We start from the raw sequence: 212,920 nt of genomic DNA on the forward strand, positions 1-212,920 counted from the left end.
AAGGTGTTACTTTGATCTTTTGCGTGGAAACCTAGACACAAACTGTTGTGATACACTCTGCTGTCTCCTCCACGTGCTGCTGTCACATCACAGTCTTGCACTTAAACCTTGTTGTTGGAGAGCTGCGTGGATGAGCATGTATTCTCAGAGCCACTGAAACATGTTATTCTTTCTGAGGGTGGTACTGTATGATAGCGTCCCACTTTTACTGCCATACCTTTAATGTGCAGCAGTATAGCTCTTTCTATCAGTGTGACTGCTATATGACTCCTCAAAGACGCAGAAATCTTAGATCACTGTCTGCGGTTGACAGGACGAGTCGACATTTGCATAGCTCATTGATGGCAGCTTCCTTTGATCCTACTTGCTGCGCCTAATTATCACAATTTCTTCATGCAGCCCGGCTCCGAGGATTCAGTCTCTTTACAAGGTATCTCTCCTTCATCCTCGTTCTCCTACGCCTTCTAACATCCTGCTTAAATGGATGACAAACATATGGGGTACAGAAATCTCAACAGACTCGAGAAACAACAATTGTTCATAATTTCTGACAGGACAGTCTTGACTGGGAACAGATACAGAGAGAGAGAGACAGAAAGAGCGCGCTGTGGTTTTCTTCTGAGGGAAATGTTCATTTGGATAAAAGCACTAGTTTATGATCAAAGGCTGCCATGTAGAAGAATTGAAAAGCCAACACTGCTTCGGCTTTATGGGCTCTCAGTATGCATTTGTGCAATGGATGTGGATTACCACGCTGGCAAAGGCAAAAAGTATTTCTAAACTAACAACTGAGTATCACACTTTTAGACCAGCAATGTAAATCATAACCTCTTAAAAACTCAGAGGAGATGAGTGATAATTTCCATAGTTCGTGTGCAGCTTGGCTCACTTTCCTCTTACCGCGCATATAAGTAAGAGTGTAAGTTAACCCCCACCCCTCTATTTGAATCACCATTGGCACATAAAGGTATATTCCATTGCTTTCAGCAATGTACCTGAACAACGGTTGAGAGGATAAACAGACTGTTTGTTTTGTTTGGAGTTTTCTGACATTTTAAGTCTGCTTGAAACAGTGATAAAATCCCCATAACAATAAGGCTTTTGACTTTTCTTCCTTCTCCGGCTTGATTGCCTTTTAACAGCTGCCTGCTTTTGGAGAGACTACAGTGAAAAGAAAAAGGCCTGCAGACAGAGCAATTATGGTTTTATTTACCATGCCCGTTCTTACAGCTCTCCCTTTCTCTACTACCCCCTTTTTCTCTCACCTTTGTAATCACTGATCAGATTAGAGACAAGTTGAGCTCCCTCATGTGATTCATCTTACTCAAAAATTCACTGACAAATAGATATAATGGGAGCCAAACAATTAAGTATAAAAGATAACATGGCACTAAAGGGGCAATTCACACAAATGCAGTCTTTATGCATGAGGGGAAATCCATTCTGGGTTGGTCTTAATTATAGCATAAATCTTCGTTTTTTTCCATCTTAATTATAGACCTTTGACAGCATAATCAAATCCACCAATAAAATACTTACAAGCTTAATAAAACACGCAGTAAAGGTCACTGTAAAGGTGACAGTGTTATGATTGAGCAGGTCTGGAGCGTGCAAATGAAGACAAATCCAACATTTGCTTTCCTTTTACATTCAGGAACAGCCTACAGGATTCACCTTTGAAGTGGAATGAAAAAGCTGTTGCCAGCAACAAACAAAGGGCACATTGTTTGAAGCCGGCAGCTGACATGCAAAGCAGCAGAGCATTCACAGAATGCAAAACATGTTCATACGAACAACGAAACCACCGATCTGTTCGTATAAACTGTGTACAGGAGTGACGCATTTCAAACTCAGTCATCTTTCAACCTTTTGGTTTTTAGTCCACAGTGGAAGACCGCAACATGTAAGAGCTCACAGTCCCAAATCATAACCATGAATCACTTTAAATTCCCGTGCATGGGCCTGTATCATAAAGGAGGAATATTAGGTAGAACTGCTCTTTTGTTGCTTTGTTGTAAGGTAACATTTGATATTTGCAGGACTTTGTTGGTAACCCTCCCAAAAAAAACCCATTGTTCATCTAGTTGATACAAGCTTACCACAAGATTATATGCAATTAGCTTTTATTGCCACCTTATCGTGATCCATCTTGTCTTATTGCCCTTTCTGAGACAACCATGCAAATCAGAATCTGTAATAAACTGAATTCTGTTTATGTCTAGAACTGCATTACAGCCTCATTGCGCCCCCAAGTGGTGGACGTAGTGTATTAAAATCTCCAAAATGCATCAGACACTGCAATCAGGAAACAATGCTGTTTATTACAAGGTTATATACAAAATTAAACCAATAAACAACAAACCCAGATAGTTTAAATTGGATTTATCACATTCATTTATAAAAAAAAACAAACAAACAAACATGCGAACAGAGCACAAAGCAGATTGTATGTGAAGGGTAAAGTCCACTCACGTTTTTGTTTTGTTTTTTTGCATCAAGTGATTCATGCACAGGCATAAACCCCCTCTGTAGGGGACGCAGCCAGCTGAGCTTACAAACTTGTCAGGTGAAATAAGCGACCTTGAATGGGACCAATTAACAAGAACACATAATAACACACACAGGTTAACCGTTCATAACAAACAGCAACATGTTTACTATATTTTGGATTTGTTGTCCGGTGAGTCTGTTGGCCCATTGTGGGACTCACAAGCTGTCATGTCAGCATAGCTACACACTGACTGATCTAATGTCTGTGCACAAATAGTATAGGTTTAAAAAAAAGAAAAACAAAAAGAAACAGTTATGGTTAAAGCAACAAATATTAAATACTTTGGAAGTGAGAAAAGAGTAAACATATTTGTTAATAGCATATAAAACAAAGAAAAATTCAAGCATTGGGGGCTACAACTTAAAATTACAATTCCTCTGTCGACATAGATATGGTCTTGGTAATTTAAGAGAGTAGCACCAGAAAAATTACCTGAATAAACACTTTTGTGTTACAGCACTTGTTAAAATAGCATTTGTGTGTATGTATATTGAATGTAGTGCTGACAAATGAACTGATTAAGCTCTATAAAAAAGATGTTTTATAGATTTTAAACCACAAACAAGGCACAATCAGTCAGCCTGTGGGAATTTCAGCAGGTTCAGATACCATTGACCAAGTTAGCTTTTTCCTCCTTCTGTTTTTCCACAGCTTGGCCCATAGCCTCCAGAAACCTCTCAAGCGTTACTGTTGGTGTCTGCAAGACAACAAACCATTTTAAAAAGCCCATGTGAATCGTATGTTTGTCAGGAGAAAACAATCAAATACCTACCTTTACAAAGAGTGCATGGGCTATAAATGGTAACTTCCTGAGTGCTCTTCCGCTCAAACCTTTGCTTTTTCTGAAAAGAAAAAGAAAAAACTGAGCATTGGCCTCCATCTCTTTTCGCTTCCCACACTCTGATTTAGATGCTGCTTATTGGAGTGCGCACTTACATAGCAATGTTCCTCAGGTTTAGACTGTGTTCGGACACCTCACTCTTTGCAAAGCCCATCGTCTCGAGCTCAAACATGGTAAACAGTTGCTGCCGGGGGTAGATGATCTGGCACTGTGTACATCCGAGATCACAACTCAGAGACGTGTCGGAAAACAAAATTGCATTTTATTTACATAAGCTGAATTTTAAAAGTGCCTCTTGTGATTTTTCTGTCAAGAAATTTCTGCAAAAAACCTAAATACAGGAAGAATGTCCTGTGTGAGAAAACTGAGAATTAATGTTAATTTAACAGCTAGTCACTGGCCCGTACAGACCTTTGCACATCTGTAGTCCTTTGCCGCACTGCGATTACAAAGCATACGTGACTTTGGGATGTTTTTAGCTCAAATTTTTAATTTACACTTGGTGGTCTGTTCAGATTGGATCACGTTCACAAAATAAACAAACCGCTCTGGAGTTCCTTTGGAGACCACCTCCTCCAAAGGTTCTCGTGGGGTTGTTTTGTTTTGCACCTGGATGCACTTATTTGCATCCAAATATGTCACATTTGACCTCTGACCTTACTTTTACATTTCACATCTTTCAAGTTGACCCCATTTCAAGAGAATGAGCTGCCTAGTTAGATGTGTACTGTAGTAAAATATCATATTATACAACATCATAACAAGCCCAAGTTACAAATCAGTACCGCTTCGCTTTCCTTAAATATGCTTAAATTGTATTTTGCACCGTGACTTTTTTTTTTTAATTGTTCTATCAATATTTTGTTGGAATAAACTGCTATATGTACATTATGTAGCCCTTTTATCAAGAGCAGTTTACAGTGTCTTCATTCAGTTACACAAACACTCATACAGAGATTGCAAGGTACAATGCCTGGCACTGGACAGCATGGTGTGCACTGCACCAGATGGCTGCCATACGTATGTAACATTTCAGGAAACTGACATTCGTTTCCTACTGGCAAAGTGCTCTTTTTGGTCAGGTGGTTACTACACAATATGGTGACATCAAAATATCTATTATAGACCTGTATGCCAAGTTTGGTTGCCCACCTCGTGACCGTGTAGTTGCAATTTTAGATGGAAAAACATTTAAGTCAGATGTGTTTCACTTTAGAAGTGGAAATAAACTGCTGCCAGATTACTGGATTACCTTCATCAGCTCCTCCAGGCAGGAGAGGTAGATGTTGTAAATGCCTTTTTCAGATGGCGGTCCGATGTACTGCTTGATATCAGCTCTGTCTACAAAGGCCAAGTCGATTTTTTCTGTCACATTGGAGGTCGTCAAGATCACTACATTGGAATGTCTGAAATATCAGCCCAATAGCCAACACAGAACAACTTGTTTAAAGTAGGACATAATAAGTAAATAATCCATCCATCTACTTTCTGTCACTCCAAGTTTGGGTCAGTAGCAGTTTTAGCAGAGAAACTCAGACTTCAGTCTCCACAGCCACCCTAAAAGGTTACGTCTCATGGAAATGTTATGTTCCAAGTCAGCCAAGAGACATATTGTCTTCAAGTATGCCCCGGTTCTGCCTCAGAGCCTCCTGTTTAGATGCCCAAACCATATCAGCTGCTCTTTTCAATGTAGAGGTGTAGCAGCTCAGCTCTGGGCTCCTCCTCTGTCTTAAAGGGAGAACCAAGATACCCTACAGAGGAGGCTCATTTCCACCACTTATCTCTGCAATTCCAATCTTTTGGTCTCTACTGAAAGCTTTTAACCATGTGTTAAACAACAGCTTCATTTTCACACTGCTCTCTCTCCACTACAACAGACTAGTACAGAGTCGATCTCTAATTTAAAACAAATAAAATCACTAAGAAAGGTTTGCATTCTGACCGTTTGATCTGGTCCAGCTGCGTGAGGACCGAGTTGACCACACGAATGGCATCAGAAGGCTCTGTTCCTGCCTGGCAGGCATTTCTTGCTGCTGTCAAACTCTCCACCTGTTCACAAAAGAGAAACCGTTTCAATCACACTTCAACATAACAAAGTACAACCAGTTGGCAAGAAGTTCTCCTGTCTTAGAGAAACGTAAAAGACACAGAAGCAAATCAAAATGAAATAAATACACTTCATTTTACCTCATCAATCAGAACAAACACAAGAGCGTCTTTGTCATCAATCAGCTGTTGGATCTTTTGAAACATCTTTGTGACCAGCTTGCCACTCTGTGAAAAATAGGCATAATTAGCTACAGGAGACAATACAAGTAACAAAAACATTAAAAGAAAAAGAAAAAAAGACCCAGGTGTACCTCTGAGAACCACTTTGAGAACAAACTGTGGCTGTTTATCTCAACAAATTGGCCATATAAATACCTGCAGAGGAGAAAAAAAAAGGTGTATTTGGAAATGAAAAGTGCTGGTGTAGTCATAGCTGGAGCGGTTTCACTAGAATGAGGACGATCTTACCGACTTGACAGTCTGATTGACAGTTTCTGGGCGAGAGCTTTGCACAGTGATGTTTTCCCTGTGCCTGGAGGTCCTGAATGTGGGCAAACAAAGAGAGACAGTCATTACTCTTTGTTCCAATGTAATAACAATCACTGTAGCAATTCCCTTCTTAAATATTTACCATGAAGCAGAACAACACGATTCCATGAAATCAGGTTGCTGTCAACATTTTTGTCTGAGAAATAAATTGTTGTTGTGACATAATCCAGGAGCTAGAGAAAAGGGGAAATAAGGTAAAGTTAAGAAGCATTAGGTTACACATCAGGCTATTTGATCATTTTTCCTAATTCCTAAACAGCTGTAATTTATTTTACCTGAGTTTTGACTCCAGTTTCATAAACCAGACTTTCCCAAATCCCATGAAATTCAGCTGTTAAAAAGAAAAAAGCAACTTAACATATATAATAGAACAGAAAATGCTTATGAGCTGCAAGAAAAAAAATATCATCCTCAGTAGCACAACATGCTCACCAAGCTTTACACCCACAGATCTCGAATGCTAAACCAAGATTATTTTATTTTTATCCCATAAAAAGAAGAAATAAAAAGCAGATGCTCCACCAGCAACATGGCAGCAGGATCTTGAGGCCTGTTTGACAGAAACATGTAGCCTGTACATTTGTAACAAGAACATCATAATGTAAAATACTGATACATTTGCAAAGTAGGTTTTGGTCATGCTGGATTCAAACACACAAATGAAATCCCAATTTTGATACTAGCAAAAAGTAAAGAAACGTTTAAATAAGCGCTAGATTTTCACAATTCTTTCTGCTGTATAATACTCATTCCTACTCTTAATATGATCCATAAACATTTCAGCACAGACCTTGTACCATGAAGATACAAAAATGTCATTTAAAAAGATTTTGGTTAAAATATGTCAGTTTGTAACTCAATGCAGGAAGATTGCAGGGTCACATGGATCCAATATCTTCTCCCCCTCCTTTTTTAAAGCTGCGTTGGAGACGTATCGTGACCATCAATCATTGCTCTCCAGTCCTTTACTGCCTGTTAAATGAGATGTTTTTTCTGAGAACCTCCTGATGATAGATGTTGCTGGAACATACCCAAACGACCATTTCCATCCTACATACATCCTATATTATACTATTATCCTCCACTATACGCAGATGGCGTCACATTGACTGTCCAAATATCTAATAAAAAAAACAAGATGGTCCACAGAACAATGAAAAGAAGATCCAGCATCTGGTGATACAGTCCTCTAAAAACAACCTTGACCTTAATGTTAAAGAGACCAAAGAAATGATGTCTATATTGCTGAGGACTTGATTTGGTCTCTTTATCTCCCGTCTGATAAAGAAGGCCTAGTGTCGCCACCACTTCATGAGGCGGCTGAAAAGGGCCCATTTGTCACAAAACAAGTTTCTCCACTTCTCCAGCTTCACCACTGTACAAATATTATAGCATTATTTTCCATGTTCCCATCTTACAGTTTGGTACAGCAACTCTGCCTTGGCTGACGAAAGGGCACTGCAGAGGAAAGTCACAGCAGCTGAGCGTACTGTTAGCAATCAGCTACCTGTTATTAGAGATATCTACCAAAAAACACTGACACCAAATGTTTTTGAAATGCCACCAAGGCTCATTTTTTCCTTTCTCCACCCCAGGACAGTAAATTTCTCATGTCTCTATAACAATATGTTGCAAAGTCCTTTATGAATGACTTATTAAATGCATAGTCATACACTGTTTTGCACACAATCACTAGACCAGAAACTGTCACACACTGCCAACAACAACAACAACAACTGCAACCTACCTATAAGAGACAATTTATTGCACTGGTTTTGCTTTAATGACAGTAAAGCGAATTAAACTGAACGCAGTGTTACCTGCAGGCAGCAACCAGTGGTTTGCTGCTGAAAGCTCCTCATCCTCCTCCAAAGTGAGCATGCTAGGTCCATCTTCGCTCAGTGTGAAGATGTGAAAAGAGACACAGCAGTTCTTCAAATCAAGGGGCTGAAAGGGAGAATAAAAATTAATAAGTATAAAGCTTTACTAATACAATGATACTGCAGAGCTTTCATCCCCAAAACAAACTGAAATAACAGACCTGTGTAACTATTTCTTCTAGATCAGCTATAACCACAGATGCCACATGCTTCTGAAGGAAGTCATCGTCAAACTCTGTCCATGCGTAGTTTCCAAACACCATGCTGTGACAGTTCAGTAAACTCTGAACATGCATTTTCACCTCAGACCGTTTAGCTGTGCTGAAATATGAAACACAAATCACAAATCACAAGAAGGCATGCGTGTATATATCTAGCTTCTGGCTGGTACTATGACAATACCATTGCTGATTTGTTTTAAACAAACGTTATCATCAGACATGACTTGAAACATATTTAAATCTTTGGTGGAAAAAAATGAGTCATTTGAGTTCAAAGGGTCAAAGTAAACTAAAGGAGGCATTTTAGTTTTTCATGTCCTTTATCACCTGTGTATGGGTTTGACCTAATAATAACTTCACTGTTTACACTAGGATTAAACTACCCACCTGTCAGATTTAACGTGAACTTCCACATGGATTTTTGGTGTGAGGTTTCCCGTCTCCATCCTGTCATCCTCCATTGCCGAAGAACTGTGAACACCAGAGCAATAACTGCGGCTTTAACAACAGCAAGTCTCAGAGAGCTTCTGTATTTTATTAAGTACTGAACCAAAACCCATCACTACATCGCGTTAGCAAGCTAGCTAACCCGGGTAAGGCTGTAAACGTGAGCTAGCTAACCCAGCTGCCTCATTTGAACAAAATAACCTGCTGAGGTGACAAAACAAAACCCAAACCTTAAAACATTAGCGTCGTCAAACTGTTTAGTCGTATCAATCAAACATCTGGTGTATTTTTACTATCAACCGTGTGCTGCCGATATTTATGAGTCGAATTCCGCGCGTTTTGTTTAAACCGGAAATACGACAGTAGTTTTTGTAGCGTCACATCTGCCCACCGTCTCTCTTGGTTTTTTTTGTTTTTTTGATACAGCTTGTAAACTCACTGTCTGACCCATACTCCGGAACAGTAGGAGGCGGTAATGCTGCTTTACGTTGGTTGCCAACCGCCGTTAAACACAAAGAAGAAGAAGAAGAAGACCGTCTCTCTCACAGCTAGGCTAACGCTAGCGACCAGTGTTAATTGGAATAAATTTACGACTTTGAGAATTTGAACAGAAACATGGGGAAAAAACATAAGAAGCATAAACCGGAATGGAGAACAGTTGACGGTACATTAGAGCACATTTTATTTGCACACCGAGCGCTCACTGCAGCGTCGCTTTTGTTCTAGCTAGCATTATGTTAGCTAGCATTAAAACTGACAGAGTTTAGTTTATGTATAGTAGCTCCATTCATTCATTCATTCATCTACTGGTGGAATTATGTATAGCTAAAATCTCGCATTAATCACTTTGCTGCATTACGTTGTATACTATGTTCTTATTGTTGTTTGTTTTACGTTATAAATTATTATAAAACACTTCTAAAAATTACAAACTGTATTTGGGTTGTAAGTAGGAAAAAAATACATACATACATAAAAAATAAACAAAGAGATTATTATGCCTTATATTTTATATAAACCAGAGAGCTTATTATGCCTTTTTTTTATATAATAACCAGTTTGGCGTGTAAAGTCCTTCGTTTTTTTAAAAGAAAATCTGCATGTTAATGTCAACTTCTTTCATACTGCCCTTCTACTTTGTCACTGCTATTGCCTGACACAATACCTTTACCAATTCTTCGTTTTGGTTGTAGACTATGAGGACAAAGCTCTTGAGAAGCCTCTGAAGCTTGTGCTCAAAGTTGGAGGAAGCGAAGTGACTGAACTCTCTGGGTCCGGCCATGACTCCAGCTACTACGATGACAGATCAGACCACGAGCGAGAACGTCACAAAGAAAAGAAGAAAAAGAAGAAGAAAAAATCTGAAAAGGATAAAGACAAATATGTAGATGATGAGGAGAGAAGGCGAAGAAAGGTTAGGTAGCTGAATTTCGTTCTTCTGCGTGACTAATGCACCATTTACTACTTTTAAGTTGTTTGTTTTTTAATTGGCTTTCATTTCATTGGGGTGGCTGTAGCTCAGGAGGTAGAGCAGGTCATCTACTGATCGGAAGGTTGGTGGTTTGATCTCTGGCTGCTCCAGTCTGCATGCCATATATCTTTGGGCAAGATAATGATACTGATGCTCTCTGATGCATCCATTGACGTATGAATGTTTTTGATCGGTAGATTGCACTTAAGTGTCAAAGACAGTGCTTGTGTGAATGAGGCTTCTTGTATAAAGCGTTTTGGGTGCTCTGGGAGAGTAGAAAAGTGCTATATAACAATCAGTCCATTTACTATTTACCATTTCACAGGAGGAGAAAAGGAAGAAGAGGGAGCGGGAGCAGAGTGAATCAGAGGCGGCAGCAGTGACTGTTGCTAGTAGTAGTAGTGGTGGTGGTGGTGCTGGACCTGTTGAACCATTCACACTGTCAAAAAGTATTGGATTGGAGGTGATAAAACTTAAATCTTAAGATTGTGACCAATAAATTATTATGGTTATTTTTGACAAGTTGTTTACATTCTGTGTGTCTCTACAGCCAGAAGAGAAAAAGAAGAAGAAAGAACGGTTTGAAATAGAGCCCGAAGGGGAGGAGTTTCACCCCACTGTGAAGGTGGACGTAGAACAACCAGGAGACAGGCCAGTCAGAGCGTGCCGGACACAGCAAGGCAAGACTACCTGTCTATAAGCGCATACAGTTTTTACAAGCATTTTATATTTGGGCAAAAATTTACTTGTAAGTTTATGTTTGCCCGATTTAGAGAATGAGTCCACACCACGGCAACAGCTGCTAGAACACTTTCTGAGGCAGCTGCAGAGGTAAGAACAGTGTTGTCTGTTTACAGCAAAATCTTCCAAATGCAGGCACCGCAGATACCTTCATTGCATTTGATCCCCTCAAATGAAAGCTGAGTCTACACATTATGTCCATGTCCATTATGTAACTATAACTAGAAAATGTTTCGGTAAACAGGTTAAAAAAAACAGAACTTGTGTCAGTGTCCAAATATATGTGGCCCTAACTGTACATATTACGATGAGCGCAGTCCACAGTAGTTCTGTTTCCTTTTTTATACCAGTAGGTTAAAAATGTCAGTTTTGCATGTGTCTTTTCCCACAGTCCACTTGGCAGATTAGCATGAGCTTAGATAAACACATATATTCTCTTAGAGAGGGAGGTTTGCATTACTTTCCTGCTAATAATGTTCTAAAAATAGAGCATTTTGCATTTGCTGTTCTGTCGTGGAACACCAGCATGCTACATTTTGAACATGGCCAATAAATATCGCTCCTTTGACATGCTTTCAAACATTAACCTAGCAGATAATGAATTATTATTCTTTTGAAGAACTGAGGGGAAGCCCTGTTTGTTTATCACAGATTACAAAATGTGGCATGTGAATAAGGCTACATTATGAAATTCTTTGTTTGATAAAAGCACAGCAAGATCCATTAATAATGACCATTTTGACCTGAAAGATAACATTCTTGATCAGATCAGAACACTGGACACGTCTAAACAAGTCTAAAAGCTGGTTCTTTCAATAACATTGATGGTGTGTCTCTCATCTTTCCAGGAAAGATCCCCATGGGTTCTTTGCATCTCCAGTAACAGATGCAATCGCTCCTGGTTACTCAATGATCATCAAACATCCTATGGACTTCAGCACCATGAAAGACAAGAATAGAAACAATGACTATAAAACAGTAACAGAATTTAAGGTGAGGGTGCCTTTAACATCTAATTGTGAATTAGATTTTCTTCCCAGCTTAAAGATGTTGGGCATTAAACCTGCAGCCTTCATAGTTGACTGAACACTTTTTGTTCCTCAGGCTGATTTTAAACTGATGTGTGATAATGCCATGGTATACAACCGACCAGAGACTGTCTACTACAAGGCTGCAAAGAAATTGCTTCACACAGGATTCAAGATGATGAGCAAGGTAACACGGTCAAGCAAACCAAAGGCAAAAACACTTTATTCATTTGTTATAACAACAGTGTATGATTGTTGTTGATGTGTACATTATATTGTTGTTTTATAAAGATAAAACAGCACAGCAACAGAGATCACAAAGGAAGTTATTAGCAGTCAAATCATGTTCCATACACAGTTATGGAATATATTCAAAGTGCTGATATTTTTAGTAGCAGAGTTGTACGACTCTCACATACAAATAAAACTGATTTGGGTGTTGCAATCCAACGAATCACTCCGAAGATATACAGTGGGGCAAAAAAGTATTTAGTCAGCCACCGATTGTGCAAGTTCCCCCACTTAAAATGATGACAGAGGTCAGTAATTTGCACCAGAGGTACACTTCAACTGTGAGAGACAGAATGTGAAGAAAAAAAATCCATGAATCCACATGGTAGGATTTGTAAAGAATTTATTCGTAAATCAGGGTGGAAAATAAGTATTTGGTCAATAACAAAAATACAACTCAATACTTTGTAACATAACCTTTGTTGGCAATAACAGAGGTCAAACGTTTACTATAGGTCTTTACCAGGTTTGCACACACAGTAGCTGGTATTTTGGCCCATTCCTCCATGCAGATCTTCTCGAGAGCAGTGATGTTTTGGGGCTGTCGCCGAGCAACACGGACTTTCAACTCCCGCCACAGATTTTCTATGGGGTTGAGGTCTGGAGACTGGCTAGGCCACTCCAGGACTTTCAAATGCTTCTTACGGAGCCACTCCTTTGTTGCCCGGGCGGTGTGTTTTGGATCATTGTCATGTTGGAAGACCCAGCCTCGTTTCATCTTCAAAGTTCTCACTGATGGAAGGAGGTTTTGGCTCAAAATCTCACGATACATGGCCCCATTCATTCTGTCCTTAACACGGATCAGTCGTCCTGTCCCCTTGGCAGAAAAACAGCCCCATAGCATGATGTTTCCACCCCCATGCTTCACAGTAGGTATGGTGTTCTTGGGATGCAACTCAGTATTCTTCTTCCTCCAAACACGACGAGTTGAGTTTATACCAAAAAGTTCTACTTTGGTTTCATCTGACCACATGACATTCTCCCAATCCTCTGCTGTATCATCCATGTGCTCTCTGGCAAACTTCAGACGGGCCTGGACATGCACTGGCTTCAGCAGCGGGACACGTCTGGCACTGCGGGATTTGATTCCCTGCCGTTGTAGTGTGTTACTGATGGTGACCTTTGTTACTTTGGTCCCAGCTCTCTGCAGGTCATTCACCAGGTCCCCCCGTGTGGTTCTGGGATCTTTGCTCACCGTTCTCATGATCATTTTGACCCCACGGGATGAGATCTTGCGTGGAGCCCCAGCTCGAGGGAGATTATCAGTGGTCTTGTATGTCTTCCATTTTCTGATGATTGCTCCCACAGTTGATTTTTTCACACCAAGCTGCTTGCCTATTGTAGATTCACTCTTCCCAGTCTGGTGCAGCTCTACAATACTTTTCCTGGTGTCCTTCGAAAGCTCTTTGGTCTTGGCCATGGCGGAGTTTGGAGTCTGACTGTTTGAGGCTGTGGACAGGTGTCTTTTATACAGATGATGAGTTCAAACAGGTGCCATTCATACAGGTAACGAGTGGGGGACAGAAAAGCTTCTTACAGACGACATTACAGGTCTGTGAGAGCCAGAGATTTTCCTTGTTTGAGGTGACCAAATACTTATTTTCCACCCTAATTTACGAATAAATTCTTTAAAAATCCTACCATGTGAATTCATGGATTTTTTTTTCACATTCTGTCTCTCACAGTTGAAGTGTACCTCTGGTGCAAATTACTGACCTCTGTCATCATTTTAAGTGGGGGAACTTGCACAATCGGTGGCTGACTAAATACTTTTTTGCCCCACTGTACCATTAATTTAAACAATATTCAATCGACTGCAAATGTTGTTAACTAATGCTACTAGTAATGCAAACCTTGATGTTCTAAACCCAAAACTTGAGGATATACGTTTTTGCTTTGGTTAAAATATACAGTCACATGTTTATGGAATCGGTACAAATGCTTTACTACCAATATCATTGTTTATTATTGCTTTTCCATAAAAGTGGAATTTAAATATTGTGTCTTTTTTTTTTTTTTTCTTTCTACTCGTTGTCCAGGAACGGCTTTTGGCTCTGAAACGCAGCATGTCATTCATGCAGGACATGGATTTTACCCAGCAAGCAGCCATTTTGGGGGATGAAGACCTGACAGCTGACATTCCTCCTCCAGAGACAATCCACATTCCAATGGAATCTCCAAGGAAGCCCAGGAAGCAGCCAGCCAAGGACATGAAGGAAGTCATCAGGTATTCCCTGAACAGTGTCTACATTTCATGTCACCTTTACTTTTTTTGCGAACGTGTTCAGACTAACATATTCAGAGAAGACAGTGGGGAAGTGCTTGACACCGGATGCATTGTGAATCTTGTCACACAACACCTCGTCTGTATACTGATACTGTGTAACATTTCTGCCGTCTCAGTTACCTGTATGAACCAGAGGGAAACGCATGCAGCTTGACTGACAGCACAGCAGAGGAGCATGTTCTGGCACTGGTTGAACATTCTGCAGATGAAGCTCACGACCGCATCAACAGATACATGCCAAACTCCAAGGTTTTACACTTTGAACACTTTTTATACAATCCAGTTGTATCCAATGTTTACACAAGTTATAGCTCTTTTTTATTATTAGAGCTGACAGCTTTTAAAGCGTTTAATTTACCCAGTGTTTTGCTTTTTCAGATGGGGTATTTGCGTAAGGAGTCTGACAGTTCTCTTTTGTATACTGTTGTAAATCAACTCGATCCTGATGCAGAAGGTTTGCTACCACTACACGGCCTTTTATATATCTACTAAAACCTTTTTATTTCTGCTATATCATTATAATATGTGATATCTCTGTAAGAACCCAGTTTGATTTATTGTTTTGCAGAGGAAGAGACCCATAAAGTGGATCTAAGTTCTCTGTCAAATAAGCTTCTGCCTGGGTTAACAACCCTGGGCTTCAAAGATGACAGGAGACACAAAGGTATGTGATAATATATATTTTCGTTGATTTACTTAATCTTAATTATTTTAAGTAGTTCGTGCTTTTTAACAAGTTTCTTTCTCTTTGTATAGTGACCTTTCTTAGCAGTGCCTACAACGTCCAGAGCCTCCAGAAGAACTCTGTTTTTGCAGACTTGTTACCTGATGAGATGGACATGCTCTATTCAGCCTATGGAGATGACACAGGGGTTCAGTGCGCTTTAAGGTAGGCGGTCATTTTTTTGATCGCACTGATAAATTATCCAGTTGTGGTAAGTTTTTCATTTTTGATCACCTGTTTTCACTACTTAAGTATACAGGAGTTTGTCAAGGGCTGCAGCGGTATCACCAAGCATTGGGTTGACGGGCTCCTGGACAAGATGACCGCAGGCGATCACACAAAATCTGTCAATCAGATACGACAGGTATAGTCTCTTTTTTTTTTTTCTTCTTCTTCTTTTTCTTTTTTTGCTTGCTTAAAGAAAAGTTTAGTTCCTCTGCTGTGTTTACGAAGCTTCTTTATTTGTAACATTTCAGAAGAGAAATATAATGCTGAAACCTGACGAAACCAAGTCGAACATCTGTGACATGCAGGTACGCTGTGGCTCATGAAAGGAGATACTATAATATGTTTTGATTATTGTTTTTCTTGTTTCAACTGAAATGATTGACTAATTCAAGCTGGATATTTTCTGTTCAGATGGCAGATGGAGCTGGCCTGGGAGAGGGGAGTTCGGTGCTGGATTTCATGTCAATGAAGACTTATCCAGATATGTCTCTGGATATCACCATGCTTAACTCATTAGGTGATTGTTCTCTATCAACATGCTGTATATACATTCATATTTCTATATCAGTAATTCAGATACAATGACATTTAGATAAGAGAAGCCAGGTAAATGTGATGTTACCATAGGGGTAGGTAAATATTTGGAGTTGCTGGAATAAAGGGCATTATTTTCATGTAAACATGTTTACTATTTTTCAGCACATGCGGCAGCCACGTCTCCTTCATTGGCATAGAACAGAAATGCTGAATTTGCTGTTTCACTTTCTTTTCCACTGAATCTGTACTCAAAGTTTAGAGGAGCTTTCTGTGGGAAAAATGTATAATGTTCTGCTTAACAAAATTCAGCTGAATTGTGCAAGTTTTAGTTTAGTTTTTTATGGATATGCGCCCTTATTAAGGTCGCATGAAGTGCCCTTTAATTCCCGATAATGAAGCCATATTTTTTTTGTATATCAGGCAAAACGGTGAAAAAAGAGCCAGGTAATGAGGAGGGCCAGCAGCCTTTTGATGATGCTGATAAACTCCTGCAGGAGTTCCAAGAAGCGCAGGTGGATAGAGTTGGTTCCAGACCCTCATCCAACCTGTCCTCACTCTCTAATGCCTCCGAGAGGGACCAGCACCACTTAGGTATCTCCAGCAAATGCCTTCTTTTCCCTTTATTTTAATGATTATATGAAATGAGCTACTAGTGCCAGCAATACAACATAAGAACCATTTTTTCGTGCATCCATAGGGAGCCCATCTCATCTGGGTGTTGGGGACCAGTCTGAAATGGTTCATGATCCCTATGAGTTCCTGCAGTCTCCAGAGCCAGAGAACACGGCCAACGGCTGACCACACACTGCCGCACTGTTATCCTGTTGCTAACCACTCTGGCTACTCTGTTATGGACTGTTGAATTGCCGTGAAGAAAGCAGGAGCCTCAGACCTTTGTTAAAGACTGAACATAAGTGTATAGACTAGTGTGATTGTGTGTTTTTGTATGAGTTGCAGCACTTGAAAAATAAATGTTTGTGCCTGTGTTTGTGAATGTGTGCACTCAGTTATTAGACACAAATCTTTTACTTATTCTGATTATACACAGCGTTGTTAAAAAGCATTTGCCCTCTTTTTTTTGCATGTAAATGCAAAATGCAGTTTTTAAATGCTGTTTTCATTTATTAGGGTAAAGAGCAGAATTCATGGTTCCAGCAATTAATCGTCCAGCCCCAGACGATAATACTATCACCACTATGGACTGCTGGTGTGATGTATTTTTGTGAAATTAGATGTTTTACTGCAGATGTAACAGGAATCAAACCTTCCATAAAGTTCTGCTTTTATCTGTGGGTTTTAAGTGGTGGAAATGAAGTTTCTCTAAAGGGTGGCTGGCCTCTCCCTTAGAGATAGGGTGAGGATTTCGGCCATCCGGACGTCAGAGTAGAACCTCTACTCCTGCACATTGAAAGAAGCCAGTACAGGTGGTTCAGGCATCTGACAAGGATGCCTCCTGGGTGAGGTGTCCTGAGCATGTTCCACCAGGAGGAGGCCTGGTGCAGACCCAGGACACGCTGGTGAAATCATATTTCCTGGCTGGCCTGGAGAAGGTGGCTGGGGGGGAGGGAGGTTTGAGCTTCTTTGCTTAGGCCGCTGGCCCTGTGACTCAAATTCAAATTTTATTTGTCACACACACACAACCATACACAGTATGACATGGGGGTGAAATGCTTGTAGCTGTACAATGCCCAACCATTAAATGACAGAAGAAAAGTTTTACAATATTTACAGTTTACTACAAAAATTTACAAATTAACTTAGGAATTTACAGTAAAGAATGTGCAGATAGCAGAAGAGATTATAAAGATAAGGATTATAAATGATAGGAATTATAGGATTATAGGAAATGTGTGGTGGTGACGTGTGTGAGAGTTCAGTCTTATAGTGACGTGTTTGGGAGAGTCCAGTCCTACACCTGGTTCAGGCCCCGAATAGCCTGGGGGAAAAAGCTCCTCCTCATTCTCTCTGTTTTGGCCTTAAGGGAGCGGAAGCGCTTCCCAGACCTCAACAGTGAGAAGAGTCCATTGTTGGGATGGGAGAGGTCCATCATAATCTTCCTAGCTTGGGACTTGCACTGCTTGGTGTAGATAGACAGCAGGTCAGGGAGCTCTGATTGAATGATGCGTTCTGCCGAGCGCACCACCCTTTGCAGATCTCGTCTGTCCTGCTTGGTGCTGTTCCCAAACCAGGTGCAGATGTTTGCCGTCAGGACGCTCTCAATGGTGCAGGAGTAGAAGTTCTTGAGCACCTTCAGTGGCAGATGGAAGTCTCTAAGTCTTCTGAGGAAGAAGAGACGCTGACAGGCTTTCTTAACCAGGGTGTTGATGTGACAGGACCATGACAGGTCCTGAGTGATGTGGACACCCAGGTATCGGAAACTGTCCACTCTCTCCACTGGCGTGCCACTGATGATGAGGGGTTTGTAATTCCTCGCCTGCTTTGTAGTGAAGTCCACGATCAGCTCCTTAGTCTTGCTGATGTTTAGGAGGAGGTTATTCTCCTGGCACCAGGTCTCCAGGTTCCTAATCTCCTCCAGGTAGGCCGTCTCGATGTTGTCGGAGATCAGGCCCACAACAGCAGTGTCGTCAGCAAACTTGACAATGGAGGTGGTGTCGGATGTGGCTACACAGTCATAAGTGTACAGTGAGTACAGCAGGGGGCTTAAAACACAGCCCTGAGGCACTCCAGTGCTGAGTGAGATGGAGGGGGAGACTTGTTTTCCCACCCTCACTGATTGGGGTCTGTCTGTGAGGAAGTTGAGGATCCACTGACACAGTGATGAGCTGAGTCCTAGAGCCGTCAACTTGGTGAAAAGCTTAGAGGGAATTATTGTGTTGAATGCTGAACTGTAGTCCACGAACAGCATCCTAACATAATTCCCTCTGCCAGTGTCCAGGTGACTCAGGGATGTGTGGAGCAGGTGAGATATGGCATCATCTGTGGAACGATTAGTCCGGTAAGCAAACTGAAGTGAGTCGATGGTGGCAGGAAGTGAAGAAGTGATGTGATCTCTCATCAGTCTTTCAAAACACTCGGCCCAGATAAGTCACAGGGGCCGAGTTCTGTCACGGCATCCGATGCCATTTTTATTCAGTATTTTTCTTATTGTTGAATCATTAACTGAGACTAGTGAGGCCTGCAATTCTTTAGATGCTGTTCTTTTGTGATCTCCTGGAGGAGTCACTGATGTGCAATGGCTCTCACTGTGGTTGACTAGAAATGTTTAGTCTTTTTCGGAGATAGATGTCAATTACTTTCTCATCTGTTCTTCCGTTTCTGTAGATAGTGGTATGATGTCGTATGTGTTGCTTTTTGGACTTGTTTAGCTTGCTTTACCTTGTCAGATCGGTTCTATTTAAGTGATTTATTGATTCAATCACAATTATTTTAAAGGAGTGTGTGCGTGTGTGTGCGTGCGTGCGTGTGTTTGGGGGGGGGGGGGGGGGGGGGTGCTAACTTTTTCATACAGGACCAGGAAGGCTTGAATAAATACAAATAAATAAATGTATAAATACAACTTTGTCTAATATTACAATTTGATTTATGATGTGAAGCATGTAAGTCTGACATCGCTGCAAAAAATAAGAAAACAGGAAGGGTACAAGTACTTTCTCACAGCACTGTATATACACTATGGGAGCACAAAAATAGGAAATGTCCGTGTTATCCAAATATCGTGCATTTGCAGCGAAAACGCAGTTTCAGAGTAACTGAACTGCTGAGGCCTCGGGTTTTCAGCATGGGTAAGCTTCCACCTGTAAGTTCTAACTGAGCAATGTACGCTGTTTGTCTCGGTGTGTTGGGGAAGTGAAACTGAAGCACTATGGGTGCTGCGACATATGCATTTAGCACGGTCTAATATGAGTTGAAAATAAAGCACGGGCTTTATTTTTGAAAGCAGAAGTACCCTGTGAGCACATGTGTCTGTCTGCAGTTCCTTCTTGTTCTGTGGAAGCATTGGTTTCAAATTCCCTGACACCTGTAAGTATTTAATAGCGCGTTTAATAGGCGAGTTGCATGCACATCATCTGGCGAGTCAAGGTTGACAAAGAAGAAAATACACACAAACACATGCACACAAAAAAGGGGAAAAGGGCAGGTATCGCGAAGAGAGCCATTGCGCATGCGCTGTCGCACAGTTTCCATAGCGCTGCACCGTCCTGCTGAGTGAGTTGATTCTTCTACTTCACGTCCTTCGGCTTTCACAAATCCAAGGACACCGGAGGACCGGTGTGCCCGTTTTACCCAACATACGGGAGCTTTAAAGTTATTTGTCGATGTTGTCGTGTTTTTATTTTCATGTGACTTTTACTCATAAGAAACACCTGCTTGGCTGACAAAGTTATGATGGGACATTAGGCGGTGAAAATCGAATGAACTGAAGAAAATGTAATGTTATGGTCGCTGTCGCAAGTAGAAAGGTAAGTAATTATGGGTTAAGACTAGTGTCGTCGTTATTATTATTAGTAGTAGTAGTATTAGTATTGTTATTTTAACGGGTACAAATGGAGTCAGCTAGATTGATTGCAAATTAAACAGCCGGGTTGATCCACTAAAGCAACCATAAACTGATTGCCAGCTACTCGCTTTAGTTGTTAAGCAAAGCAGAGGCAACAAAACTAGCTGCCAGGAATACAGCTGGATGGCTCTGTTGCTTCTTTTTCAGATTTCTAATGCATAGATGAACAAGAACATAATTAACTGCCTTTTTTGCAGAAAGTCCAGAAACAATTGACCTTTTATGCTTTTTAAGTTAAACGGATTGCACAATTCATATGCTGTGCTAAGGGTAAGGCTAAAAGCAAAACATGTGATTGCAAGGCCTGTGAAAAAGAAGGGGATGTAAAAGTTTGTGGAAGTCACTTTAATCAGCTGTTTCCTGCAGGCTTTGCGACTGAGTCTCTGTTCTTGTTTATTTGCCTTTTTAATTTAGTGGCTGAGAAATTAATGCTGCTTTTATGAAGTTTAAAATGTAAGAAATGTAGTTCGTACTGCTCCTCAGTTACACTTCACTTTACTATCACACTGCAGTGCTTATATGTTTCTTTTTAATAAATATAAACCCTTGAAAGTAAACCAGAGTGGCTGGATCACTGTAGAACATCTAGCTGCACCTAATACAGTCTCGGTATAGCACCATCTGTGGATGAACAGTCACTGCCATTATGCTCAACTCATTTTCCTAGCTCATTTCCCCAGCAAATGTGGCCACACTCTGCCGGTACTCTACTTTTATGTGTACTCCAACCTGTCCTTATTCTTCTCTCGCACCATAGATGAACTGCTTCAGTCAGAGGTTCAGACAGACAGCTCCCATGCTTGGCAGCAGCAAAAATGAGCTTGTCCCCTCCAAGCCTCCCAGAAGGAACGGATGGTCGTGGCCCCCTCAAGCCTTCCAGGTGGTTGGGTGGTTGGTGTACAGCTATCTCACCATAGTCAGCTTTGGTATCTATATCCCGCTTCTGCCTCTGCCGTGGAAACATGTGGCCTATACTGTATCCTTAACACACAGCGGGTCTTTCTTATTTGAATATGGAGCAAACATTAGCCTGTGCTGGGGTTTTTTTTGTCTTTTTTTGTCTGTGCTGCTGAACAGGACAAGGATTTTGTTGTGTGGCATGTCTGTATGGGCTTCAGTCACACCCAGTGTGACAGACTTTCTTTTTCTGGCCCAAAAGACATAATCAGTGGCCTTTTTGTAAGCTGTTGAATGCCGCATGATGTCAACCACAAGAACAGTCAATGTCTTCAGTCTTTATTTCTCATGCACAAGACTTGTACAGCAGTTGTTCTCTCATACTAGTCCCACTTAATATTTTTTCACATTACTGCACATTTATCACACGCTGCAATATTCTTTAAGGGCGTTTAAAAAAAAAAAAAAAAACTTCCTTGACTGTTGTTTTGTGCAGCTGATGGGCGTAGCGTTTATTGTGCACTTATTCGCACACATCGCAGTTCTCACTGTAGATCCAGCAGATGACAGCGTGAGGGCCAAGCAGAGCTATTCCACGCCGATGCCTCTCTTTGACCGAACAAAGCAACCGCATGTTATCCACGACCTGCACTGTTATCTTTGTGATGTGAATGTGTATGTATCCTGAGCAGCAGTCTCTAATGTTCATTTGCATTTTCAAATTGGCAGGTACCCTATCACAAATGAGGAAAAACGTTTTTTTTAATAAAGTGTAATGATGTAAAACATTAAATCTTCTTGCAGTGGCCCCAAAGTAAAACACTGTGGTGTTTGCAACAAGTGTGTGGAAGACTTTGATCACCATTGCAAATGGCTGAACACCTGTGTGGGTGGAAGGAACTACCGGTAAGTTGAAGTTTTTGGATTTATGAGCCTTATCGTTGCTGTCCACATGAAGTAAGACTTGCTCTATAAATTCATCGGTTTTCATGCATTACTTTCAGGTACTTCTTCTTGGCACTGTGCTCAGCTACAATAGGCGTCTTTCTGCTTATTGTGGTTGTGTTGTTCGTATTTATTCAGCATTATCTCAATCCGTACAGCTTACGGACTGCACCGCAGTTTGCCGGTGAGTGACCTGCAGTATAATCTTACCAAGTCGGTGGAAATTGCAGCACTGAAAGCTGTCCTTTGTTCCTTCTTTTCAAAGATGTGTCGGGGAATAGTACCTGGCTGATGTTTTTGCCGTTAGCTCCCATAAAGACGAGTTCAGCTGGTCTCCTAATACTATCCTTCGTAACAGTCATGCTGAGCACCACCTGCTTACTGCTGCTAAGCCATCTGCTGGGCTTTCACCTTTACCTCTGTAAGTGAATTTTGGAGACATACATGTCATAAGGTTATTTTCCCCTCTTCCAGTGATTAAGCCTCACTATATCCTGTGGTGTTTGCTCCTCACTCTGGTTTATAGATCATAAAGGCATAAGCACGTATGATTATGTTAAGCTGCAGCGGCAAAAAGAAGCAAAGAAACGAGACGTCGAAGCAGGAAATGGTACTCGTAATGCAAAAACTCATAAGGCTCCACAGGTCAGGCTTCTTTTCTGCCTCTGTTATTCACCTGTTTAGTCTATTGTATTCAGTAGCTTTGTTTTTTTTCTTTTAATAGAACCAAGAGGCCTCAGTTGACTGTGAGCCATCATTGTCACAACGTTCAAGGTAAAATATTTCCTTTCTGTTTTGTAACGCTTCTTTTAAAGCTGTTTGTTTTAAAAAATAGTAATACCTCTCTGGCTTTCTTGAAGTTCTTGCAAATTTCATGATAAAAATCCGTTCACCAGCCGGCTTTCGGAGTCCATATGCACAGAGGTAAGCATGTCTGCTTATATCTTCTTTGATTGATTTATGATGGATCTAATTTGTGACACATTAAAGTGTTCGAGGGTTTGTTTATGTTTTGTTTTTTTATAGCTGGAAAACTTTAAGAAATCAGAGAACAAATTCCGTTATGGTACAGAAAATCCCAGTGAAAATATAGCAAGTAAGTATTCATCTGTACTCTTTACCAATGAGCTCTTTTATACTTTACAGTTACTTTATACTTTACACTTTTTGTAGGTAGGCGTTTTCAATAACTCTTACACAAATAATAGCGCAAATATTTAATCAGCCAATCACATGGCAGCATCTCAGTGCATGTAGACATGGTCAAGACAACCTGCTGAAACATCAGAATTAGGAAGAAAAGTGATCGAAGTGACTACACGTGTAGCATGGTTGTTGAGGAACTGCTGATCTGCTAGGATTTTCGCGCATGACCATTTCTATGTTTTATAAAGGATGGTAAGAAAAAGAAAATATCTATTGAGCACAAGTTTTCTGGTTGAAAATACCTTGTTGATGCCAGAGGTCAGAGGAGAATGGCCAGACTGCTTCAAGCTGATAGGGAGGCATCACTATCTGAAATAATCGCTTGTTACAACCAAAGTCTGCAGAAGAGCATCTCTGAATGCATCAAACCTTGAAGCAAATGGGCTCAGGAGAAGACCACACCGGGTGCCTCTCCTGTCAGCTAGAAATAGGAAACTGAGACTATAATTCACATGGGTTCACCAAAATTAGACAATAGAAAGCTGTGAAAACTTTGCTTGGTCTGATGAGTCTCAATTCTGTTGCAACATTCAAATGGTAATGAGTTTTGCACAGACACCATCAAAATAACCATGAGAGCATGGATCCAACCTACTTGTATCGACAGTTTAGGTTGGTGGTGTAATTGTGTAGGGCAGTGATTTCCAAAGTGTGGGCTGGGGCCACCTAGTGTGCTCCAAAGGAACTTGTAGGTTGGCCGCAGTAATAACAGAAATTCTGAAACTATGGACAGTTTCATATTTATATACATATATTGAAACTGGTAATAGAATGTGGTTAGTTTGTATTATTATTCATTACTCTGACCTACATTTACTCCTCTGGTATTGAGGTTTGTCCCAGTGACACATGGGTCACATATTGGCGGTAACACTTTGCATACGGGTTTGCATATGACTGAGTAACATTAGCAGTTTATAGCCAACAGCCTATGTTGTTGTTTTGTTTTTGTGTTGTTGTTTTTCAAATTAAAATTTCCATGAAAAGCATCACTTTCTCTTGTATTTTTATTAGAGTGAAGATTTAAGATTTTCTTGCTTTTAAGTTGGCCACAGTATTCTTGACTTTGTGAATGGCTGGTGTAAGGGATGTTTCCCTGGCACACTTTGGGCATTTCATCTTTTGATCGCTGCTTACAACAGAAAAATTATTCATGTTACAAAGCTCAATTCATCATCTTAAACCATGTACTCAAATCCAATAGAGCACCTTTGGGATGGGGTGGGACAGGAAGTTCACAATGCAACTGTGTGAAGCATTCATATGATAAGTATTTCCAGGATTTGTTGAATCTGTGCCACAAACAACTATGGCAGCTCTGAAGGCAAAAGTGGTTCAATCTGGTACTAGCAAGGTGTACCTAATGAAGTGTCCTATTGAGTGTATGTCAACTTCATTTACAAATATGAAACCCCCGCAAAGTATTAGAAATCTGCAGTATATGCATACTACTTCAGAACTGCAAACAATTATTGGAATTATTGCAGTAAAGTGTACAAGTGTTTATGCTGAGCGTAAATGAAGTGTGTTCTTCTACATTATCAGGTAAGTTTATTAGTATGTATTAGGAAAGACTGTCGGCACATGAAGTTTGTAAGTAATGCTTATCTCCTCTGTTTGACAGGGGGAATAGCTTTGAGGGACATCAAAAACTGGAAGCCTGACAATGATGAAGAGTCTCAGAGTGCCACTGTGAAGTCTGTTTGCAGTGTTCCTGGAGTGCAGGACCCTCTAGGCAGCTCAATCATGACTCCCGATGATATTTAAACAAACAGATGTCTGCGTGGTGGTGGATCAGAAGATGCTGCTCTCAGAAAATATTTATTTTGACATTATCAAAACAGAACAGAAAGGTTGGCTATTTACAAGAACAGAGTACTGTGTGGACCTTTGCACTTTTATATGACTGTTTTTTGTTTTTTTGTATACCAACTGCATAACCTGACCTGTCATTGGGTTTCATTCATTTTTTTTAATAATTTTGTTTGTTTGTTTTTTTAATGACAACAGTTGAATTATTTAAAGCAATGTTTTATCTCACTGACTTAGTTAGCGAGGCAGGTCAGTCTCTGTTCCATTTCAGTTAGACAGATGTATTTTTGCATCTTTTTGAAAACTAAATATATCACGGTGTAGTTTCCTGTTCATTTCACTGATGGTAACATTTGAGAATCTTTCCGTTTTCATCTGATCACCAAAGAGAGAACCTTATATGGGAAAAATGTTTTGTCTAACTGTGAAGAGTGGAGCAGATAGTGGCCTGAAATAACACTTCAGCTCTCTGTTCCCTTTCTATGAACAACCGATTTTAAAGTTGACGATGTTAAGCACACCCTTTTTTGCTAAATATGACAGTAAAGAATATAAAAACCATGTTTGCTCTGTTATTTTATTTCTTAACTTCCAGTGTCTACATCATTTTACAAAATACAAATATGTATCTGACTATTTGCTTTGTTGACAATATACAGCATGAAAAATAGTCATACAGCTTTGACACACACCTAAAGTTGGAGCATTAAGGTAGGACTTTTTGGAATGGGTTACAGTTGAAGTCATACATTTTAATGAATGACAAAGGATGTTGCAGTTGCAAATCCCTTCAGTTTGCCAGCAGGAGGCTCCAGAAATGGAATTAGCAGTTTGTTTGTTTGTTTTTTAAACAATATGACTGTGTGGGTGTGTGAGCTTTCCTTTGTTTATTAGGAAATGTGCCATGTACACAGCCAACAGTTTACAGATTTAGTGGAGATGGTGCAAGAAACTGGCTCACTTTGCAACAATTGTCAAACATGTGAATGTCATTCTTACAACCACAGCCTTTAGCATCAAATTTCTCATTCTTCATGTATATATGGGTCAAACCACAGCTGTACCAGGCCTGCAGCTTGTGTATGCTGCTTTTGAAATCAATCAAAAGTAAGTTTTGGGGCACATTTTCACATACCCCGCACATGACTGCTGCTTGAAGCATTTGTCTGATTTAGTCTGCCTTTTTCTCTAAAAAACAAAAAAGCCACTAATCATTATGTTTCTTTTGAGACTTGTTGTTATTGCATTTTTTTTTTCAATTACACGTTTTATTTAAGAATATATAATAAATGGATTGTTGCAGGGAGTTTTAAGTGTACATTACTTGGATTGTACATATTTTCACCACTAGAGGGCTGTAGACACCAGTGTCACCTGGATGGGTGAGCCGGGAATTTGTATCGGTGTTTGCATACCAACGTATAGTGTGTCCTTTTTATTGTCTCTCAGAGAGGACTGTGTGATGTGTCAGCTTTGTTGTTCCTGCCAAGTCTGATCCTCCACTTTCTGTTGATGAGGTCACTGAACTTGTTCACCTGGTACAAAAAGTTGTCATGCTTAGAGATATCAAGTTAGTTTTTAAGTTTTGTACAATGCAAGATGGATGGGTGTAGGAGTAGTTTACATCAAATATTATGATGTGGCATAGAAGGGGGGGGGGGGGGGGGGGGGAGAGCACACACCTCACATCTGTATAATTTAAGTCTAATTTAAGTGTATAATTAAAATCCTGCACCACTCAGTAACAGTGGTGAGTAAATATAGGTATTTATGATGGTATTAATATGCAATACAACAGCCTTAAACTGAAAATGATGATCAATACTTGCATGTTGCTATATGCCAGAAGTGGTGAGGGTCTGTCAAAGTGAAAATAGACGGCCCAAAACCTTTGAATCCACCCACGCTACGTGCCTGATCTAACGAGACCGCAAAAAAAAACCACACTTCCCCTTTTTGTTTATTTTTATTTTACATGAAAAGAGAAATATCATATTAACAAAAGTGTAAGCATATCTGTGAAATCTGTTTCATGAACCTGACACCTGCAGTATATTTCCTGTATGTGGACTGAAGCTGGCATTTTCTAGTCAACCCAGATTAGGTGGTATTTTTTATGGGTAATACTAGTGTATTGCAAGTGTGGCAGGGCAACTCTTATTGCTAAGTCTGATCATAAAGCACTTTCAGTGTGTACTTGTTTTCGCTGTAGCCTACTACTAACCACACACTGGTGCAACTGAAGTAGCTTGAGTTAGACTATTATGTCATCAAGTGATTGCACTCTGTCCAGGCTGCTTTCATCGTGATCAGCTATCACTATTCTCTCTTCGTTTGCTTGTAGGCTTGCATGCTTTCTGCTTATATCCTTGTGTTTGAGTTGCATACATCAGACCTTTGTGCCACAGTTGAACCAACCAAGACTAAAGGTTACATAATGTCCATCCACGTCCAGCCGTTATGGGCTACTGGTTGTGTAACACATTACAGCCCTGGACATAAGAAGAGTCATATTCATGAGTATTTGTAGACATGCATCCATTCTGAAAAGATTGCTTATTAAAGTCTGACGGGTTTCCCCTTGAGATAATTCCCTCTGGCCATCCTGTGTTTGGACAAAAGCCAAAGATTGTTATTGCTTGTTATTGCTACTGTGTGTGACCACTGGCCTCTCTCATGCATGTCCTTCCAAGGTTCATGGCTACAGACAGCTGCTATTATTAATAAAGCTATCATTTCGTACGATCCTCCATCCCTTGTTTACATCTACTATCTCCTCCCCTCAAAGCACGAAAAGATGCTGCTGGTTGTTTATCACAGCTCCAGTGTGGTATCGTCGTGCCTAAAACGAGGAGGCGAGGAGGAGGGGGCGGTAAAAAAAAAAAAGAAAAAAAAGAAAAGAAAGAAAGAAAAAGAAAAGAGAAAACAGCTCGGCGCACTCGACAGCAGCCAATCAGCAGTCTGGTTTCTCTTCAGCATCTCAGAGGGACTGAACCATCGGGTAGTCTTGATCCCAGGCAACAGGGAGGAAAGATAGTTGAAGGCTCCTCGCTGCTTAATTATGATTTTGTGAAATTCGCGAGGAGCTGGAGGATTACGTCACCAGGTAATTAAAACGATTTGTCGTATTTACTTCATAAACAATAAAAGATACAAAAAACGTAGTTTGTTTTGACTACAAGGTAGACCTGCATGTTTTCACAACCTGGAAAAAATGATTGCCAGCCTACACTGATTCATGTGATTCATTTGCGGGTCTTTTTTTTTTGCAAGTTTCTGCATGTATTTCCTTTTTATTTAGAATTTCCTGTAAAAGGATTTATTTTGACACTGCTCGATTCGCGCATACCTGGGCTGTACCTAATGTTCCGGACAGGCAGACTCGCAAGGGCTGACAATAACAAACGGATCACGTGGACGTGTGAATCTGGCGTTTGCAAGTTTATGTAACACGTTTCGCTCAATAAACGCACTCGGACTCTGTGGTTTAAGCAGCAGCTGCAGCCATGTCCACTGATATAAACAAGAGCTTTCTCCCCTCATCCGTTTATCCTTTGAACGCAATGAGAGCGAGAGTGGAAGCTCCTTTAATAAGCACCATTAATGGTTAGAAAAAAAAAAAGGGGGGGGGGGGGGGGAGCTGCTGGGCTACGAGTAGGTAGTTACATAATTAGGCACGGGAAGAAAAAAAAGATCTGTGTCATAATCCGATGCTCAGCTCTGCTTAATTTCAAATTAATACAAGATAATCACATTAATATGTCCAATTGCGACTGTCTGTGGTGGTATTAGGTTGTGGTTTTGAAGGAGCCATTAGTGCATTATTTTGGAAGCAGTGTCACTAAAGCACTGCGCGAACACAATATGTTTAATTCCTCTCATCTAATGGCGCTGCTGCCATTGGTTGAATTAGGTATGGCTGAGAGGAAGACAGTCACTGAGTTTGTCCTAGATTTCACTGTGTAGGTTTTTTATTGCACTCGACCAGGAGCCTTTGGGTTCTGTCGCAAACAATTAATCTCACGGTGTAAATCATCTTATTTTGTTTGTGATGACTCAAATTTAGGTCAGATATGCAAAGTCAGTGGGGTTTTTTAGACAGTGAATACAAATCAAACGGGAGGATAGCTGGCATTGGTGTGCTCTGCTATATTTTTATGTTTCAGCTGAGACATTTGGTTGCATTTCCACGAAATTAAAAGACTCTAAAATGAAAAGTTATACAACACAGTCTACCCTCCCAAAAATCTTTAACCGTACTCCCTTCAGAATGCATTTTGTTGCTGGCTCAACAGGCCTTTCTCCCCATGAGCCATGTCAGGGACGCTTCTGCTGTCTCTGGCATCATGTATCCTGCTCCAATGTGCAGCTGCATAAGGATCCCTGGGCTTTGTTATTACCTCCATTTGCTGCTGGCAACAATAACCACTGCGTCGTGTTTTAAACATCTTATTTTTCTACAGTGTAATGCTTGCCAAGATCTCTGGCTCACAGAGCTGTTCAAGTGTTTGGGGAGGCGAGGAATGACAGAGACAGCGTGGTGGTGACCTCAGACCTGGGCTGCGGCATGCTAATGTCGTGTCCTCTCTCCTTGTGTGGAGAGTGAGGACTGGGGACTGAACAGACCGGGATATATTTAAGGGGCTGTATTGAACTTTTTTGAAGAAACATGGGGTTCTTAGAACTAAACAAGCGACTTGAGCGCAGGGTGAAGCCCTGAGCAGACACCGGGGTGGTAACAGTTGACTGACATGGTCACATTCCAGAGCAGCTGCCTGGAAAGGATAGGTGATCTAGATAGAAAGCAGATGGGATCCCTCCATCCCCACTCACCATGATGGCATGATGAAGCAGTAGGTTACAGACACTGTCTTTTCTCTCTCTCTCTCTCTCACTCTGACAACAGTGTCATCATTTTGTGACTTAAACACCATCTGCCAAACTAACAGATTAACACCAAATTTTTCTCCCTCTTTTTTTTTCTTTTTTATCGCCTGCATGTTGTCTGCTGTCTGATCTGCTCCCCTAAGAATGAATAGAATGTTCCACTCGTGGCAATGTATTGTTGCTATGAATAGACGCAGTTCAAAATGGGTCAATTTATAGTTAAAGCACTCATCTGTGCAGCGTATTGCCAGAAGGAGAGTGTATGTAAGCATGCTGTCATCCAGTAACAGATTTGTCTCTGGAGATCTGCCCTTAACCAAACGGCTTCTCATTTGTATGTGGCAAAGTGGGACAAAAAAAAAGTGGCACAAGGCAAATTTGATCTGTAATGGTAATGTTTGTCTATTTTTTCTGTATCGGGCCAAATCCAAGAAAAGGCAATGAAACAAAGACTTTCAGAGGGCCACATTTCAGTTCATCTCAGTGTGTGTTGTGCCTTATCCCAATGAACTCTGTGCAGTGTTAATTTTATGTATCATTTGAGGAGGCTTGTTGTACTGAGTACTTGGGCACTTAACACTGCTGACAATAAATTCAAGGAGGACGGTGAAAGGATTCCTTTGTTTCTGTTAGATTTAGTTGCTCTCATTAAAGCACAAAGGAAAACACAGTGAGCAGCTAGTGTACTGAAAGGATGTGGATCTCCACAGAGAGTGAGGTATATAATCACAGTACCTCAGTGTCGCTGCTACAGGAAGCAATTGCAGAATTGCTTAGAGTATTATGAATTTTATGTAGATTATGTTATGTCAGTTATTAATTGTATATGGCATTGCAATATAGATAGTAAAAATCTTGTTTCAAAAAGAAATTTTGATAATCAGCAATTCCTTTAAGGACTTTTTCAAGCTTTTATTTGTTTATTTATTTAATTTTGGAGCGAACATCTTTTATAAAGTCAATATTTTTAGGCTCTAGGAAACAGTGGTGGATATTTATAGACTATCGCCCCTAACCGGTCACGGCAGGTGGCTGCCCCTCCCTGAGCCTGGTTCTGCTGGAGGTTTCGTCCTGTTAAAAGGGAGCTTTTCCTTCCCACTGTTGCCAACTACTTGCTCATAGACAGTTGTTTGATGTTGAGGTTTTCTGTGTATTATTGAGTCTTTACTTTACAATCTAACAACAAAGATAAATTCAAATTAAATGTTGAAGAGATTATATAGCTATTATAATCAGTATTTATACTACTATTTAGTTGCATGCCTACATGAAGTTATATTAGTTCCATGAAGAGGAACATCATTGATTTGTTACTGTGATGGGCTGCCCAATCTTGAAGAATCCATCTCAACTCATTGAATTAGCTATTATTCAAATAGTTAAATTCAGATTTTAGGTTATCTGAGTCACAGATATGCTGAAAAATGTTTTCAGCTCCAGCATGTTTTCAGTTTTAATGCTACCTTCATAAACACATACCTGGTTTGTGAGCTTTGATATGTTCTTTTTCTAAAACTTTGTTGCCTATTTTCTGTTTGATATAATCAAAGAACCCGTTGTCTAGGTGATTGTGGGCAGCGTTGTCCTGTTTTCATGTTTCATTCTAAAAAACAGTTTTAACCTGATTTCAGCATGGTTTAAAAGGTTCTTACTTCCCCTTCTAGACATTTTAATGCCTAAAAACTTCAAAGCTGGTATGTCCTGACAGCTCTTGATCTGACTCTCCTTCTGCAATTTTAAGTAAAATCCCATTCCACCTCACCCTGGCCTCTCCTTCCTGAAGTATGGACACAGGTTGAAAATGTGAGGTAGTAAGTCTTAAGTCTTAAGGAGTAAAATTACAATCCATTTCTGAGATTCAATTAAATCAAAGTTAAGACTCTTAAATTGAAGATACAATTTGATTATGAGCAGTAAAATCATGATAACTTAAAAAAAAATAATAATAAAATAAAATAGCACTCAGCATTTCCACCACATCCCAACAGTGCTCTGTTGGAGTGTGGAGGTCATTTGAGTACAGCAAACTCATTGTCACGTTCAAGAAACCAAGTTGAACTTTCTGATATGTCACAAAGTTCAAATCTGTGGTCTCTAAATGATACTCACTTGATACTAAGAATCCCAAAGTGTGCCAAGGAAATATCACTTTCCACTAAAACTACCACCAGCTTCATTTGTTAATAAAAGGCAGGATGGATCCATGTTTTCATGGTGTTTATTCAAAATTCTGACCCAACCGTCTAAATGGTGTAACAAAATCTGAGGCTCATCAGACCAGGAAACATTTTGCAATCTCATATTATTACATTTTCATGAGCTCATGAGAACTGTACCTCAGTTTCCTGTTCCTAGCTGACAGGTGTTGCACCTGGTGTGGTGTTCTGCTGCTATAGTTCCTCTGCTTCAAGTTTCAGCTTGTTGTGTGTTTAGATGATGACACTATTCTGAATGCCTGGGTTGTAACCAAGGAATTATTGAACTATTTCTGTCAGCTCACACTAGTCTGGCCATTCTCCTCTCAATATAACCTGACTGATGTCAGGCAATTTCAGCCGATGCTTACTGGATATTTCCTCTTTTTCAGACCTTTCTCTGTAAACCTCAGAGATGGCTGTGTGGGAAATCCCAGCAGATCAGCAGTTTCTGAAATACAGAGATCACCTGATCTGGAACCAACAACCATGCCATGTTCAAAGTGACTTAAATCCCTCCTTTTCCCCATTCTGATGCTGGTATTGATATTCAGCACATCTTCTTGATCATGTCTAAAAATGCACAAATATTTATATAGGTGATATAGGTGGTAAATACATTACTTCAGTAAAAATGGTAATGATTTTCTGTTCTCCTTAATGGTGACGAACTTTATTGGTAATCCATTGAGACTTCAGCAACCTCAATAACTCAGTCTCAATTGTCTTGGCTGGAGATCTCGATGACATATGACTACAGAAGCCCCTGCCATCAATAGTGGTACTCTGCGATGTCACCGTGTGCATGCGTGAAGAAATGGCATGGGTCAGACAGAGAAGCCACTTGCCTTGGACAATGGGTTCCCAGTGTCTATAGCTGTGAATGCTATTATTCAGACACATTAATAATCTCTTTTTCCTCACAAAGATTCAACATTCTGAATATAATGGCTTTATGCAGTGTCAATCTTTTAACTTTGGTACGTATTCAAGCATCGACCGTCCTTAGCTAGGCCCTGTTTGTGATTGTTAGCTACAGGATTGTGGAAACAAAGCCCTTCATATTGCCACTGCTACTGGGGGAGCGTAAAAGCACTTCATTGGTGACTCAAGGGAGCTGCTTAAACTTTGTTAGCCAGAGCAGACGGTTCGAACCGCAGGACGCAGCATCCCGCTCTGGTTTGGTTCTCGTTTGTATCTTTTTAAAACCGACGTGAGTACAACTTCTGGCAAATTGTTGTAGAGAGTTTGTTTGGGTGTACTTTGCAGTGGCAGCACTGTTTCTTTAAGGATGCTGAGCTGAGTATGGGAACAGCTGAAAGGTGAGCAGAAATGCATCATCCAAACATAATGCAGGGTTTTGTTATATTTATAGAATGAAAAAAAAAAGCTTTTACTGGCTTTTTTCTTTTTGTCACTCCTTTGTATGTTTATGTAAAGCTGACTTGAGAAGAAGAATTTGCTTCTGTGGCTGCAAATCTGACCGATGTGTTAGGAGAGACTGAATGAAGTGACAGTGGAAAGATGTGTGTCCTCACAGACTGTAGAAAGCAGAAATAAATTTGTTTTTACTGATTATAAGAAGGATTTTGACCTTGTATTAGTAGTATGAGCACCACTTTCAGTTTTTATGCTGCTGGGTTAATTGGTTTAATTAAATTTCTCTCCCTCTTACCCCTCCCTGACACTCACATCTGTACACACCCATAACATTAACCACTTTCATTCTGATCTCTCCCACAGCACAAAGAGAAAAGAAAAGTTGGCTAATCAAGACACTGCACAGAGGGAACCAAATTCCTGCACAAACATGGCAGACCAGAAGTAAGTCGTTTTAGCTGTAGTATATGACACTACAAGTGCTTCCAGTCCACAGTTTTGTGTGGGGGGTGTGTGTGCGTGTTTTATACACTCCTGTTTCTTGATTTGTGTGACACTGAATTCCAGAGATCTATTTATAACTCTCACTTCTCTACCAGAACCGTGATGTCTGCCCATTCACAGGCAGTGTGAGCACTTTTTTTAAACTGCACTTTATCTTAGAACAGATTTATTTTTCCAGAAAATCCTCCTCTTCCTTTCTGGTATCCATGTTTAGGCTGTACGTTTCTTTCCTCTCTTATCCGATGATTGTGATCAAATCCATGAGCTTTTCTTGTAAATGGAAAATATTACAGGGAATTATTTATGTTTCTTGATGCACAGCCAAAACCTCACATGCTGCAGGGGCTGCTTTTCCCAACTCACTTAATTTCTTATTCTTTTACAGACCTCCTCTGTTGTGACTATTCACAAGTCTGCTTAGAAAAGAATAACTTCAGTGCATGTACACTTGATCTCAGTAGCAGTAAACTTCCTTTTATACTTCTGACATCACATGGATAACCCGATTATTTGCTATTTTACCTTCCAGAGACAACATAGACGATTTTAAAGTCCAGACAGCTAAGCACCCTAATATGACTTCGGCCCCATTACGGCCGCATAGTGAACACTCTAAAGACCGGGCATCCAAGAGGCTTTCGACCGAGTCCAATGGGACTAGCGACGGTGGTGTCGGGTCATCTACACCGGTGGAGATTACTGCTTTGGAAGAATCATTTCGACGCTTCGCCATCCACGGCGACACTCGTGCAACCGGCAAGGAGATGCACGGCAAGAACTGGTCCAAGCTCTGCAAGGACTGCGGCGTGATCGACGGCAAGAACATCACCCTCACTGACGTGGACATCGTCTTCAGCAAAGTCAAGTAAGAAAGACACCGACATTATTGCACACTAAGGATACAATTTCAGTTTGGATTAGTAGAAAGTCTTTTCCATCATATTTGGGTTTTACCTTCCAATTTGCAATTGATTGTTTAAATCACTTAGCTGTTGTGTCGCGACAGAAGCGCATATTTTATTTATTGCATTTGTCATTTTGTAGATGATTGTTGGTAGAGAATTGCAAACATTTAGAATTGTGGTTCAAAGAACATAAAACTGAAAACTATTTCGTTTCTGTTTCAGAACATTTCAAAGAACTAAATTAATGTTTTTAGCAGGTATCAACCTTATTGTACAGTAACTATGAACACATGAAGGGCATCTAGCTATTATTAAACTAAACTTTAGTCATTAATAAGTAAGTCAGTCACGATCATCAGTTTATAAAGCCATCAAAATATCATAAACAAATCCAAGGCTCGGTTTAGCAGTTTCTGAATTTCATGTTCTGTTTCAGAACATGCTGTTCTTTCTTTTATTAAGGAGACTTGTAGTATTCGGTTGGTCAAAAACAGCAGCTAGAACAAAATGCCAGGATGGCTCATCTTATATTTCCTCAGGCTGGGCTGATTCACCCTTTACTGTGACCTCAATATTATTTCGCCATGGGAGTGAAAAAAAAAAAAAGTCTTCTGCACAGCTGTGCCCATGTTTACCAAATGCACCGAAAATCCGGATGCTGTCTAGGCTGGTAACACTTTTAAGGTGAGCGTACATGTGATCCACGCCACATTAAAAATGAATATTGTTCCAGTGTTGTTCACACACAATACGGGACTTGTGTGCAGTAGCACAGAGTAAAGCTGATGTAAGGAGCGGGGTTTTTACAGCATTGGTTTGTGCGACCGTGCGCATGGTTATTTTGGAGTTTTCATTCATATACAGAGAGGCTTTGAACTTGTTTCATCCTGGTTGAATGATCTGAATAAGGATTATTACGCAAGACGGCACCAGAATTGCGGAGTACGGCTGGGAGCCACACTTCATTGTGTCTACAAGAATGGAGAGAAAAAAGATCTACTCGGGAATCTCACGTTGATTTAGCAGATTTTCCATCTTCTACCTGCATATAGTCCAATCTAAGTCATTTTTCATATACATTTACTGGAAGAGATTCCAAGATTATACAGAAATAGATTGTTAAACACATGGATGGATATTGAAATGCACCTATCGCTCTCTTAGTCTGTCCACTTCACAAAGTTGTCTAAAGATGGAAATGGGAGGGTGGAAAAAATGGGTAATCCTGTCCGATTTCAGGTAGACTTAGTCCAAAACAATATTTTCTTTGAGCACGAGCACAGCAGCGAGAATAATGGCGAATCAGTCATAATACATTCAATGCATTTAAGAGTTTTAAGAGCATTAATAAAATATTCCTTCCTATTTCAGCTGTCTGTTTATACAACAAACAGAAGAATCATTTTTCTGAGCCAACCACATCGACACCTTTGCTGCTGGCATGGCAATTTGTGTTTACATTTACAAATATTTTTCTGGACAGAATGAACTTAGACTGTGAGTCTTGTTTACATCCAGCTCTACTTGTGAGCAGTATTTTGAAGTGTGCAAATAATATGATGGCCCAAATTTTAAGGAACAAAGTATGCCCAATGGCTTTTTGCACATTTTTCTTACCAGTAATTCTGTGTAGTCTCATTAGGTCTCTGGATATGTGTGTGTTTGGTGTGTGAATTTACAGGTGCCGTCATCTGATTCCCTCGGGTTCTAATCCCAGGTGGTGCAGCAGGCAATTCTTTCAAGACTCACAGCTCTGGAGTGTGATCCAGAAAATATTACTGTAAAATGTGAAAAAAAAACCCCACACATGTGGTGTTTGTATACCTAGCCGTCACCGACAGTATAAACAGAGATACAGTTCTGGGGGAAGGGCCCTTTTTCATGTAGTTTCTGACTCCAGGCACAGCTGAGTGGGGGAGGGCTGGCATTGCAAGAGATGCAGATCATCACTTTCCTTTTAATCAGTGTTGGAGAATGCATGCAAAAAAATTAAAGATCTTAATGAGGACTGGCAAATTACAGCATGGCCCAGTGACTCATTATTTATTCTGGATATGGAGGTCTGCTGCACCACATTAGGTCTCTGCTATGCTATGTGCCTGCTTGGAACCAGAATGCTACAACATAATCTGAGATAGATTCATTAATTTGTAACGACATCTTATTTCCAGGGCTTTGGTTGTATTTCCCATAGCCTGTATATAAAAGATGGGTATAGCCACCAAGTCAGAGAGTAGTTTCTAAATGTTTTGAGGCCTCGATCATTCTTGCACCATGTTTTTTGTTTTTTTAAAGCGAGGGATGGGACTATATTGGGATAAAGTTTGTAGTATTTTTATGTTTGTGTAGATACTAAACTAAGAGTGAAGAATTTTGCGGATGCAACTCACGCAGATGTGTGTAGTCCTTAAAAAACCCCACCGGCACATAGCTTGATGTGCTATGTGTAGATCAAATACTGATTGACTGAAAAGTAGGTCTGAACATGAAAGATAGTGAAAGCAGCTTTTTGTTTTTAGGCCTTTTTGTCTTTATTAGATGAAGAGATGAGATGAAGTGGGGAGAGAGAAGCAAGCGCTTCGTGTTGGAGTCGAACCTGGGCTACTGCATTTAGCCCTGCAGCATATGGTTGCTTGTACCTAAAAAGGGGTTCATCTCAAAGAGGTAGAAGCATTAAAAAAGTCTTTGTTTCCAAAGACTCTATTCAAAAGGCTAACATAGCTACCGTGACATCATCCATAGGCATCTGATAAGCCTTGAGATAAGTGGTTCTCATTTTCATAAAAGAGGATGTGAGGTGCAGTTCTGACTGTGAAACTGCTCATGCATTTCCTAACAACTTGTCAGTCGCAATTCATTAGCCAATGTACATGCCACCGATAACCCTCCCTTTTGGTACATAGTATAACCAAGAATTACAAAACAGACTTAATTTTTATCAAGTGGCTCAGACCATAAACCCAGCAGGGAAGTATTTATAGAGATCAAGTCAGAGAGCCATTTTTCGCATAGGACTGGAAGTCTTTTTGCAACCACAGCTATCGCCATGTGGTGTCCTTCAGATAAGAATGCAGGTTTAAAGCAACTTACATTGGTTGCATTGTGCAAGCATTGGTTTATAACAAACAGACAGTTGTTATAAAGGGAGACTTGGCTATAGAGTTAAAAACTGCGTTTTCACAAGTCTGTAACCACAGTTAGCCAGTTTGGCATTTTCACACTGAAGCCTGAGGGGTTTGACTTACTGTTGGAGCCAGCCTCAAGTGGCCTTTACAAAAAAATTGGCGCAGATGTTGAATTCATGTTTCATCCCTGGAAGTCACTGCTTGGTTTCCTTATTAGTGAATGTGATCATGGGTAATACATTCAGTCCATATGCATCATATATTCCAAATGGCTGATATATGTCAACAGACAGCAGGTCAACTATCAGTGTCCCTGCCAAAAATAAGTTATAATGACCCTCTGACTTCTGTCCTTTTCAACCTCATGACAGCCTCGTTAGTTTCTCATCTTCTGTTTATTTGCACAGATTAGCCTTTTGTATTCTGTGAGGAACTGAACCGGTCAGTGTGGGGAGGTCTGCAGAGAGGAAACACAGCTATGTTCCTTGCACAGGAATGGCAGTTTAAAAGTCCAGTTTCCCCTCTGACAATAGACAGCATGGAACATACTCGGGGGGGAATGAAGCTCCCAAATGTTCAACACTGATGGATTGCCCAAACAAAACCAGTCACTGAACAAGTGAAATTAATAATAAACCAAAACATCTCTGTTTACTGTAGCTTGTTTCTATGGCAGCAGGTTGCCAGGGGAGACTGTGTGCTTTATAGGCTGTTGTTTAGGTGTTTAAGTTTATCACCACAGTGATAGCAGTTTGTGTTTGTGTTGCTATGAACTTTTCACATGGAAGTTAAAAATGGCAAATGGCCATTTAAACAAGTGGAGCAATTTGAGATGGAGAAAAATTGACGTGATGCAGGATTTTCAGTTCATACAAGCGGTTTGATCCTCAGATAAACGAGAAGTCAACACCCTTCCAGATACATGGCTGAACTTAGCAGACAGCTACAGTCAAACACATTTGGGTCTAAGTGCGTGAGCCGAACACATTATGATGGATGATTTTAAGAGACGGCCTCAAATGCGAGCTACACTCTGTGGAGTTGCTAAGGCGACACATAAGTACTGAGACACACTGGGAGACGTGAAAGTTTTCCCATTGTTTATCTCAATAGGATACCATCTCCATGCTGTCTTACATCTGCCACATTAAAGTGATCACACATGGCTGAGTGTAGACTGTGGACTGTCATCTTAACCTCAAACTGCTCTGAAACACATTAGTACTTGGTACTATGGAGGACCTAAATTCTCAAAAAAGTCAATAAGAAAATGACCATGCACCAGGAAAAATAAGTCAATGTAAGTATTTGTTTAAAAAAATTCATTTAAAAGTTTTATTTTTTCATTCATCTGCTTTTATATTAATTTCCCAATTAGCTTACTTTCTTGTTTAACACTACAGGCTATTTTCAGCTAGACTGGCTCATTTCACCTGACTTGTAACCATTTCTGTTGCAAGTCTTTGAATGACCAACCAAAAGGACCAAAGGTGAATCAACAACACTGTGACTGATAGCTCCTTTATTACCATACTGAAGCAAAATATGCCAAGGGGAATAGCAAAATAAAATAATGAATAAATGGGAAAATGCAAAACTAAAATACTACAGGTATTTTAGCCCTAGCAGGTCCTAACTGAGGTAAAAAAATACAGCCTCAAATGAACTATAAAACATGACATATCTCATCGTGTCATTATTTATTTAAGAAAGGGCCAGGATGGATGCAAGTGTTTGAAACTACACCCTCCCTGCTTTCATAAGAATTAAAAGAGTAAGGTGCTGGTAATCAAATGCACTTGATAACAGATCATGAGCAAGTATGACCACCTCCATAAAAGCAGAAGTTTGTTGTTCTGGTGCATTCAAATGTGTTACCACAATGCCAAGGAATGCACAGCTTAGGTTTGTAAAAATGGATCTGGACAAACTGTCTGGACCTTTGGATAGATGAAACCAAGGTGGAAATCTTTGGCCGTAATTCACAGCGCCAAACTAAACACAGCACATCAGCACAAATACCTCATACCACTTGCTACCATACTTTTAGATGGGTTTGACTTTGGGCTTAATTTTTCAGTTGTCGGCTCTGTGGCACTGTGCAGTCAGTGAGTGGACCATGAAATCATCTGTAAAATAAACTAATCTAGAGGTAAATGTGCAGCCATCTGTCTGACAGCTAAAGTTTAGCAGAAACTAGGTCATGCAAAGGGACAATGTTCCTAACCACACTAGCAAATCTACAAGAGACTGGCTGAAAAAGTCAAATGCCAGACTTTCAACCCAATTGAAATGTTGTGGTGGGACCTTGAGAGAGCTGTACATAAACAAATGCCCGCAAACCTCAATGAACTGAAGCAACATTGTCAAGATAAGTTCCTTCACAACGATTTGAGAGACTGATAAGGTCACACAGAAAAACGATTACTTCAAATTGCTTTTCCTAAAGGTGGTTTTACAAGATATTGAAGCCTGGGGTGTGTACTTGCTTGCTTTGATGTTTTGGCTTAGGTTTTGTTAATTCAATAATGATTTGGTGTAATACATCATGTATTGCTGTAAATCTTCAGTGTATTTAGGGTATTTACCTAATTTTAAGGCCTGGTAAGGACTAGATCATCTTTTTCCTATGACTATACTTTTCGGGGTTAGGTAATATACTATAAAGGTGTTGAAACTCCTACTTAAATGTCCATTCTTTCCTCCTATATTACAGGAAGAAATCCAGTCGCACCATCATATTCGATGAGTTCAAGGTTGCGCTTGGAGAGCTGGCCAGGAAGAAGTATAAAGACAAGACTGGAGAGGAGGCTGAGGCAGAGGTGTTCCAGCTGATCGAGGGGAAGTCACCGGTCATTTCAGGAGTCACAGTAAGATTCGATCGGAAAGTTTCACAAGTTTCACAACACGTCTCCTTTTTCAGCAGTAAAAACTCAAACTTTCTTTGTGAACTTCTTCACAGAGAGCCGTCGCTTCCCCAACAGTCAGTCGTCTTACGGACACCACCAAGTTTACAGGGTCGCACAAGGAGCGTTTTGACGAAACCGGCCGCGGGAAGGGTAAGGCGGGACGAGTAGACATAGTTGACACTTCTGGATACGTTTCGGGATACAAGCATCAAGGGTCGTATGAAAAGAAGGTGACCAAACCCACTGCGGGCAGACCCGTGTGAGGGCGAAGACAAGGAAATAAACATTTGATCAACTACTAGGATGATTTTCTATTAAATGATTACTCATAGAAAGCACAAAAGCATAGGATTTCATATTTTTTCCCCATCCATCTATTTTATGTGTGAGTGTGTGTGTGTGAGAGCGAGCAAGCGAGAGAGGTGTTTTTGAGTTCCTCTCTTCGTGAAGTGTGAGAACTGGAAAACTGTTTACATCTATTTTTACAAATTCATCACCAGCTGGTACATTCCTGTCTGATAGCAAGTTACTGCCAAACACTGAAGAGAACAAATGAGAGAAACTGCTTTGCTATGACTATTTAGGCTTTGTTGTTATGATAGGGCCTTGTATTTATTGAGCACAATGAGCAACATGCCAAGAAAAACAAAAGTGGGACAACAGTTTGGTGAATATACATTTGCACTTTTTAATAGAAACATTTGTTCCCATGTTTAGCTGATTACACGGTTTAGCTTGTTTTGCCATTTCAAAGATAATTGGCACAGGTTTTTGACAGAGATCATTGATTTTTCTCTTTCGAAACCTTAAATTCATTCAGATTTCAGCGTTGTCTGTTCGCCATCTGCACTTAGTAACTGTTTCGTCTTCATGAAATCTGCTGTTTGTTATTTTATGAGCTCACACTTGTCTTTTCAGTAATCTGCCTTTAGTTCGAACCAAGAAAATCGTTTTTTGGGGAGATTTTTTTGTGAAAGTTAGTCACCCCTCTCAGACTAAATATTTGTGACCTTTATCATACCTTCTTGCTTTTGTAAATACATATAAAAACAAAAGCTCTCCCATGCAGAATTTAACGAGCTTACTTAAAGCTCTTACACAAAACCTAAAAGGACTTCCCTGTTTTTTCCCTCTTAGTCTTTATCTAGCTTTATCATACCATATTTTATTTAATTATACACAAACTGTTTTGCTAACATGCATTTTAAGTAATAAATTGGTAAAGAGAAAGCTCTAACCACAGATGAGATGAGCCTAACTGTACAAGATTGTATTTTTAACATTTTACTTCCTGATCAGATTTCTATACAGTAGTTCTAATATATTTGTGGTAAGATTGTGTATATTCTAAAAAGGTTAAAGCCACATTAATTTAAGACACTGGCTTCAAGTTTTATTTTCTATTTGTATTATGTATTGCTGTACTTTGTGCATGTTATGTATATTGCATTTGATTCAGCAGCATATAGATGACGGTAGGAGTCTGTCATATTATATTGGAACTGCTGTGCCTGGTGTAAGAAGAGACTACTGGGTGGACAACATTGTGTTGTTAAAAAAAAACATTAAGTAATGAAATTGTGAGACGACAAAATCTTGTATTGTTTGAAATCAATATGTATGAACCTGTACGTGTACAAAGTCAGCTAATGCTCTAATATTTGTTGATAAAAATCTCCTAATGCGCACAGTCATCCAAGGCACAGATTTAACTGAAGAAAAAACAAACAAACGCAGGGATTTTAATGTTTCCTTACACACTGTATCAGAAAAAGGGAAAATTGCAAACGAGTATTATACTTTTGTAGAATATTTTTCCAGCAGAATGACAGATTCATGTCACACACTACTTGTAGCCTCAGCTGATGAAGACTCGTGCATCAAGTGCAAAACTAGCAGCTATCAGTGTGTTTTTGTAGCTTGAGTATGATCCGTTTTCTGTGCTTAATGCCAAATACTGTGCACCTTTTAATGTGGAGACACAATATTGTCCTTTTTTCCTTCAAATAACTTGTAATGTACTATTATGCCCCAGTGCATGCAGTGTGTTTTCTGTTTGTTTTTTTGTTCTTGTTCTTTAGATCTCTTAAAGTGTGTTCATGATTTGTAGTGCATTATTGAAAATTAAAAAAAAAAAAAAGAAACCATGCACGCACACCCTGGAACCTCTGCTGAGTAGGTTTTGGAGTGTCTGTTGAAACAGTAGTTATGTTCTTGCTTTCTTTTCTTTCTTTTTTTGTGGAGTTTACTCCCTACAAGTAGTACCAACCAACGATCTGTAACATTCATATAAAAAGAAAAAGAAGACATTCAGCTTGTGTAGCATCCAAACCTCTAACCTGGTTTGCCAGGGCTTGATTTAGTGTTAGCAAGAGGAAAGTGCATGTCTGCCTGCGCATCTCTCCAGCCCGAAGGCAGAGGTATAAATAAAGTCACAGTGCAGCTGGAATCTAGATGCATTCATTCCACTGCGGCGTGCAAAGCAGATGGAGACTGACCTACAAACAGAAAAAAAACTAAAAAAGGAGCCAAAAGAGAGACGATCCCGCCACAGATCCAGGAAATGCATTATGACCTTTTCACTAACACCCCCCCAGAAAATCATTTGTTAATACAACAGCCCTGTCACACACTCATACACAAAGCTTCCTGAATGAATTGCCTTTCCCCGTTACTGTTTACATCGAGTAAATGCAGCTTATGCACATTTTTTTAAATAATAGAAACATTTATAAAAAAGAATAAAATAAAAAAAGGTATAGCACTTACTACAATTTTGCAGTAATCTGCAGTAATTTTAAAAATAAAATAATTTAAGCAGTTTATATTTGCTGGCACATGCTAATATGACGGTCGGCATAGTCCTGCTTTGATATTTTTATCCTGGCATGCATCTCTTTGTTCAAATTCTGCATTAATGTTCCCCACTTCCCTTCAGCTCTGCTAACAAGCATTCATTTGTAGCCACCAGAGACCTGCAGAACACAAACACAGACACATTTAAATCACAAAACCAGCCAACAAGGGGGTGAGTTGAGATTGAGATTACATCAGTTTACTCACACTGAGCATGTAGGTACAACAAAATCAACTGTCAGCACTAATACAGCATTATCTTCTTACCTGTGGCTTTCTTGCAGCATATCTGAAAGTTCTTTGACTTTCTCAGCTTCCTGCACTTTCTTCCTCAGCCCCTCGATCTCTTTCTTCAGTTCCTCTACTTCGGCCTGAGCTTCTAAACACAAACTGGGACACTTAGTAGGGAAAGCAGCATGTTCGCTTATGTCACAGTGGCAAGTACACCCACCTCTGATCTGAGACACATGTGAGCTTTTCATCATAGATTTCAGATAATGGCGTTCTAACTTGATGAGCTGCTTCTGCAGAGCAACGTTTTCCTCTAAAACGACCCTCAGCTGCTCGTTCAGTTTGCCCTGTGTTAGAGTGAACACTGTGAATAAAGTTTACTCTTATGGTTCTCTAAAGCTTGGTGTTGTGTTTGAGTGGTGGATCAACTCACCACCGCTCTCCGTGCTTCCTCCAGCTGAGCGGAGAGGTTGTGCACTTCAGTTTTGTGCTCTTCCTCTCGTGCTGCCGCTTGAAAGCGAAGTGCATCAGCTTCCCGCCGTAAGGTCCTGACCTCAGTTTCCCGACTGGAAATATCGCTTTCCATCATGGAGAGGATCTGGACTGCCTGAGCTGAGGCCAAAAATAGAGATGATAGGAAGACATTCGTTATCTCAGGCTTCTGTAATCAGATAGCGCATTCCTCAAAACCAAAAGTCCAAACTTACACAGGAAGTTGTTGTTTTGATGCAGTGACCTCTCCCCTGTCCAGTGTTTGTCCACGAGGTTGAGGAGCATCTCCAGGGGTTTCCTATAACTACCCTGGGAAGAGAGTTCAGAGATTCCATGAATAGATGTGCAAAGGAAAACCCTGCAGATGAATGAGGAATGATTCACGATGTCATTTGCAAATCAGTAAGAGGACCGAAATAGCTGCCAACCTTTTTTTTCTTCTCAGCTTGCCCAGGCTGGCTGGAGCTCCCGTCTGTTTTGTTGAAGCTGGAGTAGGTTAGTCGTGGAGGATGCAAGATGGGGTTAAAAGGGTCAGACAGATTCAAACCAGGGCGTCGTGGACTGGGAGGCCGGATATTAATAAATGAGGAACTGTGACGGAGGCTTTCATCTGGTAAAAATTACAAAATGTGGAATGAATAAAGAAATCATAGCTCAGGGATTTTGTTAAACACAAATTTATTTCCTACCTGGATTTGGGGTAAAATGCCCTTTAGCTGGATGTCTGGTTTGTTTGGGAGAGTCCTTTTGCTTTGGGTTTCCATGAGCAGGTCTACGTTGCTCTATGTAGGGGCCAAAGGACACTTTTGGTCTTTCAGGCACTTTTATTGAGGTGCAGCTTTTTTGATGAGACAGATCTTTCATCTGTGACCCTTTGGACTCACTGTTATCTGACGAGTTACATGTGGCACACACACATAAAAAAAAATCCCAGTGATATTAATCGACCTTTGACAAGCACGTTGTGTTAAAAAAAACCCACAGGAAAAGAGTTATGTCGCCACCTAGTGGTGATTATACACACTGTCACACGTTGTTTTCATAATTGCTTACTGATAAGGATTTCTTACCTTCAAAGAAAGCTTTATTCTCATAATAATTCTTCTGCGATCTCAATTCTAATAAGATACTGACATAGAAAAAAACTGCACTCTCCTAAACTAGAAAAATAGGCTTACCAGTTTTAGTGAGTGGATACCTGAGGATGGATTTAGCAGTTTCCTAAAAATAAGAACAGAGCTACTTCATAATGAACTTTTATACTGTTAATGTTATTTAATCTGTAGTAACAATAAAAGCACCTGTTTGGGAGTTGAGCTCATCTGTTTTCTAAAATCTTCAGAAACTTTCTCTTTGAAACCTGAAACAGTGGATGGTTTGGATTTATCAGAAGTTAAAACAAAGAAACATGAATTAGTCAGGTTTGATTTTGATTTTTGGAGTTGGACATCTTACCATCGGCCTCCTTGTGAAATGACACAGAGACAGCTTCACTTTGCTCTCCATCATTTGTGGCAACAAAGTTCAGCTCAATATCACGAGTGTCGGTCAGGACAGAAAGGCTCTTGGTTAAGCGGTCAGTTAAAGCTGGTCTGCGATCACTGCTTCTGAAAAACCACAAATGAAACAGCAAATGGTGCCGCTCGAGCAACCGAGGTTGAGAAGACTCGTCTCGCTGCATTTTCATGTGCTCCACCAGCCCGAAGATGCATAAAACTGCAACAAATCTATTTATGATTCTGATTCATAAAACTGTCAATGTGGGCACACATTTCTGTTTCTTTTTTTCTGCCAATTCAACATATGTACCCACGAAACCTCATCATTAAAAATGAAAAGGATCACTTTATAGCAATGTTTTGTCAAGCCTTACTTAATCTCCTTACTATCATTTCTCGGTAGCTGCCTGTGCTGCTGGTCTGAAGAAATTCTTGTTTTATGAACAACAGCATACACTCAATGGACACTGTATTAGGTACACCTTTTCAACTGCTTGTTAATGTAAATATCGAATCAGCTGTTAACATGGCCACAACTCACTGGATTTATGGCTCGTGCTCAAATAAAGCTCAAATAATCTCAATCTGGTCGTGACAGTGACTTCAGTGTATTGAAATGGCCTCCACAACCACCAGATCTCAATCCAATAGAACATTTGTCAGATGCGGTGGAAATGAAGAGTCACATCATGGATGTGGAGCTGACAAATCTGCAGCAGCTGTGTGATGTTATCGTGTAATATGTCCCAAAATCTCTGAAGAATGTTTCCAGCACCTCGATTAATCTGTGCCATGAAGAATTAAGGCAGTTTTGAAGGCAAAAGGGGTCCAAATCAATACTGGTAAGGTGTAACTAATAAAGTGTCCATGAGTGTATAAGAGAAAAACAGTATTTTCAAAAATATATTACTTATAAATCTGGTATCAGATCTTTATTTGACTCTTTCATCAAACAGAATGAGCTGAAGCTCATTTACATTAAGGATTTTGTGTTCAGCATACCTTCGATCATCAATCAGATTCAAAGAGAAGCTCATCTGCTGAGGAAGAAGTTCAGAAGAGAACTGCATCAAGGCAGATTTACGCTCAGCATCTCTGACTGAACAGCTATCTGTAAATCAACGAGGAGAACTTATTATTTTAAAACCTGACATGAGATGAGCAAATTCTGGGCAACAAAACAACATCTTACCTAGCTTGCGCAGGGTGGGCATGGCATGCACCAAGTAAAGGCGGTACTGTGGATTATTTTTGGCCAGAGGGTTGAGCCTGAGGTCCAACTCTTTTAACGATGGCAGCTCAAACAGTACTTTCACTTCTTCAAGAGAAGGTATGCAGTTATAGTAGAGGATCAGCCTCTGTAGCATTTTTAAATGTTGCACACCCTGAGAACAAACCAATGGAACGGTTAAGATACAGACTCTGCAAATATTATTAGTCATGCAATATATTATATTACTTGATGTACAAAATATACAGTATTGGCCGATATCAGCATAAGAACATGCAGTTTTAGTGTTCAGGGTAATCTTAGGTGTGCTGCAATAGGCTTACATGGGATTTATACTTCAGTGGGTAATTTAAACACTAGCCACCATAACCCCCCCCCCCCACGAAACCCTGCAGCTTCCCTAGAAATGTAACTACATGTTAGGCCAACACAGACTGCATCTAGTGTGATTAGCATGTTCAACGAGGACTCACAAATGTCTTCAAATTCCTAGAGGGAGATTGCTCAAACTATCAAATAGTTTATACACCACTACTGCACTTAATCATTTATAATTATTAAACTCTGACTCTTTCTTCAGTAGTAGTATAAATTGTGAATTCCATTTTTTTTATTTAAAAAACAATCTAAAACTAACCTCAACTGAAACGAGTGCATTACAGGAGAGATCCAGAGATTTCAGACGGATAAAGTTACTCAGACCATTTCCCAGGTGTCTGATCTTCTCCTCATATGTCCCCGGAAGGCTCAATGTCCGCACGTCGCCTATTTAAACAAAATTAAAAAAGTAATAACTTTAAGATGTTATGGTGATGTGGTCTGGAGCAGGAAGCATTTATTGCTACGCTAGCTCTCGTTAGCTTATCTACTGATGCTCTGGCCTGGCAGAGTATCTAGCTACAGTACTTTCCAACAGCAAATGTCTGATGTCCCTGTCTCACCCTTAAAGTTAGCTGCTGATTACTCCTACATAGTGTATATATTAGCTTGGATGTAAAGTTACCGAGACACGGGTGTTTTAGCCTTAATCTTTCACGTATCCACTGCTCTGTTAGTGTTGTCAAACACTTCGCCGCCATACTTTTCGAAGTTCTGCTGCCTTCATGGCCTGAAAAATAAATACCGTCTTTCCTGTTTCACTTTTGTTACTGGAGGTTTTATACAAACCGTAAGTAAGTAAGTAAGTAAGTAAGTAAGTAAGTAAGTAAGTAAGTAAAATTTTATTTATATAGCACATTTGTAGATAAAAGATCACGAACATACATCACAAAGTGATGTATGTTCATTAACTACTACTTCTTGTTATTTGCTAAAGTTGTTAGACGTCAGTTTATTGAGAGTTTGAGTGTACATATTAAAATATAACTTTGAAAATGCAGGTTAATATTTTTTAGTTCGACCAAACATATTCAGCTAATTAATGAGAGCTTTCAGATTTTTTGAAAACAAAATTGCATTGTTTCAGATATCTGTATAAAACACGGGCTCAAAAAAAGATGAGAAATAATCAAGTAATCCGTAAAGCATTTCAAACCTGGTGGTCATTTTGGTTAGAATAGTTGCAGGGTTTACGAATGGCCTTGAATGCACCATTTTGCGCCTGCGCATTGCCAAATCCTTGTTTGTCACGTGTCAAAACAAACGGCCGCTGTTCCTGCTACAATTGTGGTTCCTATCTAAAGTTTGGTGCTGATTGTTTTCTCTGTTTGTCAGTGAAATTTTTTAAATTTTGACACCGTCTCCAGTTTTAATAGCTAACTAAAAACACGCTGATTAAGACTGTAATTTTCCTGGTGTTCTCTAGCCGTGTCTCCCAGGATCAATGGCGTCCTATCTAACAGAGTGGGTCACGTCATGTTTCAACATAATTTTGACAGCCACTGCACTCCACTCCTCTTACAAACTATTTAAGGTGGGTATCACTCAATGTAGTATCTGTGTGTGGACATTTATTTGTAGTAAATGAGTCGTTTCTGCTTTTAATAAATGATAGTAAACTTAATATCCTTGGGTTTGGCCTTCTTTCCTCAGCTATTTCCCTTTATTTTAGTTTTCTTTTTCTTTTGCATCTAACTTTTAGCAGTAAACCGTAAATCTTTCACTTGACATTTGTGAATCTATCTATCCAGCCAGTATCAAACTTGGTCATTCTCTCTCTGCAGGTCCACAGAGCACCTTCAGTAGGCTTCTTTCTGCTTGGGATCTCTGCAGCAATTTCCCTCTTGCATCCCTCCAGCCCGTACCTAACCTCCCTGCAGAGAGAAGCAGAATGGGCTGCTGAGGTGCTGGCTCCAGTGTTGGTCTCCTTTGATTTCCTTTGGCTCAGTCAGGACCATAACACAGCACAGATTCTCCTCTGTGGTTCTTGCCTGCTGCTCGGACTCTCTGACTGGCTCTCAGCAGATACTCTCACAATTATGACTCGCTGTCTGGGCCTATCATCCCTCTCCTGCTGCCTGATGGTGTGTTTGTTTGCTGGTAATGCTTCAGGGGCCTTTGGGAGCATGGCCCTCAGCCTCCCCTTACTGCTGACTCAGAGGTTTGGAACAAAAACTTTTGCTCCTCTGCTTTTTCCAGCTGCTACAGAAGGACTGATGAAGTGGCTTTTAAAGGGGTCACTGTTTATAGGCTGTTGGGTATCAACTCTTGCTCTTGGCAAGTTTCTGTTTGATGTGACTGACCAAGCTGTCTATTTAAGTTCATAGAAATCTCTGGTATCTAGGACTGTGACAGATGTGACTGACAAACTAGAAAAATGCAGAAATCTAATATGCCTATTAATGTGTCAATATAATAAATAATAGCTCCAGTAATAGCTGGTTCAGCCTTCTCAAGGATTTGACATTTATCTTTTTCCTGCATCATCATGCAGCATTTTTATGGCTCATAATGAGCTTTTGGGGAGTAAATGAAACATGGCAGTAAGCATGTATGTAGTAAAGACAGTGAGTCTGTGTTACTTTATTTAAGTGAAATCTATGCACACTGCCTTTTGATAAAAACAAACATTATACTTGTGTAAATTAATCCCAAGTTAAAAGAACTGGTTAAAAAATCCTGTGTTGAAGGTAAGGGGGTTTGTTGTGGGCTTGTCTCATATCTCTACCTTTTGCCTCCTTGTCTCCTCTGACCTTTGTCTATCTGCTCTGTAAGACCCATACTGTTTCTATGTGTGTGATGATGTCTTATCCTCACCTCACTAGGAGAGGAATCAAGGATGTAAGAAATAAGTTTGCGGGTGGGGGGTTGTTGAGGGCGGTACCAAAAAGTTAAACATGATTTATGAATTTGAAACGTATCTATTAAAAAACCCAAGAAACTGAAGGTGCCAGCTGAGGGTGTGGGAAGCTGAAACTTTTAATAGGATTTAAAAATTGGATTTTAGGGTGACTGGGATTTCCTATTCCTATTTCCTATAAAAATAAATAAGCGATATAGGGAGATTCAGGGAAAAGCATCAGGATTTGTGGTTCATCGTCTCAGAGAGCACATGTACTAAAGGAAAGCATAGTTTTAAACAGGGAAGAATATAAACAGTAATTTAGAAGAATTTCCAAACATTAAAGAAATAATTCTGGATGAAATTAAAGATGGGAAAATTTTCCAGCATGATAGTACCACAGCATGAATATTACAATAGTCCTTTTTGTAATGCTTGTTTTTGCTTGCCTCTGCATTTTCTGGAACATACAGCCAAACCAAGAGACCATGACTGAAGATACCCTTTTTGTAGAAGTCTACTTAACATATGTTGTGTTTGACTATTCTAAAGATGTCATTTGTATATTTGAACTTCCTGTATGAATTTCCTTTTTAGCAGTGTTCTTCCATCTTCCGGCTCTTCTAACAGTTTTAATGTTGTGGTTTCCAGCTGCCTCAGAGTCTGGGTGATATTTGTTCTGCAAACTCAGCACGATGTCTGTTTAAGAAAAAAAAATCTGCAGTGGCTGAAGGTTTTGGCCCAGCCCTTATCTCATCACAACTGTTTGATTCTTATCAGTTAATTTAAAGAAGGAAAAAAAAACTTTCTTGGTTTGTATCAACTGTCTTGGTACTTGAAACAACCTGGCCTGTTTAAACCACCCTCGTTTCACTGTGTCCCATGTCATTTACATTGACCTTGTGAGATATTGATATTCCTTACAGTCATTTGTAGTGGACGCTGCAGAGGCTCCCTAAAGATTTCAGGGGTGTGAGCAGCTTCCTCAGCAGTTTTTCCTTTTTGCAGTATATGTGCAAGCATCTGTGCCTTTCTCTGGGACTGCCTATGTCAGTCTTCAGGGAAAAGATGAACACTGATGCTTTTTAGCATTTTTGTGGGAAATCCAAAATGTTATGGTAATTGTTGCCTTTTAAAGTGTTAGTTTTCTATTTTTTGACCATTTAGAAGTTTGACATTTTGTATTTAACTTCTTAAATAAACAAACATGTAAAACCTGACAGCCATCTCACTGTTGTGCTATCTATCATTGTTAAACCACTTTTTTACTCCTTGAAACCATTCCGATGTTTTCAGATGCATGAAGCTGCAGCTTCTGATTTTTCCGAGCACCTTTTATGGTCACTGTCACCCCTGACTGCGACCGCTGGCATCAAACCTACAACCTCAATCTGTCTCCATGACTGCCTGTATCTGTCACTTCACCACTGCAGCGCATCGGGAAACTGCACTGAGCATGCTCGCTGCAGATGCAGCCTGTAGATGGAGCAAAGGGGAGGAGAGAGGAGAGGACGGTTGGGAAGGAGGCACAGAGGAGCTGCACACAGCTGTGAGATGCTGTTGCAGCTCTGAGAACAAGAGCTGCATGGGAAGAGTCATCACTGGGAATACAGATGGAAGCTGAAAGTGGAACACGAACGATTGGAATGTCGGAGAGTCGACACCAAAGAGGAGAATTCATTTGATAAGGTAAAGAAGTCGAAGCGTTTTATTGTGATGGAACAGAGCGATTGTTACAATAGAAACAATGTTTCACCTCTGTAGAAGTCATTGTGTATTTGCACTAGATTTTGTTATTATGTAACCTTTAAAAATCATTGATATTAAATGTTTCGTTAGTATAAGAGTACAAAAATAAAATTCTGCTTTTCTCCACCTTTGTAAAGATGCGTGCTATTAATGACCTCATTTGTCATCTATAGAGACTCTTGGGCAGCGTGGAGATGTATGCCTTTTACTCCCTTTTGGTCTACATCTTCTACACTGTCTTTAAGAAGGAGGAGGAGGAGGAAGCCTTGGAAGGGGCGTGTGGAGATTCCCCAGATGTACGTCTAGCCATATCATGTCCAGCCTCGGGGGTTCTCGATTGAAATAAATAAATGGGGGGGGAACATGCAGGCCATAAGCTCACTAACAAAGGATGTATACAATGCTGCTGTATGCATGTCTATTTTACTGTGTTACTGACTCTTATATATGATGCTGTGCTCAGGAGCCAGGACCTGTTTCCATGGAAACAAGGAGCAGGAGGAGAGATGGCCACACCCCCAAAGTGGGAAAAAAAGCTTGTGCTCGCTTTAGTGAATCAAGTGGGTGCTCAAATAGTCTTTCAGGGCATTTTTAACCATAAAATGAAAGTATTTAGGAATAACACTTTTGTTTTTGTCTACAAGAGATCAATAAGTACATACATTCCTTGACTCTATTGCTTGTGTGATGCGATGTCATCCAGGCAGCAGCAGTGACACAGATGAAATGAGCGATGAAGATGTGGAAGACACCCCTGACATCCCAGCTTGCACTCCTCTGGCCGCTTTTCTATCTTTCAAGCAGGATGCTGAGAAGAGAAGAGCTTCCCAGGTTCAGCTCGAAACAACAGGAAAGGTAACAAGTGTCCAACTGATGTAGGACAGAATAACACGAGCTCGATTTCCCCAAACCGGGGCATTCTGCACATTACTAAGGTTTATGTGCGTGTGTTTGTGTGCGCTCTTCGCTGCATAGTTGGCAGAGTCTCCCCTGGTGGCAGTGATGTCCCACTTGCTGAGTTTTCTGGAGCAGTACTCCCATTTCCAGCAACTGCAGCAGCAGGCTGACCAGTACCGGGTCCAGCTGAAGAGGCACCGAGTCCAGCACCGCCGCCAGATGAAGGCTCTCCGAGCCTCCTACCGCCAGCGTCTCCGGGACAAGAACAGCATCATCAGCAGTCTGGAAGAGGCCATCAGCCAGCAACAGTGCCCCAGTCCACTGAGCGAGGGTGAGAGAGCTGGGATGAGGTTGGAGAAAAGGAGGAGATATGATAGAGGGGGGAGGGAAGGAGCGATGGGGGAAGGGAAAATAAGGGGAACGTGAGATTGCGGTGTATTGTCATGGAGTGTGTGAGACAAAAATGAGGAAAAGGTCAAGGGGCTGTTTCAATAAACCCATCCACTCAGCTGGTGGGAAAAGAGGTGGTGAAAATTACACATGTCTGAAGGTAGATTTATGAGCTTCCAGAGTGGGTAGTTGGAGGAAGATGAATTAGCAGGACAATGAATGAAAACGAATGGACTAGGTTCTGTATTTTAAATGAGACAGGGCTCATGTTCTCTCTGTTACAGTGGAGAAAATTCTACAATATTCCATTACTGCTTAAAAAATGTGAAGAGCATTGAGAACGAGAGATTTAAAGCATGATGACTAAGTGTTTTGGTTCATTGTCATGGGGTATTATGTAGTTCAACTACATTTAATGTGGGTGTGTGCCTTTTAAGTTGTCCACCTACCCAGCTTTAGAAAAGAGTTTGATTTTATCTAACTGGGAACACAAAGTACATGCGAGGCAGCACTTTTGTAGAAAAACAGGTTAATCCGATTTATTAGGATGCAAGACGTTTGGCAGTAATGATGTCACAGAAGCCAGACAGACACTGTACAGCTGCAACTGACCGCAGAGCTTTAGATGTTTGTATCTGATGTGCTTCAGATTTGACCAAATGGCTCTTTGACATCGCAGCAGTGTATTCTCTCCCTTGGTGTTGTGCATATGGTCAGGTTGTTAACAGCTCTGTAGATCTCAAGCTCACTTATATAGCCTCAGAGGAATACCTCAATATGCATGATAACCCAAACCAGATTATAAGCATCTCTATAAGTAGGCGTGTTTAAGGCCTTGAGTGCTGGCTCTGTAGTTTCTGCATAAAGATATGTGAGTATGCGGTGAGACTTTGTGGTACTTGTGTAGCGACTCAGTGACTCTTTGTCATGAATAAAACAGGGCTGTTAGTGCTGTTTTATTTCCTGCAAATGCACTTACAAGGTCGGGCACATGCTAGGCAGCACGTGTAAACGTGCTGGACTAAAAATAGCCCAAGGCCTACGTCCCAGGGTTACAAGTCTGTCTGGTTTGTTTGTTTAGTGTCATGCAGGACTGGTTCTGTGCCTCTTGGGTGTGCAGCAGGTAAACCAGTTTGTATCTTTGTCTGTGATCTTTCATTCAGTATTTAAACCGAATGGTTTGCCCTGCATGCAGATGACATTTATCAGAGTTTAACATACATTTTCATGCACCATTTCAAGCTGCTGTCTTAAAATTCACATCGTTACATTAGTACCTCTGCAGCTTCAAGTGCTTGCCAACACATTTACGCCTGCACCACTAATTCACAGCTGTGGCCTCGTCTCCTTTTTGTTTTTCAATATCTTGCACCACCACCTCTTTTTGATACAGCAATGAAATCTGACATAACGCGTTGATAAAATTAGCAAAGAGCCCAGCAAGGAAAATTAGACGTGACAGAACCCGATGAATCATTGAGGAGGAGGAAAGCGATTAAAAGCTGTCGGGCATGCAGCTCAGGTTCTTGTTGGACAATAGGCTCTTTTTTTAATAGGTTGTTGCATTTTTCACATGGTGGGTGAGGGAGCTTTCAGCACACTTTTCATTTTCATTAATATTACAGTCACTTGGAAGCTTTTAGGTGCACTGTAGAAGTGGTATTAAATTAAAATTACTGCATTTAAAAAAGAAAACGAGTGAGTGGAAGTTCAGATGTTATTGATTCTGACTATTTGTGACTGGCATAATATTAATATGTTTACAAAGACCTTGTTTGCGCTTAGGCTGATGATTATAATGGATGTTATTTGGTCCACCAGGTGAGTCTAGTAGTGATGAAGGGGCACAAGCTGGGGTTCACAGGCTGGTGCAGTCCCTGCACGGCCTGCAGGGTGAGAGGAGTAGGCTGAGAGGAGAACTCCGTCTGCTGCACTCCCAGCTGGAGCAGAAGGAAAGGGACAGACACTCTCGAATACAAACCTTTCAACAGCAGGTAGACCACTCCTTACTAGTTAGCTCCTAGGCTAGACCAATTTAAGCAAGAAAAAATGCCACCTGAAATCCAAAGTTGCTCTTTAACTTTCAGTGAGTTTTTAGATTTTGTTTTATTATGAATGCATGTATATACTGAAAAAGGCTAATCCAGTTAAAGCACAAACATATCCTCTTGGGTGTTACGCTGTCGTTCTGTTATCTATTCTATGCTGCCTTTCTGGAAGGGTCTCTCAAAATATATCACAAAATATAAAAAGTAAAAAATATGTGCACATAAATCATCAGCTTGACATTATGTTACATGTAATAAAAGTAAATTTTAGTTTTAAATGTCTGTAAAAAAAACATGGTTTTGTAATTTTGCACAGATTGATGAGCTGAAGAGCTGCATCGAGGAGCGTGAGGAGGAGCTGTCAAGACTGAGAACAGCCACTGTAAGAGCTGCACGGTCAAACTATTGACTTAATCGTTTCTCAAGTCTTTGTGAGTGTCCACTTCATCAGCTGAGCTGCCACACGACCAAGTTAAAAATAGCCAAGCAGTGGTCTGCTTGCCTTGTACAAAACCTTAACTAGAAATGACTTTTAAAAAAAACATTGACCTAAATGTATACATATACTAAATAGACATTTTTCTGATAAATGATGGGATTTTTTCTGTTAATATGTTGGTCCTCAGCCTTATGTTTCATGTCCTCAGGGGGCCACAGACTCGGAGAAGCGGGTCCTGTGTCTGTCAGCAGAGAATGAGAGTCTGAAACAGAGCCTGAGCGTAACTCAAGGCCTCCTGCAGCAGCTCTCAACCATCCCCTCCCAGTCGAGCACCATGCTCATCAAGGTGAGAGGGACCAGCACAGCTGAGTGCTCACAGACATTCAGTTTAGGCCTTCTTACACTTGTAATCTACTTTGCTTTAGGAAAATGAGAACCTCCGTGGCAGAGTGCAGCAGCTGGAGCTCTCCCTACAGCAGCGTGCTGAGCAGCTGTCGCAAATGGAGCGACGGAGTGAACAAAGCGAGTGGAGAAGAGGCGAGGAGCTGAGGAAGAGAGAGGACAGAGTGAGAGACCTACAGCTGGAGTTGGATAGAGAGCGAGGCAAGGAGCCCATTATTAAGGTAAATCTTATTTTGGAGAATTTTTTAAATGGATTTGAACAATGGCCATAAACTTTTCAAGATGATGAAGAAAATGACAGAAATGCTTTGTGACTGATTTCGTAACTTATATTGTTGAGTAGAAACACACATATAAAGAATTAATAATGTAGATAATTTGATTTGGGTATACTGACAATATCTTTTCATATTATTTTAGAGAAAATGCCCCTAACTAGATGTATCTTCTCTGCCAGTATGTCACGCAGACCGTGGAGGTGGAATCTCCAGCCACAGTAAAGCAGCTAACCAAAGCCAGACAGAGGAATGAGTTGTTGTCCGAAAGGCTGTCCGGTCAGAATGAGCGGTGCAAACAGCTGGAGGAACAGATCAGGAAGTCAGACGAATACAGCTGTAATCTGCAACACAAGGTGACGAACATTGGCAGTACCATTTGCACAAGTAGGGACAATGTGCTCCACCAATGTTTGAGCTTTTGTCACAGGCAGCAGCAAATAAAGAAATGAATTACCTTTGTTAGCTGTTGGGTGGAAGAAGTTCCAAAAAAAGAGGTATAAATCAAAAAACACCCCGTTTAGTTAACACATCATCACAGGATGGATAATCAAAGTCAGAAGGAGGATGTTTCTGTGTTGCTGCTGGAAATTCACAGTTTCATTGACAGAAGAAGTGATTGCAGAGCAGAATCTGCACATACTGCAGCAGTCGAGCTCACAGACTGACAAGCTGCTCTGCTGAACCTCTTACAGATTGCGGCGTATGAACAAGAAATCAGTAAACTGAAAGAGGAGCTGCTGAAAGAGATCGGCCACTTGGAGGAGAGGAAGGAGGAGGCTGTGAAGGCTGCTGCAAACTGCTCAGCAGAACACTTTCAGAACCTGCAGGACCAATTCTTCAGTGAGTAACTGAACCTCCAGGAAAAGAACTCTTGGTTTCTCCAAGAGGAATTGAAATAAAAAAGCAACTGGATTTGAAAAAACTGGATTTTTTTTTTGCCTTTTGTCAGGCTTGCAGAAGCGTCTGACATCACTTCCTCCAACTTTACGCTCTATGAAGACAGACTACGCCAGCCTGAGGAGCCAGGTTCGAAATTTCTCAGAGTTTTATGGAGCAGCTATCAGCGAAGCAAAAAAACAGGTATGTGGTGCCTTGAGAACTATGTTTAATAAATTTGCCTATCTGACCAAATCAAAAGGTTTCATGATGGAGGGTTTTTGGGTTTTGTTTTTTTTTTTGTCTTTTGATGTTGCAGATTTCAGCTGCTATTAGTGAGATGTCTGAAGCCAACAAAGATCTCCTGGAGAAATACAGGAAAGAAGTCGCACTGCGCAGGAAGTATCACGAGCAGCTGGTGGAGCTTAAAGGTATAACACTGAAAGGTTCAAACTGGCCGCACCAAGTAAAATCAGCATCACTGAGCGAGCTCCCTGTTTGCAGGCAACATTCGCGTGCTGTGTCGCGTGAAGCCAGTGCTAAAGGAGGACCAGCACGGAGAGGACCACTCGGTGGTCGTGACGACGGACCCCAACAACGAGTCCTCGCTCTCGGTGCTGAGCAAAGGAAAGGCTCGCATCTTTGAAATGGACAAAATCTTCCACCCACAGTCCACACAGGAAGAGGTAATAAAGATGACACGTGTAAAGGAAGTATTATTGTACAGCAGGAAGACCGCTAACCTTTATTTTGGTTTCCTCAGGTCTTCCAGGAGATTGAACCTCTTGTGACGTCCTGCATCGATGGATACCACGTCTGCATATTTGCTTACGGACAGACGGGCTCTGGAAAAACCTACACTATGGAGGTAAAACACTGATTACTGTACGTGCTACTCATAATAGACATTTAAAGGTTTAATATACAAGCTAAGTACCCTTTTTATTTCCAGGGTACTGTGGAAAACCCAGGTATCAACCAGCGAGCACTGAAACATCTCTTCAGTGAGATTGAGGAGAGGAAGGACATGTGGTCTTACAGTGTCACAGTCAGCTCTGTGGAGATCTACAATGAGGTGCTAAGGTACAGCTTTCCTCTTTTTTTTCTTTCGATAGAGCCTTACCTAAATAATAACTACCACTTGTAGATGTGGCTACTTGTATTTTGTATTTTAGAGACCTGCTGAGTAAAGATGGAGAGAAACTGGACATAAAGATCAACCCGGATGGAACAGGACAGCTGCACGTGCCGGGTCTCAGGGTCATCGAAGTAAAGAGCTTTCAGCACATCAAAAAGGTAAAAAAAGGTTTGCTTCTCTTCTTTTTATTTGTTTTCAAACACCCACACAGATGCAATTTTTTGAATTATGATTCAGCATTAGAAAAATGATTACACTTATGCTAATTGATTGATTGCTAATCCAGATTCTAGCAACAGCCCGAAGGAACAGGATTACCTTTGGCACTCAGATGAACCAGCACAGCTCCCGCTCCCATGCCCTGCTTTGTATCACTGTTCAGGGCACTGACCTCGCCACTGGTTCCAAAACCACAGGTCAGCTATTAATGCATTTCTCGTTCAAGATGGAACGTTTACACAAGGGTGTCAAACATAAGGTGCGGGGGTCAGAATCAGCACATCAAAAACGCCAATCCAGCCCGCTGGACGGCTTTGGAAAATATAAAGGAGGGAATACATTTTTGGACTTTTGCCTGTATTGTTTTTCAAGTTTGTTCAAGTCCACCCCCACAGCCATTTATGCTATTTTATGTTTTATGATTGAGGGACAGTTGCGGCAGTGAGCTACTAGAAGTCTTTCTGTAATTTTACACATTTGTCATGTAGAAAAATCTTTATCTTGTAGATGTGTTAGTGAAATTTCACTTCCTTTATCTTACATTTAGATATCTCAGGAATTAAATGTGTAATTAAACATCTTTACTCTGACAGAAAATGCAGTTTTGACTCGTCCAAGCCACTTAATATCACTTATTATCATGGTTTACAGTCTAATACCTACTTTAAATTTAGGTGAGGGCAGGCTGTGAATTTACCCTTTAAAACTGTCTCTTCACACGGGTATCAGTGTGTAAAGGTTGGGATGAGAAGCAGGGGTTAAGTGTATAAGACAAACATCTGGTATGAGTCTTTGTTGGAATGACTGACTTTATTGCTGACATTACTTTTTCGCTCCCCAGGCAAGTTGAACCTGGTGGACCTGGCTGGCTCGGAGAGGGTGTGGAAGTCCGGTGCAGAGGGAGAGAGGCTGAAAGAGGCCCAGAATATTAACCGCTCTTTGCTGGCACTGGGAGACGTAATTCAGGCACTTAGGGCTCGGCAGACACACATCCCCTTCAGGAACTCCCGTCTTACTTATTTATTGCAAGACTCCCTGGGAAAGGGCAGCAAGACTGTCATGGTTGTGCAGGTAAGATTACTGCTCCAGTCCTACTTAATACCTGATTTATAAGCCTGTGATCATTTACAGTAAATATAAATTCTTATAAGGAGCATCATTTTTGTTCAAATTGTTTTACTAAAGGTTTCTGCTCTGGAGAGTAATGTGGGAGAGACCTTGTGCTCGCTGAAGTTTGCTCAGAGGGTGTGCAAGGTGGAACTGGGTCCTGCTGCCAGGAAGATTGAATCGGGTGGAGGACAGTGTGACTGACAGCCTTGAACCACTAGCAATGAATGAATCAGTCAGTACCAGCAAATGAAAACTCCACACTATCAACAAGATTACGAGCAATCGTGCTCAAGGGCTAAATCTGCAGGCGTCTACTTGGCACCAAATGCCAGCCTGCAATCAAGGTTAAGTATTGAGGATTTTATTCTCCGCTTTGCCATTTTCTGCTTCTGTTCCCTTTATTATTGTTAAAATCTGCATGCAGGCGTATTTATTCTTCCACTCCGAGTGCCAAAACATCATCTAACTCGTCCCACTGTCAGAACTTTGATGCTTCCTCTGATCACTCTAGCTCAGTTTCTTAAATGCAAAAATCCAGGATCTGTCGTTTCCTGTGATCATCAGTGTTTAGAGCTACAAACCTGCTCATACAGGTTTGATAAGCTTCCAGAGCCACGATATCAGCACTTCACTTTTTGCAGTATTAGTCATTCTGCTATAAATGTCTGTAGTTTGTAGGCTTCGTCGCCAGTGTGGTATATTTTTGAAGGTTGTAGTGTGTAGGAGAGTCTATTATGGGCTATTATTCATATCAATGACATTTATGTCACATGTTTGTGTAGTTTTTTTGTGTGAGTTTCAGATGAGCAGTGACTGAATTTCTTTTTAGATCTTTGATAAGAGTTTTGTGTAAAGAGGGAAGCTGTTGGAGGGAGCAGGTGGCCTTGTATTAGACTGGTAAAATAATCAGCTGTGCAATATCCTCCTTCTCGAGGACAGTTTGGGCCTATTGAAATCAAAGATGCACTTTATTGTGAAAGGATAGGAGCATTTCAGTTCAGGTCCGTGCAGTAGTGAATGTCATACCAAAAATACAGCTTATTGTTCATAACTGTTTGTCATGTTATCACCCACTGATTCAAAACTAACTTTTGAGTCAAATGTAGCAAGACATTAGTGTTGCAGTAACTACCATGAGTGCTTAGGTGTCACTAAATGATGCTTTTCAGAACATTTTCTGAATAAATGTGTGTTTAAGTGTTCTTTCTCTTATTTGATGCTCAGTAGCATTTGACATGCCATCTCCATTTGGATTTTCTGTTGTAGCTCTTACATCTCTGGTCAAATGTTGATGGAACACCATTTACGGAGGACCGAGCAATAGGTGCAATGTGAGGCACAGAGCCTCTGTAGTGTAGTTTCTTTTTGCCCATCAATCCATTTCCTTACACTTATCCGATTCAGGCTCACCAGGGGTGGAGAAAAAAAAAAGTAAAAATATCAAATACAATTGAAATGAACTGATATAAATAAGATGCAAGAGACATATCAATGTCATTTAGATGCTATTATCCAGTTTAAACTTTTATGTTCTATGGAAACATCAGTTTACGAGATTATGATTTGCAAATCACTGCATTTTGTTTTTGTTTATATTTACATTTGTCTGTTTTCCTCAGTTTTTTTAAGGCAGCAAAAATTACAAATGAAATGGACAGCAATTTAAAAAACAATATTTTAATTTTACAAAATATTGGCCGTTACATTAATAATGCATCTCCAAAAAAAACCCCACATATACAGAATGTACTACAAGGACAGAAGCTATGACTCGCCTGAAGACCTGACAGGAAACACTGCTTTACTCCCTGCACAATTAAATCATCCACCTCTGTATGCACAACCCAGATGTGACTGCTGCAGTAAATCTTGGGCATCTCTGTTTAGTCTCCTTGTTTTCTGTCACATCTTGGATTCAGTCTGAATCTCCCGCCTCTGCTCCGATGGCTCCAACGGCTCCGGCCAACTCCTCTTCATGGCCTCGCAGACGATCACCTGGAAAGACATACACACAAACACTCAATCTGACTCATTCATTGACCGCATCCTCTGATCATAAGCTTAAGACAATGTTTTCCATCTTCCAAGTAAGATCTTATTCAGCCTTGTAGATCACAGGAGGATAATGATTTTTTTAAAACTAACTTTTAAAGATGTATCTGATATTTTTGATGAAATAACATACAATACAAACCTGTCCCTAATACACATTAAAACAAAACCAGGCTTCCTGTACTTTAAATGCTTTTAAATAAAGGTCTTCAGTAATCAGTTACGCACAATAAAAATATGGGAAATCTCCTACTCGACTTAAACCTGTGATGTATCTCTCATTTTGCCTATTTTTAGAATCACTCATCAGTTATGATCACCTCTGATGTTATCAGACAGCTTCAAGCCTCCAGAGTCTGTCAACCACAGAGCAATTAGCCTAATAAATTATGCCCAGCTCAGGCACCGTCATCTCTGTGGCCTCACGAAAATGTAGTGATAAAAGGCAGAAACATAACAGGAAATACTGACGGATGAGCTCAGCGATGGCTCTCTGTGTTCTCCTCTCCAACTTCTCCAGCTTCTTTGCCACATCGCGCTTTAGATCCCTAAATCCAGAATTACAATTTTTAAAAAAATCATTAACGAAATATCTTAAAATACACCAAGAGTTCATCATGCACCATACAGCTTGGAAAGCTATTTTGAAAACAGGTCTTACCAGTCTGGTTTTCTTGGGGCAAGGTTGGCTAAATCCTGAAGAAAGAAAAAGAAAAAACTCAACATGGCAGATAAAAATGCTTCAGTGAAGAAAACTCACGTTTACACAGGGGTACCCACCACTTCCTCAATGATGGGCTCTGGATTAGCTGCCTCTAACTGATCTTTGACTTTATCTTCCACTGCAAACAATAAATACTTATCATTATATAGCCAACAGGAGTCAAAACTACAATCAGTAAGGCAGCATTGACACCAAAAAGGGTTTTTTAAATGTTTTTTAAAGGTCGCCTTTGATTGAAGATTTCTTACCTGATGCTGGTTTGGCTTTAGGCACCTGTCTTTCCTTTAGCTCTTCATCCTCTGGAGCGTAATTCCTCAATTTCAGTTCTCTGTGGAAAAAAAATACCACTTAATGTGATACTACTATTAGAAGTCTGAATGCTCTTAAAATGCTTTTTTCATACCATTAACCCACACTCTAGACCTCCAGGAGGTGGCAGTGTAGGCAAATATACTCCACCGGAGACTAAAGAGCATAAAAGACCACCTGCAATCCCTACACAGCTGCACATCTAATGTCTAAAGAAGGTTGGGTATAATGTCCCTCTTTATTCCCGTGAACACTTCTGATTAACATGTTCCACCTGCCGCCGGGCAGGAGAGCAGCAAACAGCTGAGGAATTCTTCCCTTGATGTTGAATTATACCGTCTTTCATCACAACTCCACATGGAGGAATTGTTGGCAAGCTTAGCTGACATCTCTGCAGATTAAACCGAGGGTCCAGAGGCAGAGGTAAACTACCGTCTGCCCAAGCACCAACCAAGAGTTATCAGCTGCTCTGAGCTTAACGTGGATTTGTGATGAAGCTTGAGAGCGTATACTCTTGATGCATTCATCAGACTCCTGGTGCTGCCAAAAGACAGACCAATGCCTTGTATGGGTGTGGGCAAAAATGCTAGTCATGTTCTGTGGTTGGACGCCTGAGGTCCACTTTTAATTCACACATCTCTCTTTCTCTACCTCCAGCATATCAGACCTTGAAGGGGCTGTTTTAAGGAGGCACTGTGCTGGTTTGTCCAGCTGATTATTAAAAGGGACTTTTTTTTTTAGCATTAAAACTGCAAACACAACAAATAGAAATAAGACATTCTGTTGCACTTATCTGAAAGGAGCACAGCCTGCTGTTTAAATCGTTGCATCTTTGCAAAAGGCACCCAATGAGAAGAAAGTCAGCTCAAAGAGTGCACAAAAGTCTAGTATATGGTAAAAAAACGACTATTTGAAATAGTTAATCATGCAAAGCTATTGTAGGAGCATCTACAATGAAAAATATGGACCTGGTAATGAGCTTAACATGTCATCTTTATTTAAAACATCGTTACTGCAGTAAAATTTATGTGATATGCAGAGGTATACTGATAAACTGCTTTAAAAGCAAGCAGAGCAGGTTTTCCTAGCAGCCACAATACACTTCAAAGGTTAGTAGAAGCAGTCATTTATCAGCCTTCATCACGTAAAACTGAAATAAATAGAAATGCTTTCAAAATGATAGCACAACATGTCTTCCTCAGGCATCCTGAAGCTTGGGTTGGAGCTCTTCTGTTACCCCTTATCTTCTGACAGCTTTCTACAATTAACAAGCTATTAAACAGGCACAAACGTAGCCCAAAACATGTTGCTACATGTAAGAAACATGAACACATTTAGCACAATCCTCAACTAAATTATGCATTATACTGTGTTTAAATAATTAACGTATATACGGGGCCAGAGGAAAGGGTGGATAAGTGTCACAACGTCAAGCACAAAGTCATTCTAATCTCTACTGTCTAAGAATGGAGCTAAAGTGGCACGCAAAGTTCCAAAAATACAAAAAATAATTCCTGTAGGGAGCAACATCAAGGTAAGTGGGAAGAAAGGAAACATCAGCGTCATCATCTGAGGACCACGTCGTGGAGGTGCTGGAGCCTATCCTAGCCATCACTGGGTGAGAGGTGGGATACACCTCGACAGGTCACCTGTCTATCACAGGGATTTTGTGCTATTTTTTTAAGAGGGTTTGTCACAGACAAACTGTGCTACGACTCGAGGGAATTATAACCCACTAATCTATCAGGAATCCTCCCCCCGCCTCCAACCCCACACCCCCTTTAGCAGAACAAAAAAAACAGGACAAAGAGTTCATGTAAATTTTCGCCCTTCAAAAGCTTTTTGTTCCTGACTGTCTCTTAGTTTTACACTTCCAAACCTTTTGACGGTGTTTACACATTTCCACTTCAAGCACACCGTAGCATCAAAGAGAACCTGTGATAAATTCAGAGCTCTGGTCGAAGTCTGGCTTTCTCAAAATGTTTAGAGTGAACCGTTTTTAAGGAGGAGGTGCAGCAGTGTGTTCAAATGTTTGCACTGATAAAGCTATCTGCTTCATCAAACCCCAGTAAAAATAATTCCAGGCTACCAGAAATCCTTTAATTTAAACGTGAAATTAAAACAAAAAACTAACATGTAACAACAATATTTCCAAGTTCAGATTTCTTAAAACATGTTTGCCATTTCCAAGAACTCTAAATCTACTTACCTATCTTTAAAAAAAGAAAAGACAGGGAAACACCCTGACACCTAACAAGATCTAACAGGAAAAGCTGCCTGGTTTGGTTGGTGCCTTTTGTGGAACAGGCTTGGAGGAATGCATGATATCACACAGGAAGCTAAAAGGTTCTTTGCAATCTTAATGAATTCATTTTGACATTTGAAACTGGTGAAGCTCTCACAAATTAAAATTGGAATAACCTTGGGACAAACATTTTGATTGTTCTGTTCCCTCATACATTCGTTTAGTCATTTGATGCCCCATGAAATTTTAATACCAATCCCAAGATACATTACACTGGCACCCTGCTAAAGATGAGTCTCAAATTAAAACATAAAAAAAAGAAAAAGAGAAAAAGCCTATAGACTGCATTGAGCAATAATTAGCCTTCGTTGCAGACAAATGTCTAAGTTAGGCTCTTAACCCTACAGCGAGTTTCTCATTCGCATGAAAGAGATCTGCCCTGTTGGACTGGAGGAAAAACAGAGGCACTCCCTTGGTGCCGTCAGTGCAGTCATTAAATATAAACAATGGAAAAAAGGTCCTGTAGGACAGGAAAGATGGCTGCTCCTTCCTACAAATGAACGCACATAAGTTGAGTAAGCTGAAGGTTATTTGAGCAGCTACTAGCACAAGGCTGGGATCCAGCCAAGTGTAAATACTGCATTTCACAACTTACACCGAGACATGCATTGGTGTCTAGATAAAGGGCAGATAAATGCTCTGATGATGTACTTGTGAGTCAGTTTCAGTTCCGTTTGCACAGCTTAAAAAGCCTCAGCTAAAGGGGCGAGTAACAGCAATGAGTGGAGACGCAGTAACAAGCTTTTATGACGAATATTTAAAAGATAACAGGCGTTTGTTTTCTGTGGGAGGTGCAGCAAACCAACCTGTGTTTCTCTTGAGTGGCCTCTTCTAATGTGGCTTTTTTGCTCTCTGGCTCCCCATCGTCCTGCTCTCGCCCCTGTAAGGACATCAAAGTTATTAACATTACCGGCATTAATTGTTCATTATTCTTAGAGTACAAACTAGAAAAAAAAAACACTAAAAAATTATTGTAATCTGCCCTGAAGAATCATTTTGTAACATATGATAAGAAAATGAAAATCATTTTTTCTTTTATATTATTTACATAAACGAAATGTGTTGGCAGTGGCTGGTGAAAGTGAAGGTATGTATGTGGTCATTTTAGCTCCAGCACCATAGAAAAACATGGTGCTGTTTGCATAGAAAAACAAACTAATATCTGCTTGTTGTCACTCGTCATTTGAGAGTCAAATAATGAATTTACATTTTAAGCTGCATTATTTCTTGACACTGAGCTATTCAGGAGAAGTAGTTCATAAACCCTGAGAACTCCATCCATTCTCTTATGCTTATCCTTATCAGGGTTGCGTGGGAGGGGGGTTGGTTGCTGGAGCCTATCCCAACTACAATATGGCAAGAGGCAGGGTGCACCCTGGACAGGTCGCCAGTCTGTCGCAGGGCTAACACAGAGAGAAAGACAAAAATTCGCACTTACATTTACACCTATGTGTAATTTAAAATCAGCCCCACTAATCCAACTCTGATTACTCATCCTGATCATTTAAAGCTTTGTTTCTAGTCATGATGCATCTGAGATGGTGTCACACACTAAACCTTTCATTTGTAAACAACAGTGTAAGTGAAGAATGAAAAAGGCTTGCAGAAATTCCAAAAGCACAATATTGAGCCCATGTCACATCTTGTAACAAAGGATATCAAACCACTCCCAGCTTACATTTTCCTGAAGAGACTTCCTGACCACCTGCTAGAACAATTCAGGGTACTGGCTCATTCTTGAAGCGCAGCACAAACGGAAAACAACGACACACTGCAGGAATGTCAATGATCATTTATCGGCTGTTGCTAGCAAAACTAGATAACGTTTGCTTAGTGAAAGTTGTGATCCAGCTTCCAAAACAGTAGCTTTCGCATTGAATGGGCCTTCCTGTTGCTAAATGAATTGATAACTAGAATTGAAACTCTGCCATAGTGGCGGACAATGATTGTGTAACCTTTAAATTGTTCAACACAGACTGCAGCCCTGTGGAGGAGTGACAGAAAATCTGGTGCAACATCCCCGTCTGAGTCCTGTAGTCCAAGAGCCGAGGTGTGCTGAAGCAAATGCAGCATCAGTTCTGATTGTACATGATGAAGAACTCATTCTCAAACACATCTAACACACTGCTTAAATTTACTACACAACTGACTGCTTTGATTTATTCTCGGCATATTTAATAAAACTGAGGTACCTGCATACTTTACTCAAAATCCTCCAAATAACAGGGAGTCCGAATTTACCCTACCGTATTTTTTTTTTACCAAGGTTTCTCCAACTTTCACCATAAATGATGCATTTTTTAACTAGCAAGTTTATTTTTGTTCCATTTACACTGCATCAGTATTAGTAAATGAGAAACAAACAATATCTGAAAACTATTTATTTATACATCTACAGTATAGTGACTTGATAAATGTAGACTATAGTGGCAATCATCACTGTTTTCTTCTTCCTCAGGGTGCTCAACACAAACATACACTAACACTCACCTGATTCACTGATACACTCTACATGTATATACCATTAATTCTGCACTAAAGCTGCTACAGTATTTTTAGTAAATATATTTTCTTTATTTTATTTTTACCCAAATGCTACTTATCTGCAACTTTACATTTCTATGCACCATTCTGAGGGAGCTCTGAGCCTAAGAATTTCATTGCCTTTATATGACAAATAAAACCTGAACTTTGGCTCGATACTGTGGTATCTGACCTCCCAGCCCATTGTTCCTTCAGTGGTGCTAGTTTCAGTCATTATGCAAATGTACTGTTTATAAGATTGGGAAAACCTGCAGTCAGCTGAGGCTGAAGAAGTCACTTGGATGAGTGATGAAACGTTTCTCCCACTGAAAACGCTACGCCCAGATGAACAGAATTAACTTTTGGTGATACTGTGATATTCATTTCAATTTCTTTATTTACATGAGTGTTTGAGGTTGAAGTTTGTGATGAAGAATATTTATCCATTTGTGCTTAATTTCTTTTATTTTATGTATTGTTAAGAAAGATTAGAATGAACGAGCTGTGTGGGCAACGTTTTTCAGAAGTGAATACCCACCCACCCAAGTTTTGAGCCACCCTCATTTCTTGATATGTTAATAGGAAAATAAGAAAGCACAGTTTGCACAATTCTAACAGTCTTGAAAGTCAATATTTGGTATGACCCCTTTTATTCAACACAGCCTGAGCTCTCTTCGGAAAGCATTCTTGTCATTTCTTTAAGTAGTCTTCAGAAATAGTTCTCCAGGCTTTTTGAAGGACATTTAAAGCTCTGTCTTCTTTTCTGGTTTCTGTCGAGACGATCCCACACTCCTCATGTTGAGATCTGGTCTGACTGACAGTGCTTCATTGTGTGTTTTTCCATCCAGTGATATTTTTAATGCACTGGCAGCTTTTTGAGATCTCTGTCGTGCTGAAAAGCAAACCTGTTCCCAATGAGACACTTTCCATATGATTTTGCATTGGGGAACAAAATGCTACTTTTCCTTTTTCATAACTCCATCAACTTTGACAAGATCCCTAACACCACTGGCTGACCTGCAGCGCCAAACCATAACACAGCTTCTACCGTGGAAGCAAAAAGGAGAAATGATGGCCCAAGACTCTTGCACAGTATTGTAAACTGGGTCGTAAATGATCTATAGTCTAACTGACTGTAGTTAATGTACAGCATCTGATGTAGTATCACTGTAACTGACTTTGAGAAGCGGTTTTAATTCAACTGTCGACGCTAGCAGCGACCTAACATGAAACCGAACTAAAACACAACGAGAATGTCACGGTGCAAGAACAATCACATGAGATTAGAATAAATGCAAAACATACCAGTAAAATAACAATTAATTACTAAAACTGTTTATATTTAAACGAATTTATCGAAACTTTGACAGCTCACTAACAAAGCTACGGGCTAAAAATAAGGCTGATTTTACACACGAGTATGCTAATATTAGCTAAAAGCTAAGTCTGCTAACGGTACCTCAGTGTCAAAATGACGGGGTTTCTGTGGCCTGTGCTACACTTTGCAACATACCGCCAACGCCATAAAAGAAACTTACATGAAGCTGTTTCTCTCTTAGAGCCTTTAGCCTCTCCTTCCTCTTTAGAGCCTGCTCCTGAAGCGACCCAACACTTTGCTCCATGTTTTTAGCCACACGCCGCTCGATTCTCTCTGAAATCTACTCATTGTCCTGATCGGACAAAAGAAGTCCATAGAGCACATCGATTGCGATGCCTTTTGCCTCATCATGTGATTTTGTTATTTGTTGTGTTCATATTTTTAAAATCACAATCATCCGTAAGTTTCACTTGAAATCTGAACGAGAATTATTTAAAAACCAAACTCTTGCTTACAATAATGCGATCCCCAAATAAATAATTAAAACATACTTTATAAATAAGATGTATGTGGTCTATGTTAGTTGTATTATCAAGTACCTTAACTAATGTAACTTTCAGCAGCTTACAAGCTATCTTTGAATGGCTTATTTCAGTCTATTTTAACGATATTGACAAACCTATATTTATATACTAAACGTAAAACACGGACTTGTACACAGACCTGCCTGCTGATGGTCCCAGTGACAGGTCCTGGTTAGGAATGTAGGCCATTGCCATGGTAATACAGCTGCCTCGAGCTTCACCCTGTCTATCCTCCTAATCGAGAGTGTGTATGACAATACAAACCTGCTGCTGATATTACTAAGGTGGTGATCATAAAACTAGGAGGGATACGATTTATATATCAATAAAATGACCATGTGCAATAAACCATGTTATTGCTCAGTCAGGGGACAAACATACTTCTGACATGCATTCAGCACAGAGCGGAGAGGAAACATTGTCATTTACAGTAATTCCGTAAGGTAATATTTTACAAAATAAAACATTCCAGTGTGTATTTATTTTTTGTTCAAGATAAAGCCGTGTTTTTTTCAGTATACCCCTCATACTTGCAGGAGTAAATGTTTTGAATCTTTCACCTACGTATTATTTCAGTTTTTAAGGACTAACGCAGCCACAGTGTCGCTTTATCTGATCACAATAAGGAATATAGTAAGGACCCACTGTGAGCAGCTGTCATCAGAACTGAAAGTTGCTCGCTTTAAAAGCTGACAGTTACACCCCTACACCCGTAACTACACAACGCAGGCTTTTATTCAATAATCAAGTGAGAGTTTGAGCACTCAGTCTTCTTTGCACAATTTTTTAATGGTTATTTGTTTTATTTGTACGGAAACGTTTATATGATAAAAACTTTGGGGGCAGCTGCATTCATTGCTCCCGGGTGGCAGTCAGTTAGTGAGATCAGCCCTCGAGCAGGCAGTGTTTATATGTGTGTGTGCCTTTAAGAATATCAGCCTACCTGTGAGCATGATCTAGAGAACTCTTCACCACATTTCTTGTCTTTTTTTTTTTTTACAGGGTTACACACTAGTTGGTGATAATTTTCTCCTGATTGTCACACAGCGTTTAGGATCGCGCACCGCTCCAGACCGAGACCGCAGGGGCAGCGCATTAATTTGTTGGTCTTGAGCGGATGGCATCTGTCGCTTCCGTGGGAACTCTCTCCAACAGGAATCATACGGCAGCGAGCTCGCTCTAAATGCGGACATGGGTGTTTCTCCAGACATGCATTTCCACGCATTTGTGTTCCTGGTTGCACAGTTTGGGCAGTGACCGCACCGCGGCCACATCCACACCGTCATGTTTTGCTTTTTCACGTCACCCTGACAACTTTGTGTGTCGAGACTGAAGAGCACTTTTTTTTTATTTGGGATTACTGTGCCCGAATTTGCAGGAATGGTTCACCCAGGAGCGTGCTGCGTCCTCCTGCCTGTAGGAAGCAACTTCAGACAGCCGTGGCTTTGACCATCTTTGCCAGTTTCATGATCTTTTAAAAGAAAATAAAGGAAATAATGAGCAACCACAAGGGCGGCGGAATGGCATCGAAAGAAAAGCTGTATGAGCTGTGGATGTTATATTACACTAAGGTGAGTGCAAGTGCGGAAGAGCTGACGGTGACACCTGTTGTTGCCACAGGTTCCTTGCCTGAACTTTATTGTGACCCCTAAATACTCTGCGTGATTCACGGTGTGTGTACAGGGTCGCTCTTTGAAAAATCGAGGTTTTATTGAGGAACTCGCGTATTTTTTTTCTCCTGCATTTACAGTGACGCTCTCTTAATAGCCGAAGCTGCCTTGTGCACACTATAAAATAATATCATGTCACATTGATGCGCCTCTAAGCTGTCCCCAATTCGAAAGCAACGCGTAAAAAAATGGCATTTGAAGCTGATTAACCACTTGTTCGAATATCCGTTGTTATACCTGTGATGCAGGTGTTACTCAGACTACTTCCTGTTTCTGCTGCTTGCCTGTCTCCCCTACTGAAAGCATGCGCCTTTTAAACTGTTGGAAGATCCTACTGTCATATATTACTTGAAGCATATGCTTAGGCTTTGCACGCAGCAGCACTGTTACGCAGTAGCCAATTGCTTTCCTCTCTCCGATGTTGAATTGACTGTCAAATTTGTTTGTGTGGGAGTTTGGTCTCAGATGTTGTCCCCTGTGGGCGTGAGTGCAGCTCAGGTTTCTGGATGTTTATTAAGGTGTAATATATTGCTAATATGGATGAAAACAAATTAACTGGAGTAAAATATTGCAAATGCTTTCATATCATGTTCCTACTTGAAGAAGGAAGACAGTTTGGTTGGGTATTATTATTATTTAATGAGTTTGCAATCTGCTTCCATGCCTGAGGACACAAAAAAGAAAAAGAAAAAAGAAGAAGAGGAGCGTTTTTTTTTTCCAAGTTTGTACGCGCTGTATCTCATCATCACAGCAGATCTAAAGGGCTAGTCTCTTGACAGTGATAAAACCTTCTCAAAGAGTGGCTCATGTTTCATTATGTATCTCACTGAATGTTGTTTTAATGAAGGGCTTAATCCCAATCTTGGAAAGCAGCCAACGACTTTCTAGAAGAGTGAAGTCAAAGGTGGACAAACTGCAAACAAACCCTAATAAATGCATCACCGATGAAGGTCAACAGTGTATCACCTTTTGCAGCATTTACTGTCAAAGTGGTGATTGTGGTCGCTCTGGGCAGATCCCAGAGGAAGTGTGTTTAATCCACTCCTCTGTGCTCCTCCTGCTGCTGCATGTAACTGCAAAGTTACTGAACTTTTCTGGTTATGCAACAAATAAAACAAGTAGTAGGTGCTGTCACAATCCATTGCTAGAACAAATCATTGGGGGGGGGGTGTCTGTGAGGTAGGGAGGGGTTGCCCTGAATCTGGCTCCGTCAGCTGTCTCACATCTCTATGTGCAAGATCACTTCCTTATTAAGCTGCCTCTTGGCTCCGTGTCACTTTCCTTCAGTTGCCCTGAAGCCTAAAAGGACCAGAAGTTTCCTCCTTTGACTTTAAGAGTGGCACATGTTTTCGCAGCATTCTTGAAAGTGTATTTTTCACATGTGTAAACGACATACCCCGTTGCTTGAGCGGGATTTGATTTGAGCTTAAATGTCACCGCCTTATGTGACTCAGAGGAGCACAGCAGGCCGTGGAAAGGCAGGAGAACCACTACAGAGAACAATCACTGGCCTCTCCTACAAACACCACCATGTAATTGTATTCAGTGTTTTTGTTACCCGCCTGTTAGTCAGGTAGACACAGACAATATCATCTTTTAGTACACAGCCCATCTCTGACTCACAGACCTTGTTTGTAATTTGTCACACTAAAGAACGTATTGACTGCTGTAAATCAGTCAGATGGACAAGAAACCTGAGCTTTATTCAACAGGGGGTTTTGTCAAAGCTGTAAATAAGCCCTCGGCTGCTTTACGCCCTGTAACACGTCTCATTTTAAGTCCGAAAGCGCCTTACGTGTCCCTGTTTGTGACACTGACAGATTTGTTATATCGGTTTAGAAATGTTGTGCATTTATCACCTCCTTTGTGCACCCTGACAAAACCAAAACCGGTGTACTCAAATTTTCAGTGACCTTATATTGTCCCGTGGAAGTTGTTAAGTATGTCACAACAACTTCATACATCATAACAATCGATTTCAGCATGTTTGAGTAAATGTGGTATCTCCAGCCTTTAATCTGTTTTAGAAAGCACAGCTTGTCATTGATAAAGGAGGTCCGCCTCCTTTGACTGTGCAAAAAAATCACATTTCTTGCCAGACCTTTAGATCAGGAGCTAATGTAAATGTTTAATAGACATTGTGATTGAGTAGCGTATTGCGCTAAAGCCGGTGAAAAATGGTAAAAGTTCTGTGCAAGTGACTTCAAAAATCACAGGCAGACGATGATTTATAGGCTGATTATTTTCTCGATGCCAGCTTCCTATTATTTTGCCACATACTGTAGCTCAGTAAATACCTGAGCACAGGCAATTTACATCTAGACTATTTACTCACAGACAAGTTCTTGGTTTTCAGGGCTTGCTGATGTAATTTTGTCAGGAAATGTGCTAAACAAAGTTGTAGTTAGGGCACTTTAAGATTTTGTGCAAGAGACAGGACGTGTTTGTGTCTCCAGTTTTGTAAGGTGTTATGGTTGGATTAGGGTGATTTATTTTAGGATGTATGGCTAACATTAAATGTTAGCCATACTATTTCATTGCTTCATATCTCACATCTAAGAATATTTGAAGGCCATTATAAAATCCTCATGACTTGCGGTATGGAGGTACGCAGAAGAGTCTGATCTAATCGCTCTGGTGCATAACTTGTTAGATCTTGTCTGGAAAAAATGCAAAAAGGTATTGTTCTTGGGCATGTTTGAGCTTTTCACCAAGTCAGGATGTAGTAATAACCAGTACTTGATCAGTTTTGTTGGTTTGATATTTTATATCTGTATCAATGTAATTGATTGATTGATCAATCAACTGGTGATTATAGTAAAAAGTTACATTTGTATCTTCTTGTTTTCTATTTTGTCCAATTAAAACCAAGGACTATTACATAAGAATAAATAGGCAGCGAGTAGTTTTACTAGAGTTAATAACATTGTTGTACTTACTCTTATTGTTTGAGTTCTTCTTAAATATTGAATCTTTAATTGACCTGTTGACTTGGTAAAAGTCAGGATAGCTCAATGAGTCATATTGTCTTAAATATCTGGTAAATATGCTTTCATGTTGTTACAAATGCATCAACACGCACCACTAGGTACAAATGAAGTGATCAGTTGATGAGATGGCTGACATAAAAAAAAATTAATCAACAACTGCTTTAATTAGTGTTCAAATTAATATACTGGTAAAAAAAAATCCAGCTTTCACGTGTGAGAATTCTTTGTTTCCCCGTCATATTTGAAAGTACTACATAAAACAAATCTGAGGATAGTAAACAATAAAAAGGTGGATTTTCAGTCTGTTTAGATAAGATGATCAATAAATCTTCAAAAATAAAGAAATAAAAAAGACTGATAGTTCCAACCTTTCAGGCTGCTCTAAGTCAGGAGTAAGCCTCCAATCACAGATGCCATTTTTCTGCCAAAAAAGAGAAGCATCATTTTCAGCCAGTAAAGATGTAAGAGTAAGATATTAGTCTGGAAGAGAAATGGTGTGTTATTATTCTGCGGTCCATAGCTTGAGGACCTAATTAAAGCCTTGAGACGCAGTGCTGGGCCACAGCGTTAACCCAGCTGCCACCCATCAACAGCTGTGAAACCACCTCCTCAGATTTCTATGAAAAGAACAAATCACACATCCTTGCTTTTGTCCCTACACAGTCAGTCGTGCTACTGTGTGTTTGTCCCAGTTACTAGTGCTTTGATGCATGTCAGCAAACTGTTCTCAGAGATACATCCATCCCTGCAGCTGACGATATATAGCCCTGTTAGCCCTCTGATTGAATCCCCTTGTGTGCCTGGGCTCCCCTGTTTACCGACCGAACGGCTAACCAGGAAAATCAAAGTTCTCTTTGCTTTCCCTTGTGCAGGAAGCTGGAGCGAAGCTGAATGCCAAGCAGCACTGAGCGGCACAGCTGCTTGGCCATGTGCAGAGAAAACAGAGATAAATGACATGCTTTATAGAGGCCGATAGCTCATGGTTGGTTTGTGACATTTGTTCTAATTGTGGTTTTAATTAGCTTTTCTAATTGTAAATCTGTCTTTGAACTAGCTTGTTGAATTAGCTGCGAGCAAATGATTCGGATTTGTTTAGAGGGGCTGATCAATAGTAAGTCGATATGGGAAGATTTTAGGAGTCGTTAAAGGTGGAGACATAAAGCAGCGCTGTACCAGAAGTCTAAGCCAGTTCTGTTTTATTAAAAAAACACACATTTTTTGGCGGGTTTTTATAAACAAGAACTGATTCAAACACCTGGTGTATCTGTGATCTCTGTCTCTCCCTGTTTTTTAATCATACACTAAAATCTACCTGTTGCACAGCCAACCAATGTACCTGAACTGAATGCCACAGCCTCTTTAGTCAACCTACACTTTATGAAGCATATTAGTGTGCATACTTGTGGATTCTATTCAATAATGAAAAATAAAAACCAGCTTTAAGATTCTTATCTTCGCCCCTCAAGTTTAAAATACCTAATTGTTCAGATGACAGAGCCACACAACAATAGGTTGTTTGTCATTTCCTGTTTTCGTTGAGCACACGCAGAGATTTTAAAATGCAGTTTGTGTATCAACTTTAAAATCAGATGGGGGTTTTTCTGCATGTAAAGTTTAACCGTTTGAAGGCATCTAAAGTCAATTTCTCCAATTTCAAATGCAGTTTTTGTGATTTTATAGCATCCACCTACTGTTTCAGCTGAATCTGCTCACAGTCTTCTGGTCCCTGTGCATAAGCACAGCCAGACACACTTTACAAAAACAAACGCTAAATTTCAAAGTTTCTCCTGCAACATCTTTTTTTTTTTTTTGGCTAAATATAGGAATCATAAATGTAGTCCCGGTGCTTTATTGTTACTGTGGGATGTTTTTATAGAGGCCTCTCATCAATCTACACACAAGTTGCACTACAACCAAAAGAGGAAGGGGTTTGACGAGGAGGCGAGGATGAAGGAAATAAGCTTCAGTTAAAGTGACAAGTAATTTCCTGGTTGCTCGCTTTACGCTTGAAGACAAAAAACGAGCGAGTCAGACGCTGCTGGTGGTCAGGAGTGATGTGCAGCTGAGCCGCTGACTTTTGTCTACGCCGACGGTTCATCTGAGACTGGGTTCGCAAGAACCTGGCACCCTGCTCAGCCGCATACAATGAGAGATGGACAGGCACATAAGTCAATGCCAGTTGGTAATGTACATTTCACATTAATGCAGGAAAGGCATAGTTGCACAAAGGGTTCAGGTTATTAGATTGCTGCTACTCTTACTCAGGCAACTTAAAAATGCAGATCTAACAGAACATGAAAGCATACATGTTGGAGAACTGTGCTGAACTGTAAGATTTTAATCGCCGTGCTGCTTTCCCACACGAGCTGCAGCAAACGCTGCTCACTCGAGCCATTTCCCTGCTGGTTCAGGGGGAAGTACCTGATGAATTGTTATACCATGTGCTGTTTTTTATGTTATTTGTGTACAGTGAGTCAGGCGGTCTGAGACAGCTCATGTCTTCCTTCTAAATCGGAGAAGATTCACGCTACGCTTACTTGCTTGCTCAGTTATCAGAACGCACAGGTTGTTTTGGCACATGAACATCAGAGAACATTTCTGCACATTTCTCAGTTTTTTGAGTTTTTTCAGATTGAGTTTTGAAACTTTACATTCTCAAAAGTAGGGCTACTTGTCTATCGATAATAATGAGCCAGCTTTATATCGAAATCAAAGCATTGCTCATAAAAGAAAAACAGTTTAAAGTTGACCTGTTTCGCCTGTGACCTGTGTCATTTGTTTGTAACGAGATCAAGAGACTGTTGTGTGGAGGGAAGACTGACAGGATATGTTGCAGTGCAGAGACTGATGGTAGCTGTGATAGCAACTGTTGTATATAAACATCCTTGTACAAATGAAGTTGTCTTACATGACATTATAGAGGGGCAGTAATAAGAACATCTTGTCCGAGACGAGGATGTGCTCATGGTGAACACAGGGCCACTGTTGACGTTATGGGTGGAATTATGATTTGAATGAAAGGAACATGTTGTTTTTGTTTCTTTCAACCTCCCCCGTGATGAAAAAGGAAAGAAATAGCTCATGTGTTCCTCTCTGTGAGAATTGCATCTCTTTGCAACATCCTGTTACAAAAACAGGTCATAGCATTTTCTGTAGCCACCGTGTGTCAGAGTTTAGCGCTAAACCTTTCTGTTTGATACTACTTGGTCCAACTGACCACAAAGAGCTTGCTTTTATAGGTGGGCATTTTTCATGCCCTTCATTGTTTACTAACACTGTACGCCTAGAGGCGTGAAGGCCGATTTGTTATAGCCTCACCTGTTTCTTCTTCCCTTCCACAGAAGGATGTGGGCTATCTGCAGCAGTGGCTGGAGGCATTTGTGGCATCCTTTGAGAGGCTCATTGATGTGCAGTCGCTGGAGCCTCGGAGGTGAGCGGCTATTTATTTTACACAAACTACAAAGCCACAAATTTCCACCGGTTTATATTCCGCACTGTGGACATTGGATGTGACATGTTTATGCTTCACGGCCTCTGCTGCAATCCCTCTTTGCTCTTACTTCCCTTCTCTTCTCTCATGTCCTCCTCTCTCATCTCCCAGGCTGGAGGAGTGCAGCTCAGAGGTGCCCCTGCTCCCCCGGGAGGTCCTGGTGTTCCTTAGCACGCAGCTATGGCACAGTGCGCTACACCTCACCGGCGCTGCAGAGCAAAACAGCAGCACTCCACACCCACTGCTCCTCATCAAGTTCTTCATCATTGTTTGCAGGTGAGGGCACAGCCTGCTGTGCAAATGTGTTGTAATGAGAACTGTAAACATGTTGCGCAGTTAATAGGTTGTGCTAATCGTAGCGTTCTGTAAAACAACTTGCAGACGTTCTCACGACGATAGGCAGGAGATGACTAATTAGGACAGGCTACATCTCGGGTTCCAAATCATACGCCCGAATTTGCGTCGCATGTCTCATGATGTCACCTTAGTTCACGCAGTGGGTGGAATTAAATCTTAACCACTATCAGTTCTCTTTATTCAACAGTCTGTACCAAAAAAAACAGGGTGTGAGGGGAACTGGGTAATTTCTATTTTTCACAGATATAGTAACGTTTGAAGGTGTTTTTTTTTAATTAAATCAGATTTGACTGGTGATTCTACTGTAGATTTTTTTATTATGCTCCACAGTGACTAACCGAAAAAAGTGCCCTCACCCCTTTCAATCTGTGAGACCTTTCCTAGCACCTTTCCTAACCTAATTCTATGATTTCTCTTTACTTCTAGGAATATGGAGAACATTGATCCAGAGAAGACCCCTAGTTTTGTTTTCGAGACTATCAAACTTTTGAATTTCTGTTTAAACCAGGTAAGGCCCTCATAAGCAAGATTTCAGCGACACAGTTTGGCTCCCCATACATGGACAAATTTGCTGAAATAGGATATGGAAGTAGAGATCCAGTAGGCTTACACAGAACTGGGTAGTAAAATATATATGCTTACCCTAAGGAAAGAGAACTAGGCTATGGTTAAAAGAGAAGTGGGTGGGTGTGCAGTTGACCTTGTTTTCATTGTTAAGGAATTTGAAATATGTTCAAACAGGGGTTTCTACTCTGATTATGAACTACAGATGATGCAGATGTGAATAAATGTGTACCAACTTTCATTCGATCAGTTAAAGAAGGGACAAGGGGAGAAATCTTCTCTGGAGTCGGTCGTGCAGTACGGACTTGTGCTGTGCGAGAGCCTGTTTGACCCTTATCAGACGTGGAGGAGACGCCTAGCAGGGTGAGTGTGTGTTACTTCAACACTGGACATTGCCTGCGTGAATGTGTGGGAGGTGGAATTTGGGCGCACAAAGACTAGAAGAATACTCTTATTTGCATTCAACGTCTTGCACAATCTTTTGTCACAGTAACACCTCATCTTGTTGCATCTAAGCCTTCAAGTCAAACAAACCTCATTAGTACCAGCGGTTTGAGTGGCAGCCGCACACTAACTAGGCGTGATGTGAATGGGAGCGTGGTGACTCGAGTCTTTGTGTGTTACAGGGAGGAGGTGAGCTTGCTGGAGAGGAACAAGTATAAGTTCTCCCCGCTGGCCTTGCCAGAAGAGCTGCCTGCCCTCTTCCATGGTGAGACACTCCCTTTCAGCTGTTCTGCAACTCTGATCTTTGTCAGGCTTCACATACCACAAGAATCAAACAGTTCCAAGTGAATCACTGTCTGGGAATAAAAAAGAAAAAATATATGTGTATGTAGAAATGGTTCAGTTCTCAGCATGTTTACTTTGGGTAAAAAGAACTCAGTTATTCTGCGTCTAATTATCAGGTCTCAATCAGCTGTCCAAGCGTTAGTAATTATAGAGTCACGTTTGCTCTAATCTGTTAGCCATGTGGGAAATCTCAGGCTGGACAAGTTTCAGTATGTCCACATTTTAGGAGGATTATCATAATACCAAGCTGTAATTGGCAATGTTAAGGGGCTACTTGTGTAATACCGAGCCTATAAGAAAGGCTTAGGCTTTTCTCTTTTGCATAACTGTAAAACAAAGAAGGCACTCCAAGGGACGTTTTCTGAGGCGTTGTGGTATGAAGTTTTCCCTTTCATTTATTTATTTTTTGCTGTTGGTCATTTACTATAGCCCCGTGTGCTATTTATAGTGACTGGAGCCTGGAATCGGTCCCAGTATGCATTAGGGAAAGAAACAAACTAGAGAGGCTGAAAAGAAAATGTTTTTGCTTTAATTTAATTATATTTTGAGAGCACTGCGTTTGTTTTCTGTCTTGTGGTTCCAGTATTAGCTTGTCTTACATAATATTGTTTTGGCTTCCTGACACAGAAAGTCTGCAGGAGAGCGAGAAGATCCCAGAGTTCCTCACGCTCAGATTGGCTCATCTCCAAGGCGCTGTCATCAGTGGAGGAAAGGTCTGCTACTCTGTCCTGTCTATCAATAATCACTCAGCAGTCTGAGGAAAAACAGTAGACAGTCAAACTAAAATACAAGTGAGTCAGAGTCACGCTCCGCCTTGTTTTTTGCAGAAGAATGGTCTTCTTTCCATCACTCCTTACTCTGTGGATGACCTCTTCTCGGTCCTGCGAGCATGGTGCTGCCGGACCTCCCCTGAACCCAAGGACACCAGACTCCCGCGGCTGAGCTTGCAGTGCCTGACAGCGATGATCCATCTCCTGCACACCAGCAGCCCTGTGGAGCGGCAGGTGGAGATCAGGACCATCCTGGAGAACTACTTCCAGCTCCTCAACTGGAACCGTCCACTTAGCAGCGATCAGGAAGACAGGCAGTCCTGGGAAGACAGCCTGATCTCGCTCCAGAGCCAAATGCTAAGTAAGAGCACATTCACTAAGTCTCAACTCTGCCTGGGTGCAGATTGTTCCCTTTTTGTTGATCTCTCTCAGTCGGTATGAAGGGCAAGAATCAATTGTCCCAGTGTGTGATAAATAAGATGAGTCAACCCTATTGTTGTCACTTTTAGCTGCTATTCCTGAGATCCTGCAGTGCTCTGACAGACCAGTCCTTCAAGCTATCTTCCTGAACAACAACTGCTTTGAACACATCCTCAGACTCATTCAGAACAGCAAGGTCAGAGCAAGTCCTTTAAAAACATTTTGTGTCTGCTCTTTCATCTCTGTGCTCTTCTGAACCAGCCTCCCTACCAGTCTGTCACCTTTTTATTTGTCTCACGTCTATTTCCTCTGTTGTTCTCATAAATGTCACATCTGCCGCCTAATCTCTTTCTTCTTTGGTTACCTTGAAAAAAAAAAATCACAAATGTTCATGCTTCCATGTTACTTGTCCGTCACTTGGCTTTGATAAAGAAGTACCCCTGCATCTGTTGAGAGAGACCAGGATCACACCTGTCTCTTCTGCCTCTCTCGGATGAGTTTTTTTTTTTTCTTTTTTGGTCTAATTGTCTGTCTTTTTGTGCTCTCTGTGTGTGCGTGTCTGCCTGCGTGTGTTTGTATGTCCTGTAGCTCTTTCAGAGCAACAGGCGTAGGCCGGAGCGTGAGGTTGTGTGTGACCTCACCACGCGTTTACTCACTGAGGTCGAAGTGGACCAGGTACTTTCCCCCACTCTGTGTTGCTATTGGACTGTCAGCAGGAAACTCAGTGCTCTCTCCACTCGTTAGCTGCTCTGAGCTATTTAAACAGGAAGCTTAGGGCAGGAAGTCTGGCTTACACTCATTTGTAAATACAGCAGGTAGCACTGGCTGTACATGATAGTTGCCGTCTCGAGTTTTCTTTTTATCTGCCATCACACAAGTGTCCTGTCACAGCTCATCTTAGTTATTTCAGGCATTATGTTGATTTCTATCACAGATGTAAATAGGCTGAATTCCCTGTTGACAGCACTGAGCAATAAGAGCATGCTGTGTTTTTCATAGTGCATGAAATGGTTGCTTTTGGGTGCACGTCTTTCCTTCTTTTCCTCATGCGTTAACTGCTCTGACGTGTGACTGGTGGTGCTTGTATAAAAGATCTGGCTCCTATCCTGGAGTTTGATGTTGCTTAATTTCTCGCAGTAGTTGAGGATTGCCTCAGCTCTTTCTTTTTTTTCGGGTTATTTTGGTTGGCTTTGGGTTTTGCATGCTGAGACCTATCAGTAATTAACAACGGGGCGATTGTTTGGTGACTTGTTCAACTGTGTGCTTACTTTTAGTACTTACGGTGTAAAAACTTTTTTAAAGAGGGCTGTTTGATAAAATTCCTCTTACAATTTGTAGATATTTGGTGCAAAATTCATGTGTTGAAGCTTTTGTGTAGGGTTTACTTTTAGTTTGTTTTGGGAAATTTTGGCGCCAGCTCATGATGATGCACATTTCTAATCAACTGTGCCTCCTTTTTTCCATACAGGTCTGGGAGAAAGGGTCAGACAGTATTACAGTTCATGCTTTGGGAGTCCTCACAGCTATAATGAGTAACTCACCCAATGCTAAGGTAAAGCCCTCCTTGATGTCCTCTAGACAAAAACCTGCATGTTCTCCTCAACGCTACAAATGTTACAATTCCTGGTTGCTGACCAGGAAAGTTCCTTCCGTTAATGTGGGGAAAGCTCATTGTATTTCCTTCCAATATATGGAAGTGTACCAGCTAGCTATCCCCTGCAGAACAGCGTTCTCCAGCCTATTTCTGTCTCACTTCCCCTCAGGAGGTTTTCAAGGAGAGGATTGGCTACTCCCAGCTATTTGACGTGCTGAAGAGTCAAGGTCAACCCACCAAAAGGCTTCTGCAAGAGCTGATGAACATGGTGAAATATGAATTTTCTCATTTTCCTTAATGAGTACAGAGACAGTAGAAGTCAAACTGCCCCAGTTTAAATGGTGTTATAGTCATTAGCCTAACCTGTCTATATCTTATCCTTTATTTCTTATTCTCTGTCTTCTATCCAGGCGGTGGAGGGCGCGCACGCCCATGCTCATCACCTTGGCATTAGTAACGACCAGCCTCTGCTCCTGCTCCTGCAGTGGCTGCCTGACCTTTCAGGTCAGAGGGACCTGCAGCTGTTGGTTGCTCAGTGGCTGGCTACCGTTTGCGGTGGCTCCTTGTCTTGTCGCACGGTGGCTGTGGAAGCAGGCATGGTGGGGGCTCTGCTGCAGGTGCTCTCCCATCCCCAGTGTCTGGACAGGCAGTGTGCAGACTCCCTGCTGGGCCTCTTGCAGGACTTGGGCTCTCTATGTTTCAAACCAGAGGAGCTGAAGAGTCTCTTGAGACTCCTCAGGGTTGGCCAGGACAACGGCGCACTGGCAGGGAGGGTCCACCCCTACTGCACTCGCGTTATACGTGTGCTTTCAGCCATGGCAGCCAGAGAAGGAAAGGACAGTGCCTTGCAATATTTTGATCTTACACCCCCGATGGCAGGGATCATGGTGCCCTCAATCCAGCGATGGCCAGGCAGTGGGTTTGCTTTTCACGCTTGGCTCTGCCTTAACATGGAGTTCCCCTCTTCTCACTCAGACTTCTCCAACAACCGTAAACCTGCTGCCAGCTCTGGCATGGGTACTCAGCATGACATGGGAAAGGGACCACGCAGGAAACAGCTCTACAGGTAAAAGGACACATTTGTGAGCAATAAAGTAACAACACGATATAATTACATTTATTGCTGTGGACTAAAGTGCTTGACTGAGATGCTTTTTTTCTGTAAAGTTTCTTCACAGCGAGTGGAACTGGACTGGAGGCCTTCTTCACCATGGAGGGCGTGCTGGTGGTGGCTGTTTGCACTAAGAAAGACTACATGGCTGTTGCTCTGCAAGACTATCCACTAGCTGACTCGTGCTGGGTGAGTGTGGACACCTTGGAGTATATCTGATGTAATAAATTGAGTTTTTCTCTTGAGAATAAAGTTGCTGTGAATTTTGAACTAATGTTCATAATGTTCACCTTTGTAGTATTCAAACTTTTAGCATGGCTTTTTTTTTTTTTTCCATCAACACGTGTGTTTGCTGTGCTATATTCACAGCATTCAGTGGCTATAGTTCACATCCCAGGCCGCCGTCCTTTTGGTCAGAATTTGGTCACTATCTACATCGACGGGGAGCTGCGTAAAACCGCACAGCTTCGCTTTCCATCTTTCAGTGAGGTAACTGAAACTAGCATCGCATGTATTCTATTATTAGAGAGGAGTTCCTCCTTATCATTCTAATTCCTTCTCTTTGTACCCCACCCAAACCTGATCCTGAAGCCTTTTACATCCTGCTGCATCGGCTCTGCAGGCCATCGGACCACTACCACCACCACCTCTCCTAACCTGCCCACATCATTTTCCTCCACTCCGTCACCTGAGTTTGCCTTCCCCTCCCATGCCCCCTCCCTCATCCGTTCCCAATCCTTCCCAGCTTCCTTTGCGGGTGGCCGCTGGGGGTCCATAGGAGACTCTCCAGTGCACACAATCCCAGCAGGACTGCAGGACACGGAGTGGGGGACACCCACATCCCTGGATGGGCTCCTAGGCACTGCCTTCATCTGCCACGAAGCTCTGCAGCAAACCCAAACAAGAGCTCTACATGCTGCAGGTGCAAAATGTTCTTAATCACTTTGAGTATTAGTGTAAGTTAGGATTCACCTCTGCCAGAATTCAGCATACAATCAAATATTCAGGAAACCAGCAGTAAAGAAAAATCACAGTCTCTCAGACGTGTTGCTGAAAGATTAGTCCTGCGCACACTGAAAACAAGAGTAGCTTTTTTACATGTGCACCAAGCGATGTTTGCATATTTCATGACCTACATTGCTTTCTACACTTCATCACAGGCCCCAATCACGTGTCCTTATTCAAAGTGGAAGGAGAGCTGTCTGAACTCAATAGCAAACTGCTGCTGTACTACACTCCACAGGTAGCTCACTGAAACTTTCATATTGCACTACAGTGCTGTCATTGGGTGAATTATAAACAGTACAGATTATTCCTGTTTATGCATGTGTGTGTGTATGTTTTCTTCAGGCCTTTAAAAATCAGATATGTCTGGACCTGGCACCCAGTCACCATTATGATGGCAGGCTTACAGGACACAGGGTGGTGAACTGGGACATCAAGGTTAGATATGAAGCATTTTCAAATGTATTGTATTCATTTTGAAACTGTATCTCACATTTATGGCAAGTAAGAAGTGTTATAACTACCCATGTTATATGCCTGCGAACTCTTACCTATACTGTACTAATAATGCACTGAGCACTGCACAATGCTATTTTTGTCATGGTTTAATTTTCTTTTTCTTTTTCTTTTTTTATGATTGTGATTTATTTTGTTTTGTCCCTGCAGGATGTTATAAACGTGGTCGGTGGTATGGGGGTTTTGCTGCCCCTGCTTGAGCAGGTGTGTGAGGCTGAACAAGTTTACAATGGAGGTCAGGAGATCTCAGACTTGCTGGGGCCAGAACTCACTTCCCCCAGAGGCCCTGCTGCAATGCTGCTGCCGCTGAACAAATCTGCAGGTCAGTTAATCTTGAGTTAATTTAATTTTTTACTGCTCTGTGTATTATATGCGGCTATAGCATACAATCAAATAGCTCGCTCGCCAAAATGAATCTCACAAATCTCTAGTAGCATATAGATAGTCTTCGATTTGTTTGCCCAGGTTTTGAGATATCTGCTTTTCGTCTTCCATTGCTGTTCTCAAGAAAGTCCCAGAGCCACAGGGATATTGTAATGATCACACTGACTAGAGAGTGGCACTGTGTAATAGGATCCCAGCATGCAACAATTCAGTTTATAAAATGTCTTCCCTCCTGGCGTTATTATTTATTTGAAAGTAGAAGCATTCAGGAAACACAGCAACTCATCCACGAAGTTTTAGACCATGTAAAGTTACAGACAGGTGCGTAAATGTTGCCAATTCTCTGTAAACTCAATAAATGCAGACTTCTAAATCTCCTCTGGTATTAACATCAGCATAAAAACTGTGTGCCGGCAGCTTTGTGGCATGGGTTTCCATGGCCAAGCAGCTCCTGTAGGTGGCCCAGTACTTACATACACTCCATATAGTATACTTTTACTGGAGCTACTTTCTGTGCCTTGAAAAGCCAGAGTATGATCCTGCAACTATGTAAAATACTTTAAATGTAGCTTTTAACTAATGTGAGAATGAAATAACATTTAGATTCACTGTACTGAGGTAGCATCTGTAATCTTTTTAAAACTTTAGTAAATTAAACCAAGCTGTCAGCATGTCTGCATACACTGCATGTATACTGGTCAGAAAGCATTGCATGTTTATAGTTTTCAAAGCTAGTATCACAAATATTCATTATTTCCTGTTGAATTTAGTTTAGATGTAATCTATAAGTGACATCCTGACTAGTAGTAAATTAGAGCTTAGATGTAGTGCACGATGCAATGACAAGCAGGAAGTTGCAGACAAACAATAAGCATTGTGCAATCAACCCTAATAGGTTAAATGTCAGAATCTATGTGGGCATAATGATGAGAAGTCAGTAGGTCAGTTCACCTAAGACTGGAAAAAATGTAACAAAATGAAACATATAATCTGACATATGTCGGATGACTCATCATGAGATTAGAAAATGTCAATAAAGTGCCTGGTAATGCGAAATGATGACTGCCGGTAACACCGGAAAAAATGATTTGCCCTATTTTTCTTCTCACAGAGGGCAGACTAGAGAGAAACAGCATCGCCGCGTTCCTGCTGATGGTGAAAAACTTGATTCGCCAACACCCCGTTAATCAAGAGAGCCTCTTGCACTGCCACGGCCCAAGCATCATAGGAGCCATGCTCAGCAAAGTAAGCTCCCCTCACATGCTATCCATTCCATCGAGTGGGAACTAAATGAGAGAAGAACTGATTATCATCTGAAAGCGAATATCTGACCTTTTCCATTGTATTGATGCAGCGTAATCGCCGTGTAATAAACGGGTCTAGTGTTGTCGAAAGAGCAGCGGTTCTCTCAGAATGACAGTATCAAATGATTATGTGGGGTGAATGTATGGAGTTTGCTAGACTGCACAGTCACTCTTTGAATGAGAGTGGTGATAGCAGCTGTACGACCTGAGAAAGTGCTGAATTGCAGTAAGGTTGTTTTTTTTTTTAGTGATATCTAAGGACAGAGTAGTGTTTACTTTTTCTCACAGTGACATGGGAAACATTAGCCTCATGTCTCAGAGTCTCCTGCTTTAAATATTTTCAACAGTCTTCTTGTGTTTAACTTTACACAGGTGAACTTTTGCACAGACTAAGAGTGTATAAGCTATAGTTTATTTAGTTTGTTCTACTAAAGTATGTATGGATGCACAAGTACATACAGGATGTGGCATATTTTATAAAGTGTAGTAGTATATGGGTAAAAAGCTCTATTCTGGTGCATTATATGTTGCAGATGTTGCACAAGTACTGTGGCACACATACTTTTGAGGAAATGTCTGAATAAAAACACGATGAGCGTGAATGTCAGACTGATCAATGTTACATGTTTGAAAAGGGCTAAACAAAAACACTCACTGTCTTGCATCAAACAAAACACGGATTAATGTGGCGTGTTTCCGAGTTACAACAGTGCTGATTCAGCAGCCACAGTAGTGTTTTTTCTTCTTCGGGTCAGTGATAATTTCCTGTATGTTTAAGCTCTGAACTTGACTTCATCATACAGTATTCTCAGATGTAATTCTTCAATGCACCTAGCTAGGTCTTGCATTCTGTGCCATCTTGGCCATATACACTAATCAGCCACTTCATTAGGCACACCTTCCTATTACTGGTTGGAGTTCCTTTTGCCTTAATTCTTTGTGGCATAGATTCAACAAGCTGCTGGAATTCCTCAGATATTTTGGTCTTTGTTGACATGATAGTATCACACAGTTGCTGCAGATTTGTTGTTTGCGCATCCATGATGTGACAATCCTGTTCCACCGCATCCCAGAGGTGAGATCTGGTGACTGTGGAGGCCATATGAGTACAATGACCTCGTTGTCATGCCCAAGAAAGCAGATTTGAGATTTTGTTATATGGCATGTTATCCTGCTGGAAGCAACCATCAAAAGATGGGTACACTGTGGTCATGAAAGGATTGACATGGTCAGCAACATTACAGGTAGGCTGTTGTCCAGTTTTAGTAAGCCTGTGCAAATCGTAGGTTTCCATTTCTTAGTCAAGTATCATTCAAAGTTTCTTAAATCAAGTAAGACATCTTGACCATTCATACTTGCATAAATGCATTAAGTTGCTGCCATGTGATTGGCTGGTTGAAATGCTTGCATTAACAATCGGGGGTAATTAATAAAGTGGCCAGTGATTGCATGTTTAAATGTATAATATTAATGTGTTCAATCCTGTAAGGAAACTACTTCTTATTAGTGTGGCAGTGGCTCACAAATAGAAGTGTTATATACAGTAAACAAACACTACTTCTTCTTCTTCTTCTTCTTTTTTAGTGTTATTTAAACGGGGCTTCATTCCCAAAAATCCAGATAAATGAAAGCAAACTGAACTTTAATACAAACTGCTATCTGCTTGTTTCTTCTGCAGGTTCCAGGCAGTATGATGGACATGAATGTTTTAATAGCATGTCAGCTGCTGCTGGAGCAGGTTTTCAATGAGGGCAACAGTCTGCTCTTACAGCATCTCTACCAGCACCTGCTCTTTAATTTCCGCATCTGGACCAAAAGCCACTTTGCTGTTTGTCTGGGTAAGCCACAAGCAGCCCCTTGTTGTGGAGTAATGCACCTGTGAACCTTTTAATGTCTGCCGAAGCTTTTTGTGTCCCTTTTTATACATGTGCACATGGTGGGAGGAGAAGGAGACGGGTCAAAGCACAACAGAGTGGGGGCTGAATACATTAATGTCTCAAGTTCAGGCTGTGGGACGGGTCAAAAGGGAATCGGTGACTGATGCACCACTTCAACGCCCCGTGTTATAAATTGCTGCTCCTCTTCACCACAGTCTTGCATATTAGTTTGACATTTCTAAATGTCAGCCTGAAAGAAGATGACAAAAGTATTCTTTGTCTCCCAAAGCACACATACAATACCTGCAGTCTGTGATAAACAAAAGCAAGCAGCGGATGAGGAGGAAGTACGGCGTTCAGTACATACTGGATACCGTTCGAACATACTACAGGTAAACCTTCTGTTACGATGATGAACGGTCACATTAGGTAAATGATTAGTGTATTCAAAAATACTCATCACTCTTATCGGGTTATTGTAAATATCCGTGTTTTGTTCACTCCCCTTTGATACCAAAACGTTGTTCCTCAGATGGGATTTCATTGAATTCATTGAAATATCTTTGGTCACAGTGTGGAGAAAGACGGCAGCTCTCTGTCTGATGAGAAGCAGACGATTCAAACCTCTCTCTTCGCCTTGCTGAAAGATTTTCTTAAGTCTCCTACACAAGAGGAGCTTCACTGCGTCCTTGCCTACGTTCTGACTGTAGGAGAGGAGCAGCAGGTAATAACTCGCATGTTTTACAGCTGTTTTTATTTCAGGAGTTTAAAATTGCTATCATTTGACCTTTTCCGTGTAATATTTTACTCCTAATCTCTTTTTCTTTATATGTTGTTTTGGTATATCTGCACTTTTCGAAATGCTCTCTGTGCAACTTCAAACTTTACCCTCCCTACTCCACATTTCTTGGCTCTTCATCAACCTCCTCCTTCACATCTTTCCCGTGTCTCTCTCACTCAGGTGGTGAAGGCCTTGGATGTGCTGTATGAGCTCTTGAGGAGCAGCCCTCCTCGCGAGCAGGTGCAGACAGTGCTGCTGGAGTGGGGCGTGGAGCAGCTGTACAGTTTGCTGCTCAATCCAAGCTTTGGGGATGAGGCCAGAGAGAGGGTCTTCAGGGTGAGATCCAGTCACCGGACCTCTGCTTAACATATTGCAATTTATTAAACAGCAGATATGTGCATCGTACTGTAAACTGTGAAAATGGGATCCTCACAGTTTCCCTGTGGTTACCTTCTAGGTTTTGTACAAGATCCTCAAGAGCGAGCGTGTGTCGGAGCGCAACAAGCATCGCATTAAACTAAGGGATTTTGGCTATCGTGGACTTGTTTGCTGTCTTGATAACATTCCCGTAACCATGACCACTGTCCGGTGTCTGTACGAGCAGGTCCTCGCTACAGGTAATACAAACACAAGAGTTTTCCTTTTATGATGGAAATGGATGACAAAAAACATTTATCTGATGTTTAGATAAGAAAGCTGCGCTTTAGCCCAAAATCAAGTGCAGTGGTCAGTCCTGTTTTTTGTAATGCTTTGAGAAAATAATATAATAATAGTTATAAAACGTTCTAATAATGACAAAATAGTGAATTAAATTGAATGTTTCACTAAAGGTTCATAAATGTATGTAAGATTAAAAAAGCAGCAGGCAGAAGTCCAAAAAAGAAACTCTCTCCCAACTCGCCTAGCTTGCTTTTTCATGCCTCCCAGACCTTCTCAGATACAATATGCTGAAAAATGATTGCAGGTTTCTGTTTGAAAGTGACGCTGAAAACATATTGCCTACCCCAGCCTTGAATCGACTAACCAAACAAACTGAATAAACAGCAATAACTTCCTTCCATTAAAACAAGCTTGAAATGATGAAACCAATGAATTAACTGCTGCTCCACAGATGCCAGTCCTAGTTTTAGAGACCTCCTGGCTGTGGCCTGTCTGTCCCATCGAGCTGAACTTACTGTCCGACTGGACGTGTGTCGCAAGGTCAGTCTGCTTAAGAAGTCGTGCTCTTATAAAACTGGCTTTTTCCCTCCTATCCCACCAAAAGATTTATTCTCAGTAATGAAAAGCTCTTGTTCTGTTTTACCCCAGCTCTTTCATCTGATCTACTCCAATGAGGATTACGTGAAACAGCTTGCGAAGCAGCCTGGCTGGCAGGATGTTCTCACCAAACTCTATGTGAAAGAGTCCTATGAGGCCCACGCCGCCACCATTGCCGACTCGAGCAACCACACTCCAGCAGAACCAAACTACCGGCCGCCTCTGCGCAGAGAGCAATCCCTGGTCATAGAGGACGCACGCACAGACATTTTCATGAACTACCGCACCTCGCAGGAAATCGAGGATGAGGACGAGGAGGATGAAGGTGGACAGCGGGACATCTCTGAGGGTTTCTCGGATTTATCACAGTCGCCTCCCAGTGGAGGCGGAGGCCCGCTGAAAAACTTCACAGGCTCCCTGCATTTCAAGTCGTTTGACTCGGTGGATCAGGGGAGCCACTCATCCTCTACCTCCAATCCCGTTGACATCGCCTCGTCTCACCATGAAGAAGAGGGAAGGGACTACCATCCGCTCTCCCCCTTCGGTACATCACCTTTTGATTTGGATTTGCCAGGTGTGGGAGAGACTGGCACACACACACCTGCTGGTAGTCTGACCAACACACCATCCCCTCTAGAGCACTACAAACCATTCCCACCGCTCAGACCAAGGAAGAGCTCCAGTTTGTCCAATGTGCTGGATGACACCAGCTATGGGACCGATCCTCCTACTGGAGACACAATCTCCAACACGTCCAACCCACAGGTATGCCTGCTCCCTTAATGCGGGTTTCACTGCACTTAGCATGTAAATCCAGGCTTTGAAATCTCGTTCCTTGTCTATGATATCTGATGAGATTTTGTTGAGCTCCATTTACCAGCTATTGTTCACACTGCAGCAGACCCCTGAGGAGGAGCTGTGCAACCTGCTAACCAACATCGTGTTCTCCGTCCTGTGGAGCGGCAGCGGAGCGGAGGGCGCGGAAGATGTGGTGTGGAGAGAGCGAGGACAGGTATTTTCTGTTCTCACCAAACTGGGCTCCTCCTGCCAGCTGGTCCGCCCTCCCGATGACATCAAACGCAGGTTAGTTACGCGGACTTGGAGAAGAAACGCACCAGGAGTGAGCCTGTCTCGCAGCTGAAAAAACAAACGAAACCACTCCTTCATCTGTATCACCTTATTGTAAATATCTAGAAGCACCGTCTTGTTATGCAGTGAATTATTCAAAGTCTGTTTGCTGCTTTGTGCATCAGCTTGTTGGAGATGATGCTGGAGTCATCACTGTCAGACCTGAGGGACGCCCAGGGAGCGTTCCTGCCTTTCTGTCCCAGTCTCGTTCGGCTCCTCAGGCTGCTGCAGGACTTCCTGTTTGCAGAGGGTACAAACAACCACGCGCTGTGGAGTGAAAAGGTATATTAGCTGATTCATGTAACAGCAACTCATTCAAGTGTTGCATTATTGAAAGCCTGTATTTAACTCTCATAAGTGAAAAACACCAAAGACAAAAGAAAGTCCCTGACAAATTTGATTTAATATTTTATGGTTATATAAGCAAAATGAATCAATACACCAAGAAAAAATATGCTCTTAATAAAACCTGCCAATTTGTAGCCCAAATAATGTCACATTTTCTCCTCTTTATCAGTCCAAATTCTTCAGTTTTAAACACAAAGCACAAGTGCTCAATTTAAGTATAATCAGCTTACTGAATATCCTCATGATTGTGTCTTATTTTATCTCTTTCTATATGTGAGTTGAATTTCAAAATAAAATTCAAGCTAGTACAGATCAGTAACGTTAGCTTAGCTTAGCACAGGGTTTTTAGAAAAAGGTGGCCTGGCAGTTTCTGTGACTGCTCCAAGACCAAGAAACGGTCATAAAATTTGTAAATGTGCTCCACCTTCATGATCCTTTTTACAAAGTACTTATAATGTGTATATAATGTGTTTCTCACTACAAGGTGCTCATCTCCCATCAGAATCAAACAGGGATACACAGTGGCTTACCCCAAAACACCTTGGTTTGTAGACAGAGCAAGCAAGGAACGGCTGTGATTGGTAGAAAGCCTGCTCTGACACCATGCTGAGTCATGACTGACCCTTTGTTGTTTTAAAGGAAGATTTTATTATTTTGCGATGCAGCTACGTTAGCCATTGATTTTCTCATTTAACGCTCAGCGAGAAAATAAATCAGTGTTTCCAAAAAAGATTCTCAGACTTTCCCTGAAAACTAGAAAAGTACTATATAAGAACCAGTCCATGTACTAAATGTGGAACTTGCTCTACTGAAGGGTGGAGAGGCGTGGTTGGGTGAGAAGTTTGCATTTGAATAACCTTTAAAGTCAGGCTGTACTGAATGGCTTTGGATTTTTATAGACGCTGCAAGGTGTGGAAACAGGTCTAGGCTTTGTCTTGAGTTCTTTGTTGACAGATGTTGCTGTTCTGTTGCAGATCTTTGAAGGGGTGGTGAACCTGCTGGACAAGTTAAACGCCTGGCATAGCACCCCTGGAAGTCCAGGAAACACTGAACTGAAGGAAATGGCCCAGATCGGCCTGCGTATCATCACCGGATATATCCAACAGCAGCACCCCACGGTCAGCTGCAACCACGATATTATGCACCAACCATATATGTCAAATACTTTTCACCAAGCATGTCTTTCACAACGCAAACACCTGCAACATTGAATTTTGCAGAACTGTAAAGGTTTACAGTCCCTATCATGATAAGTAAACCAAGATAAAGATAGTTTTTAAATACCAGGCCTTCTATGGCTTTCTGTTCAAAGATATTGCAGTCATACTTTTTAGGGAGTGTTCTGTATGAAAGGGCAGCTTCTCTCTGAGTTATCACGGCTGTTGTGGCTGTTCTCGCTGTAGGATAGAGAGAGCAGTGTTAAATGAACTGACCATAAGGCTTTCCATTACATGCTGCTGGTTTCATTCATCTCCTAAGTAGTGCAACTCCCCCTTTTGTCACTTTAAAGATATATTAACTTAATTGCACTTTGACACATATCACAATTTTTGGTCTACTAAGGAAAGTAAAATGAATCAGGTGTTTGGAGGTAGTCATGGATATTTGCTATGTACACAAGTGTGATTTTGAGGGACTTTTTAACCAGTTTCTTTTTAACTTCTCAATCAAATACTGATATAACACATAAAAAATGTGCCTATAATAATAAATTAGTGTTATTTTTTTCTTTCTGAGATCTATGTGTCTGTTTCCCCTTATCAGGTGAGTGAGATGGCCTATCTCAAGCTCCACAGCCTTCTTCAGACTGTGCTCTGCCTGAGCTGGGAAGAGGTGTGCTTCTTGCTGGGGCGGATTGGTTCCCCCTTGTGGCCTGGTGGTGCAATGGACAACACCAACTACGGACAGCCAGAGACCTTTTCCCACCTTGTGCCCATCGTGCGTACGCTACTTGACCAGCACGCCGACCCCGTCAACCTCCAGAAGCTCCTGCCCAACCTGCCCATCACCAACGGCAGCACCACCTTCGCCCAGGACCTGAAGGCCTATTGTCAAACACTGGAGTGGCAAGGCTTTTACCAGCAGCAGGTCAGTGTCCGCTGAAATGGGGCATTTAAAAATAGATGCCATTTATCTTTTGTTTAGGGAGTCTCGAGAACTTGTTCTCCTCACTAAGCACGTTTAATAAAGCGTGCACTCTGATACGGCTGCCTCTGTTCTCTGTCAGGTTTGTGTACTTTAGGAATATTTGCGGTTTTATTTTCAGGCTTTACCAGTTACCTCCCGGTGGGCAACTGAGAAATCTAATGCAAAGTTTAAAAAAAAAAAAGAAAAGCTATCACAAGTTTAGAAAAATGAAAAGGCAATCTTAAACTCCCTAATGTTGCCTGGTATTTTAGGCAGAGCTTAGTTTATGCTTGTACTTGCACCTTAAATAGTTCATGAACTGATGCCAAACAGACACACTCCACACTGAGCTCAGCATTGATTTATCATTGCGCTGCGTGACAGTGTGTGTTTATAAATCTGCTTCGTTTAGATTACTTATGTATACGGATCCCGCAGTACATTAACCAGTATGGCATAACTTTGGCTAACGTGAAACTTCCAGGGCGCTTTTTTCATGCAGAAAGCGATCACATACCGTCTGTCTTAGTGTGTTTTCAGTTTATTTTTAGAACAGTTTGTTGTAAATGTGCTTACAGTTTTAGCATTTAGCGTTAAAGCAGTAAGAATCTTAATACGCAGTGCTTAACGGTTAACGACAGAAGGTTTATGCCACAGCTGCCCTAAATAAAACAATATTGGTCCTGACCAAAATGATGTTCTTGTCATGGTTAATGTGCAAGCTCTCTAATTGAAATGATATTTGATATTTAGTTTGAATGACTGAGTGTTACCTTGAATAATTTTTGACTTCTCAAAGATGACCAGTGTGCTGGCTGTGTGACCAAAATCAGTTTGCTTATTTGCTTTTATTAACCACTTCAAAAACAGTGTCCGAGCTGGGAGACAATACCAGAGTATCATTAATTCCTGCATAAACTCTGACACTGTCTCTCTGTGTTTTAAACGTGCTGCGGTCCAGAGTGTTTTTGTCCTATCTTGCACTTATATAGCATATTGGAATCCTTTCCGTCTGGCTTCAAAGCCTTTCCTAGTACAGAGACGGCTTTTGTTCTGTTTAAGCTGCGTTTAAATGTGCTTTATAAACACATTATACTTACTTCAATTGCGCCTCTAGGTTCAGCCCACCATGGAGCAGTACGAGCTGGACACGTTTGGGAGGAGCCATGACATCATGTCCAATTTCTGGAACTCGTGCTTCGATGACCTGATGAGTACAGCCTTTAAACAGGAGAAAGAAAGATCTGACAGCAAATCCAAATTTCAGGTTAAGACCTTACGACCTTCGCACTGCAAACTGCCGAAATACAGTTTCGCATCGTTTACTTCATGCATGTGCCTGTAAAAACAGGAGGCAATAGTGGATCCCTGCTTGAAGCGAGCCCGGACTGAGAACAACAGGTACCTCATTTGGCAGAAGCAGAGCTCCAGCCAGCAGGGGGTGGTGTGGCTGCACTGGAAGTCTCTCCGCAGGCTTTTGACCTGTGAGAGAGCAGCATGGGCCAACAGGTACGACAGCTCCTCTCAGCTCTGATCAAGATATCATGTTTAGCTGTGGATTTTTAAGACTAAGTTGTTACTGTGCTCACTACCCAAAATGTTCTGATGTGTACTTTGTGTCTTTGATCCCAGAGTTCAGCCGGAAGTAAAATGGAAATTGTCCAATGCAGAGACATATTCAAAGATGCGCCTCAAACTTGTGCCCAACTATAACTACGATCCACACAGCGAGGCCAGCGCCCTGCGGGATAACATGGGTATGCCACAGACTGTAAGCACGTGAGTGTTTTTTCTCAAAGTACAAAGCTGCACTCACCACGTTGCCATATTTCTGTGATTATCAGGAGCTGAAAGCCCCCGTGGCTCCGAACCCCTCCCACTGGCTGTTGCTAAGGAAGCAAAAGTAAGCGACATGGAGGACGATCAGTTAGGAGAAGAGGACCTTCTCTTTTGGGATAAGACGTGAGTTCTGCAGAGCTACTGCCACCTTCTGCTGCAGGTTTCAGTATTAAAAAATGTAAGGTATGGACATCCACTGAAGCTGTACTTTTTTTCAATGCTCGCAGGGCGGAGGGAGAAGATGAGAGCCAGAAAGAAAAGCTGGTTCTGTCTGAAGACTGTGAGCTCATCACCATCGTGGCAGTTGTTCCCGGTCGTCTGGAGGTTACCACACATCACTTGTACTTCTATGACTGCAGCAGTGAGAAAGAGGAGACAGAGGAGGGTGAGAAATCTTTGACACTGTGGAAAAAAAACCAAAACACGTGTCCAAGCTGAGGTCACTAATAAATGTGTCCCCCCAGGAATTGGGTTTGATTTCAAGCGACCTCTGTCACAGCTCAGAGAGGTTCATTTGAGGCGCTACAACCTGCGAAGGTCTGCACTGGAGCTTTTCTTCATCGACCAGGCTCACTACTTCATCAACTTCAAAAAGAAGGTGACGCCTGATTTAAATTGAACTGCTCAGGAAGCTGCAGCCATAATTGAAACTAAAGAGCTTCTGCTGTTTAGTTTCAGTGAAGTCTGTGCTTTTGAAGTTATGAAACTGCGGCTTCTGTGCTCTCTAAGATTCTCAATCTCTCACCCTTCAGGTACGAAACAAAGTCTATTCTAGGATACTCGGTCTGCGGCCTCCAAACCTCTTTTACTTTGGCTCCCGCTCTCCCCAAGAGCTGCTGAAGGCATCTGGGCTCACACAGGTCTTAATTCATATCATTTCTTCAGACATTCTTCAGACAAAGATCATCAATCATGTACATGTTTGTGACCAGTCCAGTATTGATGTTAACAGAAATGGGTGTGCAGAGAGATCTCCAATTTTGAGTATTTGATGCAACTGAACACCATTGCTGGACGCACTTACAACGACCTGTCACAGTACCCTGTGGTAAGTGTGCCGCACTTGTATTTGCTACCACTGCTATCACCAAAGAGTTTGCACTTTCAGTGTGAGCAAATGCTACAGTGAGTTGTGTGTTTTTGTTTCTCTTCAGTTTCCCTGGGTCTTGTGCGACTACACCTCTACTGTTCTGGATCTGGAGGACCCTGCAGTGTTCAGGGATTTATCCAAACCCATCGGTGTGGTCAACCCACGTCATGCACAGAATGTCAGAGAGAAGTAAGTGGGTCTTGAAGCAGTTCCTGTGTTACCACCTGAATCGATAATATAAATAATTTGTTGACATATTTTTCTTTATTCTTTAGATATGAGAGCTTTGAGGACCCAACGGGCACCATTGACAAATTCCACTATGGCACACACTACTCTAATGCAGCAGGAGTCATGCACTACATGATCCGCATGGAGCCATTCACCACCCTGCATATCCAGCTACAGAGTGGAAAGTGGGTGGGAGTGCTGACTAGTTCAGGAGTTTCTTGAGTTTCCTGGTATCTTGTTTTCTCACACAGGTCTTTGTTGCCACTGTTTAGGTTTGACTGCTCTGACAGACAGTTCCACTCGGTGGCAGCAGCCTGGCAGGCTCGCATGGAGAGTCCAGCTGATGTCAAAGAGCTCATCCCAGAGTTCTTTTACTTCCCAGAATTCCTGCAGAATATGAACGGTAAAGAGTGCCCATATATATATATTTTGTCAAATAAATGCTTAAAGATGAAAAATATTAACTCATAGCTGCTCCATGACTGTTATAGGCTTCGACCTAGGCCAGTTACAGATATCTCAGGAGCCTGTGACAGATGTTGTGCTGCCTCGCTGGGCGACATCAAGGGAAGACTTTATCAGAAAACACAAGAAAGCCCTGGTGAGTCTACACAAACATCCTGTGTCTCTAAAACTTACTCATGCATTTTCTTGTGAGAATATTTTGTTAAGGAAACTGCTAAAGAACGTAATTTCTTTTATCTTAAACTGTAGGAGTCTGAGTACGTGTCCAATCACCTCCATGAGTGGATTGACCTGATCTTTGGTTATAAGCAGAGAGGCGAAGAGGCAGTGAATGCCCTCAATGTCTTCTACTACTGTACTTATGAGGGTAAGGCTAGAATAAAGAACAGGAAAAAAAGAGGAAACTTCACTCAGCATTAATTGTTATTCTGTTTTCTTGGTTGTGGCTCTTTCTTACAGTTTTCTTGACCTCTGTGCAGGTGCAGTAGATCTGGATGCAATAGCCAATGAGAATGAGCGCAAGGCCTTGGAGGGCATCATCAGCAACTTTGGACAGACACCTTGTCAGCTCCTTAAGGTACACTCAAAATATTTCACAGCTTTTTTCAAGATAAATAATAATCTGACTTTTTGTTTAAAAAAAAAAGCAGCAGTGTTATAACACATTTGTGTCCAATCAGGAGCCTCATCCGCCTCGCATGTCAGCTGAGAACGCATCAAGGCGGCAGGCCCGTCTGGACACTCTCCCCCTGAATATCTTTGAACATATCCAAAAACTCCGGCCATTTAAGGAGGTACGGCCTAAAATCTTTTTAAACTCATTCCTCAACTCAAATAATGAATATTAAGTCATGTTTGTGTATGTGTATGTGTTTATTCGTGTGTGCCTCAGGTGGTAAGTGATGGCTTTCCTGTGGTCCAAGCTGTGGTACCAAAGACACAGACCCGCTCCATCACCCAGGGCTCAGATATACTGGTAAGGACCAAATTCATAACTAAACCCAGGCAGTAGCAACAGTAAGACATTTGTGTTAGATAGTAGAGAAAAGGCTGGTGTAACTTTTGCATTAAGATGATTTTTCCTCTGTAGGTGACCGTCAGTTCCAACGGGTTGATAGGGACACACAACTGGCTGCCGTACGACAAAAACATCGCCAACTACTTCACCTTCTCTAAAGACCCCACGATGAATAATCCTAAGTGAGTGCCTTAACAAATAATACACCCATGGGAACTCCATTTTCTAGGGAGAAAAGTGTTCGTAAATTACACGTAATAATGTCCTGATAAGGGCCCAATTGCAGGACTCTAGAGGCAGGTGTGGCAAGCAGTAAAAGAGCTCTATTTAAAAGCTGATGGCAGAAGAAATCACACTACCCTGCTATTTTTTTCTTTTCTGAGAAGATCCTCTGAAGTACAGGATCCTTATCTGACTCTACAGAAACGGTGACAAGATTACTTTGGGTACTTTGTGCTTAAATTTAAATGTTTTGCACTCATTGCAGCATTTCCCAGGATAAAGAAAATTCCTGATAGCTGGATGGAAGCACAACATCTGTCTGTCCTCGTCCGTGATGATTCAGAGTTCCTTTTAATTTGTTGAAATTTGCTTTACTGGATCTTATTTTCAGCTTATCGTTTCCATGGATCAGGAAGCAGGAAATAAATAACGATAAAAACCATTTGAACATTTTCTTTCACACAGGTTGTAATCTGCAGAAGTCGTGACAGTTTTATGGCACATTATAAATCGTCCACATTTAGACCACAGCTTGCTCTTGTTGTTTGTTTCGAAGTCGCTTTGATCTTTTCCAATCCCGCTTTGTGTCCCAGAACTCAGCGTTTCTTGAGCGGACCTTTCGCTCCTGGGGTCGACATCAGCGCTCAGGTGCTGGTCGTGTCTAATGATGGTCGCCTGCTGTTCAGCGGGGGACACTGGGATTGCAGTCTCCGCGTCACCCAGCTGGCGAAAGGCAAGCTGGTTGGAAGGATCTGCCGGCACGTTGGTGAGTTCTGATGGTTATCTGTCTTAAAGGAATATTTGTATTTTGCATTGTTGCGCATTTATCTGTGTTTCTGTGTGTTCTTCGAAGACGTTGTTACTTGCTTGGCTCTGGATCTCTGTGGCATCTACCTCATCTCTGGTTCAAGGGACACATCCTGTATAGTGTGGCAGGTTCTACAGCAGGTGATCATCTTTATGCTTAGCCTCACTCACATGCAGCAGTTGTAAATTGCACTAAGAAGCAGCTGTGCTCAAAATGAAGCCTTCACGCAAAGAGTCTCTCTTTTTTTTTTTTTTTGTCATTCAGGGTGGTTTCTCCAGCAGCTTGTCTCCCCGGCCAGTACAGATTCTCTGTGGGCATGACCAGGAGGTAACCTGTGTGGCCATCAGCACTGAACTGGACATGGCTGTCTCAGGATCAAAGGTCAGAGATGTAAAACGTGGACGTGTTAAAGATGAAATAAAAGTACTTATGCTACTATTTAAGAGAGAAATTTAAAGATGTTATGCCAGCGATTTTTTTTAAAAAGTATCTCATTATTAAATGATCTAGATCTGTTTCACACATGAAGTCCAGGCAACGTTCAGAAAATCAAGCCAGGCTGTGGCCCAGTGTTGATCTTTTGCACATGTAGCATACAACAGAAGATAGTATGCTTCAGATGTGTTCTCCCTTCTGGAAATACTCCGTTTTTTTGATTAGAGTGCACAGAAGGCATCCTGCCAAGCTGCCCCTCAAACTTTTATATAAATAAATAGCATCAAATCCTCAGGGGGCAAACAGAAAATTCAGGTCTGCAATTCTTAGCTCTTATTACAGGAACTTAAACTTGACTTCTTACGCCAAGAGTTGTCACCTCGCAGCATGACAAGATGACAGGTTTAAGCTTGAAGTGCTGTTGGATCTTTAATGAAGCTCTGCTTGTGCTTCCTGTGTGCCAGGATGGAACTGTGATAGTGCACACAGTCCGACGAGGCCAGTTCTTGCGAACATTGCGGCCACCTAACGAAAGCTGCATACCCGCCCAAATCTCCGGGCTACAGGTGGGAATGGAAGGCCACATTGTGGTACAGACGTCTCTGGAGGAACGCTCCAACAAGAAGGCACGTCCAGTAAACATATATTTTCTAATGCATTCGAATGTACGGCTCCTTTTTTCTTTCCGCTTATGTCACTATCCAAATGTTGCTTATTCCTGCAGGGCAAGTACTCCATTCATGTTTACTCAGTGAACGGCTGTCTGCTGTCTTCTTTCACCATGGAGGAGCAGGTGACTGCACTCCACCTGGTGTCTGAATATGTCATCCTGGGAACTATTCAAGGCAACCTCCACATTCGGGACTTATACAGGTAAAGAGATGAAGAACACGGTGCAATGTTAATTTAAAGGCTGCTAATTTATAGCATTTGCACAAAACTTCAGAGCAAAAAAATGTTTGGTTCTAACTCTTCCCTCTTTTGCAGCCTGGATGCTTTGGTGACACCCCTGGCCTTGAGGGTCACTGTGAGGAGTGTGTCTGTCACCAAAGAGTGCAGCCACATCCTAGTGGGACTAGAAGACGGGAAGTTAATTGTGGTGGGGGCTGGGAAACCAGAGGAGGTGAGAAGCAGGAGTGGTAACTGTCAGATGTGAGAGAGTGGGGGTGTGGGAAGGAGGCTCTTGTATGCTAAATATTTGCTGAAAACAAGGTTTTTCTTATGATAATCGAGCCTTTTTAGAAGTGAAGATTAACGTGCTGGCCCTCCTCCTTTCAGGTTCGCTCAGGACAATTCTCCCGTCGTCTGTGGGGCTCCACGCGCCGCATCTCTCAGGTGTCGTCAGGTGAAACCGAGTACAATCCCACAGAGAATGCTGGCAAATGAGACGAGCGACAGTCGGGAGGAACCCTGAGGACTCTGTAGGATGCATCGTCACACGCTCGCGAGACTCAACAAGGCCTCCTGTCCTTTACAAACTGTAAAGAATAGTAAACTATGCTCTCCAGCCAGCCACTTGTCTCTCTGAGAGAGCAACTATACACTGAGCACTTTCTACTCTTAAATGGTTTTATATTTTATTGCATATTTCATTGATGGTTACACTGTTTTTAATCAGCATCATTCCAAAGAGTGGCCTTGTTTTGTGTATGGAGAAGAGCTCCGTGTTTGCGGTTGTGGACTGCTGTCGAACTGTATGTGCTCTGAGTCATATTTCAGGGGACTGACTCACTCTGATCCACATTCAGCCTCAGACGCAAAGACGAGTCGTGCTGTGAACTCCCCGGGCTCCATGTTTTTCTCCTTTATTGTCGGAGACACGGCTACAATCCCTGTACTGTTGAATGTCCCAAAGCCATTCTTTGGCAATGGCAACTTCTTAAAACTCCTGAAAACTTGAAAAAAAACTACAGTAGATGTTGCTTGAGATTCCCAAATTGCAATACTGGTAATACCACAAAAGGTCAGATTTTGTAAAGAAAGACACGGGGTAACAAGGCTAGTATACTTAATGCCGTTTTATAATGTTTAGTGGTTGAAAGATCCTTATCCTAGCACCAGAAATACACCAGGATACCACATTTTATAATCTCTGCATTCCTTAAGGCTCTAGGTAATGTAAGACTGTTACAATTAAAGCAATAACTGCTTTAATGGTCAAGTATGTGAAGTATATTCGTTTTTTTAACTATGTGGAGTTTGGATGCAATGAACCTCAAATGCAGGGCCCTCTGTTGCCTTATTCATGATAGCGTTAAGGCTTTTATAAATTCTTCTGGAATGGTTTTGTTGCTACTCTGTTCACCATATGACTGTATTCCTGTTATATTTGAGCTCAAAAGTGCCTTTTTCATCTAAGGCCTTGTATAAACACTGAATCTAAAATCACTATATGTCAGATTTGTTGTCCCTGCTGATCCATTTTGAACACACTTTTCTACTCCACTGTGACTCAGACGTGGATTCGATGAACTGTTGACTGTGCTGGTATTGTAAAACCACTTATGAAGTACTGAGAACATCTGAAACATGTGTGTAGAAAGTCTGTCAGTGAGTTTTAGAGGAATTCACTTCCTGCCAGCTTTTTTTTTTTCCTTTTTCTTTTTTCTTTCTTTCTTTTTTTGTAATACTGCGGTTGGAACAAAGTCGATGTTTTGCAGTGTCATTAATGGGAGAAAGACAAAGGGAACTATCTGGGTGAAAGCAATACCCATAATATGTTGCACACATAAAATGACTAGTTGTCAGAGATTCTCTGAATAAATGCATAAGAAATGTAAAGGAAACTATATTTGAAATGAAATGTTTACTCCTCATTTCAACCTTTTTCTCCACTGTTTGATTCAATGGGTTCAGACTGTCTAAAAATCATATTTACACAGCAGTAAGATAAGGATAAATGTATAAGCTGTGCATTGCTGAGACAGTCTGTGAATAAAACACGTCTTGCAAATACTGATATTATGACGTTTTGCTCTAACCAGGGCGAATGCATTATTTCACACAACTATGCAGTAACTCTCAGAGACTTTGAATTCATCAGTTTTAGATGTACGTCTTTGCAGTCATTGCAGTCCCGATCCTCCATCTAAAGCACTTTTGAGTCGTGCTGTATTTTACGTATTTTAATTTTGGTGTTGAAATCATTCGGATTCAAAGTGATCCGTAAGAAACGCCATGCGTGTTGCAGTTGGACTTGATCCATTTCTCTTTCCCACTGTTATTAAGTGGTGGCATTGCTCTAGTAAAAGAAACGTCCAGCTCCTTGTAACTTTAAAGACATTATTGTTTCTGTTTGCTCTCAGTGTGAGAAGTTGTATTGCTCCTTCCCGATGCTTACTTTCAATCGTCTTATTTTCAGTGAACCAACAGCCCTGTTACCTGAGGTTGATCAGATGATAGGGCTGAAAAATGAGCTCTGATTGTGCGTGTGTGTGTGTGTTTGTATATGTGTGTGTGTGTGTGTGTGAACCCCAGGAGGAAGGAAACTGATCTGCTGCCACAATGTAGCTCATCCAGCTCCTCCATAATCCCAGCCTTGCATGCATCTGTGATGTTAACCCTAAAAGAGTTGAAAAGGTCACAGCAAGCAAGAGCGCATTTACTTCAAGTGACTTTGATCTCCTGGTGGGCCGAACATCCTGTCAGCCTCCCCATAAACGCCTCTATGAGGTACAATTCAGTAGGGTTGGGAGGGGGGAGGTGGGTGGTAAAACTGACCTGTGGACCTCCAGTCAAATACAAACCACAGCACAGTGAATAAGGGAAGTGTAGTAGGAGGGTGCAGTTGCTCTGATGTGGTCCCTCTGACAATGGAGGGAGGGATTAACACCTCGCTCCCAGTTGCTGCCAGCATCTCCGTCTGACCTCTCCAGACCTGAGGGCAGGCAGAGGGGATTGATTTCATGATATGCTGCAATTTTGGTGTTGTTCAAGATGTTCCTGCCAAGAACCGCAACAACTCTCAAATAGTCCTCGCTCAAACGACCTCAGATCCCAACCCCCGCGTCCTCCTCCTCTTCTTTTTTTTCCTCCACTGGTCCATTTCACCTTGGCCTGTGGAGAAGAACTTCATTTTCTTTCCTTTTTATAGCTTCCTTATCATTCCCAGTCATGTATAACTACAAACAAACTCTGATAAGCAGTTTGTGCTCCTACAGCCAGATAATGCAGACAAGTGAAGGGGGAAGACACTGATGAAGACTGTTTATTTTTCTGATTTATGATAAAACTTGCTTTGAAGGATGGTTACTGAATCCTAAAAAAAAAAAAAACCCAACTTTTTTTCTTTAGTTCCAGTAAGATAATCTTATTGGAACCTGTTCCCCATAAAAATAAACTTTTAGGCTTGTTTTCATAGTGAGGCAGATTTGTCTGCTGTAACTACAAACTCGTTTATATTATTTATTTTTAAATCAGTCTTGAAATAAACTTTATTTTTCTTCGTATTGCGTTATTTAACAATGCATGTATTTTTAAGAGCGCTTATTTGATTCACACTCTCATAGTGCCTCAATTATAAACTCATAGAAGATAAAAAAAATCTACTTGATTTTGCAGGGCAATAGTAGCTCTACGTTGTGGTGGTTTACACATTCACCTAACAAACGAAAATTCCTTGGTTGAAGGAGACGCAGATCCCGAAGTTTGAGTCAGTTTGAGTCGGGCATCCGGCGTAATTTCTTTTTTTTTTTTTAACTTAAACAAACATGCAGCCGAAAGTAGATTTAATAGGGTGAAAAAAGAAAAGAAAAGACGTGTTTAAAATATAGACTCAAAACTAAAAAAGAATTCCTCAGGCAGATTGAGGTTTTTGCAGTGCGGAGACTTTGTCAGTTGTTATGAATGAACGCAAAGGAGATCCCTGCTTGTCTCAAATATTTTTTGGCATTTTATCAGAGGAGGAACATCCTCAGTCTCCTCTTATCTCTCGGCAGGCTTTGAAGTGCAAGTAGTATTGTGTCTGAGAGATCTTTCCATTTGTTTGCCTCTGAAGTCTCCGGGCCCCCTGCGATGCGCTCTCTAGAATTTACAAGGTGTGTAATTTAGCCTGGATTGGTTTTCTAATCTTTTGAATTACTTGAGATCAAACATGTACTTCTTCTTAAGGGCGCTTGTTTGATTCGCATGCCCTCTTTTGTTTCTGATAACAACTGATCACAGCTCTTTGCGAGCATCCCTGTCGGGCCTAACGCAGTAAAACGTGATCGGTAAAGTCCTGCTTTTACGCATTTTTCACTAGGATTACTCAGCTTCAGATTAAAAAAAAAAGTATCCAACAATGCAACACATTTCATATCTGCATGTAAAGTCTTATTTTGTTGGCTAACTGACAAAAAGAGCAGACAGATAAATACAGGAGAGGCAATAATTACAATAAAATTTTGGAAAAAATTAATAAATATCAGTACAAACTATCTGAACAGTCTAGTCTATAAACTAATACCTTTATCCCATTTATTAACAAGACTGTTTATGTATTAATGTCCCATTATTGTGTTTAATACTGGAAACTTTGGGGCTGCTCTTTTTAAGCTAGTGCACTGAGCCTGTAGACACGTAACATTAGATACATAACATTGACACACCGTCGATAACAATGACGGTTACCTTTACTTTTCTCCCTTCCTGTATCGTCTGTACTTGTTACCGAGCTCCGGGATGCAGCCAATCACGAAGCCGCACTGAAAGCCGAATAGATGGGAGGAGAAAAGGCTCCTGAGAACTCGCAGCAGATTCATCTGTTGCAAAGCTGCAGGAGTGTGGCAGTTGGTGCGTCCTGTGAGCTGAGACAGAAGAAACTTTGTTTTAAGGTAACATTGAGGAATGCACTGACACAGACGCATCGGGCTGCAGCGCTACGCGGAGAAGACCGAAGGATTATACACATTTTAAAACTGCTTCCTCACGCGTAAAAACCCTCATCTGGTTACTGGACTATGACCGAATTCTCCTTTCTGTGGAACCAGCGCGTTTTAGGACAAGTTGGTGTATTTAACTAGACTCGGGGAACTTGAGGTTTTGGCATTTTTCATGCCATTGTTGGAGGCTGCAGAGTGAAAACACTGTTCTGTGGACGATTTTGAGACGCCCCTGTGTGTGTCGAAGCCAAAGAGGATTTTGGAGCTGAAGACATGAAACCGTTTGTCGTATGCGCATTTCTGCTGTTAAAAGTAAGCTACAGTTTATTGCACGCTTTACCACCACATGAGCTAAAGTCAGATTTTCACTTTGACGTGTTTTATAAGGCGTTTCTTACTTATTCCACACTCGTGGCTTTACATCAGGGGTCTGTTTAAACTTGAGTAAACTTAATCCAGCTCAGTTTGCACCATTGCTCCCAAAGGAAATCTGTTTCACAACACAGAACCGTACTTCGTCAGGGCTGTCACACGACACATGTTGGTGAATATAAGCGTCAGAGGTGATAATAGAGTAAAATTAGTGCGTCTTTGAAAGGCTCTCTTGACAAAACTGGAATCGAACCGTGGTAAACATATTTCTCAGATGCACATGCTAAGACGAAGCCTACTGAAGACCTCCTTGGCACTATTTCTTCCTCTTCTTGTGTGTGTGTTTATTTATTTATTTATTTATTTATTTATTTATTTATTTATTGCAATCTCATTGTTTTCCCACGAAACTTCGCATTTTAAGCCCATCACACCGGCTACAATGAACCAAACACATAAAACAGGAACAAAACCCAGGATCACACCATTTATCAAGATTAAGCAGCCACATTAAAATAAATGGTGTATGATTTAAAGACAGATTATAGTTTCGGTGGTGTTTGATAGCATGCCATTAAGCCAGGATCAGGGTGCAAAGAAAACCTCTACCTCACAGTTGCAGACAATAATTTGACACTCATCTACCTGAAAAAGCCCATGGGGCTTGTAGTCCTGTCTAGACATGCTTTTTAAGAGTCAGAGCACTTTTGTTAGATCAAAGTGGTTAGATAAGGCTTTAGTTCTAAAAAAGATAGGTATCTCTTTATAATTATAATATCAGTAGGATTAATTTGTGGAATTTAAGATGCTTTTCATTTGGAAAAAACACAAAAGGAATCTTTTGTTTCCAAAAATAATTGTTTCATTAGTCACTATATGATTCAGTGTGGAAGTTGGGTGTTTTTCTACTACCTTAACTCTTTCTACAACACATTTTCCATTTAGTTTACTGTACGCGTTGATACATTTGTTGCTAGTGGCAGTTCCTGGTGAAAATGTGGCCTAGTCTATTACTACTGCTGGGGTCTGGATATCCGGAGCAAGGCAATTATCATCATTTTCTCCCAGTTTGTGGTGTTTGTGTGTGTGTGCATGCAAGGGGGTAGTTTAGTGTGTTCCCACCCTAATTTGAATTTCCACAGAGTAGGCAGACTTCAGGATCATTTAGTACTTTTAATTACCTCATTTACTTTGGTGAGAGTTGAAAACCGTTAGATGAATAGTTGGTGTATCTGCGCGCGCTGTCTCGTTTGATTTAGGATCACGGTTGTGGTAGAACCCTGTGTCCTTTAATTTGTCCCTCATGCTGCCTGCATACTGCACCAATAGCAGGACTGGGCACAGATGTGCTGCTCAGACAGGTTTCCCCTCTCAGCCTGGGCTGACTCTGCTGAAAGACCTCTCACTGTTGTTGCCACAGCCGGATTGTGAAATATCATGGGTCAGCATCTTCACAGGCGAAGAGCAATCTTTTCATGTTTATTTTCACACAGATTAGATTAACAGTGGAAACTCACATCCGCAGGCTTTAAAAGGGAGCTCACTTCAGAAAATGTTTCAGGCAGAGAGGCAGCTGAAATGAATTGTGTATGTGTGTTTGTGTGTGAGATCTCCGATGACTGAGTGACTCCAGCAGCCGTGGAGTTGAGAGCCCCATTGAAAGCTGTGCTCCTCGGTGGTCCGTCTGTTCTCACTGGGGAATCCCTTTAGATTGCAGCTTCTTACCTTCATGGAAAAAGCAACTGCAGCTTGGTTCCCCTCAGACTTTATATCCCCCCAGTACAACAGATAAGACCCAGAGGACTCTGAGGGAAATTAAACTTTGCTTGAAAAGTGAACATAATGACAAGGTATGACGTTGTAGCCACAGAAGCTATAGCAAGATGATTAACAAGAGCCAATAATTAAACGGAATCAAGTTATATACATGTTTAGAAAGCAAAGCGTGTCAATTTATGTGGCACGAAACTAAAAATAACAGTTTTTGCCTTCTGAGTTTACAAGCAACAAATAATTTAGAAGATGTTTTTTCTGTTATTATGTCTACTTTCTAGACTTAAACAGGAAACTCATCATTGTCCTGTAAAAGTATAATTTACTCCTCTTAGTACTTAAAGTTCAATTTACCCTTAAGGAGTACTATTTAATTTACATTGAGTAGATATTTATTCCTGTAAGGAGTAGATGTCAGTTCCCGCTGGTTTCCAGTGTGGCATGAATTAAATCTTTCATTGTATACTGGAGACCAATGGGTTAAGCGCCAAGCATTTGCCGGCGCCTGCTCTCCGTACAGTTGGCCCCCCAGCCAAGTTTAACGAGTTACACCAACCAGACCCACACCAGACGTTATAAAATGCTACAAATTCAAGCTCGAGGTCAACACCCCCCCCCCCCCCCCCCCCCCCCACACACACACCAAAAAAATGCCAAAAAACAAAACAGAGCCACTGTCACTAAATATTTACCAAAGGATAGATTAAGAGGCCAAAAGGTTATTAAGCACTTCATCAGTCACATGGAGAGGGCAAACCAGGGTTACCAGGATACCTCTGTGCTACAAGTTATTGTGGTTATGACGCCAACTCAGATATCCTGATTCCTCCCTGCTGGATCCTACCACCCCAGTCTCCTAAATGCCTCTGTTCTGGGTTGTGTGGCTGGTGTTCAGATATCATCAGGCTCCTCTGTAAGCTGTGCGGTCAAACCGGCTGTTGTTTTTGGTACGAGTCGAGCACAGTTTCAAAGCCGATTCGCCTGTATCATCAGCACGGAACATTTTGGGTTTCGCGACTGGAGTCACACCACTGTCTCTGTGTGTGTGTGTGTGTGTGTGTGTGTGTGTGTGTGTGTGTGTGTGCGTGTGTGTGCGTGAGTGTGTGGTTTTTATCTGGGGGGCTTTTGTTGGAGGCTACAGGTTCACACATGTCTCCTGAGTGTCTTGGCAGACTTCAGAAACAAAGAGAGACATCATTGAGGTTGTTTAGCTGTTACTTTTTTCCTTTGCAGGAGGTTAGTTGTTAGACATCTGTTTGCTCTTGTCAGGCCCCAGGCGGAGTAGGTCAATCTCCCTTAAATATGTGTGCATGTTTAAGATGCCGTTGCATAGAGCCTGGAGAAGGGCGTGTTAGTGAAATACTGACCTTCACAGTCACACCTGCGGGGCTTTGTGACTTCAAAGCGCTCCTCTTACCCAAACGGACACTCTCATGCTGAGCAGCCTTGGTTAACTGACACTCTTGCCTGGGGCCATCTCCTTTATTCCCAGTCACCGCCACAACCAGTATAGTTAATTCACACAGAGAGCGCTCATTCACACAGAATTTAGAATGAGTGGAGAGGCAGAAACTCAGATTTTTTCTTTTTTCTTTTACTTCTTTCACGCTCCTTTTCTGGTTGTTTTACTTCCCCCTTTATGTTTCATTCTTTTCAATGACCTAAAGCCATGTGATTAAATCCAGCAACTCCTGTCAGGCACCCTCGCTCCCTGCACAAGCTGTTAGGAATGTCTGATCTATTCGTCATGTCATAACTCAAGCTGGGACCTCCATTACCCACTTGCAGATAAGGATTAAGAGCACTTATGGGTGAAAACCAAGGCAGATCGAAAGATAAAAACAAGGCGGGTTTGGGGTGTGTGTGTGTGGGGGGGCATTTACAGTTTATCTTCTTTGCTGCTTCTTTAATCGTGCAGTCCTAAAACTTTATATCCAAAAATGGCCCAAACGTATGATTTGTTGCCTTAAAAAAAACCCAGTAGGGGTATCTTATTTTTCTTACTGTGTCACTTTTGCTGTAGGTTACTCTTGGAAATGCCTGTGCCAGCGGTAAGTTCACTGAATCAGGGGAGTGTTGCAGTCTGTGCCCTCCTGGGTTTGAAGTGAAGGTAGAATGTGGGAAAAAGGACACCACATGTGCACCGTGCCCAGAGGGTAAGCACTTATAATCTAATGTTACTACTCTGATTCAGCGTGTTTCAAGTGCCTCATCATTTTCTTCACCCAGTTTGACGCAGAGTTTGTAATCTTTCCCATAGGCAGATTTTCCTCATCTGAAGACCTTGGCTCTTGCCTTCCATGTGCTAGGTGTCCACACAGTATTCCCACTTTCTCTCCATGCTCTGCCACTCAAAACACACAGTGTGAATGTGACAAAGGCTACTTCTTTTTGAGCTCGTACAGCTCGTGCGCACCTTGCTCCAAATGCAATCGTGGTGAGGGGGTTGTACGGCAGTGTGGCTCTATGGGAGACACTGTGTGCGCCACCTGCGGCCCTGGAACCTTCTCGGAGGCGGTTCGTCCCACAGGTCCCTGTCAGCCTTGCGCTCGGTGCTCTGAAAATGAGGTGGAGATCCGGTCCTGCCTGCCCCAATCTGACACACTCTGCATGGGTGAGCTTTATCAAAGATTTAGACTCGGTAAATAAAATGCATAAAGGGACAGGGAAAGAAAAACTCCCTTTTAACAAGAATAAACCAAGAACCATGAATAATCATGGGGGAGGCTTTTATCAGCTGTAAAAGTTATTAAAATAAATTATATTAAAAATAAATTACCCAGTGGGTTGATTGGGGTCTTGATTTTATAACTGGCTGATAATTGGAAAATAAAGAATAGTGAGAGCTTTATCCTTTAAAGATCTGATGCAGGCAATAGTGCATAAAAAAGATGAAAGAGAGAGCTGAAGGGAAGGGGGAGACAAGCAGCGGAAGAGTCTCTGAAAAAATGAGGACATGTGGTCAACATCTGCATCTACACTTCACTTTGTAACACTGTGAATTGGGAAACATGAGTTGTGAAAAAGAGCCCACTTAAGTGCTGTAGTCCAATTGATATGAGCTTGACAGGTCTTTAGGTTAACTGTCTCAAAAACCTGAAGGTCAAGCGAGGCTGCTGACCCTGACAGCAAGTCTGCTCGCTCCCAAATGGCTACACCCGCTCTCCAGGAGTTAGGTCATCTGTGCACACCGTGGGTCCATAAGTCATGACTTTTTGACCCCTCGTGGGTCAGCACAGTACGATATACTGTTTGATCCCAAAATAGGCAGACGGCAGGAGGGAGAATCAGGCTGGAAACGGGGGCAATGAAAGGTCTGAAAACCTCAGGGGAGTGGGATAGCTGAGGCTATCATTACATCTGGTCCTAATTTATGGTGTGCAAATGTGTTCTGACGTGCAAAATGTGCACATGCAATGCTCCTCACTGTGGCGCATGTCCATCTCCTAATCTTCACAGAGAAGAAGCTGCACATTCTCTCTCGCCCCAGTCAAACCGATGCTCCTCGGTGGCCCGGCGTAACGGAGGACGGGAAGACCAGTCCTGCTCCTGGAACGACTGATTTAACCACACAGGAAGAGAGCGGCAACAGCAACATTCTTGTATATGTGTCTGTTCTGGCTGCTGTGGTGCTGGGTTTGCTTATTTATGTGGCTTATAAATGGTAGGTTTTCACTGAAGAAGGGTCCTTATTTTGAAATGTGCATAAGAATCTGTACATATTCCCCCAGTGATTAAAAATAGGACCTAATGGGTAATTAACTATCATTGTTTTTACTGTGGTCTTCACAGCTGGAGGTCATGCAAACAGAAGAAGGCGCTCTCTAAGGCCCGTGCAGCAGAGTTGGGAACATCTCCAGAAGGAGAGAAGCTTCAGAGCGACAGTGGTGTATTTCTGGATTCTTACAGCCTACAGGACAACCAGCCCAGCAAAGGTATGATAGCCACAGACGCTATGAAACTAAATTAAACTGATTTCAAATCATTCAAGCTTTCTAAAAATGTTGCTAAAACATCTAGCAGCTCCCCGAGAACAGTGGATACAAAAAAAAAAACAACCTTTCCACCCATCGCGGGTTTTTGTGATGTCAATATAAATAATTTCAGAGCTTTTTCCATCTTTAATATGACAAATAACCTCTGCAATTCAAATGAGAAGCAAACTGCTTAATGTGTAGTGTGTTTGTATAAGAGTGCACACCCTCATATAACTGAGGATTAACCAAAATCAACCGATTTTGTTAAACTAATCTGGTCACGGCAAAAAGGGCCACTGAGAGTTTACAAATTGTCAAATTGCTGAAAGGTATCAGTCAGGAGAAGGGTACAACAGAATCCCCAAGGTATTAAATATACCATTGAGCACAATGGAGACAGTCATCAACGAGTGGAAATAATATGGCACAATAGTGACTTTATCAAGAACTGGACACCCCTCAAAAAATGATGAAGAGATAACAAGAAAACTGGTCGGGGAGGCTGCCAAGAGGCCTGTAGAGACATTAAAGGAGCTGCAGGAAGTTCTGGCAAGATCTGGTTGTGTACTGCATGTGACAACAATCTTCATATTCTTCATATGTCTGTGCTATGTGGTAGGGTGGCAACACAGAAGCCTTTTTTTGCAGAGAAAAATACCCAAGCCTTGCTAGTTTTCCAGAACAAAATACATCCGGTCTTCCTAAAAGCATGTGGGAAAATGACAAGACTTGGAATTACAGCAAAAAAGTCCAAAGTTATGCACATCACCAAAAGAGCACAATAGCTACGCTGAAGCATGGCAGCAGCAGCATCATGCTTCAGCTGGAATGTCATCTTTCATCACAACAATGACCCGTAGCATACATCCAGATCAACAAAAGAATTACTTCAGCAGGGGAAGATTAAAATTTTGTGCCCGACATCTATAAACACACCAGGAAATCTGTGGGCGGACGTGAAGACAGCTGTGCTTAGGAGACAACGCGAGGGAGGGTGAAGACATGTCACGCTGATAGAGTTCTACCTAAAAAGACTAGATGGTGTTTTAAAATAAGAAGTCACTGAAGCAAAGTATTAGGTTAAGGGTGTGCATATTTATGCAACCAGGTTGACAGTTTTAAAGTTTTTAAGTAACAATAACAATGCTTGACTTTAATGATGAGAAGAAGGCCAAAGGGTAATGTTTATTGTTGTTTCTCCCACGCTTTTGGAATTTTAGTTCATTCCTCGTGACCAAACACTTTCAGCTCACGCTGCTTTCTTTAAAAGCCTGAAAAGTATTTTCAGTGCCTCTAAATGAGAAGTGAGGACATTTCAGGAACCAGTCCTAACTTGGAAATACGCCGAGGAATGATTTCTTGCTGGAAAGTCGAGCGATTACAGTTTATCCACTCAGCGCATTGTGTTATTCTTTTAAATGACGTGGTGCCTCAGACAATCCAAGACATCAGTCATATGTTATTATCTCAGCTGTTGTTTTTAAACATCTGATTCTTCTCGGCGAAACCTTTCTTCCATGCCCAGGGACGTTTGCTGCTTTACCGATGAGTTTTTAAAGTTATGCATGATGCCGCCTGCCGTGTCTCTTGGAAGTTGACGTGCCGTGAAAATCCCTTTTAAATCACGTGTGTTTGGTCTAACCTCCTCTGTTTTTGAGACAACTCCATGAGCTTTGCCGCGTTTATTGGTTAGCTTGGAAACTTCCACAGGAGGAATTTCATTTTCAAGTTCATCCATTATTACTATTTTATTATAATAAAATGCAACTGTATTTTGCAGGGGTTAATTTAAGAAAAGCGATTTGATTGAATATATATGAAAGCAAGTTCAAAAAGTTATATTATAACCATTGCTCCGTTTTATATAAGCTTGTCTGCAGACTGATGTCTTGCAGACAAGCCATGTATTGCATTGTGGCTTTCAGAAACCAACACTAAAACTAAACAAAGTCTCTTTGTTTGGATGAAATCTCTGTATCACCTTTAAGTTTTCAGTGTTTTCCACAACAACTGTAAACTTCCTAATTTTGCAATAATTAACTTGGTATTTCTAAAAGGACACAATTATTCTAGCGCCCATGTTTGTGGTATTTTTTATAGCTTTTGATAATATACTGTAAGCACTGCTACTGCTTTTCGGACAGATGTGGTAACTTTGGTTGGATTTTGTTTTCACAGGTAACATGAGAGACAAGCAGGACAGCCGTCTTTACACGAACCTACCTCCACAAAGACAGGAAGAGGTGGAGCGCCTCCTGCAAGAAGGAAGCGGCCGAGGCTGGAGGCACCTTGGCGCGGCGCTGGGTTATGAGCCTGAACAGCTGGATCTGTTCGAGCGGGGAGAGGCCCCGGCCCACACACTCCTCTCTAACTGGGCCCAGAAAGAAGGCTCCACTCTGGGACTGCTGTGCTCTGCAGTGGCCCGCATCGAGAGGCCCGACATAGTAACAGCTCTTAACTGTCCCGTGCAGGGGGTGTCTGTGGTCTGACAACTTCTCGACCCTACGTGTGAAATTCAGAGACTCAGGTGAAAAACTCTGACATGATGAGAGGTACTCTGATATCACCACCTCTGCCACTGATGGGTTTTTTAATCTCTTTTTTTTTTTTTTTTACCTTCTGAACCTTTACTCCAGTTTATGTCACCACTTGATTGTACATTGCTCTAACTGCATGACTGATTCTCCTGTTAATGTGTCCTATCAACACATAAGCAGGACGCTAACGGTATAAACTGTTGTATATCTCATCACTGCAACTGATGCTACCAGTGAGAGAACAACCTGATCATCTGGGATGACGTGGAAAGATCTCCTCTCACACAACAATAAGAGCATTTACAGTGTTGTTTATACGCGCACACTACTATGTCTTGTAAATATTTAGTTAGTGGCAGGAAGCGAAATAACATGTTTACATGTTGCATGAGTTTTATTATTCAGAGACATCATAAATTAGATCCATCCCTATGTAAAAAAACTCCAAATATATATTCACATATATGTATCCCGCCCCACGTTGTTGTACAAATGCACACAGGTTACGTCATCATGTTTTTAGTATGGCTAGCCTTTTTGTTATGACTCACAACTGAAGCAACCACTATGGTACAGCTGATTTTGGCATGTTTTTTGCCTGTCCAGTATAATGTGGCTTTTCCTAAAGGGGATCATTTGTGCGGGTTTAATGGGCATGTGGTCTGATTTCTTCAGGAGAACACCAAGGTCATATCTCTGTAATTGTCCCCATTATTGCTTGTAGTTTATATTTTTTATAAGAACACTTTTATCTTGTATGTAGATAGGAACTGCTCACTAGGTTGTTTGTTAAAAGTTATTGCCTATTCTGTTGGGTTTTTTTTAATCTTTTTTTTTTTTTTTTCTGCTGCAGCCACAAAGTAGCTGTGGTCATTTACACTGAGGAAATATCAAGCACCGTCAGATTCTGCTAAACAACTTTCTTAGCGCTTTCTGTCATCATTCAAGTCATCATTTAATTGTAAACGCTTTAAATGTTAAGGGGTTGGTAAAGTCCTGGATTAAAGTGGAAATTTGTGAAGATGCAGATGGAATTTTCCATTTTAAAATGTAGAAAAAGTTCTCAACATTAATCCTTGTGTTCAGCTTGACACCTTGTTTTTGTATTTATTTTAACACCACTTCAAGTCAGAAAGTAAATAAAACCTATGAGATATCTGTGGTGGCCTAGTTGTCATTTAACAAATACCCTTACAGCCACTTTGTTAGGTATAACTGTTTAGTAAGTAAGTTTAGTGAAAAAGTATCTAATCAGCCAATTTCAGAAAATGCTGATTTGCTGGGATTTTAATCACGGAGTTCACAGAGACTGGTCTAAAAGGAGAAAATATCTAGTGAGCGACAGTTTTCTGGGCGAAAACGCCTCGTTTGATGTCAGAGGTCAGAGGAGAATGGCCAGACTGCTTTCAGCTGACAGGAAGGCAACAGTAACAAGATAACCGCTCATTACAACCAAGGTATGCAGAAGAGCATCTCTGAATCCACAACATGTTGAACCTTGCTAGAGCTGCAGAAGGCTTCTCCAGTCAGCTAAGAACAGGAAACTGAGCTCTGAAGGTAAAATGAGGTCCATTCCAGTACTCACTACCTGTAACTAATGAATTGGCAAGCAAGTCTAACTTTGATGTTTAACTTCTTTTGCTTTTTGTGGAATTACTAATCAAGTGTAGCATTATACAGACGATAAAACATCAGTCTTTATGCTGCAGATCTGCTACAATCAGCCTGGGGAACTTGCACCTTTTATTTAGTTTCTCGAGGCTAAGTGATTATTTACAAACTCGTTAAAAACAAAAAAAGAAAAAGAAGCAGAATTACAATTTAAAGTTACAATCAGAACAAATGTTAATAAGTTTTAAAAGGGCCTTAAACATGAAGCACAGAAATGAAGAACAGATGAAATATGTAAAAGTGATGATAAAAGAGCTCAGCTGACAAGAGATTCGACAGGCCTCATTAGTTTCACACAGTATAGTTTAATTTTCATCTTTTTGTCATCTTCCCAAAGGCCCAAACAGTTCTGGCATTGTTTATGTAATAATGATACAGTGTTTTATGACAGTCTAGTGAAAGGCAACAGTGAACAGTTGTATTTGCACCAAATGAAAAGTCTTTTTTTTAGGTTTACGGAAATAAGACATTTATTGCTAAAGAACCACAGTCCCATAAACCTACGTCTATCATCTTTAGTCAAAGTATAAAACTCATCTGATGGGTTAGAGTAACAAAGTTTGGACATGGAATAAACTACTTCTCTTCAAGGGATTTAGTGTATGAGGACGTTTCCTGTCCAAAACCCTGAGGGGAAATCATTTAAGAGGTATTTAATAATTTGAGGGCGAAACCAAAATAATCTTAAATCTTCTGGAGGAGCAGTTTTCTATTTCTCACCGAGACACCATCTCTCATTCCTCCTCCCCTTCTGCCGTGAACTCGGATCTGTTAATGATCTCTTTGCCTACAGTCCTAAGTGGGAGCAGGCATCGTGCATGGCCTAGAGCAGCGTTACATGCCGTCACACACTCCAGAAGGGACTGCTTAACTGCGGTCTGGAGCACACTGGCATGAGGCTGCGGAATGTGCATACACTGGAAAGGGGGTGGGGTGGGGTTGGGACCCAGAAGAGAGAGGGGAAGCACAGCAGCGCCTCTTTCTACTCCTCACAGCTCTCCATATTTAGAGCACACTGAATGTATCTAATGAAGGCAGTCCATACTTTTTTCCCTTTTAGCGGGGCCGAACATCTGGCTCAGTGCTGTGCGAAAGTGCCGTAGTGGCATTCGTGCCATGTGCACCCTTTATTAGAGGCGGGAGCAGATCTAAAAATGGGATTGGGTGTGCGCGACGCTGTTAATCATGAAGCACAAGGCAGTCACATTTGCTTAGAGATATTCTGGTCTATTTAATTGATGCTCAAACGAACCTAACTGAACTGCACCGCAGGAAAAAAAATTGATGTGATTTTACAAAAAAAGTTTATTATCTTTAAAATGTTTTTACACTCGGTATGACAATGTGCTTACACAATACTTACAGTAGAGTTGGGTGAAATTTAATTTGTACATAGAAAAATAATAATTAAAAAAAAAGAAACACCACCAACAATAACAACTAAAAAACAAAAACACATGAACATCTCCCTGGCCACTTCATTAAAATAAATTGGCTGTGAGTCAGTGGGCTCCTAAGTTTCACTGACTGATATGGGAACTGCATCAGGAGGACTAAGCTGGTGAGGATGGGTGGGCTCACTGTGCTCCATCACCCTACTCTCCTGCATACAGCTTTGGTAATTTTACACAATATTTACACTTTTAATCACCAAATCATATTCCATTTACAAAGTGTCGGCTTAATTAAGCATTCCAAAAAACTATTATTCAGTATATTCACATATAAAGCAATGTACATATGTTGGAATTCTTTTTAATGCAATTTTATGCGATGTAAAATCGATGACCTAATGCTAAAGAAACAACTTTTAGTGCCAACTGTAAAAATCTCAGAAATTAATGAGCGACAGTTTGTCGACCAAAGTGTCTCAAATGTCTTGCTAGGACTAAGAGTGGTAAAAAGACTGAACACGTGGGATGTTTAGAAACGGTTAAAACTGCAATGCTACGACCTTCATTCTCAGAATCATTCCTGCAAGAAGAGGAAATCGGGCAGAACAAGTTGAGGAAGTGGGGCCGGACAAGAAACGAGGGGGTGGGGAAGTAACTGGACACACACCTAAACAGCATGTCAAACATAGCATTCAAACCCTGCTCCCATTATTACACATTAACTGATAAAAGTCAAGAAAAGATTGACCGCTAACTCCTTTTCGCCAGCCTGATTGCCACCGATTGATCCCTCAGTATACCGTGAGCAAAAAGCTCATCCCCGTGAGGGAAGATTACTTGAAGTAAGAAGATGTGGAAAATGTAGGGATTTCCATAAGGATCACTCTGACCTCAGGTTACATCATGCATTCATAAAACAACAGAGGCTCCAAAGTCTTGTGGTTAAGAAGGCAGGGTTTGCAGGAGTGGAAGCTTGGACCTCCACAGCCCATTTAAAAGCAGCACCAGATATGGTCAGTGGCAGGGGGGCTGAAGCGTGTACAGAGGGGGGAGAAAAAGGAGGCTGGGGAGGGAGAACTCGACTGTTCGGGCACGGATCCTTTTTTTTAAATTTTTTTTTTTTTAAACAGTGGAAAGTAACAACAAAACTTTGATAAATGTGATACCAAAGCTGATTCCTGTGAATGATCCTCATTCAGGGATATAACAGTTTAAAAACTGGAATTGAGGTGATCATCTGAGGAACTTTTAAGAGCCGCAAATGAAAAAAAACACAAAAACGCTAAAAAATAAAACAGTCAGTGAAAACAGTCTCTGTAGCACCCCTCAGTGTCATCGTCTGAGAACACTGCACCTGGAGTCTTGGGTTGGTCATCAACAACCAAGTCTCCCAGAGTCCGTATATCGGGGCTCCTGTGCGATCCGCAGGGCCTGGAGAACTTCAGCAGTGCAATTCGTAGACATAAATAGAAATAAAGAAACTACTTCACTGTTCAGGCTGGACAGTTCGTACATGTGGGAGTGAATGGAAAGGCAAATCTGTGCTTCTCCTGTGTTAGCGCAGAGCAAAGTGTAACATCTGTGGCCTGAAATGCTTCAATACACCTCTGTGTCCTCCTTGGGTCTGTACACGGCGCCGAATCGCTGCATGTACTTTTTGATGTATTCCTTGGTCTTGTGCTTCACATTTTCATTGCACTCGAGGTCCTCGGGATTCTTGCAAGCTTTCAACTCCTTATTCATAACTCCGTGAGTTAGCTAGAAGACAGAGCAGAAGTGAGGAAAGAGTTAGGCATTCATTCTTGCCCTCAAGTCTACAATAAACTGATATTGAAGTTGCGGTAGAGTGGTTAATCCCCTTTAGTGACTTTGCTCTTTATAATTTGACATAATACAATGCTGCAGTCTTTAAATGGGTGAAGCCTAAGTCGTCTTTCTGTTTACTGCGCCCATGTCCTCAGAGTCCTGGTATGTTCGAGTGGCAAACCACTCACATGCACTATCCATGGACCTACTGAGAATCATAATAGAAAAAAACCCCCACCGCCCTTTGAAGAGATGCTGGTTGAAAACAGCTTTTGAGAAGGAGCTAAAACAAAAGAGACAGTGATAATAGCTAGCATGTACAACATTTGTTCTGGAGGCAGAACACAAAAACATTTGGCTGGACGCCGAAATCGTGGGAGTTTAATTATTTAGTAATAGTTTGAAGGAAACTTTGAAAACTTTGTTTACATTAAATGCTGACCAGCATCCTCACTGTGCCGTGACCACACTAGGAAAGAAAGAAACGTTTGCTTTGTGGAAAACTTAATCCATGTATGAACACGGTTACCTTTCTAGCCAGGTGTTTGAAGTCTTCTGTGTTGCTGATGCGTCCAGATTTGCAGTCTGGCTTTCGATAAGGATTCAAGCATTGCACTATGAACTGTGACATCTGATTAACAAACAGGTATAAAGTTAAGTAATGTACAGAATTAAAAAAACAAAAACAAAACAGAAATGGCCGGACAGATTCACGACCATGCAGATCGAAGTGCAGACACTGTATATATGTTTAAAAAAGGAGTTAAAAACATTGCTCTTAACACAGTTTGTGGAAACTCTGACTCACCTCCTTGCGAAAGGTCTCTTTACTTTTCTTAGCGAGTTCACTGGAAGTGTCTGCTTCAGCCGTCTTTGTGGAAAACTACAACGTCATCATAAGAGAAACTCATTAACAGGCTTGTTTGCGGACAAATATAACTCTGAAATGTTGCGGACCAGAATTAGCACGCCACTTTGCAAACTGATTTTTCTATGCTGCAAACCCAACCCTAGCTTAGCTTAATTAAAACATTCCTACAAGTTGCAACGACAGCTACTGAGGTCAGTAGGGAGTAAATGCAGCACCTGTTCACCAGCTATTTGAAACAACGCAGGGATATCCTGCCAGGGTGCCGCTTCCTCTCTGGCCGCAGCCTTGCACAGCAAAGCCAAGCAGGCAGCAGTTAACTGCCTACACCCACTATGAAGCGGTGAGTATCAAGAACAAGCATAAAGGATTCACACACACACACAGCCGCACACACAGAGGAGGAATCCAGACAGTGAGACAGAATGCTTTGCAAGGCTAAAGCATGTGTCATAGTTTTGAGCCCTGGAAGTCGGCACCACCATTGTCTAAAGCCTACAGCTCACACACATGTAGCTGTTCTTGGATTATTGAACAACATGGATGTTTCACCTCAGTCTTGTTTGTTAAATGAACCAACACACCCTACGAATAAATCAAGGAATCTCTGTATGCGTGTCAGTGTGTGTCTTCTTTGTGTTTCTCAACAGCTGTTGTATCTCGTGAGTCGAGTTTGCCCGGATGATGCGTGGTCTCATTTCTGGGGTTTTGCATGCAGACAACACTTAAGACTTGTGACCTCCTACACGATGGCGTGTCTCTGTACTGTCACCACTTAAAATGAGAAAATTTACAAATAAACTTCCACCGACTCTCACGTCTACCTTTGCTGTGGGTTGCATGTCCGTCACTGTGCAAGTCTTTCAAAGAGACAGTTATGCAGTTAAAGCGTAAAACCCCAAACTGCAAATAAATGAAGGCTAAATCTCCCACATGGTTTCCATTATCTTTAAAGACAGGATAAAAAATGAAAGGGGAAAACAAAGGAAGCAGAAGAGAGGAGATGAGCTTAGGCATCGCCTCCTCTTTAGCCTTGAGGCTAAAGGACAGACAGCTGAGCAGGGGGCGGGGCGTTTAGACACACTCTTAAAATTTCTGTCTCTCTGTAGAGTGCGATGAAGCCATTTTGAGAGGTGTAGTCGCCGCCAAGTTTATAAGACTCGACAGAACGTGGTGTTGTGCTGAAGGCTTTTCTTCTTCTTCTTCTTTTTTTCTTAGTTGAGAAACAGCTGAAAGTAATCACTGGTGCAGCATCTTCAATTACCTCAAGGAGCAAACACTATAATCGTGTTTTGCATCCAAGCGCAAACTTTCAGGGGAACTAACGAAAAAGTAATGTGGATTCTTTCTCATTGTCAAACGAAGGAATGCAGAGATACTTTTCCACTCTGTGAAGACTGTTACTAAAACCAGCTGTTTCTGACCACCCACCTAAGATTAGATCACAACAGTTAACTTTTTTAAAATCTTTCAGTGAAGAGTAATCAATGTCAAAAGCTCACTTTGGAAGGATTTTCATCATAGGTGGGTGTTCCCAGGTCCATCTCTGATTCATGGTCCACACTAGTGTTGTCACTATTTCCTTCCCAGGTTGGTGGATCCCACTGTGTTTGCCTAAAGGGAAAATAAATAAATAAATGAAACGCAATATGCTTGTGAGGACTTTACTGAGGCACACACACAAAACACCCCTGCAACACAGTTTTACTAACCTTGTAACAATATGGTAGTAGTAAATTTTGCCTTCAGGGTCCCGAGCCACTTTCCAGTTGGGAGGTAGGACGATAGTTTTGGGTTTAGGGGGAGAAGGTGGAGGCAGGTCTATCACACTGTTGGGCACAATCATTTCCTGGAGAAGAAAATAAGTTTTAAACTTAGTATAGGAGGATCACAAAATATACACATACAGCTTCACTTTAATGTGTTTAAAAAGAGATCAAAAATTACTGACACAGCTTTCATTTAAAAACAAAAACAAAACAAATTGACATCTAATTTCTAATGTATATGGCCATTATGTAACAACTTAAATTTGTCACTATAACAACTGTAGTTTGAAGTCATACGTGTTTACATTCTTATAAACAAATGGGACCCATTTAGCTGGACTCTGTCTCATATTAAAAGGGACAGATGCATAATTCAGATCTATACCACCCCCTTGTGGCCACGACAATAGGGCTTGTTCAAAACCACAAACTCAACTGCCTTATAATATCCCTGTTTTACGTCTTGTCTGTTACCTGCTGAACAGTTTGAGATGTTACAATGGTGGTGACTGTGCCTCCCTGCTGCACCACCACTCCCTGCTGACCAGGATATACCGGCTGGCCATGTAGGTAGCTGGCTGTGGGATCAGTGTATGCCTTCAAAAACAAAGCACAATTAGATGGCAGTCTTACAGACGTTCAGAACCTCTTTTTTCTTTTTTAAGGAATAAAATAAAATATCCTCCTCTGAATTATGAGCTTAGTTTTCCCAACCCCCATCGAATTTGGGTCAAAAATATACTACAGATTGGTCAGGAAAAACATAATTTCCTTTATTAACCATCTTTTAAAAGACTGTCTTGTATTTTCATACAGTTCAATCACAATAAAGATATTAACATTCGCTTTTTTCTATATCAAGGAGTTATCTCTTGTATATCATAATGTAGGTTATTTATAAAAATTACACAAAAATCAAACGTGGGCAATGAGCAAATCTAAGAAAGGTAAAATGGACATTTGTATATGACCAGAGCAAGAAGATTACCTGTATGACTGGAGTGTTGGTCTGGGGGTAGGGAGCAGGGATGCTGTAGATTGTTTGGCAAGGCTGGCCCTGATAATAGATAGCTGTGGGAGTCTGACCCTGTCCCGGGGCTGTGGCATACTGCTGTGCAGGTTGTGTCTGCACAGTCACTGCCTGCTGAGTGGTGGGGTCCCAGAGAGTGGTGTAGCTCTGTTGGCCCTGTACCTGAGGGGCAGACTGGGCTGGTACCGACAGGACAGCTACGCCTGCATCCTGGGTTGCTACAGTTGGCTGGGCATAGTGCTGAGGGTTGCCAGAGGCAAGGTTTGCGGTAGTGACGTGCTGAGGGAGATTGGTGACTGGAGTGGTTTGGGGAGTGGAAGATGGAGAGGTCAGTCCTAGATCTGAGACGAGACGCTGGGGTGGAGTCTGTTCATAGTTGAGACTCGGCTCCACTGTAGGTGTTGGGAGAAGTACTTTGCCCGCATTGGGGTTGGAAGGATCCACAAAAGTCTGGATGGGATATCCAGGTGGGTACGTGATGAAACCAGGGCTGGAGGCATAGGCTAGAGCTGGGTCATAAGCCAAAGACTGGAGCTGCTGCTGCTGTTGAAGCTGTTGCTGCTTCTGTGCTTCCCGCTGGGCAACCTCCTGTTCAAACAGCTTCCTGCGCTCCTCTGTGGACAGTTTGTTGCGCTCCTTGCCACCAACTCCTCTTGGTGTCTTGCTGCTGTTAGATGGATCAAACCTTCACAATTCAGAGAACATGAGGACAGCTGAGTACCAAACCTTCACTAGGAGAGTTTGGGAAAAGAAAAAAACACTATGATTCGAGGACACAATCAACAAATAACACAAATTCCTACCGTTCCTCAGTGCGTCGGCTGCTCCTCTCATAGGATGAAGGTGGAGATGGCGAGCGTCTCCTCCGTCGCTCAGAGCTGCGCGGAGTTTTCTCAGAGCCTCGATCGCGGTCCCTGTCTCTGTCCCAATCTCGATCCCTGTCTCTGTCCCAATCTCGATCCCTGTCTCTGTCCCAATCTCGATCCCTGTCCCGTTCCCTCTCCTTCTCTCGCTCCCGTTCACGTTCTCGGCTTCCTGACGTGGTGCGTGGCGTGAAAGATGTATCTCGATCTCGGCTGCGATCTGCCAGAAAAATCTAATTATATTAAAAGTTATGCAAATAATGTTTCAAGCCAAACATAAACTTCGAGGTAACCGTACCTCTTCCTTCCTTATCTACTTGAGTCTTCTTTGGTATCCTGTACACCTCCTGAAAATAACAGAACTTTGACTTTGGAATACAATGATGAGAGCATCGCAAACATTTGGATGATACACATTTTATACATGTTTATCTATTTTCCTTTGAAGGCGACAACTTATGAATATACCTTTAGATCCTTCCAGCTTTCTAGAAGCCTAGCAGCCATGCCACTAATGTCGAAAACACTGAGCTGTGGTTCCTGACTCCTCTCACTCTCCACATCTGAGACACCTTCCTCTTCATCTTGAGAAGGCGTCCCTATCACTGATGGATCCACAGGGGTTGCTGTGACCGCTGAGGGAATCGTGGCCTCCGGGGCTTCAGCGATAGGTGGAACATCAGTGGTTGGTTCACCACTGTGTGGCTCACTGCTAGGCAGTGTTTTCTTAGCCTCTTCAGCCTCTGTCTGGGATTCCATAGTCTCTGAAGGCTGCTCAGGTGGAGCATCAGCAACACCCGTTTGACTGGATTGGGTCTCTGGCTCATGGACTTTAACACTGGGCTGGCCTTCTTCTAATTCTGCATTTTCTGTCACTGATTGGGTATCTTGAGGCTTCCCACTCTCTTGTGTTTCAACTGGCTCTTTTGCTGGTTCCAGCTCATCTGCCTGATCTTCACTTTTGACTTCTTTTATATCGGAGTCCTCTTCCACAACCAAATCAGGTTTTTCCTTCACCTCTTCAGTTGGAGGTTGAGGTTCACTGCTTGAAGTCATCGCTGCCTCTTCCTGTTTCTCTCCTATGACTTCTTTTCCCGACTCTTCCGCTGAATCTGTGGTTGGATCTGCAGCGTCCACCGGTGTGTCTGGCTTCAACTGCTTTCCTTCAGGAAGTCCTGCACGTGAATTTTCATCATCTTCCTCATCATCCTCCTCCTCCTCTTCCTCTTTCCCATCGGATGCTTTGCTAGCATCAGAAAGAGCGCTGTCCAGACTGTTTTCGCTGATGATTTTAAGGCGTCTGTACACAGCAGGCTTGGACGTGTCACTATCTAGTTCTGGTCCCATTTTAGCGGAGGAACCATCAGGAGTGTTGAGGGGAGTTTGGGCACGGGAGGTGTTCTCACTAGAGTAACCATCCATCTCAGTCTGCTGAGGAAGAGTTTTTGTCTGAGCCCACCGCTGAATGAAGGTCAGGACTCTGCTCTCCTCCAACATGTTCTTAGTTGAGATGGGCAGCACACTGAGGGTCTTCATGATCTGCAAACAAGGCAATCGCTGGTCAAACAGCAAGTGGCTGTGTATGGGCCATACAGTGATATATGATAACATTTTGACATATCTCACCTGTAATTGCAGTTTGATGTTGTTGGCACTGTTGCCTTTAGCTTCGGAAAGCTCCACCATGAAAATCCAGAGCAAAGACAATCCATGGTGGTCTAAGAACTGCTTCAAGCATGATGGATTTTGTGTATCCTGTACAAAACAAACATAACATGTTATAACCTAAAAAAGTAGATAAAAAAAAATCAACAATATAGACAACGTATTCACAGATCTAGTCATACTTGTATGAGCTTTAGACAGATGAGTTTCTGTTCCATCGTTTCCACTCGGACCATCAGTCTGCAGAGAGACACCACCTGTTTCTCATCGTATAAGCCTTCGCCATTCTCTAGTAATGCCTCCAGCTCTTCATCGACCTGTGAAAGGACAGCATAGAAACAAGAGTGAAGATACATTTTGGCATTTAAAACACTCCGTGTATACAACCTGTAGTTACAATGATGGCTTCTCATATTACACAAGGACAAAGTTTCAAATAATAAAGGTCAACTTATGTACTGTGCAAGTAATCACAGTGAGTCAAAATGCTTGGGCTGTTCTAAAAGCTCATTTCCCCCCCCCATTTCTGGCTCCGTTTGACGTCAAAGGGAGGGGATATCAAGGCACACAGTTCTGGCTCTGCCCCATCAACCTGCTGTTCAAAATGAGGGGTGAGGCACTCTGAAGAATTCCAGCTTAAATTGAGGGTGGCCTTAAAAGGAGGGTAGCTAAAACAGTTAGTTTCAGAGTGTCTACTGACATGCAATATAAGACAAGTATAAAAACTGAACTACAAATTATGCAGAGATATTCCAGCAGTGTCTAAATATTAAAAAAATAATAAGCTTGAAACAAACAGATCTAATCTAAGAAGCAAGTACAGGCATTGTAATACAGGCTGTTATGAATCCTCTACTGTAACTTTAACACTATGACTTCAAAGACCACTACAATTACCCTGTAAATGAGGCTGTGAATACCAAGTAGTCAAATATCCTGAAGTTCTGGTACATTACTAACACATTTTCACTATATTGCTGAAGCAGTTACTTATTATAGTGATCAAAAGGAAAAGAAAGATAACATTTTTTGCACTTTTATTGTGTAAACTTTTTAAAAACGGAACAGTTAATGAGTTCACAGCTTCTGTTGCCTTTTCTGATATGATTGATTTTGCATGAATATTTTCTAACAGGTTTATGTACCTGATTATTAAGAAGAGGAAAATAACAGTTGCACACAGCAGTGTATGCAGCTTAACAGTTCTCAGCACTCAATTTATACAAATTTGTAAGTCTTTCCCTCTCTTAGTTGTTGTGTATCAGTCACTAAAGTGCCGGCCTCCATGCAAACCTGTTAAAGCTACACTTAAAAGAAATGCCTTAAGACCTTTAAATATTACTAAAAGAACCGACCGTTGTGAGAGCACTCTTTCGACTGCGGTCTTTCTTCATCTTCCCACCAGCTGCTCGAACACTAACTCTGTTCTCCCCACCCAGGAAGCCTCTGCAGCTGGGTGCTCCACAGAAGCATTTCTGTGCTTCTTTCCTGCAGGGTACAATTAAACAGAGATGAAACCACCACTGCTAAACCATTCGATGAAAAGGTTAACCAGTCTTTCTTTTTGAGTCTATTCATATATTATACGTCGAACACAAAAATACAGTAACCGCGCAGGAACCGTACCCATATCTCTGAAACTGGTAGTCAAACGTGAGCTCAGTTCCTGCAGTAACAGCCTTGGTTGTGAAGAACCCAACTCGAAGCTGACCGTTGACTGTCCACTGAAACGATTAAAAAATTAAATAAAAAAACAAAACAAAAAAGTAAAAGAAACTAAAAGGATACGCCAAAGAGTTTTATTTTGCCACCGTACCTTTTGGGTTTCACAGTTGGGCTCGCAGCTGTGGTTCATGAACCGAGAGCAATTACCCTTCAGCGTTGCATCAATAATCTGAGAGAGGCAGTACAGCGTCAGCCGTTTCTTCCAGCCACCACAAATAACCATTAAAACCATTTACAGACGCCATTTGATGTGTTAAATCATCACTTACCTCGTTATTCTTCAGAGACATAAAATAGTAGTGGATGTTCTTATTGCGAGCGTACTCTTTCACCCTTGTTTTGAACTCTTTGTGGTCCAAAACCTCACCGCAGTATTCCAGTACAAAGGTGTTTCTAAGAAAACAACAAAAGCAGTTTCACATATATCACCACTGTTGTTTTTTCTTTCCACATGCATTTTTATCTAGTATAAGTCAGATCTTATAACCTCTTAGGAAGCACTGTCGAGGCCTTGTTCTATCGTTATGCAGTGAAACAGAGAGCCTCTTTTGTCAACTACTGAATGTTATTTTCTAAAAATTATTTCACAGCGTTCTATTAAAAACCAATAAGTGTCTTACGATGCCAAGTCTTTAGCTGCCCGTAGTCCCCAGCCCTTGTCTTCTGTAAGGATCACATCAAAGTCGGCATGTTGTTTCATCTGAAAGCGGCGATTAGAGCAGTAGGCTCCATTCAGGCACCGTGACGAACTAAGAAAAAAAAAAATCACATGGAAAAAAGATGTTACGAGAAAGACGTAAAAAGATTTGATTAACAAAACAGAAAAGGTGCTTAAAAAACTATGGATTTCCAGGTTCTTAATTAAGGAAAGTTGTAAAATATTTATTGATGTAAAAGATGCCAGCGGTTCAATAACCTTTATTACACTTACCACTCAATCATCAGCAGCCGGTTTAAACAGTCATCTCCGCATGCTAGTACGCCCCTTGCTCGGTCCTCTCTGGGTAGCACCGGGCACTCACACTGCATTCGTTTAATATCTCGATGAGATTTGCTTTTTTTCCTGCAAATTACAATTTAAAACTTTCAAAGATCAAGTCTGAAAATAATTCAACATTTTGCTAGGAAGTTACTCTTCACAAACAAACTTGATTCTCTGACGGGAATCATCTTACCTTTCTGTTAGGTACAAGTTCTCCTCAATCAAGTCAAAGTACGGAGGCATCTTTTTAGACTTGGCAAACTCTTTCCATCTATTTGCATCTTGAAAGTCCTGCAGAGTGAGTGATGGACGGTCCGCTGCAGATTTTACAAGAGTTTCTTTAGCGACTTCAGTATCTCCTTGACGGTCCCTTTTAGCTGCAGGGCCAGCCTCTGCCTCGTTGTCTGAATCGGACTCTATCTCTGGACGCCTTTTCTTGGGAGGGCCCCTTCCTCTGTGGGGCCTAAAACTGTCTTCTCTAGAGGGGTCGGGTACAGCAGAACCCCTGCTATTGCTGCTTATTTCATGACCTTGTACAAAGCTTGATGACCCTTGAGTGTTAGGCCCACTGCCCTCAAAAGCCGTTTTGCTACAACTTGATGATTTATCCCCACTGAAGTCGTCATGATCATTAGTGAGGGAGTCGGGTTGAATTTCGCCTGAAGGATCCTGATCAATGACATTTGCATGGAGGTAGTTTTTTCTGCTTGTCTGCATGTTTTGCGACTGCTGGATACAGGAAGCAGTACTTGGTCTGTGTTCTTGTTCCTTGGAAAAAGATCCTGACAGTTTAGTGTTTGTTAACTGAGGCCCGTGGCTGCTATCAGGCTGCTGGTACGTACTAGTAGGCTGTTCTGGTTGTGAGAAATCCCAACCCAGGTTGAATTCATGCTTCTCATTAATATTGTCAGCCCTGGAGAAATGATCTTGTTGGTAATGCACGTGCGTCCGATCTCCTCTGTTGCTCACATCATGTTGTTTGTGCCCTTGCTCACACTGTTTGGAATTATCACGCATGGGGGTGGAATCTGTGACACTTGCATGGGAACTGGTATGACCAGCAGTATAAGGTTGGGTACTGATGGAGGTGGAGGCCTCTGAGTGACTGGTGCTATCAATCATATTGCTCTGGGACTGACACAATGTACTATTACTGAGTGAATCGCTTATATCGGTCTGTGTTGTGGGTTGTTTTTTCTGTTGGCTAACTTGATTTGGGGGTTCACTAATATGTTTTTCAGCTGCTAAGGCATTCTGCTGTTGTAAAATATTCAAAGGTCCCCTCTCCTCTGTATTCATTGTTAGACAAGAATTCTTTGGCACCACTACTACAGAGTGCAACTGTTTTATAGCCTCGTCGCAATCAGAGTCATACTCTGAGTTATCGCTATCACTGGCCTCACTCTGTCCTGACGCATCCTGACTGGGAGACATTCTCTTACTCAGTTTGCTCTTGCTAGCACTGTCCTTGGATTTGTTTTCGGAATTTTCCTCATTTGAGTGCTGTGCTGTTGCTGCCGAGTTGATCTGTATCTTGTCATTTATGTGCAGTGGCTGATCTGTGTTTGACTTTTGAGAAGCAGACAGTTTGGAGTCACAGTGGTCATTGCTGGTGCTGGCTTGCGAAGGCTCACTTTGGTCTTTGCAATTAAAGGTCACGGGTGTGCTCTCTGATTGGACTTCCTGCTTTGAGATCTCCGTCTGCCTTACCAGTCTGGAATGTGTTACAGCTTCCTGCTGAATATCATCTTTAATATCACAGTCTTGTTGAGCATTATCTTTAGAGAACTCTATTTTTTTGACAGAGATCACCTTTTTAACAGTATTTAATAGTTTACTCTCTACACAAACAGTTCTCTGTGAATTTTCACTCTCCGAGGAATCCTGCCCAACAATATCCCACCGTGACTTTCGGGTACTACAGCTGCCTTTTTTTACATCGGTAGGTAGTGACTCTGGCGGATTCTCAGACTGAAGACAAGATGAATCAGATTTGACTGGCAAATTTGTGTCAGACTCTTTACTGACTGGCTGAGCTTCATCCAGCTCAACATTTTCTGGTTTAGTGTTTTGCTGGACAGCCTCTGTGACAGCTTTATCCACTGAATGAAGTACAGATTCTGGCCCAGTTGAACAGTAAAAAATTTCCTCGTCCTTATTGCACATTGTACTGTCATTACCACTACATAAATTTACGACAGATGCATTTGAGTTCACATGTGTTGGATCATTAGAGGAAAGGCTATCCTTCACATTAGACACGTTTTCCAGAGTAGAGTTTACATGCTTTAGGCTCTCGCTGTAAGTGACATCAGAGGCAATGTTATTTTCCATTTCAAGACCTGATTTTGCTTCTGTCTTAAGTGACAGTTCTTGCAAACCCTCACCACAAGACCCCACCTCCTTTTCATCTTTATTGCCATTTTCATTTTCAACCGGTTGGGAATCGGATTTTTCTTTTGAACTCTGAGAAAATGATTCTGTTGTGGTTGCACAAGATGGTGCTTTTCCAGGGCTATGAAATAAATCATCTGATTGTCTATCTTGCCCAGAAGATTTCACAGAAGATCTAGAGGGGACCTGTTTCGACTCTGGTCTACTGCTTTTCTTTTGAGAGTTTTTACAGTTCTCCAAGGAGCTGGAGCTTCTGTTGGATGACTGTAATTTGCCCTTATGATCCGTTTCAGAGTCACTGGGGCTGCTTTTTTGCCGTTTTTCATGTGTCTGAGAGTGTGTGTAACTACTGGAAGATGAAGATTTATTGTTGGCCTCTGACTTATGATGGCTGCTAGATTTACGGTGACTGGAGTCCAGATCAGGAGAACCCTTGCGTAGGGTATCAGAGTCCGATAACCGCTTTGTAATCCTTTCAGACTTTGAGGACTGTGTTCTTTTATCCAACTCTGAAAAGTGAGGTGAATCTACAGATTTTGAGGTTTTTTCAGATTTTGAGTAGGATGATGATTTTGACTCCTTATGTGAGCTTGAGTGGTTAGATGACCTACTGTTGTCACTTGTCCTCGACCTTGTTTTTCTGTGGTCATCTTCAGAGTCGGAACTGTCCCGAGTTCTGTCAGTCCGAGAGCGAGAACGTCTTCTATCCCTGCGTGGAGAACTCCTGTGCGATCTCCGGTCTGATTCATGATAGTAGGACCTTTCAGAACGCGATCCTCTGTCACTTCTAATTCTGTCTGATCTGGAGTGTGAAGAACTTGTTCGAGAACCTCTTGATCTAGACCGTGATCTAGATCTGGACCTTCGGCGATCTTTCTCTGATCGGGATGAGCGTGAAGATGTGTGTCTGGAATCACGGTCTGATTTCGAGTAACTAGACGACCTTTCGTAATTCTCTGAGCGCTTTGAGAAACTTTTTTCCCTTTCCTCTGCATGTGAACCAGAAGAAGATTTTCTTACATCTTTACTTCTGCTGTCAGAGTTTGTTTTACTTTTGGAATCAACTGATTTGTGGCTGGAAGACATCTGGGCTGAATCTCCATCAGATTCGGAGCCAGGGGGGGCACTATCTGACTGTGACCTGGTTTTCCTTTTGTGTATCTTTTCATCCTGCTCAGTACTGCTGGATGTCTCCCCATCTTTTCCTGAGGAAGCAGCTGGTTTCTTGAGGCTTGAGGTTTCTCTCGTCTCAGAGGTTTCAGTGTGAGCACTTTCAGAGGGACAGGTGCTGATGAGACTCTGGGGTGCTGGGAGTTCATTCTGAAATAGAGAGGTGTGCGGCTCTTCTGGCATAACTGACTGTTTCTCTTCAGTCACAGAGTCATTAAGAATTTGCTTCTTGAAATGCATCATTTTCACTTTAGTAGCTGTGGGGACTGGCGTCTGAGGTGTCTCTGTTTTTGATACTGGCACCAAGGGTGTCTGCCTTTGCTCAGTTTTGCTGTCTGCACTCTTTCCAGGTTTTTCGGAGGTTGACTGTGACGAGGCAGCATGAGGATCTGACTTATCAGGACTGGGAGGGATGAAGAACGAGCTTTGGAGTGGCTTCTTTGTCTGTGAGAAGCTGAAGGACACTTTCTGACGACCCTGATCTTCTAAGTTGACCTTCATCTTGGTCCCTTTAGGCAAAAGGTGGTTGGACAGCATGACTCTGGGAGACAGGCTTTTGATTAGAGCTGCTTTAGACAGGCCCTCCACCTTTACCTACAATACAAGAGAAAACACATAAACGTGCTGCCTCAGTTCTTTTATATAATAAAAAAGGCTGTAAAATGCTGATAAGACCGCAGATATTTATAGTCATTAATTATATTTAGTTAACTTACCGATGCACCACTCCCTTCCTCTCTGGATTTACATAAGAGCAATATGGGAAAGTAGAAGAAAGGAAAGTCAGAAATTAATTTACAATCGTAAAAGTAAAGAAAAGAAACTTTAAGATTAAAGCCAAAATTATCAGGGTAAACCTGCGGATGTAAACATTTACCTGAAAATGTTCTCTGGACTAATGACAAATGACTTCAAAACAACTGTTGCCCAATCTGAAACAGTGGTTCAGTATCTTTCACTCATTGCCCAATATTCTCAAGTTCAAAGGGAATGCTATGCCAAGTGTATTAACACTTCTGATTTCTATCAGAGTTAAATTAATAAACAGACAGAAATAAACAGACTCAAGTTTCATTTTAACATTTTAAATATAGCGGACAGGGAATTAGCTTACGGCAGCCATGTGATCATATGTGTTTAGACTACTAGTGGCAAACAGTGTTAGGCAGTAATGGATTTCACCGATAAATAAATGAAATGGAAGTGCTGAGACTGTCAGGTTAACTGACCTAGACATGTCACATACATCTAAGGGGGGGGGGGGGGGGGGGGGGGGGGGGACAGGGACAGGAAATTGCTTTACATTACATAACTGCTCAGATCAACTTTAAATAGGTTTCCTCAAACCCACCAAAGTTTGAGGAAGCCTGCTAAGCAAAAAATAAACTTCAGCATGTGATGTTGAATACAATAACATTTCTGAGGAAAGTTACATTTTATCTAAATGCACTGTCTTTTGGATGCCTAATTCTCACATAAGTATATACATATATATATATTATGTCTATATAATTCCAAATTCCTTATAAAGATGCCTTTGGTGTAGAAGAATGTGACATAGTTGGAACGTACCCATGCAAACATGGTATGAGCATGCAAACTACAACCAGATGAACAGAACAGACATTCAGCCTCTGAGCCTGTTACTCTGAGGGCAGAACAATGAGCTACTATGCAGAGAAAAACTAGAAAAGCTAACAAAAAAACTGCATGTTCAATCAGATTACTAAAAGCTGACTAACTTGCAAGATCAGTTTTAAAGGTTTTAGTTTTCTGCTAGGGAAAAAATTGATACAGCATAGTATTGTCATTTTGCTTGGTGATATTGTATCTAGAGCAGGGCGATATGGCCAAAAATATTTATCACGATATATATTTGAAAATTTGCGATAACGATATAACCGATGATATAATTGATGCGAGACAAAATACAACTCCACAACATTACTAGCACAAAAAGACAACCTTCCATTTATTTTCACTTAAACAAGAAGCTGGTTTTTATGTACATTAAAGCTTTATAAAAATGTAACAGTGCAAATGCAAATTCCTTGCTGAAAGTTTAACCAAAAGGCATTTCCAGTAGAAATGGGCTGACATATCCTGAGCATAACCATGTATAATATCCACTGAAGTTAAAAAGAGGTGCTTTGCAACATTAAACTGCAGTGTGCAGTACGCATTTTTCGGACCATACGGTGCACGGGATTATAAGGCACATTAAGCGAAACAAAGCAGTCAGATAAATCAAACTTTATTAAACTCATTCTTCTTGCTTCCTCCACTTCTGTACCATTGATTCATTAATGTTGAATTCTCTGGCAGCTGCTCTGTTCCCATGTTGTTGCAGTATATTAATGACTAACCTCGCATTGTGGATGGATTATCTCAGTTGTTCTCCTGACTGAAGTTTGGTCCGTTTACAGCATCCTGCCATGCGATTGCATTTGTCTCTAACCATGAAGAACCTTCACGTTAACTTTTATAAGTGGAAAAGTGTTAGTGTTCGTCCTCCAGCTTCACTGTTTATGTTATGCTAACATAGCTGTGTCGCTAGCGATCACGTAGCACATCATTATATACCAGCTAGCCCAACTTCAGTAACCCTACAAACATCACTGCTGTTTAGTTTCCTGTCTTCATTTATGTTGGAAGTGATAGCAGAGCTGTACGTTTGATTTTTTTCAGAAATCTCTCAGTCAGAACATGCAATATCATGCTTAGGTAACTAGCGAAACTAGCGAGCTAACTTCCGCTAGCTTCCTGCTAACGTCTAACTCCGTTAAATGTAATAACTTTTGTTTTCATGGATGCCTGGAAGTTAAACTTTATAGTTACACCTGGTAAAGCAGCAATGCTGATCGTTTTATTAAAGATGAAAGAATTTAGACAGTTTTTAACTCTAAGTGATGCTGCAGTGTTGTTTGACCTGAAGCATACGGAGTTTAGGAACCAGATTACTCCCAGATTTAAGAGCATCTTAGTCCGACAAATATGACAATAACAACGGCCGCTTGCATGTTCTGCAAAAAATGTGCTTTGTTGTGTATCTGACAGACAAACACCAAACCAGTTCCACATCACGGAAGTTGCACCGTTTTTACAAACCAATTCTGGATCATCTGTTTCACTCAACAATCGGCCATGTGCGTATGAAAACAAAGGCACCGCGCATGCGCGTTTTACTCCCATTCTATCGCGATATTTCATTTTCCTATCGTTGCCTAACATTATACCGGTATTACCGTGAACGGTATAATATGGCCCAGCCCTAATTGTATCAACACAAGAACAGCAAATAGCAATTTTTTTATTAGATAAATTCAAATACTCTGGGAATATTACAACAAGATGCAGACGATATCGATGCAGACAGCAACACATATGATTTTCAACATTATTTGATCACAACTAATTCCTGTATTATCAGAAACAGATTGCATGCAAATGCCAGCTTGCCCTCATTCAATTGCAGACTGACAGACAACGGTCTGACTGGTTTTTCTTTGAAAAACTGACGGAACCAGCTCAGTGTTCCTTCAGTGGGCTGGTTTCAGTTATTATGCAAATATACTGTTTATAAAATTGGGGAAACCTGCAGTCAGCTGAGACTGAAGAAGTCACTTGAATGAGTGACGGAAAGTTTCTCCCACTGAAAACGCTACGTCCAGATGAACAGAATCAACTTTTGGAGAAATTGAAGTGAGACAACTTTATCTTAGTGGATGAAACAGATATTGACAAAGTTTAACTTTGAGGACATCATTCGCAGTTTAAAAATTATGAAAACTAACAATATATATTATTGCAATGCTCAGAATTTCGCAAAATTAAAAAAAAAATAATAATAATCACAAAAATATTGTATCATGAGTGAAGTATTGTGATAATACTGTATAGTGGAGTGTCTGGTGATTCCTGCCTCTATTGTTTACATTTCCTGCTTATTTCGAAATGATTTCTGTCAGACATAAATAAAAGTTCAACTCTCTCTGAACTTCCAAAAGTGATCCAGCATTGCATAACACCACTTCTCAACACCACTTCTCAACCAAAACAAAGCGCTACGGCTACTAGGGCTGGGCCATATTATACCGTTCACGGTAATACCGGTATAATGTTAGGCAACGATAGGAAAATGAAATATCGCGATAGAATGGGAGTAAAACGCGCATGCGCAGTGCCTTTGTTTTCATACGCACATGGCCGATTGTTGAGTGAAACAGATGATCCAGAATTGGTTTGTAAAAATGGTGCAACTTCCGTGATGTGGAACTGGTTTGGTGTTTGTCCGTCAGATACACAACAAAGCACATTTTTTTGCAGAACATGCAAGCGGCCGTCGTTATTGTTGTATTTGTCGGACTAAGATGCTCTTAAATCTGGGAGTAATCTGGGTCCTAAACTCCGTATGCTTCAGGTCAAACGAACACTGCAGCATCACTTAGAGTTAAAAACTGTCTAAATTCTTTCATCTTTAATAAAACGATCAGCATTGCTGCTTTACGAGGTGTAACTATAAAGTTTAACTTCCAGGCATCCATGAAAACAAAAGTTATTACATTTAACGGAGTTAGAAGTTAGCAGGAAGCTAGCGGAAGTTAGCTCGCTAGTTTCGCTAGTTACCTAAGCATGATATTGCATGTTCTGACTGAGAGATTTCTGAAAAAAATCAAACGTACACCTCTGCTATCACTTGCAACATAAATGAAGACAGGAAACTAAACAGCAGTGACGTTTGTAGGGTTACTGAAGTTGGGCTAGCTGGTATATAATGATGTGCTACGTGATCGCTAGCGACACAGCTATGTTAGCATAACATAAACAGTGAAGCTGGAGGATGAACACTAACACTTTTCCACTTATAAAAGTTAACGTGAAGGTTCTTCATGGTTAGAGACAAATGCAATCGCATGGCAGGATGCTGTAAACGGACCAAACTTCAGTCAGGAGAACAACTGAGATAATCCATCCACAATACGAGGTTAGTCATTAATATACTGCAACAACATGGGAATAGAGCAGCTGCCAGAGAATTCAACATTAAGGAATCAATGGTACAGAAGTGGAGGAAGCAAGAAGAATGAGTTTAATAAAGTTTGATTTATCTGACTGCTTTGTTTCGCTTAATGTGCCTTATAATCCCGTGCACCGTATGGTCCGAAAAATGCGTACTGCACACTGCAGTTTAATGTTGCAAAGCACCTCTTTTTAACTTCAGTGGATATTATACATGGTTATGCTCAGGACATGTCAGCCCATTTCTAGTGGAAATGCCTTTTGGTTAAACTTTCAGCAAGCAATTTGCATTTGTACTGTTACATTTTTATAAAGCTTTAATGTACATAAAAACCAGCTTCTTGTTTAAGTGAATATAAATGGAAGGTTGTCTTTTTGCGCTAGTAATGTTGTGGAGTTGTATTTTGTCTCGCATCAATTATATCGTCGGTTATATCGTTATCGCAAATTTTCAAATATATATCGTGATAAATATTTTTGGCCATATCGCCCTGCTCTAACGGCTACCACACATTCTTAGAGCTGAATGAAATAAGTGGATATTTCAGTGAAGACCAGAACAAAAAATATTTAGGATTCACTTTTTTCACTTTTTTTTTTTTTTTTTTAAATATGCAGGCCTTATTATATCTAGCTGTGATGCTCTTGTGGGCTGACCCACATCCATCTTTAGGCCCCCACTGGTTATGTCGCAAGCCAAACATGACGTCACCACAGCCCTGTCACCATTTACACCAGCACTGAGGGGGCACCAGATTCACTGCAGTATTCTCCTGAACGACAGGTGCTGCCACACAGACAAAGCCTATACGACAGCATTGGTATGGGAGTAAAAGACGACGAAAGGGGAATACTTTCTCCAGAAAGTCTCAACTTTCCAAATCTCTGAGCTCCTGCACTGATAAATCACTGAAATGCCGATAAAACCCATGACCATTGAAAACGTGTGTCTTCAATCTGGCTGCCCCCAACTACACAAGGGTTAGAAAAACCTAAGAAGTCCACGGCTAACTGAAACGACACCAAAGCGCAGCTCGCCTATGCGGATATGACGTCACTTATGGTGCGCGTCACCATTGACAAGGGTGACAACGGCGGGTCTAATAGGCCCTTTACACAGTGTATTCTGTGCTTTACCATACCGAAGGACAAAGCATTCAGATTTCTCCCCTTTTTACTGCAAGTAAGATTTTTTTCTGGCAGTACGAGTTTCTTTCATCACTCTTTCAATAGAAACACCGAAAAGAATAACAGTTGGTAAGATAATTGTGGAATGTCCATGAATTTAAATGTTTCGAAACTTGTTCTGAAATAATTACGTTCTACTAAATGGATTCATATTCATTTCTAACCCTGAACTTAAATAAATAGAGCTCACATACAATGACACTGAGAGTGAAAAGGGGCGACTGGTATGCAACTCCTGTTTCAGTGGCATAGACTACAGAACAAGGGGTTTGGCACACCATTGGGCATTCTTTTCTCATCGCCATGTTGCTGTTATATATCTTTACTGTCTTTACTGAGACTGGTAACTGGTGTTCCAAAACAACAATAAAAGCAAAGAAATAAAAGCGGTCAACATATAAGAAAACTTAATGTGTGACTTTTTATTCCCTTTCTGCTTTTAATAAAATGTGTCTGTTTTCTTTGGGCAAAGCTTGATATGGGTGATGGGAAAAATGGGTCATTTATTCCTTTAGGATTTCAATTTTCTTTTTTTTCTCCTGTGACCTTCAAACTGAGACACATGCGCTGGGACATTCAGTAATACAGAAAGAGCTATGAAATGCAAGAATGGGGAATAACAACTGGTTCCTGTTAAGAACTGCTTCCAAATAACCCCATTAGCTCCATTGGAATTAAATGCTTCCAAGCCAATCATTTTTCATTAATTAGTGCTGCCATGTATTCCTTACAGTTGCCCGTTACAAAGAAAAACAAAAAACAAAATAATAACAAAGAGTGGAGTTTTTGCTCACCTCAGTCAAATCCAAGCCATATTTTCTACTCTGTCTCTGCACTGAAAAGATAATAAATCAGTTACACTGATGCTAAAAACATGTGTAGGACTACTTTTTTCCCTGTAAAGATTGAATCTGGAATCAATAAGGGCAATCAATTAAAAAAAAGATTATAACACAGGTTTCAATGAATATCTTTCCCTTTGCAAACAGCTTTCTTGTAATTTTTTTGTAATTGTAATTTACAAGCATCTAATCTTTTAAGCTGATAAATAAATTATAAAAAGAAAATGAAAAATATATGGTTAAAAAAAATACATCTTCAGGTAACAATTTCTATTCAATTTGTTCGATATATATATATGACTTGTTTGTTTTTTTCTGCTTTTACTGTCCTGTATTACCACAACAAACTTTAAGGAACTGTGTATGAACTACAAAAAACACACCATCTAGACAATGACTGACAATTAATAAATAAACAGATGAAAGGATGTGGAAAAAGCACAGAACTTATGAGTTGCATAAGACACTTTAGTGCTTAAATTAAAAAAAAAAAAAGAAGCTCTTTATATGAACAATAACATGGCGGTGGATGGGTTGACGTAGAAGTCAAAATGTTTTAAAAGTAGCGTGCCAGACTATATTCATAAACATAACACAACTTGGTAAGCATTCTACATTTTCTGCTGTCTAATACCTGATCTCTGACTTGTGCAGAGCGTCCATAGAGAAATTCGTCTAGGATTAGTAGGCCTGAAGGGGCTGCTGGCCAAGAATAATCCAAATCAGAGAAATGAGCCCTCCAAAGTGACGCCACACCTGACAAAAAGAAAGACAAAGCAATGAACTAAGTCTCTCTGTATCCACAACAGCTAATCACTCAGGAACTTGTACACTTTTGACACCATTAAAATCTCAGTAAAGTTCCTGCTAATGACACAATAACTGCAGTATTTCACAGTTTGTCTCTGTTGTCCAACACACATTGTATATTCAGCACACAACGTCAGAAAGCACATTGTGTCACATGCATTAAAGCGTTGCACAGTAACGACTTCTGCAGACCCGCCTTCCTTTCTGTTATCTATCGATGCAATGTGGCCGTACCTCGTCTTACTCCCATTAGACATGGACCCCCTCCCCCCAATTTAAGTACATTTGGCTGTAAATTTCCACTGTTGTTGCTTCAGCTGATCAACATATAGGAAGTTACGTTCGCCAATTGTTTATTAACAGCAAGTTTCATGGTCGAAGATAAATGGAAAAACATGGATGGATGCAGGGCGGGCATTAGAAGATGCAGCTGATTATTAGACACGGCAAAGACAAGCATGCGGACTACATAAAACAAAATGCTGTTTGCAGAACAACGATTTATGTGAATGACCACATCGACACTGTAATGGGACAAACAAATCGTGACTGAATGCAAACTGAGTAACTACACTTAAGCATGGCCTGTGCAGTGAGTGTATGCAGCCAAAACATGGCCTTTAAAAAGACAGCCACTTCTAGAACTAGCTAAATTATTGTTCTAAAGCAAATAATTTAGTCTGCTATTTTTTAAGGATTGCTTACACTAACACTGAGAAGGCAGAAAACACGTCATACCTTAGTTATTAGACCGTGATGATAATTTGCTAAAAAATATAATAGCTGAGCTAGCTTGGGTAGGTTAGCAGAGATTTCATGGGCCGTCTTTAAAGACAGCAGGAGCATATTCCTTGTGTATAACGTAGGCTATTACTGTCGACTAGCAAACAGTTGTGTACTTTGACATGCTAGAAGTAAGGCTTTTAGTGTGTTTTCGGGTGCCTGTCAGGGGGTTGAACAATCACATTTGCTTCTGTAAAGGGCTAGCATCAGCAGCTAACACTAGCTGTGTTAGCTTTGCCTCGCTCTGTAGGCTAACGTGGCTGTCGTAAACTTGTTATACTTTGAGCTTTACCTGGTGTGTTCACTCAGAATAATGGGGGTTTTTTCGACAGTGTGAGCACCTTACCTTTGTAGTTTTTTGACACGGAAGAAAATATATGACATTCACTTCTATTTTAGGATACAATGGACCCCTATAGTGGAGTCTGTGACCCGGCTTTGCTAGCATGATAGCTAATGTTTTGTTTTGTAGTAAGGTGGTTTCACCAGAAATAAGGACCCGCTAAACAACCGGGACATGCTCACGAGGTACTCACTTTACGAAGTGTTTAAGGTCACAGGGATCCCCCATCTTCGAAATCACCGGTGATCGGCTTTCTAAAACATCAGGCAGCAACGTATACCGACGTTAAATCCATACGGAGCTGTCGGAAATGGTCGTCGGCTCACTGGCTCCGCTACTGCTGCGCCCTAGCTTCAGCATGGGTGAATGGTGGTACGACCGAGCCAGAATGCGCTCACATAGTTAGCGAAGAGTTGTGGGAGAGCTCTAAAACACAAATGATAGCGAATGCAGCGCCTCGGGAAGTGTTTAAAATGACAAGACTAACAGTCTGATCCCCCAACGAAGTCTTTTGAGCATGTGTTTTAGCCACTTTTTATTTGTATCAGCCACTAATCGAGTGCCTCTGTTTCTGAGGCTTCTCTGTTCAGCATCACATGATATGGGTGCACAGCTGGCGCGAACCCCGGAGCGCACTGCGGCTCCTACGAGTCAAACAACCAGTTAAAATTTCAAAAAGGCAGGCCTTGTTAGAGAGCATCACACAGTGATTAAAATCTCAATAACAGAGACCTTGGTCCTTTGATAAACATTATACTTCATGCTTCATTTATTTGATGTTGTTTATCATAGTCTATTATTTGATTGATTACTTTTTGTGCTGCCTATTCAGTTTTTTTGTCATCCACTGGAACAATTTGAACTGCACTAATGTGATTGTGGAGGTAGTCATTGTGTAGGACTGGACTCTCACACACGTCACCACACATTTCCTATAATCCTATAATTCCTATAATTTATAATCCTTATCTTTATAATCTCTTCTGCTATTTGCACATTCTTTACTGTAAATTCCTAAGTTAATTTGTACATTTTTGTAGTAACCTGAAAATTGTAAATATTGTAAAACTTTTCTTCTGTCATTTAATGGTCGGGCATTGTACAGCTACAAGCATTTCACCCCCATGTCATACTGTGTATGGTTGTGTGTGTGTGACAAATAAAATTTGAATTTGAATTTGATGATGGAAAGAGAAATACTTTTGTTATCCCATACTTTCTTTTAATTCTTTTGGTACAGCAGTTGCAATGAATAATAATATTACTGATTATGATAGTATGCAGGAGATGATTCTGTGCCTGACAGATACTTTAAATTATTTAGGTTGATCGCAAGTGATATGAAAGATTTCCTTTATCTGTCCTTGTGCCATCAGAGCTGAATCAGCCTGTTAGAGAAAGTGATCTGCTGTCTTTGGAAGCCCGTTTCCGCCACAAAAAAAAGTATCCATAACTCGAAGTTTTGGTAACTCAAAGTTTTGCGTTATCTTTCTTGAAATTTCAAGCTACTCTCTTGAAATTTCGACTTATTAACTCGAAATTTTGAGATAAGTAGCTCAAAATTTTGACTCACTTTTCTCAAAATGTGGCCGAGCTAACTTCAAATTTTGAGTTAATAAGTCAAAATTTCGAGAAAATAAGTGGAAATTTTGAGAAAATAACTCAAAGATTTGAGAAAGATAACTCAAAATTTCAAGTTATCGATACTTATTTTTCTTCCTTTTTTAGTGGTGGAAATGGGCTTCCATAAAAAATTGCAGAGCGGTTTAATCAGTTTGCTGGTATCAGCTCCAATGCTGCTCCCGCAGCAGACTACACCAAAGTACACTGCACTCACAATACCTAAAAAGCAGATTTCATCTGATCTCTGTTTTGATTTGTTCTTCTTTTTTTTGTATTATCATTAGGCATAGCAGAAAATATTAACACACACACACACACACACACACACACACACACACACACACACACACACACACACACACACACACACACACACACACACACACAGACAATATAAAACTGTATATTGTGGGGGAAAAAACTCTAGATGAATGTAACTTTGGAGAAGATTGTAAATGTGTTAAGGATACAGGCTGGTTAATTAGCAAGTCAACTAATGGTTAGGCTCTGCTAGAACTTTGCCTGAGCATTCTCACGCCGGTACAGTAGACGGCAACATGCACCTTTGACTTCGGTTTGGACCGCGCCGCCTGAGGAAGAAGAAAAAAAGGCGCCGAAGAAGGCCACTTTCCCACTTTCGCGTTTCAGACCACACTCCATACCAGTTGGTGGCGGTAATGCACCATTCAGTTGTTTGTCAACTGGCAATAAAAATTTAAAAGGAGGAAGAAGAAGGCCATTTTCCCCTGAAACAGTGCCGTGAGAGCGACGTACCCGAGCTTTATTGTTCTCATTATCTCCACTGCTCTCGATATTTTAACGAGAGTCTTTGGTTGCCTTTTGTGTAAGTTCTGACGTTGGTTATGTGACAGTATGGTGGTAATATTAAAAAACGAAAACGTCGTCATTGCTGCTGGCCGGGTTCGGGCGATAAACGAGCTAACGCTAAAGCTACAGGCCTAGCTGGGTACAAAGACGAGTGCAGCTCAGCTCGACATTTTGTTCTTGGTTTCAGCGGCAGAGGCGTTTGAAGTGCCAGAAACAACCTGGGGAACAATCCACGTTAGCTAATCTCAGCTGGCATACAAGGTTACGATGTGTGCAGGTTGCGTGTATTTTACGTGTATATTTTGTCAACGATGCGGCTAACGGGGGCATGTCCGATTCAGTATTGGCGACGTGGTTGTTATGTACTTGGAGCACTGAGCTTTTGATTAGGTGCACGTTGGAGACACATTTAAGTCATTTAGCAAGTTATTGTACATGTTGGGGGTTTCTCTCTACGTGGATGGCCAACCTGGAACAGTTAAGGCTCTGTCGTTGGTCGTGCCCCCCTCCCGTGATGCATGGGTGGTGATTTCTGGTTGACAGCAACTGTCAGTTTGCAAAGATTCTGAGATCTCCCTGCCGTGCATGAAGGCGACTCATCAAGATACCATGTTAGTTCGTTTTCTCATTGATATTGGTGGTAAAAGGTCCTGTAATTTTCACTTTGGGTTAATGATCTTGAACTGAGCAGTGACTTCAGCGTGCTCCTGCATAAGGACCATACAGGGAGTGCAGAATTATTAGGCAAATGAGTATTTTGTCCACATCATCCTCTTAATGCATGTTGTCTTACTCCAAGCTGTATAGGCTCGAAAAACTACTACCAATTAAGCATATTAGGTGATGTGCATCTCTGTAATGAGAAGGGGTGTGGTCTAATGACATCAACACCCTATATCAGGTGTGCATAATTATTAGGCAACGTCCTAGTGACGGACGGTTGACAGCCAGGAGATGGCAGTAATGCAACAGTTTTGGATGCAAGCTGCCGTTAAACTTGACTGAAGAAGAAGTAGGCAACGTCCTTTCCTTTGGCAAAATGGGTCAACAGAAGGACTTGACAGGCTCAGAAAAGTCAAAAATAGTGAGATATCTTGCAGAGGGATGCAGCAGTCTCAAAATTGCAAAGCTTCTGAAGCGTGATCATCGAACAATCACGCGTTTCATTCAAAATAGTCAACAGGGTCGCAAGAAGCGTGTGGAAAAACCAAGGCGCAAAATAACTGCCCATGAACTGAGAAAAGTCAAGCGTGCAGCTGCCAAGATGCCACTTGCCACCAGTTTGGCCATATTTCAGAGCTGCAACATCACTGGAGTGCCCAAAAGCACAAGGTGTGCAATACTCAGAGACATGGCCAAGGTAAGAAAGGCTGAAAGACGACCACCACTGAACAAGACACACAAGCTGAAACGTCAAGACTGGGCCAAGAAATATCTTGAGACTGATTTTTCTAAGGTTTTATGGACTGATGTAATGAGAGTGAGTCTTGATGGGCCAGATGGATGGGCCCATGGCTGGACTGGTAAAGGGCAGAGAGCTCCAGTCCGACTCAGACGCCAGCAAGGTGGAGGTGGAGTACTGGTTTGGGCTGGTATCATCAAAGATGAGCTTGTGGGGCCTTTTCGGGTTGAGGATGGAGTCAAGCTCAACTCCCAGTCCTACTGCCAGTTTCTGGAAGACACCTTCTTCGAGCAGTGGTACAGGAAGAAGTCTGCATCCTTCAAGAAAAACATGATTTTCATGCAGGACAATGCTCCATCACACGCGTCCAAGTACTCCACAGCGTGGCTGGCAAGAAAGGGTATAAAAGAAGAAAAACTAATGACATGGCCTCCTTGTTCACCTGATCTGAACCCCATTGAGAACCTGTGGTCCATCATCAAATGTGAGATTTACAAGGAGGGAAAACAGTACACCTCTCTGAACAGTGTCTGGGAGGCTGTGGTTGCTGCTGCACGCAATGTTGATGGTGAACAGATCAAAACACTGACAGAATCCATGGATGGCAGGCTTTTGAGTGTCCTTGCAAAGAAAGGTGGCTATATTGGTCACTGATTTGTTTTTGTTTTGTTTTTGAATGTCAGAAATGTATATTTGTGAATGTGGAGATGTTATATTGGTTTCACTGGTAAAAATAATTGAAATGGGTATATATTTGTTTTTTGTTAAGTTGCCTAATAATTATGCACAGTAATAGTCACCTGCAGACACAGATATCCCCCTAAAATAGCTAAAACTAAAAACAAACTAAAAACTACTTCCAAGAACATTCAGCTTTGATATTAATGAGTTTTTTTGGTTCATTGAGAACATGGTTGTTGTTCAATAATAAAATTATTCCTCAAAAATACAACTTGCCTAATAATTCTGCACTCCCTGTATGAGCGACTGGCTCAAAGTCTTACTTATTTCCTTTACCTGATACAGCCATTGCTGCTATAAACTGCACGTTTTGGAATCATTGGGAGAAGCTGGATCAAGGCGGCAATGTAGTGAAGAAACCTTGAAGAAGAACAACATCCTGATTTCTTTGAGGTCTTTTTCTTTCCTGCTTTGCTTCATCAGAAACAACAGTCTAGCTCGACCTGTCCGACCAGCTTGAAAGCAGGAAATCTGAACTGGTAACACAAAAAAAGGAGTGAACAAAGGAGTGTGAATTTTCACCATCTAATTAGGTTTGCTTATAAGAAGATCCAAATTCATTTAATTATGAATTGAGGTGGACTTTGTGGTGGCTGAAGCATAAAACATTTTTTTAACTAGCTTTTTATGAGCAGTCAGTTATTAACTTCTGAAACATTGGAGTGTTTTGCACAGCTTTGAAGCTAAAATGTACATAATTGATACATTTGGGTATTGTAAGTAACGTCAAGTAAGGACTTCTTTGCCCAAAACAAATGAAAATGCTGCTTTGAGCTATGACCACACTGGTATACTCCTAGCTCTAAAGCAATACTGAAGGGTTTCACGTGGTGTAAATGTGCAGCTTAATTAGGGCTGCTCGATTATGGCAAAAATGATAATCACGATTATTTTTTATTAATTGAGATCTCGATTATTTGACGATATTTATTTAACAATAACAATGTATTGAATAATGACTTTAAAGATTGTCATAAAATAGTGTGCAAATACGGATAACTGTGCAAATGTTTGCAATATAAAAAACAAATGAAAAATGTAAACATCTGTTCACTGAACTTTGCAGTGTTGCTCTGTGGTGCAGCTACGACACTGTAGCAAAGTTTACACACTATGTCTACTTGATCCACGTCTGACTCCGCGAACCCATAATGTTTCCACACCACTGAAGTTTTTTTTTTACCTCTCTTTTAAACCAACAGCAGTCACTCTCCTCTCCAAATAACTTCTGCTTAGCTTTCCGAGCTTCCCTCGGGTCCTCTTAATCAGCGGTCCCCAACCCCCGGGCCTCGGACCGGTACCGGTCCGTTAGTCGTTTGGTACCGAGCCGCGAGAGTTGAGGCTCAGGTGTGAAATGTATAGTTTTCAGGGTTTTTATCGGTTTTCAGCGTTATTTTGTTATCGTTTTTATCGTTTACTCAGTTTTCCTTGGTCTTTTCACGTGTGTTATGAATAAATGTTCTTTTTTTCGGTACCGGTACTAGTTTTATTTTGTTGTATTTATCCGCGACACCTTAAAGGCCGGTCCATGAAAATATTGTCGGGCATAAACCGGTCCGTGGCGCAAAAAAGGTTGGGAACCGCTGCTCTCAGTGTTGCCAACTCCTCAGTAAGTAAAATCGCTATTGGTTGTCCTAAAAGTCGCTAGAAGTCGCCAAATGACGTCATCGCTTAATTTGTAGAATTGGTCATGCTAATGTAATTGTAACCTACGTTGTTGGAGAGAGAAATAACATCGTGGAAGAGACATAAAGTGAGTAAAAAACGTCCTAAATGCAGTTAGAATTTATTTAGAACTACAAATTAAATTTCTTTTAACAATTATTGTTTTTAATGTCACAGTTCCAACCCTGCTCCTTTATCCGGGCCTGGACTGGCAAAAGTGACCCGAAATTGGCGCTCTGGTGGAGTTACTTTGTGTGTGAGAGTGTTTGTTTATAAGTAGTTTTAAACTTTGTGATCCACAAAACTATGGAACGCCAGGACTGCCATAATGAATTAATTAAATACACCATTAAATAATTAATTAAATGTGGCAATAATTAATTAAAATTGGAATTAATTAATTAAATAAATAGTTATGACACATGTAATTAATTAATTATTGACACATTTAATTAATTATTTATGTATTTCACATTTTAATTAATTATTGACACATGTAATTAATTAATTATTGACACATTTAATTAATTATTTATGTATTTCACATTTTAATTAATTATTGACACATTTCATTAATTATTGACACATTTAATTAATTATTTAATGATATATTTATTTATTTCATTTTGGCAGTCCTGACGCCTGGCTCTCGTCATGAAATAATTTTATCTGTCAGCCTCACCCATCAAACTCAGGGGGCGGGGTTAACGCTGCCCATGCAGCTTCTCTAACATTTGATTGGTTGCCGTGCAAAGTAAGTCAAAACAGGTCGATCCTAGAAAATCGATTGCTTGTGTAGACTTGGGGCAGCCAGTTATCCCAGAATGCAGATCAAATCACAAGCAGCAATGGTGGTGGTGTAGTTTTAAAATACCCCGTTTTTCTGTCACCAGCTACACTTTTAACAGTGTTTTAGCCGCGAATGTCGCGACGTATGTCTGGTCAGGTTGTCAACATAGAACATGTTTGCAAAAGTGCTCAGATGTTTTCAGAGATTTCACTAGCTCTGCTAACAGTTAGCATGCAGAGTGCACCGAGGGGGTTACGTTAACCGGTTTGTTTACATATTCCACTCTCCGTGTTCCACATGTTGCATTCGCAGATTCTCATTTTCACCGAACGATCGTCTCTTTCCGCCTGGTCTTGTGTCTCTGTGCTTCTGTAACATAAAGAACGAGCTGACATTTTTCTCACGAAACCAGCGATCAGCTCAACAGACCCTCAGTTTACCTGCATGCATCCTCCTCCTCATCTGTCAGCTGTTTAACACCTGCTGCTAATTCAAGAAACACGCCTAGTTACTTGGTGATAGTCACAGTTTAACTGGGCAGCCGGTGCTCGATATAATGCAATGTCAGCGCATTTTTCTGCACAAGATAAGTAAATATAGTATTTTCCCCGAGCGCAGAGCTGCTGGAGCTCGTTTCCTTACAGAGCACTTTATAGGCGAACAGCTTTATCAGCGGCTGATGTCCAATCACCGGCACACAGCTTTCAAACCTCAGCTGAGTTTTAGCTCTCAGTGGTTAAACGCTGGACTTCATTCACTCAGGTTCTGTCTGTCGGGTCACGTTTACTTCGCTGTTTTATTTACAACTGAGCAAATCGGTTTGGCTGAGGTTAAAGTTACGTTTCATAACTGCATAGTTTCACAGACGTTTAATGGTTCACTGGCACATGTGTTAGACTGAACTATCATCTAAATATCATCTGTTTTTTAATAGTTATTCAACTGTATTCTAAGCACCAGCTGTCTGTTAGAATGTGATTTTTTCTCTCTCTCTGTTGGCAGAGGTATAAAAATGCGCAGGAAAATCTGACATGCATGGCGAACTTCACCGACGATATTTAGGGAGGAATAAACACACATCAAACATAAATGAACCATTTGTCTGTCTCCATAATTGAGAGAATTTTCTCTTCTTATGTCAACACTCTCTCTCTTTTTTTTTTCTTTTTTTTTGCTTTTTCGGTCATGTTATGTTTACCTGTCAAAGGCTTGTTACAAACTATGAAACACATTGTGCAGACTTCTGGATGTTAGAAGAAAACTAATACTGCTCATGAATGAGACTAGAGGCAGGAAGGTGTCCTTTAAAACTAAACATGTTAATAGGACCTCCCTGTTTATATCATAGTTTATGATATAGCACGTGTATTTCAGTAATAGCCTGCTGAGGCCACTATACGTGCTGGCCTCATATCAAATGTGAAGGCAGACTGAGTCTATGTTTGACGTTTTTTATATCTAATCTTCCTTTTCAAACATTTAAACAGCAGCGAGTCTGCAGCTGAGGGAATACAAATTCAAATTGTCGGAACAGGTTTGCTCGTTTCTTGGATTCATTTGGTGATTTATTAAATCAAAGCTCAGTTCTGTTAGCTTCCACATGCCGGTTGTTGTGTGCTAGAAACAATGGCCACCAGGCCAAAGCAATGGTTTTGACTCGATCAGCGTTAACCCCGCCCCCTGAGTTTGATGGGTGAGGCTGACAGATAAAATTATTTCATGATGAGAGCCAGGCGTCAGGACTGCCAAAATGAAATAAATAAATATATCATTAAATAATTAATTAAATGTGTCAATAATTAATGAAATGTGTCAATAATTAATTAAAATGTGAAATACATAAATAATTAATTAAATGTGTCAATAATTAATTAATTAAATGTGTCAATAATTAATTAAAATGTGAAATACATAAATAATTAATTAAATGTGTCAATAATTAATTAATTACATGTGTCATAACTATTTATTTAATTAATTAATTCCAATTTTAATTAATTATTGCCACATTTAATTAATTATTTAATGGTGTATTTAATTAATTCATTATGGCAGTCCTGGCGTTCCATAGAAAACAGCATAACAGTAAAAGAAGAATTGACTGCGTTACATTCAGTGCGGGAGCAGCGGCTTCACTCATGCGCGATTCATTTGTCCTTTGGACGCATGGGTGTGAACATCTCCTGCCCTGATAACAGCGGGGGAGGACTATCCTCCGCCTGGGAGAGCTTTGGCACGGGTGAGGTGCCCACGGCAGCACCCGCTGCTTGTTGAGAGTAAGAGCGATGCGCGTTTTCACGTCAAAAAGTCGTCATAAATAAGTCTCCAATAATACCAGAAAAGTCGCCAGATTTGTCGCTAGTCGCTTTTTAGAAAAAAAGTCGCTAAGGGGGTCTGAAAACTCGCTAAATATAGCGACAAAGTCGCTAAATTGGCAACACTGGCTGCTCTTAATTGTTGTGACACGTGTTAGAAATGCAGAGAGGTGCGCTGGATTCGCCACACGGAGCAGCGCGAGAGTAAAGCACGAGGGAGGGGCTAATAATCGGCTCAGTCATTTTTAATGATCGTTGAAAGCCCAGATCGTAATCTGATTAAAATTCGATTAATTGAGCAGCCCTAAGCTTAATGTTCTTGTGAAGTCTGAGACTGATTTGGAGCAGCGTTTGATCATGTCTGGAACAGATGGAGCAAAGGTTAACGGTTGGAGATGTTATTTGCTGTTAAGCGTGATCTTGTCATTTTTTTCTGTAAGATGACAGTGCCAGATGAAGAACTACTCCCTACCCCCCCACCAAGCGCAGATTTCACAGCTGGATTTATGACTGGTCATCGAGGCTGTTCTGCAGTTGATCACTTGGCTAAATAAGTGGACATTATTTATAAACTTGAAAGTGGACTCACTATATTGAGGATTTTTCTTCTTTGGGAGGTGGTTTCATTTTCAGCTTGGCATCTTTCAGAACTAATCTTGCTCGGTTATTGAAACCAGTATGGTTTTATTTTTATTTTTTCCCCCCTCATTTGCTGGTGAACACTGTGCCACCGATGTTTTTTGTTTGTTTGTTTGGGTTTTTGGTGAAGTCAATTTGGTGGGAACTTGAGTCAAATATTTTAAATAGTGAGCAGAATTTTAGTTTTAATATGGTCTGTGTTTTAGTTCCTTAATTTTGCTGCAATTTCAACGTAAAGGCCTTTAGTTTTGTGCTTTGAAGCTTGGCTCTTTAGAATGTGAGGTGGATTTGTGATTAACCTCTGCAGTTCTTATTAGGCAGTCTTGTGTGTGTGTGTTTTTTTTTTTAAATTGACCGTTTTGGGTATTGGTGTAAATGGTGTATCTGCCCCTGAGAGTGCATTGCTTTTCAGATTCCATGGTGGTACAGTGAAATGCCGGGAAATTGGCACAGAGCTACAGATGCTCTGTTGGCAATAATATTATTCTATATCCTTCTGTCTACAGGTGCTGTTGTTTGTGCTTCAGCATGGCGGTCGTCATCCGTTTACAGGGCCTGAGAGTCACAGCGGGTTCTGAGGATATTCGCAGGTTCTTCACTGGCCTCAAAATTCCTGATGGAGGGGTGCATATAATTGGTGGGGAGCGAGACGAGGCTTTCATTATCTTTGCTTCAGATGAAGATGCAAGAAGAGCCATGATACGTTCAGGTGGTGTCATTAGAGGCTCACCTGTTACATTCCTGTTAAGTAGTAAAGCAGAGTTTCAGAATATGCTCGAAAGAACAACAAAAATTGTGGAGAGGGATCAGAAAAGGCGGCTTGAAGATGACATTGGACATCCTCGCAGATCTATGGAGCCAGAGATGGGCAGGAGATCAGCCAGCAGATCGGGTGACAGTCCTCCACCCCTGCTCCAGAGGGCCCCAAACACAGATGATGTGTTTTTGTTTCTAAAAGGTCTGCCTTTCTCTGTCACTGAAAAGGAAATTTGTGACTTTTTTTGGTGGTTTAGTTGTTGATGAAGTTGTTTTAGTAAAAAATCGCCAAGGATTAAACAATGGAACAGGTTTTGTCAAATTTGCAACAAGAGAGGATGCAATGGAAGGGTTGAAGAGAGATCGGGAATACATTGGCGCAAGGTATATTGAGATCTCCACGACAACATTGAATGATTGGCATCGGGTTACTGGTAGAATGCCAACAGCTGTAATAGGTGGCAGTTTCCAAAGGGGGAGATCACCCATTCCCGATCAGAGGGATCCACAGCACCGTGTAAGGTCACGATCACCTGTGGCTCAGAGGCACATTGCTCCTTCAGAAGGGGAGTACTGTGTTTTGTTGGAAAATCTGTCATTTGCAGCGGAAAAAGAACATATAAAACGTCTTTTTCATAATGCGAAACTTGGGGATGACCAGATCCTGCACTTGATTGACTCTGACGGGAAACAAAAAAGATCTGCACTGGTGCTGTTCAAGAGTTTGCGTGACTATTGTGAAGCTTTAGCTCATGAAAAAAGACAGTTTTTCAATCGACTAGTGCATACCCGTCCAGTTTCGAGGGAGAACATGATTGCCCTTCTGAAACCTCAAGGTACCACTGTCCGGCCTTCTGGAAACTCTGAAAGGTTTCGGGAGGGGCCTGCATCTTACTCCAGTGATCCTTATGACTCAGAGAAGATATGTGTGTTTGTGCGAAACCTGCCATTCGATGTACGAAAAGTTGAGATCATCGACTTCTTCCTTGGGTTTAATATCACAGAGGACAATGTGTGTGTGCTGCAGGACCGAGAAGGTGCTGGGGTTGGACAAGCTATGGTGGTCTTTGGATCTGAGACGGAGGCTATGAGGGCACTCATTCTCGATGGACGACGGTTTCTTGGGTCAAAAGTCATACTAAAATGCATTACACGTTCTGAGATGCAGGAGTTGGGTGTTGATCCACCAGTGGTGCAAGAGCCACTGCTGAGAGGGGAGCAGTACTCGGGCAAGAGCAGCGAAGCATCTTATCTCACTGGTGACACTTCATATCCTGACTTCAGGGTTCCTCGTGATGGGGGTATACCAGTAACTAATGCACAGGATAGCATCCATGGAAGTATTGATTATGAGTCTCGTGCAGCGCGGTCTCGTTCTCCAGAAGACCGGGGCAATGGAGTTCGTGGCAGTTTTCGCTCCCCTGTGGAGCCTTTTGACGCTCCCACCTGTGTTCAGTTACTCAACCTACCTTTCCAAATCAGAAGTGAAGAAATCTACGATTTTTGTTACGGGTATCGTATAATACCTGGATCTGTGTCACTGCAGTATGACCAGAGTGGAAAACCTAAAGGCTCTGCTACTTTGGTATTTGAGTCTCGTCGAGAGGCTTTAACGGCAGTTGAAGAACTAGGTGGGAGACCAATAGGGCAGAGAAAAATAAAGCTACTCCTTGTGTGAAAGTAAAATTGCTTTTCATTGCACTTAAAATTCCAGGTGTAATTGGAAATGTAAACAATGTTGATTTGAAAAACCACTGCCTTGTTGTTGTTTTTTTCATTTTTTTTCGTTTTTTTTAATTTTATGTAGGGTGGGGAAAAGGAGGGTGTTGGGGGCTGTTGATATGGGGTGGCTTTATGATTCTAACTATAAAGTTAGCTTGCATGTATTTAATTTAGCCTTGTTTTATCTGCTAAAAGCAATACTCTATTTCAATTTTTGATTGAACTTGTTATAGTGTGTATTCCATTTCATCTTACTGTCTTTTTGTCATTTTAAAATAAAAATGGATGCTTTTGAATTGTTAACATTAAATTAGGATCTGCAGGATACAGATAAATAATAAATAAAAAATATTTCGAGTTCAGTGATGTATTTTTTTTTTCTCCCCTCAAAGACCTGTTATGATATTCTGCATTTTATTGATTTTATTTTTTTGTAGGCAGCCTTCAAAGAACAAAACCTTAAATACGACCACCGTTTAAATGGTCACTACTCATCTGTAGTGGTGAATATGGTGTACTGACAGGTTTGAAATAATAACTATAGAGGCCTGTCTAAAACTATTGCTTGCTCCGCTACTGCTGCGCCCTAGCTTCAGCATGAGTGAATGGTGGTACGAACGAGCCAGAATGCGCTCACATAGTTAGCGAAGAGTTGTGGGAGAGCTCTAAAACACAAATGATAGCGAATGCAGCGCCTCGGGAAGTGTTTAAAATGACAAGACTAACAGTCTGATCCCCCAACGAAGTCTTTTGAGCATGTGTTTTAGCCAATTTCTATTTGTATCAGCCACTAATCGAGTGCCTCTGTTTCTGAGGCTTCTCTGTTCAGCATCACATGATATGGGTGCACAGCTGGCGCGAACCCCGGAGCGCACTGCGGCTCCTACGAGTCAAACAACCAGTTAAAATTTCAAAAAGGCAGGCCTTGTTAGAGAGCATCACACAGTGGTTAAAATCTCAATAACAGAGACCTTGGTCCTTTGATAAACATATTTCATGCTTCATTTATTTGATGTTGTTTATCATAGTCTATTTGATTGATTACTTTTTGTTCTGCCTATTCAGTTTTTTTGTCATCCACTGGAACAATTTGAACTGCACTAATGTGATGATGGAAAGAGAAATACTTTTGTTATCCCATACTTTCTTTTAATTCTTTTGGCACAGCAGTTGCAATGAATAATAATATTACTGATGATGATAATATGCAGGAGATGATTCTGTGCCTGACAGATACTTTAAATTATTGAGGTTGATCACAAGTGATATGAAAGATTTCCTTTATCTGTCCTTGTGCCATCAGAGCTGAATCAGCCTGTTAGAGAAAGTGATCTGCTGTCTTTGGAAGCCCGTTTCCGCCACAAAAAAAAGTATCCATAACTCAAAGTTTCGCGTTATCTTTCTTGAAATTTCGACTTATGGACTCAAAATTTTGAGATAAGTAACGCAAAATTTTGACTCACTTTTCTCAAAATTTGGCAGAGCTAACTTGAAATTTTGAGTTCATAAGTCAAAATTTTGAGAAAATAACTCAAAGATTTGAGAAAGATAACTCAAAATTTCAAGTTATCGATACTTATTTTTCTTCCTTTTTTAGTGGTGGAAATGGGCTTCCATAAAAAATTGCAGAGCGGTTTATTCAGTTTGCTGGTATCAGCTCCAATGCTGCTCCCGCAGCAGACTACACCAAAGTACACTGCACTCACAATACCTAAAGGGCAGATTTCATCTGATTGCCGGATCTCTGTTTTGATTTGTTCTTCTTTTTTTTGTATTATCATTAGGCATAGCAGAAAATATTAACACACACACACACACACACACACACACACACACACACACACACACACACACACACACACACACACACAATATAAAACTGTATATTGTGGGGGAAAAAACTCTAGATGAATGTAACTTTGGAGAAGATTGTAAATGTGTTAAGGATACAGGCTGGTTAATTAGCAAGTCAACTAATGGTTAGGCTCTGCTAGAACTTTGCCTGAGCATTCTCACGCCGGTACAGTAGACGGCAACATGCACCTTTGACTTCGGTTTGGACCGCGCCGCCTGAGGAAGAAGAAAAAAAGGTGCCGAAGAAGGCCACTTTCCCACTTTCGCGTTTCAGACCACACTCCATACCAGTTGGTGGCGGTAATGCACCATTCAGTTGTTTGTCAACTGGCAATAAAAATTTAAAAGGAGGAAGAAGAAGGCCATTTTCCCCTGAAACAGTGCCGTGAGAGCGACGTACCCGAGCTTTATTGTTCTCATTATCTCCACTGCTCTCGATATTTTAACGAGAGTCTTTGGTTGCCTTTTGTGTAAGTTCTGACGTTGGTTATGTGACAGTATGGTGGTAATATTAAAAAAACGAAAACGTCGTCATTGCTGCTGGCCGGGTTCGGGCGATAAACGAGCTAACGCTAAAGCTACAGGCCTAGCTGGGTACAAAGACGAGTGCAGCTCAGCTCGACATTTTGTTCTTGGTTTCAGCGGCAGAGGCGTTTGAAGTGCCAGAAACAACCTGGGGAACAATCCACGTTAGCTAATCTCAGCTGGCATACAAGGTTACGATGTGTGCAGGTTGCGTGTATTTTACGTGTATATTTTGTCAACGATGCGGCTAACGGGGGCATGTCCGATTCAGTATTGGCGACGTGGTTATGTACTTGGAGCACTGAGCTTTTGATTAGGTGCACGTTGGAGACACATTTAAGTCATTTAGCAAGTTATTGTACATGTTGGGGGTTTCTCTCTACGTGGATGGCCAACCTGGAACAGTTAAGGCTCTGTCGTTGGTCGTGCCCCCCTCCCGTGATGCATGGGTGGTGATTTCTGGTTGACAGCAACTGTCAGTTTGCAAAGATTCTGAGATCTCCCTGCCGTGCATGAAGGCGACTCATCAAGATACCATGTTAGTTCGTTTTCTCATTGATATTGGTGGTAAAAGGTCCTGTAATTTTCACTTTGGGTTAATGATCTTGAACTGAGCAGTGACTTCAGCGTGCTCCTGCATAAGGACCATATGAGTGACTGGCTACTTATTTCCTTTACCTGATACAGCCATTGCTGCTATAAACTGCACGTTTTGGACTCATTGGGAGAAGCTGGATCAAGGCGGCAATGTAGTGAAGAAACCTTGAAGAAGAACAACATCCTGATTTCGTTGGGGTTTTTTTTCCTGCTTTGGTTCATCAGAAACAACAGTCTAGCTCGACCTGTCTGACCAGCTTGAAAGCAGGAAATCTGAACTGGTAACACAAAAAAGGAGTGAACAAAGGAGTGTGAATTTTCACCATCTAATTAGGTTTGCTTATAAGAAGATCCAAATTCATTTAATTATAATTATGAATTGAGGTGGACTTTGTGGTGGCTGAAGCATAAAACATTTTTTTTTAACTAGCTTTTTACGAGCAGTCAACTATTAACTTCTGAAACATTGGAGTGTTTTGCACAGCTTTGAAGCTAAAATGTACATAATTTATACATTTGGGTATTGTAAGTAACGTCAAGTAAGGACTTCTTTGCCCAAAACAAATGAACATGCTGCTTTGAGCTATGACCACACTGGTATACTCCTAGCTCTAAAGCAATACTGAAGGGTTTCACGTGTTGTAAATGTGCAGCTTAATGTGCTTGTGAAGTCTGAGACTGATTTGGAGCAGCGTTTGATCATGTCTGGAACAGATGGAGCAAAGGTTAACGGTTGGAGATGTTATTTGCTGTTAAGCGTGATCTTGTCATTTTTTTCTGTAAGATGACAGTGCCAGATGAAGAACTACTCCCTACCCCCCCACCAAGCGCAGATTTCACAGCTGGATTTATGACTGGTCATCGAGGCTGTTCTGCAGTTGATCACTTGGCTAAATAAGTGGACATTATTTATAAACTTGAAAGTGGACTCGCTATATTGAGGATTTTTCTTCTTTGGGAGGTGGTTTCATTTTCAGCTTGGCATCTTTCAGAACTAATCTTGCTCGGTTATTGAAACCAGTATGGTTTTATTTTTATTTTTTCCCCCCTCATTTGCTGGTGAACACTGTGCCACCGATGTTTTTTTGTTTGTTTGTTTGGGTTTTTGGTGAAGTCAATTTGGTGGGAACTTGAGTCAAATATTTTAAATAGTGAGCAGAATTTTAGTTTTAATATGGTCTGTGTTTTAGTTCCTTAATTTTGCTGCGATTTCAACGTAAAGGCCTTTAGTTTTGTGCTTTGAAGCTTGGCTCTTTAGAATGTGAGGTGGATTTGTGATTAACCTCTGCAGTTCTTATTAGGCAGTCTTGTGTGTGTTTTTTTTAAAAATTGACCATTTTGGGTATTGGTGTAAATGGTGTATCTGCCCCTGAGAGTGCATTGCTTTTCAGATTCCATGGTGGTACAGTGAAATGCCGGGAAATTGGCACAGAGCTACAGATGCTCTGTTGGCAATAATATTATTCTATATCCTTCTGTCTACAGGTGCTGTTGTTTGTGCTTCAGCATGGCGGTCGTCATCCGTTTACAGGGCCTGAGAGTCACAGCGGGTTCTGAGGATATTCGCAGGTTCTTCACTGGCCTCAAAATTCCTGATGGAGGGGTGCATATAATTGGTGGGGAGCGAGACGAGGCTTTCATTATCTTTGCTTCAGATGAAGATGCAAGAAGAGCCATGATACGTTCAGGTGGTGTCATTAGAGGCTCACCTGTTACATTGCTTTTAAGTAGTAAAGCAGAGATGCAGAATATGCTCGACAGAACAACAAAAATTGTGGAGAGGGATCAGAAAAGGCGGCTTGAAGATGACATTGGACATCCTCGCAGATCTATGGAGCCAGAGATGGGCAGGAGATCAGCCAGCAGATCGGGTGACAGTCCTCCACCCCTGCTCCAGAGGGCCCCAAACACAGATGATGTGTTTTTGTTTCTAAAAGGTCTGCCTTTCTCTGTCACTGAAAAGGAAATTTGTGACTTTTTTGGTGGTTTAGTTGTTGATGAAGTTGTTTTAGTAAAAAATCGCCAAGGATTAAACAATGGAACAGGTTTTGTCAAATTTGCAACAAGAGAGGATGCAATGGAAGGGTTGAAGAGAGATCGGGAATACATTGGCGCAAGGTATATTGAGATCTCCACGACAACATTGAATGATTGGCATCGGGTTACTGGTAGAATGCCAACAGCTGTCATAGGTGGCAGTTTCCAAAGGGGGAGATCACCCATTCCTGATCAGAGGGATCCACAGCACCGTGTAAGGTCACGATCACCTGTGGCTCAGAGGCACATTGCTCCTTCAGAAGGGGAGTACTGTGTTTTGTTGGAAAATCTGTCATTTGCAGTGGAAAAAGAACATATAAAACGTCTCTTTCATAATGCGAAACTTGGGGATGACCAGATCCTGCACTTGATTGACTCTGACGGGAAACAAAAAAGATCTGCACTGGTGCTGTTCAAGAGTTTGCGTGACTATTGTGAAGCTTTAGCTCATGAAAAAAGACAGTTTTTCAATCGACTAGTGCATACCCGTCCAGTTTCGAGGGAGAACATGATTGCCCTTCTGAAACCTCAAGGTACCACTGTCCGGCCTTCTGGAAACTCTGAAAGGTTTCGGGAGGGGCCTGCATCTTACTCCAGTGATCCTTATGACTCAGAGAAGATATGTGTGTTTGTGCGAAACCTGCCATTCGATGTACGAAAAGTTGAGATCATCGACTTCTTCCTTGGGTTTAATATCACAGAGGACAATGTGTGTGTGCTGCAGGACCGAGAAGGTGCTGGGGTTGGACAAGCTTTGGTGGTCTTTGGATCTGAGACGGAGGCTTTGAGGGCACTCATTCTCGATGGACGACGGTTTCTTGGGTCAAAAGTCATACTAAAATGCATTACACGTTCTGAGATGCAGGAGTTGGGTGTTGATCCACCAGTGGTGCAAGAGCCACTGCTGAGAGGGGAGCAGTACTCGGGCAAGAGCAGCGAAGCATCTTATCTCACTGGTGACACTTCATATCCTGACTTCAGGGTTCCTCGTGATGGGGGTATACCAGTAACTAATGCACAGGATAGCATCCATGGAAGTATTGATTATGAGTCTCGTGCAGCGCGGTCTCGTTCTCCAGAAGACCGGGGCAATGGAGTTCGTGGCAGTTTTCGCTCCCCTGTGGAGCCTTTTGACGCTCCCACCTGTGTTCAGTTACTCAACCTACCTTTCCAAATCAGAAGTGAAGAAATCTACGATTTTTGTTACGGGTATCGTATAATACCTGGATCTGTGTCACTGCAGTATGACCAGAGTGGAAAACCTAAAGGCTCTGCTACTTTGGTATTTGAGTCTCGTCGAGAGGCTTTAACGGCAGTTGAAGAACTAGGTGGGAGACCAATAGGGCAGAGAAAAATAAAGCTACTCCTTGTGTGAAAGTAAAATTGCTTTTCATTGCACTTAAAATTCCAGGTGTAATTGGAAATGTAAACAATGTTGATTTGAAAAACCACTGCCTTGTTGTTGTTTTTTTCATTTTTTTTCATTTTTTTTTTATTTTTTATGTAGGGTGGGGAAAAGGAGGGTGTTGGGGGCTGTTGATATGGGGTGGCTTTATGATTCTAACTATAAAGTTAGCTTGCATGTATTTAATTTAGCCTTGTTTTATCTGCTAAAAGCAATACTCTATTTCAATTTTTGATTGAACTTGTTATAGTGTGTATTCCATTTCATCTTACTGTCTTTTTGTCATTTTAAAATAAAAATGGATGCTTTTGAATTGTTAACATTAAATTAGGATCTGCTGATCAAGCTTGTCTATACAGGATACAGATAAATAATAAATAAAAAATATTTCGAGTTCAGTGATGTATTTTTTTTTCTCCCCTCAAAGACCTGTTATGATATTCTGCATTTTATTGATTTTATTTTTTTGTAGACAGCCTTCAAAGAACAAAACCTTAAATACGACCACCGTTTAAATGGTCACTACTCATCTGTAGTGGTGAATATGGTGTACTGACAGGTTTGAAATAATAACTATAGAGGCCTGTCTAAAACTATTGCGTTGTGTGTGTGTGTGTGTGTGTGTGTGTGTGTGTGTGTGTGCGCTTTCTGCTCATTTTACATGATTTGTAAGCACTGGGAGAGCTGCACAGCTCAAACCTAGTGAAAAATTAGTTTAAAAAATGTGAACATTTAAAATGACAATTTCTAATTTTCTCTTGTGTATAACAATCTAAAATAACTTTGTATACAAAATTTCTCAAGACATTTAGTTAACTGATAAACGGTAGTTGATCAACCACTAAGCACTTATCCAATGTTGCAACGAGGTGTACCGGGTCCTGGTAGCCGCCTAAGCAATGGCGAGGTGTGGCTTCACATCAAATACGGCTGTTACAGAAGACCGTACAGTTATAAAAAGAAAAAAAACACTCCTTTTAATGCTGTAACGATAGTCAATACCTACTTGTACAGAAAAAACATTCAGATATTGATAAAATTGCTAATTAGATTAAATGTGGAAACAACACTACTCCCTTTTCACAACAGTAGAACGTGTATCGATGATGGTGACTGCATGAGTTTTATTTTGAAAATTAAAATTCGGAAGTCGTGTGTTATTTGTGTTTTTTCTTCCTCTTGACTAGCATGACACTGGTGAGGCGAACAGGCTGAAATCCACGCTGAGGGAATTTCGTTGAACTAGAGGTGAATAAATTTTAAACCTCAATATCTATAAATTCGCGCAATGAGCAGAGCGTTGCTAGTTAGATTTAATAGATGTTTATAGGAGTTCAAACTTTTGCATCGTTTTCCAAGTTATGTTTTTCTATTACTTGTCTTATTTTTCTTTCTCGTTTTGTTGTTTTAACGTCATTTAGCCTATCTGTACACACAATGCTGACCATTAAATACGCAGCGAACTGTGAACCTTCACATCAACCGCTAATGTTAACGTTAGCTGCTCGCCGTTGCCTTGATGCGCAGGCTTTACACAGATTCATTTTATTTTTTAGGGGGTGCCATGAGCGCGTTATAGTGGACAGCGGGATCGTTACACCTGTTTTCAAAAGTTGTTTTGTTAATGCAGTTAAATTGAGATTTAGATTTTTAGAAAAGGCTTTTAACAACTATTGTTGACAGCCTCATAAAGTTTGGCAAGTTAGCTTACATCCAGTGTAGTAAAGTTAAGCTAAATGAAACATGTTAAGTAATAAGTAAATAAACAACTAACATTAAACCGATTTTTATTTAAGTATATTAAGCCGGAGAATTTATTATTTATGTAAGGTTCTTATTTAATTATTTTTCTATTCTGTTTCTCTGTATGCTAAACCTTAGGAGTTTGATATTTAACGGTCTAACCCTGACCAGACTATTTTAGCTAATAAAATGCGAATACTTTCTTTTTCTTTGAGATTTCCCTATTTGTGTTTATCGTTATCAGTCATTCTTCCTTTTCATCACAGATATCACACCGCATTTAATCGTTGTATTCTTTAAACAAAGATGAAATGAAAAATTGTTTAAACAAAATTACTATTATTATTATTGTTGTTGTTGTTTGGCCAGCCTTGTCTGTGACTTCTTACAAAACACACTTTCACACCTGGATGAGTTAACGCCAGATGAGTTAATACTTTTTGCTGTACAATATAAAGTGCCTTGGGGTGACTGTTGCTGTGATTTGGCACTGTGTACTGTCATGTGAGAAAATTGGGACACCCCCATTAACTAATCAGCTCTTTATTATGAACTGTTCACATATCAATTTCCAATCATGATTTTATGTATTACTGGAAAAGAAAGCGACGTAATTGCAATTAAACAACATAAATATAAATGATAAATTTCAATCGGCCTTCAAACAACATCACAGCACTGAATCAGCGCTGCTTCGTGTTTTCAATGATCTTTTACTAATGGCTGACAATGGACGCCCCTCTGTCCTAGTGCTATTGGATCTTTCATCGGCATTTGACATGGTTGACCATAACATCCTATTGGCGAGACTAGAGCACACTGTAGGCATTAAGGGCGCTGCCTTGGATTGGTTTAAATTCTACCTCTCCAATCGGCTCTCTTCGGTACATCTGGCCACATCCTCTTCTTCGGCTGTACCTGTTTGCTGTGGTGTCCCCCAGGGATCTGTGTTAGGCCCTACCCTTTTCTCATTGTACATGCTTCCTTTAAGTGCTATCTTTGAGAAATACCACATTGCTTTTCACTATTATGCGGATGATATCCAGATCTATTTTGAGCTAAACGATGATCTTGCTCTGTCTTTGAATAGCTTCCGAGAATGCATGTGTGAGGTCAAGAAATGGCTTTTGGCAAATACTCTTATCCTTAATGATAAGAAAACCGAAATTATGATTTTTGGTAGTAATGCCCTTCGTGCCAAACTTCGGGATGCCTTTGGTTTTCTCACTAGTTCTTTCTCTGACACTGTTAGGAATCTGGGTGTCTTATTTGACAGCTCATTTACACTTGATAAACAAGTATCTGCTGTTGTCAGATCTAGTTTTTACCAGCTTCGCCTTATTTCTAAGGCCAGGCACTATATCCCGTATAAAGACCTAGAAAAGCTCATCCATGCCTTTGTAACGTCAAGGCTAGATTACTGTAATTCACTTTATTGTGGTCTCCACTCTTCCCTTTTACATAGATTACAGACAGTTCAGAATGCTGCAGCACGCATTCTAACTAAAACCAAGAAGTTTGCCCACATTACTCCTGTCCTTGCTGATCTGCACTGGTTGCCTGTCAAATATCGTATTCAATTTAAAATTTTGTTGTTTACTTTTAAAATTACCAATAACACTGCACCAAGCTATCTTAAGGAACTTTTAAACCCATATGCTCCTGCTAGGGCTTTAAGGTCATCCTCACAGTTACTGCTGGTTCAGCCCAGATCTCGACTGAAATCTAGAGGTGATCGATCGTTTGCTCTAGTTGCACCGGAGCTGTGGAACAATCTCCCGATTGGCATCCGGGCGTCTGATTCTATTCATTCTTTTAAATCACAGCTAAAAACATATCTTTTTAAACTTGCCTTTTCTACCAGTTAAATGCTGGCTTGCTTGCAGTGACCTATTGACCTATTGTATTAAATTCTCTGCTATCTTTCCATTATTGGTGTCTTTTATCATGGTGGTACAGTCTTACCTTGCTATAACCTATGTGCTGCAGTTTACTCTTATTGGTGGCTTTTATCTGTGAACATAATTCGTTACCTTTATGTATTTGATGTTAATGTGTGAACTGTTTTATTTTTTATTGTTTTATGTAAAGCACTTTGGTATGCCCAAGGCTTTTAAATGTGCTCTATAAATAAAGATTGTTGTTGTTGTATAAATGAACATTTTGTGAAACATCAAAAAACCCAAAAATGTTTGTTTTAATGGAGGAAAAAGTTAGGAAACCTTACCCCCTGATAACTAGTGTTGCCTCCTTTGGCTCATATAACTTCAGCGAGACGCCTTTTGTAACTTTTTACCAGTCTCTGACATGATCAGAAGAAGGTTCGCTCCACTCCTCAGTGCAGAATTCCTTCAGCTGTGAGATGTTTGAGGGTTTTCTGGCATGTACAGCCCGTTTCAAGTCACCCCACAGCATCTTAATGGGGTTAGGATCAGGGCTTTGACTTTGCCATTCCAGGACTCTCCACTTCTTAGTTTTTAGCCAGTCCTTGGTAGATTTGCTGGTATGCTTTGGGTCATTGTCATGTTTTAGTGTCCAGTTCCGCTTCAGCTTTAATTTTTTAACAGATGGTCTCACATGTTCTTCAAGCACCCTCTGATACACAGCAGAATTCATGATGGATTCTGTGATGGTGAGCTGGCCAGGTCCTGCTGCAGCAAAGCACCAAACTAAATTTGAGGTATAGATAAGGCAAGGTTCTTTTAAAATGCTGGTTAACGATGTACTGATCATGTGCACCTAATGTGATACACCTGTGTGTGATTTTAACCATTTTAAGTGGGATAATATGTGAGGGTGTCCTAATTTATTCCTCACCAGAAATTGCATTCTTTTAAAATTACATTTCACATAAAATTTTAAAACGGCTTTTCTTATTTTTTTTAATTGTTTAGTGATATTATTTGGATTCCTCAGTATCATTAAAATTGGCATTAAATATCCATATGGCCAAATATATTTTAAAATATACAGGCTTTCATAGGGTGTCCTAATTTTCTCACATGACTGTATATAAATTGAACTGAAACAGGGACTGTGATTGCAGTTTGGTTTTGTATCACAAACGTTTTTTTTGTTTTTGTTTATTTTGCTAGTTTCACAAAATCTAAGCAATCATCTTGTTATGTAGATGCATGACATTTACAACTTTTCATACCAATAAACTCAAATTATTTAGTGAAGTATTTGAATATTGTAGCTGTAAAAAAAGATACTTAATTATGAAATAATAAAGTCATTACCAATGGGAATAAAATAATATCAATAATTTATAGGGTCATAAATCATTACACACTATAGTGAAAAGTTGTAAGTATTCCTGATATGCAGCCTTGGCCTTGGTTTGGACTCCAAACCCCTCTTTTTAAAACACTGAAAAGTAATATATTAGTGACTAATGTCTCCTTCTGTTAATGCAGCACTGCTTAGTAGGCTTGTAGAAATTAGTTGGCTTAAAGCATGTTTGAACCTTACTGACGCCAGAATGGAGGTATCAAGGAGAAGAATCCTTCAAAAGCACCTGGAGCCAGCGAGACCCCTGCGCCGCTGCATTCCTGCCGACATTGGTAAGTCATCAGTGCAAGTAAACAGGATCAAATGTGCCAGTTTGAAATGTAATGTGTTCCCGTGTAATGAATGTTCATATGGGGATTTTAATACTTTGTTTAGATCCACCAATAAATCCTGCTGCACATGTCCTGATGGATCAAGAGGCAAGTAAAAAATAAAACCCTAATTATGAAGATGGTTGCATGGTGATGCAGTGGTTAGTACTCGTGACTCATAGGAAGAAGGTTAGTTCTGTGTGGAGTTTAAATCTTCTCCATGTGTCTGCATGGCTTCTTCCCACAGTCCAAAGACATGCAAAGGTTAGGTTAGTAGCTGTTCATCTGGACGTTACGTTTTCAATGGGAAAAATGTTTTGTCACTCATCCAATTGAATTCTTCAGTCTCGAGACTGAAGAATTCCCTTGGATGAGTGACGCAACGCTACGTCCAGATGAACAGAATCCACCTTTTGGGATTTACTTACCTTAATGATTGAGCATGCATCAAGACGTTAGGTTAATATGTGATTCTAAGTTGACTGTAGGTATGAATGTGAGTATGTCTGTCTCCCTCTCTATTACAGCTGTGCACTATGAAAGCTGGGATAAACTAAACATATTACACTTTTTTCACAGAAGGTAAAATATAGTTTTGGTAAATGAAGCCTACTAATAAAAAAGGAGTTTAAACGACATTGTTACAAAAAGGTGAAGCTGACAGTGTATATATGATATGGAGATACATGTATAACAGTACTGAAAAAAAGTACTAAAAAGCATCCACCTGTTTGAAGGTAATTCATAATCAAACAACAAAAAAGGATGGGAAAGTGAACATGTTCTAAGCTTTGGCTTTCCATAGTTTGTCCATCAGGCTCTAGCTTGTCACTGCAAATCTGGGTTTTGTAGAGATGCTGTTTGCCATGGTGAGACGTTGTCAGGCTAAGATTAATCTAAGATGATTTTTTCCACTGTGTGAGCACCTTATGCCACCAGAGTAAACCTGTGACACACCTCAACATTTGAGAACGGTGGCACTACACAAAGATGACACATAACACTAACCTTTCAAATAACTAATCATTTAATTATTCGGCGCTTCAGTATTTTAGACTCATGATATCATGCTTTTTAAAAAAATATATTTAAGCTGAAATTTTGTATTTGATAGACAAATATTGGTGTAGAGCAGTTCTACAAGATCATCAACCTTCATAAACAGAAAAAAGGTGAGTCTTTTCTTCTTCTTCTTATATTATTTTTTTCCAAAATAATATATTTTGCTGTCCCATAGGCTAATAAACAAGGCGTGGAAAGCACTTCAGCTTGTCAGTGTGGTAAACAAGTGTTTTTGGTGTGCATTCTAGTAGCTGCAATTCCAGAAATGCCAAGGAGGCTTAGCAGGAGATTAAAAAAAAGTATACACATAGATAGTGCATTTCATATATTTTCTGAATCACAGATTAAGACACATACGTTTGCATGAGAGTGAGACACAGTTTTCACTTCGTTCAGTGTTTTTTGTAAGGTTACGGTTTAATAACTTGCACATATAAAATTTATTCTGCCAGAAGAAAATCTATCACAATGCTGAAAATGTTCTTCACAATTTTATACCAAACCTCTGAACCAAACATAACCTGCTCCTGGCCGTTCTAGTTTTTATTCTCCCACCTGCAGCTTTTCTGGTTTTTAAGGGTTCAAGCATAAACATTAAATAAAAACCAAAATCATAGACTCAGTCTATGAACAAATTTGATGGGAAGTCAACAATATATGGTCCTGTTTTATGATCATATATTAATGCTTATAGAACAATGAAACTATTTTAAAGTTTTTTTGTTGCCAGCAGAAAAAAAAATATATCAAGGAATCAGATTTTGTCATCAGGGAAACTCAAAGACTTCAGACCCTCGTACTCTCCCCTCAGGTGTCTGAAGAATCTTCCTGGAATTAGTGTTTTGTGAAGAACTGTTTGGTCATTAGGCAGTAATTTCATACCGATTGGTCTCTAATCTGGAACATAACATGCTCCAGAGCAGGTTATAAGTTATCATGGCAATGTACCCCAGTAAGAAGTAAACCACCTTTGTAGTACGGGAAATCCAAGGTTAACTCTGAAGTTACCTGGATAATCTGATATCCTGCTTCACAGTCAGGCCTCTGGTCACTCTGACTGAAAATCTGAGTGTCTCAACTCTACTGCTTCCAGCTCGACCTTGTCTCTTTTTGTCAGAGCCACTGTCTCCAAACCATTCATCACAGCAGGTCTCGCTAACGTCTTGCAAATCTTCCCTTTCACTCTTGCAGCGATACTTCTGTCACAAATCACTCAAACCTCCTCCACTCCCCCTTGCCTGCATGCTCTTCTTCACCTCGCTTGTGCTCTGTTCATCCCTTTGAAGGGTTAACCCCATGTATTTAAACCCATTTACCCTCATTACCTCTATACTTTACAGCTTCACTGTTACACCTGTCATCAAACCCTGAATTCATAAACAGTGACAAGGAGGAATTTTGGACCAAAGACATCACAAATGTTTCCTCAAAAAGCTGATATTGTGAGGAATGACCACAAGAGGGCCTTAACATCCAGTAATCAGAGAATTATCACACACCTGAATAAGCTTCTTAGAAGGAGTTTGTCTTCTTAGTGAGGTTGTGTTTGATGTTAGCCAATGCAGAAGTGTTGGTGAATCCCAATGCATCACAAACATTTTTTGTCAGCTTTATTACCTTTGAGGTAAAGAAGCAACCAGATTCTTTTGGATATCCCTAACTTGAACTCTTATACCATGTTTATCTTCAGACAGGATATCTTACACAAGGGACTTCTTAATTGGTCTGGCCAGTTGTCCGGAGGCCAGGAAGAAGCCAGAATTCTTGCCAGAGCACCCAATAGTGTTAAGTGAGGCAGTAAGTGTAAAATTCTTGTTGTTTACTTGCTAAGTGGTCCAAATAATATCAGTAGTGTCTGGATTTAAAATGCTTTTATACTATCTTCACAGAGAGATCCTGAGCAACTAAGGCTTTATGAAATGAGGATGAATGGCAAGAAAGATAAAATGTGAGTTTAATACTGTAAATTTGTTACCACAGTTTGACTTTAATGCTTTTTTCATACAGTAGAAAAACAGTAGAGAGTATAGATTATGATTTGAATGAAATACCCATTGTTCTTCAAGAATAATTTGAACATTGGACATTTATAACACCAGTTAATGTGTATATGTAGGAATTAAGTTAAAGTTAAAACCTAGAAAAAAAGGTAGTTTTTACGGTATATTGTTAAAATTAGGTCGCTAACATAAACACCATAATAAAAATATGTCACCTTTGTTTGTTTTTAGGGCGGCTGAAGGGCTTCACTCACCTTGAGAAATTAGTCTTGCTTGTGCAGTGTTTGTGTTTGCTGTTCTTCCTTTCAGTTTAATTTAACTTTTTATTTCCTATTTATTATTTTGCAGGAGGTTCACAAGAATTTCGGTTTTTGATAACCCCCTGAGAGTGCTGTAGTGTATTTATACTGTGTGAACACCTTTTTGAAACAGAAAAAAAAAAACTGAATGGCTACTTTTCAGATGCTTTAATAAAAGTCCTGAACTGAAGTGATGGCGCCAATTATGTTTACACATAATTAGAAATTCTCTGGAGTTAAGATTTGCATTTGTCTACAAATTGCTTTTGATTTTCTGTCCTATACCTCTGCTATTATCAACCTGCTTCAGCAGCAGTTTCCATCACAAATGACACACCTGTGTATTGTACAGCTGGTGAGCATGTCCGTGCATTAAACAGCTTAAGAAATTGGCATAAACGGGAGTGACTCTTGCATCAGTCAAGCAGATATTAACAGGAACACCAATGGTATTTTATTTTATCTGTTTGTTATGTGTTCTACATAAAGTGGCTATTTGACAACAAATTTGCTATTAAAAAAAAAAAAAAGATTAACGGTCAACATGAATCTACAGGAAGTGAAAATCACACATGAAAGATTTTGTTGAGCACATTTTATAAAATGTAAGTATTTTTTACACTATTCGAGGATAAAACCACGATTCCTGTACTTAATGAATTAATTTCTTGTACAACCTTCGTCATTTTGACCAAACTGACTCACACAAAATAAACTCGGAAAAGTACTGCTTTTCCCAACATATGCGGAAATCCTTTAATAGCGCCGCTGTAACTGAACATCTGCTGCACTTCGTCGACCTCTGTACGTGACCGGAAGCCGGTAGCCAACAAGTGAGTGGGTGACGAGACTCATTTAGTACCCCTGTGACTCATCCGACGTCACGGCATTGTGGGCCGGCTCTCGGCGTTAAGTCAGATTTTAATACTGAAATGAAACGGAGGAAGACTGCAGCAGAAAAGTAACCTCGCAAAGAGCAAAACATCTATATCTGCTTTTTATTTTTTGTTTGGTTTCGTGAGTCCCGTTGGCTGATCTTTCAGGTAAGGATGAAGCTCATTACCGTATTTCCTGTAGCCGGTGCGCGATAGTGCTGAATCTGCATGTTGACAGTATGTTCCTATGGTGACTGTTTTAAATGTAAAAACAAAACCAAAAACCTTAATTGTCCAGATTCGAGAACTGAGTTAGATGTTGGTGAAATTCTAAGTAACAGGCTTTCTCAGCAGCCAGGTGTGGTTATGCGTTTCTTTCATTCTGCTCACTGAGTAATTTTGTTCGGATTCGGCTGTTCGCAGGAAAAATGGACTCAAAGGCCGAAGGAAGCGCTCCGTGCAGCAGGTGAGAAGTTCCGGTCAACATAATGTTCGACATATTTGTTTAAAAACGCAGGTACTACTCGACAAAACCGCTTCACACACGTCAACTGCAATGTCGTCTTGGAATGAGGAAGCTGGGGTGTGACAGGATATATGGCCATTGATTTTCTTTTCTTTCTTTCCCCCCTGAAAGTCGTGACGGTTTTGTTATTGTTAAATAACACCGTCTTTACAGAACCAATAAGATATTTGTAATACTGCCCCGTTAGCTACCCACCATATTTACGTAACAATCATTGCTCTTCATTGATCTGTGTGATTCATTGTTTTAACTGACCCTTTCATGTCTATCCTTCTCCCCTCTTAAAGCCCTGTTTATGTGCACAACCCACACCTGGATGCACTGAAAGAAGACATCCTCTACCACTTCAGTCTAGGAACTGAAACTCATAGCCTACAAGATATGTTTGGTGATGTCAAAGTAATGTATCCCATAGTCATCTTTTTTAATTTTTATTTTAAAGCCTTGAGCCTGTTTTTGTCTGTGCAGTTCTCATGTCTATCTTTATGTGTGTGCTTTACTGTAGTTTGTTTGTGTGGGTGGGAGTCCCTGGAGAATGAAAGCATTCACTGAGTACATCGCAGCTGAGCTCGGTATGGAAGACCCCAAATCTGAGTATCCAAATATCTGTGCTGGGACGGATCGTTACGCCATGTACAAAGTTGGCCCTGTCCTCTCTGTCAGTGTATGTAAGAACAATATCCTCAATGTTATTTTGTTTTCCACATGATCGTTTTCTTAACTTGTATTTGTTAATCTACCAAAATGCATAATAATATCATGAACGTCATTTAAAAATTGTGTATATCTCTGCTTGTTTTTGCAGCACGGAATGGGCATCCCATCTATTGCCATAATGTTGCATGAGCTAATAAAGCTCCTCTATCATGCAAAGTGCACAGATGTTACAATTATACGCATTGGGACATCAGGTGGAGTAGGTATGTGCATTTGGGCCCTTTTCTTGTTGAGGAAAGGTGAAGTGACCCTTTGGAATTGGGTGCTGTTTGGGATTAATTTGTAGATTAAGCCTAAAGACCAGCTTGTGATAGGATCTTAGTTACCATGGGACTAATTACATGTCATACCAGACCCATTTTCCAAATCATTGTAGTAAAATAAACAACCAAAATAAGGTTTTTTGTTTAATTTGATAAATATTTGTCAGTTTGGGGACTGATTTATTTCTTGTGCGCAGCTGTGCAAGATGCAGTTACAAAATGTTACCGGTGAATAGCTGAAAGCGAAAGTATGATCCTGTCAACAAAATGGTCTCTAGGTTAATGATTTGTTTTCAGTTTAGACAAAACGAGGCAAAGGTTTCTGTGTTATTAGTTACATTTTAACAAAGCTCAAAGGATCGGGTATTACAACTAGCGGGAAAGCAGAGATGGTGTAAGCAAAAATGAGAGACAGCATAAGAGTGATGAATGCTGAGCACTAGACTGGAAAACTGTGACATTTTAGGTTAAAGTTACACTTAAATGAAGATCAGTATTGAGGGGTTATATATTTTTTGTCATTGTAAATATATAATAATACATGTGCAGCATTAGCAAGCTAGAAATTCGTTTGTTATTTAGAATATGCTAATTTCCCTTGTAATTGTGTCGCACGTACTTTCCAGTAGATGGATCGTGTGATGACGCAAGAGATGACAACAGAGTCTTTGTTTTTAAAAAGGGCATATTTTTCTATTTTTATCCCAAGAAACAGACTAAGGTTCCTTAATCAAATTGCTTCATGAAAACATTTTCACAATTAATTGCAAATACTTGGTTTTAACTCATTTTATCAGATTTTTGAAAGAGAGATCAGCTGATCTTTGAAGCCTGCCTTTGAAATTTACACAACCTTGGCCTTACTGACTATATTAATTTCTGTGTGGATAACACCGTACCTACCAGGACTGTACGGTGTTTCTCCAACAACAAACCTTGGATTACCCCAGAAATTAAAGCTGTCCTCAAGCAGAAGAGGAGGGCCTTCAAATCCAAAGACAAAGAGGAGTTGAAAAGGGTGCAGAGAGAGTTGAGGGGACTGATAAGGAATGGGAAGGACAGCTACAGGCAGAAGATGGAGAACCAGCTTCAGCAAAACAACGTTGGTGAAGTCTGGAGAGGCCTCAGAACCATCTCAGGCCACAAACAGCAGAACTCTCTGCCTGGGAGGGATGTGAGGTGGGCAAATGAACTGAATCATTTCTTCAACAGATTTGATTCAACCATGAGACAGTCTACAACATCGGCTGCAGACTCACCCACCCCCACTGCTGCTGTTCCACCTCTGACACCTCAGACACTTCACACCTCCTCTATTCACCCTGCTCACTCCCCCCCACCCCCAACAACAGCATCCAATACACACTCAACACAAGGCTCCAGCCTGTCTCTCTCAACCACCCAGGTTAGGAGGGAACTGAGGAGGATTAATGGCAAGAAGGCAGCGGGCCCAGATGGCATCAGCTCGAGGGTCGTCAGGTCCTGCGCGGACCAACTGTGTGGGGTGATGGAGCACCTCTTCAACCTGAGCCTGAGGTTGGGAAGAGTCCCACAGCTCTGGAAAACCTCCTGTGTTGTACCAGTGCCAAAGACTTCACGCCCCAAGGACCTCAACAGCTACAGGCCGGTGGCTCTGACATCCCACCTGATGAAGACCCTGGAGCGGTTGGTCCTGGCTCAGCTTCGGCGCCTAACAAGCTCATCACTGGACCCACTTCAGTTTGCCTACCAGCCTGGCATTGGCGCGGATGATGCCGTCATTCACCTCCTACATCGTTCCCTCGCTCACCTGGAGACCGCTGGAAGCACTGTGAGAATCATGTTCTTTGATTTCTCCAGTGCCTTCAACACTATTCTTCCCTCGGTTCTGAAGGACAAGCTGGAGAACTCTGGAGTGGACCATCACCTCACTACCTGGATTTTGGACTACCTCACCGACCGACCACAGTATGTGAGGACTCAGGGCTGTGTGTCGGACAGGGTCGTCTGCAGTACGGGGGCCCCACAGGGAACGGTTCTGGCTCCGTTCCTCTTCACCATCTACACTGCAGACTTCTCCCACAATTCCACCCAGTGCTTCCTGCAGAAGTTCTCTGATGACTCTGCAATAGTCGGCCTCATCACTGATGGGGACGACAAGGAGTACAGAGGACTGACTCAAGACTTTGTGGACTGGTGCCAGCTGAACTACCTCCAGATCAACGCCAGTAAAACCAAGGAGCTGGTGGTAGACTTCCGCAGGCACAAGCATTCTCCACTGCAACCACTGAACATCCAAGGTATGGACATTGAGGCTGTGGACAGCTACAGGTACCTTGGTGTTCATCTGAACAACAGACTGGACTGGACTCATAACTCAGACGCCCTCTACAGGAAAGGGCAGAGCAGGCTGTACCTGCTGCGGAGACTCAGGTCGTTTGGGGTGGAGGGCCCACTCCTGAAGACCTTCTATGACTCTGTGGTGGCTTCTGCTATCTTTTATGGTGTGGTCTGCTGGGGCGGCAGCATCTCTGCTGGGGACAGGAAGAGACTGAACAGGGTGATCCGAAGGGCCAGCTCTGTTCTAGGATGCCCTCTGGACCCAGTGGAGGTGGTGAGTGACAGGAGAATGGCGGCTAAGCTGTCATCCCTGTTGGACAACGTCTCCCACCCCATGCAGCAGACTGTGACAGCACTGAGCAGCTCCTTCAGTGGGAGACTGCGGCACCCACGGTGTGGGACGGAGAGATTTCGCAGGTCTTTCCTCCCCACTGCTGTCAGACTCCACAACAAAGACTTTAACTGAACAAACACACACATCCACACATGTGAAATAACACTAAGTGCAATAATCTTTTCTGGCATCGTTGTATTTTTACTCAGTTGTATATAGCATTCGTATTCTATTTTTATCTTATTGTATATTTTTATTCTATTTTATTCTACTGTATATAGTATATTATTTTATTCTATTCTGTACAGCTGTGTACTGTATTTATTCTTATTGTATTCTAATTTTTGCGTCATAACTTTTGCACTGTCCACTTCCTGCTGTGACAAAACAAATTTCCCACGTGTGGGACTAATAAAGGTTATCTTATCTTATCTTATCTTATCTTATCCTTACACAAGCAATTGCATGAACATTTAGCTGTTGGCCTGTGTTGCATCTTTGATTTTGAAGTCTATACATGTAACATTTCCAGCACATGATGCACACGATGGTGATTCAATTCTAGAAGCTGTGACTAAATTTTACAACCACAGATCTTCATAGTAAAGATATATGCTCTAGAAAGGGCTATAAAGTAATTTGTCCTAAAATCTTTACATTTGTATTTTCACTTTAAAAAACTTTTTCATCTAACCTGCTATATTTGGCTTTCAGGACTTGAGCCTGGCACTGTTGTTGTCACCAAACAGTCTGTGGATCCCACCTTTCAGCCCAGGTTTGAGCAGGTGATCCTTGGGAAGACCGTGGTGCGCAATACTGATCTGGACCAAAGCCTGGCTGAGGACCTGCTGCAGTGCAGCAAGGAGCTAAACCAGTTTAAGACAGTTGTAGGCAACACCATGTGCACGCTGGATTTCTATGAAGGTTTGAGTTCTGATGCATCAATGTGTTAGCGAGTACACTGTTTGCCAACATCTACAGTCTTTCACTGTCTTCCTGTTTTCTCTGTTTGATCACACGTGTAGGGCAAGCCCGTTTGGATGGCGCTTTCTGCTCCTACACTGAGGAGGACAAGCAAGACTACCTCAACAAAGCTCAGGAAGCAGGAGTTTGTAATATAGAGATGGAGTCATCAGTGTTTGCTGCTATGTGTAAACTGAGTGGTCTACGAGGTAAGAAATTTCAATATCAGCATCGTTTTACTTCTGACAGCATTTTTTTTGTGTCTGAAAACTTTTATCTCTGTTTGTGAAAAGCGGCTGTGGTTTGCGTCACGCTCCTGGATCGGCTGAAGGGAGATCAGCTGCGCAGCTCTCACGAAGTTCTTCACAGTTACCAGCAGCGTCCTCAGATACTGGTCGGCTACTACATTAAGAAGCAGCTGAATGCCAAAGCGAAAGATAGCTAAATAAATGCAAGCATACAGTAAATTCTTATGATCTTCTGTCTAGAAGTCATACCTTTAAATATCTCCAAAAGACTTAAATGATGCCTTCTATTTATCCTTTGACACTGATTTAGTTGATACACTGCTATAAAAACATGCACCGCTACACTGTTGTTTTATTTCGTATTTCTCTTAAGTACACTTGAATTGATGTAGCACCCTTGTATTTAAAGTGAGTTAAATTCATGTGTATTAGTTAAGGTCGTCTTATTCTACTTGACATGTAAAGTTTCAGATCCGTAAAACTTGAACCTGTAAGTCTAAACTTACAGTGGTGCCATAACAAAATGACCTTTTTACACCTATTATAAAAAATACATTTTTAAAATATTTTATAGGTTTAGATTTGTTATTGAAAACTTAATTGTGTATGTGGAGATTTTTTTTTACATTTTTATTGTCATCCAGATTGTATTCAGTTTCTTCGACCTTTGTATATGTGCTCAGCATTTCTTTCACAATATAAAATTGCAACAACACAACACTCCGCTTGAGAAAGATTTCTGCTTTGTGTCATAAATAAAGCAAGCAAGTAAAGCTTTGTGCAGTCTGAAATTTCACAACATATTAAGAAAAGAATTCTTTAAGTAAGAGGCACTGCGGCACAAATGCAATGTGAAGTTTGTTATATGATCTGTCAGTATTTGCAGCTCTTGAAAAGCCTGGTGAAGTCAAGATCAGCATCCTGACCAATAAACAAGCCAAAGATATTAATAAATGGTGTTCTGGTGTGTACTGATTGAACAGTAAATTATCAATGATAATAATAATAATCTCCCTAAAAGATTTTGGGTAGACTGGTGTTGTTGTCACATTAACTGTTAACGCCACATTAAAGGACACTTTTGCGGTGGTTAATTTGTGGAAAAGACAGAAAAGTTTGAGGGGAGGAAGTATTTTGTCATTTTTAGGGGTCAGAGTAATTTTTCATGTTGCTACTTTTTCTGTAATAAAAAGCTCACACAGTATTAGTCGGTTAAAAATTGGACACTTGTTAAAAAGCTCAAGGTTTTTCATCAGCAAGCTTAAGCCATGTGGTAGCTAGGTTAAAATGTGACACATGTAACAACTGAGCCCCCGCCCGAGTATAAGAAATGAGAAAGGTATTTGAAGCTAGGCATGTAAAGGCAGTGTTGTATAAATATATCTGTTTGTTTCTTTGTTGGCAGAATGGTTTGTGTTGAGCCACACACAAACAGCTGGCCGAAGGAAGTATGGCTTTGTTGTGTTGTCTGCTAAGGTTATCATAAAGTTACATTAATTTGTTACAATTAATGAAAAAAAATGGAAAGAATACCTACTTTGAGGTCGTACCTTAGGCTTGGATTTAATGAAGGAACAGTTATTGAAAGATGTTTCAATCAATCAGCAATTCATGTAAATTCGAGTCAAAATCATGAATACTAACCTTGGTCTAACCTAGTTTGTCTGTTAAAATCAGCTATATGGGGAAAACACCTGGTTTTAAAATTTTCAGCTGGTGTCACAGGGTTCATTTTCTAGAAAGATCTGCTGAGACTGAAGTTACTTTGGACTGCTTTGGTCAGAGGAATAACTTTAGTACACTCATTCCCTCTTTTGTCTAATGCTGGTGATAGATGACGCATTAAAGGTTGAGATAAAATTGAACACTCTGACTAATGGCGAGTGTCATTGCTGATATTTTTGACCAGCAGGCGTGGCAGTCTGCAGCAGCTCGGTGAAGAAGTCTTCATTCTTACTTATGTTACAGTATTATCTGTTTGAATTAGTTGAACAGATCCTTTTCACCGCCACAGCTTTGACACGAATCAGTATGTGAATGCAGGTGTTATAATCACGTAGACTTTGGTTTTGTTTTTTTCAATCTAAACTTTAGTCATTTATAATTCCTGTAACTTCTTCATACTGGACTATATCATGACACAGTTGCAGGTTGAGGAAATATCGGTTGTTGTCAGTGTGGTGAATCATCTGCACACCAGGATATTCACTTCTTTACGCAAAAAAAGTGACAATGTTGGTGTATTTTATTTCTGGCCTATATTTTTTGCACTGTTAACTTGGATCGTTCTCAAACACATTATTATTACATTATTATTCAGGCTTGAGGACAGATAACGGCTTTATTCTGTGGTGTCTCAGTATTTTGAGCTTCTAGCCTACACTGGGTGGTGTAAGACGCGCGGCGCGTGAGAGGAGGGTCTGTTTGCGCGCTCCCGTGCGTGCCCACCTCCCGTCTGCTATCCGATCCTTCCTCCGTCTCTTCGCTGACTCAGTGCCTTAAGCAGCATCACCGCTCACCAGAACAGATCTACAGCATCCTCTGCGGAGAAATACATCAGCCATGGCTAAAACAGCAACCGGTAAGCATTAGTCTGGATGGGTTCAGATGGATTAAAGCGGGATGGATGCACGGTACAGGTGCAGGATTTTTGCGGAAGGTCTGTGTCGGCCCGGTGTAGCCTACCGGCTGGTGGTCGTGCTTCTGTAACAGCTCCACCATAAAAATAAATATATAAATAGATAAAATAAAATAAAATAAAAGCTTTCTTTGCCGTTTTCAACACTAAATTGCATTAAATCACATTTCTGCAGACTATTGTCTCCACGCAGGACTCTATTGATGATAAGAATGTGGGCTCACGCCGAGCATCCTCTGTCGTTAGGTTACTGAAAAATCTCCTATATTATCCTACCTATGTAAACATATTCATTTTTATATAACAATTGTGTTAGGTAACATTGTGTAATTATACAATATGGGCTGCCTGAGAGGGGTTTACTAACCTTACAATGCTCCACCTGCGGTTCACGCTACAGCGGCCCCAACATGCAGCATAATGCAGACGGACCGCACCCAAGATGCTGGGTTGCCGATCATTTAGCCGACACCAAATCATTTGGAGGCTTCATCTGTTTGACTTTTACATTCATGTGGCTATAATGAAAGGTGCAGGTGATCGTTTCACTTTTTTTGTCACTTAAACGTCTCTTTAAGATGATTGTTGTCGGTTATAAGATTGCACCCTTTATTCATGTCTTTAGCTTTCCTTATCTATTCCTGGCAAAGGATTGCACCAGCTGTGGCAGAGGTGCTGCAGTTTATTTTCCAAAAATTCATTATTGATATATGTTACAAAAATAAAATGTAGGTAGAGTTAGCACACTGATATTAGGAACTAGATTTTACGCTAGTCATCTCTTCTGATGGGTAGTTATTGTTGTAGGCCAGACATTTAGCATGGGTTTGTTTGTTTTTGGCTACCTATTTTACAAAATTCTTAATATAAGCCACCCATTCCTTCAGGGTTTTTTTTTTACATAAAATATAATGTGCCAACTCACTATTCTGCATGTAGTAGCATAGATTTGTAGTTAACCAGACAGGTGTACGGCAGGGTGGGAGGCAGGCCAGCCCTGCAGCAAGGGGCTGCTTCACACGCTGGCCTTTGCAGCAGAAGGCATAGCAGCACTGACAATCTGTAGTCCTGAAGAGCCAGGTGGGCACTTTGTCAAAAATAGAAAGAGCACGAAGAACTGGCGGTGAAGATTAAAAATAGTCCAAAGATCTAGTGAAAGTTAATTAAAAAAAGAACGTTCAGGTCATTAATCTGGTGTTTTTTATGACTATGACACCACGGTGACCGAGGCGCATTATTGGACAAAGCTGTTTCATGTCCTGATTTTAGCTCACATGTGAACTTCAGTAAAAGTAATGGTTGTTATGCTCTTAGTTTGATAATGCTCACAGAATACATTCATCCAATTAATTATTAAGCAGTGCTGCACTTAGATACATTTCAGACTTTTAACAGCTCATTAGGCAGTCATCTGAGCTAACAGGCTTGTTGAGAATTTCCCCTTTCTTAACAAGTAATCAAATTGAAAATCTCAACTATATGTATCCATTTGTGACAATGTTGGTTGTGACAAATGGATAATGCTGTGTTTGTTTTATGGTTTTATGTTCTTGCAGCATACAAAGAGAAGATGAAGGAGCTGTCTGTCCTCTCCCTCATCTGCTCCTGCTTCTACCCAGAGCCACGCAATAAGCTTGTGTGTGACTTTGAAGGTACAAAATCAGCTGAATCATGGATTTTCTTTTAAATTAAACAAGCTAACTCCATGTTGATGATTTCTTTCAGATTTTAGACAAAAAATACGTATCATTGGACTGATACAGTAATATGTCTTGACTTTGCTACCATTAGCATTGTAATTGTGTCATTTACAGACATGGAGGTGAAACCTATAAACAAGCGGGCCTCGGGTCAGGCTTTTGAGGTGATTCTCAAGCCTCAGTCTCCAGTGTCAGATGTAGCCCACAACCTTCCCTCACCCCCAAAGAGGGATATCTCCTTGGACGACATTGAGAAGAAACTCGAGGCAGCTGAAGAACGGAGGAAGGTGAGTATATTGCATCGATGTCAACAAGCTTTAGGTGTTTAAACTGTAAAACAAAAGAAATCTTTGAGACATTTAACTATGGAAAATGAATAATTCATGTTACAAGATGGAGGTGCAAATGATTCAATTTGAATACTTCTGTATATTCAGTACCAAGAGGCCCAGGTGCTGAGGGCTTTGGCAGAAAAGCGAGAACATGAGAGGGACGTGTTGCTAAAGGCTATGGAAGAGAACAGTAATTTCAGCAAGATGGCTGAGGAGAAGCTCCAGATGAAGATGGAGCAGATCAAGGAGAACCGTGAAGCCCACCTGGCGGCCATGATGGAGCGCCTACAAGAGAAGGTGAGTCGTCAGCTTTATCAGAACTAAAAGCATATGAAAGGGGCTGGGCAGCGTCCTGATGAGTAATCATTCTCACTGTGCTGTTGTGACGTTTCCAGGAGAAACACGCGGCTGTGGTGCGCAGAAACAAAGAGCTGAGGGAAGAGCTGACAGCATGAGCCTCACACGAGTCCAGACTTCCATCCACCCAGTCCTGTCCCCTTCCTCGGTAGAGCCTTCACCCTCTTCGTAACAGACACTCAACCCTGGAGGCTGAGAGGTTCAAGGACCTCACCACTATATCACAACCCACCATGCCACCAGTACTCACTATTATCAGTATTATCAGTGGATATAAACATGAATAACACTCATCTTGAGAATTGAATGGTTTTGTTGATTTAAGAGAAATTGAAAGAATATGGGTTTTATTGGCTTTAATTTTGTCAGTACTTTTATCTATCTATCTATCTATCTATCTATCTATCTATCTATCTATCTATCTATCTATCTATCTATCTATCTATCTATCTATCTATCTATCTATCTATCTATCTAATATTTTCTTTGTCTTTGATTAATGTTCAGTTCTTGAAGTTTGACTCTGCGACCATTTTCTTGTGGAAGCTCTCAGTGGTGTGAGTTGGCTGTAGACAGGCATTTGCATTGATTCCCGATGATGTCCTGATAATGATGTTTTTTGCTGTGTCTTTTGTGAAGAATGACGGTTGGTGTTTCCAGACTACAGACTCCTCAAGATATCAACGTATCTCATCTGTATCTCCCTCACGCGCACCTACTCATTCTCAACACGCACACTTGGAACTTAACAATAATCGAATCCCCACAGATACATAGAAGTCCACTTCCTCTGAAATGAGCTCAATAGGTGCTTTATTGTTATTAAGAATGTCTATGCCCAATGGGAGCAACTGTTTATACACTTGCAGATTACCACTTTACCCCGACGGCGCCATTTTTCGATGAATCCATCGTTACCCAAACGAATAGCTTTGTTAAGAACACGGTATTGGGAATGAACCTTATAAAGTTGTGAATGTTATGACACCATACTGGTATCATGCATAGTGTCTTGGACAGTAGAATGTGCTGTTGCTCCCATCTTGATATTGATAGTGTGAACATTACGTATGTCTGTGTGGGTGTGTGTGAATGAAGAATTACCTTGAGGCATCATCAGCACCTTCTCTCATTTAGGGGGTTAGATAGAGAATGGATGCAGGATGCTTTACATTCAGCACACTAAACTAGTCTCTTTTTAATATACAGTACCACTGATATCTGCCTGCATCTTCTGCTGCTTGTTTTTCTCCCTCCATCTATTTCTCTGTGAAAGCTTTGCTGAATAAAAGTTTGGGGTTCTGTGAACATGGCATGCACCATCTGAAACTTTTCTGTAAACTGCCAAATAAAAGAACCAGTTATCTACACATCCTGAGAATCTTCCTGTAAATTTGTATTCTAATCTGATTTTAATAGCGTTTTAACATTTTTATTATTGCAGTGTTTAGAGTAGTTAAAATGTACAGATATGTAATTGATCATCAGCAAGTATGAGCACCTCTATAAAAGCAGAGGGTTTTATTTTTACAGTTGGATGGTCTGGAGCAGTTGTGTGTTAACACAATGCCAAGGACGAAAAACATCAGCTATGATTTGGGAATGGTCATGAGGTCGTTTCTGAAAAATTTAAAGTGGAGAGAAGCCGTCAAAGTGGAGATGGTTTACCATAATGCACAGCCCCATATTTGGCAAAAATAAAATACAGAACATCAACACAAACATTTTATACCAACTGTGAAGCCCGACAGTGGCGGTGTAATGATTTGGGCTTGTTTTACATTTGTAGGACCTGAGCATCTAGGCTCTCCTCTGTATGCCAAAGTTTTCTAGAGACAAATAACGCTAAAGGCTGGCCAAAATTGGTTGGTGCAACAGGGCAATGATCCTAAGGAGAGCTATATGTCTGTGAAGGTTCTCAGTCATCCAGGTCATCGTAGTCAAAGGAGCTTGGAAAGAAAAGCGTCTGGACTTCTATGAGTTGCTTGAAGACGTTTCGCCTCTCATCTGAGAAGCTTCTTCAGTTCTAAGGTCAAATAGTGGAGAGTCCCAGATTTAAACCCAGTGGGAGTTTCCCCCCAAAGAGGGACAAAGGACCCCCTGATGATCCTCTACCTAATCACATGAGCCAAGGTGTGAAAGCGGGTGTGGGTTACAATCAGCCAGGGTTTTGGGTGAGCTCATCGTGAAACCTGGCCCCTCCCTATCATGTGATTTCCTGAGGTCAGATGGCCCAGGATGTGAGTGGGTGTTACGGCGTCTGGGAAGGGATCTCAAAACTGGATTATAGATGGCAGAGAGTTGGTGTCGTAAACCACCGCCTCTGTTCAAAGATGGTCGCTCACAGTGGACGTAAATGGCTTCTTTCACTCATCTTTCAAACCATCTGTCCTCTCTGTCCAAAATGTGAACATTGGCATCCTTGAAAGAGTGACCTTTGTCCTTTAGATGCAGATGGACAGCTGAGTCTTGTCCTGTGGAGGTGGCTCTTCTGGGGGTTGTTTGGTCTCTCCGATGTGGAGGTCTGGGCATTCCTCGCTGCACTGTACAGCATACACCACATTGTTAAGTTTGTGTTTAGGAGCTTTGTCTTTCGGGTGAACCAGCTTTTGTCTGAGTGTGTTGCTGGGTCTGAAATGCACCGGGATGTCGTGCTTGGAGAGAACCCTCCTGAGTTTCTCGGATACACCAGCTACATAGGGGATGACAATGTTGTTGCGTCTGTCTTTCTTATCCTCCCTCGCTGGTGTCTGATCTTCTTTCCTGTGCATCTTTGCTGACTTTATAAACGCCCAATTAGGATAACCGCATGTTTTAAGTGCTTCCTTTACATGTGTGTGTTCCTTCTTTTTCCCTTCAGGCTTAGAGGGAACATGTTCTGCCCGGTGGTGTAGGGTCCTAATTACTCCAAGTTTGTGTTCCAGAGGGTGATGGGAGTCAAAGAGGAGGTACTGGTCCGTGTGTGTGGGCTTCCGGTAAACTTCAATGTTGAGGTTGCCTTTCAAGGTCTTGAAGGCAAGTTATAACTTTCTTTTTGCAAATCTACAAAGGAGTGGCGGAAAAAGACATCATGGTGCTTCTGTATGGAATTATATTTATGACATAACACATGCACGAGCAAAAACATTTCAGGGACACAATTACATTCCAATCCATCCAGCAACGCGCACAAAGAAGCCATCGTGCACGCTAGCTGCTTTGCACGTGCTGCTACAATTTTACGCTCTGGCGGGTGCTCTGTGGAGAAAGCCTGCTTACACACACCCTGCTAAACCAACACGTACGCGCTCGCTAAACTTACTTTCGACTGTCTGGAGGCGGAACCCAACGGATGACGGATCCTAATGTGATTGGTCAATATGATGGACACTTCAGCTTACTTGTTTAACTGAATTACACTGTGACGGCGACACTGTCTTAAACTGTATTTGTTTACAATTTAAAAAACAAAACTTGTCAAATTGGTTATCAACAGTTATTGTTTGCTGTGCAGCAGTGGAAATAGTGGGGAAAAAACGGTTATTCCATATATGGGAAACGCAGTGCCCTACTAAGGCATTTTCACCATGTGCACTTATTCTTTTGTGCCCGTGGAGGGGACAGCATATGATTCACATGATTTCTGTACTCATCATATCACTTGGGAGCATCGTGTCCTCTCTGGAGAGAAATATTTCATCACACGTTGTGTTAAACTGCAGTAAACCTTCCCTAAGGTTTGGGCCCAGTTTTCCACAACACAGTGCCATAACTGAGCCACCAGCTCTGGGGGGTTGAATTCTTCTAACTGTACTTAAGCTTTCCACCAGCAGGTGGCAGTGTCAGATTTATTTGGGACCAGAACCCTCCCAAAACAAAACAAAACCCTACAACCCTTCAAAACTGGAACAAAATATATAATATGCTAAACAGGAATATAGGCAACAATATTAACAGTATTACTGACTGGCTGAATTAGAATATTAGATTCCCTAAAATCTGCTGTTGACATTTTAGTTTTCATAATCTGATTTATTATTTACAGCATGTGACTTAAAGCCCTGGGGGAATACAATTCAGACAGCAGATGCCCCACCTGAATGCCTGATGTGCTTCATGCATGGATAAAAGACCAAGCCATTAAAACAATGAACCCCTTAAAAGCCATGCCTCTAAAAGACAGAAACAAAAACAGTACCTAAAATGCGGAACAGTGATTTATGGGTCCAGCTGCCTGAGTGTTGTTGTTACTTTTCAACCTCTTTCCTCCAATGTCCTCATACTGTTCACACTATTGTCTCCGTTCCAGACCAACCTGAGCTGGTGAGGTCAGGGTAACATTGTAAAGGATTTCCTCTGGCTCTTAATGATTTCCTGTGTATTCATAAGGGCAACAATGCTGTCGAATTCAGTTACTTACCTGGCACACAGTAAAGGAATTACCTTTCAGTCAATAGCCAGGACCTCATTAGCTCATGATTGACTTCTATGAGACTGCAATAGAAGTGCACCTGCAGATTGTGTGTCATTATGGGAATGTATGGGCTTTATGAGTAAAGGAGCTTCTGTCGTCTGCTTGTATGTAGGACTTGGCTGCATGTGAATGAATGTGAAAAGCAACAACATGGTATACATGATAAGAACCAAAAAGGAATGAAAGAAGTGAAGGCAACAGAAATACACATTCTTTTATAACCATGTTGTATATATTTAGAATCAATTTATTGGTACAAAAATATTACAAACAGGTACAAGAATCCAGGTTTCCAAACCTTAAAAAGTTATTTTCCCAAAAGTTGCGCACATAATATGCATATTTATTGTCACTGTAGTTCCCAAAATCATAAGGAAAGCTGACATAATTAAGTTAATCTATGTTACGCCAGGTGTAGATTTGTATATTTCAGTATATGGCCTACAACAGCTGATCTCTAATTTTGTGCTTATTGTAAATCAATCCATGACCCATTTATCATACCATTACAACAGTCCTCAACCTGGAGGCAGTGCAGGCTAGCTAAATTAGTTTATGATTTCATTTAATAACATAAAAATACTTTTTTTTACTTGTTAAAAGTAAATGAGAAATTAGATCCTCTACCAACCGCTCCCACTTGTTCCTTATGCTTAATAAAATAAAATCAGTTTTGTTCCCCTGTATTTTATTGTTGTAAAACAGTTGAAGCAGTCTGTATGTGACGGTGGACACAGCTCAGCTGTTGCCCTCAGTCCAGGGATTGGCTTCAGAAGGCCCCGATCTCCATGCCCCATGGCCTGTAAGGTTTTGACAGTGTGGAGGAGGGACTCACGGTGCTGACGGCTGTCGGGGAAAGGAGGGGGAATGCGCTAAAGGAGAGGGGGAAGGCCGAAAGCGAGGACAGAGATGAGACCAGTGGTGGAGAAAGCTTGGTTGTTGGCATGGGAAGACTGAGGGGTAGAGAGCCATTGGGGGCAACCCTGAGGGACTCTGTGGGGGGCATGGCACTGAGTCTGGATGTCCCAGATGTCTCAGTGGAGGAGGAGGAGGAGGAGGAGGAGGAAGATGATGATGAGGGTGAAGAGGAGGAGGAAGGGGCCTGGCTACTGGCGGTTCTGGATGCAGGTGTCCTGCCCTGGGGGTGCTGTACAAGGAGTGGGTGGGGTAGATGGGCAGGAGTAGCCCCGTAGGCAGAGCCCCAGGCTAAGTGTTCCAGTCCAGTGTGCACCTCCCTCTGAGAGGCATAGTTGCTGAGGTGGGACACCAAACGTACACGGAGGGTGTCTGTGCTGTCCCGACCCTCTATGATGCTCAGGTAGCGAGCTGTCTCTGCCAGGCACTCCCTGAAGCCCAGGCTGCGGTAATCCTTAGCAAGAGCGTGAGCTTCAAAGTAACCTGTGAGAAAAGAACAAACATGGTTAAATAAACGTGTTACTCAAAGAATATGTCATATTTATTAATACCAGAGCTGAAACATGCATTTATTCAAAGAAAATATCCACTACCTTTCCCACCAGAAGCATGAAGCATCTTCAAATGGTCCACTGTCATTTGGAGTATTTCTGCTTTCTCCAGTTTAGCAGATCCCTGCAAAGACGTTATAATAAAGCGTCTCTTTCAGTTATATATTATCTATCAACAAAATTGTGTGTGCCAAATAAAATGAAGAATAACATACCTGTTTCTCAAAAGCACTCGGCACCAATCTTCTCAGCTCTGACAAACTGTTGTTGATCCGGTCACGTCTCCGTTTCTCAATGATCTGTTTGAAAACATATTTCAACATTAATTCAATCGTGCAGAGGATGAGAAACTTTGGAAACTATTAAACAAGAGCGGGAAACGCGGTTCACATACCCCTCTGCGCCTTTTTCTGGCTTGGACTTGCGTGGTTGTGGAGAGTGACATCGATCCGTGGGAGTCAATTTGACTAAAAAAGTAAAAACAAAAAACGATGTTGAGGCAATACATTAAAGAGCACTTTAAAAAAAACAGGATATGTAGGGAATAACGCAAAAAACACCCAATTCTTAATTAAAACATGTCGTATAGGTTGATTTTCTTAAAAAAAAAAAAAAAAAAGTTAACATACCCATTTTCATCCCCACTGTCCTTCTCCACCTCAACAGTGTCGTCCAGGTCGCTGTCCGATGAGCTGTAGTTGTGGCTTCGCTTCATTTCGCCTTCAATCTCTTCTCTCGGGGCACAGACAGCACGAGGTATGCGTAACAGTTTAAAACTGTCTGATCTGCATCTGCTGTGACTGTTTTCACACGGCGGAGAGGAGGGCGGGGTGACCGGAATGATGTGGGCGGGGCTCTGGCAGACTTGAGCCAGTCAGAATCGAGCTGAGGCTTGAGTGACGGGGGCCTTAAAAATATCAATGAAGTTTTGAGGGATCAAAGAGCATCATCCTAATAAAAGTGGTCTGAAACAATGATATCACATTATGAATCTATATATAAAAACAATGTATTAATTAAACATTTTAATCCATCCTGTAGAGAGCTGGAGTGACTGCAGCATAGATTCTTCTCCTGCATTATAAAGGTTGGATGGTCTATTAGCTGACTGTCTTCAACCATGTGGTTCCAGAGTGTCACTGATCAGCCAGGAGACTCCACAGTGGGCTAGCGTGTCCACGCTCTCCTGGGGAACTTCCTCCTCTAAACCTTCTGCAAACAGGTCAACAGGCAGGCAGACCTTCCAATGGAGCCATACACCCGCTGGGTGAACATTCGTCTCTCTGCAGTGCAGTGTGCAAAAAAACAGAAATTTTTTCTTAAGCTTGAGCTATAAGCAGCTATAGAAACTATAACAGCAGGTAAAGCTGCTTTGGGCGTAAAATAAGGAACACAAGGGGAACAGGGGGGCGTCTGCAGAAGTGTGATAGGGTGACCCCACTAATACAAGCGGGTCAGGGGGGCAAACTATGAAACATGGGAGATTTCAGTGCTAGCGCTACTGTGTAACTGATTCCTTTAGGCATATGTTTTTAGTTTAGGGGCATATCAAATCTTTTAGTTGGGAGGGGGGTCTCTTTCGCTGTGGAGGCATGGTTTGTCAGGGAAGGATAAATAAAAGAAGTTCTAGTTCAAAACATCAAGTGAGGGGATTCCTGTTGGGCAAATGATATTTCTATATTTATGTATTTAGATATTTATATCTCTCCAACTAAGTTCCAGGACTTGGAGAAGTCGTGCTAATGTGCAATGATGCTGTTCAGTCTAAGTTCTCTTTCACTTGTGGCCAGTGTGAATATATAAATATGTTAGAAAGAAAGAAAGAAAGAAAGAAAGAAAGAAAGAAAGAAAGAAAGAAAGAAAGAAAGAAAGAAAGAAAGTGTGTACATTATTAGACATTGTTAGACATTAGTATTGTACCTACAGTACAAAGTTTAGGTGTTTGTACTTTATTTGATGTTTTACTATTTCTCTTTGAGATATTTGTTAGTTTTCACATTGATTTCTTTCTTTTGTGTACTCAGAAGAACCCACAACAGATCTCTTATGTTTTAGGGATTTTAAATGTAGCGTTTTATGATTTTTCTGGTTTGAAAACATTCTTGTACTTTATGAGATATTTAAACTAATAAAATACTCTTGGAAAACTGTAAAATAAATAGAAACAGAACCAAAAACAGGGATGTTTGTCTTACAAGCTGACCTTTTAGTGCTTCCCACAGGGCAGTAACATGGGAATCTCACAAAATTTGGTTTATTTATACTACCCTACACTACTAAAAGTACAGTTACAGTTAGTAGTTAAAATAAGGCCAACTTTACACACCTACAGCATCAAGACTCCATAATTTCAGTAGAAACAATAAAAAAAAGTCAATCATATATCACATTAAAATATTCCCATCGAACATTTTCTGCAAAATACAATCGCTTACTCTTGATACTTTATGTGATAAAAACAATTCTTACATTCTTAACTGAACTATAAAAACCTAGAATATAAAATACTAGAAAAAATCACTTAAAAAAAGAGTTTTAACTAACTTGTAATTTTTTGCTACATTTGGCTTTCTTTTTTTTTTTTTGGCAATTTATCTCTTAAAATGTTGTCCAAATTCTTTTGGATTTTGAGGGGTAAAAACTCACAAAAACTCATGTATTAATAAGTAATTAGATACACTTTTAGATACACTTACAGGGTTACAGGTTAAAACAATAATGTGAATGTGGGACTTACTTTATTTACTTTATGTTACTTTATTTTTGAATTTTGGTATTGCTACTTTTATTGAACAATCTCAGCACTTCTGCTGTCATGTATGTATACCATATATCATGTATATGGTGTAAAACCATATCTAATTTCTATTATATACAATTTCTATTATTGTAAAACAAAAATAGAAAGTAATATTTGTACATTTACACAAATACTACATGATAGTGCAACTTTTAGATGCCCGAATATATATATTTTCTGCTGTTTTATCCTCCACAAAGCTGGAAATTTGATGCTTATATATATCACTATATTTGCCAACAAATAAGATCAGTAGTTACCCTGCAGATAAAGTGTTTCCATATGCAATATATGGTAGGATGTGATCCAATTACAACATATCTTCCCTGCACAAAGAGCACTTTATGGTCATATTGTAAGCACATTTAATTAATAAATCTAAAATTGTTTTCTCTTGTAACAGAAATTTGGTTTAATTACTTAAAAACAAAAGTTTTAGAACCATCACCTTACCAGGCTTTTGAAAAATACACATTTAACCACAAATGAACCAAGAATAGAAAGCAGTTAAGATAAAAAAACAGGTGAATGTTAGTCTTTTCTGTCTGATGGAAGGTCTGGAAAAATGACTTGATGTTGGGATATAGCGCCTGCTCTGACATGTGCCTGACATGTCTGTTAAGGCTGTCAGCGGGAGCGCAGTGCCCCTGCTGTCTTCAATTCCAGTGCCTTGTAGAGAAGCAGCTGTTTCTCTCCTCTGTCCATCAGGTCAGTTGTTAACTTTGTACGCTGGGAGCTAGACAAGTGCGGATGAGAGCTTGATTCTATGGAGCAACTGGAGGCCAACACGCTGGTCCCAGAATGTCAGAGGGGCTTCAGTGGTGACAGATACAATGTGCGAGCTTCGGTCACTCTGTTGATGCAGTGAGCGCGGATGAGCCTTCACACCATCCCTCACACACAGATACATGCACAGACCCCCACCTAATCTCCTCTCCTTGTCATGCCTACCTTCATCCATTTCATGCATTTCCACATTCCCATACTCCCACTTGGAGGATTTATAGATCCTAACATGTGCTTAATCCAGTGCTGAAAAATACTCACAGCCTGCCTGCTCCCTTTTTGGACTGAATTTCTCATGCAAGATGCATGAACTGTGCCTTCTTGGCCTTCCAGTGACTCTGCTACATGTCAATCTGAATATATTTATGCTCACTCTTTTGCACTGTTTATGATACTATTATGGAAATAGGGCCATTATGGCAACACAAACCACTCTCCTCACACCTGACCATCAAGGTCATTCACATTAGAGCTGACATTCCTGTGGCCCATTAAACATAATTACGATTCGTCTTTTAAAAACCTTGACTTTTCACCTGTGGTATCGCAACATCTCCTCGCCCTTCCCAGTCCACTTTTGGTGACGCTGGACGTGAATGTCCTGTTCTGTTAGAGTGTGTTTGGCTTTGGCTCATTTGTGTTGTTTGACTACCATCTTTACATTTAATAACTCCAACAGCTTACCAGTCTGCCTATTGAACGTGGGCGTAACTCGGCACCGATTTCTAGAAACCCCTCTCAACCCAGTGCCAGGAAGCTAAAAGGTATAAGCAAGCATTTGTTTGAAACTGGCGTGTGCCCAGCTGCCTTCCTCAATCTTCCCTCAGGTTTCCCTTGGTGACTCTTTGTGTGCAAGAGCACGGCCTGAGTGTGCGCTGGTGTGTTTGCATGTGTTTATGTGTGTGCGACTGAGAGCGTGCAAGTGTGTTTAGGAGGTGCTGTTTCCCACAACCCTGATCTAATTCCGTGGTAACTCAATCTCCGTGTGAGCGCTTCCCGGCGAGTGTTCTCCCACCCGTCGGCCGTCTCTCCCTGGCTGGCTGAGTGGCTGAGTGTGTCTGACGGAGGCCGGCTCAGTCCCATTGGACCCCACACCCCCACCCCCTGCCCTCTCCTCTCCGCCTTCATCCTACCCTCCCTCCCATCAGGATTGATTTACTATGTCAACCGTTGGGGCTGTCGGCAGCAGCAACGCTCACAGCCGTGCCTGCGTCCTGTGCGCACACCATCCTGACATCTTATACCTGTCACTCAACAACTGCTGGAGTGAACTGTGGGTTTGTGTGCTGTATGTATGTGTCTGTTAATGTGTGTGAGATAATTTCCTCATCCATATTTGGACGATGTTTGCCCAAAGGTGTGAGCTTTGCTGCGCATTTACATTAGGTATGACATTATTATGTAAGGCAAGGAAAATGCCACCCATGCTGGTCCTCAATAGGTTGTTTGACTGAGGGAAATGTCTCCCAGACAGCTTTCATGCAACAATGTTATCCTATGGGCCACAGTTTCCTGTCTGTCCCCTCTCTTTCTGGTCAGCACCCAGGCGCTATATTGGGCAGGCCTGAGACCCATTCCCACTCCTTAACCGTAATACACCCGCCTTCTCATTCTTTACTTTCCTGTCTTTGTTGGCATCCATTCTGCTTGTACTTTTCAGATAGGTATAAGCCAGGGAGGATATGTTGACTTCCCTCTTTCTTTGTTTAGCAAAGTTTTTTTTGCCTTTTCTTTTTTCTTTTTCTTTTTTTTTATGAGGACATCTCCTCAGGCCTCAGGTCACAATACTGACACCAGTATTTCAGTGCCAGCTGCCAATTACAGGGCTTGCAGTTGATTACAGGGCACGAACAGCATTTAGGAAAGATTCAGACAATACTTTGAACTCAATATGGACAACCTTATGTGCCTGGAAAAAAAAAAAGAAGTGGATGACCTAAGTTACTCCTGAATAAATAAAATCTCTTTCGCTCCTTTTTTTCCCCACAATGTCGCACACTCCTGCACATAGGCCCCTCACAATTATATTGTTCATAAGGTTTACCAGAATGCTTCAAATTACCAGTTAACTTATGCAAGTTCACAATGGGGGGAAGGCAGATCACAAGACTGGTTCTCAAATAAGCGCAACAGGAGACAGCACGTGATGTCCTCACAGAGAAAGGAGGACCGCGGAGCAAGCTACTTTTAAGGCCACACATTGTGCTGCCACAGGAAAAACATTGTTTGCATATCAATGGTGTGTGTGTGTGTGTGTGTCTCTGTGTATGTGTGTCTTAAAGTGCAGGGGTGTGAGGGCTCTAATTGAAATGTATCTCCTGGTTTACATCACAAGAAACCCTCACTGACACCGGCCATATGAATTATTAGCCAAGTTAAGCTGCAGAGTCTCTGTTTCTGCATCTGTGTGCCACAAGACACGTTTGGTCATTTCTGTGGGAAATCAGTGTTTTAGAGCAAGTCTGTCTCTGAAGCTCAGCTGTCATTTTATGAGTAACTCTTTACCTCAAAAAACCTTTTCCAAAGTGTTTTTGGTCACTTACATGCAGTTTTATTTTCCCTTCCCAGTGCAGTTTCAAATAAAATCTGATTAGGAATGGGTATAACCACCAAAAATGTTATACATAATAGAGAAACTGAAAAGAGCCAATTTATGATGTGTCACAAGTTTATCAAAAAAGGAGAGAAAAAAAGTTGTCTTTTTTTAAGAGCCGGCTCCTTTCCCAGTGGATGCTCTGTGCCAGCTGTCTGCTCTGCAGTAAAGTACTGCTTTCCCAAGCTCTGACCTGTGGGAAAATCTGTTGTGGCCAGTAATTGATTCCGCCCTGCCAGCCCCATTACTCTCCACTGCAGTCAAACTGCCAGTGATCTGCAGAAAGCCTGTTAGCACAGCACCCCTTATTCTTTCTCTTCCCACTCACACAAGCATGAATCACAATCCAAGCAAGTCCGACTGTTACATCCAGTGTTGTTTCTTTTTTGCTGTCATTTTTCCCTATAATTCACATATTTTCTTCATTAATTTTCTTTCAATCCATTCTTAATTCATTATTATTCTTTTCTAATTTTCAAGTTATAATTGATTAGTTGTACCAGTAGGCTTTATTCTATACTATGACAACAATGTAAATATGCTAGAAGAAATGGATGGTAATCTCCCTGAACGTGCCCTCTCCCTCAGAGCTAGTCATGAAATATTAACTGCAGTCATCTGTTGAGATGGTTGAGTTGCTTGTCACTGCCTAACACTAGCCACATGTCTAAATAAAGGTAAGTGTTCCCCCCTTCCAATTAATCTTCAATTAGGGCTCTTGCTCTGTGCTGTTGCATCTGTGTTTCCTAGTCTCGCATCAGCGGGAGGGGTATTGAGTGTGTGTATGTGTGTAAGTATATGAGGGGGGCTTTCATGAGGATTATGAGGTTCGCAGGACGTGTATTCACATGATGGTTGTTTTGCTCTTCTAAGCGTCCCCACTTTTTCCACATGAACTAAATGGCAACACTCTGAACACAGGCTATTTAAACCTTTGGCAGAAAAGGTCACAATAGTCTTAGAAATAATTGCTCAGACTTAGAAAGACATAAGTGGCCTCAAGCCAGTGATTCTCATGACTCTGTGGCAGGCTTTATATAACTACCAGCTGAGGGGTGCACTTTCCCATGTTGTAAGGGGTCAGGAGGCCACCCTCTAAGCTCTGTGGCAGTTGTTTTTCACACAAGAATTTCAACCCACTGTTGGATGATCTAAGAGAGCATAAAAGAGGAGCAGAGAACTGTACAGTATGCATCACTTTAGCTCCTGGTGACCCCTCCACCCACTGCACTCTGCACCCGGTGGCTGTGCCCCATGGGCAGCTCTCCCTGCACCTCTCTCTGTATTGACAGAACAAGTAGTGTCTGTGTGAGAGGCAGCCCCATGTCCCCCTCCCATCCCTCTCCTGCTCCTCTGTCGGTGTGCAAACCAGAAGCCTGAGGCGCAGGGAGCGTGTGGGATGAAGAGATGAGAGAGAAGATCAAAGCAGGAAGCATGAAAAAGCTCAAAGCACACAAGCGAGAGGCACCTCACTGACCCCTGCCACACACACTCAAACTCACACACATGCAGACACACACACACACATACACTCTTCATTTTGGCTGTGCAGAACAGTCGGTAACCAGCCTCTGGTTCCCCTAGCAGCCGTGTAAAAAGGCAAAGAGGAGAGGGCACATCACTCGGGCCGTGTGAGCCGTTCAGCAGATGATCTGGACCTGCTGGGAACCTGACCTAAAGTGGTGCCCCCTGTTGGTGCCAAAGGTGTGGCACACACTGAATGTGGGCTGTACTTACTTTTTGCTCATCAGGTATTTTACATTTTTATCAAAAAAAGGAGAGAAAATTTAAAAAAAAATGTGCAAAAATCTCTTTTAATTAAGTGGGTTTCTTTACTAGCTATGAATTTGTTGTAGTCTCTAGACATATTTTCATTGTCAGAATTTGACCCTTACAGATGAAAAAAAAAAAATAAAAAATCAGTCACTCAAAGGTTTGGATTCACAGACAAAACTCCTACGAGCGTTTCACTCATTTCTATGTGAGGGAAATTTAGCCCCTATACCTCAGACAAAAGCTTACCTGGAATAGAAAAGACAATTTAGGCTTAAAAGAAGGGAATATGATCAAATGTACACAGAGTAGAAGAAGTGAAAAGACTTCCTTGATGTGGAACATGTCACTACTCTGCTGGACTCTCACGGCACTCAACATGATCAGCTGTGACCCCAGTTTTACCTGCTGCCATATAAAGTTGTCGTTTGGGTTTTAAACCATCCCAGTCAGACTGGCAAACTCCTCCTTGGCCCTGAGGATCCTCTCTCCATTATTCATGAGTCCTCAGGTTGGACCCTGGGAACAAGCTGAACGAGGCCCTGTGTCAATACGAAACACTGGCCGCCACAATGGGCTCTGCCTCCAACTACACTGTTGACAGACACCAACACAAAGGAGCTGAAAGGGGTCCCCCTCCGTTCTCACACACACTGAAGAATGAGTCAGTGTGCTGCCGCTCAGAGCTGTGTTTGTACAGTATATACAGCTTTTGTTCATGGTCACTGTTCTCCCATCAATGGGGGCTGAAGTGTTGATGAAAACCAGAAGGAAAGGACTTCTCTGTGGATGCCGGCGAGAGTTCATGTTCATTAGGTGACCACTGTGCCTACTGGATGGCACCTGTATGTATGCGGAGAAACCCCAGGTGATGGGACATACTGGGACATTACGTGATGCATCACATCATTACTGTCTGTCACTGAAGTTAATAATAAAGTGATTCCTGGAGACCATGAAATCTAATATTGCAGCCATGTGACAGTCCCATTACAGATGTTCTATCTATAGCATGTATTCATTCCAGCATCGCTGATTTTAATCAATCACAAACTAACGAAATGGCTAAAAGACAAAATCGCTTCTTCTGTGATTTAGAGCAAGTTTTTTTTTTCCCACTGACCCACTTTTTGTTTTATATTCAGTTAATATAAAAGTGTTCTCATACTGTGCTAGGTATCATCTTGAAGCCAAAAACTGCCTGATGGCCTGCCTGTTTTATTCCACTACCAAAACTCACAAGATTCTTCTTTTTTTACGAGTTTATACTTAAGCAACCATTTCATACCTTGCAGGCAGTAACAAATCCGTTTTATGTGATTTCACAACACGCCACTTGTGAAATTTAACGATTGGAGGAGGTCATAGGAGAATGAAACAGCAGTCCACATAGATGTGCCACAGGGCACTCATCTGATCTGAAGCTGTTTTGGCTTTGAGCAGCTCCAGTCTGTATCTTAGCCGTTCCCACCGCCGTTTGATCATCTTCAGACATTTGTCAGCGGCACTAATATTAGCCCAAAATATTTAGTGAAAATGTAAAAACTTAGCTTTCTTTTGCTCTTTGATGAAAAAAATACTTTATTTTAATCACTCTGTACTTTTGTGCAAAATACTGGCCTCCACAGAGGGGTTTTAAAAAAAAGATAAGTAAATACATATGCTGGGTGAATAAATCCTTGTCTACTAAGAATGAAACATAGAACCTGTACTATACTATACTGGTTGAACTGGGATTAGTTTGCTTCTCTCTTTTGCATTGTCATACTTCACTTTGACATGTGTGGTATTTTGAGTTGCCTTTGCTCAGATATAAAGCGTACTGTAGTCTGCTTCTGAAACCACTAGGGGGCAGTACATTACAGTACCATCTCTTGAAGCTGAAGAAAAATGAAGCTGTAGTCAATCAGATCCATTGAGAACATTTCTGATGAGACTTCAGTGAACAGCAGACAGATCAGCTGAAGGACCATATGCATCTCTCAGGTCATGTGTCAGGTCTTTGCAGGATTTTTTTCCTGTTTCTTACTGACTTTCAGACACTGTTCATCTGCTGTAGAAAGTATTTCAGGCCTGTCTGCTTGTCGTACAGCATACCCGGATGTACCAAGTTTTTGTGCCAAACACCTTCCTGGTGTAAAGATTGTATGTTATGCTCTTTTTTTAGAAAGACTACTTAGAAATGATAGGTCTGGCTCCTTGGAAGCAAATTATGAAGTACTATTGTATGTCGAAAAGATATATGAGCAAATAAATGTTGACCCCCCCCGACCTTATAAATTTGCCTGATAATGCACTTTCACACAAATTGTTCTGTCTGCACCTCTAACACAGAATTAGCCCTTTTAAAGTATTAACTGCTGTTCACATGGCGCCACCTACTGCTTAAAGTCAACATAACTATACAACTACAAAGTAAAGAATTGTGTCGGAATCTATTTTCCAATTTACCATTCTGTTGCAGTTGTGGGAAAATTCACTGAAATATAACACGTTATATTAGCAGTTTCACAATAAATCTCTAATAGGATAAGTTTAATGTAAAAAAAGCAAAACATCTTCTTTTCTACATATAAATAATACTTTTAAACATTTAAATGATATTTATTTTTTAGTATTTATTCAGGAGTATTTAGGTGTCTAAGTTAACGCTTTTTAACCCCCTTTTACTTCCGTTTTATTGCTGAAGTCAGTAAACCCAGGATAAGCTACACATTTCACTTCTATCAAACACTTAATCAAAATCAGATGAAATCTGATTTAAAGCCACGCCCCTAATCTGCTGATTTCCAAGGCAACCACGGCACCTGCTCTTGATTGGTGGGCCCGAATCAAACGCGTGCTCAATCAAGCTACAAATAGGCAATTTTCACAACTTCTCGGTCCCTTCGCCTTTCATCAGCAGAGGATTCAAGTATTCTTTGTCTGCAGCCCAAACGTCAGCTTCACCTTCACCATCATGGTTGAGCAGTTTGTTGGAAACTGGACTCTTGTTAACAGCGACAAGTTTGATGACTACATGAAAGCAGTCGGTAAGCTTGTTCATTTTGTGTGGGTTTTTTTTTTTTTTTTTGATTAAAACGATGCACGCTGTTATCTGTTGTATTTTAACAGTTTACTAATTGGATCCTTCCTGTGTTGTAGGCGTAAATTACACCACTCGGCAAATGGGAATCCTTGCAAAGCCTAACGTGGTGATCAGCATGGGTGATGATGGGTTTATCACACTAAAGTCTGTGACTACATTCAAGACCACGGAGTTCAAGTTCAAGCTGAATGAGGAATGCGACGAGGACACTGCTGACGGCAGAGCCACCAAGGTGGGTCATCCCAGGTCCAGCCAGACTTTATTTTACACACATTTTAAGGTCTTACTAAAGCCCTCTCTATAAACTTTCCTAATTTCAGACCACCATGACAATTGAGGATGGCAAACTCGTGCAGAAACAGGCTTGGGATGGAAAGACGACAAGAATTGAGCGAGCAATTGAAGATGGAAAACTAATAGCTGTAAGTAACTGATGGTTTATCTGTGCCATTAAAGCTGTTTGCTCTTTATATGCAGTCTGCATGCCTAACATGGCGCTTTTGCTGCTCTACAGCTTTAAGTGAATGAATGTCTGACCTTTGAACCCTGTCTCAACAGAAATGTTACATGGATGATGTTGTTGCAGTGAGGACCTATAAGAAAGTAGCTTAATGCACTCTTTGTGAAGAGTTCCTGTTCCTCTGTTCCTTCAAGACTGTGCGCTACTGCCAAACATGCCAATAAAGTTTAAACTGTGACACTTCACTCTGTCTGACTCTTACTACAAAGTCTTGTACTTGTGAAGCATCAGGTGCACATTTACTGACTCTAATGTGACTCTGGTGCATAAACTCAAATGTCACATGCTACTCACCCATGCAATTCAACATCCTTTACCTATGGGGGTTTAAATGATTGACAATGTGTGCAGCTCATGTCCTACTAAAAATTTACAGTGGAGCCAGTTTGTCTCCATTTCTAACACTACTTTCAAAGCCAGACTAATTCCCTTCAGTTTAACAGATTGCACTTTAAAAGGCATTTTCAATATGGCTGGTTCAATTCCAAGAATTACATTATAGACTGTATCAATACAGCATGTCCTGCATCCAGATGCCTATCACTATGCAAACGTGCATCCTCTACTAAAAATGCCGTGCCAGCTGCACATCAGGTCAAAGTTAAGGGTGCAAAATTAAGGAAATACCTCCCTGTATAGCTGCACTAGTTTAATGTTCGTAGCTGGCATGACCTGCAGTTACCTTCTTCTAAACTGTAGCAAACGGTTTAGATGTGAAACCTTTTAAAGCAAGAAACCTGATTGGCTTAAACACACATCTGATCTTGAAGCTAGAGGGGAAGGGGGTTACAAAGGCCTTTTGTTTAAACAAAGGGAAGGAAAGCTCCTAAAATCAGAGTAGCCCTCATATGACGAGGTGAGAACGCCAAATCCCTGCTTGCAGTTGGAGCAGTGACCTAGTCTTGGTTGCATGGATGCAAAATTCGAGTGCACATAATTAGTTTTAATTAGGGTCCTTTAGAGCACTACACTGAGGTATAAATCAAAGATTTCCAGGCTGTAGTGAATGGTTGTGGCCCCAGGTGGTGGTCAAGCAACAATGAGTATTGACTAATGACAAGCTGCTTTGTTTTGTCAAGTGCCATGTTATGTAAGATGGTGCCATATGCACACAAATGTTTTTGGTGCTTTGCCTGCACAAAGAATGTGTTGTGGAGCATTTACTTATATTTTTAAAATACATGCTCAGATATAAATATAAGGTATGCGGTGAAACCTGAGGTCCTACCAGCTCAAAAAAACAAAAAACCCTACAGATTAAGCATGCTTATGGTGTTGTGTGGGTGCCAGCTTTAAGAAGCATACTTCCTTTGAAATTGCTTAGCTCCCTTAAACACAATGACATGATCAGCTGCTAAATTCTTTTGTTCTTTTGTTCATTAAGAAAGGATGTGGTAGCTGTGTGCACACCAATACTGTAACAATTATTCCATTTCTCTTTTATTTAAGAAAAGCAGCCTGTTGATTGTGATGGAATAATCTCAATAACGAAAGGTGGTTTCAGGTCCTACAAGGATCTCATTCATCAGCATGAAGCTGTAAGAAATGACATTATTTACTGTTACACAATAAATCGTGATTCCAAAATTTGGGACATTCTGTAAAATGGGAATAAAAACAGAATGCAATGATTTGCAAATCTTGCACACAGAACACATATCGTATGTATCAGCTGACTCATTTTACTATTTGTTTCATGATGATGAGGCTGCAAAATGTTTTCAATTAAAATAACATCTGAATCAGTTCATCAGTGGGACTCTTTTACTGTGAAGCCATGCTGTTGTGATAGATGCAGTATGTGGTTTGGCATTGTCTTGCTGGAAAACATGTCACCTTGATGGGAGCATATGTTGATCTAAAACCTGCAAGTGCCTTTCCATAGGCATTGATGCACCCAATTCCTGCACAGCAGGGTTTTAAAATCAGTCCTGATGACAAGCACTCACTCCTCTTTAGTCCAGAGGACATGGTGTGCATGCTTTCCAAAAAAGTTTTAAATTTTGATGGGTCTGACCACAGACACGTTTTCTACCTGCCCTCAGTTCATTTTAAATTAGCTCTTTCTAGAGAAGATCCAGATTTCTAGATGGCTTCTTTATTGCATCATACATTTGTAACCACCATTTGTGGATGGCAGGGTGAACTTTGTCCACACTTTCATTTTGAATAAAATATATGTTTATGATTTTGCAAATCAATGCATTCTGCTTTTATTTTACACACACAACTTTTTTGGAACTAGGCTTGTATTTGCAGTCATCTTATGTAGTCTCATGTATTCATGTAGTTAATCTCATAAGTTCTATAACAATGTGATAATTACAGATGCAGTTATCCGAGAAAATCCAGAAGTAAGTCCTGAAAATCTTTTGCTGCCGTACTTTCTCATTTGAATATTAAATTGTGTGAACTCGAAGACCCCAAATGTCTCACTATCACTGCAACTTCTACCTCGCAGATATGCTGCACCCTTGTGGTTGATTCCCGTAATAGCAGGCAACTATCGGGCGGCACCACTACATCCTGCTAGGTGGAGAGGGGAGGAGGGGTAACAGTTTAACGTGAATTATAAATAGAGATTTTTTTTATTTTTTTAAATTGAAAAATATTATTCAATTTATTTGAATCCATAACATCGCATATCTTTACAATATCTCTATCTTGACACGTATTTATTTTCTTCGTCCAGATGACGTTACGTGACGCAACGCGATCAAACATGGCCGACAAAGAAAACAGAAGTATGGATGTCGATAAGAGAAAGAATAAACCTTGTGGTAGTCAAGTTAAGCCATTATCTGACGAAGTTACCCAAAGAAAAGACAACCGGGGCAGCACTGACGGCAAGAAGGACGCCGAAGAAAGCCGTGCCACGACACGATACTGCGAGAAACTACAGGCATGGATGTGGCAGTACTACAGTGGATATGTGAACTGGCAAAGCTGGCTAGCAGCGTCAGCCATGTCCTACCCTTACTGTTTACAGCCACCTAACGGGACTTCGACCGTTCTTGATATCAACTCCCAGCACTGGCATAATAATCCGTTTGGTCTTCCGTTGCCTCCTTACCCACCCGCGGCCGGCTCCTCGAGCGGCCGTGCAGGTGAAACCATCGTCGGGGCAGCAGTGCCTGCTCAGCCGCAGCAGCAGCAGCAGCAGGCGAGGGAGAATGGAAATGCACCGAGACCAGGTAAAAGCTGCTACAGACAGTATAACCATATCCGATTTTTCCTAACTCCAAGGGTCACTACATTTGAGGGTTATGATGACCCTCTGGGACTGAGCGCCTTTAAAAACAATTGAAAGGCAGTCCGGCATCCCTTAATAAAACAAACTTCTTTGCTTCTTTTCTCCAGGCCGAGAGTACAGTATTCCTTCTCCTCTCCAAAGACTAATGGCTGAGATGGTGGATTTCTTCATATTGTTTTTCATCAAAGCAACTATAATCATCAGTATTATGCACCTTAGTGGAATCAAGTGAGTTTGTGTATTTATGCCATCCATCCATCCATCCATTCGCTTCCGCTTATCCTTTTCAGGGTCGCGGGAGCCTATCCCAGCTGTCATAGGGTGAAAGGCGGGGTACACCCTGGACAGGTCGCCAGTCTGTCGCAGGGCTAACACATAGGGACAGACAACCATTCACACTCACTTGCACATTCACACCTAGTGGCAATTTCGATTATCCAATTAACCTATCCCCACAAGCTGCATGTCTTTGGACTTTAATGGTAAATGGCCTGTATTTATATAGCGCTTTACTAGTCCCTAAGGACCCCAAAGCGCTTTACATATCCAGTCATTCACCCATTCACACACACATTCACACACTGGTGATGGCAAGCTACATTGTAGCCACAGCCACCCTGGGGCGCACTGACAGAGGCGAGGCTGCCAGACACTGGCGCCACCGGGCCCTCTGACCACCACCAGTAGGCAACGGGTGAAGTGTCTTGCCCAAGGACACAACGACCGAGACTGTCCAAGCCGGGCTCGAACCAGCAACCTTCCGATTACAAGGCGAACGCCCAACTCTTGAGCCACGATCGCCCCTTGTGTATTTATGTTTTTCTAAATTTTTTTATTTTTATCCCTTCAAGAAGGAGACTCGTAATCAGACTAAGACATTCTTTAAACCTGTATCGTTTCATTCACTTTTCAGAGATGTTTCCAAGTTCGCCATGCATTTTATAGTGGAGGAAATCGATGAAGACACATCGATGGAGGAGCTGCAGAAAATGATGCTTGTTGCTCTTGTGTATCGGATATTAGTTTGTTTTTATGAGGTGAGTGGACACGGAGAAGTTTTATGCTGTTATCTGGAGTCTTGACTAGGATGTTGGTCTTAAGGGTACAGCTGCTAGGGGAACCAGGGGCTGTCGTACTCCTAAGTATTTTGCTCTGTGTGTAATTCCGTCTTCCAACAAACTGTGTTCTCATAACCTTAGAGCGTCTCCATTAAAATGGGCAGGTGCCAGTTTGTCAGTGCAATAACATACAAAAACCTACATAAACTTGTTTATTCATTCCTGATTTTGTCACAGTCCCTTACTGTCAGCTGATTTGACATGCGACCCTCTTGTCTTTGGACAGCTGCCACTAAGCCGGCTACACAACAGCAACAGCGGGTTATAAGCTAACATTATGCCAGCTAATGTTAGGCTCAATTTTCCTAAAAGTCACACTTTCGCTCTGATAAACAGTTTGATTACACATCTCACGTCATATGAGGGTCTGGTTGGTAAGTGTCCGAGTCCAACAGTGTTACATTTACTTCAAAGAAAGTTTCACTAACTCTGACTAACAGCAGCTAATGGAGGCTAACAGCAGCTAGCAGTGGCAAAACCAGCAAGAAAAAGTCTGAGATATCAACTCACCTCAGTGTCGCTGTCGTCAGTCAAAAGTGAGCTTCACTGACTCATTGACTCTTATCGGAGTCCTTTCACAAAGTTTTACAGCCTCCTCCAACATAAATGGACTACAACACCAGCATATCAACAGCTTAGGTAGCAGACTGAAAGCTTCCACTCACTACAGACGAACAGCAGCCAGAGTTGTTTGTTCTACCGTGGCCACCGTACTTAGAGTTAAGCACTTAAGGAAGAAGACTGAACTCAGTCGACTGCAATTTGCTGACATCTAGCAGTGATATTTTACCGACCGTAACTTGTTAAATTGTTTGTGGAAAATGTATTTTATGTTTGGTAGCTGATACACGTTTCTCTTTTTAGATCATATGCATTTGGGGAGCAGGAGGAGCCACTCCCGGAAAGTTTCTCATTGGACTCAGAGTCGTGACATGTGACTCATCAGTTCTGGTTCAGCCTAACAGGGTTCTTGTCGTGCCAGCAACTAATGTCTCTCTTTCTGCGTGAGTATTTATTTATTTATTTTTTTAAAGATTATCCATCAGAAGTCACAGCGTGCATGCAAACAGCCTCACATCACATAACGGTACTGTTTCTGTCTCCCTCTTCAGATCGACTGTTCGAGCCTTGAATAAGAACTTTTCCATTGCCTTCTTCTTCCCAGCCTTCATCACTCTTCTGTTCTTCCAGCACAACAGGACTGTGTATGATATGGTTGCTGGTACAATTGTTGTCAAGCGATCCAGGGTCAGATGATGCTGCACAGAAGAATGGCCCCACAATAACTCTGAACAGGCACTGAGTGACAATTTGTTTTCTTTTTAAAAATATAACGTCAACTGAACTCAGACACCTCCCTTTCAAGGTATTGTCAGAGCACAAGAGAATCGGGATGGTTGCATTGAGTTTGAGACACACCAATATGAACTGTTTCAATTTGGATTTGTTGTGTTTCTGACACACACACTGTATTTCTGCACGTATGTCTACATGCTGCTTTCAGAATCAGGTCCTGTGCAAGGAAAAAATGATGGTATCTGCTAAGTTTTTATTGACAGAAGATTTGCTTCCTTTTTAAAATTGTCTTTCAAGATTAAGGGTGACTGTCTAACTTGGCTAACTCAGTATTTAAAGTTTCAGTAGACAAGGAAACCAGAGAAGACAGGATTTTATTTAAAAGAACAGCCAGAATATGAAGATTAAAGAGCCCTTTTCTTGCACCTTTTTTTGTTCTGTTTAACCACCCCCACTTTAAAAAAAAAAAATATTTAAAATAATATTAATAATAATATATAATAACATTTTGCACTGCTCACATGATCTGGTATGAAAGGCAACAAGATTAGAGGCAACAAATCTCTAATGCACGAACATTTCCCCTTTTAAGGAGGCACAGAGTCTAGGAGATAGATATGTAAGTTTCTGTCCCATCTAAAGGTGCTGACAGTGTCTCAGCAGCAGCTTAACCAGGCATTAACAAGTGCTCATGTCATTTTTCCAAGCGTTTATTTTCTAGTCATTTCCTGGGGGATGTGCGTTGTGATTGGCCAAGGTCTACTGGGGCAAATTTTTTATTTTATTATTTTTTTTAAAAACTTGAAGACAGAGCTGGGAGAAGGTGCAAGACTCTAGTTTCCTTTCCATCTGCTTGAGTTATTATGCAGTGTTTTTTTTTTTTTTAAACATTTTGCCTGCAACAAGTTTAAGTTGCTAATCCTGCATTAATGAGATTACGCCATCAAGTATGTCTTTGTATTAAATACGTACCCTCAGACTTGTATGCTCAGACTCAAAATTTTTGATCATTGCTCACAGTGGGAATCATGCATTAATGATAACGTGTGATTATTGCTGCTTTGTAATAGCTGATTGTAGTCTTATCATTAGCACTAACATTTGGGAGAAATTGAAGCAGAGGAGTAACAAATGGAAAAACACCACATGGCTGGATGGATGGATGATACCACAATATGCAAAATGCCCTATGATCTGTGCAAAGGTGATTGAAGCTGCCGTGGAATCAAAACCACTTAAGATCTTATGATAATTCCTACTAATTGGCCTAATTTAATAACAGATGGCATTATCAAGTGTTTACACATTTAATTATGAGAGCTTATAGAGGAAATGTACTGTGACAATTTCTGCTAAAAAAAATGCATTAATGGACATTTTCTACTCCAGTTTCCTTGATCAAAGACACTGTTAAGCATTTTTTTCTGTGTGCTAAAGTACCAAAAATGCCTGCTAGATGTGCTGTGATGAAATCTACTGTGTAACTTGATGACAATCTGTAAATGGGCCGACTTCAGTCGTGAGAGGATTACACTGTGTAAAAATGGCAGCTTACTGATCCTATTTTTCTTATTAATAAGACTTTGGCTCCACCTGTTGTACATCTGTTGGTCTTGCAGACATCAGGCTTCTGCCTCTTGTGATGAATCACAGAGATCACTACATGGTAACATGCCTACATTTGTCTCTTTGTGATTTTCATTCATCCTCGCCGAGAACCAATCGCTGTGTGCCCGTGACATGAATCAATCCGACTCTAACAGCAGCTTGACTCAGCTTGTTTTTGAGACGTTTCTCCCATGCTTAGACTTTTCTGGCATGTCACATGTGCTCCGAGGGGACTGTGGAAGCGCCAAGTGTTGGCAACTGTTGACATGGTGATTGTGTTAGGCCCACTAAGTGGCAGTTTCAGCTGACAGCCACAGATGGTACTCCCAGATTACAGAGCGACTCCCCGCCCCCCCTCACATGCGGCTGCCATGCATCATGCCATAGGGAATAGAAAAATGTAGCTTATTGTTGTGAAGAAAGTGTGGGCAGACACTGCCCACGAGTATCACTGTGCTATATTCTGATGAGTGAGTGTAGCTCAGTTTGGAGTTGAAGCGTTTTTTGTAATTGATTTTATTATTGACATCTTCTGGCTCGCATCCAAAAAAAGAGTGCAAGAGGCAGATTTTAGGAAAGCTCAAGGGGACATTTATCCCCGTAGTTAATGGCAAATTTTTGTGTTTAACTTCTTAATATTTTACAAAACCTCTCAGCTGCCGAAGTAAATGAAGACCTTGCAATCGCTTGTAGTTAGAAATACTCCTGGCATTAGTATGTAAATCCCACTGATGATCGCCTACATTTCCATAAATGGAAATGTGCCACTAAGCATGGAAGTGCTGGAAGAGATTCCTCATGTAGCCTTGTAAAAATAAATTTAAATATCAATTTTTAAAACATGAAAGGAAATAATGGAGGTTAGAGGAGGTGAGCTGGGTGCAAAAATGTATCGCTCATAGTATATTTATGTTGTCATGCCCTGCTTCAGAAATCTACTTCCTACCTGTCACATGCCATTCGTTATCAACCTGATGTGTCCAGCCTGAGTTCCTGCCACTCTGTCTGGCTCTTTTAACAAGGAAGTCATGTACAGGCTCACGGATTTCTCAGACAGCCATGTACAAGCCAGAAGGAATGAAGTAAACAGTCTGGGCTCAACTAGACTAAAATATTCCCTAAGTTTGTGTCCTTACACTCATTATTTGGTCATTAGATCCTCCGCAGTGGCAGGTGGTGCTGCTGCTCTTCACACACAGACAACAGCAGCAGGCTCCAGGTGTTTTGAAGTCGTGAAAAGGTGCTGTGGGCTGAAATAGTGCTCGCTGCTGATGCTTTTCCTCTCTGGTGTGTCTGTGCCTGTTGGTATTCCTCTCAAGTGGCATCAGTAATTACAGGCTGGCTGGGTTCTGCCTGAGTGGAAAGGGCTGTTGATGAAGAGGAGACCTGTTGACTGGGGAGGGAGATAAGTGACTGCTCTAACGCTAGGGATGTCATAAGGCAACACATATTTCATGGGCACATTCACACACATAAAAACTTTTGCTGGCTCCTAATGTCGCTACCTACATGCACAGAATTTATTCAGCTGCGCAGATCAGCACTTATCTAATGGTTTCTCATTTAGTTTATTGCTTTTTAAAAACTTTACATGTTACTACTGGAGAAAAAAATGTCTGAGAGAACTAACCTTAATGTTTAACCCTATGTTTTGGCAAAAAGAAAAGAGATTTCTGGGGAAACAAATAAGGGTTGTTTCATATAAAATGTCCGTTTTTAATGGGCTATAATGGAAAATAGTTATTAGTTATTGGAAAAAGAGCTTTCTAACCTCTGTGGGATTTACTTGGCTAATTAACGGTAAATCAAATGCACACACTGGCTATTTTGTTCAACTGCTCGTTAATGCAAATATCTAATTAGCCAATCACATGGCAGCATCTCAGTGTATTTAGGCATTTATATCTGGGTGTTACGAAACTGCTGATCTACTGGGATTTTCCCACGCAACCATCTCTAGGGTTTACTGATAGTGGACTGAAAAAGAGGAAAATATACAGCAAGTGGGTAAAAATAGTAACTCAAATAACTACTCATTACAACAAAGGTATGCGGAAGAACAGCACTGGAATAATGAGGCTACATTTTATACAGGCTCACCAAAATTGGACAATAGAAGTGTTGCCTGGTCTGATGTGACTAGAATTTTGCTGCGACATTTGAATGGTGGTTTCAGAATTTGGCATAAACATCATGAAAGCATGACCTGCCTTGTGTGTGCAGGTCAGGCTGATGGTGGTGGTATTAGGATGTTTTCTTGGCACACTTTAGGCCCCTTAGTACCAACTGAGTATTATTTAAACACCACAACCTACCTGAGTGTTGTTGCTGTCCCTTTACGACCACAGTCTGCCCATCTTTGTAAAGATCATTGTAGGGTCTTTACCTTACCTTAGAGCGCTTTGAGGCAACTGTTGTTGTGATTTGGCACTATATAAATAAAATGGAATTGAACTGAACTGAATCTTCTTCACACGTACCTAATCACATTAAAACCATCAAACAATCTGTAGGTCACTTTTTGTGGCACCTGTGATTGGACTGGGATAATTTAATTTAGCGGTCGAGTCGTTGCCCTGGGCTGTTTTTACAGAGAGGTTTGGGGACTGAACAATTGAATTTTTAAACTTTTTCAAAGCAGGCTGTTATTTTTATTATATGTCTTACCTTGAAGTACATGTAGTTGCCACCTCTACCCAGTTCTTGTAGTTATTTTAGACAACTGTAATAACAGTGACGCTGCACTCAGTGGCCCTTTGCTCAAAAGAAGAGTGGTTTGAATATTTTCATTTATTTATTTTTGTTTGTATTGGAATTTTAATGGCATTGGCTCAATAGCTTACATACAGTCGATTAGTCTGATCAGCAGTTTACTATTTGAGGTTATTTCCTTTTACAGTTCCAATAAATGAACAATTAAAGGGCTTTCTAGGATAGTTGAAGAATAAGAATGCGTATGATGTGAACTCATTTTCCAGAATAGTACATTGCCTGTGCAGGAGCTCATTTTCCTGTTATAAAAATAGATGTGAATATGAGGCGCGTACAAACTCAAGATGAGTGATATAAAAGCATACAGAGAGACTGTGAGTGTGTGCATTGAAATGAAGCAGTACAGCATTCATACCATTTTCTGTGACATAACAGCGGGTTTCTGGGTTTGTGTTTCTGAATACAGTAGATTTCTGCTCTAGGCAGTGAGTGGCTTGAGTTGTCAAGACAACCATGGATACTGCAGAGAAATTCAGCCTTTTCTCTCTTTCTTAGATTATGGTGGTATAGAGCAAAATCAGATGGAAACTCCTTCATGTTTGGTGAGAAGCTGAAGGGTAAAAAAATATGTCTGTCTCGCTGGTATCATTTAGAAAGCCGCTTGTCTTTTTGTGGCTTACTTGTGACTTCGGTTTCCTTTATCTCAAGAGAGTGTATCTTGGTTACATGTCAGCAATTCACTGGGCTAAGATCAAATGCTAAAACAGTTGCTAAATATAATTAGAATAAAAAGAAGAGCGTGTACAGTCATGTGAAAAAGTAATTTTTGTATGTCACAATGTTTTGGCCATAATGCACAACATATCAGCACGAACACCTCATACTAACTCTTAAGCACGGTAGTGGTGGGATAATGAATTGGGTTTGTTTTGCAACCACAGGACTCTCTTCTAGAATCAAATGTGAGGCCGTCTGTCCTAAAGCTAAAGTAAAGCTTGGCAGAATTTGGGTCATGCAACAAAAGGATAGTGATCCCAAGTGCAGCAAATCTACGAGAGTATAGCTGAAAAAGAAAAGAATCGAGGTGAGGCAATCGCCCAGTCAAAGTCCAGACCTCGAAATGCTGAAGTGGAACATGAAGAGAGGTGAGCAATAAACAACAACATGCCCACAAACCTCAATGAACTGAAACGCTGTACAGAAAAATGGGCCAAAATTCCTCTGCAATGATGTGAGAGACTGATAGTCATACCGAAACTGCTGGGACGCCCACTCCCGCAGAAGGTCCTGTTAGAAGCTACTGAAGCATGTGGGGTACACGCGACTGCATAGTGCTGCAAAAACGTTCTTTTTCACATGACTGTAGCTGGGCTTTAAGTTAGTTAGATGAGCATAATCTGCAGCTTTTTGACTAAATGTGTTTATTAAACCAACTCTTTAGTTCAAAAGGGGTCATGAATATTTCATAAATTTAATAACAGTAAATTTTGAGAGTTTTACATTGCTTTAATCTGATTCCATATGCCTGTGTTTATAACATTTACTCATATTGGGATTTGCTGGATGGCATAAGGCAGTTTAAAGCATAAGGCAGAGACAAATGGCAACATACTGAAGTATCTATCCAGCTCTGAGCTACAGCTCAAGAGTCACAGAGGCTGATGAACAGCCCCCTGCTGTGTGAGTTTGGTATTGAGCCTACAGTCCAGTATGACGGGAGGAGCTGGCAGTCTGTCACTGGGGTCACTGAGGTCACTTCAGTCCATGATGGATTTCTTGACAGGAATATTCAAATGTTGTGCTCATAACAGAGGAAATGTGTCTGTAGTAACTTTGACTCTGTCGTAGTGATAAATATAAGAAGACTGTGTTATTAGGGGAGGTTATTACTCATTACTCTTTCCTGTCTTGGCTCACAAACCACCCAGCAAAACACTTGCGAATGTCTTTAGAAACTGTGATTAAAAGGCCAACATTAACTTTACTTCCTGGCTCCACAGTGTGCTTATTTATTTATTTATTTATTCACAATTTGGTGTCTTTCTGATTCATTTGGTTCGAACCCCACTGAGCTCCTGCAGTGGCTGTATTCCTCCTCCACAAATCACTCCCACCCAATCCTTTAGTTGCCTAAACTATGTTCTGGAGATGTGCGTAAGCAGTGGCTTGCTATTTTCAGCTGAATGAAAAGAGTCTTGGCACTTGGACTCAGGATGAAATCTGTTTTGTTCTGCTGAATTTGGCTCCCACCACATGCACAGTATCTACATGAAACAGAGTTAAAGAACTCAGTTTAATTGTGTCCTGCAGTAAAACCACCACCATCTGACTGAGAGGAATGACTTTTAGAGTGATGTTTTGTCGCCATGGGAATCTGTCGTATATAACGATGGCAAAAATAAACCCATTTTGATAGAATGCATTTGTTTGATGTCTGTTGAAAATGTTAATGCTAATCTTTCTGATCTTTCTGATGTAACAGGTTGATTAAAAGGTTGTCTACTCCTCCACATCAAGCATCAGCTGCTTAAACTATGAATCATTTTTTAGCTCTTGTGTTTTGTAGGGAAAACCTTCAGACCCTGAATCAACAAAACATTTCCTAAAATCTACAGCTGACCTTGACACTATGAAAAGTTTTTTCAACAGCTTATTTTTTTTAAATGTGCTTATTTATTTATTTTTTTTACAAAGACCCAGGGTAACATTTTTTTTTGAAACATTTCAGTGCTTCATCCTCTCGCTTACACGTCATTCCTTTCATCTTTAGATACCCAAGGACTCTGTTCAAGGTCACTGTGAGCACAACAATTGCTCTATTGTAATTAAACCTCCACTCCTGTGATAATCTCTCACAGAAGCCCAAAGTGTACAATATCCCCCGTTCAAAACAGTGAAAACTGAGTCAATTTAATATTCGCACACCTCTCACGAGAGCACGCAGGACCCAAAACAAGAGGACGGGTCGGTATCGCCTGCCTCGTGGACCTGCTGTCCCTTTTTGCTCTTTTCATTAACTGCTAAATTCACTGGCTTTCAATAGGCTCTTTCAGCATGTCATGCTACACCACCACTGAGCTACAGCCACGTTGCCACCCATCTTTCTTAATGGGGACTGGAGACTGTGGAGCTGCCTTGTTGCCATGGCAGCAAGCGCTTTCACATTCTCCCCACATAGAGTGGAGTATGCATGTTGTCCTTCCAAACTGGAGCGCGCCACAGCAGAGACAGGTCTGCTCTCAGACAGGACTGAGCCAGGGTTATTTACCTCCTGCTCTGATACCAACTGCCCTCCTAATCCCACCACCCACACTCCACTTTCCATTCTCGTCATTACTTATGCATAGCGTTTCCCTGTGGCTGCTCTCTCACAGAGAACTTTGCTCCAACAGGTGCTTTTTAAAATATTTCTTAAAGCTTGCTTGTTATTTTTCACAAGGGTGTAGCAGTGAAGTGGAACTAGTCATTGGGGGCTAGGAACTTATCTATTGTTTAGATGTTGTGAAGGAGCCTTAAAATGAAATAAAAAGTCTGGGTTTTAACTGCATTTTCCCCACCCTGGGGCGCACTGACAGAGGCGAGGCTGCCGGACACTGGCGCCACCGGGCCCTCTGACCACCACCAGTAGGCAACGGGTGAAGTGTCTTGCCCAAGGACACAACGACCAAGACTGTCCAAGCCGGGGCTCGAACCGGCAACCTTCCGATTACAAGGCGAACGCCCAACTCTTGAGCCACGATCGCCCGTTATCAAACTTGATTGTTATTTCCTGTCCATCAGTCCACCAAGGAATCTGTTCAAGGTCACTGGGAACACAACAGCTGTATTGTAATTAAACCTGCATGGGGACATGTGCATGTTTAAAGCCAACATTTTCATGTAAAACTAATGAAGCCTTAAAATGCTGACAAAAAAATTATAAAAGGCTGGCATAGAACATATAGGTAAAACAAAATATTGGTTTTTTTGCAAACCTCCTTATAACACAGTAATAGGGGGTTTATTACAAGCATAGAGTGTCTAACGAGTGCTGAAAAGAAAGTAACCCAATTACCATTCAGAAGTATTGTATTTTTATTTAATTTTGCATGCTACTTCATCTTATTATTAATGTGACACTTTCCACCCCACTCTGTTCCCCTGTACAGGTGGCGTTTTTGATAAGACTACTTTTTCAGACAGCTGATTCATATATTTGTTTCTTCTAGGCTGGCCTATTATACATTCTTTCTATAATGTTTTTCTAAAAGTTCCCTGAAAAAAAGCCTGCAGATGGTAAAAAAATGTTGCAGTGAGAGTACTGACCGGGGCTACAAAGACAGATCATATTTCTCCCATATTGGCTTCTCTTTATTTGCACCCTTTAAAAAATGACTACTTGAATTTAAAATCTTTCTTCTCACATAAATAGCATTGAATCCCAATAGAGCACTTCACTCTCACACTGCTGACTTAACTGTGGTTTCTCGAGTTTCTGAAAGTAGAATGGGGGGCAGATCTTTCAGCTTTCATGCACCTTTTCTGTGCAACCAGCTCCCAGTTTACACTGGGGAGACAGACAACATCTCTATTTGTAAGATTAGGTTTAAAACTTTGCTTTTTGATGAGTCAGGACTGGATGTCATGACCCCGAACTGTAGTTTAGTTATGCTGCAATCAGCTCAGACTGCTGGGGACTTTCCATGATGCACTGACCCTTTCTTCTCCACCCCCTCTTTTCACCACCCACATAATTTACTACTGCTTGCTATAAAGTTTTGTCTTCTCTCTCATGTTTGTGTTCTGTCCCCGTTTCACCAAGCCGTCCTTTTTTTCTCCCTAACCGGTCCCGGCAGATGTCTAGCTGCCTTCCCCCCGATGCTGGCTCTACCAGAGGTTATACTTCCTGTCAAAAGGGAGTTTTCCCTTCCCACGATCACTAAGTGCTTGCTCATAGGGGATTTTATGATTATTTTCCCTCTAACATTTTTTATGTGTCTTTTACCTTGCTGTATAAAGCAAGATGATGTTGTAAGTCGACGCTATATAAATAAAACTGTATAATTTCATAATTCATAATTTTTTGATGGGGGATTTTTGGCTAAATATTTATTGCATTATGTCAGTGCTGTTTTAGCTCTCTG

The 212,920-nt window shown here is 41.1% G+C and overlaps 18 protein-coding genes and 1 long non-coding RNA gene across 29 annotated transcripts; 14 read left to right on the forward strand and 5 right to left on the reverse strand.

Annotated features, from left to right (window-relative positions):
- Positions 1-2,301: 2,301 nt before the first annotated feature.
- trip13 (thyroid hormone receptor interactor 13) lies at positions 2,302-8,917 on the reverse strand. Its single transcript, XM_080896166.1, has 14 exons — positions 8,769-8,917; positions 8,479-8,562; positions 8,032-8,191; positions 7,811-7,937; positions 6,266-6,321; positions 6,073-6,163; positions 5,910-5,982; positions 5,753-5,816; positions 5,580-5,666; positions 5,335-5,441; positions 4,645-4,798; positions 3,488-3,600; positions 3,324-3,393; positions 2,302-3,248 (listed from the first exon to the last, which is right to left on the reverse strand). The coding sequence occupies exons 2-14, from the start codon at positions 8,550-8,552 to the stop codon at positions 3,153-3,155; spliced, it is 1,272 nt and encodes a 423-aa protein (XP_080752292.1). The 5' UTR covers positions 8,553-8,562; positions 8,769-8,917; the 3' UTR covers positions 2,302-3,152.
- A 110-nt stretch (positions 8,918-9,027) lies between these two features.
- Positions 9,028-16,846, forward strand: brd9 (bromodomain containing 9). Its single transcript, XM_080896165.1, has 17 exons — positions 9,028-9,202; positions 9,732-9,952; positions 10,335-10,472; positions 10,560-10,689; positions 10,783-10,840; positions 11,599-11,743; positions 11,855-11,965; positions 14,109-14,296; positions 14,473-14,605; positions 14,735-14,810; positions 14,925-15,020; positions 15,113-15,245; positions 15,333-15,444; positions 15,557-15,613; positions 15,720-15,825; positions 16,266-16,436; positions 16,543-16,846. The coding sequence occupies exons 1-17, from the start codon at positions 9,154-9,156 to the stop codon at positions 16,641-16,643; spliced, it is 2,025 nt and encodes a 674-aa protein (XP_080752291.1). The 5' UTR covers positions 9,028-9,153; the 3' UTR covers positions 16,644-16,846.
- A 3,160-nt stretch (positions 16,847-20,006) lies between these two features.
- zdhhc11 (zDHHC palmitoyltransferase 11) lies at positions 20,007-25,777 on the forward strand. The gene is made up of 11 exons (XM_080896550.1): positions 20,007-20,266; positions 21,122-21,340; positions 21,758-21,936; positions 22,066-22,167; positions 22,266-22,390; positions 22,472-22,627; positions 22,733-22,851; positions 22,931-22,980; positions 23,067-23,130; positions 23,233-23,302; positions 25,037-25,777. Exons 1-11 carry the CDS (start codon positions 20,243-20,245, stop codon positions 25,177-25,179), a joined length of 1,251 nt encoding a protein of 416 aa, XP_080752676.1. The 5' UTR covers positions 20,007-20,242; the 3' UTR covers positions 25,180-25,777.
- A 2,409-nt stretch (positions 25,778-28,186) lies between these two features.
- On the forward strand, positions 28,187-41,641 carry tppp (tubulin polymerization promoting protein). Its single transcript, XM_080896016.1, has 5 exons — positions 28,187-28,330; positions 34,050-34,130; positions 34,720-35,055; positions 40,937-41,090; positions 41,183-41,641. The coding sequence occupies exons 2-5, from the start codon at positions 34,117-34,119 to the stop codon at positions 41,390-41,392; spliced, it is 714 nt and encodes a 237-aa protein (XP_080752142.1). The 5' UTR covers positions 28,187-28,330; positions 34,050-34,116; the 3' UTR covers positions 41,393-41,641.
- A 151-nt stretch (positions 41,642-41,792) lies between these two features.
- On the reverse strand, positions 41,793-48,529 carry cep72 (centrosomal protein 72). 2 transcript variants are annotated; one of them, XM_080896015.1, is made up of 14 exons: positions 48,442-48,529; positions 48,076-48,203; positions 47,400-47,592; positions 47,210-47,318; positions 46,164-46,315; positions 46,010-46,068; positions 45,887-45,929; positions 45,398-45,490; positions 45,137-45,318; positions 44,924-45,017; positions 44,650-44,828; positions 44,437-44,563; positions 44,253-44,364; positions 41,793-44,104 (listed from the first exon to the last, which is right to left on the reverse strand). In XM_080896015.1, the coding sequence occupies exons 1-14, from the start codon at positions 48,515-48,517 to the stop codon at positions 44,044-44,046; spliced, it is 1,608 nt and encodes a 535-aa protein (XP_080752141.1). In that variant the 5' UTR covers positions 48,518-48,529; the 3' UTR covers positions 41,793-44,043. The 2 variants fall into 2 exon arrangements, with proteins under 2 accessions (XP_080752141.1, XP_080752140.1); XM_080896014.1 differs by having other exon boundaries at positions 45,398-45,598.
- Positions 48,530-49,047: 518 nt separating this feature from the next.
- LOC308405753 (kinesin-like protein KIFC3) lies at positions 49,048-61,464 on the forward strand. 2 transcript variants are annotated; one of them, XM_080896485.1, is made up of 22 exons: positions 49,048-49,146; positions 49,243-49,350; positions 49,601-52,347; positions 52,581-52,703; positions 52,871-52,967; positions 53,111-53,262; positions 53,383-53,635; positions 55,516-55,688; positions 56,059-56,124; positions 56,390-56,527; positions 56,607-56,804; positions 57,041-57,214; positions 57,554-57,701; positions 57,811-57,941; positions 58,057-58,168; positions 58,242-58,423; positions 58,501-58,605; positions 58,690-58,820; positions 58,913-59,033; positions 59,162-59,291; positions 59,936-60,165; positions 60,280-61,464. In XM_080896485.1, the coding sequence occupies exons 4-22, from the start codon at positions 52,602-52,604 to the stop codon at positions 60,403-60,405; spliced, it is 2,769 nt and encodes a 922-aa protein (XP_080752611.1). In that variant the 5' UTR covers positions 49,048-49,146; positions 49,243-49,350; positions 49,601-52,347; positions 52,581-52,601; the 3' UTR covers positions 60,406-61,464. The 2 variants fall into 2 exon arrangements, with proteins under 2 accessions (XP_080752611.1, XP_080752612.1); XM_080896486.1 differs by having other exon boundaries at positions 49,056-49,124.
- Positions 61,465-61,865: 401 nt separating this feature from the next.
- Positions 61,866-69,805, reverse strand: ccdc12 (coiled-coil domain containing 12). The gene is made up of 7 exons (XM_080896487.1): positions 69,656-69,805; positions 66,401-66,474; positions 63,229-63,308; positions 63,037-63,098; positions 62,918-62,952; positions 62,728-62,804; positions 61,866-62,199 (listed from the first exon to the last, which is right to left on the reverse strand). The coding sequence occupies exons 1-7, from the start codon at positions 69,737-69,739 to the stop codon at positions 62,120-62,122; spliced, it is 492 nt and encodes a 163-aa protein (XP_080752613.1). The 5' UTR covers positions 69,740-69,805; the 3' UTR covers positions 61,866-62,119.
- Positions 69,806-71,001: 1,196 nt separating this feature from the next.
- Positions 71,002-103,577, forward strand: nbeal2 (neurobeachin-like 2). Of its 5 annotated transcripts, none has more exons than XM_080896920.1 (55): positions 71,002-71,590; positions 78,021-78,109; positions 78,281-78,445; positions 78,953-79,034; positions 79,341-79,453; positions 79,717-79,799; positions 80,507-80,592; positions 80,707-81,010; positions 81,159-81,265; positions 81,658-81,744; positions 82,538-82,621; positions 82,833-82,931; positions 83,074-83,729; positions 83,831-83,963; positions 84,144-84,263; positions 84,366-84,696; positions 84,935-85,017; positions 85,125-85,217; positions 85,446-85,617; positions 86,791-86,924; positions 88,662-88,821; positions 89,150-89,252; positions 89,434-89,584; positions 89,822-89,977; positions 90,099-90,258; positions 90,753-90,841; positions 90,950-91,663; positions 91,800-91,981; positions 92,152-92,308; positions 93,349-93,492; positions 94,139-94,462; positions 95,619-95,768; positions 95,853-96,010; positions 96,134-96,258; positions 96,346-96,463; positions 96,568-96,725; positions 96,805-96,938; positions 97,093-97,200; positions 97,293-97,388; positions 97,495-97,619; positions 97,706-97,846; positions 97,934-98,064; positions 98,153-98,262; positions 98,376-98,493; positions 98,606-98,703; positions 98,807-98,920; positions 99,019-99,102; positions 99,217-99,326; positions 99,960-100,132; positions 100,220-100,314; positions 100,439-100,555; positions 101,074-101,235; positions 101,334-101,482; positions 101,597-101,732; positions 101,888-103,577. In XM_080896920.1, exons 1-55 carry the CDS (start codon positions 71,516-71,518, stop codon positions 101,993-101,995), a joined length of 8,454 nt encoding a protein of 2,817 aa, XP_080753046.1. In that variant the 5' UTR covers positions 71,002-71,515; the 3' UTR covers positions 101,996-103,577. The 5 variants fall into 5 exon arrangements, with proteins under 5 accessions (XP_080753046.1, XP_080753049.1, XP_080753045.1 ...); XM_080896919.1 differs by having other exon boundaries at positions 71,003-71,590; positions 91,797-91,981; XM_080896921.1 differs by lacking the exon at positions 71,002-71,590 and adding an exon at positions 76,711-76,861 and having other exon boundaries at positions 91,797-91,981.
- Positions 103,578-106,339: 2,762 nt separating this feature from the next.
- nradd (neurotrophin receptor associated death domain) lies at positions 106,340-116,291 on the forward strand. Its single transcript, XM_080895706.1, has 6 exons — positions 106,340-106,782; positions 110,639-110,771; positions 110,876-111,229; positions 112,075-112,279; positions 112,408-112,550; positions 114,771-116,291. The coding sequence occupies exons 1-6, from the start codon at positions 106,744-106,746 to the stop codon at positions 115,079-115,081; spliced, it is 1,185 nt and encodes a 394-aa protein (XP_080751832.1). The 5' UTR covers positions 106,340-106,743; the 3' UTR covers positions 115,082-116,291.
- A 582-nt stretch (positions 116,292-116,873) lies between these two features.
- Positions 116,874-142,073, reverse strand: setd2 (SET domain containing 2, histone lysine methyltransferase). 3 transcript variants are annotated; one of them, XM_080895941.1, is made up of 22 exons: positions 141,645-142,073; positions 140,150-140,271; positions 133,183-133,204; positions 129,096-133,060; positions 128,852-128,983; positions 128,541-128,669; positions 128,190-128,313; positions 128,012-128,089; positions 127,822-127,919; positions 127,551-127,683; positions 126,378-126,512; positions 126,157-126,285; positions 124,999-126,069; positions 124,829-124,877; positions 124,471-124,750; positions 123,626-124,352; positions 123,112-123,234; positions 122,581-122,717; positions 122,371-122,482; positions 120,809-120,883; positions 120,530-120,631; positions 116,874-119,952 (listed from the first exon to the last, which is right to left on the reverse strand). In XM_080895941.1, the coding sequence occupies exons 2-22, from the start codon at positions 140,176-140,178 to the stop codon at positions 119,791-119,793; spliced, it is 7,812 nt and encodes a 2,603-aa protein (XP_080752067.1). In that variant the 5' UTR covers positions 140,179-140,271; positions 141,645-142,073; the 3' UTR covers positions 116,874-119,790. The 3 variants fall into 3 exon arrangements, with proteins under 3 accessions (XP_080752067.1, XP_080752068.1, XP_080752066.1); XM_080895942.1 differs by lacking the exon at positions 141,645-142,073 and adding an exon at positions 139,468-139,508; XM_080895940.1 differs by lacking the exon at positions 140,150-140,271.
- A 1,683-nt stretch (positions 142,074-143,756) lies between these two features.
- LOC308405223 (RNA-binding protein 12B-like) lies at positions 143,757-154,267 on the forward strand. The gene is given in 3 exon segments (XM_080895699.1): positions 143,757-143,918; positions 151,961-152,450; positions 152,452-154,267. Coding segments are annotated over 2 exon segments (1,905 nt in total). The 5' UTR covers positions 143,757-143,918; positions 151,961-151,982; the 3' UTR covers positions 153,889-154,267.
- A 1,835-nt stretch (positions 154,268-156,102) lies between these two features.
- LOC308406333 (RNA-binding protein 12B-like) lies at positions 156,103-160,748 on the forward strand. Its single transcript, XM_080897286.1, has 2 exons — positions 156,103-156,256; positions 158,394-160,748. Exon 2 carries the CDS (start codon positions 158,416-158,418, stop codon positions 160,318-160,320), a length of 1,905 nt encoding a protein of 634 aa, XP_080753412.1. The 5' UTR covers positions 156,103-156,256; positions 158,394-158,415; the 3' UTR covers positions 160,321-160,748.
- A 100-nt stretch (positions 160,749-160,848) lies between these two features.
- On the forward strand, positions 160,849-169,794 carry gra (granulito). 2 transcript variants are annotated; one of them, XM_080897290.1, is made up of 7 exons: positions 160,849-161,598; positions 165,513-165,659; positions 165,763-165,806; positions 166,813-166,870; positions 168,451-168,557; positions 168,650-168,708; positions 168,992-169,794. In XM_080897290.1, the coding sequence occupies exons 2-7, from the start codon at positions 165,578-165,580 to the stop codon at positions 169,017-169,019; spliced, it is 378 nt and encodes a 125-aa protein (XP_080753416.1). In that variant the 5' UTR covers positions 160,849-161,598; positions 165,513-165,577; the 3' UTR covers positions 169,020-169,794. The 2 variants fall into 2 exon arrangements, with proteins under 2 accessions (XP_080753416.1, XP_080753415.1); XM_080897289.1 differs by having other exon boundaries at positions 165,577-165,659.
- Positions 169,795-169,958: 164 nt separating this feature from the next.
- upp1 (uridine phosphorylase 1) lies at positions 169,959-176,251 on the forward strand. The gene is made up of 8 exons (XM_080897287.1): positions 169,959-170,102; positions 170,358-170,400; positions 170,748-170,859; positions 170,966-171,124; positions 171,266-171,380; positions 174,808-175,017; positions 175,119-175,265; positions 175,350-176,251. Exons 2-8 carry the CDS (start codon positions 170,363-170,365, stop codon positions 175,499-175,501), a joined length of 933 nt encoding a protein of 310 aa, XP_080753413.1. The 5' UTR covers positions 169,959-170,102; positions 170,358-170,362; the 3' UTR covers positions 175,502-176,251.
- Positions 176,252-177,686: 1,435 nt separating this feature from the next.
- Positions 177,687-181,697, forward strand: stmn2a (stathmin 2a). Of its 2 annotated transcripts, XR_013973522.1 has the most exons (6): positions 177,687-177,885; positions 179,499-179,594; positions 179,757-179,929; positions 180,080-180,271; positions 180,370-180,479; positions 180,971-181,697. XR_013973522.1 is itself a non-coding variant. In XM_080897288.1 (5 exons), the coding sequence occupies exons 1-5, from the start codon at positions 177,867-177,869 to the stop codon at positions 180,427-180,429; spliced, it is 540 nt and encodes a 179-aa protein (XP_080753414.1). In that variant the 5' UTR covers positions 177,692-177,866; the 3' UTR covers positions 180,430-181,697. The 2 variants fall into 2 exon arrangements, 1 of the variants encoding a protein (XP_080753414.1); XM_080897288.1 differs by having other exon boundaries at positions 177,692-177,885; positions 180,370-181,697.
- A 3,313-nt stretch (positions 181,698-185,010) lies between these two features.
- Positions 185,011-187,038, reverse strand: LOC308406137 (hairy/enhancer-of-split related with YRPW motif protein 1-like). Its single transcript, XM_080897006.1, has 5 exons — positions 186,880-187,038; positions 186,645-186,717; positions 186,466-186,549; positions 186,293-186,374; positions 185,011-186,182 (listed from the first exon to the last, which is right to left on the reverse strand). Exons 1-5 carry the CDS (start codon positions 186,963-186,965, stop codon positions 185,554-185,556), a joined length of 954 nt encoding a protein of 317 aa, XP_080753132.1. The 5' UTR covers positions 186,966-187,038; the 3' UTR covers positions 185,011-185,553.
- A 10,062-nt stretch (positions 187,039-197,100) lies between these two features.
- Positions 197,101-197,988, forward strand: fabp4b (fatty acid binding protein 4b). The gene is made up of 4 exons (XM_080897068.1): positions 197,101-197,234; positions 197,347-197,522; positions 197,611-197,712; positions 197,849-197,988. Exons 1-4 carry the CDS (start codon positions 197,162-197,164, stop codon positions 197,900-197,902), a joined length of 405 nt encoding a protein of 134 aa, XP_080753194.1. The 5' UTR covers positions 197,101-197,161; the 3' UTR covers positions 197,903-197,988.
- Positions 197,989-199,260: 1,272 nt separating this feature from the next.
- LOC308405654 lies at positions 199,261-200,307 on the forward strand. Its single transcript, XR_013973374.1, has 3 exons — positions 199,261-199,348; positions 200,139-200,164; positions 200,272-200,307. It is a non-coding gene; the product is annotated as an uncharacterized lncRNA (long non-coding RNA).
- Positions 200,308-200,487: 180 nt separating this feature from the next.
- On the forward strand, positions 200,488-203,959 carry LOC308405457 (protein FAM8A1-like). Its single transcript, XM_080896125.1, has 5 exons — positions 200,488-201,004; positions 201,171-201,291; positions 201,977-202,100; positions 203,046-203,185; positions 203,294-203,959. The coding sequence occupies exons 1-5, from the start codon at positions 200,503-200,505 to the stop codon at positions 203,436-203,438; spliced, it is 1,032 nt and encodes a 343-aa protein (XP_080752251.1). The 5' UTR covers positions 200,488-200,502; the 3' UTR covers positions 203,439-203,959.
- Positions 203,960-212,920: the final 8,961 nt, after the last annotated feature.

Source organism: Rhamphochromis sp. 'chilingali', assembly GCF_963969265.1.
Source record: "Rhamphochromis sp. 'chilingali' genome assembly, chromosome: 11".
Taxonomy (NCBI): Eukaryota; Metazoa; Chordata; class Actinopteri; order Cichliformes; family Cichlidae; genus Rhamphochromis; species Rhamphochromis sp. 'chilingali'.

Coding starts and splice junctions, on each gene's coding strand:
- trip13 (XM_080896166.1), bottom strand. CDS start 8,552: ATGGAGGATGACAGGATGGAGACGGGAAACCTCACACCAAAAATCCAT. Junction 7,938..8,031: donor TAGAAGAAATAGTTACACAG/GTCTGTTATTTC, acceptor TCTCCCTTTCAG/CCCCTTGATTTGAAGAACTG. Junction 3,249..3,323: donor CCCATGCACTCTTTGTAAAG/GTAGGTATTTGA, acceptor GTTGTCTTGCAG/ACACCAACAGTAACGCTTGA.
- brd9 (XM_080896165.1), top strand. CDS start 9,154: ATGGGGAAAAAACATAAGAAGCATAAACCGGAATGGAGAACAGTTGAC. Junction 9,203..9,731: donor GGAATGGAGAACAGTTGACG/GTACATTAGAGC, acceptor TTTTGGTTGTAG/ACTATGAGGACAAAGCTCTT. Junction 15,445..15,556: donor CTGTCAATCAGATACGACAG/GTATAGTCTCTT, acceptor GTAACATTTCAG/AAGAGAAATATAATGCTGAA.
- zdhhc11 (XM_080896550.1), top strand. CDS start 20,243: ATGGTCGCTGTCGCAAGTAGAAAG. Junction 20,267..21,121: donor TCGCTGTCGCAAGTAGAAAG/GTAAGTAATTAT, acceptor CTCGCACCATAG/ATGAACTGCTTCAGTCAGAG. Junction 21,937..22,065: donor TATCTTTGTGATGTGAATGT/GTATGTATCCTG, acceptor ATCTTCTTGCAG/TGGCCCCAAAGTAAAACACT.
- tppp (XM_080896016.1), top strand. Junction 35,056..40,936: donor ATCGTCTTCAGCAAAGTCAA/GTAAGAAAGACA, acceptor CCTATATTACAG/GAAGAAATCCAGTCGCACCA. Junction 41,091..41,182: donor CGGTCATTTCAGGAGTCACA/GTAAGATTCGAT, acceptor ACTTCTTCACAG/AGAGCCGTCGCTTCCCCAAC.
- cep72 (XM_080896014.1), bottom strand. CDS start 48,517: ATGGCGGCGAAGTGTTTGACAACACTAACAGAGCAGTGGATACGTGAA. Junction 46,069..46,163: donor ATTTCACAAGGAGGCCGATG/GTAAGATGTCCA, acceptor CCACTGTTTCAG/GTTTCAAAGAGAAAGTTTCT. Junction 44,564..44,649: donor AGGAAGCACGGAGAGCGGTG/GTGAGTTGATCC, acceptor ACTCTAACACAG/GGCAAACTGAACGAGCAGCT.
- LOC308405753 (XM_080896485.1), top strand. CDS start 52,602: ATGTATGCCTTTTACTCCCTTTTGGTCTACATCTTCTACACTGTCTTT. Junction 53,263..53,382: donor AGCTCGAAACAACAGGAAAG/GTAACAAGTGTC, acceptor TTCGCTGCATAG/TTGGCAGAGTCTCCCCTGGT. Junction 59,034..59,161: donor GCTTTCAGCACATCAAAAAG/GTAAAAAAAGGT, acceptor TTGCTAATCCAG/ATTCTAGCAACAGCCCGAAG.
- ccdc12 (XM_080896487.1), bottom strand. CDS start 69,739: ATGGAGCAAAGTGTTGGGTCGCTTCAGGAGCAGGCTCTAAAGAGGAAG. Junction 62,805..62,917: donor GCCCCAAGAAAACCAGACTG/GTAAGACCTGTT, acceptor TTCTGGATTTAG/GGATCTAAAGCGCGATGTGG. Junction 62,200..62,727: donor AGCCATCGCTGAGCTCATCC/GTCAGTATTTCC, acceptor ATGTCTTTCCAG/GTGATCGTCTGCGAGGCCAT.
- nbeal2 (XM_080896919.1), top strand. CDS start 71,516: ATGAGCAACCACAAGGGCGGCGGAATGGCATCGAAAGAAAAGCTGTAT. Junction 81,745..82,537: donor CTGAGGTCGAAGTGGACCAG/GTACTTTCCCCC, acceptor TTTTCCATACAG/GTCTGGGAGAAAGGGTCAGA. Junction 99,327..99,959: donor CCCACGATGAATAATCCTAA/GTGAGTGCCTTA, acceptor TTTGTGTCCCAG/AACTCAGCGTTTCTTGAGCG.
- nradd (XM_080895706.1), top strand. CDS start 106,744: ATGAAACCGTTTGTCGTATGCGCATTTCTGCTGTTAAAA. Junction 110,772..110,875: donor ATGTGCACCGTGCCCAGAGG/GTAAGCACTTAT, acceptor TCTTTCCCATAG/GCAGATTTTCCTCATCTGAA. Junction 111,230..112,074: donor ATCTGACACACTCTGCATGG/GTGAGCTTTATC, acceptor TAATCTTCACAG/AGAAGAAGCTGCACATTCTC.
- setd2 (XM_080895940.1), bottom strand. CDS start 141,679: ATGGGGGATCCCTGTGACCTTAAACACTTCGTAAA. Junction 127,684..127,821: donor TACCAGTTTCAGAGATATGG/GTACGGTTCCTG, acceptor TGTACCCTGCAG/GAAAGAAGCACAGAAATGCT. Junction 124,878..124,998: donor AAAGCTGGAAGGATCTAAAG/GTATATTCATAA, acceptor TGTTATTTTCAG/GAGGTGTACAGGATACCAAA.
- LOC308406333 (XM_080897286.1), top strand. CDS start 158,416: ATGGCGGTCGTCATCCGTTTACAGGGCCTGAGAGTCACAGCGGGTTCT.
- gra (XM_080897290.1), top strand. CDS start 165,578: ATGGAGGTATCAAGGAGAAGAATCCTTCAAAAGCACCTGGAGCCAGCG. Junction 165,660..165,762: donor CTGCATTCCTGCCGACATTG/GTAAGTCATCAG, acceptor TACTTTGTTTAG/ATCCACCAATAAATCCTGCT. Junction 166,871..168,450: donor CCTTCATAAACAGAAAAAAG/GTGAGTCTTTTC, acceptor GTTTATCTTCAG/ACAGGATATCTTACACAAGG.
- upp1 (XM_080897287.1), top strand. CDS start 170,363: ATGGACTCAAAGGCCGAAGGAAGCGCTCCGTGCAGCAG. Junction 175,018..175,118: donor CACGCTGGATTTCTATGAAG/GTTTGAGTTCTG, acceptor TCACACGTGTAG/GGCAAGCCCGTTTGGATGGC. Junction 175,266..175,349: donor TAAACTGAGTGGTCTACGAG/GTAAGAAATTTC, acceptor GTTTGTGAAAAG/CGGCTGTGGTTTGCGTCACG.
- stmn2a (XM_080897288.1), top strand. Junction 179,595..179,756: donor GCTTGTGTGTGACTTTGAAG/GTACAAAATCAG, acceptor TGTCATTTACAG/ACATGGAGGTGAAACCTATA. Junction 180,272..180,369: donor TGGAGCGCCTACAAGAGAAG/GTGAGTCGTCAG, acceptor TGACGTTTCCAG/GAGAAACACGCGGCTGTGGT.
- LOC308406137 (XM_080897006.1), bottom strand. CDS start 186,965: ATGAAGCGAAGCCACAACTACAGCTCATCGGACAGCGACCTGGACGAC. Junction 186,375..186,465: donor CGAGTGCTTTTGAGAAACAG/GTATGTTATTCT, acceptor ACGTCTTTGCAG/GGATCTGCTAAACTGGAGAA. Junction 186,183..186,292: donor TCATGCTTCTGGTGGGAAAG/GTAGTGGATATT, acceptor CTTTTCTCACAG/GTTACTTTGAAGCTCACGCT.
- fabp4b (XM_080897068.1), top strand. CDS start 197,162: ATGGTTGAGCAGTTTGTTGGAAACTGGACTCTTGTTAACAGCGACAAG. Junction 197,235..197,346: donor TGACTACATGAAAGCAGTCG/GTAAGCTTGTTC, acceptor CCTGTGTTGTAG/GCGTAAATTACACCACTCGG. Junction 197,713..197,848: donor AAGATGGAAAACTAATAGCT/GTAAGTAACTGA, acceptor CTGTCTCAACAG/AAATGTTACATGGATGATGT.
- LOC308405457 (XM_080896125.1), top strand. CDS start 200,503: ATGACGTTACGTGACGCAACGCGATCAAACATGGCCGACAAAGAAAAC. Junction 201,005..201,170: donor TGGAAATGCACCGAGACCAG/GTAAAAGCTGCT, acceptor TCTTTTCTCCAG/GCCGAGAGTACAGTATTCCT. Junction 203,186..203,293: donor ACTAATGTCTCTCTTTCTGC/GTGAGTATTTAT, acceptor CTCCCTCTTCAG/ATCGACTGTTCGAGCCTTGA.